We start from the raw sequence: 285,212 nt of genomic DNA, 5'->3' as shown, positions 1-285,212 counted from the left end.
TCAGAAGCCCTTCCAGACAGTGCCTTCCTTTTGTAAGGAGCCATAGCAATTTTATGTGACCCCCACGTGAACAAATAAGTATTATCTCGACCCTTGTAGGTAATATCAACATCATATTGCCACGGTCGACCCAACAACACATGACTAGCATCCATATCAATCACATCGCAAACTACATCATCTTTATATATTTTTCCGATGGAAAAAGGAATGCGACAGATTTCAGTTACCTTCACCGTGGGTCCTTTCTTAATGCAGCCGATAGTGTATGGAGTCGGGTGCTTCTCGGTTGGTAGCTTTAGGTGTTCAACTAGGCCTCTTGCAATAAAGTTCTCGCAAATTCCGCTATCCACAATTAAGTCGCACACCTTCTGGCTCACGGTGCAGTATGAGCGGAAGATGTTATTCCGCTGCCCTGCGTCCTCTTGCCTTGGAGTGTATAATATTCGCTGCACTACACAATTGATTCGTTCCCCTGCATCCTCTCCAGTAGCCTCCGGATCCCCTCCTTCTCCTTCAATCCAGTTGACAGGTCTGCGACGATCTAGGCAAGTGTTTGAAAGATGCCCAGGTTTCCGACAGCAATAACAGACTCCAGGTGCAGGTCTGGCGTAAGGGTTAGGATTCAAGTTCGTGTTCGTGTTCTGGTTTGGATTTCTAGGTATATTCATGTTGCCTTGGGCTGCTTGGCTGCTGCTATTGCTATCTCCTTCTTTGTTCTGACTCAACACGCCTGCTTGGCTGTTGTTGCCACCCTTGTCTCTGGTATTAAACAAAGACTCTGGATTGTTTCGGCGAAACCTTGAGACTCCTCCTCTTCGCTCCATCAGTTCAACCTTCAATGCCAGATTATGAGCTTCCTCTACAGTCCAAACCACCTGTAACCCAATCTTATCTCGTAGTGACGGTTTCAATCCATTCATATACCTGGCTACGCGCTGCCCCTCTGTCTCGTTAAGATTGTTTCACTCCAAGAGCCTAGAGAACTCCGCAGTATAGTCAAACACAGATCTGGATCCTTGTGAGCAGTCTTGAAGTACTTGAAACAGATATTGTTCATAATCTGGTGGCAGGAACCTCCCTATCATCAGTTGCTTCATCCTACACCAAGTCCTTACAAGCGCCTTTCCTTGTCGCTGCCGATTCTTCTGTAATTGATCCCACCATACTGCAGCCCCTCCCTTCAATCGGAAGGCTACAAACCTCACCATCTTTTCTTCTGGTATCTCCATCATCTTAAAGAATCGCTCCACTTCAGTAACCCAATCAAGAAAATCTTCAATTCACAAATTCCCATTGAAACTGGGCAGATCTGCTTTCAAGCGATAATCATCTTGCTCCCTCGGACGTCTCGCAGGTGGAGGTAAACCGTATCCCATGTCATCTTCTTCATCTGAATCATCCTCGCTGTCAGGTTGGATGCGAGGTGCTGGGTTGTGTCTTCTATCAACAGGTTGGCCTCTAGCAATTCCTTCGGCGCGAGCCCTGTTAGCTGGTGGCCTATTATTGGCATTGAGGTTAACCCCGGCAGCAAGCATCTCGCGGATCTGCGCTACTTGTTGTCACGTCTCCTCCACTGCCGCCCACAAGGCCTCTACTCCATGGTCTTCACCAATAGAGTTTTCGTCTCCTGCTTCGTTATTCGCCATCGAGTTCGGCAAATCTGTGCTCTGATACCAATTGACGCAGCAGTAAACAGTGAAGGAATACGACCAACGTCAATATTCCGTAAAATTGTCTAAAACGAGAGAAACTCTCAGAAAACTCAAAGGTTTTTATTCAATAATGATTAAGTGAATTTCGGTCAGAGGCTTTACAATGGTATTTAAAGCAAAACCCTAACCTAAACTCATGACGGATAAGGAAACGACATAAAACATTAAATTTACCATAAATGGCAAATTTGAGATAAATGCAGAATATGAAAGGCCTATAAATCCTAAGCAAGCAGGAATTGACGAAAGTCAATTCGGACTTGGAAATCAAAAGTTATGGCTAAAACAAAACTTTCCTAAAATGGCAAAAATGATGATTTCAGGGCCGAAACGATGGAATTTGGCCAAAAATGGGTGGACATCAGGGGCATAGCAGCTGACTTCTTCTCCAAACGGCAAAACGCATTGACCCGGTGAGTTTCGCGGCATTCCGACTTTCGACGTCCCGGCTGCCGAAATTCAGTTGCCTTTGAATTTCGGGTGATCCCTCTTGAGCATGTATGCTTCCGCTACTTGTTCTTCATCAAACTCTAATCCTGATTTGAAGAATAAAAATCAATTGTATCCCTGCCAATTTCGGTCCCCGCCCCTATAGTCGGTCGCGTGTTTCACTTCGGTCCTTGGCCTTTGATTTATGCAATTTAGCCCTCAATTGATCAATAAACTTCCAAATTCTTCAATGAGACCCCTGAATCAATTAATTACAGCCCCCTATATTTACGCGCCCCTTCCAATTTGGTCCTTGGTTTCGGATTTTCTCAATTAAGTCCCTAATTGGCCATTAAACTTCAATATTTATGCAATTAAACCCCTGATTTGACCTAATAAATTCCTAAAAATTATATTTTGGCCCCAGAACTTAAATTTCTTCTAATTAAAGCCCAAATTGACATAAAAATCAATTTTTCTTGCACTCAAATCCTCTATAAATTCAATTAAAAATCCAATTAAGTCCATAAACCTCCAAATTTGGACTTTTCTCCTCAAAAATCAAATTTTCTTATCCACCAGTGCTCTCATCATTCAAGAATATACTGTTAAAAATTCCATCTTTGTATTTTTAACCTCTTTGATCAATTTTTCTGACCATTTTCTGAGCGCTTCTGCCTCTTATTATTATTTTTATTTTGGCTATTTATTTATATTTATTTATTTTTGTGGGGGCCCGAAATGGATTACAATAGATGCCCCTCTTTATAAAGCTTACGGAGCAGGGTTTTGCGCAGTAAGATTTATAAAGATAAACCAAAACTGAACTCCCGAAACTGATCTGGTTGGAGCTTGATCGCTCTGAAACTTGTCTTTACAACAATCCTCCTCAACCCAAAAGCTATGATCAAAATTTAGTCATCTCGAGATCCCTTCTGGCGATCTCCTTTAACCAAAAACTTGGAATCCCATCTGGCGATTCCTTTTAACCAAGGCTGAAATATGAGGTCCCATCTGACGACCTCCTTTGACCAATATCGAAATACGTGATCCCTTCTGGCGATCTCCATCAACTTGAAAGCCCATCTGGCGATTCCTTTTAACCAAAACTAAACTCTTATATCCTTAGCAGTAATTCTTCACACTTATAGCCAGATTTTTTCAAGATGCCCATCTATTTTTCTGAAATATATTGTATACAAGTTTAGCAATTCTTTCTGAGAGCTTGATCACAAACCTTGATTACAGCCACACCACCAGATAATTTAGCAATTCTCTCTGAGAGCTTTCTTTGAAAGGGCAGCATTATCTGTTTTCAGCAAGGTCTTTTTTATCTGAAGAATTCTTTCCTGAATTTCAGCTTTGGTAGCTGAGTCAGCAACTATGGTTGTTGAATTACTTGTTATGGTAACTTTTCGTGCAATGCCAAGTTGATCCGAGGTTACACTTCCGAGTGTCAGCCCAAAATCACCAGAGAGAAAATCAGCACCTGATGGTTTTGGTATGGCATGAATTACACAGCATATCAGATGCAATGACCTTCCTATGATAGTCATATGAGAACAGAATACAATCTTGCGCAAGCATCCAAGTAAAGAATTTATTATTTGTAGTGCATAAAAAGTAATTATAATTTTTTTAATTGAGGCCTCGGTAATCATCAAAGGATTTTACAATCTTAACAAAGCATCCACGTAAAACATTTATTGTTTCTAGTGCATGAAAGAGAGTAATAGTTCTTATAATTGAGGAGAGTAACGATTCTTATATCTGAGACCTAGGTAATTATCAAAGGATATCTTAATTAACATGATATACTCAAAAGTTTATGCACCTGCAAGGGTCATACACAAACATATAAGAACATCCAATGCACACATAGGAAGGCTCGCATATGTAACACAAACCCAACTCACGAGGAAGATAAATAATTCATTAACTGATATGTCAATATATTTCAATATAGCACAACTTAGAATAACCAATTTAAGTTGGAAAGAAAGATGCAAGTTCACCTGTCATAAGAGCAATGTCTTGCAACAATGCTTTCTTTCGATATCCAAATCCAGGGCATTTGACAACAGCAACATTGAGCAAACCTTTCATTTTGTTCAACACTAGTGTTTCCAAAACCGGCTTCGAGATATCCTCAGCAATGATTAACAATGGGACACTGAGTTGGGTAGTCTTCTCCAACACAGGAACTATTTCTTGGACATTTGCAATCTTCTGATCCGTTACAAGGACTTTGGCCTTGTCAAACTCCACCAAAGATTTTTCCTGGTTTTCTGTGATGAAATTGGGGTGACATAATAACCCTTTGTCAAACTGCAGAGAAAGAACACCAAACTTAACTGGAAATGAAAACATACATACTTCATAAACAGAGAAAAAGTTTGAAAAATTTATCCACTCATAGGAGGCAGAGTGTTTACAAAGTATTTTGCTACCCTGTTACTGAAAAAACAAAATAGTTAACCTGGAAAGTACAAAGATCAGAAGCTCAACCAACCTATATATTTACAGATAATGGATGGTTTAAACCATTCAGACTATGACTAATGATATACATAAAATCATAAACTTCTAACATAAACTTTGATGTAATGCCAATTTTCCAGTGATTTATCTGACAGGATTTTTCAAACCATAATGAGAACTAGCAGCTTAATCACCTTCATTCCTTCTTCTATTATCACAAATGTATCAGAGGTTGAAGATGATTCAAGAGAGATACTCCATCAGAAGCCAATCTTCTCTTCATAGTTTCAGCAATTAGGTTCCCAACAAATTCATCATTTCCAGCAGAAATTGAAGCGACCGGCTGCAAGGAGAAGAAATTCTAGATTGTTGTTTCCAAGTAAATGATGGTTTTGAACAAAGTTTAAATAAAGATGGCAAATAGAGACCTTTTTATATCATCCTTCCTTCTTACTGGAAAACTATTCTTCTTTCAACACTTTGACAGCCATATCCATTCTTTCTTTACAAAAAACAGGGTTAGCCCCAAAAGTGACTGCCATCATCCCTGTTTTGATCATTTCACGAGCCAAATAATAGCCAGTAGTAGTGCCATCTCCAGCCATATCATTCATTTTACTTAGCAACCTGCAATAAGTCACTTCAATATCACATTTATCATCGATCAACATCAAATAACACATCAACAAAACATTAAGGAAGAGGATAAGTAGCAACCATGAATGACCTCTTGGATTAAATTGCTCCAATATTCTCCATTGAATCCGGAAGCTCTATTGCACGAGCTATTGTAACACCATCATTTACTACTTTTAGCGTCTTTGAATCCGAAAGAACAACATTACGACCTGCATAGTTTCACATCTTACTGACTTAACACCGTCACCATCAATAAAGACTGACAATTTACTATACAATAAAACAAAAATGATATTTTTCTCTCAGAATTAGTCCCTCTTATGGTTGCACAAGGAATTATTTAAGTAGTAGTTTTATTATTTGAACAATAACAATTACAAATGTGTCGTCTTGTAAAACTTAAGCTTGAAGGACCAAAATTTAAAAAACAAAGAAAAATATCCATACAAAACATGGAAAAGAAGCAGAACTCAGTTTACCTTTAGGCCCTAAAGTGAGAGAAACAGCATCAGCAAGCTTATCAATTCCTGCCTGCAAGGCTTCTCTACAATCTTTACCAAAAGACATCTTCTTTCGACCTGCTCTTACCACTAATTTATTCACTACTTGATGGTTTCTCCATATCCCACTTGCCCTTTTGTTTCCACCAAGACTCTGCAACAATATTCCATGTTTACGCATCAAAATCAAAACACTCAGACACCCACATATCCGCGAACACAGACACAAATACAGACATAGAGATAGATGGTGAGAGCGAGATGCTTACAGTCTACAGAGAATAGGGGTTGTTGAGGGAAGGCAAGAGGTTTGGAGATAAAGAAGGAGAAGGACATTTTTCTGCTCGTTTGTTGATTGAGCACGTTGTTGGCTTTGAGAATTTAGAGGGGCTTTAGAGCGCATCGGGACGACTGGCTCTGTTCGGACATGTGGATTTAGGAGACATGTCACGGTGCCTCCTAAATATTATATTTATTCCAAATTATATTTTCAAATAATAATATATCCAAAAAAACTTGAGCTCGAGCTTCTTTTCATATATAATTAATGTTTTTAGTTGAATTTTTTTTTCTTATTCTTTCCTGTTATAATAGTTTCCAACTTGTTTTGAAATCCAAGATAAACTAATTTCTGGATTTAATTTTAATAAATCCATCCATAGATGTATTCACAAAATTACTCATGGCAAATCCCAACACAAAGATTATAATTCTTTTTGGCATGGTTTTTATAAATTGATTTAATTTATTTTTTTAACTTTTGAGTCAAAAGTAAAGTTATAAATATTGTTAGTTAGAAACAATTTTATGGCTTCAATCAAAACGTTATCACTAAAGGAGTCGAGTTTTAATTTAATAAAAAGTCAACTTCTAAAGTATATACACTTCTAATTGATTTGAGCGAATTATTACCAAACACACTTCTAATTTATTTCCTGTTAGAATCCGATGATGCCGCTTTTTCCCAACTCTTTGAATCATAGACGAGTTAATTATAAAAAATAATTTTAGGATTACGACTATTTTTCGCGGATCATGTTAAACAGAGGCTAGTTAATAGATAGAGATGAATTCTACAAACAAAATAAAATCAGTTCGAAGAAGTGCCAAGAACGCTCCTAATCTCCTTAATTTCTAACCATCAGCAAACGACATGAATTTCATGTGAAACTAAATCCTGCTCAAGACCAAAGTATAAATGTATGCAGGGAACGTAATTGAAAAAATGTAAAGCTTCTTTTTGACCATCCAATAATAATAGTCATAACATGAGAAGAAAACTATTTTTTTTCTTGAGACATGAAAACTAGAAAACCCTAATAATAATAAATAAAATAAATAAATCTTTATATTTGTTATTAATCAGAACCTTCAAAAATAAAAAAATCATAACTATGTGGAGACACATAATTAAGATGTTTAAATTTTATTTATGAAGTTTTGTTTTTATTAAAAGATTGTTACTATAAAAAAAATAGAAAACTTTAATAATACCGAAAAAAGTATTAGCCATGGTTTTGCACTTTAGCATTGCCCCCTAATTGCACCTTTATGGTTTTAAATTATAGAAAACTTCGATATAAATGTCATTCCAATATTGTTTCTATTAAAAAATAACAAAAGCATAACAGACCAAAGAAAGGAAGAATTAGGATATAACAAAAGCATTAACCACGTGAATGTTGTTCCACATGTTGAATATACTCAGCCAAGCACACGTCTGCAGCAGTGATACAATGAAGATGCTGCACTGGGAAGAACTGCAGCAGTGATACAATGAAGATGTTGCACTGGGAAGAAACTACTCATGCTCACGCTACTGCACTGACAAGCAAGAACACGTTGAAGCTGATATGCTCAGCATGGCAGGCAGTTATATTCAGTTATATTCAGTTGTATTCAGTTATATTCTGTTACAAAAGGTTGTTATTTACAACTAATTCTGTTATTTACACTGAAGCTACACTATAAATATTGTATCAAATTATTCAATGAATACGAAGAATTCAGTTTATAATTCCATTTTCAATATGGTATCAGAGCAAACTCTCTGATTTTTTTTTCCGCGCTCTCAAATTTCTTCATCTTCTTCATCCCCTTTTCTGCATTCTTTCTCTTTCATTTTCTGGCAATGGCTGGAACTACCTTAGAAATAGATCCTTCCAATCCTTTCTTTCTGCATCATGGTGACAGTCCTGGAGCCATGATCGTTTCAAAGCAGCTCAATGGTGAAAATTACAACTCATGGAAGAGGGCAATGATGATGGCTTTATCAGCCAAGAACAAACTCCATTTCGTCAATGATACTCTGCCTAAACCATCCAATCTGTCTGATACTCAAGGATTGGCATGGACTCGCTGCAACAACATGGTTCTCTCATGGTTGTTGAACTCTGTTTCAACAGAGATTGCCAACAGCATTATCTACATAGATGATGCATCTGACATTTGGAGCGATCTTCAGGAAAGATTCTCTCAGCACAATGGACCACGCATTTTTCAACTTCGAAAATCCATTTCATGTCTGTCACAGGACAATCATTCTGTAAGTGCATATTTTACTGCTATGAAAGGTTTATGGGATGAATTGGGAAATCATCAACCAATTCCTACATGCACATGTGGAGCATTGAAGACTATTCTATCATATCATCATCAGCAACATGTTTATCAATTTCTCATGGGATTGAACGAGAATTTTTCACATATTCGAGGACAAATTTTGCTGATTGATCCACTGCCATCCATCAACAAAGTTTTTTCACTTATTGTTCAAGAGGAGAGGCAACGAATGATTTCATCTTCTAGCACTTCTTTCAATCCAAACACCACTGCTTTACTTACTAGGTCAATACCTCCAACTCGTTTTGCTGGAAACCGACCTTCTTATCCCGCAAAGATCGATCTTATATGCTCTCACTGTGGGTGTTTCTGGCCATACTGTCGAAAAGTGCTACAGACTTCATGGATTTTCCACCTGGTTACAAGTTAGCAACCAAAGGAAAGAATGCACCTCACAATGTCAATCAAGTTTCTGAAACCACTGCCCCTCAGCTACCTATTACCTATGCACAATGTCAGCAACTCATGGAGATGCTCAAACCATCCATCTTAGAAGTTGAATCTTCTGTCAATCAAGTTTCATCATCTGCCAGTCCAGAATCAGACATCCTTACTCAAGGTGATACTTCACTCACTATGAAACGTGCAGGTACTCCTTCCCCTATACCTCAACTATGTACTCTAACTCCAACACATTCTGTTTTTGCATCTGCCTTGTCAATCACTCAATCAACTCCTCTCACAAATTCCATTAAAGCTCCTTGGATAATTGATACTGGAGCTACAGATCATATGATCTGTTTCACATCCTTTTACACACAAATCACTTCTGTTGTTTCTAAAACAGTAAGATTGCCTAATGGAGAACATGCTTCAGTTACTCACATCGGTACCATTAAAATTTCAGACTCCTTTATCTTAACAGACGTGCTTTGTATTCCTTCTTTTTCTTTCAATTTAATATCAATCAGCAAGCTGATTAACACCTTACAGTGCTGTGTCATTTTCTTACCCCAATTCTGTTTTGTCCAGACCATTACAAGTTGGAGAACGATTGGTGTGGGTAAAGAAGCTGGAGGTTTATATCATTTGCAACAAATTCCAGTTTCTGCTTTATCTAGAACTTCTATGTTTTTCAATCCTGTTTCACCCATGTTTCAGCCTCCACTCACTAATCTAGCCCCTGTTAGTTTCTTTGTTCATTCTGTAAACAATAGTCTATGGCATTACAGATTAGGCCACCCTTCTGATTTTCCCTTGAAATTACTCTCTCATGTAATCCCTCAAGTGTTACATGAATCTAATACAACTTGCAGCATTTGCCCATTGGCTAAACAGCACCGTTTATCTTTTCCTCACAGCCTTACGACTTCAGCAAAACCATTTGATCTCATTCACTGTGATCTTTGGGGTCCCTTTTCTACTAAGTCCATTAGTGGTTCTTCATATTTCCTAACTATTGTCGATGATCACAGCATATTCACCTGGATCCATCTTTTAGACAATAAGTCTCAAACCAGCACTCATATTCAATCCTTTTTTTTCTATGGTTGAGACACAATTCAATACCACAATCAAGTCCCTCCGATCAGATAATGGTGTTGAATTTCATATGAGCCAATTCTATGCATCAAAGGGTGTCATTCATCAACTAAGCTGTGTTGAGACACCTCAGCAAAACTCCACTGTTGAACGCAAACATCAATACATTTTGAACGTTGCTAGATCACTTCGATTTCAATATCATTTATCCTTACCATTCCGGGGAGATTGTGTGCTTACTGCAGTACATCTAATCAACCGCATTCCCACTCCAGTCTTACACAACAAATCACCTTATGAAGCTTTGTTCCATTCTCGTCCATCATCTTCTCATTTGAAGGTGTTTGGTTGCCTCTGCTATGCCACTACCTTACTTAGACATAGACACAAATTCGATCCTAGAGCTAAACCATGTATATTTCTTGGATATCCTTCTCACATCAAGGGATACAAACTCTATGATTTACATCAACATACTGTTTTTGTCTCCCGCAATGTCATATTCCATGAAACCATCTTTCCTTTTGCACTCACACACCCTTCTTCTTCTACTGATTCTGTTCTTCCCTTACCTTTCCCCCTGCCTGAATCAGTTGCTCCTTTCACTGATCCAATGCCTTCCAATTCTTCTATTTGCCAATCTGTTCCTCCCTCTTCCTCCAATTCTGACTTAGCACCACTTATACCATCCCCTTCTGAGCTCATTTCTCAGCCGGGCAGGAGATCTTCTAGGATAAAACACAAACCTGGATATTTGCATGACTATCATTGTCATGTTGCCACCCTCTTTGCACCTGCACCTTCCTCTTCAGCTTCAGGTATTCCTTACACTCTTTCATCCGTACTTTCATATTCTCATCTTTCTCCTGCTCAGAAATATTTTCAGCCTTTCTGTCTTCTGCTCTTACTGAGCCTACTTCCTATATACTCAAGCTATCCGTAGTTAGGAATGGTGTGAGGCTATGGATACTGAAATCAAAGCTCTTGAATTGAATAACACCTGGACTGTTGTTGATCTTCCTGCATCTAAACACACTATTGGCTGCAAATGGGTTTATAAAGTCAAGTTGAAATCTGATGGCACTTTGGAGAGGTATAAAGCTAGACTTGTTGCAAAGGGGTATAATCAATGTGAAGGATTGGACTATTATGATACTTTCTCTCCTGTGGCTAAGCTCACCACTGTCAGAACCCTTTTAGCCGTTGCTGCTGTCAAACAATGTCATCTTCATCAATTGGACATGAACAATGCTTTCCTTCATGGTGATTTAGATGAAGAAGTATACATGACATTGCCACCTGGTTTTGCTAAAATGGGGGGGGTCCAAGGTTTGCAGATTACATAAATCACTTTATGGTTTAAAACAATCTTCACGACAATGGTTTGCTAAATTTTCTTCTGCCTTGATTGAATTTGGTTTTGTGCAGTCCAAGGCTGATTACACTTTGTTCACTCGATCTTTGACAGATTCATTTATTGCTATATTAGTTTATGTTGATGATATAGTTGTGGCCAGTGATAATTCAGCTGTTGTTTCCATATTCATTCACATGCTTAACGACAGGTTTAAGCTTAAAGACCTTGGTCAGTTGAAGTATTTTCTGGGGTTAGAAATAGCTCGCAGTGAGCTTGGGATTTCTGTTTGTCAACGCAAATATGCCTTGGACATACTTGAGACTATTGGCTTGTTGGCTTCCAAACCGGCCAAAGTTCCTATGGATCCTAATGTGAAATTCTCTAAAGACTCTGGCCAACTATTAGCCGATCCTACTCCCTACAGACGCCTTATTGGAAGATTGCTCTATCTCACTCTCAGTAGACCTGATCTTTCTTTTGCTGTTCAGGTCTTAAGTCAATATATGGACAAGCCATGAGCTCCTCATCTGGATGCAGCCACTTAGGTTCTAAGATATATTAAAACCTCTCCAGCTCAGGGCATGTTCTTTCCAGTTGCTTCTAACCTACAATTGAAAGCATTTTGTGATTCAGACTGGGCTGGTTGCTTGGATTCTCGCCGCTCAGTCACAGGCTATTGTGTATTTTTGGACAATTCTTTGATTTCGTGGAAATCCAAGAAACAAACCACAGTCTCTCGTTCTTCTGCTGAAGCCGAGTACAGGGCCATGGCTTCCACTTGCTGTGAACTTGTATGGCTTCGAAATCTTCTCACTGACCTACACGTCCCACTCCAGCCTACTCTTCTCTATTGTGATAGTAAAGCTGCTCTTCACATTGCTGCCAATCCTGTTTTCCATGAGCGTACCAAACACATTGACATTGATTGTCATATGGTTCGTGAGAAAATTCAATCTGGTGTTCTTCACACTTTTCATGTATCTTCTCAAAACCAGTTGGCTGACATTTTTACAAAAGCTCTTGGTCCCTCTCTGTTTCATCCCTTACTATCCAAGCTGAGTGTTCATAACATTTATTCTCCCTGACATGTTCATGACTCTCATCTTGAGGGGGTGTGTTGAATATACTCAGCCAAGCACATGTCTGCAGCAGTGATACAATGAAGATACTACACTGGGAAGAACTGCAGCAGTGATACAATGAAGATGCTGCACTGGGAAGAAACTACTCATGCTCACGCTACTGCACTGACAAGCAAGAACACGTTGAAGCTGATATGCTCAGCATGGCAGGCAGTTATATTCAGTTGTATTCAGTTATATTCTGTTACAAAAGGTTGTTATTTACAGCTAATTCTGTTATTTACACTGAAGCTACACTATAAATATTGTATCAAATTATTCAATGAATACGAAGAATTCAGTTTATAATTCCATTTTCAATACCACACTCGAAATTTCATGGGAAACATCACCGTAGGTCCATAGCTGAAGCCCGAAGACATCCAATTAAGACGCAGCTGTCTATCTTCTTAAGAAATCTTCGATCATGACCAAGACAAATGAATTCCTGCATATATATATACGTAAGCAGGGCTAATCAATTTATACATCCTCCTTAAGAAAGTAAACCACCAAGTCCATGGCTTCCCAAATCTTTCTCTTATGCACACCTTTCTTGTTTTTTTCCTTACTTGCTTATGCTTCCTTCTTTGCTTCTTTTGCTTACTCGGCTAGTACTGGAGCTGCTGAAGTAGCAAATGGAAGGAAGGAAGCGGAAGCTCTTCTAGAATGGAAAGTCAGTCTTGACAACCAAAGCCAGTCTCTCCTGTCTTCTTGGGCTGGAGACAGCCCTTGCAACTGGTTCGGAATCAGTTGCGACAAGTCTGGTAGTGTTACCAACATAAGCCTAAATAGTCTCATATTCTCTTCCTTTCCTAACTTGATTGAGCTTATCCTTCGCAACAACTCGCTCTATGGGTCCATTCCTTCACATATAGGTAACCTTATCAGACTTGACTTGTCTTTAAATAGCATTTCTGGCAGCATACCACCAGAGGTTGGAAAATTGGTATCTCTTTATATGCTTGATTTGTCAAATAACAACCTTAGTGGTGCTCTTCCTACGTCCATAGGAAACTTAAGCAACTTGTCGTATCTTTACCTTTACGGCAACGAACTCTCTGGTTTCATACCTAGGGAAGTAGGAATGCTTGAACATCTATCTGCCCTTCAGTTGCTCTATAATAATTTTGAAGGTCCAATCCCTGCTTCCATAGGAAATCTGAGATCTCTCACCAGTTTACTTTTGTCATTTAATAATCTAACTGGTACAATACCAGCATCTCTAGGCAATTTAAGAAGCTTATCTGTACTTGACCTTGCGAATAACAATCTTTTTGGTCCCATTCCTCCAGAAATGAACCTTACACATTTGTATTCGTTACAAATATTTTCTAATAGATTGTCTGGTAATCTACCACAAGATGTGTGCCTTGGTGGATTACTTTCACGGTTTGCTGCGGCGAACAATTATTTCATGGGACCTATCCCAAAAAGCTTGAAAAATTGCAGCAGCTTGGTGAGACTCAGACTTGAGAGAAACCAACTTAGTGGAAACATATCTGAAGCTTTTGGCAAACATCCCAATTTGAACTACATGGAGTTGAGTGATAATGAATTACATGGTGAACTTTCATGGAAATGGGAGCAGTTTAACAATCTGGCAGCCTTCAGAATTTTTGGAAACAAAATATCTGGAGAAATACCAGCTGCTCTTGGAAAGGCAACTCATCTACAAGCTCTTGACCTCTCGTCAAATCAACTAGCTGGGAGAATTCCAAAGGAATTGGGGAATTTAAAGTTCATTGAACTTGCACTCAACGATAACAAGCTTTCAGGTGATATTCCTTTCGATGTCGCATCGCTATCTGATCTCAAAAGGCTTGGCCTGGCCGCGAACAATTTTAGCGGAACAATTCTTAAACAGCTTGGCAAGTGCTCAAAACTGATATTCTTGAATATCAGTAAGAATAGATTGACAGTCTCTTCAAAGTCTTGATCTCAGTTGGAATTCCCTCATGGGAGGTATAGCACCGGAGCTTGGACAGATGCAGCAGCTAGTGGTATTAAACCTCTCCCATAATATGTTGTCTGGTCTAATTCCAACCAGTTTTAGTAGACTGCAAGGCCTCACTAAAGTGGATGTATCCTATAACAAGCTAGAGGGCCCCATTCCTGACATCAAAGCCTTTCGCGAGGCACCATTTGAAGCAATTCGCAACAACACCAACCTGTGTGGCAATGCAACTGGTTTGGAGGCTTGTTCTGCTCTAATGGAAAACAAAGCTGTGCACAAGAAGGGCCCCAAAGTTATCTTTTTGACAGTATTTTCTCTGCTGGGTAGTTTGTTGGGCCTGATTGTAGGTTTTCTTATCTTTTTCCAAAGCAGAAGAAAGAAAAGGTTAGTGGAAACACCACGAAGAGATGTTACCGCGAGATGGTGCCCTGGTGGGGATCTGCGCTACGAGGACATCATTGAGGCTACTGAGGAATTCGACTCCAAATATTGCATTGGTACTGGAGGGTATGGAGTTGTATACAAAGCTGTACTTCCATCAGAACAAGTCCTTGCCGTGAAGAAATTCCACCAAACACCAGAAGTTGAGATGAGCAGCTTGAAAGCTTTTAGAAGCGAGATTGATGTCTTAATGGGTATACGGCATCGGAACATTGTGAAGCTGTATGGTTTCTGCTCGCATGCCAAACACTCATTTTTGGTATATGAATTTGTGGAAAGGGGAAGTTTAAGAAAGGTACTGAACGACGAGGAACAAACAGGAAAGATGGATTGGGATAAAAGGATGAATCTTATCAAAGGCGTAGCCAATGCTTTATCCTACATGCACCATGACTGCTCCCCTCCGATTATTCATAGAGACATTTCCAGCAACAATGTTCTTTTGGATTCAGAATATGAGGCTCATGTCTCTGACTTCGGCACAGCCAGGCTCTTAATGCCTGACTCGTCCAATTGGACATCATTTGCTGGCACCTTTGGGTACACAGCTCCAGGTATGTAGTTAAGTTTCAATATCACCTTCTACAGTAGGTTAGTTTACAAAATCACTTGAAAACAAAATAGGTGCAGTAAATTATTTTGGCAAAATATAGCATGACCAGCCCCTTTTGCAGAGTTGGCATACACAATGAAAGTGGATGAGAAGTGTGATGGGAAAGCATCCTGGCGATTTGGAGTATTAACATTGGAAGTAGTGATGGGAAAGCATCCTGGCGATTTCATCTCATCTCTGATGTTTTCTGCCTCCACCTCCTCATCATCACCAACCGGTCACAATACACTCTTGAAGGATGTTTTAGACCAGCGCCTCCCACCTCCTGAAAACGACCTTGCGGACGGCGTGGCACATGTTGCAAAACTAGCGTTTGCTTGCTTGCAGACCGATCCCCAGTATCGGCCAACAATGCGACAAGTTTCTACAGAGCTTACAACTCGTTGGCCACCATTGCCAAAGCTATTCTCCACGATAGAATTGGAAGATGAACTGGTTCACCGAAATGTTATTGGCTGAATTTTTAAAGTATACTTTCCTGTCAAGGAGCCAGTAGCTCAGCTGGTAATAGAGTCCCCCTCCTCTCAAGAGGTGTTATTGTCAGTCTTGGATATTCAGTCCAAAGTCTTACATTTCGTCTATTTCTTCGCCTACTGCTTGTGTATATTAAATGCAAGAAACAGAGAGTTTTCTCATTTCGAACTTAAATTCGCCAGATGAAATATTTCGCATATTTTTAGTTTTCGTGAGCAACAATGGAAGAAATCAACATATTTTCTCCTTTGTTTTTTTTTGTTTTCCAATAAACGAAAATGAATTATAATAAGCTATTGGTTATATTTATTTTTAATTGGTAATGATAATAAGCTTCTTTCAATATAGCCATATTTAGTAATATAACTAAAAATCTTGACGATTTAATAAAAACCACTCCCATTAATTTCCACAATCAAACAAAACTTGTTCTAAAAGAAGTGGCTAATGCTTTCTATTTTTTTAAATAATTGACAAATTTTCCAAATTTGAGATTTCATAGCGAATGTCACCATTGATAGGTGAAGCCCAAAGACAAGGATTTTTTATTTTTTTTTTTCTCAAAGGAAACTTCCCTTCAAGAATGGCAAACTTCGTACAGTTGTCGTGTCATTACTATTCAAAAGGAAATTCTGGACTGAAAAAGACAACCAGAACCATAGCATCATTACCTAAGAAACTTGTCCCTGCTAATCAGATTCTTCTCGCAAGCAGGTGGCAAAACTAAATTTAATTATCTACTATTCATAAATAATAAATAATTTAATTATATTTATCATATATTTTAAAATATTGTAATATCTATTATAACTATATTTATTTATATCATCTTTATTATTTTTAAACAGAAATAGTGATATCTTTTACACATTAAAAATACCTAACTCAAATTCTATAAATTTTAATAGCTTTTTCAACTTTATAACCGGAGCTTAAGATTTTTTTATTGATTAAAATTTAAAATTGTTTATTATAAAACTAAAATAAAAAAAAGTAATAAAAAATAAATACTGTATTTATTATCCAGAATTTGAGACCATTGACTGTGACATTAGTAACCTTTGTTCTTGCATTGGTGATGGGCTTGAGGGTGAATGTGACATTAATAATTGATTAAATTGGAAAAAAAAGGACTGTTTTGTAAATGGTGCCGAAATTCAAGGGTTCAATTGCAATTTGATCCAGGGGTAAAATTAAAAAAAGGGGGATTTTCCATGATTAGGGGCCTAATTGCTAAATTTCAGAATATCAGGGGTCAAATTGAAAATAACCATTTTGGACTAAACGACGCCGTTTCGTGTCCACTATTCATCACCTTCTTCGTGGATTAATTCAGCAGAAAGGAAACTGCCTCAAACCGGTTGCAATCATGTACCACGTCTCCTACACGATGCATCTCCAAATATGCCTCACCCCCATGATCATTGTCTGGGCAGAAAGAGAGGACATTCAGAGAAAAGACCACAAAAAAGGGGGCGCCGAGCTTTCTGGACGGGGGAGAGACGGTAGAAAAAAACGAAAAAACCAGAGGAGGAGAGAACGAACAGGGGGGGTTTCGGAAGCTGAGAAAAATCACAGAAAACAGAGAGAACACAAACAGAGGAGGAAAAAAACCAGAGAACAGGGATGTAAACAGAGGACAGACGAAAACAAAAGAAAGGGAATAAAGGCCAGAGAGAAAGACCAGAACAGGTGTGACGATTCAACAGGATTAAGAACAACTGAATTTTATTCCAAGTGAATACTGTCACTTTTACAAAAGCTTTAAGTGCCAAAAAGAGTAATACAAGGTATATTTGATGATCAAATTAGTTTCAATGACTGAAAATAAATTGAAATTAAACTTGACTAGGATGAGAGCAAATTCACCCGAATTTCTCTCTTTTCACACACACAAAGTGTATTGTTCTTCTTCTCTAGTTTTTCATTCGGTTACAGTGCATTATATGCATGCAAGGTGCTCGTCCGTAATTGCAATAAAAGACTTTACAAGTTTCTTACACGTGTCTATTGACACGTTACTAATTGAAAAATGAAACGGCGCGTTTGTGAATTGAACTCTTTTCTCGCTATGGCTCTGTTCAAATCTATTCCCCTGTTTCTTCAAGATTCATCGTTAGAAGAGTTACTGTTGGCAGCATGTAACAACAGGAGGACACAACTCGAGGGGACGAACAGCACAGGGGAGACCTGGAAACGCAAACAGAGGCGATCGAACAGAAACAAACCAGGAAATAAAGAACAAAGAAAGCAAAAGAAAAGCAAGAAGAGGGGAGGGTAACAGAAGCAGAAGGGAGGGTAACATCAGCTAGAAAGAACAAGCCTCCATCAGTGGAGGGTAATAGAAACTGTGAACAAGGAATTTGAAAATTGGACTGCAAATCAGTAGCGGTCCGGAGACTCTATTTCGGGTATGGTTTTTTCTCATATCTTTTTAAACATGAAAATCTACTTTTGGAATTGTTTTTGTTTGGGTATGCTAGCTAAACGTCAAGCTATTAAAAAGATGCTTATTCACCATGAGATTGATGTTTGTTTTCTACTTGAGACTAAGCGGGCAGCCTGCACAGATAAATTTTGTCAACTTTCTGTGGAATGAACAGAATATTAGATGGACTTCTATAGATGCTTTTGGGAAATCCGGTGGTGTTTTCGTCTTATGGAATGATAAGAACTTCAGAGTTAACTCCATAGAATATGGGGGACAGTGGATTGCTATCTTTGGTGTTCATTCTTCTTCAGATTTTGCTTGTGCCGTAGTGGGAGTCTATGCAGCTAGTTCAGTTTTTGAACGACGAACTTCCTAGAATGAGCTTACCATGCTAAAATCAGCCTTTGAAGTGCCCATGTTCTTAGTAGGGGACTTTAATGAGACCTTACACCCAAGTGAAAGGAGTAGTGGGTTCTTAAATGTTACTGGTTCAAAGGCCTTCGAGTCTTTTCTCTCTAATTGCGACTTCATTGAGTATCCTCTTGCTGGGCATCGTTATACATGGTTTTGGGGCAGATCAATGAGCAGAATAGACAGAAGTCTTGCATCTCCATCTTGTCTCTTGCAATTTCCTTTACTGTCTTTGACTATATACCCCTAGAGGACTGTCCGGTCCTGTCATTTAGTTCTTGGCCAGATTCGTGAGAATTGGGGGTGGAGGCCGTTTTGTTTTTATGAATTGTTGGACTGTCTTGCCACGATTCATGAAAGATCTGGAGACTTTCTGGAGAGAATGCGAGCTAAAACATCCTGGAAATTTCGCACTGGTTAAGAAATTGAGTTTGTTGGCACATAAATTTCGAACCTGGAACCATGATGTCTTTGGTAATCAGGATAGCAGGCTTCGGGAATTGCAGGATAAAATACATAAGTTGGAAGAAGAAATGGAGGTCCGTGACCTATCAGAAACTGAGAGGATCGAATTATATGCCTTAACAAACAAACAACAATGGGATGTTAGCAAACATGTTGAAGCTATTTGGAGGCAAAAATAAAGACAGAACTGGTGTAAATTAGGGGACAGGAATACAAAGTTCTTCCATCTAGCTGCAAAAGTGAGGACATCTCGAGATTATATTACGAAGATAACTCACGATGGGATCACCCATAACACACCGCAAGGAATTAAAAATGCTGTTGTTTCATTCTTTTCTATGTTATTCTCTAAACCCAAGACAGCAAGTGTTTCAATGGGAGCCATGGGTTAAAGACACTATCTATAGAGCAATCCATGTGGCTTGAGAAGGATGCAACTACAGAGGAAGTAAAGCAAGCTGTTTGGGACTATGATTGGTCAAAGGTTTCAGATGGATTTACTTTTACTTTCTCATGTAACTATCTAGAAAAATAAATTTTTCAGATGGTGAATATTGAATTCTTCAGGCATGCTAAGCTTCCAATGGATGTCAACACTTCTTATATTGCTCTTTTACCGAAACCCAAGCTACCTACCGGATTTTCACAGTATAGACCAATTAGTCTGTGCATGTTTTATACAAAATTATATACACATGCAGGGCAAATCATTTTTTATATATCCTCCATAAGAAATTAAACCACCAAGGCCATGGCTTCCCAAATCTTGCTCTCATCCATACCTTTTGCTTACCCACGTTAATTCAAAAAAAAAAAAAAAAAAAGAGTTTTCCCATTTCGAACTTAAATTCGCCAGATGAAATATTTCACAATGGAAGAAATCAACATATTTTCTCCTTTTTTCTGTTTTCCAATAAACGAAAATGAATTATAATAAGCTCTTGATTTTATTTATTTTTAATTGGTAATGATAATAAGCTTCTTTCAATATTGCCATATTAGTACAACAACTAAAAATCTTGCTCTCATCCATGCCTTTGTTGTTTATTTCTTTACTTGCTTATGCTTCCTTCCTTACTTCTTTTGCTTACTCAGCTACTGGAGCTGAAGTAGCAAATGGAAGGACACAAGCAGAAGCTCTTCTAAGATATTAAAACGGGAAAATCTATTAAATAATAAATTTTTGTTTCTTATTCGAAACAAGAATGCCTTGTTTTTTTTTTTGGAAAAAATATTTTTTTCAAAAACATGAAGAAAAATAAACACGCGATTCACATACAAGTCAAGGACCGACAGTATACAAATAGTCTTCATCTCTTAATAATCAGGAGTCAAGGACCGACAGTATGCAAATAGTCTTCATCTCTTAATAATCAGGAGTCATGGAATGGTGGGGTACAAGCTAGCTATTATTAATTGTAAAGTTCGGATTTGCACATCGTAGATAAAACCTAAAATAATTCGGGTAATTAAGGGAGAGAGATAGAGTTAGATTTGTTGTTTAACACAAGCAATGAAAAACTAGGAGAAAAAACAAGAAAAATATATAAAAATGCTTGAAGGATGATCACCCAATGCAGGGTTTAGTATTTTTTTTTTTAATCATGGAATATAATCATCTTATTATAAAAGCACATAATGGTGCAAAATAATATATCTCTTTTTATGCAACTTCGTCCAATAATCATTTAATTTGACCTTCGAATTTGCATTTTTTCTATTCTTAGGCATAATGGGATACAATTAGGCCTTGAAATTCCTCCAAAAATTACAGCTTGATTTTTGTCTATTTTTGCAGTTCTTTTTTATCACCTTTCTCCACATTGCTAGCCTTTATTTTATTTTTTTGATTTTTATTTTGAAAAAAAAAAGTGAATTTTGGGGAATAATCCAAAATTGGGTTATGACAGCTTCCATTGTCAAAGCCATTTTCCATGGCAGAATTGAAAGATGTGATGATTCACTCCCTTCAGTAATATTTGAAGACTGTTTATATAGCAGATATACTAATATTTGAAGACTGTTTATATAGCAGATATACTAACAGAAAAACCTCAAGTAAAATCTTCAACAAGTCACTTGACAAGTTGAGTGTTGAAAATCAATGAAAATGAATATACACACAAAGGAAAATCGATGAAAAGTATTGCATCGTTACTCACTGATCCTTACGCAAAGCTGAATATGAAACTTATTAATTTTGCAGAATAATTATCATATGATGTTCAGCAGCATGTCTAAGAAAATTGCCCTAATGTAAAAAAAATAAAAAGAAGAAGAAAGAAATAATAATAAAATAAAAAGAAGAAGAAAGAAATAATAATAAAATACATTGATTCCTCTATTTTTTTGGACAAATTGAACCCAATACACCTAATAAAATTCTATTGTTGGGTCAACAAGTCAACTGATTGACCAAGCTTAAGTCTAAAGATAGCTGAATCCTTTGATATTTTAATAGGAAAGTCACGGTGAGAGAAGAAAAGGAGAAAAGAGAGACAACAATGTTCCGACAACCTTTTCTTTAAATACCTAGATTAATTTGGTTGGATTTGAGCTAAATTTTTGCCTTGGATCTGATGGGACAAAACATGGGTCTCACAATTATGGTAATTACATGTGAATGCGAATGAAGCTGAAAATGTGAAACACGAGAAAGCTGTAGATTCCAGAATTCGTGAAAAACATACATTGGTTGACTTAACGTTATGAGCTTTTGAGATTTCACATGAATGGAAGACCATAGTTAGGGAACTTAATTGAAAAAAAGTAAAGCTTCTTTTTGACCATCCAATATTTTTTGAGACATGAAAACTAGAAAAGCCTAATAATAATAAATAAAATAAATGAATCTTTCTTTACTTGCTTATGCTCTCATCCATACCTTTGTTGTTTATTTCTTTACTTGCTTAAGCTTCCTTCTTTACTTCTTTTGCCTACTCAGCTACTGGAGCTGAAGTAGCAAATGGAAGGAAACAGGCAAAAGCTCTTCTAAGATATTAAAACGGAAAAATCTATTAAATAATAAATTCTTGTTTCTTATTCGAAACAAGAATGCCTTTTTTTTTTTCAAAAACATGAAGAAAAATAAACATGCTATTCACACCCAAGTCAAGGACCGACAGTATACAAATAATCTTCATATCTTAATAATCAGGAGTCATGGAATTGGGGGGGGGGGGGGTACAAGCTAGCTATTATTAATTGTAAAGTTCGGATTTCACATCATAGATAAAACCTAAAATAATTCGAGTAATTAAGGGAGAGAGATAGAGTTAGATTTGTTGTTTAACAAAAGCAATGAAAAACTAGGAGAAAAAACAAGAAAAAAATATAAAAATGCTTGAAGGATGATCACCCAATGCAGGGTTTAGTATTTTTTTAATCATGGAATATAATAATCTTATTATATAAGCACATAATGGTGAAAAATAATATATCTCTTGTATTTCATTAAAAAAAAAAAATCAACCGAGAATTAATGGATCCATAGCTAGCTGAAACCCCAACATAAATATTCTAATAATTAATTATGACAAATACACGTGCTCCTCCTATCACGCAATTATTGAATGGAAGACCATAATATTCTACACCTCTTCAGACGCATTGTTTTTATTAAAAGATTATTACTATAAAAAACATAGAAAAGTAACCTGCATTGTTTCTATAAAAAAAAAAAAATAACAAAAGCATAACAGACCAAAGAATGTTGTTCCACACTTGAAAGCTTAAGTTTCGATTCATTTGATTGATATAACAAAAGCATTAACCACGTGAATGTTGGTACACTCGAAATTTCATGGGAAACATCACCGTAGGTCCATAGCTGAAGCCCGAAGACATCCAATCAAGAATGGAAGACTTACTTAATTTCAAGACCTGTAAAATTAGTCGAGATACGCGCAAGTTAGTCTGGATACCACGTTAATCTAAAAAAAAAAAAAAAAAAAATGGAAGACGTCCAATTAAGACGCAGCTGTCTATCTTCTTAAGAAATCTTCGATCATGACCGAGACAAATGAATTCCTGCATATATATACGCATGCAGGGCAAATCATTTTATACATCCTTCTTAAGAAAGTAATCCACCAAGGCCATGGCTTCCCACATCTTTCTCTTTTCCACACCTTTTTTGGTTTTTTCCTTACTTGCTTATGCTTCCTTCTTTGCTTCTTTTGCTTACTCGGCTAGTACTGGAGCTGCTGAAGTTGCAAATGGAAGGAAGGAAGCGGAAGCTCTTCTAGAATGGAAAGTCACTCTTGACAACCGAAGCCAGTCTCTCCTGTCTTCTTGGGCTGGAGACAGCCCTTGCAACTGGTTCGGAATCAGCTGCAACAAGTCTGGTAGTGTCAGCAACATAAGTCTGCCCAATTCTAGTTTGAGAGGTACGCTTAATAGTCTCAGATTCTCTTCCTTTCCTAACTTGATTGAGCTTATCCTTCGCAACAACTCGCTCTATGGGTCCATTCCTTCACATATAGGTAACCTTTCTAACCTCTCCATCCTTGACTTGTCTTTCAATAGCATTTCTGGCAACATTCCACCAGAAATTGGAAATTTAGAATCTCTCACTATTTTAGCTTTGTTATTTAATAAACTAAGTGGTACAATACCGATATCTTTAGAAAATTTAAAAAAGTTTATCTCAACTTTACCTTAATCATAATAATCTTTCTGGTCCGATTACTTTTATTGGAAACCTGACGAGATCTCTCACTCATTTAATTTTCTCATCTAATAAACTAACCGGTACAATACCAGCATCTTTAGAAAATTTAAGAAACTTATCTGAACTTTACCTTTATAATAATAGTCTTTCTGGTTCCATTACTTGTATCGGAAACCTAACAGGACCTCTCACTATTTTAGAGTTGTCATATAATAAACTAACCGGTACAATACCGTCATCTTTAACAAATTTAAAAAGCTTATTTGCACTTTTCCTTGCGGGTAATAAACTAACTGGTACAATACCAAGGTCTTTAGGAAATTTAACAAGCTTAAGCATCCTTTCCCTTGCCGATAACAATCTTTGTGGTCCGATTCCTCCAGAAATGAACAACCTTACACATTTGTATGGGTTACAAATAATTTCTAATAGATTGTCTGGTAATCTACCACGAGATGTGTGCCTTGGTGGATTACTTTCATATTTTGGTGCGTTTGACAATTATTTCACGGGACCTATCCCGAAAAGCTTGAAAAATTGCAGCAGCTTGGTGAGACTCAGACTTGAGAGAAACCAACTTAGTGGAAACATATCTGAAGCTTTTGGCACTCATCCTCATTTGAACTACATGGATTTGAGTGATAATGAATTGCATGGTGAACTTTCATTGAAATGGGAGCAGTTTAACAATCTGACAGCCTTCAAAATTTCTGGTAACAAGATTTCTGGAGAGATACCAGCAGCTCTTGGAAAGGCAACTCATCTACAAGTTCTTGACCTGTCGTCAAATCAACTAGTTGGGAGAATTCCCAAAGAATTGGGAAATTTGAAGTTGATAGAACTTGCACTCAGCGATAACATACTTTCAGGTGATATTCCTTTTGATGTCGCATCGCTATCTTATCTCGAAAGGCTTGGCCTGGCTGCGAACAATTTTAGTGCAACAATTCTTAAGCAGCTTGGTACCTGTTCAAAACTGATATTTTTGAATATCAGCAAGAATAGATTGACAGGGAGTATTCCAGCTGAGATGGGGTCTTTACAGTCTCTTGAAAGTCTTGATCTCAGTTGGAATTCCCTGATGGGAGGTATAGCACCGGAGCTTGGACAGCTGCAGCGGCTAGAGGTATTAAACCTCTCCCATAATATGTTGTCTGGTCTAATTCCAACCAGTTTTAGTAGACTGCAAGGCCTCACTAAGGTGGATGTATCCTATAACAAGCTAGAGGGCCCCATTCCTGACATCAAAGCCTTTCGCGAGGCACCATTTGAAGCAATTCGCAACAACACCAACCTGTGTGGCAATGCAACTGGTTTGGAGGCTTGTTCTGCTCTCATGAAAAACAAAACTGTGCACAAGAAGGGCCCCAAAGTTGTCTTTTTGACTGTATTTTCTCTGCTGGGTAGTTTGTTGGGCCTGATTGTAGGCTTTCTTATCTTTTTCCAAAGCAGAAGAAAGAAAAGGTTAGTGGAAACACCACAAAGAGATGTTACCGCGAGATGGTGCCCTGGTGGGGATCTGCGCTACGAGGACATCATTGAGGCTACTGAGGAATTCGACTCCAAATATTGCATTGGTACTGGAGGGTATGGAGTTGTATACAAAGCTGTACTTCCATCAGAACAAGTCCTTGCCGTGAAGAAATTCCACCAAACACCAGAAGTTGAGATGAGCAGCTTGAAAGCTTTTAGAAGCGAGATTGATGTCTTAATGGGTATACGGCATCGGAACATTGTGAAGCTGTATGGTTTCTGCTCGCATGCCAAACACTCATTTTTGGTATATGAATTTGTGGAAAGGGGAAGTTTAAGAAAGGTACTGAACGACGAGGAACAAGCAGGAAAGATGGATTGGGATAAAAGGATGAATCTTATCAAAGGCGTAGCCAATGCTTTATCCTACATGCACCATGACTGCTCCCCTCCGATTATTCATAGAGACATTTCCAGCAACAATGTTCTTTTGGATTCAGAATATGAGGCTCATGTCTCTGACTTCGGCACAGCCAGGCTTCTCATGCCTGACTCGTCCAATTGGACGTCATTTGCTGGCACCTTTGGGTACACAGCTCCAGGTATGTAGTTAAGTTTCAATATCACCTTCTACAGTAGGTTAGCTTACAAAATCACTTGAAAACAAATATATAGCATGACCAGCCTCTTTAATTTGCAGAGTTGGCATACACAATGAAAGTGGATGAAAAATGTGATGTGTATAGCTTTGGAGTATTAACATTGGAAGTAATGATGGGAAAGCATCCTGGCGATTTCATCTCATCTCTGATGTTTTCTGCCTCCACCTCCTCATCATCACCAATCGGTCACAATACACTCTTGAAGGATGTCTTAGACCAGCGCCTCCCACCTCCTGAAAACGAGCTTGCGGACGGTGTGGCACATGTTGCAAAACTGGCGTTTGCTTGCTTGCAGACCGATCCCCACTATCGGCCAACAATGCGACAAGTTTCTACAGAGCTTACAACTCGTTGGCCTCCATTGCCAAAGCTATTCTCCACGATGGAATTGGAAGATATACTGGTTCACAAAAATGTTATTGGCTGAATTTTTATGGTATACTTGGGCGTGTTGTGAAAAACAACTTGTTTGCCAAAATGTAATATTCAATAATCAAGTCATCGCCAATAAACCCGTGGCTCAGGTAGCAATAGCGTCCCCCTCCCTTCAAGAGGTGTTATTGTCTGTGTTAGATATTCCGTCCAAAGAGTCATGTAATTTATTGCCTTCATTTGCATCAATTGCCTTCCTACTACATATTTTTTTTGGAGAGTAATAAACAATCCAAATGCCAACACAAAGACCGTACAATATTGATGAACAAAATTTCCACAATCAAACCAAACCCGTCCTGGAAAATCAAATAACGTCATTTGTCCCGTGAAATTCCATATTTATTCCTCTTAGAAAGAAACAAATAAGTAAGACAAGCTCCTCAAGTACAGCTTTCAAACTTGCTTTTGAAATATTGCACAAATCTTTAAATCACACGTTGCAAAAACATGTCAGGTCTTCACCTACATATTCTTGCAAAGCACCCAATCTCTTACTCATGAAGATTCAAGTCTTCAAGTATTATTTTGTAAAGCATTTACGATGTACCCACACACAATTTCAATAAAAACAAATATTTTCCAGCCCAGGATTTGAATCTATAAACTTCGTTTTAGATGAACTTGGTGAATGTCATGAATCATGTAATTTATTGCCTTCATTTGTATCAATTGCCTTCCTACTACATATTTGTTTTGGAGAGTAATAAACAATCCAAATGCCAACACAAAGACCGTATAATATTGTTGAACAAAATTTCCACAATCAAACCAAACCCGTCCTGGAAAATCAAATAACGTCATTTGTCATGTTGAAATTCCATATTTATTTTGCAAATAAGTAATACTCATGAACATGTCAGGTCTTCACCTACATGTTCTTGCAAAGCACCAAATCTCTTACTCATGAAGATTCAAGTCTTCAAGTATTATTTTGTAAACAATTTACGATGTACCCACACATAATTTTAATAAAAACAAATATTTTCCACACTTCTATCTTATTATTTTTCAGGCTAACTTGGTTGTATAATAAATATGCTAGATGTTCATTGAGATTTAATCCATATAATAGGAGATAGCCATCCTCTAATCTCAAATCTCTACCCCCTCGACCTTTTCCAGGATTTGAATCTAAAAAACCTCGTATTAAAAATTCAAAACTATCCGTGGTGTACTTCCCAGCCCTGTGATAAGGAATGTTGCTTCTGCTCAAACACTCTGTTGTAGAATTGTAGACATAATTTTCTCTCAAGGTTCAGGTTAATTTTGTACCTGGAAGGCCAACGGGCCTTGGCATCAAAACATTTTATAATTTTCAAAAGTTTTCAAGGGTTTACGCGATTATGCTGAATTATAAGTGGGATTTCCTGAATTGAGACAAGACCAAACCTACAGTAAAAAAAAGTCTATGTTTATCAAACAAAAACAGAGCGTCTCTGTATCTTTCCCTCTGGGCTTCAAAAAATCTAATAGATCATGCCTCATGGTTGCCTGCTTCAGTTCCTTACGAAACTTTCATTATTGGGTTAGCCATACACTTTACATATTTCTAGTAATTCACATGACATCATCAAATGATACAAGTCTTGGATAAGAATCTACAACACTCTAGAACACCCTTGTTGCCGATCCCTGCTTCTTTGAGAAAATCCGTTAGTATCTTTCCAAGATCAAGAAACTCCAAAAAAAAGAACATCCAAAACCCTTCGCAATAACTAAAGAAAGATGTTCTCGTATACCTTACCTTAGCCCTCAGGCAAACTCCAACAGAACCCTAATCGAATATAACAGCTGAAAACATCCCAGTGAAGTGGGGATTCAAAAACTGAAGTCCAATAATAATGGACTACTTGAAGCAAAGCAGAAGTTACGAGACCCTCATGATGCGTCTGTTGTGGATAAAACGGCTGTTCCCGTAGAAAGCAATTTTCAAGACGAATAGGAACGTTGTGGCAGTTGATTTGAAACATAGGAATTGGTATTCATTGATTTAATTCGAGAGATTATTATTATTATTATTATTATTATTATTATTATTATTATTATTATTATTATTATTATTTGATTTGTTTCTGCTTTTACTTGTAGTTTAAGGGATAATTTTAGGTTGAATGGTTGTTTAAATTGATGTTAGAGTTTAAATTTTTAAATTGAATAATTATTTTACAATAAACTAAAATTTTTTTATTATGATATACAAAGCCAAATACTAACACAATATGATTATGTTTATATTGAAGAATAAAATTTCTGGAAATAGAACAAACTGTGGTAGTTCAGAGTATAACGACCACTAGACCTCAAAACCTCATCCACTGGATCTACAAGTTGAATTTATATGTTCCCAGAAACAGCCGCAGGATGCGTACACTATGGGTGACATACAGGAACTGAATGTTTTTGCTGAATCGATCTGGGAAACTGTGAACAAGGAATTTGAAAAAAGTGAACAAGGAAATTGAAACTGCTTAATTAACATGAACATATACTTTTGGAAAAACCTCAAGTAAAATCTTCAACAAGTCACTTGACAAGTTGAGTATTGAGAATACCTCCACACCGATTTATCAGTTATAGATCTCCCATGCAAGATGGAAATGAATATACACACAAAGGAAAACCGATGAAAAGTATTGCATCTTTACTCTCGTTTTTTTTTTTCTTTTTTTTCTTTTTTTCATTTTGAGCATACGAATGTTATTTTTAAGTCACCTCAATTTGTGGGGTTAGGTTCATATCCTACAAACTGTTCCGGAAACATAATTGTCAGAGATTCTAAGAAAATTGCCCTAATGTAAAAAAAGAAGAAGAAGAAGAAAGAAATAATAATAAAATTAAAAGAAGAAGAAAAGGGCGCCAGAGCAGTCTATTTTCTGCCTGATTGTTTCCACCAATGGCTGTAGAATGGCAGCCAGACTAATAGTCACAAATCAATCTCTGAGCTGTAAGTTTTTTGGATTGTTCTGCTTTGCTTTGCCTTTTCTTTTGCCAACAGAACCAGATCTTGACTTCATCTGCCTAGTATCATTTATGACGTACTTGATTTCCTTTTTTCTTTAAGAGCTGTTTCTTTGCCTTTTCTTTTGCCAACAAAATCAATGGTGTTCAACATCGTGAGTTGAATCGTAAAATTATACCATCAATATATATTTAATTGCCAACAGAACCTTTATTGGTTTCAATTATTGGCCCTATCCTAAAGTCTTGTAGTGGGATGACTTGTGATTGACTTGAATATCTACAGCTCACTGGTGGCCAATGCTCCTAATTTTCTTTCTACAAGTTCTCATCCATGGCTCTCGTCTGAAGGCTCAGCATGCATGTAAATATTGTCATTCCAATTTTTTTTGGTTATATGTAAATTTTTTCAAGGGAAATACTGGTGAAATTAAGTGAATTTTGTTTTTCTGGCTCATATTTTCTGTATGTAAAACTACCGGTTTTTTTTACCAACATAATTAGCGATAAATGATGAAACTATCAACGAATATTATTTCAACGGATGGATTCCATCGGTAAATTAGTTAGTAAAATTTTCACGGATAGAATCGTAATCTCACACCGACAAAAAAATTCCGCCGATAAAATTATTAAATATTGTAGTGATTGTGACAATGATTATTTTTAAAGTATTTTTTTTGTTTTAAAATACTTTAAAATAATATTATTTTATATTTTAAAATTTATTTTTGATATCAACACATCAAATCAATTTAAAAAATATAAATAATAATAATATTTAAAAAAAAAACACTTTTAAAATATAAAAATAATAACAATATTAACATCCAAGTCAAGGATTGGGAGGATAAAAATACTCTTCATCTCTTAATAATCAGGAGTCATGGAACGGTGGGGTACAAGCTAGCTATTATTAATTGAAAAACTAGGAGAAAAACCCTCTTAACATCCAAGTCAATGATTGGCATTATACAAATAGTCTTCATCTCTTACCAATCAGCTAGCTATTATTAATTGTAAATTTCGCATTTCACATCATAGATAAAACCTAAAATAATTAGGGTAATTAAGGGAGATAAAGATTAAAGAGAGTTAGATTTGTTGTTTAACACAAGCAATGAAAAACTAGGAGAAACAACAAGAAAATAATATAAAAAATCCTTGAAGGATGATCACCCAATGCACAGTCTCGTATTTTTTTTAATCATGGAATATAATAATTTTATTAAGCACATAATGGTGCAAAATAATATATTTCTTATATTTCATAAACAAAAATAATCAGAGAATGGGTCCGTAGTTGAAACCCCAACACAAGTATTCTAGAACGACAATTTAAATTAGTCTACACGTACTCCTTCTGTGACGCAATTGAATATTCCATCTTGATTAATGTTGATTGTCACACAAAATGTTCACGAAATGAAAATGAATAATTATACAATAATCCCCGTATTAGTCTACACATACTGCTGATAATTTTAAAAATAATTTTAGAATTACGACTATTTTCCGCGGATCATGTTAAACAGAGGCTAGGCTGAGAGAGCTAGAGAGATGAATTTCTACAAACAAAATAAAATCAGTTCAAAGAAGTGCCAAGAACGCTCCTAATCTCCTTTCGAACCAACAGCAAATTAACGACATGAATTTCATGGGAAACATCACCATAGCTGAAACCCAAAGAAATCCAGTCATGAATGGAAGACCATAGTATTCTACACCTCTTCAGACGCAACTGTCTATCTTATTTTGCTGTGATCAGGACCTCTTTGATGTGATCAATCAACTTTTCTATTGGATGGCCAGCCTAAGTTTAATTAGATCTTGACCACCAAGCACCATCTGCAGAATCCATGCATGTCCATGCTGCCATACCATCAAATCTCCTTCTTTACGCGCGATGCACAGGGAGCTCTGCATTGTCCAAGGCTCGTAAATTTGTTTCTGTCAGTTCTTACAATATCCTGGTCTGCAGGAGAAATTAATCATCCCCTGGAGTATTGTTGTTTTCTTCTGAACTGAAATCATGAGGTTTTTGGCAAGGCATGACCTTTGAATCTTGGTTGACCTGTGCCATGCGTGTATAAAATTACATGTTGAGTTTTTTCTTCCATCGCTATTATTTTTCTCTCTCTCAAGATTCTTGGTGGATGAAGGATACGATTAAAAAACTCCATGGATGGACAGGTGGGAATAATATTATCGTGTTGGGTAATTTGCATTACAAGTGCAGGGACCATATTCCAAAATAATTGTTTAAGTGATTGTGTTAAAATAAGTAAAGAAAAGGCACAGAAAGATCACAGCAATGCATTCTTTGATTGCATCCGTGTTGTCCACGTAGGATCATGATTGCCAAAACTTTTGTCTTCTATCAAACCAGAAGACTGCAGGAGTATTCTCCCAGTCTCTGTTTGGTGGAGGAATAATGGCAATTGCTATTGAAAGAGAATAGATTTCTCCTATGGCATATTTTGAGATAGTGTCTGCAAGGTAGCGTTTGATTTTATAGTGTTGGTTGCTTTTTTAAAATATATTAAAATAATTTTATCATCACCAATTGGAAGTAATGATGGGAAAGCATCCTGGCGATTTCATCTCATCTCTGATGTTATCTGCGTCCACCTCCTCATCACCACCAATTGGTCACAATACAGTCTTGAAGGATGTCTTAGAAGAACTTGCTGACGGTGTGGCACATGTTGCAAAACTGGCGTTTGCTTGCTTGCAGACCGATCCCCATTATCGGCCAACAATGCGACAAGTTTCTACAGAGCTTACAACTTGATGGCCAAAGCTATTCTCCACGATGGAATTGGAAGATATAATGGTTCACAGAAATGTTATTGGCTGAATTTTTACAGTATACTTGGGCGTTTGTGAAAAGCAACTTGTTTGGCAAAATGTAATAATCAACATCATTTTAGATGAACTTGGTGAATGTCATGAATCATGTAATTTATTGCCTTCATTTGTATCAATTTCCTTTCTACTACATATTTTTTTTGGAGAGTAATAAACAATCCAAATTCCAACACAAAGACCGTACAATAATAATTATAATATTATGTGGAAACTTCTTAAAGATCTTTTTTCTGTAAAAAAAGTAAGATGTGAAAAATTTGTTCTTTTAAAAAATTATTTAAATTTTTAAAGTTGGTCGCGATCCCACTAGGTGGGCAGCTTGCACCGAAAAATTTGTCAACTTTCTTTAGAAATAACAGGATATTAGATGGACTTCTATAGATGCTGTTGGGAAATCCGGTGGTGTTTTAGTCTTATGGAATGATAACAACTTCAAAGTTGACTCCATAGAATATGGGGGACAGTGGATTGCTATCTTTGGTGTTCATTCTTCTTCAGATTCTTCTCCCACCAGAATATTTAGAGTTTTTGAAAGATTGTGGTAGTGATTGTATTTTAAATTATTTTTTATTTAGAAATATATTGAAAAAAAATTTTATTTTTTAAAATTTATTTTTAACATTAATACATCAAAATAAACAAAAAAATAATAATTAATTAATACAACTAAGCTCTTGATAAAATTAATTAATACAACATAAACAATTTTTTTTTTGTTTTCTGATAAACAAAAATAAATTATAATAAGCTCTTGATGTGTTTTTATTGGTAAGGATAATAAACTTCTTTCAGTATTATTGACAAATTAGTAATACAACTAGGAATCTTGACGATGTAATAAAAACCGAACTTATCCTAAAAGAAGTGGCCAATATTGCTTTCTATATATTTTCTTAAATAATTGACAAAATTTTCAAATTTAAAATTTCATAGCGAATGTCACCATTGATAAAAAGATAAGGTTTTTGTTTTTTTAAAAAAGAAATTTCTCTTCAAGAAGGGCAAACTACAGTACAAAACTCTAGCTACATGCAATTGAATATTCCTTCTTTTCTGTATCTATTCAAAAGGAAATCTTACACACACACACACAGTAATATCTTTAATACTCATTAAAAATAATTAACTTCAAACATCAATACATTATTTTTAAAAATTTTCTTATAACTAACATGGCCAAATAATAAAAGCAATTATTTTATTTTCCATGAAAAATAATTTATTTTTCAATAATCCTTTTTTTATGAAAATATTTTAAAACCCAGCAAATGACATGCCTAAATTAAAAACTTTTTATCAGGATAAACAAAGCTAGCCAGATAACAACAACACACAATATCAGTGCCTCAAACCTTAGAAAGAGTGGTTTATATTGAAGAATAAAACTTCTGGAAACAAAACAAACTGATCAGCCACTGTTATCTAATATTCCATATTATCAGCTAGCTGAATTAATTTGATTTATCTAAATGAACCAACAAAATAAGTGAAAAGGAAATTTTAGACAACATATCACGTAACAATAGTACCTGTCCAAAATTATAGGACACCTCTCAAGACGCCATTGAATATTCAATCTTCTTACATACTGAGTGGACCATGTAACACAACATGGAATGTCAAGCAGCTTCGTTCTTCCAACATGAGTGGATCTGTTTTTTGCCATTGAGAAATCCGAATGATGCATGCCGAGATTGTACTTTTGCAATCATTTTTAAAGTGGAACTGTCAATCTGTAGTCAGGCCCACTTTTATGACATAGACAGAGAAAGCCCGCAGGACCATTTTGGGCTACCTTCACCTATTACATCTACTTGTCATTTTATAATTATAATAATTATTTCTTTTTTGTATATATTTACTTGGACCCACATTGATCTCCTTACATATAATTTAAGCCTTATTTCATTCAACTCTTCTATCATATTTTAAAATTATAATAATAATAATTTTTAATTATATATTTATTTAGGTTATCTCATATTAATTTTTTCAATCAATAACTTGAGCTATATCTCCATCAATTCTCAAATTAAAATTTAAAATTATAATAACAATTTTTATAATATAATTTTAGAACTCAATATATATTTATCATACAAAATCACGGTAAAAAAAATAATAAATGATAAAAGGATACTTCATTTCCAACGAAGATGCTGGGTGGCTGGGTGGCTTTCTCTGCCTCCAGCTCTCTACCTTTAATTGATCTATCTTCCTCGATAGATGGCACAAGTTTTTCCATACGATAAATTAACTTTTTTGTAACATAAAATATAAAATATTATAAGTGTATATATAAAATTTTCATGGGATTTTTAATAGTACAAGATTTGCAAAAATAAAGTTATGGGATGAAAATAACTTTGATGTAATTAGTTTACTTTTTTCTTTTTTCTTTTTTAATTCTTGGCAGCTATTTTTCATAAAAAAGTTGACTTTTAAAAAAAATTTATTTATAGAATTCATTTTTTCCACATGTCAATGCATCTTGATCATGCCAATATTTTTTAATCTCAATCCTCAAGAAAATAAAAATAAAAAATAATTTAAACACTTAAATAAATAAAATACAAGTTTAGACAGTTTTTTGCAATATTCCATCTTCTTTGTAATAGTAAAGAAGCAAATATTTATAAAATTTCTAGCCAAGATGTTAAAAGAAACCCCACCAAATTTAGTCTCCATTAAGTATTTTGGTAGTAGTTGTTTTTAAAATTATTTTTACTTGAAAATACATTGAAATATTTTTTTTTATTTTTTAAAATTTATTTTTAACATAATACATCAAAATAATCTAAAAACATACAAAAATTTAATTAATACAACTAAGCTCTTGATTTTTTTTTTGGTAATAAAATTAATTAATACAACATAAACAATTTTTTTTTTTCTGATAAACAAAAATGAATTATAATAAGCTCTTGATTTTTGTTTTATTGGTAATGATAATAAACTTCTATCAGTATTGACAAATTAGTAATACAACTAAGAATCTTGATGATGTAATAAAAACCACTCAAACCAAACTTATCCTAAAAGAAGTGGCCAATATTGCTTTCTATTTTATTAAATAAATGACAAAATTTTCAAATTTGAAATTTCATAGCGAATGTCACCATTGATAGGTGAAGCCCAAATACAAGGTTTGTTTTTTTGTTTTTTTTTTTTTCCTCAACATGCAATTGAATATTCCTTTCTTCTCTGTATTTATTCAAAAGGAAATCTTACACACACAAACACATACACATATACGCTCTCTTGTGGACTGAAAAGTTTTTTAAATATTGTAACGATGTTTATTTATATTATCTTTATTAGTTTTAAGCAGAAATAGCAATATCTTTTATACTCATTAAAAATAATTAACTTCAAACATTAATAAATTATTTTAAAAAAATTTCTTATAACATGGCCAAATAATAAAAACAATTATTTTATTTTCCATGAAATATATTTATTTTTCAATAATCCTTCTTTTATGAAAATATTTTAAAAACCAGCAAATAAATCCTAAATTAAAAAACATTTTATGAGGATAAACAAAGCCAGATAACAACAACACACAGTATCACTGTATCAGTGGCTCGAATCTTAGAAAGAGTGGTTTAGATTGAAGAATAAAACTTGTGAAAATAAAACAAACTGATCGACCACTGTTATTTAATCTTTTATTATCAGCTAGCTAAATTGATTTGATTTATCGAAATTAACCGACAAAAGAAGTGAAAAGGGAAATTTTAGACAACATATCACGTAGCAATAGTACTATTCCATTGAATATTCAATCTTCTTACAAATGGTCTTCATCTCTTAATAATCAGGAGTCATGGAATGGTGGGGTACAAGCTAGCTATTATTAATTGTAATGTTTGGATTTCACATCATAGATAAAACCTAAAATAATTAGGGTAATTAAGCCTAAAATAGCTATTATTTATCTTTACCTGGACGGCAGATAATATGCCCTCGCGAAGACGGCACCCTGACTTGGTTGCATTGCATGTTAAGAGATCGTTTGATTACTTCTGTATATTACCGCCAAATTGGAATTGCATTTTCTGTGAGATATTTGCTTGTTTTACCTTCTGGGCCTCACAGTTGTTTTACAAAAATATTTGTGTTTTTAGGTACTAGTAAGCTATATAATCCTTGCAATAGGGGTTTGAAATTGCTTTCCAAACAGTATTTTTAAATAATTTAAAAAACAAATTTGCTTATTTTTTTAATATTTTTTAATCGTTTAAAAGTGTTGATATCAAAAAATAATTTTTTAAAAATAAAAATATATATTATTTTAATACATTTTCAAGTAAAAAATATTTTATAAAACAATCATTATGACACTTTCAAACATCTCCTAATAGTCAAGAAAAGAAATATAATAAGATTTGTTGCAAGTTAAAATATTAAAAAGAACAAGAATACTTAGAAGATATAAAAAATATTTAGTTTTTATTTATATATGTTAAAAACTTATTACAACCCTTTATATAGAAAAAATTAAAAAAAATATATTATTACTAAAAAGAAAGAAAAAAAACTATTTTTTTTAAATAGAAAAATTATAAGAGCCTAATAATATTGAATAAAAAACTAAAAAAAATCTAAATTAGAAAAGAAATTTTTTTTTAAAAAAAGTTATTTGATGTCAACTAGTGCATTAATGTTTGATTATTTTTTTAAGAAGTTTTTATATTGATACATCAAACCATCAAAAAAAATATTAAAAAATATTAATTTAATATTTTTTCAAATCATCAAACATATTTTTAAAAATTCACCTAAATATAATTTCAAATGCAAAAATAAATAATGTCAGCATAACACATGAGCGTGATAAATGGAATCGCATTAATGACTAGTATTAAAATTGAAAATAAAAACTGTTTAATATATTGACGTCATAACCATTTCTGTACATAGCTATTAGAAGAAAATTGTTTTATTTTTTTAGTTGGGATTTAGAAGTTTTGAGTTTTGAGGAGGCTATATATACTACTACTGAACTCAGAATGTATAGAAGGTTTATTTCCTTGGTTTGTGTTAAGGATCCTCTGCCCTGATCTACTGCCTTCCAAGTGTGCACTCTTTGATCCTCAATTATAGAAGCAATTTTCATAATTTGTTTTAAAAATTAGTCCTAAGATTTAAACTCTAAGGATAAAAAAGAAAAGGGAATAAACATCATTAGTCACCAGATCTTCTACCGTGATTCAGGGATTAAAGGATGTCCTTGTTTTACTATCCCCATCAATTTTTTGTTGAATTGATTGATCGAAATGAACCGATAAAAGAAGTAAGTTTATGACAATATTTTTAAAACGACTATTCAATCTTCTTACTTTGACCTGTCCAAAAGGAACTTACCACTCGATACGAACTTCCCATATTCTATAGTCACGATTTTACGATCTTACAACAATTCCAAATTCTTATTTTTCTCAAGTCTAAAAGCTCTGGGAAAGACAATAAGTAAAATGTCAAATGATAAAAAAATAAAAAAAATTAACTATATAAAAAAATAAAAAAATAACAATTAAAAAAATAAAAAATGTAATTTTAAAAAAAAAATTAAGATGGCAACTTAAAATTTAATTATAGGCAAATTTAAAAAGAAAAGTCAAAATTAACAAAAGAATCCAAAAAAAAAGAGATTGATGATCAAATTTAAAAAAAAATTAAAAATTAAAATTAAGATCCAAAGATAAAATTAAAAATAAATTAAAATTAAAAATCAAAACATTAAAAACTAAACCTTAAATATCATCAAACTTTAAAAATCTACCCAACACCAAGTTTTTAACTTGTGGAAATTTTTAATGAAGACTTCATTTCCGGTCAAGATTGAATTTATAATCTATCATTTCTTTCCCTTATATATACGTATGAGGGGCATATCATTTTATACATCCTTTTTAAGAAAGTAAACCACCAAGGCCATGGCTTCCCACATCTTTCTCTTTTCCACACCTTTTTTGGTTTTTTCCTTACTTGCTTATGCTTCCTTCTTTGCTTCTTTTGCTTACTCGGCTAGTACTGGAGCTGCTGAAGTTGCAAATGGAAGGAAGGAAGCGGAAGCTCTTCTAGAATGGAAAGTCACTCTTGACAACCAAAGCCAGTCTCTCCTGTCTTCTTGGGCTGGAGACAGCCCTTGCAACTGGTTCGGAATCAGTTGCGACAAGTCTGGTAGTGTCAGCAACATAAGTCTGTCCAATTCTAGTTTGAGAGGTACGCTTAATAGTCTCCGATTCTCTTCCTTTCCTAACTTGATTGAGCTTACCCTAAGCTACAACTCTCTTTATGGTTCTGTACCTTCACATATAGGTAACCTTTCTAACCTCTCCTTCCTTGACTTGTCTTTCAATAACCTTTCTGGCAACATTCCACCAGAAATTGGAAATTTAAAATCTCTCACTATTTTAGGTTTGTCATGTAATAAACTAACCGGAACAATACCGACATTAGAAAATTTAAAAAGTTTATCTATGCTTGTGCTTTGGAATAACAGTCTTTCTGGTCCAATTATTTTTATTGGAAACTTGATGAAAACTCTCACTGTTTTAGATTTGTCATCTAATAAATTAACTGGTACAATACCGCCATCTTTAGGAAATTTAAAAAGCTTATCATTACTTGACCTTGCGGATAACAATCTTTTTGGTCTCATACCTCCAGAAATGAACAACCTTACACATTTGTATATGTTTCTAATATATTATAATCGATTGTCTGGAAATCTACCACAAGATGTGTGCCTTGGTGGATTACTTCAATATTTTGCTGCGATGGACAACTATTTCACGGGACCTATCCCCAAAAGCTTGAGAAATTGCAGCAGCTTGTTGAGACTCAGACTTGAGAGAAACCAACTTAGTGGAAACATATCTGAAGCTTTTGGCACACATCCTCATTTGAACTACATGGGTTTGAGTGATAATGAATTGCATGGTGAACTTTCATTGAAATGGGAGCAGTTTAACAAGTTGACAACCTTCAGAATTTCTGGTAACAAGATTTCTGGAGAAATACCAGCAGCTCTTGGAAAGGCAACTCATCTACAAGCTCTTGACCTCTCATCAAATCAACTTGTTGGGAGAATTCCAAAAGAATTGGGAAATTTAAAGTTGATTGAACTTGAACTCAACGATAACAAACTATCAGGTGATATTCCTTTTGATGTTGCAGCGATATCTGATCTGGAAAGGCTTGGCCTGGCCGCGAATAATTTTAGTGCAACAATTCTTAAACAGCTTGGCAACTGTTCAAAATTGATATTCTTGAATATCAACAAGAATAGAATGACAGGGACTATTCCTGCTGAGATGGGGTCTTTACAATCTCTTGAAAGTCTTGATCTCAGTTTGGAATTCCCTCATGGCCTCATGGGAGATATAGCGCCAGAGCTTGGACAGCTGCAGCGGCTAGAGGTAGTAAACCTCTCCTATAATATGTTGTCTGGTCTAATTCCAACCAGTTTTAGTAGACTGCAAGGCCTCACTAAAGTGGATGTATCCTATAACAAGTTAGAGGGTCCCATTCCTGACATCAAAGCCTTTCGCGAGGCACCATTTGAAGCAATTCGCAACAACACCAACCTGTGTGGCAATGCAACTGGTTTGGAAGCTTGTTCTGCTCTCATAAAAAACAAAGTTGTGCACAAGAAGGGCCCCAAAGTTGTCTTTATGGCTGTATTTTCTCTGCTGGGTAGTTTGTTGGGCCTGATTGTAGGTTTTCTTATCTTTTTCCAAAGCAGAAGAAAGAAAAGGCTAGTGGAAACACCACAAAGAGATGTTACCGCGAGATGGTGCCCTGGTGGGGATCTGCGCTACGAGGACATCGTTGAGGCTACTGAGGAATTCGACTCCAAATATTGCATTGGTACTGGAGGGTATGGAGTTGTATACAAAGTTGTACTTCCATCAGAACAAGTCCTTGCCGTGAAGAAATTCCACCAAACACCAGAAGTTGAGATGAGCAGCTTGAAAGCTTTTAGAAGCGAGATTGATGTCTTAATGGGTATACGGCATCGAAATATTGTGAAGCTGTATGGTTTCTGCTCGTATGCCAAACACTCATTTTTGGTATATGAATTTGTGGAAAGGGGAAGCTTAAGAAAGGTACTGAACGACGAGGAACAAGCAGGAAAGATGGATTGGGATAAAAGGATGAATCTTATCAAAGGCGTAGCCAATGCTTTATCCTACATGCACCATGACTGCTCCCCTTCGATTATTCATAGAGACATTTCCAACAACAATGTTCTTTTGGATTCAGAATATAAGGCTCATGTCTCTGACTTCGGCACAGCGAGGCTCTTAATGCCTGACTCCTCCAATTGGACATCATTTGCTGGCACCTTTGGGTACACAGCTCCAGGTATGTAGTAATTAAGTTTCAATATCACCTTCTACATTAGGTTAGTTTACAAAATCACTTGAAAACAAAATAGGTGCAGTAAATTATTTTGGCAAAATATAACACCAACCTTTTTTGCAGAGTTGGCATACACAATGAAAGTGGATGAAAAATGTGATGTTTATAGCTTTGGAGTATTAACATTGGAAGTAATGATGGGAAAGCATCCTAGCGATTTCATCTCATCTCTGATGTTTTCTGCTTCCACCTCCTCATCATCACCAATCGGTCACAATACACTCTTGAAGGATGTTTTAGACCAGCGCCTCCCACCTCCTGAAAACGAACCTGCGGACGGTGTGGCTCATGTTGCAAAACTAGCGTTTGCTTGCTTGCAGACCGATCCTCACTATCGGCCAACAATGCGACAGGTTTCTACAGAGCTTACAACTCGATGGCCTCCGTTGCCAAAGCTATTCTCCACGATGGAATTGGAAGATATACTGGTTCATAGAAATGTTATTGGCTGAATTTTTACAGTATACTCGGGCGTTTGTGAAAAGCAACTTGTTTGGCAAAATGTAATATTCAATAATCAAGTCTATGTTAGATATTCCGTCCAAAGCATCATTTTAGATGAACTTGGTGAATGTCATGAATCATGTAATTTATTGCCTTCCTACTACATTTTCTCTTTGGAGAGTAATAAACAGTCCAAATTCCAACACAAAGACCGTCCAATAACGATGAACAAAATTTCCACAATCAAACCAAACTCGTCCTGAAAGATCAAATAACGTCATTTGTCACGTTGAAATTCCATACTTATTCCTCCAGGTCTAAAGAGGGCTTCCCTCTTAGAAAGAAACAAATAAGTAATACCTAACACAAATCTTTAAATCACACGTTGCAAAAACCTCGTTTTAAAAATAGGACAAAGCCATATCCTCTAATCTCAAATCTCTACCCCCTCGAACTTTTCCAGGATTTGAATCTAAAAAACCTCGTATTAAAAATTCAAAACTGCAAGGTCTTAACTCTTGAATGGATCGTCCCCCTATTCTTCCCAGCCCTGTGATAGGAATGCTGCTTCTGTTCAAAAACTCTGTTGTAGAAGGCATAATTTTATTTCAAGGTTCAGGTTACTTTTGTACCTGGAAGGCCAACGTGCCTTGGCATCAAAACATTTTGTAATTTTCAAAAGTTTTCAAGGGTTTACGCGATTATGCTGAATTATAAGTGGGATTTCCTGAATTGAGACAAGACCAAACCTACTGTTTATCAAACAAAAACAGAGCGTCTCTGTATCTTTCCCTCTGGGCTTCAAAAAATCTAATAGATCTTGCCTCATGGTTGCCTGCTTCAGTTCCTTACGAAAACTTTCATTATTGGGTAGCCATACACTTTTACATATTTCTAGTAATTCACATGACATCATCAAATGATACAAGTCTTGGATAAGAATCTACAACACTCTAGAACACCCTTGTTGCCGATCCCTGCTTCTCTGAGAAAATCCGTTAGTATCTTTCCAAGATCAAGAAACTCCAAAAAAAAGAACATCCAATACCCTCGCAACAACTAAAGAAAGATGTTCTCGTATACCTTACCTTAGCCCTCAGGCAAACTCCAACTGAACCCTAATCGAATATAACAGCTGAAAATATCCCAGTGAAGTGGGGATTCAAAAACTGAAGTCTAATAATAATGGACTACTTGAAGCAAAGCAGAAGTTACGAGACCCTCATGATGCGTCTGTTGTGGATAAAAAGGCTGTTCCCGTAGAAAGCAATTTTCAAGACGAATAGGAACGTTGTGGCAGTTGATTTGAAACATAGGAATTGGTATTAATTGATTTAATTCGAGAGATTATTATTATTATTATTTTTTGATTTGTTTCTGCTTTTACTTGTAGTTTAAGGGATATTTTTAGGTTGAATGGTTGTTTAAATTATTGTGATTTTATTTATAGTTTAAGAGAATACCTCCACACCGATTTATCAGTTATAGATCTCCTATGCAAGATGGAGATGAATATACACACAAAGGAAAACCGATGAAAAGTATTGCATCTTTACTCTCGTTTTTCTTTTTATTTTTTTATTTTTTGATTTTGAGCATACGAATGTTATTTTTAAGTCACCTCAATTTGTGGGGTTAGCTTCATATCCTACAAACTGTTCCGGAAACATAATTGTCAGAGATTCTAAGAAAATTGCCCTAATGTAAAAAAAGAAGAAGAAGAAAGAAATAATAATAAAAATTAAAAGAAGAAGAAAGGGCGCCAGAGCAGTCTTATTTTCTGCCTGATTGTTTCAAACCAGTGGCTGTAGAATGGCAGCCAGACTAATAGTCACAAATCACTCTCTGAGCTGTAAGTTTTTTGGATTGTTCTGCTTTGCTTTGCCAACAGAACCAGATCTTGACTTCATCTGCCTAGTATCATTTATGACGTACTTGATTTCCTTTTTTCTTTAAGAGCTGTTTCTTTGCCTTTTCTTTTTCCAACAAAATCAATGGTGTTCAACATCGTGAGTTGAATCGTAAAATTATACCATCAATATATATTTAATTGCCAACAGAACCTTTATTGGTTTCAATTATTGGCCCTATCCTAAAGTCTTGTAGTGGGATGACTTGTGATTGACTTGAATATCTACAGCTCACTGGTGGCCAATGCTCCTAATTTTCTTTCTACAAGTTCTCATCCATGGCTCTCATCTGAAGGCTAACCATGCATGTAAATATTGTCATTCCAATTTTTTTTGGTTATATGTAAATTTTTTCAAGGGAAATACTGGCGAAATTAAGCGAATTTTGTTTTTCTAGCTCGTATTTTCTGTATGTAAAACTATAGGTTTTTTTACCAACAGAATTAACGATAAATGATGAAACTATCAACGAATATTATTTCAACGGATGGATTTAATCGGTAAATTAGTTAGTAAAAATTTTCACCGACGGAATCATAATCTCACACCAACAAAAAAATTCCGCCGATAAAATTATTAAATGTTGTTGTGATTGTGACAATGATTATTTTTAAAAAAAAAAAAATTTATTTTTGAAATACTTTAAAATAATATTATTTTATATTTTAAAATTTATTTTTGATATCAATATATCAAATCAATCTAAAAATATAAATAATAATAATATTTTTTTTAAAAATACTTTTAAAATATAAAAAGTAATAACGCTATTAACATTGGGAGGATACAAATAGTCTTCATCTCTTAATAATCAGGAGTCATGGAACGGTGGGGTACAAGCTAGATATTATTAATTGAAAAACTAGGAGAAAAACCCTCTTAACATCCAAGTCAATGATTGGCATTATACAAATAGTCTTCATCTCTTACCAATCAGGAGTCATGGAATGGTGGGGTACAAGCTAGCTATTATTAATTGTAAATTTCGCATTTCACATCATAGATAAAACCTAAAATAATTAGGGTAATTAAGGGAGATAAAGATTAAAGAGAGTTAGATTTGTTGTTTAACACAAGCAATGAAAAACTAGGAGAAACAACAAGAAAATACTATAAAAAATCCTTAAAGGATGATCACCCAATGCACAGTCTCGTATTTTTTTAATCATGGAATATAATAATTTTATTAAGCACATAATGGTGCAAAATAATATATTTCTTATATTTCATAAACAAAAATAATCAGAGAATGGGTCCGTAGTTGAAACCCCAACACAAGTATTCTAGAATGACAATTTAAATTAGTCTACACGTACTCCTTCTGTGACGCAATTGAATAATCCATCTTGAATAATGTTGATTGTCACACAAAATGTTCACGAAATGAAAATGAAAAATTGTACAATAATCCCCGTATTAGTCTACACATACAGCTGCTGATAATTTTAAAAATAATTTTAGAATTACGACTATTTTCCGCGGATCATGTTAAACAGAGGCTAGGCTGTGAGAGCTAGAGAGATGAATTTCTACAAACAAAATAAAATCAGTTCAAAGAAGTGCCAAGAACGCTCCTAATCTCCTTTCGAACCAACAGCAAATTAACGACATGAATTTCATGGGAAACATCACCATAGCTGAAACCCAAAGAAATCCAGTCATGAATGGAAGACCATAGTATTCTACACCTCTTCAGACGCAACTGTCTATCTTATTTTGCTGTGATCAGGACCTCTTTGATGTGATCAATCAACTTTTCTATTGGATGGCCAGCCTAAGTTTAATTAGATCTTGACCACCAAGCACCATCTGCAGAATCCATGCATGTCCATGCTGCCATACCATCAAATCTCCTTCTTTACGCGCGATGCACAGGGAGCTCTGCATTGTCAAAGACTCGTAAATTTGTTTCTGTCAGTTCCTACAAGATCCTGGTCTGCAGGAGAAATTAATCATCCCCTGGAGTATTGTTGTTTTCTTCTGAACTGAAATCATGAGGTTTTTGGCAAGGCATGACCTTTGAATCTTGGTTGACCTGTGCCATGCGTGTATAAAATTACATGTTGAGTTTTTTCTTCCATCGCTATTATTTTTCTCTCTCTCAAGATTCTTGGTGGATGAAGGATACGATTAAAAAACTCCATGGATGGACAGGTGGGAATAATATTATCGTGTTGGGTAATTTGCATTACAAGTGCAGGGACCATATTCCAAAATAATTGTTTAAGTGATTGTGTTAAAATAAGTAAAGAAAAGGCACAGAAAGATCACAGCAATACATTCTTTGATTGCATCCGTGTTGTCCACGTAGGATCATGATTGCCAAAACTTCTGTCTTCTATCAAACCAGAAGACTGCAGGAGTATCCTCCCAGTCTCTGTTTGGTGGAGGAATAATGGCATTTGCTATTGAAAGAGAATAGATTTCTCCTATGGCATATTTTGAGACACTGTCTGCAAGGTAGCGTTTGATTTTATAGTGTTAGTTGCTTTTTAAAAATATATTAAAATAATTTTATCATCACCAATTGGAAGGAATGATGGGAAAGCATCCAGGCGATTTCATCTCATCTCTGATGTTATCTGCTTCCACCTCCTCATCATCACCAATGTAGGGAATTCCGACCGGTGATGTACTGATATTTGCTCTCGGGAGGGCAAGCACACTGACACAATATTTAACGTGGTTCGGCAAACCGCCTACATCCACGGGAGAAGTCATTTGATTATATAGGGAGAGAACAAGATTTACAACAATAGAGGAGGAGGAATCATCTCCTCTTTGGCAACTCTCAACCTCACTCTATTTCTCTCTACTCAGTGCTGCAATGGCAGCTACTGCTGGCTGCCTTGGCAGCCCACTCTCTCCTACATTTCTCACATCTTTCTTTCTCTCAACTCTCTCTCATTTAGCTCTCTTTGTATGGTGCCTATATATAGCATGATGATGCCACCAACTCCAACCTTATTTTCAGCAAAGGTGGATGGTCAAAGTCAATGTTAGGCACATTAAATGGCAACACACCTAACAATCACCCCCTTTGACATTTATATGGGCAATTGTCCTCTTGCTTCTTCAGCACAATCTTGCATCCTGCAGCTCTTCCAAGCTTACCATTCCGAGAGCGTCTCCGGCCAAGTTTACAGGTACTCGTCAAACCTTTCAATCACCAGAGTCACCAAAGCACACCCTTGCTTACACCAAAGGATCACTTCAACCAGATGGTCTCACACATCACATCTGAAGAGTGTTAACGCTTGTCTCTGGGAACATTCCCCTTCTAGCGTATCAATCATGCTCGGTCCGGAATGATTTATCAAGCCTTACATCAAGGCTTACAACACCCCCTCAAACTGATATTCCCAAGTGCGACAGTCATTGAGTATTTTAATGTGATCACGAGCTCACCACTCTTCCAAGAGTCTACTCATCCAGGAGTTGCGTCTGCCCTCTGTTCCACCTTAGGAACCACGCCTTACTTCTCCATGAGTCTCTCACTCTTAGTCTCAAGAGTCCGGGTAGCTATCCACTTTTACTTATGGGGGCAGCCCATTAAAGGTTGATCCATATCAATCTTCATACTCTGAGTATTACAATGCCATTACCGAGCTCACCACCTTGACAAGAGTCAACTCGTTCCGGAACCTGCGCATGCCCTCTGCTCCTTCATAGCAGCCGCGTCTTAATGCTCCACAAGTCACACACTTATTGTCCAAGGCAAATGTCTTCTAGCTCATTGATCTTTAGCATGGGGGCAATATCCATGAAAGTCAATCATGCATTTGTCTTCATACTCATCATAGCCACTTCATTGGCTATCCATCTGTCCACTTATATCTAGCCATCACATCGGCTCTAGGGGCGTTCTGAATCGGGGCTCATATTGCGGCCCTCACACCTTCTCCTGAGGTGTCTCCGCTCGTCGTCATGCAACGGTCTAAATCTGGGCTCCTATCATGGCCCCCACACCTTCTTCTGAGGTGTCTCCGCTCGTCGTCATGCGGCGGTTTGAATTTGGGCTCACATCGTGGCCCACACCTTCCTCTGAGGTGTCTCCGCCCGTTGTCATGCGGCGGTCTGAAATAGGCTCACATTATGGCCCTCACACCATCCATCCGAGGTGTTTCTGCTCGTCATCATGCAGCGGTCTGTAATGGACACATATCATGGTCGGTCTGTAATGGACACATATCATGGTCCTCACACCTTCTGTCTGAGGTGTCTCCATCTGTCGTCATGAGACGGTCTGAATATGGACTCATATCATGGTCCTCACACCTTTTATCTGAGGTGTCTCCACCTGTCATCATGAGACAACCTGAACATGGACTCATATCATGGTCCTCACACCTTCCGTCTGAGGTATCTCCGTCTGTCGTCATGAGACGACTTGAACATGGACTCATATCAAGGTCCTCACACCTTTCGTCTGAGGTGTCTCCGCCTATCGTCATGAGACGACCTGAACATGGACTCATATCAAGGTCCTCACACCTTTCGTCTGAGGTGTCTCCGCCTGTCGTCATGAGACGGCCTGAACATGGACTCATATCATGGTCCTCACACCTTCTATCTGAGGTGTCTCTGCCTGTCGTCATGGGGCGGTCTGAACCAAGTCTCTAATCTTGGCCCACACACCTTTCAGCTGAGGTGTCTATACTCGTCATTATGAGACGGCCACATCCTCCTTCATAGGGGATGTCTCTAGTGGCTCCAAGATTCTCTACCACCATGTGGACTTGGGAGAGATCACTACCACTGATCACATAGAAAAAGAAAGTTGTGGTGCACTCTTCACAGTCTTCCATCTCATTTTCTATGTTTGGAGCTTCTATGCCTTTCTGTTTGATAGCTCCACCCACACCAACTCTCTTTGGTGTCTTCGCCTTTCATCATAGGCGATCGCCTTTTGTCACAGGCGTTTGCACCCCCTCAATTAGGTGCCTTTGCAACAGCTCATCTTTCCATCTTTGCATGCATTGGAAAGGTCCTCGCTTGTTGCCTTTATCAAGAGCACAAGAGACTTCCTGTTGTACAACTTTTTCTCATAGTCTCTGCTCTGAGCTTCATCTGGGAACTCTTCTTCTCCTTGCACCTGTTGTCTCATTACAGTACCTCGTTGGATCCTACGGGTACTCTTGCACAATCTCCGTGTGCCCTCATGCAGTTTCTGTTCTCCAGATTTCTCCCTATTCCTTGCTTATGTTTGACAGCAGCTCATCCTGTCACAACATTTATCCAAGTCAAAATAGGGTGCCAATCTTTATCCCCTTGTTGTATTTCTCTTCCATTATCAGGGTCTTCATCAATTCTCCCTTCAAGAAATCACAGTCACCAAATCTAACTTCTTTGGCGAAATCACCACTCCATCAGATCCTTGATCATACAGAACCCAACTGTTCCCCTTGTGCCGTCATCCTGCTAGTCTTCAACAGTTTCATAACAAACTGTCACATATACAAAAATAGTACTGTGTGGATGATCCTTCAACTAAGCAAGTTCCCAGGAAAGATTTGGAGGGGTCACACTGGTCCCGCTTAAAACCCAATCTCCTAGACAGAACTTCTTAGAACGTATCTATCCACCGTACTGCCTTTTTGTATATACAACCATTTGCTAGCTTTGTTGCGGCTTTCCTTTACAAGTGATCTGGGATATACAGGTTTAATACATGATTTCTCAACATCTAGCGAGACTACTAGTGTTTAGATTCGTCAAGATTGGTCTTCGTTAATTTTCACTCTCCACCTCTAATTGTCCACATAACCGGGTGTCCAGAGTGTCCCAATTTTGCCTACCATCAAGGCAATAAATTTCCCCATTTACTAGTTCAGCACATGTAATTGGGTAAACATGTGCACCTTCTTCTTCTTCATCTCCATCGACCACCATGATGACCTTCAGATGCCTCCTGATCGGGCAATCTCTCTTTAATAATTCACCACCGCCATTTTTGGTCTCGAATCTCAATGATCGGACCATACCATTGCATCCGGAATGATCAAATTAGCTGGAAACATGTCTTGAATCGTCCAAATCGCACATCAGACGGCTACGATTTGATCAAAACAATTCTGGCCTGATTAACGACTCAGATTCAATCTCAGATCCGGTTGCACGTAGGATCAGCTACACCGGATCCTATCCTTCGGCTCGCGGCTCGGCTCGACTCCTCTCGGCGCGGCTCAACCTAGCTCGGCTCGAGGCTGATGACATGGGCGGTGGGTCCCACTATGCTGACATGTCTGTTGACTAGTCAATGTCTTGCTGACTGTGTATGCTGATGTCATCCTTGCATCATGCTGATGTCATCCTTTGACACTGTTCATGATACCGTCACTGTTCATGATACCGTCACTGTTCACATGGGTCGGGTCAACTGGTATTCGGGTCGGGTCAGCCCATCCGGGCGAAGAAGACGCGTGGGGCGCGTCTGCGCGCGTGGCCCGCCACCTCACCGGAGAGTGATGGAGAGTGCGGCCATGTCCGACGTCCGATTTTGACGCCGTTTTCACCAGTGGCTTCGTATCGTCCTCCTCTACACGGTGGTATGGTCAAAACATAAGTTTGACAACTTTCATTTTTGAGCAAAAATCAAACACCACTTCAAACCATAAGCTCTGATACCAATTGTAGGGAATTCCGACCGGTGATGTACTGATATTTGCTCTCGGGAGGGCAAGCACACTGACACAATATTTAACGTGGTTCGGCAAACCGCCTACATCCACGGGAGAAGTCATTTGATTATATAGGGAGAGAACAAGATTTACAACAATAGAGGAGGAGGAATCATCTCCTCTTTGGCAACTCTCAACCTCACTCTATTTCTCTCTACTCAGTGCTGCAATGGCAGCTACTGCTGGCTGCCTTGGCAGCCCACTCTCTCCTACATTTCTCACATCTTTCTTTCTCTCAACTCTCTCTCATTTAGCTCTCTTTGTATGGTGCCTATATATAGCATGATGATGCCACCAACTCCAACCTTATTTTCAGCAAAGGTGGATGGTCAAAGTCAATGTTAGGCACATTAAATGGCAACACACCTAACAACCAATTGGTCACAATACAGTCTTGAAGGATGTCTTAGACCAGCGCCTCCCACCTCCTAAAAACGAACTTGCTGACCGATCCCCATTATCGGCCAACAATGCGACAAGTTTCTACAGAGCTTACAACTTGATGGCCAAAGCTATTCTCCACGATGGAATTGGAAGATATATTGGTTCACAGAAATGTTATTGGCTGAATTTTTACAGTATACTTTGGCATTTGTGAAAAGCAACTTGTTTGGCAAAATGTAATAATCAAGTCTATGTTAGATATTCCGTCCAAAGCATCATTTTAGATGAACTTGGTGAATGTCATGAATCATATAATTTATTGCCTTCATTTGTATCAATTTCCTTTCTACTACATATTTTTTTTGGAGAGTAATAAACAATCCAAATTCCAACACAAAGACCATACAATAATGATGAACAAAATTTCCACAATCAAACCAAACTCGTCCTGAAAGATCAAATAACATCATTTGTCACGTTGAAATTCCATACTTATCCCTCCGGGTCTAAAGAAAGAAATAATAAATAGTACCTAACACAAATCTTCATATTTTTCTTACTTTATATAAAATAATAAAAATGATGATGAAAAAAATGAAAATAGAATAAATTGAAATTTGAGTTAAGATGATAAATTGAAAGTTTGAAAATTTAATTAAATTTTAGATTAGTTTAATTTGTGAAATTAAAAGTTTAATTGATGAATTAATCAGTATTGGGATTTATTAGAGTTAAATTTTGATATAGCAGTGGAAGGATTGTCAGTATCGTTTCAAAGAGCTTGCACATCGGGCTATTTAGCTTCTTTTTATGAAAATTCGATTATTGCCAAAAAAAACAAGAAGAAGAAAAAGAAGTTCAACCCCGCTTAGTACGCAATTGAATATTCAATCTTCGTTGATAGTACTGTTCAACCGCTCTTAGGACGCAATTGAATATTCAATCTTCTTACTTGTACCTGTCCAAAAGAAACTTGCCACTTGGTACAAACTTTTATGCAAGAGTAACACCCATACCCCTAGTCGACACCTCTCAGAACGAAATTAATTTTTTTGCTTTTTTTTTTTTATAAATGTTTATTTTGAAATAGCACGGTTAGTAAAAATAATTAGCAAGAAAATAATATAAAAATGCATTGAAGGATGATCACCCAATGCAGAGTCTCATACATTTTTTTTAATCATGGAATATAATAATTTTTTGAAGCACTTAATGGTGCTAAATAATATATCTATGTACTTCATTAAAAAAAAAAGTTGTCAGAATGAGTCCGTATTCAAATAATCGTGACAAATACTTCATTTTTCTTTTAGAATGGCAATTTAAATTAGTTTATACATGCTCCTCCTAAAACGCAATTGAATATTCCATCTTGATTAATGACCAAGTCAAGGATTGGGAGTATACAATAGTCTTCATCTCTTAATAATATTCAGATTTCGTATTTTTTTTTTAATCATAGAATATAATAATCTTATTAAGCAGCAAAATAATACATCTCTTATATTTCATAAAAAAATCATCCGAGAATGGATCCATAGCTAAAAACCCTGATGAACCACTAGAAGAGTCTGTTACATGATTTATTATTACTAATTTATTATAGCTGCCTAGCTCTAGAATCTGTTCACAGCTGATTTCCTCTTTTTCTGTAACCGTTTTCTAGAAACAATATATATATATATATATATATATATATATATATATATATATATATATATATATATATATGATTTACTCACCTTAGAGATAAAGTGAACATATATTCTAATTCCAACATAAATATTCTAATAATCGTGACAAATACTTCATTTACCTTCTAGCCTACACATGCTCCTGCTATCACGCAATTAAATATTCCATCAACATAAATATTGTTGGAATAACAATTTAAATTAGTCTACACATGCTCCTGCTATCACGCAATTAATTATTCCATCTTGAGTCAAAGTAAAGTTATAAATATTTTTAGTTGGAAACAATTTTATGGCTTCAATCAAAACGTTATCACTAAAGGAGTCGAGTTCTAAATTATACTAACTTATTATAATACTTTCATCATCAAAACAAATTGATTTGAGTGGATTATTACCAAACACACTTCTAATTTTTTTCCTGTTAGCTTCCGATCGATGATGCCGCTTCTTCCCAACCCTTTGAATCATAGACGAGTCCAGTCAGTCCCTAATCTTCTCTGGTGGCCTGACTTTGAATCATACAAGTTAATTATAAAAAATAATTTTAGATAGAAATGAATTTCTACAAACAAAATAAAATCAATTCAAAGAAGTCATCAGAATGGGTCCATAGTGGAAACCGCAACACAAATATTCTAATAATCGTGATAAATACTTCATTTCCCTTCTAGAGTGGCAATTTAAATAAGTCCACACGCACTCATCTTGAGATTTAATTGAATATTCCATCTTGATTTATAACGACTTGATTTCTGGATCTATAATCAGTATATAGACAAGATCTTTTTTTCAAATATTCTAATAATCGTGACAAATACTTCATTTCCCTTCTAGAGTGGCAATTTAAATTAGTCCACACGTACTCATCCTAAGATGCAATTGAATATTCCATCTTGATTTATAATGACCTGATTTTTGGATCTATGATCAGCACATAAACAAGATATTTTTTCATGGTTTTATATTTATACGATTCAAAATTTATATACGAACTTATCCTTTAAATAACTCAATTAGAGTTATTCGTAATACTAATAACAAAATTAACTTCATAATATTATTTTATTGTCTTAATACAAGATCCTATAATTATAGAGCACTAACTAGATATAAAAGAAAAGTATTAATTACAACAGAAGCAGGTTCTGAGGGTCCAACAAAAATAATCTGCTAACAAACTATAAACCAAAAAAATATAAATAATAAGAGGGTGAGTTCGACAACTCTATAAGTAGATAAAGTTCAATATACATATATGAGATAATACAACAATGAAAAATTTATATATAATTATGACTCTAGATTATTATAAAAAGATTTTTTAAATAGACCATAACAGAATAGATGACCCATAGCCCAACACAAGTATTCTAATAATAGTGAAAAATACTGCATTTCCCTTCTAGAATAGCAATTTAAATTAGTCTACGTGTATAACTATTTGCTTGGATGGAATACCTGAAACCCCAACACAAATATTCTAATAATAGTGAAAAATACTGCTTTTCCCTTCTATAATGGCAATTTAAATTAGTCTACATGTATAACTATTTGCTTTGATGGAATCGAAGTTCAAGTTGTCTGGATGCATATACATATTCTTTTCCACATGGTACCATTTTCTTTATTCCAATAACCTATACCGTCCAAAATGAATTATTTCTTTGCCATTCTTTTCTTTTTTTTTATGGAAAAAAAAAAAAAAGATTCTGTCTCGGGCACCGAAACCTGCATTTAGCAAAGATCCGGCTTTTTTTACTTTGTTCCCTTTACCTGAATGCTTACAGAAATATTTATCTTTACCTGGACGGAAAATAATATGCCCTCGCGAAGACGGCACCCTGACTTGGTTTCATTGCATGTTAAGAGATCGTTTGATTACTTCTGTATATTACCGCCAAATTGATATTGCATTTTCTGTGAGATATTTGCTTGTTTTACAAAAAATATTTGTGTTTTTAGGTACTAGTAAGCTATATAATCCAAAATAACTATTCGTTGCCTTGCACTAGGGGTTTGAAATTGCATCCCAAACGGCATTTCTAAATAATTTGAAAAACAATTTTGCTTTATATATATATATATATATATATATATATATATATATATCATTTAAAAGTTCTATACCAAAAATAATTTGTTAAAAATAAAAAATATATATTATTCTGATACATTTTCGAGTAAAAAACACTTTATAAACAACTGCTACGATACTTTCAAACACCCCCTAATAATCAAAAAAAGAAATATAATAAGATTTGTTACAAGTTAAAATATTCAAAGAAAAAGAATAATTAGAAGATATAAAAAATATTTAGTTTTTATTTATATATGTCAAAAACTTATATTAAAATTGTTTAATATATTGATTTCATAACCATTTCTGTACATAGCTATTAGAAGAAAATTGTTTTATTTTTTTAGTTGGGATTTAGAAGTTTTGTGTTTTTGAGTAGGCTAGCTATATATACTCATGAACTCAGAATATATAGAAGGTTTATTTCCTTGGTTTGTGTTGAGGATCCTCTGCCCTGATCCTCTACCCCATTGTAAAAACAATTGTCATACAAAAATCCCAAATATCTAACTCTTAATCCATTAACTAATTTGTCTTTTTCAATATATATAAAAATTATTTTAAGGTTTTAAAAATATCAAAAAATTTTACTTAATAAGCTTATATGTCAATAATATTATATTTAAAATATTTATATTATATGTATAGTTACATTTTATAAAACTAATGTTCTATATATATATATATATATATATATATATATATATATATATATATATATTAGATAAACTTGAAAAAAATAAATATTAATATTTTTTATGATATAGAAAAAACAATAAAAAAGTGGTTTTTTAATTTATTTTTCTAAAATGTAGGTTTCAATAAAATCACTTTTAAAACCAGGTAATGAGGTCTAAATCAATTTTTTTTATTAGGATATACAGAACCAAATACCAACACACAACACCAGGGTCTCACATTTTTAGAATGAGTGGTTTATATTGAAGAATAAAATTTCAGGAAATAAAACAAATTACAGATCGGTCTAAATTAGAAATTTCCGGCTTGTCTCCTCGGTTGCTTTCATTTGAAGTCATCAAAAGGATACTTCATTTCTAACGAAGATGCTGATTGGCTGGGTGGCTTCCTCTGCCTCCAGCCCTCCACCTTTAATTGATCTATGATCTATCTTTCTCGATAGGTGGCACGATTTTCTTCACATGGTGAATTGATTTTTTTGTAACATATAAAAAAATGATGTTAAAACACTGTCAATATATTTTTAATAAAGAAAATTCATGACTTAACATCATAGAAAGAAAATAAAAAATTTGGTTGATTTGGTTAATTTATTAACTATTTTTTTATATTTTTATTTTTTAAAATGATTGCATTTTAACCTTTTTTTATAAAATAAAAAATATTTGATTGACTTGAGTTAACTCAAGTTAACCCACTTGACTTGTGACTCGGTACTTGCCCCGAATCGACTCCCGAGCCAAGTCTAAAAGCTTTGAGAAACATCAATAAGACCAGCTCCCTAATTAATAAATAAAATGTTGACTGGTGAAATAAATAAATTAAATAATTTTTAAAAGAAAAAAAATAGCAATTAAAAAAATAAGAACCTAATTTGAAAAAAAATAAGATGACAATCTAAAATTTGTAATTAAGGGGTAAAATTAAAAATAAAAATCAAATTAATAAAAGAATCCACAAAAAAAAAAAAAAAGAGATTGAGTACCAAATTTGAAAAAAAAAAATCAAGATTAGGATCCAAAGATAAAAATTAAAAACAAATTAAGATTTGATAAAAAAAAAATCAAAATTAATATCGTCAAATTTTTCAAAATCAAAATCCATCTCCACCGAATCTTACTCGAAAATCTATCATTTCTTTCCCATATATATACGTATGCGGGGCAAATCATTTTATACATCCTTTTTAAGAAAGTAAACCACCAAGGCCATGGCTTCCCACATCTTTCTCTTTTCCACACCTTTTTTGGGTTTTTCCTTACTTGCTTATGCTTCCTTCGTTGCTTCTTTTGCTTACTCGGCTAGTACTGGAGCTGCTGAAGTAGCAAATGGAAGGAAGGAAGCGGAAGCTCTTCTAGAATGGAAAGTCACTCTTGACAACCAAAGCCAGTCTCTCCTGACTTCTTGGGCTGGAGACAGCCCTTGCAACTGGTTCGGAATCAGTTGCGACAAGTCTGGTAGTGTCAGCAACATAAGTCTGTCCAATTCTAGTTTGAGAGGTACGCTTAATAGTCTCCGATTCTCTGCCTTTCCTAACTTGATTGAGCTTAACCTTAGCTACAACTCCCTTTATGATTCTGTTCCTTCACATATAGGTAACCTGATGGGGACACCGAACCGGAAACATTATTTATGCACGCGTACGATCATAGACGATGGAGGATAGTCCAAACCATTGAGAAATTGGGCTTTAACTTATGTTTTTGGGTTTAATTTATATGGACTTTTAGTTGAGTTTTATTAATTTGGCTTTATTTGTTGGGCTTGATTTAATTAATGTTGGATATTTTATTTAATGGGCCATAAGCCCAATTGCTTATTCAAGTTAGGGTTTTAGTATAAATACCCTACTTCTCTAAATGTTAAGGGACTTTTGATGATTAATGAAAAAATGCAGATTTGCATATCTCCAACCCCTCTCCTCCTCTTCTTCTTAGCTTCTTTCTTTCTCTAAAGCTTCTTTCTTTTCTTGCTTTAATTCTTTTTACATGTTGTCCCGCGTCAAATTTGGTATCAGAGCATGGCTTTTAATTGTTCTTACAATTAATCGATCTATGTGTTATAACTAATCTGAAAAAAAAAAAAGAGGTACTGTTCATCCGCCGGAAAAAAGCCCCTGTTCAGAAACCCACGGTTCACTGTTCAAAATCGCTGTTCACTACCGAAGCTCTGTGCATCACCGCCGATTGGAAACTCTGCCTCAACGCCGGTCAAACCAAGACCCACGGCGGCAGACTCTCCTACAAAAGGCCACTCTCCACGCCTTTGACAGATCGCACCAAATCATCTTCAACGGCACCTCCACAAGACCACAACAGACCTGCGGCTTCAACAGTACTCAACCATTAGCAACCGACAGAGCAGTAGAACCAGCAGGCGCACAAAACCCATCACAACCAACGTCGACTCGGGGTTTACAGCAGCACCAGCCACGCCTTCTCTCAACAACCACCAAGATCCACGCAGCAACAGATCTGCCATCAGTGGATCTCCGGCTTCAGCAGCACAAAACCACCGACAACAACCCATCTTCGGTTCCAAACCATCAGCCGCAACCACCGGTATACCTGCACATCAATCCCACAGATCGATCGGCCATTCAACATCAGCGCCGGTCACAGCCAACGATCAAAGGGACACGCCAGTTCACTGCCTTAACAACCCGCGGCGCCGCTCCCACAGCAGTTCCCTGTCTTCAGTTCCAAACTAGCAGCCGCAACCACCACAGGCACCACCACCTCTTCCCTTGCACCGCCAGACCCATCAGAACCAGCAGGCTTCGTGCGCCGCCGCCGACAACAACGACAACAGGTCACAGAAGCCAGCAGCAACAAATCGCAGCAGCCAAGGAAGAAAGAAACATACGCTGAATTTTAATTAACCTAGACACGTCAGCTGCCACGTCATCAGGCTAACCACGTCAGCATCCTGGAGCCACATCATCCACCACGTCATCAATCCGGAACCACATCAGCAGTTCAGGCATCTACACCACTGTTCGCCACGTCAGCAGAATCGCCATGTCATCAATTATTACCACATCAGTTGCTGCATAATCTACGGTCCATCCGCGATAAATTCCACAACTAAATCTTGGTCGGTAAATTACTCTACTCTTTGGTTTGTTGATTTTTACTTCTTTGGTATTGCACTTAGTATTCGAAATTATCATTAATATTTCTTTTTGTGCCAAAAAAAAAAAAATCCCCCAAAAAAAAAAAAAAAAAAAAATCCTCATCAATATTTTTATTTGTTAATTATGTTCATCAACCTCTTTCATTAGTGATAGCTAATATCTTGTTCTATTTGATAATTATAAGTTCTCGCTTGTGACATCGTGTTTGTTTAATCATTTACAAAAAAAAAAAAAAAATCTAGTATTACATGCTTACAATTTTATTAGTGTAATTTGTTCTTGATTAATCTCCACATTAAAAAAAAAAAGATAAAAAAAAAAAAAACAAATTAGCTTTATTTTTGTATTGTGATTTTACATGTAAGAACCATTTGTGATCTCAATTCCATTTATAAGTTAGTATTGCATGCATTTGTGTCACGATCATCTAGTGTCTAAGCTCAAGTTTACACTTACCGTAGACTCAACCTTTAGTGATACCCTGATGATCATTTCAAAGGAACTGCAAACTTAGGTGATCAACATGTTTAGAAGAATTGAGCCCCAAGAGAGTTTTCGAATAAGGTACTCAAAGACCAATAAATATCACAAGAATAATCATTATGGACAAGATCACTCTGAGCGACACCAATATGACCATCATTTAGGTTACTCTAAACATGATGACTTTGAGGAGCGAGTCTTGAGTCCTAACAAAATAGAAGCCCCCACTTTTGACGGTCGTCATGACCCTTGGATATTTGATATGTGGATTCGTGATATGGATCAATTCTTTGAGTGGCATAATTTGTCTGATAATAAAAGAGTTAGATTTGCTAAGATGAAACTCATTGATAAAGCCAAAATTTATTGGAGAGACGTTGAGGATTGTTTAGAGATGAGAGGTAAACCTCCTATAACTGATTGGATCAAAATGAAACAAAAACTTCAGGAAAAGTACCTACCCCAGTCTTATAGGAATAAACTCTTAGACCAATGGAACAATCTAAAACAAGAGAATAAGTCTATCAATGAGTACATCAGGCAGTTTAATGATTACATGATTAGATGTGCCATAAGAGAGAGTGAAGCCATGACTTTGCGTAGATTTTGTAGAGGCTTAAATGATGATCTTAGAAGAGAAGTTGTATTTCAAGGTGTATCTACCCTTGACCAAGCTTATACCTTAACTAAAGACTACAAGTTGGTCACAAAGGATCAGTGGAAAAATCGTCAGGACTCTTATAGTATCCCTATTAGGTCCCAATTCAGAAGTAGTGATTCTTTGTTAGTTGCTCCACCCCACAGGCCTAATCCTAGTAACTCACAATCTTACAAGAAAGATAAAGGCAAACGAGTTGTTAATGAGGTGTCTAAAGTGAGTTTGATGGTTAAGTGTACTAATTGTCTAGGTTTTGGTCATATCTCTTTAAATTGTACCTCTAAACCTTTAGTCATCCAAAAATTTAGGGATATAGGTAAAGAGGAATATTGTAGTGTTGAAGTGTATGAGCCTAATCTTGAGGATTTTAGTGACCTAGATGACGAGGATGTGCAAGAAGAGGGACCCAACACAATGAGTCCCAATGAGCTTGAGAATGAGGCTAAGAAAGAGTCTGATATGTCTGCTTTAATGGTAGAGGAAGTTTTAGGAAACTCTTCAGTGGAATCACCTATAGAGATAAGTATGGTCTTAGAAAAGTCTCATGATATTAGTTCTCCTGAATTATCTGATTCCTCACCCCATATGCTTGGTGTCCAGCACATCATAAGTTTAGAGCAACATGTTGAACTTCTTGACTTCTTACCACATGCACGTGATGAGGAAGATGAAGATAATCCTAGGTTACTTGATTGTGTCCATACCATATCTACACAGGTTTCAGACAATGCTTGTCTCATTCCACACCCTCAATCATTTAGTGTTCATAGTTACAAACCTGAGGAACTGATGGAACACCTTCTCATATCCCCTCACAATAGGATCTCTAAGTCTGCTGAGTCATTACCATGTAGGGTTCATAATTTGCATATTGAGATCATGAAACAAATTCAAGCAAGTAATGAACAATACAAATTTCGAGCTGATTTACTTAAGTATCATGATGCACTTAATGTTGGAGATTATTTCATGATACAGATTAGACCTGAACGGTGTCCTTTGGAAACCGATCATAAATTGCAAGTAAGTAATGCTAGACCATTCAAAGTGTTGCAAATGATTAAATCAAATAATTATGTCATTAAATTGCCATTAAACTTTGATATTAGCTCTACTTTGAACATGAAAGACCTCAGTATTTATAAAATACAGCCTACCCCTGATGCTCCTTTTGATACCCCTACCTCATTATCCATATTTTTGGCACAAAAGGAACATATTAATGCTACTTTGAATGCACAAGTTGTTTTTACCAGGGATGGTGAACTTCAGCAAATCCCAGTATATGGACTCGACAACCAGATTCAGACTATACTTGGATTATCAGAAGAACATCACAACAGCTTGATCCTTGTCATTGAGAGCATTATCGGAGCTGTCTTGACCTATACTCGACGGGGTCGAGTTCTTCCAACCCCGGGAGAATTGATGGGGACACCGAACCGGAAACATTATTTATGCACGCGTACGATCATAGACGATGGAGGATAGTCCAAACCATTGAGAAATTGGGCTTTAACTTATGTTTTTGGGTTTAATTTATATGGACTTTTAGTTGAGTTTTATTAATTTGGCTTTATTTGTTGGGCTTGATTTAATTAATGTTGGATATTTTATTTAATGGGCCATAAGCCCAATTGCTTATTCAAGTTAGGGTTTTAGTATAAATACCCTACTTCTCTAAATGTTAAGGGACTTTTGATGATTAATGAAAAAATGCAGATTTGCATATCTCCAACCCCTCTCCTCCTCTTCTTCTTAGCTTCTTTCTTTCTCTAAAGCTTCTTTCTTTTCTTGCTTTAATTCTTTTTACATGTTGTCCCGCGTCATAACCTTTCTAACCTCTCCATCCTTGACTTGTCTTTCAATAACCATTCTGGCAACATACCACCAGAAGTTGGAAATTTAGTATCTCTCAATTTTTTAATTTTGTCATCTAATAAATTAACTGGTACAATACCAGTATCTTTAGGAAACTTGACGAGATCTCTCACTATTTTAGATTTATCAATTAATAAACTAACTGGTACAATACCAGCATTTCTAGGCAATTTAAAAAGCTTATCTCAACTTTCCCTTGGAAACAACAATCTTTTCGGTCTCATTATTTTTATCAAAAACTTGACGAGATCTCTCTTTCTTTTAGAGGTATCATTTAATAAACTAACCGGTACAATACCAGCATCTCTAGGCAATTTAAAAGGCTTATCTCAACTTTATCTTGAAAATAACAAACTTTCTGGTCCAATTCCTCCAGAAATGAACAATCTTACACATTTGTATTCGTTACAAATATATTCTAATAGATTGTCTGGTAATCTACCACGAGATGTGTGCCTTGGTGGATTACTTTCATATTTTGCTGCGGCGAACAATTATTTCACGAGACCTATCCCAAAAAGCTTTGAGAAATTGCAGCAGCTTGTTGAGACTCAGACTTGAGAGAAACCAACTTAGTGGAAACATATCTGAAGCTTTTGGCACACATCCTCATTTGAACTACATGGATTTGAGTGATAATAAATTGCATGGTGAACTTTCATTGAAATGGGAGCAGTTTAACAATCTGACCGCCTTCAGAATTTCTGGAAACAAAATATCTGGAGAGATACCAGCTGCTCTTGGAAAGGCAACTCATCTACAAGTTCTTGACCTCTCTTCAAATCAACTAGTTGGGAGAATTCCAAAGGAATTGGGAAATTTGAAGTTCATTGAACTAGCACTCAACGATAACAAGCTTTCAGGTGATATTCCTTTCGATGTCGCATCGCTATCTGATCTGGAAAAGCTTGGCCTGGCCGCGAACAATTTTAGCGCAACAATTCTTAAACAGCTTGGCAAGTGCTCAAAACTGATATTCTTAAATATGAGCAAGAATAGATTCACAGGGATTATTCCTGCCGAGATGGGGTCTTTACAGTCTCTTCAAAGTCTTGATCTCAGTTGGAATTCCCTGATGGGAGGTATAGCACCGGAGCTTGGACAGCTGCAGCGGCTAGAGTTTCTGAACCTCTCCCATAATATGCTGTCTGGTGTCATTCCAACCAGTTTTAGTAGACTGCAAGGCCTCACTAAAGTGGATGTATCCTATAACAAGCTAGAGGGCCCCATTCCTGACATCAAAGCCTTTCGCGAGGCACCATTTGAAGCAATTCGCAACAACACCAACCTGTGTGGCAAAGCAACTGGTTTGGAGGCTTGTTCTGCTCTCTTGAAAAACAAAACTGTGCACAAGAAGGGCCCCAAAGTTGTCTTTTTGACAGTATTTTCTCTGCTGGGTAGTTTGATGGGCCTGATTGTAGGTTTTCTTATCTTTTTCCAAAGCAGAAGAAAGAAAAGGTTAGTGGAAACACCACAAAGAGATGTTACCGCGAGATGGTGCCCTGGTGGGGATCTGCGATACGAGGACATCATTGAGGCAACTGAGGAATTCGACTCCAAATATTGCATTGGTACTGGAGGGTATGGAGTTGTATACAAAGCCGTGAAGAAATTCCACCAAACACCAGAAGTTGAGATGAGCAGCTTGAAAGCTTTTAGAAGCGAGATTGATGTCTTAATGGGTATACGGCATCGGAACATTGTGAAGCTGTATGGTTTCTGCTCGCATGCCAAACACTCATTTTTGGTATATGAATTTGTGGAAAGGGGAAGTTTAAGAAAGTTACTGAACGACGAGGAACAAGCAGGAAAGATGGATTGGGATAAAAGGATGAATCTTATCGAAGGCGTAGCCAATGCTTTATCCTACATGCACCATGACTGCTCCCCTCCGATTATTCATATAGACATTTCCAGCAACAATGTTCTTTTGGATTCAGAATATGAGGCTCATGTCTCTGACTTCGGCACAGCCAGGCTCTTAATGCCTGACTCGTCCAATTGGACATCATTCGCTGGCACCTTTGGGTACACAGCTCCAGGTATGTACAAAATCACTAGGTTAAGTTTCAATATCACCTTCTACATTAGGTTAGTTTACAAAATCACTTGAAAACAAAATAGGTGCAATAAATTAGGTTGGCAAAACATAGCATGACCAGCCTCTTTTGCAGAGTTGGCATACACAATGAAAGTGGATGAAAAAAGTGATGTGTATAGCTTTGGAGTATTAACATTGGAAGTAATGATGGGAAAGCATCCTGGCGATTTCATCTCATCTCTGATGTTATCTGCCTCCACCTCCTCATCATCACCAATTGGTCACAATACAGTCTTGAAGGATGTCTTAGACCAGCGCCTCCCACCTCCTGAAAACGAGCTTGCGGACGGTGTGGCACATGTTGCAAAACTGGCGTTTGCTTGCTTGCAGACCGATCCTCACTATCGGCCAACAATGCGACAGGTTTCTACAGAGCTTACAACTCGATGGCCTCCATTTCCAAAGCTATTCTCCACGATGGAATTGGAAGATATAATGGTTCACAGAAATGTTATTGGCTGAATTTTTACAGTATACTTGGGCGTTTGTGAGAAGCAACTTGTTTGGCAAAATGTAATATTCAATAATCAAGTCTATGTTAGATATTCCGTCCAAAGCATCATTTTAGATGAACTTGGTGAATGTCATGAATCATGTAATTTATTGCCTTCATTTGTATCAATTGCCTTCCTACTACATATTTTGGTTTAGGTTAATTTTGTACCTGGAAGGCCAACGGCCTTGGCATCAAAACATTTTGTAATTTTGTAATTTCTCTCAAGGGTTTACCCGATTATGCTGAATTATAAGTGGGATTTCCTGAATTGAGACAAGACCAAACCTACAGCCAGAAAAAGTCTTTATTTACCAAACAAAAACAGAGCGTCTCTGTATCTTTCCTTTGGGCTTCAAAAAATCTAATAGATCTTGTCTTATGGTAGGCTGCTTCAGTTCCCTTACAAAACTTTTATTATTGAGCTAGCCATATACTTTATATATTTTCTAGCAATTTGTGAAACCAACCAATGTGAAACCAACCACCTAAGTCAACAATGGTGGGAGTCAACAATGGTGGTGAAGCCATCCTTCCTTAGTCACAAATTGTAGGCACCAAACTTGTGCCAAACTTGTGCAACTTGCCTACCCCTTGTATTTGCATGGATGTTTGCCTATAAATAGGCAATGCATCCAAGCATTGTAAACACACCATAAGAGAGAAACAAGAGAGGAAGAGGAGAGTGAAGAGGGAAAATAATCCCACAAATTTGTGAGGTATTTGTGAGAGAGTAAGTGAGGTGTTTTCTCCTAGTAATAGAGAGATTCTTAGTTGTTCTCCTATTATTTGAGAGAGGTTGTAATTCCCACATTACTTAGTAAAATCCTTCTATACTTGCCCGTGGACGTAGCCTAATTGGGTGAACCACGTAAATTCTTGTGTGTCTCATTTCTCATTTTAGCCTTTTGTCTTGTCGGGTTTGCATGCCAGTATCCTAACAGTGGTATCAGAGCCTTCTTGGTTGGTGTTGTTAACACACAAAAGTTAGTCGTGTATACGGTTACTATTCACGTCTACGGCACTATTCACCTATACGGCACTATTCATCCATACGGTACTGTTCACTTACGTTACTGTTGGCGTATATAGAAAGTCAGTGCGGTGATTAAATACAGTCTAGGAAGTTCTGTCTAAGGAGATTGGGTTTTTAAGCGGGACCGTTTTGTGACCCCCTCCAATCTTTCCTGGGAACTTACTTAGTGAAGTATTATTCACACGATATTATTTCTATATACGTTACAGATCTGTGAAACGGTGATAGCTGAATAGATCTCGGTGAAATACAATGGCAGCAAAGTACGAGATTGAGAGGTTCAAGGGGAGTAATTTCTCACTGTGGAAAATGAGAATCAAGGCAATCTTGAGGAAAGACAATTGCTTGGCAGCAATTGGGGATCGACCCGCGGAGATCACTGATAATGCAAAATGGAATGAGATGGATGGCAATGCTATTGCTAACATACATTTAGCATTAGCTGATGAAGTATTATCAAGTGTGGCGGAGAAGAAAACAGCTAAGGAGATATGGGAGACTCTAACAAAGCTATACGAGTCTAAGTCTTTGCACACTAAGATTTTCTTAAAGCGGAGACTTTATACCCTTCGAATGGCAGAAACCACGTCGGTGACTGACCACAATCAACACAATCAGAACTCTATTTTCACAACTCACTACATTGGGTCAGCAAATAGAGGAAAATGAACGTGCAGAGCTTCTACTTCAAAGTCTTCCTGATTCGTATGATCAGCTCATTATCAACTTGACCAATAATATCCTCTCAGACTATTTAGTCTTCGATGATGTTGCAGCCGCTATCTTGGAAGAAGAAAATAGGCGCAAAAACAAAGGAGACAGAAACAGTTCAAACCAAGCAGAGGCATTATTGGTGTCAAGAGGAAGATCAACGGAGCGTGGCTCCAGTGGGAGTCAAAGGCAGGAGAGGTCCAAATCAAGAAGTAAGAAGATTGGTGAAATGCTACAACTGTGGCAGAAAAGGGCACTTCAAAAAGGATTGTTGGTTTAAAAAGGGTATAGAGAATACTGCAGAGTCATCAAGACCTCAAGGATGTGTTGCAAGCACCTCAGAAGATGGAGAGATTTTATATAGTGAAGCAGCAACAAGCTCTACAGATAGAGAAGAGCTCACTGAGGTCTGGATTATGGATTCAGGAGCAACATGGCATATGACCCCTAGACGAGATTGGTTCCATACATATGAACCTATCTCTGGAGGTACAGTGTTCATGGGTGATAATCATGCTGTAGAGATTTCTGGCATTGGCACCATCAAATTGAAGATGTATGATGGCTTAATTTCGTACTATTTCAGGAGTGCGACATGTGAAAGACTTAAAGAAGAATCTTTTGTCCGTAGGACAATTTGATAGTCTTGGCTGTAAGATCCGAACAGACAATGGAATCATGAAAATTGTCAAAGGCGCGCTGGTGGTTTTAAAGGCAAGAAAGACAGTTGCTAACATGTTTGTATTAATGGGAGAAAACGCATCATGGGCAGAAGCATCAATCGCATCAGCTAGTCCTGCAGAAGAGAAGACGATGATGTGGCATCAAAAACTAGGCCACATGTCAGAGAAAGGTTTAAAGGTTCTCTCTGATCAGAAGTTACTCCCTGGGCTTACAAAGGTTACTTTACCCTTTTGTGAGCACTGTGTTACAAGCAAACAACATAGGTTGAAGTTTGGCACGTCAACAACTAAGAGCAAATGCATCTTAGACCTGATTCACTCTGATGTTTGGCAAGCACCGGTTGTATCCTTGGGAGGAGCAAGATACTTTGTATCATTCATAGATGACTTCTCCAGGAGATGTTGGGTGTATCCGATTAGAAGGAAGGCAGATGTGTTCGTAGTTTTTAAAACCTTCAAAGCGCGGGTAGAACTTGAATCTGAAAAGAAGATCAAGTGTTTGAGGACTGACAATGGAGGAGAATATACCAGTGATGAATTTTGATAACTTCTGTCAACATGAAGGTATCAAAAGGCAGTTCACAACGGCATACACTCCACAACAAAATGGAGTGGCAGAGCGGATGAACAGAACTCTATTGGAAAGAACAAGAGCAATGTTGAAGGCTGCAGGTCTAGAAAAGTCATTCTGGGCAGAAGCAGTCAATACCGCCTGTTATGTAATAAAATCGATCTCCGTCTACTGCAATTGAGTTGAAGACACCGATGGAGATGTGGACTGGAAAGCCAGCTGATTATTCTCGATTGCATATATTTGGAAGTCCTGTGTACGTGATGTACAATACTCAAGAGGTCAGTAAGCTGGATTCAAAATCCAGAAAATGTGTATTCTTGGGGTATGCTGATGGAGTGAAGGGGTATCGCTTGTGGGATCCCACTGCCCACAAGGTAGTCATCAGTAGAGATGTCATATTTGCAGAAGATAAAATGCAAATGGAAGAAAATAATAGCATTTTAAAGGAGACTACAGAAGTCCAGATGGAAAATACTCAGAATCATACTTCTTCTGAAGCTGTACCAGAGCATGAAGAACAAGAACAAATAGAGTCTGAAACTCCTGAAGTTCGACGGTCAACTCGTGAAAGAAGACCACCGGCTTGGCACTCAGAATATGTTACTGAGAGCAACATTGCATACTGTCTTCTAACAGAGGATGGAGAGCCATTCAACTTTCCATGAGGCTATCAAAAGCACAGATGTATCTATGTGGATGACAGCAATGCAAGAGGAGATTGAAGCTCTGCACAAGAATAACACTTGGGATCTTGTTCCGCTACCACAAGGAGAGAAAGGCCATTGGCAACAAATGGGTTTACAAGATAAAGCGTGATGGCAATGATCAAGTGGAGCGGTATCGTGCAAGATTGGTGGTGAAAGCATATGCTCAGAAAGAAGGAATAGACTTCAATGAGATATTTTCTCCGGTGGTACGACTTACTACAATCAGAGTAGTCTTGGCAATGTGTGCTATATTTGATCTTCACTTAGAGCAGTTAGATGTGAAAACTGCATTTCTTCATGGAGAACTTGAAGAAGAAATTTATATGCTCCAACCAGAGGGTTTTGCTGAAACAGGCAAGGAGAACTTGGTTTGCAGGTTGAACAAATCTCTATACGGTCTCAAAACAGGCGCCGAGGTGTTGGTACAAGAGATTTGATTCCTTCATAATTAGCCTTGGGTACAACAGACTCAGTTCAGACCATTGTACGTATTACAAGAGGTTTGAAGAAAATGATGTTTTCATCATTCTGTTGTTGTACGTGGATGACATGTTGGTAATAGGCCCCAACAAAGATCGAGTCCAAGAATTGAAGGCACAGTTGGCTAGGGAGTTTGATATGAAGGACTTGGGACCAGCAAACAAGATTCTAGGGATGCAAATTCACCGAGATAGAAGTAAGAGGAAGATTTGGCTTTCTCAGAAGAATTATTTAAAAGAAGATCTTGCGACGCTTCAACATGCAAGATTGTAAGCCAATTTCCACCCCACTTCCTGTTAACTTCAAATTATCCTCAAGTATGTCTCCTAGCAATGAAGCAGAGAGGATGGGAGATGTCTCGAGTACCGTATGCATCAGCAGTGGGAAGTTTAATGTTTGCCATGATATGTACAAGACCAGACATTGCACAAGCAGTGGGAGCAACTAGTCGATACATGGCAAATCCTGGTAGAGAGCATTGGAATACTATTAAGAGGATCTTGAGATACATCAAGGGTACCTCAGATGCCGCATTATGTTATGGAGGATCAGAATTTACTATCAGAGGTTATGTTGACTCAGATTTTGCTGGTGACCTTGAGAAAAGAAAATCCACTACAGGCTATGTGTTCATAATTGCAGGAGGAGCTGTGAGCTGGGTCTCTAAACTTCAGACTGTTGTAGCGTTATCCACAACAGAAGCTGAGTATATGGCAGCTACACAAGCTTGTAAGGAAGCAATATGGATGAAGAAACTTATGGAGGAGCTCCGGGCACAAACAAGAGAAGATTCTTTTGTATTGTGATAGTCAGAGTGCCTTGCATATTGCAAGGAATCCAGCGTTTCATTCAAGAACAAAACATATAGATGTTCAGTATCACTTTGTTCGCGAAGTGGTGGAAGATGGAAGTGTGGATTTTCAGAAGGTTCACACAAAGGAAAACCCAGCAGATGCTTTAACCAAACCAGTCAACACTGATAAGTATATATGGTGCAGATCCTCTTGTGGCCTAGCAGAAACGTAAGCAGCATGAAGATGGCAAGTATTGAAAGGATAGAAGAATCACAAATGATGAAGTGTGAAGACTTGATTCAATCATCAAAGTCTTCAAGTGGGAGAATGTGAAACCAACCAATGTGAAACCAACCACCTAAGTCAACAATGGTGGGAGTCAACAATGGTGGTGAAGCCATCCTTCCTTAGTCACAAATTGTAGGCACCAAACTTGTGCCAAACTTGTGCAACTTGCCTACCCCTTGTATTTGCATGGATGTTTGCCTATAAATAGGCAATGCATCCAAGCATTGTAAACACACCATAAGAGAGAAACAAGAGAGGAAGAGGAGAGTGAAGAGGGAAAATAATCCCACAAATTTGTGAGGTATTTGTGAGAGAGTAAGTGAGGTGTTTTCTCCTAGTAATAGAGAGATTCTTAGTTGTTCTCCTATTATTTGAGAGAGGTTGTAATTCCCACATTACTTAGTAAAATCCTTCTATACTTGCCCGTGGACGTAGCCTAATTGGGTGAACCACGTAAATTCTTGTGTGTCTCATTTCTCATTTTAGCCTTTTGTCTTGTCGGGTTTGCATGCCAGTATCCTAACACAATTCACATGACATCATCAAATGATACAAGTCTTGGATAAGAATCTACAACAACACTAGAACATCCTCGTTGACAATCCGTGCTTCTCTGCAAAAATCCATTAGTATCTTTCCAAGATCATGAAACTCCAAAACAAAGAACATCCAAAACCCTTTGCAAACTCCAACAGAACCCTAATTGAATATAACAGCTGAAAACATCCCAGTGAAGTGCTTGCGATTCAAAAAATGAAGTCTAATAATGGACTACTTGAAGCAAAGCAGAAGTTATGAGACACTTATGATGCGTCTGTTGTGGATAAAAAGACTGATTGGGAGGGGAACTTTGAAATAGTTAAACGGAATGAGGAAAAGGAGGCAGAGGAAGATGAGAAAAGAAATGAAAGTAAGAAAGATGGGAAGTGTGTCAAAGGGAAGAGGAAGAGGAAGATGAGAAAAGAGATGAAAGTAAGAAAGATGGGTAGTGTGTCAAAAGGAAGAGCGTTCATGAGTACTAGTAATATTCATGAGCTTATATTAGAAGGTGCATTGGGTACGACTGAGGAGAAAGGAGAGGAAGAAGAAAATGATTTTCATATTTAGAGTAGGGAAATCTGTTCTCTATACTATCTTGACATCATTGATAATAATCTACGCAGCCACATAAGCACATGCCCAAACTGAAATATGTCTTTTAGTTTTCGAGCACCGGGGCGAAGTCCATTTCCATGAAAATGATAGAGGATGTACGTGTGCGCTTCTAATTCAAAACAAAAAGAAAATATGTTGAAAAATCAAACATTTGAAAACTCACAAAAGATGCTTCTCAAACAGCAGAACATGTTTTATAACACTATAAGGCAATCATCCAATAGCAAACAAAAATCAATTAAATTTGATGGCAATAGACCAAAACCTCGTTCAAATAAAATTGACAGATGAATCATATAGCAGTCATGGGAAAATATAATTGTTAAAATAAAGGTGATTTTCTGCTTGAATTGTGTCAGTGACTAACTTCAGTTGAAGATTTTAAAGAGGGCATCTGGATATGGGGATTACTCTTCCTATATGGCTACTTGCTGAGTTACTGGAATAGTAGTGAGTTTCTTGACAGGAAACCAGCCAGAAAATCAAATGTAACAGAGACCAAACACAAAATTTAGGGGAGTAGTCGTCGATGTATCCAGCAGGGAGAACCAAAAGCATTTCCAGACAAATGCAAAGTCCTTTCATTATGGCATTTGATGCTTTTGTGGTCTCAAGCATGATCCACCTGGTGATCCCAGAAGTTGTAAAGGCTTGTTGAAGAGACTTGCTTCACCTTCAAGTTTCATTCTGACCAGCCAATCAAAACTGTTGATGTGAGCCATCAGAGCAATAAAATTTCTTCAGCTTCTTTCTACAATTTTAACAGCTCTTTTCCATTTTTTCTCAAGGTGTAATTCCAGGAACATAAGGGACAGCGGGCTTGGGCTTCTTTATTTTTTTCAACCAGCCAAACAGCTTGAGTTAGTTAGAACTATCCCAGCAATTGAGACAGCACTTTGAAGTGCACACCTAGAAACTCTACAAGGATCTACCACCCCTGCATTGAGAAGATCTTCATATCTACCAGTCATTGCATTGTAACCAGTTCTCCAGTCACAAGATCGAATATTCTCCACCACAAACTGCTCCATCACCCCTGCATTAGTTGCAATTGTTTTTGCAGGTGCGAGAAGTGCCTGTAATGCATCATTGGTATGTGTTACTACATGGGAGAAGAAATTTCCCTTTGTAGTCATTTAGAAACCACTACTTGTAGGGTTTCTCCCATGCTACGCCCTGCATTTATAAACCATTTCACAGGGTATGTCCAACTTTATCACTAATTATGAAAGGAACTTGGTCCGTTTTACAAGTCTTGTGCAATAATCTGCTTTTAGCACAAACGCTGCATGGGTAACTCATTCACAAACGCTGCTTTTATTCTATTTGAAGACGCCACATTCACCAATCCAAATAAAGAACATGAGCATAAAAGGCACATCTCACAAAAGAAAAGAAAATCACCTTAGATCAAATCCTAGTGAGGCGAAAGTGTGAAGAAAATAACTTTTGAAAAAAGAAAGGAACGAGAACAGATTTGCAACATATCAGCACCAATCTTCTCATATTTTCATCTTTCATGGAATTTTTTATTGAGGAGATCTGCTCCGAGAGATGTACATATGTTGCACCACCACCAGGTACTATCCCTTCATCCATGGCAGCAAATGTAGCATTCTTTGCATCTTCAATTCTGAGTTTCCTGTCTTCAAGTTCTGTCTCCGTGTGTGCTCCTACCTAAATTTGCATGCTAAACAAGTTAAATCTAAAGATAACTTTAAAATAAAACATCACCAAACAAAATATTAGAGTCCTGTCGTTTGTCTTTGTATTTCTTAAGGAAAACAGGGCAGAAAATTCATCCCTGCTACAGAACTAATGCCACTCAAGGAGCCTATGTCCTTGGCAGTAATTCTTCACACTTATAGCCAGATTTGTCAAGATGCCCATCTATTTTTCCAAAATATATTTTATACAAGTTTAGCAGTTCTTTCTGAGAGCTTGATCACAAACCTTGATTACAGCCACACCACCAGATAATTTAGAATTCTCTTCTTGAGAGCTTTCTTGAATGGGCAGCATTATCTGTTTCAGCGAGGTCCTTTTTTATCTGAAGAATTCTTGCCTGAATTTCAGCTTTGGTAGCTGAGTCAGCAACTATGGTTGTTGAATTACTTGTTATGGTAACTTTTCGTGCAATGCCAAGTTGATCCAAGGAAATGTTCATGGTTGAATTTTTACTGTATACTTTCCTGCCAAGGAGCCAGTAGCTCAGCTGGGAAAAGAGTCCCCCTCCTCTCAAGAGGTGTTATTGTCTGTCTTAGATATTCAGTCCAAAGTCTTACATTTCGTCTATTTCTTCGCCTGCTGCTTGTGTATATTAAATGCAGAAACAAGAAACAGAGTTTTCCCATTTCGAACTTAAATTCGCCAGATGAAATATTTCACATATTTTTAGTTTTCGTGAGCAACAATGGAAGAAATCAACATATTTTCTCCTTTTTTTTGTTTTCCAATAAACGAAAATGAATTATAATAAGCTCTTGATTTTATTTATTTTTAATCGGCAGTGATAATAAGCTTCTTTCAATATTTGCCATATTAGTAATACAACTACAATCTTGATGATATAATAAAAACATAACCTATCCTAAAAGAAGTGGCCAATGCTTTCTATTTTTCTTAAATAATTGACAAAATTTCCAAATTTGAGATTTCATAGCGAATGTTACCATTGATAAGTGAAGACAAAAGACAAGGTTTTTTTTTTTTTTTCTCAAAAGAAACTTTACTTCACTACTGTAGTCTAGCTTTTTAACCAGAAATAATAATATCTTTTACACATTCAAAATACCTAACTCAAATTTTAGAAATTTTAATAGCTTTTCAACTTGATACCCGGTGCTTAAGATTTTTTATTGATTAAAATTGAATCTAAAATTTTTTATTATAAAAATAAAAAAGTAATAAAAAAATAAATACTGTATTTATTTTTCTCGTTATATATTGAATTTAAATTCTTAATTATTATTTATTTTTGAAAAAAAATACTATTTTATCACTTAATTTTATTAAAAGAATATTTGCTTAAAATTAATAAGGGTGCAAATAATACATATTTAACTTCTATAATATCATAATGTTTTGACAATTTGAAGTATCTTGATATTTTTAGGTTGAATGGCTGTTTAAATTGATGTTAGAGTTTAAATTTTTAGATTAAATAATTATTTTACAATAAATTTAAAACTTTTTATTAGGATATACAAAGCCAAATACCAACAAAACAATATTCATAATGTTTATTTTGAAGAATAAATTTCTGGAAATAAAACAAACTGATTGGAAACTCTTCCCCTAGCTGAATTGATTTGATTGATCCAAATGAACTGACAAAAGAAGTGAAAAGGATATAACTGAGCCCGAAACCCAAAGACAAGTTTTCTTATAATAACAATGACAAATGCTTGCTTCCATTTTCCATGATAGACTTGCCTATGAAGGATGGTCCTATAGACAGACTAGAAAAGTTTCCCGAACTTGCCTGGAGCATCAAAAAAATCATGTTGAGGTTCGGAAGGGTCATTGGTTTTGATAAACTTAGTCTGCACTTTAGCACTTTAAACACTTTGAAATTCCTTATTGCAACTCAGCACACAAAGCACATTGATGAAGATAACTGTTTATGTTTGGATAGTAGAGACTATGTTCAAAATGCAGGAGATATTCAAAATACAGGAGATAGACCCGCTGCATTATCCAGAATTTGAGATGATGTGTAACGACCACCAGACCTCAAAACCTCATCTACTGGATCTACAAGTTGAATTTATGTTCCCAGAAATCAAAGATACCTTCACATGCTATCAGACAATTTCTCCATTGACGTTAATAGCATCAGTTCAGAGTGTAATGTATGGGAAACAAATTGTGCAGCAAGGATTTTGGATCTACCAGTGGAGTTGTTGTTTCCAGAAATCAAATATGGTCTTCTCACGTCAGCAGACAGCACATCCATTGGTAACAGCATCAGTGCAGCGTGTAATGCATTGGAAAAGAATTGTGAAGCACAAAATTTTGACATAACAGGGGCATCAATTGATGAGACAAATCCTACTCACCACATGGTACTTAGACGGAGTAGAAGAAAAGTCAAACTTCAATCCCAAACCGGTAGCATTCAAGAAACAGTGGAGCACTAGGAAGATAGCTCTTCAGAATCAATGGAATCAGGTATTAAACAGAGCAATCCCAGATTTACTATGGATAGAGATGTTTTTCCTCATATCTTGTTTAACATGAAAATCTACTTTTGGAATTGTTGTGGTTTGGGTATGCAAACTAAACGTCAAGCTATTAAAAAGATGCTTATTCACCATGTGATTGATGTTTGTTTTTCTGCTTAATATCTAATTTTTTAATTTTAAAAAAATTAAGTAATAAAATAAAAAATAAATAACAAAAAAATGAATGAATAAAAATAATTTGAGAATTGGATTAAGACAACAGAAATTAAAATTATAATTGGATTAATATGGATGAAATTATAATTTGGGATTAAATTTGGTCAAAAATTGAAGGAATTAATAAGTTTGGGATTTAATTAAACTTTGATTTTATTAATTAATGCAATCAAGGGCTTAATTGAAGAAATAATAAAGTTTAGGGCTGATTTTGGTTGCAATTGAAAGAAATTAAAGTCTAAGGACTAAAGTGAAATGACGGGGATACTATAGCGGAGTTTAATTGATGTTTCTAGGGGTAAATTATGAAAGAATCAAAAGCTGAAGAGTCAATTTAAGGACTTAATTGATTAAATTGCAAACCAAGGATTGTTGTGTAAATAGCTCTGAAATACAAGGGTTCAATTGTAATTTGATCCAGGGGTAAAATTAAAAAAAGGGGATTTTCCATGATTAGGGGCCTAATTACTAAATGTCAGAATATCAGGGGTCGAATTGGAAATAACCATTTCTGGAGAAAACGACGCCGTTGCGTTTCTATTATTCATCACCTTCTTCATGGATTAATTCAGCATAAAGGAAACTGCCTCAAACCGGTTGCAATCGTATTCAACGTCTCCTACACGATGCATCTCCAAATATGTCTCACCCCCATGATAATTGTCTGGGGAGAAAGAGAGGACATTCAGAGAAAAGACCACAAAAGGGGGGGAACGAGCGCACTGGACGGGGGAGAGACGGGAGAAAAAAACGAAAAAACCAGAGGAGGAGAGAACGAACCAGGGGGGGGGATTTCGGAAGCTGAGAAAAATCACAGAAAACAGAGAGAACACAAACAGAGGAGGAAAAAAAACCAAAGAACTGGGGATGTATACGGAGGACAGACGAAAACAAAAGAAAGGGAATAAAGGCCAGAGAGAAAGACCAGAACACGAGGGCACAACTCGAGGGAACGAACAACACAGGAGAGACCTGGAAACGCAAACAGAGGCGAATGAACAGAAGCAAACCAGGAAATAAAGAACAAAGAAAGCAAAAGAAAAGCAAGAAGAGGGGAGACTAACATTAGCCAGAAAGAACAAGCCTCCTTCTTCAGCAGCCCCCTGAAACAGGTAAGCTTCCTTTTCCTTTGCAAAATTCAAATAAGTTCGGTACTATGCGAAGGTAATCACGGCACACAGCATGCGTTAATAGTTCATGCATGTCTGACTCAGCCAGCCGGGTCAGGCCGGCTTGATCCAGCCCGGCCTGTATAAAAAGAAAAAAGTTGAGGCTCGGATGGGCCTAGTCCCCCGGCCCAACCAGCCCAATCTGTTTTGAGTCAAGGGCATATTTGGTAGAACACACTTCTATATCTTACCTTTTTTTTCCATCCCTTTTTATTTTGTTATTTAGTCAAATAGGCCTTTTCGGATATTAAAAAATTATGAAAACGTTTGTGTTTCTTCTTGAATTTATTTGTGGGTCCTTGTATTTTTTAGATATTTTTACTCTAAAATTGATTTGTGGATTTTTACTATGAAATGCAAATCTAGTATATAATATATTTTTTCTTTTTAAAAAAAATATATACGCATTAATTTAAATTCATTTTACTGGTTTATTCATTAATGCGAGAGTCAGGAATACCATTTTTTTTGCACATAATATTTACCAACATCAAAGTTAAAAATATTTGTAATTGAAAATTCACTAACGCCAAAGTTATGAATATTACAAGTAAACCATCATAACATCAACCAACAAACTTTTAGTAATTTAAAACAAAACAAATAATGCAAATTACCTTAGGTAGGATGCTTAAAGAATGATAATATCTTCTCTTTTACGTAATCAGTTTCGTACTATAAAATTTTTATTGACCAGTTAGGATTTTTAGTAACCATAATATTAGTGGGCGACTTCTTAAACAAGATTTTTTTCTATCAAAAAAATAAAATATCAAAAATCTATTCTTTTAAAAATGATGGGACAATACTAGGCGGGCAGCTTGCACAGCAAAAATTGTCAACTTTCTTTAGAAATAACAGGATATTAGATGGGCTTCTATAGATGATTTCCCAGAATCATCATCAGCTACGTCCTCAATATCTGAGCAAATTTGGAAAAGGGAGGTTTACAGCGTGCCCACTGGGAGGCTGCTTTCTTTTCAGCTACAAACAGACCTCCGGGCTTGATTCAAATTGTCGTCTAAATCTAGAGAAAATATGGAACTAGAACCGGGCAGGACCACAAAATTTTGACGTGGACTCTCCCACTTGGGGATACACACGACCCTTTGCCTCTTCACCTGTTTATCCAACGTGGGATGATATTGTTTGAGCAAACTGGCAACAACCTTCCTATTGATCTTGTTTCAGCATATGCTATTATCATGACTAAGTCATGGAATAATTCATTAATTAGAGATTGAAACTGTTTCTGTCCTGATAAAATTCATGACAAAAGCTATTAGAGGAATAGGAATAGGCCTTCCACTGGTGCAAACCCCAAAAAGGTTATCAACCTAGAAACCAATTATCTCTCGGATCATATCAAGGTTGGCAAATTGGAAAGGCAAGCTTTTGAGTATAGCAGGGCGTATATGTTCGTTGAAAAGTGTGTTGAATTCTCTCAATCTTTACTACTTCTCCATATTCCTAATGCCTATAGGGGTGATTGTAGCCATTACCTCAATTCGGAGAAGATTTTTATGGTGTGGGTTTATTGAGGCCAGAAAGATTAGCACGTTGTAGTACGAGATAAGAAAAGAGGCCGTCTAGGAGTGGGTTCCATTGAGGGAAAAAACAAAGCTCTTCCTTTCAAATGGTTATGGAGGCTGAGTGACCAACACAATTGAGGATGTTATTAACAGGAAGTATTAGACTAGTTTTGAAAATGGTCTCCTTTATTTTTCTCAGTACTCTCTTCCAGGCATGGTTGTTAAAAATGCGTTTTAACTCGTAAAATCATCCAATTTTACAAGTTAAAATACATAAAACATATAAAATTAGGGTTAAAATTCGAAAACCAGTAAAATCAGTCAAACCCGGTCAAACTCGCTCAAAGGTCAACTCGTAAAAAAACATTAAAAACGGAACGTTTTCACGATTTAAGCAAAACTTTTAACAAATGCATATTTTTGAAAGACTCAGCAGTGCAATAAAGTGAAGTCTTCTGCTGCCTGATCACATCACGTGATGGAAGGAGGGAGAGAGAAGAAATAAAGTGAAGAGGTGTGACGTGAATTTGTGCTTTTCAAATTGCACTCTTAGAATTAATTATAAAAAAGTATTATTTTAGCTACTTTTCAGCCATCTAAACCACAGTTCAAAACTTGAAAGAAAAGGTGTGTAGAAATGGTGTGATCTAGAGAAAGCTTGCATTGAATTAGATCTCCTATAGGGAGAAAATTGTGGCACACCAGGCGGAGAAATGGTTGATGGCTGATGGGTCATGCCTAGTCATGGTCAGGAGTTCTGGACTGTGAAGCCTTAATATTTTACATCATTTTTCCTTGTTTTGTTTCTGTTTTTTCTCCTTTTAATTTTTTTTTGCTTTCTATTTTTTTATTAGCATTTAGAAAAATTATATTAAGTTATAATTAATTATTTCAGTTCTTTTTTCTTAATTAATTCTTTTTACTATGCTTCGATCAAGTTAAAAAACATCAAAGCTGGAAATGGAAAAGAGGGAGGACTTATACAGCCTCTGTTTTTTTTATTCAATATATGCATTTACGCTTAATATAGAATAAAATACAGTGCTAATTCAAATTATACTTAATACAAATTGTGAATCTTCTATCATGTTAAGTGTCATATTTATGATACAGCTTCTGAGAATTTAAAATTTTAATATATGAGGTCAGGAGTTTATTTTGTGTTGTTCTTTGCCACTATATGCTTTCAATAAAAGATGGCTGGCAACAGTTGGAAGAGATGGTGAATTTTCTACTCTTGTATTGTGACTAAGTATTTTGAAATCCTGGTTGTATTATGAATATTTGTCAACATTTTGTTGATGTTTACCTAAAATTTATCACTAGTTTCACCAGTTTAAGAATATTTTTTGCTTGAACATTTTATACCATAGGGTATTTGTATTTTAAGATGTTTAGATATTTGTATTGTTTATTTTACTTTTATTTGAATTATAGATTTTAAGATATTTGGATATTTGTATTGTTTATTTTTATTGTATTTGAATTATGTATTTTAAGATGTTTGGATGTTTATTTTGCGATTTTATGATTTCAGTTAAAATATTTTACTTGCAATTTTATGATTTTTAGTTAAAAAATTTTATTTTTGATTTTACGATTTTATGATTCGAGTTTACAAGTCGAGTTTATATTGTATGTTCTGTGTCGTGTCAAAAAAGCGTTTTTGACAACCTTGCTTCCAGGTATATGGTCTGGTATATATTCCATTATACATGATGAAGGTGACATTTCAGCATGATTGAAAAATTGTTGTCATTTTTCAGCTGGAAACGGAATGAGGACGCATTTTTGGATAGATTCATGGCTAGATCATGGACCTCTAAAGCTTCAATATCCGCGATTGTTTGCCTTCTCTACATCACCACAAGCTATGATTTCAGATATGGCCGGTGATTATTTTAATGAAGGTTGGCATTGGAAATTACTTTGGAAGAGAGGCTTGAGGCATACAGAGATGGGCCAACTGCGCTGCCTTCTAGACCAAATTAAAGGTACTCATTTGAAACAAAATGTCACGGATTCTAAACGGTGGAAGCAAGAAAGAACTGGTGTTTGTTCTGTCTTGGTATGTGTAGCTACTCCTTCTAATCTATGTAACCTTTTTGTGATGAAGCTATAAAAACTGTGGATCATCTTTTCATGAAATATTATTACTTACATGGTTTTCACTTGTTAAAGGGAAATTTCAGAGCAATGCAATAATAATGCTATTAAGCCTTTGGCATAGTATGGGAAATTTGGAATTAGGGGTGTAATTGAAAAAATACCAAAGTTTGGGGCTGATTCAAGGAAAAATTGCTAGAAAATTAAAGTCCAAGGACAAAATTGAATAGTCCAAAAACCCAGGACTGTTGTGTAAATGGCACTATAAATCAAGGATTCAATTGACTTAATCCAAGGGTACAATTAGAAATTGATTATTAATGATTAAGATCTCAATTGTGAAGTTCAAAACATCCAGGGACCAAAGTGAAAAATTCCTCAAAACACACAAACGGCGCCGTTTGCAATAATACTGCTCGTCATCCCTTCCATTTCGCCAGGGCAGCCGATTCAACAGGAAAATCAATGCATCCGATTCAACAGGCCATGATCCCGGTCGTGAAGGAGACGGTTTTTGAAGATCTAGCCTTATAAAAGAGGAAACCAACACCAAAGGAAAAAAAAAAAACCGATACAAAAACCCAGAAAAAAATTGCCAGAACAACGCAAGCACAACGAGGAAATAAACCCAGAAACACGGGGAAGGGGACACCAGGGGGAACAAAGGAAAATAAACCCAGAAAAGGAAAAACAAACTCAGGGGGGTGAAACAGAACCAGGAAGGGGATTTTTGACGAGCAGGCCAGCAACAGAGGAGGAAGGGCCGAAGATCAGAGGAGAGAACTGGGGCCGGAAATCAGAAAAAAAAAAAAAAAAAAAAAAAAAAACACACAGAACCAGGGGGACGAAGAAGGAGAATCAGAGAAAGGCCTCAGCAGTTGGGAAGAAAAAACCCAAAACAAAAACAAGGGACCAAGAACCGCAACAAAAAAAAACACAGAGGAAAACAAGAAGAAGCAGAGGAGAGAGTGCCCGTTCGACCATCAACATCACGTCTTCATCGCCATCGTCTTCGTCTCCAACAGTTATAGAGTCAGGAATAAAAAACGAAAGGAGGAACAACACGCCCTCAGCTCCATCCTGCTCCCAGCGCCAGCCTCCAAAACCAGAGGAAGAAGCTAGGAAAACGAAAGGAGTGACAGCACGCCCTCGCCTCCATCCAGCTCCCAGGTAAGTAGCTCTAGTTTTTACAAAATAATTCCCCAGCACTGTGCAGTTGATATTTAATTCACGGTGAATGTAGTCAGCGTGCGTGAACAATTCACGCACGCTGAGGGGCAAAAGACGCCTGGTCACTGGCTTGGGCCAGTGACCAGGCTGGGCCTAGCCCAGCCCATTTTGGGGCTGAGCCGGGCCCAGCCCCCACCAAAAATTATGCTGGGCTGGGCCGGGCCCAGCCCAGTCCAAAAAATAAAATAAAAAACAGAAAAATAAAAATAAAAAATGTGTATGCATGAAAAATAATAATAATATAAATTTATTAGTTTATTCACTGACGCTAGAGTCAGGAATAAAAATACCGGTTTAAATTTATATTATTCATTGTATTTTATTTTTATTTAGCAAGAAAAAAATAATATAAATTTATTGGTTTATTCACTGACGCCAGAGTCGGGAATAAAAATACCAGTTTAAATTTATATTATTCATTGTATTTTATTTTTTATTTATCAAGAAAAAATAATATAAATTTATTGGTTTATTCACTGACGCCAGAGTCAGGAATAAAAATACCGGTTTAAATTTATATTTATTCATTGTATTTTATTTTTATTAGCAAGAAAAAAAAATAATATAAATTTATTGGTTTATTCACTGACGTCAGAGTCAGGAATAAAAATACCGGTTTAAATTTATATTATTCATTGTATTTTTTTTTATTTAGCAAGAAAAAAAATAATATAAATTTATTGGTTTATTCACTGATGTCAGAGTCAGGAATAAAAAATACCGGTTTAAATTTATATTATTCATTGTATTTTATTTTTATTTAACAAGAAAAAATAAAAAATGTGCATGCACAAAAATAAATTTATTTTTTTTTGTATAAAAAAATACTGATTTAAATTTATTTTATTTTTTATAGCTACGTGATATTTATTAACGCCAGAGTTGGAAGTATCCGTAGTTGAATATTCACTGGCGCCAGAATCAGGAATATTATAAGCAAATCATCATAGCGTAAACTAATAAACATTTAGCAATTTAAGATGAAACCAGCAATGCAGCCTGCCTTAGGCAGAACATTTAAGGGGTGATAATATCTTCTCTTCTACGTAACCAGTCCCGAACCATAGAATTTATGTTGGCCAGTTAGGGTTCCTAGTGACCATAATACTAGGTGGTGACTCCTTAAACAAGATATTTTCCCCTAAAAGAATAAGATGCCAGATATCTATTTTTTTTTCATAATTTGAGAATTAATTTTTAAGGTCGCTACGATGTCCAAGTGTGACAATAATGATGTAAATATCGACACCTAAAATAATATTTAAGACATATTATATTATACTTTAAAATACATGGGAAAGACACTTTCATATGTGTTGTGGCTTGTGGTCGTGGCTTGGTGTGATCTTATGGGTTACTGTAGATGGAGCCTGTTAAAAAGGTTGGCTCTTATATATTTTGTTGCTTCTTTTAATTATTTTTTTACACTACAAATTTAAATCTTAATCAAACTAGTCTCTAATTCAATTATAAGATTTTATCAAGCACCTTGAAGTCTCAATAATACACAAAGAAAAGGAAATATCAACACATAAAATATTACAAGCATATAAATAAAAAATTTCCTTAGATTTTTAATAGTACAAGATTTGCAAAATTAAAGTCATGGGATCAACAAAAATTTATACACTTATTTTTAAATTTATTTTACGGGATTCATTTTTTCACAAGCCAATGCGTCTTGATCACGTCAATATTTTTCAATCTCAATCCTTAAGAAAATAAAAATCAAAAATCAAAAATTTATACACTTGAATAAATAGAATAAAAAGATTAGACTGTTTTCTGCAATATTTTGTCTTCTTCGTAATTGTACAAAAGCAAATGTGTACAAAATTTATAGTCAAGATGCTAAAAGAAGCCCCACCAGATTTAGAGTTCTTTGTATTATGTGGGAATGGTTGCATTTTTAATTATTTTTTGTTTGAAAATATATTAAAATATTTTTTAATTTTTTTAAAATTTATTATTTTTAACATCAATAAATCAAAATAATTTAAAAATATAAAAAATATTAATTTATTTTTAAATTTATTTACAGGATTCATTTTTTCCACATGTCAATGCATCTTGATCGTGTCAATATTTTTCAATCTCAATTCTTAGGAAAATAAAAATCAAAAATCAAAATTTATACACTTGAATAAATAGAATAAAAGATTAGACAGTTTTCTGCAATATTCCATCTTCTTCGTAACTGTACAAAAGCAAATGTGTACAAAATTTATAGGCAAGATGCTAAAAGAAGCCCCACCAGATTTAGAGTTCATTACATAATGGGGCAGTGATTGCATTTTAAATTATTTTTTATTTAAAAATATATTAAAATATTTTTTAAAATTTATTTTTGAAATCAATACATCAAAATAATTTAAAAATATAAAAACCATCAATTTATTTTTAAATTTATTTACTGGATTTATTTTTTCCACATGTCAATGTATCTTGATCACGTAAATATTTTTCAATCTTAATCCTCAAAAAAATAAAAATCAAAAATCAAAATTTATACACTTAAATAAATAGAATAAAAGATTAGATAGTTTTCTGCAATATTCCATCTTCTTCGTAATTGTACAAAAGCAAATGTGTACAAAATTTTATAGTCAAGATGCTAAAAGAAGCCCCACCAGATTTAGATTTCATTACATCATGTGATAGTGATTGTATTTTAAATTATTTTTTTATTTAGAAATATATTAAAATATTTTTTTAATTTTTTAAAATTTATTTTTATTATTAATACATCAAAATAATTTAAAAACATAAAAAATAACAATTTATTTTTAAATTTATTTACGGGATGTCAATGCATCTTGATCACGTCAATATTTTTCAATCTCAATCCTCAAGAAAATAAAAATCAAAATGTATACACTTGAATAAATAGAATAAAAAATTAGACAGTTTTCTGCAATATTCCATCTTCTTGTAATTGTACAAAAGCAAATGTGTACAGAATTTATAGTCAAGATGCTAAAAGAAGCCCCACCAGATTCAGAGTTCATTACATGTTGCGGTAGTGATTGCATTACACACATATAAGCTCTCTTGTCGACTGAAAAGTTTTTTAAATATTGTAACTAATGTTTATTTATATTATCTTTATTAGTTTTAAGCAGTACTCATTAAAAATAAATAACTTCAAACATCAAATAAATTATTTTTAAAAATTTTTCTTATAAACATGGCCAAATAAATTTTTAACTTTTATTTATTTTATCCTGAATCATGATATCAGTGGTTGTTATAATCTAATTTTTAACTTTTTTTTTTTATTTTATCTTAATTCTATTATATTATACTTTAAAAAATCATGGGAAAAACATTTTACATATTTTGGTTCTTCTTTTAATTGTTTTTTACACTATAAAATTTAAATTTTATCAATTATAAGATTTTATCAAGTACCTTGAAGTCTCAAGAATATACAAAGAAAAAGGAAATATCAACACATAAAATAATACAAGCATATAAATAAAACTTTTCATAGGATTTTAATAGTACAAGATTTTCAAAAATAAAGTCATGGTAATCCACAAAACTTTGGTGTGATTAGTTTACTTTTTCTTTTTTCTTTTTTTTAATTCTTGAAAAGGTATTTTTTTATTAAAAAAATTGATTTTTAAAAAAAAAATTATTTAAAAAGATTCATTTTTTTTCCATATGTCAATGCATCTTGATCACATCAATATTTTGCAATCTCAATCCTCAAGAAAATAAAATAAAAATAAAAAAATTAGACACTTAAATAAATAGAAATAAAAAGGTTTAGACAGATATATGCAATATTCTTTCTTCTTTTGTAATTGTACAAAAGCAAATATTTACAAATTTTATGGTCAAGATGCTAAAGGAAACCCTACCATTTAGAGTTCATTGGGTATTATGGTAGTGATTATATTTTAAATTATTTTTTATTTGAAAATATATTGAAATATTTTTTTATTTTTTTAAAAATTTATTTTTAATATCAGTACATTAAATTAACTAAAAATAAAATAACTATTACAACTAAGCTCTTGATAAAATTAATTAATACAACATAAAAAAAAATTATTTTTTTTTAGTTTTCTGATAAACAAAAATGAATTATAATAATAATCTCTTGATTTTGTTTTATTGGTAATGATAATAAACTTTTTTCAGTATTGACAAATTAGTAATACAACTAAGAATCTTGATGATGTAATAAAAACCACTCCCATTAATTTCCACAATTAATCAAACCAAACTTATCCTAAAAAGAAGTGGCCAATATTGCTTTCTATATATTTTTCTTAAATAATTGACAAAATTTCCAAATTTGAAATTTCATAGCAAATAAAGAAATTTCACTTCAAGAATGGCAAAACTACAGTACCGTACTCTAGCTACAATGCAATTGAATATTCCTTCTTCTCTGTATCTATTCGAAAGGAAATCTTACACACACACACGCTCTCTTATGGACTGAAAAGTTTTTTAAATAGTATAACCATGTTTATTTTATATTATCTTTTATTAGTTTTAATCAGAAATAGTAATATTTTTTATACTCATTAAAATTAATTAACTTCAAATATTAATAAATTATTTTTAAAATTTTTTCTTATAATTAACATGGCCAAATAATAAAAACAATTATTTTATTTTTCAATAATCTTTTTTTTATAGAAATATTTTAAAAACCAACAAACACGACCTAAATTAAAAGCTTTTTATTACAATAAACAAAGCTAGATGACAACAACACACAATATCAGTGTCTCAAATCTTAGAAAGAGTGGTTTATATTGAAGAATAAAACTTCTAGAAATAAAACAAACTGATTGATTACTATTACCTAATCTTATACTATCAGCAAGCTGAATTGATTTGATTTATGGAAATAAACCGACAAAAGAAGTGAAAAGGATTTAGCAAGAGTACTGGGACACGTCATAAAAGGAGTTTTTCTTAAGATGTGGTCCTATTCAATTTTAAGATGATGTGCTTTTGATATTTAATGAGTTGTGTTGTTCTAATCCTTGTCATAAAAAGAGTTTTTCTTCCATGACTTCAAGTTACCATGACTGTGGTCAAAATTAATTTATTTTCTGTAAAATGAGTGTCTTTTTTTCTACCAAGTTAGGATTTGTTTAGGTTTGCAGCAAAAATTATTTTTTATTTTAAAAATAAAAAAAAATATTTTTAAACTTTTAACATCTTTAATATATCAAAGCTATAAAAAAATATTGATTTATTAAAAAAAAATTTCAAATCGATTATATTTTTAAAATATATCTAAACATAATTTTAAATATAAAAACAAACAATATTTAAAACCTGCTCAAAAAATTCCATGAAACATAATTTTAAGTATTTTAAAGCAAGCAGAAGATTGATGTGAGGAAACATGATCCTGCTTTAGTTTTATGCTTGATCATGTAACACAACCTGGAATATCAAACAGCTTCGTTCTTAAACATGAGTGAATCTGTTTTTGCCATTGAAGAAATTCGAATGATGCATGCCAAGAGTGTACCTTTGCAATCATTTTTAATGTGTGTTTGTTTTGGAGTTAGGTATATTTTTTAAAAGGTATAATTATTTAAATATAAATCACAATTCATAATTTAGAGATTACTAGTTTTTACTCTTACAAATCTAGAATTATTGGAGGTTTATATAGTTATTAAACTTCAGGGCCTATAGAATTAATCGAAGTATATACAAGTTGACCCGAACACTTATATTAATAAAAAAAACTACATATTTTATATGTGATCCAAAAAAAAAAAATTACACCTCCAAACCAAAACACCCTTAAAGTGAACTGTCAATTCATAGAGCCCGTTTGGCATTGCGGCCAAACCGGCTTTTCACCAAAATTCAAATTTTTTTTTTTTGCTAAAATTGAGAGTGCGGTTTGTACTTTTTGGATCGTTTTGATGTGCTGATATCAAAAATAATTTTTAAAAAATAAAAAAACATTATTGACATGCTTTTCGGCACGAAAAAGCTATTTGAAAAAGCAACCGCTACCACACATTCCCAAACACCCTCATAGTAAGGGCCACTTTTATGACATGGACAAAAAAGCCCACACAACGCAGATAATTTAGGGCGACTTTGACCTATTACATTAAATTGTTATTTTTAAATTTAAATTTAAAATTATAATAATTATTATTTTTATATATATTGACCTAGACCCGTGTTGATCCTTCTCATATATGATTTGGGTTTTATTCTAGTTAATCTTTGAATTGAGTTTTAAAACTATGATAATAACTACTTTTATTTATATGTTGACTTGAGTCACCTTGTGTTGACCTTCCCGATCAGTAACTTGAGTCGTGTTCCAGTCAACTCTCAAGTCAGGTTTTAAAATTATAATAATAACATCTTTTATGATATGATTTTCCAAATCAATATATATTTATCATGCAAAATCATGTAAAAAAATAATAAAATAAGATTGAAATGTGTAAATCAATAACATAAAAAAAATTATGATTTTACGATCTTACAATAATTTTAAATTTTTAAATTTTTTATTGTATATTTTTATGTTTACTCGCTAATGCACCAGCCCCACAAGCACTTATATCAATGAATTTTTTTTTAATTAATAGTGTAAGGATGAAGAAAATATGGCCTTGCTTAGACCCTTTTTAATAAATAAAAATACAGGAGATAGACCCGCTGCATTATCCAGAATTTAAGACCATTGACTATGACATTAATATCCTTTTTTCTTACAATGGTGATAGACCAGTATTAATTTCCCATGTACTGGTAGCTGTGCTGCGTTGATTTTTGCTAAAGATTGTCTCCTTAAGCACAAGTTTATCCGCTAACGATAGTGATTTATGTACACAGATATCTGTCTACTCTGCGTGTATGTTAACAATGGGCTAAGCTTGCGCAACAACAAACTGGGTTGTTCAGTCAATGCTTCTTATTTCCTTTTTTTCTTTTTCTTAATTTATGTCTTTTTATTTTTTAATTTCATTCTTCAAAATAATTAGGGTAATTAAGGGGGAGAGAGAGAGTTAAGATTTGTTGTTTAACACAAGAAATGAATAGCTAGGAGAAAAAACAAGAAAAATAATATAAAAATGCTTGAAGGATGATCACCCAATGCAGAGTGTCGCATTTTTTTTAATCATGGAAGTATAATAATTTTTTTGAAAAATAATATATCTCTCGTATTTCATTAAAAAAAAAGTTATCATAATGGGTCCTTACCTGAAATCTCAACATAAGTATTCTAATAATGGTGACAAATACTAGTACTGAACTCAGAATATATAGAAGGTTTATTTCCTTGGTTTGTGTTGAGGATCCTCTGCCCTGATCCACGGCCTTCCATATGTGCACTCTTTGATCCTCAGTTATAGAAGCTTATTTAGCTAATTCCTTTTATTTCTCTTGTAATTAACATTTATGTGTAGTTTTTACACATTTCTGTGAGAAATTAAACATGGTAATATTTAATAAACTGTCAAAGCGTAGAGCGATTTTATCACATTCCAAAAGAAAAAGGCAATTTTAATAATTTGTTTTAAGCTCAAAGGATAAAAAAGAAAAGGGAATAAACGTCATTAATCACCAGATCTTCCACCGTGATTCAGGGATTAAAGGATGTCCTTGTTTTACGTGGACAAACCACAAATTATCCCCATCAATTTTTTTGTTGAATTGATTTGATTGATCGAAATGAACCGACAAAAAAAGTGAAAAAGATTAAGTTTATGAAAATATTTTAAAACCCAGCAAACGACAAGGTTTAAATTAAAAAAAATTTATTAGGATAAACAAAGCCAGATAACAACACACAGTATCAGTAGCTCGAATCTTAGAAAGAGTGGTTTATATTGAAGAATAAAACTTCTGGAAATAAAACAAACTGATCGGCAATTGTTACCTAATCTTCCATTATCAGCTAGCTGGATTGATTAGATTTATCGAAATGAACCGACAAAAGAAATGAAAAGGAAATTTTAGACAACATATCACGTAAGAATAGTACCTGTCCAAAATTATATTACACCCCTCAAGACGCCATTGAATATTCAATCTTCTTACATACTGGGTAGATCATGTAACAGAACATGGAATATCAAGCAGCTTCGTTCTTCCAACATGATGGGGTGTTTAGGAGTGTGATAGCGATTACTTTTTAAATAGCTTTTCGTGTTGAAAAGCATGCCAATAATATTTTTTTCATTTTTAAAAAATTATTTTTTTTATATCAACACATTAAAACAATTTAAAAAATACAAACCGCATTCAATTTTAACAAAAATAAAAATTTAAAATTTTTTAAAAGATAGGTTTAACAGCAGTGCCAAACGGGTGTATCCGATTTTGCCATTGAGAAATCCGAATGATGCATGCCAAGATTGTACTTTAAAAGTGGAACTGTCAATCCATAGTCAGGCCCACTTTTATGACATAGACAGAGAAAGCCCGCAGGACAATTTTGGGTTTACCTTCACCTGTTACATCTACTTATCATTTTAAAATTATAATAATAATTATTTTTTTATATATATTTATTTGGACCAACATTGATCTCCTACATATAATCTAAGTTTTATTATAATGAATTCTCAAATTAAATTTTAAAATTATAATAATTATTATTTTTAATTATATATTGACTAGGATTATCTCGATCTTTTCTTTAAGTAACTTGAGCTATTCCTCAATCAATTCTCAAATTAAATTTTAAAATTATAATAATAATTTTTATAATATAATTTATCATACAAAATGACATAAAAAAATAAATGATAAAAGGATACTTCATTTTTAACGAAGATGGCTAGTTGGGTGGCTTCCTTTGCCTCCAGCCCTCCACCTTTAATTGATCTATTTTTTTCTCGATAGATGGCACGAGTTTCTCCACACAGTGAATTGATTTTTTTGGTAAAAATAAAAAATAAAATATTAAAAAGTTCATAAATAAAATTTTTCATGGGATTTTTAAAATAGTACGAGATTTGCAAAAAAATAAAGTCATGCGATCAACATAACTTTGGTGTGATTAGTTTAACTTTTTTCTTTTTCTTTTTCTTTTTCTTGTTTTCAGTTCTTGGCAGCTATTTTTTATAAAAGAGTTGATTTTTAAAAAAAAATTATTTATAAAATTCATTTTTTTTCACATGTCAATGCATCTTCATCAGGCGAACATATTTCGATCTCAATCCTCAAGAAAATAAAAACAAATCAAAATTTTAAACTCTTAAATAAATAGAATAAAAAGTTTAGACAGTTTTTTTTGCAATATTCCATCTTCTTTGTAATTGTAAAAAAGCAAATATTTACAAAATTTCTAGCCAAGATGTTAAAAGAAACCCCACCAAATTTAGTGTCCATTAGGTATTATGGTATTAGTTGCTTTTAAATTAGTTTTTTGCTTGAAAATACATTGAAATATTTTTTTTGATTTTTTAAAATTTATTTTTAACATCAATATATCAAATAATCTAAAAACATAAAAAACAAATTAATTAATACAACTAAGCTTTAGATTATTTTTTTTGGTAATAAATTAATTAATATAACATAAACAAATTTTTTTTTTTGTTTTCTGATAAACAAAAATGAATTATAATAAGCTATTGATTTTTTTTTTATTGGTAATGATAATAAACTTCTTTCAGTATTGACAAATTAGTGATACAACTAAGAATCTTGATGAAGTAATAAAAACCATTCCCATTAATTTCCACAGTGAACCAAACCAAACTTGTCCTAAAAGAAGTGGCCAATGCTTTCTATTTTCTTAAATAAATGACAGAATTTTCAAATTTGAAATTTCATAGCGAATGTCACCATTGATAGGTGAAGCCCAAAGACAAGGTTTTTTTTTTTTTTTTTTTCAAACATATAATTGAATATTCCTTCTTTTCTTATCTATTAGAAAGGAAATCTTACACCCACACATATACGCTCTCTTGTGGACTGAAAAGTTTTTTAAATATTATAGTTACGTTTATTTATATTATCTTATTAGTTTTAAGCAGAAATAGTAATATCTTTAATACTCATTAAAAATAATCAACTTCAAACATTAATAAATTATTTTAAAAATATTTTCTTATAACATGGCCAAATGATAAAATTAATTATTTTATTTTCCATGAAAAATAATTTATTTTTTAATAATTCTTTTTTTATGAAAATATTTTAAAAACCAGCAAACGAGTCCTAAATTAAAAACATTTTATTAGAATATACAAAGCCAGATACCAACAACACACAATATCACTGCCTCAAATCTTAGAAAGAGTGGTTTATATTGAAGAATAAAACTTGTGGAAATAAAACAAACTGATCGGCCACTGTTACCTAATCTTTCATTATCAGCTAGCTGGATTGATTTGATTTATCGAAATGAACCGACAAAAGAAGTGAAAAGGAAATTTTAGGCAACATATCACGTAACCATTGAATAATCTTCTTACTTTGACCTGTACAAACTATAGTCTTCACCTCGCAAGACGTAATTAAGTTTTCTGCGTTTTGTTTGGGTTTTTATTTTGAAAGAGCACACTTTGTGAAAATAATAGCAAAGGAGCGCACATGGAGAGAAAAATGGGCAAACTTAAGATGTGGTCCTATTCAATTTTAAGATGTTGTGCTTTTGATGTTGCGTTGTTCTAATTGACGTAACCTCGTTTGTCAGGGCCACTTTTATGATATGGATAGAGGAAGCCTGCATAACACGGATAATTTTGGGCCACCTTCACCTGTTATATCAATGTGTCATTTTTAAATTAAATTTTAAAATTATAATAATAATAATTTTTTTTATGTATATTGACTTGTGATGATCTTCCTTGCGAATGATTTGGGCCTTCCTTCCATTGATTTCTTAGTTAAATTTTAAAACTATGATATTAATCATTTTTAATTTATATATTAACTCGGGTCATCTCGTATTAACCCTCCCGATCAGTGACTTGAATCGTGCCCCGGTCAACTCTCGAGTCGGGTTTTAAAATTATAATAATAATAACTTTTATGATATGATTTTACAAGTCAATAAATATTTATCATGCAAAATCACGTAAAAAATAAATAAAAAATTGATAAATAGGACTGAAATCGTGTAAAATCAATAACATCAGAAAAGTCACACTTTTACGATCTTACAATAATTCCAAATTCTTATCTTTCTCATTGCATGTACTTGTGTTTACTCGCTAATGCACGAGCCCACAAGCACTTATATCAATGGATTCTTTCTTTAATTAATAGTACAAGGATGAAGGAAATATGATCTTACTTAAACCCTTTTTTAATAAATAAAAAATTGTCTATTATGAGACAAGACTTTGAATATTCTTATTCTATAAGGATATTTTTATAGATAAGAGTAACAAGTCATACTCTAAAGTCTGATCTACCATATACTTATGCTGAAATACCATAGTTTGTTTTAACAAGTTTACATCATTATGACTTCTCTATAGAAAATCTCATAACTTTCTAATATATGATCTAACAAGCAACCAAACTTCAAGATTTTAAAAAATATATATGTCTAACTTTGAATTATTTGATTCTTTCATTTTAGTTCATACAAAGCATAAAACTCCTTATTGACCTACTTGTTGAGATTTATGGTGTAATAACAAATAATATCTGAAACTTATAAAAATTTAACAATATCTAAAAGAAAGCATAATGTGTTTTTGTTTTTACTGTCTTCATCTTTTTTGTTATACAACAATAATCAAACACTATCTTTTTATTGTTAAATTACGTTTTATTAGGATAAGAAAATCTATGTTTGTTATTTTAACAAGTATATTTATGTTTGTTATTTGGTGAATATACTTATATTTCTTAATTTGAATTATTATGTAGGGGTATGTCATTAAAATTTAATATTTATGCATGAATATGTTTGATGTAAAGTGTTTATATTTATTTTCTAATGCATAAAGGGATATAAAAGGATAATTGCCTAAACCCCATTGTAAAAATAATTGTCATACAAAAAATCCCAAATATCTAACTCTTAAATCCATTAACTAATTTGTCTTTTCCAACATATATAAAAAAATTATTTTAATGTTTTTTTAAAAATATTAATAAATTTTACTTAATAAGCTATAATGTCAATAATATTATATTTAAAATATTTTATATTATATGTATAGTTACATTTTATAAAACTAATGTTCTATATATATTAGATAAACTTGAAAAAAAAATATTAATATTTTTTATGATATAGAAAAAACAAGAAAAAATTGTTTTAATTTATTTTTCTAAAATGTAGGTTTCAATAAAATCACTTTTAAAATCAGTTAATGAGGCCTAAATCAATTTTTTTTTTTTAGGATATACAGAACCAAATACCAAACACACAACACCAGGGTCTCACATCATAGATTTTTTAGATTGAGTGGTTTCTATTGAAGAATAAAATTTTCAGGAAATATAACAAATTACAGATCGGTCTAATTAAAATTAGAAATTTCCTGCTTGTCTCCTCTATTGCTTTCATTTGAAGTCATGAATACTCTGATTTTTTAGGATTACTTCTCAATATCTTACTTACCTTACATGCCTACCCAATATGTCCTTCGGCAATTTAATTCATATTCTAGCAAAAGGATAGTTCATTTCTAACGAAGATGCTGACTGGCTGGGTGGCTTCCTCTGCCTCCAGCCCTCCACCTTTAATTGATCTATCTCTCGATAGGTGGCACGCTTTTTTCCACAAGGTGAACTGAATTTTTTGTAACATAAAATAATGATGTTCACGCAATGTAAATGTATTTAAAAAAAAATCATGACTTGATATTATAGAATGAAAATAAAAAAAAAATTAATAATTCCCCTACAAGAATCTAAATGTAAAAAAATGAAATTAAAAAAAATAAGAAACTTGCAAATCCAAGTGAGGTTGCGAAAACCTGCAAACTAATCATGCAAACAGGATAATCTAATATAAGATAAAATAAAAGAAAAGATGAAATTTAATTTAAAAAAAAATTAAATTTTGAAGGACGAAATTAAAAAAAATATAAAAAAACAGCAACCTTAAAAAATACATGTTCACTTGGCCAAATCTATTATCTAAATTATGAGATGATGATAACCTGAATGAAAAGAAAACAAAAACAAATAAACAAAGTTTCATTTTTAAATGAACAACTTCTAAGTACGTAATTGGGGTGGGGGGGGGGGGGTGATGTCAACTTTTCAAAATAATGATACTAATTAGTGACTAAACTGAAAGCATCTCATCTAGAAAACAACCATTTTAAAACTTGATTTGACCCGGTGGGTTGATCTGGGTTTTAGGTCAAGCTGGGTTTCAAAAGGAATTTAGGAAGAATTGACCTAGTGTGAAACGGTCAAAAACTGGAGTAGACCTGTGACTCGATTATCCTGAGGCAAACCCTGTCAAAATTAGGTCAAAACTCGTTGATTATTTTTTTCAAAATGATTGCATTTTACATTTTTTTATATAAAATAAAAATATTTGGTTGACTTGGGTTAACTTAGGTTAACCCACCTGACTTGTGACTCGGTACTTGTCCCCGATCGACTCCTAGGTCAGGTCTAAAAGCTTTGGGAAACATCATTAAGACCAGATTCTAATAAGTGAAATGTCAACTGATGAAATAAATAAAAAAAATTCAATTATACAAAATGATAAAAAAAAATAACAATTAAAAGAATAAGGATCTAATTTGAAAAAAAATAACATGGCAACCTAAATTTTTTAATTAAGGGGTAAAATTAAAAAAAAAATCAAATTAACAAAAAATATCCAAAACAAAAAAAAAAATCAGAGATTGAGGATCAAATTTGAAAGAAACTAGTCCTGGCTAATCAAATTCTTCTTGCAAGCAGGTGGAAAAAACAAAATTTAATTATCAACAATTCATATATAATAAATTATTTAATAATTTAATTATATTTTTCATATTTTTAAAATATTGTAATATTTATTATAACTATATTTATTTATATTATCTTTAAAATACTGTATTTATTTTCTCAGTATATATTGAATTTAAATTCTTAAATCATGCATTTATAATGAAGACTTCATTTCCGGTCAAGATTGAATGTTCTGATCACTAATCTTACCCTGTCCTGCACCTTTCTTTCAATCTTACTCATGAATTTATAATCAAACAAAATCCATCATTTATTTCCCATATATATACGTATGCTTCGGCTTCATTCTATACATCCTTTATAAGAAATTAAACTACCAAGGCCATGGCTTCCCAAATCTTGCTCTTATCCATATCTTCGTTGTTTTTTTACTTACTTGCTTATGCTTCCTTCTTTACTTCTTTTGCTTACTCGGCTACTGGAGCTGAAGTAGCAAATGGAAGGAAGGAAGCAGAAGCTCTTCTAGAATGGAAAGTCAGTCTTGACAACCAAAGCCGATCTCTCCTGTCTTCATGGGCTGGAGACAGCCCTTGCAACTGGTTCGGAATCAGTTGCGACAAGTCTGGTAGTGTCATCAACATAAGTCTGTCCAATTCTAGTTTGAGAGGTACGCTTATTAGTCTCAGATTCTCTTCCTTTCCAAACTTGGTTGAGCTTATCCTTCGGAACAACTTGCTCTATGGGTCCATTCCCTCACATATAGGTAACCTTATCAAACTTGACTTGTCTTTAAATAGCATTTCTGGCAACATACCACCAGAGGTTGGAAAATTGGGATCTCTTGATTTGTCAAATAACAACCTTAGTGGTGCTCTTCCTACGTCCATAGGAAACATGAGATCTCTTACCAGTTTAGATTTATCATCTAATAATTTAACTGGTACAATACCAATATTTTTAGAAAACTTAGAAAACCTAACTTATTTAGATTTGTCATCTAATCATCTAACTGGTGCAATACCAACATCTTTAGGATCTTTAAGAAACTTGAAAAACCTGACTTATTTAAATTTATCATCTAATCATCTAACTGGTGCAATACCAACATCTTTAGGAAATTTAGAAAACCTAATTTATTTAGATTTGTTATTTAATAATCTAACTGGTACAATACCAGAATTTTTAGGATACCTAGAAAACCTGACATATTTAGATTTGTCATATAATCATCTAACTGGTGCAACACCAGCATCTTTAGGAAACTTAGGATACCTGGATACTTTAGATTTGTCATCTAATCATTTAACTGGTGCAATACCAGTATCTTTAGGAAACTTAGGAAACCTGACTTATTTAGATTTGTCATATAATCATCTAACTGGTGCAACACCAGCATCTTTAGGAAACTTAGGATACCTGGATACTTTAGATTTGTCATCTAATCATTTAACTGGTGCAATACCAGTATCTTTAGGAAACTTAGGAAACCTGACTTATTTAGATTTGTCATATAATCATCTAACTGGTGCAACACCAGCATCTTTAGGAAACTTAGGATACCTAGATACTTTAGATTTGTCATCTAATCATTTAACTGGTGCAATACCAGTATCTTTAGAAAACTTAGGAAACCTGACTTATTTAGATTTGTCATATAATCATCTAACTGGTGCAACACCAGCATCTTTAGGAAACTTAGGATATCTAGATACTTTAGATTTGTCATCTAATCATTTAACTGGTGCAATACCAGTATCTTTAGGAAACTTAGGAAACCTGACTTATTTAGATTTGTCATATAATCATTTAACTGGTGCAACACCAACATCTTTAGGAAACTTAGGATACCTGGATATTTTAGATTTGTCATCTAATCATTTAACTGGTGCAATACCAGTATCTTTAGGAAACTTAGGAAACCTAACTTATTTAGATTTGTCATATAATCATCTAACTGGTGCAACACCATCATCTTTAGGAAACTTAGGATACCTGATTATTTTAGATTTGTCATTTAATAATCTAACTGGTGCAATACCAGCATCTCTAGGCAATTTAAGAAGTTTATCTAAACTTTACCTTGGAAATAACAATCTTTTTGGTCCCATTCCTCCAGAAATGAACAACCTTACACATTTGTATTCGTTACAAATATATTATAATAGATTGTCTGGTAATCTACCACAAGATGTGTGCCTTGGTGGATTACTTTCACATTTTTCTGCACGTGAAAATTATTTCATGGGACCTATCCCAAAAAGCTTGAGAAATTGCAGCAGCTTGTTGAGACTCAGACTTGAGAGAAACCAACTTAGTGGAAACATATCTGAAGCTTTTGGCACACATCCTCATTTGTACTACATGGATTTGAGTGATAATGAATTGCATGGTGAACTTTCATTGAAATGGGAGCAGTTTAACAATCTGACAACCTTCAAGATTTCTGGAAACAAGATTTCTGGAGAAATACCAGCAGCTCTTGGAAAGGCAACTCATCTACAAGCTCTTGACCTGTCGTCAAATCAACTAGTTGGGAGAATTCCCGAAGAATTGGGAAATTTGAAGTTGATTGAACTTGCACTCAGCGATAACAGACTTTCAGGTGATATTCCTTTCGATGTCGCATCGCTATCTGATCTCCAAAGGCTTGGCCTGGCCGCGAACAATTTTAGAGGAACAATTCTTAAACAGCTTGGCAAGTGCTCAAAACTGATATTCTTGAATATCAGCAAGAATAGATTGGTAGGGAGTATTCCTGCTGAGATGGGGTCTTTACAGTCTCTTGAAAGTCTTGATCTCAGTTGGAATTCCCTGATGGGAGGTATAGCACCGGAGCTTGGACAGCTGCAGCGGCTAGAGTTTCTGAACCTCTCCCATAATATGCTGTCTGGTCTCATTCCAGCCAGTTTTGGTAGACTGCAAGGCCTCACTAAAGTGGATGTATCCTACAACAAGTTAGAGGGTCCCATTCCTGACATCAAAGCCTTTCGCGAGGCACCATTTGAAGCAATTCGCAACAACACCAACCTGTGTGGCGATGCTACTGGTTTGGAGGCTTGTGCTGCTCTCATGAAAAACAAAACTGTGCCCAAAGCTGTCATTTTGACTGTATTTTCTCTGTTGGGTAGTTTGTTGGTCTTGATTGTAGGTTTTTTTATCTTCTGCCAAAGCACAAGAAAGAAAAGGTTAGTGGAAGCACAACAAATATTGCATTGTAAAGCGGATGTTTCAGCGAGATGGTGCCCTGATCGGGAACTGCAGTACGCGGACATTATTAAGGCTACTGAGGAATTCGACTCGAAATATTGCATTGGTGCAGGAGGGTATGGAGTTGTTTACAAAGCTGTGCTTCCATCAGGACTAGCCCTAGCTGTGAAGAAAATTCACCGAACTCCAGAAGTTGAGATGACCAGCTTGAAAGCTTTTAGAATCGAGATTGATGTCTTAATGGGTATACGGCATCGGAACATTGTGAAGCTGTATGGTTTCTGCTCGCATGCCAAACATTCATTTTTGGTATATGAATTTGTGGAAAGGGGAAGTTTAAGAAAGGTACTGAACGACGAGGAACAAGCAGGAAAGATGGATTGGGATAAAAGGATGAATCTTATCAAAGGCGTAGCCAATGCTTTATCCTACATGCACCATGACTGCTCCCCTCCGATTATTCATAGAGACATTTCCAGCCACAATGTTCTTTTGGATTCAGAATATGAGACTCGTGTCTCTGACTTCGGCACAGCCAGGCTCTTAATGCCTGACTCATCCAATTGGACATCATTTGCTGGCACCTTTGGGTACACAGCTCCAGGTATGTAGTTAAGTTTCAATATCACCTTCTACATTAGGTTAGTTTACAAAATCACTTGAAAACAAAATAGGTGCAGTAAATTATTTTGGCAAAACATAGCATGACCAGCCTCTTTTGCAGAGTTGGCATACACAATGAAAGTGGATGAGAAGTGTGATGTGTATAGCTTTGGAGTATTAACATTGGAAGTAATGATGGGAAAGCATCCTGGCGATTTCATCTCATCTCTGATGTTTTCTGCCTCCACCTCCTCATCATCACCAATCGGTCACAATACACTCTTGAAGGATGTCTTAGACCAGCGCCTCCCACCTCCTGAAAACGAGCTTGCGGACGGTGTGGCACATGTTGCAAAACTGGCGTTTGCTTGCTTGCAGACCGATCCCCACTATCGGCCAACAATGCGACAAGTTTCTACAGAGCTTACAACTCGTTGGCCTCCATTGCCAAAGCTATTCTCCACGATGGAATTGGAAGATATACTGGTTCACAAAAATGTTATTGGCTGAATTTTTATGGTATACTTGGGCGTGTTGTGAAAAACAACTTGTTTGCCAAAATGTAATATTCAATAATCAAGTCATCGCCAATAAACCCGTGGCTCAGGTAGCAATAGCGTCCCCCTCCCTTCAAGAGGTGTTATTGTCTGTGTTAGATATTCCGTCCAAAGAGTCATGTAATTTATTGCCTTCATTTGCATCAATTGCCTTCCTACTACATATTTGTTTTGGAGAGTAATAAACAATCCAAATGCCAACACAAAGACCGTACAATATTGATGAACAAAATTTCCACAATCAAACCAAACCCGTCCTGGAAAATCAAATAACGTCATTTGTCATGTTGAAATTCCATATTTATTTTGCAAATAAGTAATACTCATGAACATATCAGGTCTTCACCTACATGTTCTTGCAAATCACCAAATCTCTTACTCATGAAGATTCAAGTCTTCAAGTATTATTTTGTAAACAATTTACGATGTACCCACACATAATTTTAATAAAAACAAATATTTTCCACACTTTTATCTTAATATTTTTCAGGCTAACTTGGTTGTATAATAAATATGCTAGATGTTCAATGAGATTTAATCCATATAATAGGAGATGGCCATCCTCTAATCTCAAATCTCTACCCCCTCGACCTTTTCCAGGATTTGAATCTAAAAAACCTCGTATTAAAAATTCAAAACTATCCGTGGTGTACTTCCCAGCCCTGTGATAAGGAATGTTGCTTCTGTTCAAACACTCTGTTGTAGAATTGTAGACATAATTTTCTCTCAAGGTTCAGGCTAATTTTGTACCTGGAAGGCCAACGGGCCTTGGCATCAAAACATTTTGTAATTTTCAACAGTTTTCAAGGGTTCATGCGATTATGCTGAATTATAAGTGGGATTTCCTGAATTGAGAGAAGACCAAACCTACAGCCAGAAAAAGTCTATGTTTATCAAACAAAAACAGAGCGTTTCTGTATCTTTCCCTCTAGGTTTCAAAAAATCTAATAGATCTTGCCTTATGGTAGCCTGCTTCAGTTCCTTACAAAACTTTTATTATCGGGTTAGCCATACACTTTACATATTTCAAGCAATTAACATGAGCAATCAATGGTGTTGTGGAGATTCCCAGGAAGTGGACAGGGTTGCAGCCTCTAATTTCCACTTAAAATTAGTGGATTCAATGCGCAGCTGATTTTTCAAGCAAAGACTGATTGGAAGGGTAACTTTCAAATAGTTAAACGAAATGAGGAAAAGGAGGCAGAGGAAGAGGAAGATGAGAAAAGAAATGAAAGTAAGAAAGATGGGAAGTGTGTCAAATAGAAGAGCTAATATTAGAAGGTGCATTGGGTACGCCTGAGGAGAGACAACAATGAAGCAGACAGCAGAGAGCAAATTAAACATAAAAAGAGGAAAAAGGGGGATGGTCATGACATGGATATCGAGAAAGAAGAGAAAATAAGCAAGAAGAAGAAAATGATTTTCATATTTAGAGGAGGGATTGAGAAGGGAAATCTGTTCTCTGTACTCTTGACATCATTGATAATAATCTACATGAGATTTACTCCTGCACTTCAACGCAGCCACATAAGCACATGCCCAAACTGAAACATTTCATTTAGTTTTCGAGCACCGAGGCGAAGTCCATTTCCATGAAAATGATAGAGGATGTACGTGTGCGCTTCTAATTCAAAACAAAAGGAAAATATGTTGAAAAATCAAACATTTGAAAACTCACAAAAGATGGAGCAGGCTGCTTCTCAAAGCAGAACGTGTTTTATAACACTACAAGGCAATCATCCAATAGCAAACAAAAATCAATTAAAGATGGCAATAGACCAAAACCTCGTTCAAATAAAATTGACAGATGAATCATATAGCAGTCAAGGGAAAATATAATTGATAAAATATAGGTGATTCTCTGCTTCAATTGTGTCAGTGACCAACTTCAGTTGAAGGTTTTAAAGAGGGCATCTGGATATGGGGATTACTCTTCCTATATGGCTACTTGCTGAGTTACTGGAATAGTGGTGAGTTTCTTGACAGGAAACCACCCAGGAAATCAAATATAACAGAGACCAAACACAAAATTTAGGGCAATAGTATGTATCAGCAGGGAGAACCAAGCATTTCCAGACAAATGCAAAGTCTTTCGTTATGGCATTTGATGCTTTTGTGGTCTCAAGCATGATCCACCTGGTGATCCCAGAAGTTGTAAAGGCTTGTTGAAGAGACTTGCTTCACCTTCAAGTTTCATTCTGACCAGCCAACTCAAAACTGTTGATGTGAGCCATCAGAGCAATAAAATTTCTTCAGCTTCTTTCTACAGTTTTAACAGCTCTTTTCCATTTTTCTCAAGGTGTAATTCCAGGAACATAAGGGACAGCGGGCTTGGGCTTCTTTATTTTTTCAACCAGCACAGCTTGAGTTGTTAGAACTATCCCAGCAATTGAGACAGCACTTTGAAGTGCACACCGAGAAACTCTACAAGGATCTACCACCCCTGCATTGAGAAGATCTTCATATCTACCAGTCATTGCATTGTAACCAGTTCTCCAGTCACAAGATCGAATATTCTCCACCACAACTGCTCCATCAACCCCTGCATTAGTTGCAATTGTTTTTGCGGGTGCGAGAAGTGCCTGTAATGCATCATTGGTATGTGTTACTACATGGGAGAAGAAATTTCCCTTTATAGTCATTTAGAAACCACTACTTGTAGGGTTTCTCCATGCTACGCCCTGCATTTATAACCATTTCACAGGGATGTCCAACTTTATCACTAATTATGAAAGGAACCTTGGTCCGTTTTACAAGTCTTGTGCAATAATCTGCTTTAGCACAAACGCTGCATGGTAACTCATTCACAAACGCTGCTTATTTCTATTTGAGACGCAACATTCACCAATCCAAATAAAGAAATGAGCATAAAAGGCACATCTCACAAAAGAAAAGAAAATCACCTTAGATCAAATCCTAGTGAGGTGAAAGTGTGAAGAAAATAACTTTTGAAAAAAGAAAGGAACTGAGAACAGACCTTTGCAACAATATCAGCACCAATCTTCTCATTTTCATCTTTCATGGAATTTTTTATTGAGGAGATCTGCTCTGAGAGATGTACATATGCTGCACCACCACCAGGTACTATCCCTTCATCCATGGCAGCAAATGTAGCATTCTTTGCATCTTCAATTCTGAGTTTCCTATCTACAAGTTCTGTCTCCGTGTGTGCTCCTACCTAAATTTGCATGCTAAACAAGTTAAATCTAAAGATAACTTTAAAATAAAACACCACCAAACAAAATATTAGAGTCCTGTCGTTTGTCTTTGTATTTCTTAAGGAAAACAGGGCAGAAAATTCATCCCTGCTACTGAACTAATGCCACTCAAGGAGCCTATGTCCTTGGCAGTAATTCTTCACACTTATAGCCAGATTTGTCAAGATGCCCATCTATTTTTCCAAAATATATTGTATACAAGTTTAGCAGTTCTTTCTGAGAGCTTGATCACAAACCTTGATTACAGCCACACCACCAGATAATTTAGCAATTCTCTCTGAGAGCTTTCTTGAAAGGGCAGCATTATCTGTTTCAGCAAGGTCCTTTTTTATCTGCAGAATTCTTGCCTGAATTTCAGCTTTGGTAGCTGAGTCAGCAACTATGGTTGTTGAATTACTTGTTATGGTAACTTTTCGTGCAATGCCAAGTTGATCCGAGGTTACACTTCCGAGTGTCAGCCCAAAATCACCAGAGAGAAAATCAGCACCTGATGGTTTTGGTATGGCATGAATTACGCAGCATATCAGATGCAATGACCTTCCTTATGAGAACAGAATACAATCTTGCGCAAGCATCCAAGTAAAGAATTTATTATTTGTAGTGCATAAAAAGTAGTTATAATTTTTTAATTGAGGCCTTGGTAATCATCAAAGGATTTTACAATCTTAACAAAGCATCCAAGTAAAACATTTATTGTTTCTAGTGCATGAAAGAGAGTAATAGTTCTTATAATTGAGAAGAGTAACAATTCTTATAATTGAGACCTAGGTAATTATCAAAGGATATCTTAATTAACATGATATACTCAAAAGTTTATGCACCTGCAAGGGTCATACACAAACATAGAAGAACATCCAGTGCACACATAGGAAGGCTCGCATGTGTAACACGAACCCAACTCACGAGGAAGATAAATAATTCATTAACTGATATGTCAATATATTTCAATATAACACAACTTAGAATAACCAATTTAAGTTGGAAAGAAAGATGCAAGTTCACCTGTCATAAGAGCAATGTCTTGCAACAATGCTTTCTTTCGATCTCCAAATCCAGGGCATTTGACAACAGCAACATTGAGCAAACCTTTCATTTTGTTCACCACTAGTGTTTCCAAAACCGGCTTTGAGATATCCTCAGCAATGATTAACAATGGGACACTGAGTTGGGTAGTCTTCTCCAACACAGGAACTATTTCTTGGACATTTGCAATCTTCTGATCCGTTACAAGGACTTTGGCCTTGTCAAACTCCACCAAAGATTTTTCCTGGTTTGTGATGAATTGGGGTGACATATAACCCTTGTCAAACTGCAGAGAAAGAACACCAAACTTAACTGGCAATGAAAAAATACATACTTCATCAACAGAGAAAAAGTTGAACAATTTATCCACTCATAGGAGGCAGGGTGTTTACACAAGCATTGCTACCCTGTTACTGAAAAAACAAGATAGTTAACCTAGAAAGTGCGAAGAGCAGAAGGTCAACCAACCTAAATATTTACAGATAATGAATGGTTTAACCATTCAGACTATGACTAATGATAACATAGAATCATAAACTTCTAACATAAACTTTGATGTAATGCCAATTTTCCAGTGATTTATCTGACAAGATTTTTCAAACCATATTGAGAACTAGAATCAGCTTAATCACCTTCATTCCTTCTTCTATTATCACAAATGTATCAGAGGTTGAAGATGATTCAAGAGAGATTACTCCATCAGAGCCAATCTTCTCTATAGTTTCAGCAATTAAGTTCCCAACAAATTCATCATTTCCAGCAGAAATTGAAGCGACCGCTGCAAGGAGAAGAAATTCTAGATTGTAATTTCCAAGTCAAAATGATGGTTTTAAACAAAGTTTAAATAAAGATGACATGGAGACCTTTTATATCATCCTTCCCTTTTACAGGAAAACTATTCTTCTTCAACACTTTGACCAACTCTTTGACAGCCATATCCATTCCTTTCTTTACAAAAACAGGGTTAGCCCCAAAAGTGACTGCCAACATCCCTGTTTTGATCATTTCACGAGCCAAAATAATAGCAGTAGTAGTGCCATCTCCAGCCATATCATTCATTTTACTAGCAACCTGCAATAAGTCACTTCAATATCACATTTATCATCGATCAACATCAAATAACACATCAACAAGATATTAAGGAGAGGATAATGTAGCAACCATGAATGACCTCTTGGATTAAAATTGCTCCAATATTCTCCATTGAATCCGGAAGCTCTATAGCACGAGCTATTGTAACACCATCATTTACTACTTTTAGCGTCTTTGAATCCGAAAGAACAACATTACGCCCTGCATAGTTTCACATCTTACTGACTCAACACCGTCACCATCAATAAAGACCGACAATTTACTATACAATAAAACAAAAATGATCTTTTTCTCTCAGAATTAGTCCCTCTTATGGTTGCACAAGGAATTATTTAAGTAGTAGTTTTATTATTTGAACAACAACAATTACAAATGTGTCGTCTTGTAAAACTTAAGCTTGAAGAACCAAAATTTAAAAAACAAAGAAAAATATCCATACAAAACATGGAAAAGAAGCAGAACTCAGTTTACCTTTAGGTCCTAAAGTGAGAGAAACAGCATCAGCAAGCTTATCAATTCCTGCCTGCAAGGCTTCTCTACAATCTTTACCAAAAGATATCTTCTTTGGACCTGCTCTTACCACTAACTTATTCACTACTTGATGGTTTCTCCATATCCCACTTGCCCTTTTGTTCCCACCTAGACTCTGCAACAATATTCCATGTTTACGCATCAAAATCAAAACACTCAGACAAACACATGTCCACGAACACAGACACAAATACAGACATAGAGATAGATGGTGAGAGCGAGATACTTACAGAGAATAGGGGTTGTTGAGGAAAGGCAAGCGGTTCGGAGATAGAGAAGGAGAAGGACATTTTTCTGCTCGTTTATTGATTGGGCACGCTTTGAGAATTTAGAGGGGCTTTAGAGCGCATCGGGCCGACCGGCTCTGTTCGGACACGTGGATTTAGGAGACATGTCACGGCGACCCTTCAGACTACTAGTCGTTTATATATATCTAACGTTTTTTCTTTCGTGTTATAAAATTTTCTAACAAATTTTAAAAGCCAATACAAAATGCTTTCTGAAATTAATGTTAAGAAACCCGTCAATATTCAAATAGATGTATTCATGCATGTGGAAGTTAATACTACAGCAATAATATAAAAAACACATAAATTTTAATGAATATAAAGGATAGCACATGTGAATTCAAATTTGTAATTTTATTTTTTAAAATTTAAGTACATGGTAGTTGTGTTCTCAAGAGATTAATAATATTTTTAGAAAATAATATTATAGAGAAAATAATCTATAGTACAAAACATTAAGGAAATTAATACAAAATTAAAAATAAAAATAATAAATTCAAAGAAATAATAGAAAAATAACAAAATAGACTCGAAAAGTAACTTTGAATCTAATTTTAAAAGATATAATAATCGATAGCAATAGAATAACATTTTTTTATAAAAAAAATTTTATAAAATCATTTGAAAAAAAATTTTGAATTTAATTCAATACTTAAATCTTTTTGTTATTTTAATTTTAAGATGCTAATTTAGTTTGATGTGAACAGATTTATGCTCTTGAAATCTGAATATATTTTTATCATAAAAACATATATTTAGATTATTCAAATAAAAACTCTATTTTAAAATAAATTTAAAACAAATCAAGGATTTTAAATAAAATTACTATATAGCCCACTAACAAATATAACTTTAAAACTCACGATAAAAACTTTTTTTATTTTTAATTTTCAATCGGAATTAAAAGCATGTTGGAGTGTCATGAAATTTTACTGGCACTCACAATTCTTATAGTGAGTGATTTTTTGGGATTCTATTCGAGAGGAAGTTTTAGAATTTTTAAGTTAAAGCTTGCTCTTACACAAGAAAAAGTACAATCTATTTATTTTTGTATTTCAAAAATATTTTCAAAATCACATCTATATCCTTTTAAAAAAATAAGTTAACTTCTTTGAATGAAATTTAATAAGTTCAAGCTCTTAAATGTTTACATAAATATTATATTTATTCCAAATTAGTTTTTCAAATAATAATATATCCAAAAAAAAACTTGAGCTCGAGTTTCTTGTTTTTAGCTTAATTTCATGTTATATATAATCAATTTTTTTAGCTGAATTCATTTTTTTATTCTTTCCTGTTATAATATTTTCCAACTAGTTTTAAAATCCAAGATAAACTACTTTCTGGATTTAATTTTAAGAAATCCATCCATTAGAATTTAGATGTATTCATAAAAAAAAAATCTATTTTTAGATTTAATTTAAAACAATCGATGCAATTAAAAGCTATTTACATTAATTTTGAAATTTCATGAATTTTTAGTATTCCTTAGGCCCACTTGGAGTTTCACAAGGGTAAAGCCAAGACAGGGAAGGCCCACTTTAGAAAAAAAGGAAATCTTAGGCCGAGGAGCTTAGCCATTTTCAAAACCAGGCCTCCAAAACGGAACCCTTTGCTTCTTTCAGACTTTGCAATAGCATGTTCTTCAGCCCATAACCTAGTCTAGATTTTATAAGAAAAAACAAATTTAACATAAACCGTAAAAAACCTGTTAATTTTTTTTAAAAAAAGTAAAAACTTTAAGATAATATTGTTTTTTTTTTAAAAAATTTTTTTTAAGCCAAGTTAAGTTAACAAGTTTAATATATTAACTCGCTCTCCATTGATTTTTGAATTTAATAAATATGTGTTTATTTGGAATTAGTTTATCGATTAATAATATATTATGAAATTAGGTTCATTCTATTAATAATTAAATCTAAAAACGGATAGATATTTTATATATATTAAAAAAAATAGCATTATTAACTATGTTTATTTGGTACTCAAACGTTAGTGGCTCATGTGTTCCTGTTCACTAATAGTTTGTTTGTTTTTTTTTTTTCCGTCTTGAGCATGTACATAATGTGTACAAACCCAGCAAATATAATTACATAAGCTATAAATTAATGCAAGAATGTACAAATTCTATGCACCAAACGGAAGAATCAGATGGCAAATACAATCATCACAGATCATCTTGTAGCACGGTCGGCTAGAAGCCTCAAACCATACATACTAGTATATTACACCGTGTTCGGGTGTTGGTCCTCCACGGTTGGCCTCTCAGCTCCATGTTGACCTTGTCTAAAGCACCATTCTTATCTTTGTAGTTTCCTTCTGATTTTCTGTGCATTTTCCACACGTGTTGCTCTCTTCTTTATACATTAACAAAACAATTTCTATGTGTTAGCCCTAAACCACCATACATACAATGTGGACATGCTCTAATTCTTTTTCTTAAAAGAATTATAGTGGTTGGAGAAAAGGCATGTCGTGTAGATCAACATAAATAAATACTGATTCAGATGAGATTATCTTCTTTAATTACTTGTTGAGTTTTATTAATTAATTTGGATTCAAACTTAAGAAAATATCATGTGAAAACATTTCAATCAAGCAAGCATGATTGAAAACCCAATCGAATTTGTACAGTTTAGATGCAAGCAAGCTTAGTTTTGTGTAGTAATTATTCGAATCAAAATCCTTTATAAAAACGTTAAAAAAAAAAAAAAAAAAAAAAATAAATGGAGTATTAGAAAGTATGGTAACTTTTGTTTTTTAAGTGTATTTTAAAAATATGCTTTATTTGAAAAATTATTAAATCTATATTTTTAGTATATTTTGATGATTTTAATATCCTAGTGTATAAAAAAAAAAATTATTTTCAAGTGAAATATTTTTTTAAAAAAAAAACACATTATACACCATAATATCAAATACAAATATATTCATAGGATGGTTAGTCATAAACTTGATTATCTAATTTAAATCCTATATAAAAAAAAAATTTCTCTTAAGTGCATTAAATTAGATATAATTAACACAAATATTAAAACCTGATTAGAAATAAATTTAACTTCTAAAGAGCAAAAATTTGTACCCAATATCTTATTTGAGACATCAGTCTTGTGATTACGTGTTCTAAGAGAGAGGGAAGAAATTGCAGTAATTATGTTGGTGGGACACACTCCAAATTAATTAACAAATAGAAACTTAGCTTTGAGATTATTCTCCTTTATCCGAAAGTGACACATCTACCAAACCAATTTCAAGTTTCAACTATTAAAATCATACCATGCTCCGTTTAAAAACACAACACACAAACATAATATTTAACTAACTTAATGATTAAAACCCTAAACACATAATTATAAAACCATTCTGTTGTCGGATGGTGAAAAAACACCAAGAGAATGTCAAACCGTAAATCACGATTAATAAATAATCAAACACGTCATTAACATTAATCATCATAAACTATGAGCTTGTTGTTTTATTGACCCCCACAGCACTAGCAATGTCTCTCTTCCAAGTTTCCTTGTACATTTTTTAATAATAGTGGTCCGAAAATGATCTGATATTAACCAATATAAAAAATCACGACTAAAATTCTGTGTTTCAAGAGTACGGCCTGAATCACTGGTCAAAAATAATTTTTTAAAAATAAAAAAACATCATTAGCATGCATTTTGTTAATTAAAAAGTAACTACAACCACACTACTAAACAAGCTCTAAATTATTAAGGGCTGAATTGATTTTTTATTGTTAAGAAAATAAAATAATATTATTTTTTTAAAAAAATAATTTTTTTAAATGAATCTTGAGCTGATATTGATTGATGTGCATTTTAGAAGGAAAAAAAAAAGGTGCACGGGATTCTTCGAGGTCGACCTGCTGAGCAAGAGGAGTTTAATATAATAATGATTCTAATATGTTCTGTTAACCTTCCTTTCTTCACCGGCCACTTAATTTAGCGGTGTCCCTACTTTGCCCAACACTCTCTGGCGACAAATATCAGCTGATGATTCGTCTGAGCAATATTTTTTGGGGGCTGTTAAATCTTGGAACATGAACATTGGCGTCGGTGATCTACGAGGAAATGGCAAGGAAAGTGAGAGTTTTGTTTTGCTTCTAAAATCGGCGACTTGCTGTAATCTTGTTGACAAGAGAATATATAATTTTGGGACCCAAAAGGAGAGAAGCTCGTGCGAGAGGATATATAATTGAAAATGAAAATGAAAATGAACAAGGGATGATTTGATCGCCATGGGAGGACCAGCTAGCTAGCCATGAATTGTGGGCTTCAATTATAAAGTAAGGATTTGACACTATTTCACATCACTGGAGAATGAGAGTGCAACCACTGCATAATTTTAGATTACAGGAGGTTGAGAGGGTTGATTGTTTATTTTAAGTTTGACTTAATTGCTTCCATTATCTCTTAGCTTATGATCAATAATAATGTTTTTGTAGTGTTTGTTAGCATGAGGGCTTTAGTGATTTCTAACATCATCGTTTGACAAATTAGTCATACAAAGAAACAAATATCTTTGTTGCAATCACTCAATATGTTCCTTCGAGCTTTCAGCAGGTTTTTTTTTCTTATTAATTTTGATTTGAAAAAAATTATAATAAAATTGAAATGGCTAGTTATCAGGTTATGATTTCTTATTAAAGGAGTGATATATCGATATAATAGAATTTTGAGATAAATACATAGGTTTATCAAACTCGATTTAATTCAAAACTTTATCATGATTCTAAAATCTAAAAGTAATATCATCATCATCTCCGATTGGTTTTTTAAACTAGATACACATATCAAAACTTATTTTATATTAAATCATGCAATAAACTTACCTTTAATCTAACATAACTTAAAATCATGAAAAATCAGTCTCAAATCTTGTAATCACATTAAAATTTTTTTGAGAGCTCCTCCATCCCATGGAAGTAATACCTAAAACTTCTATAGCAAGAGGACATTTGAAAACAAGAAAACAACATCTTTATCCTTGATGTTTGAATACCAATAAAGATGATAAAATCTCCACATCAATAATTAGTGAACAGTCAGTCAGTCTCGCTAAATTTTTTTCAACAGCTCCTCAATCTCGTCATCAAGACAGAACCCTATAAAACATCTATACTTAAAAGGAAATTAACAAAATTTTCTATAAAGATACATAATTAATCTCTTTAACTTCTCGTTCAATCCCAACAAAGATGATAGGATCATCTCCTCATGGTCAACTAATCTACACTTAAATAGAACCTCTTCTATCTAAAATGATTAGTGATTTGTAATCATGCACGAGAGTGGTGGAAGTCAAGTGAAGGGAAAAGTATTCCCTCAATCATGATAAGTGGAGTAAAAAACAGCCAATTTGCTTTAGGAAAACAGCTAGAAAATTTTAAGAAAAAGGCATTCAACATTCTAAGTTAGTTGATAGCTACAGTCACATTTTAACATGTAACTTTACGTCTTCTCTACTCGATTACTACTGGATTATACAAAAGTGACCTGCATTGTTCTAACATAAATTTTGGACGACGACAAAAGGTCATGCATGCTTCTCAGGGCCGGCCGGGGACCTCAAAAAACTCATGCTTCTAAAGGGATATGGAAAACTTTCAGTCACACTTTCATTCTTTTACTTGCAAAGTTGTTATCAGCCTTCACGGATTTCTGAACAAATTAAAGAGGAAAACAAAGAATTGAATTCAAATTCAAAAACAAATGGACTCACTGACTGCCTTCTTTAGCTTCGTGCCTGTTTGGCATTGCGGCCAAACCGGCTTTTCACCAAAATTCAAAATATTTTTTTTTGTTAAAATTGAGTGCGGTTTGTACTTTTTGGATCGTTTTGATGTGCTGAGTCAAAAATAATTTTTTAAAAATAAAAAAATATTATTGCATGCTTTTCGGCACGAAAATATTTGAAAAGTAACCGCTATCACACTTCGAATTCATCTTAAAGAGGAAAACAAAGAATTGAATTCAAATTCAAAAACAAATGGACTCACTGACTGCCTTCTTTAGCTTCATCATCACGTGTGCTTGAACTTTCCTCTGTGAATCTTCTTTTAGGCTATGTCTGTGTAGTGTCCGAAGGTGCAGTAGTTTTTTTGTATTTTGGTGCATTTTAAAAAATATATTTCACTTGAAAAATATTAAATTAATATTTTTTTTAGTGCATGTTAATGCTTTTAACATGTTAATGTCAAGAAATAAAAAATTATTTTAATATATTAAGTTTATAATTTTTCTTAAATTTATTTTTTCAAGTTTGAACAATAAAAGCTAATTTGCAATCCATCAATGTCAAAAATATTTAAGAATATGGTAGCGGTTGTTTTTTAAAGTGTTTTTTTTTTCTTAGAAATTTATCAAAATATTATTTTTTTATTAAAATCATTTTTAATATAAGCACTTTCAAAAATATAAAAAAAATAAAAAAATTAATTTTTTTAAAAAAAAACAGGTAAAAAAATCTATTCGGTACGGAGCCACGGACAACTGTATTTGATAACATCGAAACTATGGCTATTTAAATATGTGATGTCTAGATGTGCAAAAATCTGAAGAAAAAACAAAAGATAGCAACATTTATGGCACTCAGTTGGAGTGTGACTAATGGCATATCTTGTTCTCACTACCGAAGAGGAAAAAAGTAGTGTATGCAGTTGACCTTTTTATGAACACATCTGTGAATCTACCGAAGAGGAAATAAAATCTTTTTTCCTCAATGGATCAGCTCCTTAAAACCAAATGGAATTGTTTTCATCTTCAAATTAAGTTAGAAAGTTGTTCTTTTTGAGCTTTTCTTTATTTTCAGTTACTGTTATTTTTAAATCTCTTTTTTAATTATGTTTTTTAGATTAATCTTATTTGATTTAGATTTCAATAATTAAACGAAAGAAAAAATTTTGATATTTAAAAAAGATTGCACAATCAACTTTGATTACACGATTAACTTGTGATTTTCAAAACAAGAAAAAAACAAACTTACAAAATCATAGAATTAAGTACAAGAATAATTAAAATATAATTTACTCAAACATAAATAGATTAATTATAACTTATGAATGAGTTGACTCTTCTCGTTACTACTTCAAATTTGTTTTCTAAAAGAGATTACAAACAATAATTGTCGCTGACATAAAATCCGAGCATGTATGCAACTTATTTAAGACTGGATTAAGAAAGAATTAAGCTCGAATTACCAAAACCATTAATTTTGAAAATTCCTTTAACAATCAAAATGAAGTACTAATAGAAGTAATAAAAGAGAGAGAGAGAGTCATAAATAAGAAGATATTTGGCAACAATTGTCGGTTGTAATGATGTCCCTCTCAAGAAATATTTTTTGAGAAGTGAAGAAAGGGTTTCGAGTCCTTGGTACAAACAACCACCACATCTTCTGAGGCCCTACTCGGATTTTCTCGCTTACTATCACAGGTACACAACTTTTATGTTGGTATCAAGTCATTCAAGAGAAAGATCTTTTTTATTTTTTATAGATTTATGTGGATGTTTGTATGAGTTTATATGTATTTCAATTAATTTTATAGGTCTTGAAGTTAATGATTATGCAAGCATTCAGTGACTCTGAAATTTATAAGACTCGAATTATTAATATCTGAAAAGCAAAACTAATCAATGGCTGACCTATTAAGCTATATCTTTTAAGGTTAGAAAAATCTCTTTATTTTTTGTTTGGTATATTGAATTTGATTTAATTTTTTTTTTTTAGGGGGGCGAAATTATAATACTTTTATAAAAAAAAATTTATTAATAATTTGATAGATTTTAGTGAATTTTTATAAATATAATGATTAATGATGTTTTTTGTTCTGGATACGGATACTGCTATTTCCACTCTCATTTTTGTTAAATGCTCTCCCACTTTTTTTTAAGTTTCAAGCTTACAATGTTGCCCCCTTTATATGAAATGTCAACATTATTCTTGGAAAAATAATCCAATATTTGATATCGACTTTGAGACTCTCATCTTAACCTTTAAAAACAATAATATCAAGCATTCCATCACCATAACATAAGCCTTTTGTTGATCTTAATGCCTCATTTATTTATTTAATCCAATATATATCCTTGGAACAATTTACTACGTACAAATTCCTTGGTTTATATATATTCAACAAAATAAACCCGTTCCTAAAATAAAGTGAATTATATTGATTTCCATAATGGGTTGCATGGGAGCATGCTTGCTCATATGCCAATGATTTTCTGTTTTTGCCTTCATTTTTTGGTTTCAGGCTCTGTGAACTGTCATTGCGCATGCCAGGGCCTCTTTCGTTTCTGCGATAGCCCTATTTGTGTGGGGCCTTCCGTTCGTGAGTGATTTTCTCATCAGCTACATGCAAATATCAAATTATACTGATTTATTCAAAACAATTTCCATTGTTCTTCTCCTTTCCTTTCAGCAAGCAGCAATCCACCACATTGCTCACTCATACCTCACTGCTCGCAAGTGTTTCTCTGTGTTTTTATTTTCTGGCCACTGCATATTCTGTTCTTTGTGGTTGGATTTGTTGTTCCAAGTCGGGCATGACGTTGCTTGTTTTTTCTTCCTTCAATCACTCTGTTTCAATTATCATCAGAGCGCAGTTTTGCACTTGGATGCAGGAACAACGAACGTTAGGCAAAGTCTCTACAGTCTCAAATACCTTCACAAACGGCCATGGATGCTTTTTTGCAGTCCTTTGAGTTGTTGAAACTTAAAAATAGCAAATTGATCATAAGGGGAACAGCAAATATATTTTGAGTTATTCCAATATCTAGGGATTGGAGGAGTTCCACTTTGAATTAAACCAATAAATTTTGGATTGATACAAGTAAATTTAGACACAGTTATTGGGGGGGGGGATCAAGTATCATACAGAATGATAAAATAAAAATAAATAAATAATTGAATATTTTAGTAATTGTAATATTTTTCATATCTTTTTGAAAGATATATTTTTTTTATAAAACAAATCAAATCAAATATCTTAGATGAAATTGAGACAATACATAAACTTTAAGAAGGCAAATTAATTGAAATTTACCCTTTCTTATTAACCTAAGTTTCATCAAGTGTTCTAAATTCTAATTAAAAGTAGCCTTGTTTTAGTTGTCCTTAATTATAATTATAATATGAAGACCATCTTTTTATCAAGTTTTTAGTGACATTCCTTTTATTTATGAAATATTAACTTCATGTTGTTATTTTTGGAGTTATAAATTTAAATAAAGCTTTGACATAGATTTTTTTATGAATTACAAAGAGTTAAACATTGCACTTAAGATCCTTTTCTTTAGTTGTTAATGGCTTAAATAGCTTTGATCTATTAAGGTTATTTTTTAAGATGGTCAAGATAAACAATATTATCTTTAATATAAATATTAAAATCATGAAGATTTTAAAATTTTCATAAGTATATTGAGCAAATAAATCAATAAAATATATTTTGGATTGATACAAGTAAAACAATATCACAATTATGGATAAAATAAAATCAAACATCACATCAAAAATAAATAAAATTTTTTTTGAATAATTAAACATTACATTACAATTTGTAACTATAATTGATTGATTTTACTTCAATATACATAATCCTTTTAGCCAATCAATCTTTTTAGCCATTGAATTCTCATACCATACTAAATTTAATTTCACTACTATGTGGAATTAATTTAAAAATACATTTAACAAAAAAAATTCTAGAATTTAAGAGTTAAAGTATCCAATTTCTAATAATACAAATTGCTTTTATCTTCATAATATGTCACAATAGGATAGATTATCTTTCAAAATAACTAGGATAAAAATTATTACATCATAGGAGAAATATTTATTAAATTGTTCATTGAGAAAATTCAACCATCACTATCAATTGATAAAATTGACCAACTCCTAAGTTCTAACAAGATTTTATTAAATTAATTAGCATCCTCCTTTAGTCTTACTATTATTTATGCACACAAAAAGAATGCCACAATGCCTTTTCTTCTCCTTTAAAAGAATGAAAAGTAATCTACATTCACCACTCCAATTTAAAAATAAATACAATTTAATTTCTCTCTTCTTTTTTTAATCACTCCACTCCAAAAACCATCTACCCCATTCAAAATCAAAATAAATAAACAAAAGAAAAGGACAAATTTAAGATCAAGAATCTAAAAATAAATACAAAAAAAATAAATAAATAAATTTACAAAACTCAAGGTACTCGACGTGCCGATTAATCGCCTAGACAGGATGGTTCCTCGATGGCTACATCAGTACAAGTCCTCACTATATAAACACTCCTTATGACCCTCTTCACCTCCATCACCATTTTCACTTCTTTTCTCTTTCAAAAAGCTTATCAGTCAAACCTCAACATCACCAAAACCAACAAAAAGACCATCAAGAAGTTCAATCCAATGGCAGAAGTACACACATCTACCATGCTTGATGACTCTTCTTTTGATGTAGACAAACTCACTTACGAAATCTTTTCCATCCTGGAAAACAAGTTTCTTTTTGGTGGATATGATGATCCTAAGCTCTCCAAAGACACTCGCCAGGTTTCAATTCAAGAACAACTTAAGCCCACCAAACAGTTTAATGGTGGTAAGGTCAGGATCCTCTCCATTGATGGAGGAGGTGCCACTGATGGCATTCTTGCTGCTAAGTCCTTGACACATCTTGAGTCCTGCCTTCGTCGAAAATCAGGCAATCCTAATGCCTCTATTTCTGATTACTTCGATGTCGTTGCTGGCTCTGGTTCTGGAGGTATTTTAGCTGCCTTGCTTTTTACTCGTGGCAAAAATGGTCGTCCTATGTTTACAGCTGAAGAAGCTCTGAATTTTCTTGTGAGAATCAACAAAAAGATGAACAGAGCACAAGGTTTTTTCGGCAAAATATTGGGTTCTGCAAAAGCCGAGAAAGTTTTCGCAAAAACTTTCGGAGAACTAACTTTGAAAGATACCATCAAATCTGCTCTGATAACTTGTTACGATCTTTCAACACATGCCCCATTCTTATTTTTCCCGTGCTGATGCATTGGAAATGGATGGCTATGATTTTAAAATGAGCGATGTCTGCCTCGCAACCTCGGCTGATCCAACAATGGTGAGGGCCGTGGACATGCGATCGGTCGACAAGAGGACTAAAATTGTGGCTATTGATGGTGGGATCGCAATGAATAATCCAACAGCTGCAGCAATCACTCATGTGCTGAATAATAAGCAAGAGTTTCCACTCTGTAATGGGGTGGAGAATCTTTTGGTGGTGTCACTTGGAAATGGAGAGTCAGACTTCGGTGTTCAGAATCAGAGTTCTACACCGGCAAGATTTGTCAGGATTGCCGGAGAAGGAGCATCTGATACGGTACTAAATTATTTTTTACTTTTTATTTATTTTTTAGATTTTTTTTTTGCGGGGTAGGTAAGCTAATTGATTGTCTCTTTTAATTAGGTTGATCAAGCTGTTTCCATGGCGTTTGGTCCCTGTCGGGCCAGCAATTATGTTCGTATTCAGGTATTAGATTCTACCAATTTATTAAAAGTAAAACAACACCAAATCTCTAAAATTAAAAATGAATTTAATTTTTCCTGCATTTTTTATCTAATAAATTTATTTGAAGGTGTACATTCTAGTAAAACTCGGTCAAGATATCAACATCAACGATAAAATAGTTAAACATAGCATTGTAGTAAAATTATTAAATATTGTTTTTTTTTTCTCTCCAGGCAAATGGCATTATAGCCAAAAGGCATGGAATTGTGGAAAAATCAATGAAATCCAACAAGAAGGCAGATTTATTGGCTATGACAGTAGAGATGTTGACACAGAAAAATGTGGAGTCTGTGTTATTTGAAGGGAAGAAGATAGTCGAGAGCACAAACTACGACAAATTGGAGACATTTTCTGGAGAGTTAATAAAGGAGCAAGAGAGGAGAAAAACAAGCATTTTACCACCTGTGGTGTTGAAGCAAAATTCACCCTCGCCAAGAACATCATCAGCCACATCTCTTTCAACATCATCTTCATATTAATTAGTTGGCCAATTAAATTAGATTTTAGCTTGAGAAAAAAAAAATTAAATGTTTTCTCTGCTCCTCGTGATGATTGAAGACATCCGAGACTGAGCTTAGCTGAGTTGCTGAGTGCAATTGCAACTTTTTTTTTTAGCAAGTATAGATTTTATACTATAGTTTAGAGGGTTTTGTGTATATTATGGAATTGTGAGATTCTTTGTTGCGAAATCACAAGGATGAATGCGATTAGAGTTGTTAGCTTGCCAATTTTATGTACCTTTTGATGAATTTAAATCAGTTCTTGGATTTAATTGTTATATGATCTTGTAAGTCCTAGTGTGATTTCATTTGTTAGTATATTGAGATTTTGCTAAGTAGAAAATTATGACTGCTTTCTTTGCTGAGGCCCACATTTGTTCTTCTTCTATGGTGATTTTTTCACCTTTCTATCACATTTTCAAAGTAAGAAGAGCAACAATAATAATACTAATAAAAAGATATGTATGCTAAAAAGAATAGAGTTCAATTATTTTGATAAAAAAAAATGGTACATATAGATTATAGAGTAAGTCTTATTTTATATGGTAATATTTTTAAATGTCGATAATAAAGAAAGTGAATATTGATTTAAATCATTGACAACATGCTTGGAACCTTTGAATTTTAGGTTTGAAATCCTTTTAAGTGTTAATAATTGGATTTTAAATGGAGTTCAATATCTAAAAATTATACAAAAATAAATTAGAAATTAACCGTTATTATTTACTACAAGTGTCTTTAAAAACGATGTGCAAACCGCGTTCCCTCAAATTTTGAAAAATAATTTTTCTAAAAAATTATTGTTTTTATATTTTTTATATCATTTTAATATGCTGATATTAAAAATAATTTTTTAAAAATAAAAAAAATATTATTTTAATCTATTTTTAAGCAAAAAATATTTTGAACCGCAACTACTATCACAATTCCAAATAAACCCTATACATTAAAGAGGATATATTTATGTTAAAACTAGCTTCATCAAAATAACTTTCTATCATTTTTTAATATATTTTTTTAGAGAGATCTTCGAAAGAATGAAATGAAAGTAACTAGGATAATATAAAAAATAAAATAAATTGAATTTTATATCTTTCAAAATGTAAATTCAATTTATTTATCAATTAAATTCAAATTAAACACTATAATTGGATTTAATTAGAATAGAGAATTGATACAAAAAGGTTCTTGAATGATTCTTAACAAGTGTTCTACGTATTCTTAAAATAATGGAATATGAGGAGCTTTATGGTTAAATAAAAAAACTGGTTGTGCTTTGAGAGACTGAAAAGCAAAAATAGCTCAAATTAAAGTGTGAAATGGCTTTGTTTGATTTACCTGCCTCCAGCAAGCTTTCCGGTGTGGTCCATAAGATCGGTAGCTTCTATCAATGAAGGAACCCACCGTACCAACCTGCTTTGGGACCATAGACAGGATATTTCTATCAAGACATCATTTCCTATGATGTTCTCAGATCCCATGGCCACCCTCCGATCTTTGTAACCATCTATATCTTCTTTCGTTTTCCAGCTGTTTAGATTTGTCCTCTTTTTAGTTTAGTAAAATTCTCATGAATTCCTCGTCTTAATGTAGATAGCCCTGTCTACCTTTGATCTTTGATTGGATCATACTACTCGGACATGAAACAAAAAACATAAATCATGGGGAAAAATCCATAATGTTAAATCCAACTTGGAAAAATCCTTTGATCTTTGATTGGATCATACTACTGGATCATACCACGAATTTTCCAAGAAAAAACAAAACAGTCCTCGTCATGTAGATCAAAGCCTAACCAGTCTCTCAGATAAAAACATTAATGAAAAATAAGATAAAATAAATTGCAGGATCGAATGCCTGACGTGACAAAGTGATCGAGTTCGTGAACTTTAAAGAATAAGAAATAAGCAACGCCATTGTACAGTCCGAAAGCTCTATAAACCTCCAAAGCAAACAGAATATTTTGAACAAGGATTGATAAATGTTCTTAAAACTCTTGGCACAAAGAATCTTGTGAGATAATCCACCACCTCTGGGGAAAACAGGATGTTTATAGAGCTGGTTTCAGCAGCGAGCAGATCTAATTCACTATCCATATCCATCATGCAGTCCATCTCAACATGATAAACCATTACAGAACATGCAGCAATGTTTATCAACAGCACGCAGGAAATCTTACAGGATACATAATTTTTTCCGTAATGATTCAAAAACATGCACTTCCTCATTTCCTTTTTCCCTCCATGCAATAATCACTATGGAATACTTAAATTTGATCCACGAAAATAATTGCGAAAATTTTAACTGCGGAGCTTTTAAGCAAGCAGGATTTATCAAATAATTCAAAACTTAATCAGAAAAGTTTTCAACTACCGAACAGGCCACATCATGGACGGAAACCTGGAATGTTTATTTGTGCTATTGAGGGATAGTTACTACCAATTTTGTCACTCACGAGAAAAGAAAAATCAGAAAACACATTGTTGGAAAAAGAATATCTCAAGATAGAAAGGTGCAACTTTTAGCTCCTTCATGGGGCATCATCCGGTTAAGCAATAAGAGGAAATATTCATTGTAAGAGGTGCCTCCAGTTCTCCTTTGCCAACAGTCGACTCAATGCTTTGCATCTTCTTCTTCACAGAACTTAGCATAGTCATCTGAGTTCTTCAAGGTCTCTAGTTCACCGGCATCTTTAATTTCAACCTTCATAATCCATCCCTTTTCATAGGGGCTTGAATTGACCTGCAAAATGGTAGAAGAGAATGCGGAAAGAGAAAATGAAAGCACTTCCTTAAGCTTGGTTCCAGCTTTTGAACAGTTCTATTTAAGTACACATTGTTCTGAGGTTTTGTATTTAAAGGACATGTTTATCAACGATTATCTGACTAATTCTGGTTACCAATAGATAAATACAGCAGCAATATTGCATCGTGTTTCAGGGAAGAGTAAGGGAATAAAAATGAAATTCACTGGTTAAGGAAGATGTATGTGGTGCTTAACATTCAGTTTTAAGGAGATTTTAGAAAACTAAATAAATGGCTTGAGAGAGCTGTTTTATTTAGCAAGTTCATTTCCATTAATAAATTAAGAAACCTGATCCTATGCAATCCAAGATTTGTAATTGGTTGAAAAGAACTACAGAGATATGAAGTTTCAGTTATCTAGAGGAACAAACTACAAATGAAAAACATCCGACCATAAATTTTGATTCATAAAGAAATCTCAAGAAAAAGAATATGACACCATGTAAGCAGACTAACCAAACCAGGAGAGTTGCTCAGTTCTTCATTAACTTCAACCACATTTCCCGAAACAGGAGAATAAACATCACTGGTAGCCTTGACACTTTCAACTGCACCAAATCCAGAACCCTGATTTACAGTAGCACCCACTTCTGGTAATTCAACATACACTACATCACCTAAATGATCTTGAGCATGATCCGTTATACCAACGGTAGCAGTATTGCCAGCAACCTTCACCCATTCATGACTTTCAGCATACTTCAAGTCCTTTATAACTGCAGGTGAATTTTGAGAAAATGAATATGTCAGGAAGCTTAAGTGTAGGAGAACCAACAATGAACCTCCAAAACCCTAAAAAGTGAGAAACAGCGCAACACAGCACTGTCTCTAGAAAAACAAGTCTAAATGGAAACTGAATGCTAGATCAATTTAGAACATTTTGTGGTGCAGTTATGAAAGTTCTAGGATCATATGATTTTACAATAGACATATGACATGAGAGAAACCAAATATAGTCAGCAGAAAATCACAGGTCCTATGAGTTTCGACACAAATCTTGAAATGAATGCTTCCAGAATAGAGACATCGCCTAATTCAGGGAATCTCGGTAAACAATTTGGATAATAATTTCCAAAAATCTCTGTCTTCCCTTATCGATGTCGTAAATGATGTCAATTATTGATGTCCATATATAATCAGGAAGCTCTAACTCAAGGAGATGGATCATATATAGAGAAACTGAATAGTTGACTTTGAAGTTGACCAACTGGATGGAATTGCCGTTCCAGTTATTTTGTTTTTTATTGTAACAAAATTTAAAATTGGTAGAATTACTAAATCCTATTTCCTAAATAGTTGATCTTGATTGTGTGCAAGAGATCCTAAGTTAAGTTTGCAAAACACTGCCTTTTCAGCATCCATAAATCCCAATAAAAAAAAAAAACGAAGAAATATTTGTCTCAGAAATAGAACGAAAGTAAAGTGTGCTGCCACTAACGAAGAGTCAGACAAGAATTGCCATCACGACTGCATTAGAATACGACAACCAAAATGTGTAACAATTTTACCTCACAAACCTCCATGCCATTTTCCATCCTCACCATTACCATCATATTTATAAGCTTTAAAAAGAAAACGGATTCTCACTTTTCAAAATTCCAAAAACAGAAAAACAAAAAAGCCCCGTTTTTTCCATTTTTTACTATACAGATAACTGTCATTATTATCAGACAACAGCTTTGATTTCATGTCTCTTTAACACAAGAAACTAAATCAATGAACAAAAATAGTATCCATGCTTTTGCAACACAGCCATCAATCTAACTCAATGGTAAGCATAATACAAACAGAAAGATCAGAATCAATGTCACAATCCCTTCCTTGACGAGTCCATCTAATCTCTTCACTCAAGAAAAAATCCAACCTTTAATAATATATTCAGACCAACACCAAATCCAAGCACACCCCACATGCCAAAATCAATCCATTAGCCAAAAAACAATCGAAGATCAAGCATTCCAGCAAAGCGCATACATAAGATCCATATCCACATCAGCAATCATTACTCTCTCATGATCAAATACATCATCAAAAAAAATTAAAGAACAGATCACGAAATCATGAAACCAATATGGTAGTAGTATCATTTACCAGAAGCAAACCCTCTATGAGAAACAGAGATCCTGAGGTAAGAAGCAGCCCTTGAAGCCCACAACAATCTTGAAGCCATAATAATAGAAAAGGTGGTGAATCTAAGACAAACTCTGCTTCTCTTTCAAAACACACCACTCTCTCTAGTTTCCCTTTCCTCGTACTAAAGCCATCTGAGTTTTTATGTACTGGAGGGGCTGGTGAGGCTTTTTTATTTTTATATTAATTGTTGGTAAAAAAAACAGTGGGACAAAATAGCAACGATCCAAAAATGTTTTACCCAAGAAAGAAAGAGGGAATACATAAAAGTGCAAAGAACATGTCTATCCTCAAACTCTGACCCATTTTTCAATTAGGTACCCATCGATAAGAAATTTAGTTAGATATCCCATCTATTGGATATTACCCAATTAATCCTCTAGTTAAGATCTTGCTTTTAGATCGTGAAAAAAAGGGTCTATTTTTCTTTGAAAATTCCATTTTAAAAAAAAAATTAAGGTAAATTAGGTAATGTTTGATAGAATAGGGATCTGATTGGAAATATATTTTTTTTGTGACCGAGTTATGGATTTTATGATGATTGGAGGACCAATATGATATTTTCCCTACATAAAAATAAAAGAGAGGATATGGTGGTGGGTCAATGTGTCGACAACCCATCTCCGAAAGTTGGTGAGTACCGACTATCCTTGTTGGCGCCGCTTGCGAGTGACTGGCAGCCCGCACATGACGGTAAATTTTTATTTTTTTTTTTGGTGGTAGGGTTTTGGGTAATTTTCTTTTTTATGTTTTAATAAAAAAAAATTCAGATAATTTGTTTTTTCATTTCTAACTACAGAAGAATAATTTTAGAGTATCTCTAAATAATTTTATAACTGAGTTTATTATAATTAAAATCTTTAAAGATTAGAAATACTATGAAAGAAATATTTAAAAATATTTAATTTTTATTCATTTTAAAAACACTTCTAAATAAGATAAATAAACTAGGAAAATTGTTCTTCTCAAACAAACAAAAAAACTAAAAACACATAATAATAAATAATAAAATTAATTAAAAAATAACTATTTTTCAAAAACAAAATTACTAAATAAGTTTAAAGCGTAATAAACTTCCCGGCAAGTTGCGGCCGGGAAAAGAAAAGAAAGAACAACCACAACTGAAGCTAATATATACAGAAATTAACAAGGCAACATGAGCAGTATGAGCAATGGCATTGCATAAGAATTAAGAGAGGAAGGATTAGACTTCCATGGACGCATAAAAGGAATATTTAGAGTTAGAGTATCCTTCAGCATCCAGCGTGCAAAGGAAAGCAAGAGGACATGGTAGATTGTTTTCTGGGATAATGTACTACATGAGTGAAGAACAGTAGCACCAAGCTAAAAAGGCTTCTGTTCCTTTTCTGTTTACTGAAGGGACAAGGGAACCTCAAAATATCTCAGCTAGTAAAAAATTAGGTTTCCGTCACATCGCGGTGCCCCCTGACCGTGTTTGGTAGAGAAGGATACTCAAGTTTAAACAACACTGGGATTATTTTGTCTAAACACAATATGCTCATTATTAGTGTTAATATTAATATAATTTACCAAAAATTCCAGTACAAATTTTGTTTGAAAGCTGGCTGGTGTTAAAAATTATATAAAAAAAATATTTTTTAATATATTTTTAATTAAAAAACATCTTGCATCACATCAAAATTAAAGATATAGAGTGTAAACTGAAAAACTGTTGAAAACGGAACAAGGGCCACCGATATTTTTTTTTCAAGTAGCTCCTTGCATTTTCATGGATTGATCAATGGCTGCTACCGCTCTTTCCCTCTACAGGGTTCTCAGTTGGAATTAAATAATCAGCTCAAGCATTGGAGTGAGATGAATATCATTGAAAAGACCAATTTCCAGCCTTCTGTCAAACGTATCATAAAGGAAATCACATAGTTGCACGACTTTAGAAGCATCTAAGATTGGAGAGAAGTCTCATAACATTTCCAAATCACAGTTCTACAAATTTGGAATTAATAGAAACTTTGGCTAAAAGCAACTGAGTCAAGCAGATTCCAAAAGAAAGTGAAATGAGTATCTCGATTGGTGTCATACAGGAAAGAACTCCACTTCAGCCAAATAGTACGATGTCTCTATTCCACTTCAGCCAGATAATCATCAATTTCAGCAGGAGTTAGTACCCTGCAGTAAAGAAAGCACAAGAGATAAGAACGCCATGGTTCTATCACATATAACTTTTTTCTATAAGGAAGACAGAAACTAGAGAATGCGTGCGTGAAAATCAAAACTAAACTTCAAAACTGAAACGAGAAGTGGAAGAGGCCATGTATGACATATTGGTGTAGATCCAAAAAGTTATAGATATCAGTTTTTAACTAGTAATGAACAGTGTTAAACTGCAATTTAATTATGGAAATCATATTTGAGCAATTTACTTGGGGAACTCATCCTAAAGTCAAAATTACATGACACCATCACCAAGCTTAAAAAGGAAATGGGTTCTGAAAGAGCATGCCTGAATTGCTTGTCAGCACCAATTATCCCAATTTCAATATTTTTCCCAGAGATCTGTCCTTCAAATCTGCAAACACAAAAATAAACTTGTAAGGGTACAAGGTAAGCACTCACAGCACTGGTATGAAACGTTAGAATGCTCATTTATATAAACTCTCTTTGACCCCTTTGCAAATAGTAATGTTATGCTGACTAATCCACCATTACTCTGATTATAGAAGCAAGACTCAACAAATTAACAACTTGTTAAAATCAACCTAGAAGAAAGAAAGTGTTGAGAGCCAATTTAAGTTCTCAGGGCTGAAGGCCCCAGCTAGAACGGTGTTACCCAGAATTCATTTTACCTACAACACTTTAAGCATGTGTGGCAGAAAATAGCAAAACCTAAATGGCTAAATTTATACGTATATCACTCAATTATGTAATCAACTAGGTGAAAATGATGACATGCATGTCAAAGGTATGTTAAACCCACTGAAAAATCTTCTTCTCCTTTTTACATATCAAACTTCGTACATCCCTCAACACCACCACATAAATTCAAAAATAAAAAAGGTAGAGGAAATTTAAAGTAGTATACCCCTCTTTCAGTGTCAAGATAGCAGTGTGTACAGCATCATCAAGCTCCATATCATCAGTGTATCTACAAAGCACATTTTAAGTTAGGGCAAATGAAATTGTTCAAATCAAATGAAGATATGCAGACGTAAAACCACAATATTACCAAGCACATGTCCAATGGAACAAAAGCAAGAAGACAGATGTATTAGCAAAATTGTCATTTCAATCTTCATCTTTTTTTCTCTTTTTTTTTGTTTCCAAAATAAAATCCAATTCTTCTTGGATGAGAAAGATGAAGCACAATAAATAAGATGAAAGAAACAGGGGAGTAGGACAAAGAAAACTGGCAGTTGAAAATTGAAGTATCCAAAACTTTGAATGAAGCATATGCTTGGCAGTTGTTAGGGGTGGAGGTGAAAATGCATTTGTTGTAGCTAGGAAAACCCGTGAAGATGCTTGAAAGTATTTACAGAATTGAAGCATTTTGTGCTCCCAAAAACAAATAAATACCTCTTCTCAAGAAACGTTTTTGCATTTGAAACATTTTTTCCCATTGCTGAGGCTTTCCATGAGAAGTAGGAACCTGAGGGATCAACCTAGCCAAACAAATACAAAATATCACATCTTCAGAATAATAGGTGCAGAGTAACATAAAATAACTTGAATATCCTGAGGTGAACAGTTCAGAAAGGCAACAAGTAATAATGCATCCAAATGTTTTATCAACCACCCTGGCCATAACAATTTCATTTGCTAACCAGCTGAGAAAAGCAAGTAACTTTTCAAGGAACGCACTATGAAAAGCTACAGATTTTCCTCATAAACATGGCTATTTAACAACAACAAATCAAAAGAACCATGCAATGCAGAAGGATGCATAATAGGTGCAGAGGCATACAACTTTTAGAATACAGGGCTACCATGTACTCTGCAGCGGTTAATCCAGCATAAACAAAAAGTAGTTAATGACTTCCAACAATATAACAAGGAAGCACAGATACCTGGTACAGCTGTGGACCTTTGTCATCAAAACCAGCTACTAGCAAAGATACTCCAAAAGGCCTTACACCTCTGCGAGGAAAAACAAAGGAATAGTGGTTTCAAACAAGAAACAGGGTGAAGAGTTGATATGCTGATGCGGGAACATAGGATGAGAGTTGTTGGGTTATTAAAATAAGGGCTAAGGTTTTGAAATTTGGAAATTGAAATTCAGATCTAAATTACATAAGAAATCAATTAAAACCACTGAAACATTTCAATTGTATAAAAGATGCCAGTACCCAGATTGAGTAAACTCTTGCATGACAGCAGCAGTTTCCCTCACGAGTTGTGTGACAGGAATTGGTTCCTACAATCAGAACAATTCACAAGTTACAACTTCATGATTAACAAGAACAGATGACAAAAATTAGATATAAAATAGTAATCTGATACTTAGCCCCTGGATTTGATAAATTGATTCAGCTGGGCTTGGGGTTAAAATCGCATCACAGGGAAATAAGACAACTAATTAAGTCCCTCTGATTTAGACAACCCCAATAACTTCTTTCTAGATAAATTCTCTTGACCTTATTGTCACGCATTTGACGAATTATTTATGTATGTTTAAAGGCAACAAAAGGATGCAGATATACCATTCATAATAAGATAAGCCATGGAAACTTAGCCACGCTATCGGTAACATTAAAACAAAATTAAAGAAAAAAGATGAAGTAAGACAATGAAGAAATCTTGAAGAACCGTACCTTGTACAATCTATGATATTGTTCTGCCTGCTTCCTGCTTTTCCGAACTAAAACTCGAAAGTCAGGACCCATTCCACTACAACAAAATACAGGTGATTCAGAGACTGTAAAGACAAAATACAACAAAGCAACCCCCTTTGACATAGGCTAATAAGTTGCATGAGCTAGTAAGAAGTGACTCATTGGGCAACCAAATAGCCAAGATGTCTAATCTACAGATCCAAGAGCAAACCAATGCTATATTTTTCTTTTCCTAAAGAACTACAATATGCTCAGCTATTTTTTCCTGTTGAAACAGCTATTGGTGGGTATGTGAGCTACATGTCAAAGCCAAGTCCATAACCATACCAATAAAGAACATTGAACTACAAGGAGTTCTCCTGAAGTTCAGGTAATGAGTAGGCATGCTTCTATCTCAATCTATCACTCTGGGTCAAATTTCATACTGATCACAGCACTAAAACAACAGCAGAAAAAAAATGAACCTTCCTGGTTACCAACAAGCAGGCAGAAACAAACCTGTAGACAACTCCAATATTAGGTGTCAGATTCTGTATTTTCTGAACCTGAAATAACAAACAATTGAATACCATCAATAACCAACTCGAGTTTTGAACCATCTTACCGATTAGCATAATAGACCAATCAGGTGACTCCAAAATCAAACCATCTACAACACAATCAATTAATTGCAAATCAGCATGATTTAAAACAGCCAAGGTCACCTTTCCATATGATGAGGGATTAAAGAGGATTCAAATCTACACACTCCAGAATCCAAAGTCTCAATCTTTAACTAGGAGACCAAGGGATTACAGAGGATTCAAATCCACACTCCAGCATCCAAAGTCTCAATCTTTGAGTCGTTAACTAGTAGACCAAGGCCACATTGTCAAGAGCCCATGTTTCTTTTTACCAAAAAATCATCAAAAAATTTCAACTTTACACCGAGTTTTAACAAATTGCAACCAACCCATGTCAATAAACTTATATTACTACTAAAAGTCAAAATATATACCCATTTACTACCGCACCAACGCCTTATTGGCAAGAACTAAACTTATGTTACTACTTGTTACTCTTCCTAAACCATCATCAGCCACTTCAAATAAAATGCCATATACCCAAGTCTTTAAATTTATGCTACAGCTAAAAGATCAAACTGCAAACCCGGAAATTTCATATAGAAAACACAATTAAAAAGGGAAAAAATTAAAGGGTTTAACTAAAGAAGATAATAAAGATAAAAAAAAAAAAATCATAATTAATTTACTTACAGATGATTCATCGACTAAAATAGAAGGCAATTTCTTCTCAGTTGCAATAACAACACCGTTTGCAGCTACAACACAAAAAAAAAAAAAAAACAAACAAACAAAAAAAGGATCAACAACATCGTATCTAAGAACCCAATAACAACATAGTATCTTCGAAACCAACAAGAAAAGGAAAAAAAATGAATTGCAACAACCTTTGATTCCGAGAGAAGTTTGGCCTGATCCAACGGCAGTCAATGCGTGCTCGATCTGTACTAGCTTTCCTGTAGGACTGAAAGTAGTGAGAGAAAAGGAGTACTGGCTATCACCCATGGTTGATTGATTGAATAAATATACTTAAACGCAGATAGGAAAAACTGGGAATGCGAGTGTGCTTGTGCGAGAGAGATTTGCTTGGGGTTTTATTTTGCCTTTCTTGGTGGAGAAGAAGGTATTTTTTCCCTACCTGGGCTTTTCTCTGACTTCTTTTAACGGACCAGGGCTTGTGAACTGGTGTGAGTATGGGCCTGTTTATATTGTGCTTTGAATTAATTAGAACTTGTCGGGGGATTAGGTAATTCTAGTGCAAGTTTAACAAAGATTTTGCTATTAATACCTAGAAATATAAGATTTTATCTGAGTTTATTTGGTAATGTGATTGTGATTTATTTTTTAAATAATTTTTTAATTTAAAATAATTTTTTTATTTTTTTTAAATTATTTTTGATATTAACACATCAAAATAATTTAAAAATATTAAAAATATATTAATTTAAAATTAAAAAAAAAATTAATTTTTTTCAAAACGACTTTTAAAACGCAGAATTTTTTATATATAAAAGAAGTAACATTAATCTATAATTCTAGGAGATTTTGTTGAATTTGAATTTTTTTTATTATAAAAATCCTAACATCAATCCATAATATTGAAGAATTAGTAGAAGTTGGAGTTTTTATAAAATCATGATGTTAATCCTTTTTTATCCTTTTTAGATAATAGTGAAGGAATTTTATTAAATAAAATGTTAGCCCTATGAAAGAAAAGGCAAACTAGCACGTCGAAATTAGAGCCAATTGTAGAAGATTTTGGCCATGTTTGTTTCCCGGAAAGTAGTTTCCAGAAAATCACTTTCCAAACTTTCCTGTGTTTGTTTGTTATTAGGAAAGTTGGTCAATGAAAAATACTTTCCGGTCAATTTCAGTCAAAGAAAAATTTGACTTGGTTTTCAGGAAAGTGTTTTCCCTTTAGCTATGTTTGTTTTCCGGAAAGTGGTTTTCGGGAAATCACTTTCCAAACTTTCTTGTGTTTGTTTGCCAGTAGGAAAGTTGGTAAATGAAAAACACTTTCCAGTAAAGGGAAAATCTGGCTTGTTTTTCAGTAAAGTGTTTTCCTAAAAAATTTGGAAGGAAAACACTTTCCGGAAGTTGTGAAAAATTTAGAAATGTCATTATTTGCTGATTATATCAAATTTGATCCTCAAACTTTTGATTGCTATATATATTTTGTTTTGAATATCTATTTTTCAATTTCATCTCTTAAAATTTTATTTTTATATTAACTTTGGTCCTTATTTTTATAATTGTTATTTGCTTTTTCCTTATCATATTTTTATTGAATTTTTTTATCTATCAAATTTGGTCCTCATTCTTTTGATTGTTACTTATTTTATTTGAAATAATTTATGAAATGTTGATTATTATTATTTTAATTTCTTCATCTTTTATTTTTTTTTAATTTTTTAGATTTGATCTCTATTATTTTGATTATTATTTATTTTATTCGAGATAATTTATGAAATTATATTTTTTTTTTCAATTTCATTCTCATTCAACTTTTTAATTTGTAAGATTTGTTCCTCATTATTTTAATAAACTTGAGAAAAATAAAATATTAATAAGTTATTTTCCAGCTTATTTTCCATGACATAACCAAACACTGGAAAGTGTTTTCCAACTCATTTTTCATTACACTACCAAACATCGGAAAATACTTTCTCGGAATTCACTTTCCCCGGAATTCACTTTCCAAAAAAAAATTACTTTCCAGCAAACAAACGGAGCCTTTGTCTAAATTGAATTTGAAAACGATTGTTGGACCCGTATAGATGGCAAAACGTCAACTTCGGACATTCTTTCACGAAATTGGATTTTGGTTCTCGGTTTTCTTCCCTTTCTCACTCGTTCTTCTCTCTTTTTCTTGGGTTTTTTTACTGGAATGAAGCGATGGTTGCCATGGATTTTTCTGGTATGGAAAGTAGTTGTTTGGATGGTATTTTAATGGCTTTAGGGCTGTTTTATGATGCTTTGTGTGGCTGTTGCAAGGTTTTGTTAGGGAGAGCTGAGCAGCTGGAAAAACAATAAGAGGTATGAAGCTATTTTTAGGTCGAATGAAGGGCTGCTACTGCTAAGTGGAGAGGCAGCAAGATGGTGGTGGGAAGGAAGGAAGCATGGCTGATTTGGAGACAGAGGAACACCGAAGTTGGTGGTGAAGAATTTGTGGTATTTTTTGGGCTTGTGGTAGTGTGCTTTGGAAGAGAGAGAAAAGACAGTTTTTTGTTTTTTTTTGTTTTAATAGTTTTTAGAATTGTGATAACGGTTATTTTTTTAAAATGTTTTTTGTTTGAAAATTTATCAAAATTATTGCACATGTACGACATCACAGTAAACATCCTCCCTGACCAGGATCCTTACGGTGATAGGTGGAATGGACAACGAATTTTTATTATTTATTAATAAAAAAAAATGAAGTCGATGCCTAATATTTTGGTCACTAAGAATCTTAACTAGTTTCAGAGTATGGATAAGATCATTGATCGTGTATAGGGAAGATATATCACCCCTAATACACCTTACTTTAAAATAAATTGCATTGTTTATTTGTGTGATACAAACTAAAGTATTGTTGTATTTTCTAACCATTAGTTTGTCTAATGGTTAAAGTCGGTTTACCCCAATATATTGGACTATAACTTTAAGGGTCAAGCCTAGCTATTCTAGAGTCACATCATAAAAATAAAAGAAATTATTTTTTTATTTAATATTCAAAATACATCTTACATATAAGTTTATAATCTCGTATATTAAAAGAAACAAAATAATTTTTTGGTATTTTTGAAATGTATGCTTTAATAAACTAATTATTAAATTCAAAAATGCATAAAAAAATATCAAAAAAACTATTTTTCTTAAATTTTGGTATTTAAAGATACTAAATCATGCCACGTAATTTTTTATTATTTATGCAAATATAATTTTTTTTATTTTTGAGAGACTTGTCCATGATAAAATAAAACAAAACAAATTGATAATTCTTATCTTAACAACGCAATCATATATATATATATATATATATATATATATATAACAGAAAACTTATCATCATCCACAGTCAAACTCACATTATCATAAATCATCATCAAACAATCTCAAAACCATACTCTCAATTAATATTTTGTTCCAAAAACTAACAATTTATTAAAAAATAAAGGTTTGGGGGTTAGGAATCAACTGAGGTAATCCTGACAATTCATGAAACCATGTGGCACTGTCGCTTTAGCATGTAGAATCATATGTTGTAGCTATTAGAGAAAGAGCACTTGGTGGATCTGAAACTCCCTTGTCTCCTTTTCAATTTCTCATTGACGGTGCAATAAATAGACACTTGTAAAGGGAGCTCTGCTCTATTAAAGTTTCAATCTTCTTCTTGTTTTTCAATCCAGATCTGTTTTTTCCTTATACTTATGTGTGTTATTGCAATTGCTTCTTGGGAAAAATCCTATCAATTCTAAAACTAATATATTCCCTCGTTGATTTCCCACTTACAAAGCAGAAAATGAATGATTTTAGAGAGAGCTCTGCTCCATTGAAGTTTAAGTCTTCTTCTTGTTTTTCAATCTATGTATGTCTTTTCCTTCAACTTCTGTGTATTATTGTAGCTGTTTCTAGGGAAAAAAAATTATCAGGTCTCAAACTAATAAGTTCCCTCTTCGATTCCACACTTAAAGATTAGAATAGGTATGCTAGTAAAAGGAACTATGCTCTATTAAAGTTTTAGTCTTTTTCCTATTTTTTAATCCAAGTCTATCTTTTTCTTCTACTACTATGTATTGTTGCAACTACTTCTAGGAAAAAATCCTATCAAGTCTGAAACTAATATGTTCCTTCTTCAATTTGCCATTTACAGAGCAGAAAACGGATGCTTGTAAAGGGAGCTTTGCTCTGTTGAAGTTTTAAGTTTGAGAGATCCTGCCACTGTCCAACTTTGATAACTATTACTAGGGATGAGCAAAAAAACCAATAAACCGATTAAACTAAGAAAACTAGAAAAAAATTAACCTAAAAAACCAAACCGGAAAAAAAAGCCAAATTAATCGATTAAAAAATCACAAAAAATTATGGTTCTATTCGGTTTCGGTTTCCAAAGTCTGAAACCAATTGAACCGAATTGGTTCAACCAGACCAACATTTTGTTTTTTTTAAAAAAGCAAGTATAAATATGATGTTTTCTAACCCTAAACCTAAAGTGACATTCAGCCGCCCCTTCCTTTTGCTCTTTACATCTCCTCCCCTTTACTCTATGCATCTCTCCTTTTTTATTTTTCTCTCCTCCCTTTACTCTTTATAAACCTAAAGTTACAGGCTTTATGGGGTTTCATTTGATATCAGTGCTCTTGTAGTTTAGTGAAATAAGATCTGCATGTTCTTGGCCTAAATGTTGTAGCTTTGTGGTGTTTGACAGTTTTAGTAGGTTCATCTGTTAGCCAAGATCTGCTTATGCTTCTGTTTAATTCTTTCCCTGTAGCAATGTTTGGTAGTTGCTTTTGAAAATGCTTCTGGTTGAATATAGTAATCATGCACTCGATCAGATCTTTAGTGGCCTCAATAGGATGAGATTTGGGTGTATGCATGATGTGGGTAAGTGGTGGATTTTTTTTTCCCTTTCATTCCTCCTTTTTTTTTTTGCACTTGTTGTGTTTCTTATCTTTTGCTTGCTTGTGTGCTGAGGATTTAGACATATTTGTTCATACAATTTTCAACCATCCATTATAAACAGATTGTTGAAACTAACATGACATCTTTATTGTGTGTAGAAGAAGCTTTGGAGGTTCTTGTTTTAATTGTAGGCGATCGGGGCACAGAGCATCAGAATGCCCAAACAAGAAAGATTTTTAGTTGCTTTATTTAACTTAGGGATTCTTTTGGGATTGTGAACAAGTTGGAGGCGCTGCAATTGGGAATTGCTTCCTATTTGTTTGCAACTAGAATAATTTCAGTTTGAATCGGTTTGGAAGGGAAAAAAACCGAATCAAACCAAAATTAATCGGTTTGAACCAGTTTTCGATTCGGTTCAAAAACTAAAAAAAATATATTCGATTTGGTTGTTTATTTTGGTCCAAAACTGAACTGAACCGAAAATGCTCAATCCTAGCTACTACTAACTTGAATGATGGTTGTTGTTGGCTGGATTTATCCCAACAAGGGCTAGAGTTTTAGCTTTTGGTGCAATATAGGCTAGGGTTTTGGCTTAAAGTAAATTAGAAGTGAAAAGTATAAGGGGGTGTGAAGTTTGTCTTGTTTAATAGAGAGACAAGGAAAAATCTAAGGTATGAAAGTGTTACTTGGGCATCTTATTTATTTATTTTTAGTGAGAAGAAAACAATGAATAATGAAATTATAGTCTCTTTCAATTTGATCCATGTACCTTTGAAACTTTGCAAATGAACCTTAATCAACTCTAATTTTTTGGGTTCCTTGCAACTCCACCTTTAACCCTTTTCAATTGGATTCTTAAATTTTAATGTTCTTTACAAAGTGATTCTTGGTTTCAAAATTTTGCAATGTGGTCCTTAATTCAACGTCATACTTCAAGCTTTTTTTAATTAAGCCATTGATTGCACCAATTTAGCCTTTTAAAGTTTCAATTGTGTCCTTAATCTTTCAATTTTTTTTCGAATTGATTCAAATTACACCTCCAAACTTGATTTTTTTTAATTAAGTCCTTAATTGAATCCACAAAAACTCATTTAAAGTTTAATTACATCCTTAAATTTAATTAATTCTTTTAATTTTTGCTCGATTGACTTTCAAACTTTATTTTTGCTTCAATTAAGTCTTGTTGAAGTTTAATTGAGTCAATTAAACTTGTTTGAAGTTTAATTGAGTACTTAAACTTAATTAATTTTTTTAATTTTGGTTATGTTTGGATCTCAACCTCAATTTTCTTTCTTTATTAATCTAATCTTGTTGAAATCTCTTAATCTATCTATTCTTCTAGTGTTTTGTATTTTTGCAGCTGAAAAATTTATCTCTTCGTGTCCCAAAAATATTTTGGATTTTAAATTTTTATTTTTTCTTGATTTTTGAATAAAAAAAATGCAAATAGTTTTTAGAGATCTAAAATTGGATTATGACATAATAATATTTTTATTTTTTAAAATTTATTTTTGATATTAACACGTTAAAATAATTTAAAAATAAAAAAATTATTATTTTTTAAATAAAACTAAACCGCATGAACAAACACAGTTTTTTTTTTTTCCTGGACGATAAAGAATGTAGGGGACATTTTTTTTCAATTTTCTTTTTTCCTTGCCTGCAACCTCTGCCAATGTAATCTTAACCAAATCAATATCGTTTTAAAATAATCTTAAAATAATATCGTTTTAAAATAACTTTGATTTGAATATCGAGTCCCCAACAAGACGAGAGAAAATCACGCGCCGAAAAGGCAAGTATACAAATCACACATTAAATCCACACGTTCAATAATGAAAAACCGCCACCTTCCTTCATACAAAATCGAGAGGAGAGGCGGTGGTTACCTCTTAAAGCAGATTACTACTACTCCTTCAATCTCTCTCTCTGATTGTTAGTCTCACTGACTGACACGATCCTCAACCTTCCCCAAACCAAACCAAACGGCCTTCCTCATCCTCTCTGCAACTCCTTTTGGTATAACAATTAATTTTCTTCTCTCTCTCTCTCTCTCGTGCTTTTACGATAACGATTACGCCAATCCATTTATTTATTTATAATTTTTTTTTTTCGTTTTCGTTTTTGAAGCCAAAAACTTAACAAAGCAACGAAAAATCCTTTTCGTCAGGTTTTCTCGATTTTCTCTCTCTCTCTCTCATTGTAATATTATCGATTGTAATTTTTATTATTTTTCTTTATTTTTTGTTGTTAACAGAAATTGCTGCTTTTTTTTTAATTAATTTTTAAAGAATGTAGTAGCTTTCTTTCTCTGTTGTTTGGCTAGCGGCTCAGGTCTTAATTTTCTGATTTGATACTTGATTGTTTTGCTTGTTATCTGTCGTTTGGTGTTTTTGTTACTGTTTGGTTGATTCTATTAATTCTTTTAATTACATTGAAAGTAACTCTATTTTCATTATGAATAAAAGGGTTAAGCTTGTTTTGGCGTTAATTTCTTCTCAATGCTGTGCTTATAATTTGCTGAAACTCTTGTACATTTATCAAGGGATAACGTAAGGCATTAATATTTCTCTCTCTCTTTTTTGTGCTTATAATTTTCTGTAGTTCTTGTGCATTTATCAAGGGGTAAAGCATCAATCTTGCTGATATATTTGAGTTGCTTGTTATGTATGTTTCCAATGTTGCGCGTGCAGAACTTTTCATTCATTTTTTTCTGTCTATCTCAGTTTCTCTGGGTGCTGTCTCCCTGTTCTCGTTACTTTTAACTGGTATGGTTGGAGCTCTATCCTTATTCATACGAGGACACTAACTCTTTTGAAATAGCAGAAATTTGTTTTTCCACTTCCATTGCTGCTCTTTGTGCCTCCTGATATAGTAGCTATATTGTGGTATTATCGCTGAATTGACAGATAACATCAAGGGCTCCAATGGAGTTTTATGAGCCTAATAATGTTCCTGGAAAATTTCCCGAGTTTGGTGCAATCTTTATGTCAAACAGGGCTACAAGGAAAGAATGTTTTAGAAGGAAATTATTAGGCCTTCCGTCAGGACAGGCTGACTTTGTGAAACAGGTTAAAGCTGGAATGGTTTTGTTTCTGTTTGAATTTGAAAGGAGAGAACTTCATGGTGTATTTCAAGCTTGCTCTGATGGCGCAATGAACATTGTACCCCACGCTTACAGTTCATCTGGAAAACAATTCCCTGCGCAAGTATTATGCCTCTTTATTGCTCATTTTATTTGTCTTTTTGTTGGAGGAAAAAATGTATATTATGATTTTTTATATTGATGTGTTGTTCCTAGGTAAAATTCATCCAAATGTGGCAGTGTGACCCACTCTCTGAAGATGAATTTCGTGATGCAATCAGAGCAAATTATTTTGCACCATACAAGTTCAACTTCGGGTTGTCTGAAAGACAGGTCTTTCTTCGCTAACGATGTCTAATCTGAACAGATTGAAAATTTCTAATTGGTGTTATAACTAGTGACTGTTCTTCACAAATTGTGCAGGTTCAAAATCTTCTTTTATTGTTCAGTAAACGAAAGATAAAAGATAGGCCACTTGAGAGGCAATTTACCCGAAGCGAGGTTGTAAGATCAGTTGGGTACTCTGCAAAAGAAGCTAGAAGTGCCACTGGTGATGGCAGCTTCGTAATGATTGATAGCAAGAAAGATGAGCAAGATGCAGATGCTCCTTTTGGCTCTACCATCTCCACTGAGTACTTTGGGGACTCTATCAGCAAGCACAGAAGAGAGTATGATAGGTACACAAGTCCTCCTTTCAGAAATGGACATAAAACTAACAGAGCGCTTATCTCAAAGGAGCAGTTTGTGGCCTCTTTGAGTGAAGTTGGAGGCTTGGCTGGGGATGCCCGGGTTTTGACAAGCAATATGGTAGGGAATGACCATGATGTGGATATTGAGTCTAGGACGGATGTTTTAACTAATCATCGTGGGCATTCTTTTCCTACAAGCATAAGAAGTTCTGATTATGTCAACTTTGCAACAAGTTATGGGCTAGGACAGGAACTGATGGAGGACAACGGTTTTCAGCAGCCCTCAACTGAGCATACCAGTACGTTTCAGTCTAATCCAGGCTTGGCTGAGGATGCCCGGGCTGTGACTAGCAGTATGATAGGGAATGAGTCTAGGATGGATGTTTTAACTAATCATCATGGGCATTCTTTTCCTACAAGCAGAAGTTCTGATTATGTCAACTTTGCAATAAGTTATGGGCTAGGACAGGAGATGATGGAGGACAATGGTTTTCAGCAACCCTCAACTGAGCATACTGGTATGTTTCAGTCTAATCCACCTCAATATTTTAGCAAGACCATCGCAGAAGAAAATTTGGTGGAGCTGCAAAACTCTCAATATTATAGACGGCCCATCTTGGAAGCAATTAAGGATCAATTTCGACAATCTCCTACAGCACGTCACTTGATGGAGCCACATAATTCTGAGCTTTCTTTTTCAGCATTGGATGGTGATAGATTGCCTAGGTCAAATGCTTTATATTCAACATCTTATGGAGATGGAGTTGGTGCATGCAATATTCCTTATGACGCAGATGTCCCCAGGCTTGGCAATAGGTGCTCTTCATCCCGTGGCCTTTCTAATTCAGTACCTGAATTCCCAGCATCTCACAGTAGTGTCTTTCCTTCATTTGATCAATCATTTCCTCCCCATGTGGAGCCTGAACGTTCAAGCAGTCACCTAAACATTAATGCCTCTCTGCCCGACTACATTCCGTTGTCCAATGCCAACCAACTTGAGCACCTGAACAGGTCTGGCATGCTTTTCCCAGGTGTTGATTATCCTGGTCATGTTGCTAGGAACTCATCTATGAATGAAAATCCTGGGCACAATAGGAGCCCATCATCATTTGAGCTCTGTAATTCAGTTCCTCAATGCCCCCCTCACCACATCTTCCCTTCATTTGTAAATGAATCATTTCCATCATATATAGAGCCTAAAAGTACAAGCAAATGCCAAAACCTTAATTCTTTGTTATCCAGTGACAGTCCATTTTCATATCCTGACCATCATGACCATGCAAACAGAACCAGCATGCTTTTCCCTGGTGCTGTTTATCCTGAAAATGTGCAAAGAAACTCCTCTGGGATTGAAAGGACAAGGGAGGACACTACCTCTTGTTCCTGTAGCCTTAACAGGTCTTCCTCCTTTGTGTCTGATGTTAGGTATCCTGTCTCTTCACAAGAGGAATGTGATCATCAAATGTCACAGCATGAAAACAATGAAGCATTTGCTGCTTGTGTTCCTAGATTGAAAGGCCATGAAAATGGTTCGATAAATCTAGATACACATGAAAACTCTCAGAGAATATACTCTGATCATCGGGAGAGAAAAAGTGTCTTTTCCCGCTTAGCTTTGCCTTCAGAAGTATGCAAACAAGATGAACACGATATTGATTCATCAATTGATGAAGTCATGACCATATTGCACCAGAGTCACGACCAATGGGTGAAGGAAAAAAAAATTAAGCAGCAGGTGAAAAGGCATGATGAGGTTACAAACCTCAAGAATAAGAAACAGATGACCGTGAACTCCCAGTTATTAACGGATCACTTGCCAAAGGTCTCAAAGGAGATTATCATGGATGATATTTCAGCCGGCAAGGGGGATGGTCTCCAAATACCTGAAGTGATACCTTTTGTAGATTTCCAGCGTCGTAGAAAAGTGCAGAAGATTGAAAGCAATGCCATCACTGGGAGTACAGAAAACACTGGCTTATCAGGTCTGCAGCATAAAAGAAGAAAGTTGATCAGGCCAAAATTCAGTGGTAATGGATCATCTGGCAATGTTATTGTCGGAAGTCAGGATAATGCAAATAGGATGACTCAAAATGTTGAGCTACCAGATATGACATTTCATGTTGGCCTTGAAGACAAGAATATAGGTTTTCAAGGCCGTTCAGATCGTGAAGGAAACGAGAAGGTGGCAAATTGTGTGGTGACCTCCAGCAATGCTAATGGAGACAGCAAAGAAGCATTACAGCATGTTGGTCCGGTTTCTGGTGAATACAAGAGTAAGACAGAAAATAGTTTGACTTTGATGAATTCTGAGATTGATGGGATTGTCAAGTGTGGACTTGATCATGATGGAGGTAATGGAAATTTATCTGATACTGATAAAGCTGAGAATAGATCTTGTCACAATGGAGGTAGTGAAAAGTTGCCAAAAAATGCTGAAGTTGAGAATAGATCTTTCCCAACAACTGGTGAGAGGGCCATAGATATGACGGTGAGCAGCGGAATGAATTATAACTGTGGATCGGAAAAGGCATTCAAAGAAGGTGGAAATGTTGAAGAAAGTAAACAGAAGCTATTTTTGCAATCTGTTGGGGAACAGTGCAAAGCATCTATTGAAACTGTCAGCTACTCCAATATGAAAGAGTCTCCAGAATTATGCGAAGAATATGACAAACATGGAGAGGTGATAGCAGCAGCCGCAGGCAAAGACTATAAAGTGGTTGTTGAGGGAGAAGATAGTGGAGATGGAAATCGTGAAAGTCTCAGCCATTAACCTTGGGGCAATCACAGATCTCAAGCAAGAAGAGCTTAACATTGCCTTAAGTGCTTTTTGTTTTTGGTTAATGAGGACAAGCTAACGACAAGAACATCCAATGCAGTGAACCATCTTAAATGCTTGACGAGGGTTTAGTCTCCATTACGTGCTGTGAGTAAACTTTCCTGAAATCAGAAGGCAATAATACCAAGCAAGACTTCGTATAACCATGTATTCTGGCATGGTGCTTTTGACCAGCATTTTGCTTGCCTTCGCATTTGCTTTCCAGGCTGAATTGGATCGGTTTCCCAAGTGAATATCACCACCATCTTTTGTTTTGAACTTGTTTAGGTGGATAGAACTTGTTCTTGAATTCAGCTTTTAGCTCTCTTTTGGTCGAACGAATTTGTTTCTTGAATATGATTTGAGCTGTTGTCAATTAAATGGATTGTGGCCTTCGCCTTTGTTACAATAGGTTTATGGTCTCGGCAGTTTATTGATCTTTTGCTATATTTGTTTTTCATTTGATCTGCAGATAATGTTTAGAATGAACTAGGCATGACCCTTGTTACGCGGCGACTCTGTTTTTTGTTTTTCAAATAATGTTAATCAATTGCATTTTAAAAAAATAAGAGAAATCAATAATTTGAATTATAACATTTATTGAGTTTAATAAGTTTTTTTTTATAAGATAATAAATTGATTTTAATTTAATTAGATGATTAAAAAATAAGTAATGATAGTAAATATATAATTTTTTTAAGAAAAATATCATATCTTAAAAAAAATCTATGAAATTGTATAATTAGATAAAAAATAAATAAATAATTTAGCTCGATCTAACCTAAAGTAGTGTGACAGACATGTATTGTAACCTAGGTGATGAGGGATGACTCAACCTGAATTAATCTACAAAACCCTATGATTTAAGCTATGAGATTGAGATAACCCGACTGAAACTTTTTTGAAGAAAACCACAAAGATAGTTTTTTTCTTAAAAATATAATGTTAAACATAAAATAAAAAAAAATAAGTAAAAAAAAAATATTAACCTGCGTTAACTTTTCAAATTTGTGATTTATATCATTAAGTTGAAAGTATCATATATGAAAAAATAATGAAGCATAATCCATTACAAATTAAATGCTGAAAAAAATTTAACTATACAAAATAATTTTTAAAAAAATGATAATTAAAACAATAAGGATGAAAATCAAAATAAAAAATAAATTAGAAGGCATTTATAATTTTTAAATTGAAAAGGAAAAATAATTCCAACAAAAAGAAAAAAAATTCAAAGAATAAGGACCAAATTGTAAAATAAACAACACATCATAAACTTGGATTGAAGGGTAAAATTGAAAACCAATAATTTTTTTTTTTATAAAAATTCTAAGAAAAAAAAATATAAATCAAAATAATAAAGATCAAATTGAAAAATAATAATATATGACAAATTAAAATTTAAGAATTAAATTGAAAAGTAATAAAATATTTACAAAAATATTAAGGAAAAATTAAAAAAATTAAAAGTAAAAGAATCAAAGTAGAAATATAAATATAAATAACAAAGAAGATAAATTTGTAATTTAAACAATAAAAAAAGATCAATATACAATTCTCGAGGAAGAGAGAGGAAAAAAAAAAAAGTTTGCCAACAAAAAATCACCCAACCAAAGCATACACTACAAATTGTACCATGAGGAATATAATGTGGCAGCACATCTAACAACAGTTTAACTAATAAGAGATGTCGTATTTACCTTACAATGCACAATTTAACTACTTTTTAAAATTTAACATAAACATGTTTATTTTTTCTCTAATGATATTTTAGTGTTCGTGTTGTTCATAGAAAACTAAAAAGACCTTTTACTCCCATCATGCTGGCCAAGAGGCAATATTATTTTTTACTATTATATTCATTATAAAGTAAAATGAGTCCCAGTAACAACACTACTTTGCACCCTTTTCTCTTTTAATTTATTTTTTAATATTATTTAATCCATGCTTGATGTATTTACTTTTGCCTCAATGTACCCACAATGAAAATTGTCCTTATTTTGAGACGCTTAAAAATAGAAAAACTTTTATTTATGAAAGTCCAAATGGCTGAAATCACTGCATAAAATGGACTTTGCCTTGTAACAAGAGAAATTGCAAATTCCTTTCGCCCTTGAGATGAAGGACACATGCATTTTACGTCCTAGGGGTCTAGGACTCTCTAATTAAGGATGCCTGTAAAATGGGCATGATAGTAATTATCTGTAATTATATACCCAAAATATCAATTGTGAGGGAAATGAATCGGTTTCTTTTTTTAAAAAAAAAAAAAATTATTATTAGTGGTTAGATATTATTGTTGGAGGGGTGCTATAGACTAGTCATCCTAATTTGTGTAGTAATTATACCTGATGATTATGTTGACCAAGTTAATTTAGTTGAATTAGATTAATTAAAATAATATATATATATTTTTATATTTTTTAAAAGTTAACTCAATTTTTAATTGATTGAATCGATGAGTTCAATATTTTTTACACTTGGACTTGTCTAAGAAGTGGGTCAGACAAGTCATGGGGTTAATCCATTGAATTAGACAGGGGTTTAATAATTTAGGCTAATCTAAAATGTCTAAATGAGAAAATACTTGATTACCATAATAATTCTGTCAAATTGTTGTGAGAAAGAAAATTCAAATCTCACTTAAATTTATAATTTTAGATATAAATGCACTTCAAGTTGGATAAAAAAAATTAACCAAAAAAAATATTTAAATTGTAGAAAATTATTTAATATTTTTATTAAATTCAATCAAATAAATCAATCATGAAATTTTTTTATTTAACTTTTTATCTATCTTAAGTTTAAAATCAAGTTTTTTTTAGAGTTGCTTTAAAATGACCTAGTCAACTTGATTGGTTCAAAGGCATCCTAAATGATCGACAAAAAAAATCTGAGGATTAAATTGAGAAAAAATAATGATATTGACATAAAATATTTTTTGATCCAACTTCTTGCCTAAACTAAATTTAAAATTAAATTGTGTAGGTGTTGTCATGACAAAACTCAATTGACTTGGATAATTCAAAAGCAACCTGATCGATTAGTAAAAAAAATTTAAGGATAAAATTGAAAAAAAAATGAAATTAATAGGAAAAAAACTCTCGATTCACTTATGTGCTCAACTTCAGTTTTAAATTAAATTGTGTGAGAGTTACCCTAATATGATCTGGTTGACTTAAAGATAATTTGAATGATTATTAAAAAAGTTTAAAGATGAAAAAAAAAAAAATAAAAAAGGAAAGAAATGAGGGACGGAATTAGAAAAAAGAGAGAATCTTCATTATTTTTTAAGATGCCCAGGGTAATGTTTTTTTTTTATCATATATATGATCATAAAAAAAGAAGTCTATACTCTTTATATTATCATTCAATCTAATACTCGGTAAAAAAATGAAAAAACTTGGTCTCAATTGCAGATTGAATAAATTTATGGCCCCTTATAAGTTAGTAAAAGCACTTCACTGTCTAATACTTTTCATTTTTTTAACCGTTACTCAGCCCATGAGCCTATTATCCCCGCCCTCCTCTTCCCCTCCTTCACCATCTACATCAACCTCCTCCCTCCTCTAACCTCCGTCACCTTTCAACGGTATCAGCCCAAAAATGCTCCGCAACCGCCGCCGTCCCCGTTACAGTCCGCAAATATGCGCTGTTATCGCCGCTCTCCTCCTCCTCTTCTCAGTCTCTCTCCTCTACACTCGCCTCTCTTCCTCTCCCCAACAAAACACGGTTCCTTCCTCATTCAAGACCCAAGCTGACGAATTTTCAATAGCAATTGACAAGATCGATGAACAAGACACCATTAAAGAAGAAGAAGGATATCACCAGAACGACAACAATGAAGACCAAAACGACACTGAAGAAGAAGACACGAAAAGGCCCACGATTTCATCTTCTGGGTATTACATGGATCATGTAACCGGTTCAATTAGAAGGTATTTGAATAAGAAATCGATAGAAGATTATGATTTTTCTGATTATAATTCCAATGGTTTTAGTCTAGGATTGAATGTAGAGGATTATAAAAGCAAGACCGCTTTTGGCAGTGATGATATAGTTGTCGATGAGGAAATTAAGAGAAAATTGAGTGAAGTTAAGAGTATTGAAGATGCATTGCTGTTGAAAATAGGTAAAAAGGTGTCACCTTTAAGAGAAGGGTGGGGTGATTGGTTTGATAAAAAGAGTGATTTCTTGAGAAGGGATAAAATGTTTAAGTCAAATTTGGAAGTTTTGAATCCGTTGACTAATCCTTTGTTGCAAGACCCTGATGGGGTTGGTGTTACTGGGTTAACTAGGGGTGATAAGGTTATGCAGAAGATGATTTTGAGTGAGTTTAAGAGGAACCCTTTTGGTGGGAAGAGGAGTTTGAGTGGTTTGGAGATGATCCACAATGCGGAAGTTGGAGGGAAGAGAGGTGAGGTTAAGAGAGTATTGAATGAGGATAATGGAAAAGTTTTGAAGGATGGTGATGGTAATATTGGTAAGGATGTGAGTTTTAAAGGAAATGGGATTGTATTGCATGAGGATCATGAAAGAAATTTGATGAAAGATAAGAAATTGAGTGATGGATCAAATAGGGATGATGGGAGAAATTTTATGAAAGTTAAGAGCTTGAGTGATGTATCAAACATGGAGGGAGTTAAAGATTACAAGGGAGATAAGAATTTGAGTGCAAATGAAAATGTAGTGGATAAGAGCAGTGGTGTTGGTGGTGAAACAAGGCAGATGATTGGAATGAAGACTAAGAGGTCCAAGGATCAGCAGAGAAAGCCTGAGGAGTTGAGTCATATATTTGCGGATGGGAAAAGATGGGGTTACTTTCCTGGTTTGCATCCTCATTTGTCATTTTCAGATTTCATGGCTTCATTTTTTAGGAATGGAAAGTGTGGTATGAGGGTATTCATGGTGTGGAATTCGCCACCATGGATGCATAGTGTTAGACACCAAAGGGGACTTGAGAGTCTGCTCTCCCACCATAGAGATGCATGCGTTGTCATTTTCTCTGAGACAATTGATCTGGATTTTTTCAAGGACAGCTTTGTGAAAGATGGGTAAGCTCTTAATTAGGCCTTGTTGAATTCTGTCATTGATTTGTAACCTAATCAATGCAACTATTTTCTGTATAGTTACAAGGTTGCTGTTGCCATGCCAAATCTCGACGAATTGCTGAAAGATACACCCACCCATATTTTCACTTCAGTTTGGTTTCAGTGGCGAAAGACAAAGTTTTATCCAATTCATTATAGTGAACTGGTCCGCCTTGCTGCTCTCTACAAGTAAGCTCGCTTCTAGAAAAATACCTTGGAATGACGCAACAGCTTGCTGGTTCCTGTGTGAATCTCAACTAGGACACTACTTTGAGACGTTGAAAATAAGTAGCTTATGTCTTCAAGTGCTAAATCTCAAATTGTTGTAATTTTGATGCTGGCTCTTGACCTGGAAACCACGTATTAATTAATATCCTTAATTAATATCCTCTTCACTCGAGTTGAGAAGTATTTTTATTTTATATTCCAGATGACGATTCCACAATGTAATGTAGTGATTGAATCACACCATTTCTTACTGTTATTATGTATAGAATCAACTTCTTTGTGATGTATTTTTGTTGGGTTGTGCAGATATGGCGGTATCTATCTTGATTCTGATGTCATAGTTTTGAATTCATTGTCTTCACTTAATAATACTGTTGGCCTGGAGAATCCACGAGCTGGAAGTTCTTTGAATGGGGCTGTGATGGCATTTAGAAAGCACAGGTACTAGTGGCACTTGTGTTTTACTGGCAGAAATCATATCTACTGTTGAAATTTTTTTGGGTTAGGTTTGGACTTAAAAATTTATTTGGATTTAATCCATTAAATTCATGGGTATTATCTTTTATAGACGAATGGTTTAGCTTCCAAGTTCTCTCTTCCTCCCTCTCTCATTTATCTCTCTAAATCCCTCCTTTTCCCATGTCATTTAACTGCTGAGTTTTTTTGTCTGTTATCTGCTTCCCTTTCCCATGAACTGCTAAACTCATTCTTCATATGCTAATCAGGAATTTTTAATATATTTGAGCAAATTGAGTGCAAATTTGTCCCCTTCTCAGTATTCTTTCTGCAATGCTGGCTTTCCTAGTTTTTCCAATCTCCCCCACTCCCCCAAAAAAATCCTCTTTCTATAAGAATGTGTCATTATCAGTTTGTTATGATTTTTCTATTTGCTTTCGACAATGGGTTCATTAACATTTCCAACTGTTAGCATGTCTTGGTTTTAGTTTCATTAACCATAACCAAATAGCAATGCAGCAGTGTTAATTTTTTTTTTTGTTTCTCTTTTCTTTATAGCATTTACCTCCCTTCTGGAACTGATTTACTTCTCTCCATGCAGTCCATTTATAACCAAGTGTTTGAATGAGTTCTATATGACGTATGATGATAACCGTTTAAGATGGAATGGAGCTGATCTTTTGACCAGAGTCGCAAGAAATTTTTTGAGTAAGGAGAATAAGTCCATTGATCAAAAGGAGTTGAAAGTGCAACCCTCATACATTTTCTTCCCCATTAGTTCACAGAATATTACCAGGTATTCTCCAAAATTTGAGTTCATTTCTTTACATGCTTTGTTTTAGCATTCAGATAAGCCTTTTTTTTTTGGGCAATCACACGTGCACTAGTAAGTTGCTCAAAATGTTGCTTTTTATGAGTTCACTGGAATGCATTGTGGAAAACATAGAGTTCTGGTTCCAACTCCCTTTGCCCCACAACTTCGTGTATACATATTGGAAAACTAAAAGAAAAACTTAAAAGTGACTCTTGAAATTGAATCTGCAAAATGTAATGAATGTAAAGTTCAGATTCTATGTTGCAGGTCTGTGAGCTGACTTGCTGTTACATTTAAATTAAAACACCTTGGCCCATCTTATGTGATCGATCATTCCCCATGTTCTGCTTTATATTTTGCTTTAAACAGAGTATAGTTGTAATAACGGTACACCCCTCCCCAAAAACGGAAGGGAAAGATCAAAACCAAAGAGTTTCTTGCTGTTTAACTTCAAATGTTTCTCTCCCACCACTGGCGACTGTGTTCTAGCCAAGATAAATTGAGGCTTCAAGTAGAACAAATTTGTCTAGCCAGATTATGATAAAAAAAAACTTGGTGTGTTTCAGCCTTATCTTTGAGACAACTGAAACGAAGGTTTTTGGTTTGGAATTCAGGTGAATAAGGATAAGTTTGTGTTTGGGGTTTGAGAAATTGGTGCTGACATTCTTGTCTTATATTGCAGAAAATATTTCGGCTGAAAATTTAAGATAATTCCTAGTGAATACATCCTCCCAAAATGTTCTGTGTCCGCTGGATTCTCAATGTTCATTTAACAGTTTGACGAGAAAAGTTTTTCTTCACCTGCACTGCTTTTCTCTCTCTCTCTCCTTTTTTTTGGCAAATGCAATTTGCATATACCCTTTATTTGTCTGGTTTATGATGGCTTTATATATACGTGATATCTTATTTTTTAGCCTTTTAAGAGTCAAAATCTTCAACAGATCTAAATTCTTTACCTCATTTGTGCCTTAATTAATTCTAAATGCAAACAGCTACTTCACCACACCGGCAAATGAGAATGAAAAAGCTCACCAAGATGCTCTCTTTGAAAAGATTCTCAGTGAGTCATTGACATTTCATTTTTGGAATAGCTTGACATCTACTCTCACTCCAGAGCCAGGAAGTCTCGTCTCTCAGCTTATTGATCACTCGTGTATCCGTTGCTTTGATGTATTGTGAATTGTACATGTCAATTTTCCCCAAACTTTGTTGATTAGGATGAACTACAGAAGCATTTTGATTTATCATAGCATATCAAATTGTTGTCACTGCTGAGAATGATATCCAGCATTCAGCCATCATAGAGATTTGAGGTTCAAGAAATGATCCTATTCATGTTAGCAGTATAGACACAGTTTTGTAAATGATAGTTTGAAGTATGTCATTGAAATTCATTTTTTATCTTCTGTATTATTCACGCAATTTGTCACAATTTTGCTGTCTTAATAAAACTACTAGTTAGCTTGCTTCTTGATGATGCTCGCTCTGTGTTGGATCCAGGCTTACATATGCTATTATATCATCAAATTGTTTTGTTTCCAGTGTTGACCTAATTGAGATGAAGAACATTTTGGTTGCACCTTCCATAGATTTAGTTAGAGGATAGCTTCTACTAGATTTTGTTGTTGATTAGTAAGCAGATTGAATCCATGATTTGAGCCCTTTATTAAACTGTGAAAATCAACCAGGGATCACTCGATCTTTTAGGAGGACAATTACAAATGAGTGGAGAAGGCATTACAATTACAGACTTGTTTGAGAGGCAGATTGACCTTTTGATCATTAATGACGCCTTTAAACGAGGTCAACATTCTAAAGGCAAAAAGAAAAAAAACGTGTTATGCCTCATTTAAACTTTAGGTTTTCCAAACAATGCCTTAAAAAGTTAAAATAGTGATATGTTTAGTAGCTATGCATCCAACAAGCGAAGTATCATGTCTCTGATAAGCGGATATCTATCATCAAAGCAACATTCTAAAGGCAAAAAGAAAAAAAACGTGTTATGCCTCATTTAAACTTTAGGTTTTCCAAACAATGCCTTAAAAAGTTAAAATAGTGATATGATTCGTAGCTATGCATCCAACAAGCGAAGTATCGTGTCTCTGATAAGCGGATATCTATCATCAAAGCAGGCCTGCCTTGCCTGTTCGCTCGTCAGATTCCCGTGCATGCTCTGCACTCAAAGCCTTATCCTGCCTTTCCAGATGTTAAAAGCAAGGAAGGGGAAGAGCTGGAGATTATTGGAAATCATGGACATTTAGCACACTTCTAATCAATGGCATTGGGCCCAAAGCATCTCCTTTTCACAGGGTTCCATACCCATTGCACCATGAACCTCCTCCCTTTCACTCCGTTCACATTGTAACCATCTCCCCAAGAATCTTTATTCACTTTCCCCACAAAACCTCCACCCCCACCGGTCCCATACACGCCCAGGCATAAATCTGCTATCTCGGTTGGCGAGGTAGGGTCATCTCCTGCATACCATGCATTGACAAGTGGATTACTTGACACTTCTGCTAACTCATGAGCAAGCACACTGATCATTCCGTCCACACCAGGATCCCCGTTTGGGGCTCTCATTATGTTGTTGCCTCCGTTAGTGCTTGGCGGTGGCTTCCCTGAATACTTAGGCCATGCGAATGGATAAGCACACATACCAGGACATTGAGTCCCGCTATAACCAACCCAGGCATAAGGCACAGTGACACCAACTATGGTCGGAAATGTGAAGTAATGAAAACCACAAACTGCTCTACAGAAATCTTGAACTTGAACATCACCAGAAGTCAGCACTAAGTAGAGACCATTGTGAGGATTGAGAGGTAAAGCTCTTGGATGGGCAGAGACTGCAGATTTGATGATGGATTGCATCGCCAAACGACTTAGATAACGACCATGAGAGTATCTATAGTCATAGAACTCCCCTGACAGGACAATGTTTCCAGTGACATTCGATCCTGTTTGGTCTGTATAAAGACGGACTGTCCTCCACCAATCAGAAACAGAAGGGTAAGGAGATGAATAAGAGAGGGAATAGATGAAATCTCTAATAGTAGCTTGGTGGTTTTGGTTCCATCGACCATACCAGATAATGTACAAGTTGACAGGTCCAGCCAGAACAGGCCCCATGTGGTACTGAAGGTCTACTAAATCAGAGGAGCCCTCATAGTTCTTGGCTTGGTTGAACAGGTTGTCTTGGCTGAATGAAGAGGCCAAAGAAGACGAACAAAACAGAGAAAGCAAGAGAACATGCCATTGCCAAAGCTTCCTATGCATTCTGTTCTTTGAAAAAAGAAAAAGGAAAAAAAAAGCTCTCTAGTCTCTAGTTTTGTGGGTTTGACAGTTGAAGAAAGTTCTTATATAAAAGATCAGAAGGTCTACTGAGGGGGAGGAAGAGAGGTAGGTGACTCGGTGAGACTCTTCATTTCTTATTATTTCCTTGTGGTGGACAGTGACTTGCATGTTTACATAATTCCCCTTCACCATTTGTCTACTTTTTGATGATGACTAACTACATTTCTCCTTTTGTTTCTTTCCCTTTATTCCTTTGCTATAATAGATAAAAGTGTTAGGTTAACAAACTTTATAATGTATTTTGTTCCTTCCCCAAGGAAGCAATGGCAGAGAATCATTTCTTAATTGCCATAGCTTAGTTATCACTTAGAGTTCAATCTACTTTCTAGTTCTTTTCCATCCTTCTCTTTCTGACTGCCACCCCTCCCCAGTACAAACCCTTAGATTGATCCCATGAAATATTGTTTTATTTCCTTGCTATTAAAGGAACTATTATTTTTATATCTTTTTAGAAGAATAATTCCACTATCAAGAACATGAATGATGAGGTTGCTGCCGTTATTGGCTCCATAATTCCTGATAATTGAGCTTTAGAGGTCTAATTCCTGATAATTGAGTTAGAATACATTTGGATAAAAAAAAAAACCCTCCACAAATCTACTCAATTTGGCATCAATGGGGTTGTGATCCCAAGTATTGACTTGGATTGTAGCATAAAGGCAGCAAAATAAAGAAATGATAAAAAAGTGCGAAATTAAATGATGGTTGTTCCCTGCAGTAAAAGCAAGCATGTGATGCCTTTTCATCATTTTTCTCCCTTCTGGATTACAATTCTTCTCTTTCAAGATCTTTGACTATCTATGTTAATTTATGCACAAAAGATTCATCAGAAACATAATTACATAAGCATATTGTTATATAAAATTTCCTTGGAAGATAGGTCAAGTAGCAACGTGTGGAAGAGGAGAGAATATGTAACTTGCAATAATGGTAAGTAAACAGGCAAGCCCTCGTCCAGACAATCCGTTAACAAAGGAACAGATATCTTGAGCTTGTCTTTGCTCCTTTGGCCTCGCGTTTCAAATGAGGATAGATAAATTTTGAATTTTTTTATTTAAAGTTAATTTTTTTATATATTTTTAGATTGTTTTAATATACAAATATTAAAAATAATTTTTTAAAAATAAAAAAAATATTATTTTAATATATTTTCTAATAATAAACATATTGAAAAACAACCGCTATAATAGTTTTATCTATGTCCTCAAACTCAGAGGGTAGGGAGGCTTTGTTTGGATGTTAACTGAGCTTGGTACTCAGTCATCAATCAAGATTAAAAAACGTTTATAGTTAATGCATCAATCTTATATACAAAATGAATAATCTGATTAAGGATTGAATAAGTAGAGACTTCGTTCTTGGCATGCGAAGCTTATTAAAAAAAAATGGTGGAAGTTAAAAAGAAGAAGAAGAAGGGAAGACAGCAATTAATCGTAGTGGTTGGCTCTGATATAAAAAAGCTTCTTGTAATCATGCAAAGGTGGAAAGTGCATGTGATGGTTGAAGCATTTTCAACCTTTTGCCCTTAATGGTAGGAGCAAATTGATTCCTTGATAAATTTCTTACCTCACCAAATCGTTGTCCGGATCATCTCCTTGGAATGAGTTTTTCTAATTATACAACCCGATTCAAGAATCAATTAGAATATAGATTATAAATTGAATGGGTTGATTTATTGGTTAATTAGCTAGTCGTTTCAAGTCATGATTTTTTTTTAAAAAATAAAATTATTCTGATAAATAAAAAAAACTGGGTTTGCAATAAAATCCAATTATGATATGTTTTAAATCAAGTTTTATAATTATGATAATTTTCGGAAGCAATCATGATCGAATTTTACTTCTTCGTTGAGGTGGCCTACTTTTTCATAAGAAAGATATTTGGGTTTTAATGATCACCAAGAAATCAGGCGTATAGTTTGCTGATTGATTGTTTCAACTGCAATAGTTATGGCAAAGTGCTTTTCTTACAGTGGATAACACTATCAAAAGTCAATTTGTACACATTTCACTTCAGTCCTTAGATTTATTAGTATATCCATCTTGTAATTTAAGAAAAAAAATTATAATACACGAGGAGTAATAAATGAGATTTTAGTAATTACTTCTTAGAGTCCAATTTAAAAAGAAAATGGACACAAGGAGAAGTGAAAAATACTAAATAATGAAAAATCACAGTAGATCCTGTCGCATAAACAAATTCTGATAAAGGACCAAACTAAGTACTATATTTTCATTATTAACGACCAAACTGATATGAAAAGTCAATACAATCATTGGGTGGATCAGATAACTTTATTGGATTGGTCGTATCATCATCTTTTGGCATATGATGTGGAGTTAAAAAAGGCTTAGGAGGCATTTGTAAGGATTCAACATCTGATTCAAGCATCTTCACAACATTATGCATCGATGGACGATCATTCGGCCTCAATTGTATGCACCATAATGCCACTATAATCATCTTCTTTGTTGTTTCTTTTCCCTGCTCCATGGCATGATCTCCTAGTTCAACATCATTTCCTTCACTAACTTGGTCATAAATCCAGGAAGGGAAATAAATTTGACTTGAATGATCTGCCAATGCATTCAAGTTCTTCCTTCTTCCAATCATTTCCATTAGTAGCATCCCAAAACTATAGACATCAGATTTGTGAGAGACGCCTCCAATATTTTTGTAAAACAATTCAGGAGCCATATATCCTATCGTTCCTCTAGCCGCAGTAAGAAGCACAATACTATTATCTGTCGGGTATAATTTTGCTAGTCCAAAATCTGAAAGTTTTGGAATAAATTTTTCATCAAGAAGAATATTATGAGGCTTGATATCAAAATGCAAAATTTGCATATCACAACCTTGATGTAGATATTCAATTCCACGAGCCACCCCAAGAGAAATCTCGTACATTTTCTCATTGCTCAATGAGATGCTACCTTGTCGAGAAACAATGTACTTATCAAGAGACCCATTAGGCATGAACTCGTATATAAGAGCACGCTTCGAACCCTCGACAGTGAAGCCTATGAGTCGCACGACATTGACATGGTAAATTCTTCCAATGGTGGCAACTTCGTTGATAAAATCTTGTCCATTGGCTTTTGACTTGCTCAAAATTTTTACAGCTGCAAAACCGCCGCTACGAAGCTTTCCCTTATACACTAAGCCAAAACCTCCTTCACCCAACTTGTCTTTAAAACCGTTGGTCATTTTCTTAATATCCGAGTAAGAATACCTTACTGGCATAAGATCATTATCATGACTTTGCAAGAACTTTTCAATGTTGTCATACATGGATAAATGTCTTCTTCGCCATTTGTAGATCAAGAAGATTATAAAACATGGAAGCCCGCACAAAAATAACAATATATGATATGCCACTGCATAAATACATCACAAAAACAATCAATGATGTAAACAAACAAATTTTTTTGTTATTTGATTTCCACATCTTTTTTTTATTTGAATAGAAATGTGACTTTCATTATGTTGTAGAGTCCTTTCCAATTTAACAGTGTATCCATGAAAGCATATTCTTCTCAAACAAACAAATTCCTATCATAAAAAAAAACTTCTGTATCTCATTTATTTTAGGGTGTGTATATGTGTGTGAGCATGCACATAATTTGGCCCATGTTTTTCTTTAAATTTTCTATTTTATCCATTAGCTTTTATACTTTTTTTTCATCGGTAAAAGTCCTTAATATGAACATTTTAACTTCTAAATTTGTGTAACTGCATTCTATTTCTTCAATTTTAAAAAATGACTCCCTCAAAGCTCTAATAAATACCTTCTGAAAAAAGCTCTAATAAACCTTTTGAAGATGCAAACATAATAGTATTTATGCAGTTCTATGATACAAACAATAAACGGAACAATATAAAATACTTACCAATGACGGTAAGTAGCGCGGTGAGCAGCAAAATGACAAAGTTTAATGAATATGAAGAGATGGTCACATTAAAATAACCTGCCAAATAAAAACAATACAAAATATTAATGATATGATAGTAATGTTAAGGATTGTTGGAGTTGCTTCGGACAACTGCGTTAGACACTGCCCAACTCAATAAGCCACGTAAGTTTCAAAAATCCAGTTATGTCCACTCTCTCTTAATCAATATATAGAGAAATAATTAAACATTAAGATTTGAACTTAACTCTCTCTGTTTATTAAAAGGAACTGAGAAAAAGATGGATAAGAGAAGAGGCATCGTAAAAGAGGAATATTCAGTGTATTATTTGTTTAACAAGAAGAACAAGAACTTTTAAAAGAATTAAACAGATCTCTTTAATTCATCATTCCCCTTATTAGGAGGGATGAATAAAGTGAAATGATGAAGATGAGAGATGTAACTTACCATTCATCTCATGTTGCCTGATAAGTGAGCAAAAGGATGAAGATCAATAATTCATCCAAATAAAAAATAAAATGAATTACAAAGGATTTGAAGGAGAGGAGACACTCCATCTAAATCAAAAGGCTTAAAAATAATATCCAGTCCTTTCTTAGATCCTTAAGATCCTGCTTGCTAAATGAAAGATACATTCAATCCCTCTATCCTAATCATTTCCCTCTCATCCATCTTTCCTCCAATTCCTCCTAGCAAATAGTTTATAAAAGTTAATCCGTGAATATTTCATTAAGTCTTTGAAAAGAAAAATACAAAAAAAAAAAAAAAAAAAAACTAAGAAGATAAAACATTTAAATAAATCCTAGAGAAATTGCCCATATATATGTGCAATCTTTTAATCTTTTAAAGTTCCATATATAGTTTTATAAAACTACGCAATCACTGGCTTGGTTGGTAGTAAGAAGGACATCGAGAACATCAAGATTAGAAGCATCTTATGCAATAAGTAACTAACTAGGAGGAATTTACAAGGACCATTTGCAGGAGGTTTAGTAGTATAATTGATGTGGTGGAGAAGTGTAATAAACTAGTGTAGGTTAAGAGTGTAGAGAAATATGTGAAGAAATTTGAAGAACTCAAATCTTTAATAATTGTCTTAAATCCATCACTACCAGAAAGTCTTATAACATTTCTAGCTTCATAAGTGTACTCAAAGATGACATCATCAAGCCAATGCAAAAGATCCTAAGACCAACAATCTTGACGCAAGCTTTTGATCAAGTTAAATGGCAAGAGGAATTCAATAACACTTCGGCCAAGAAGAACAGATTCATTTCAAAAATTGTTCCTTATGGTATGAGCAGACAACCAAGTAATCTAACCATTCTAAAATAGTAGCGTCACATAGTTCAAAGCAACATCTTATTAAGACTTCACATGAGCAGATCCAGGGGAGGCTAAGGCAATGTTTTATATGTGAAGAGAAGTATGCACTTGAAAATCATTGTAATATGAAAGGAATACATATGATAGATGGGGTAGAAGAGGAGAGGGAAGAGTTTATGGATGCGGAAGAAGGTAATAGTGATGGAATAACAGCTGAAGATGATAAACTAAAGAGTATGGTCTGGTCTATCTTTAAATACGTTGGCTGATAACTATGCACTTAACATTATCAGAATCAAAGACAGATGTCAACGAAGATATATTGTGGGATAATTGTTTCCCATTAAAGTATATAAAGAAACCAAACAAGCAGTGCAAAACTCACAAGTAAAGCATTATTAGAAGAATATGATTTATTATTTGCAAAACCTAAACACCTTTCATCGAGATTTGATCATGTGATTTCTCTATTACCTGGAGCCAAACTGATATTATATATCAGACCTTATAATAGCTCAGTTATGCACAAAAAAGAGAGATAAAAAGTATGGTGAAGGAGATGTTGTAGAATAAAATTATAACAACACAATTACAGTCCATTTACCTCTCAAATACTGTTGGTAAAAAAAAATATATATATATATAACACATGGAGATCTTATGTTGAATACATGCAACTAAATAATTTTATTATAAAAATAATTTAACAATCCACACGTCTAATCTAATATGCACCTTGTTTGGAGAGAGAAAAATTCTTACCATGGAAAAATTCTTCTATATAATATAACAGAAAACCTGAAAAAAAAAAACAATTGTTAAAGATGTGTTTTAGAAACATGAAACTATTTTTCTTTTTCATTTTTAGTTTTTCTTTTCTTTTCTAATAAAAAATTATAAAATATGTTCAATTGTTAAAAAAAATATTTATTTTTTTCACCAAAAATAAGAAACACATCAATGTTATAGATATTTTTCATAAAAATCTCAAAACTATAATTTATAATTATCTTAATATTTTTTATTTGTGATAATCTAATTATAAAATATTTATTAAAATTTAAAATTATTTGTAAGAATCCGCGAACTCAAAAAAAATTTTATATTAATTTTTACAATAAAAGATAAGTTTGCCATACTAATTAAATATGAAAATGAAAAAAAAAAACAGTTTTAATATTTCACTTTCCTAAAACATTCTTGTATATAAAACAAAAAAAAAAACTATATTGTTTGTGTCTTTACTTTATTTGAAAAACAATGGAAAAACTTGTAAATAAAAACTATAGATAATCTCTAAAATCTATTTTTCAAACTCAGTACAAATTTTAAAAACTGGCATAGCGTTTTTTGAATGGATAAATATATATTGCATTTGAACATAAAGTTCTAGTTTATGGTTTTTTTAACTTCAATTTTCCAGAAAATTAAAGTATTTCTTTATTTTAAATAGCTCCTAGGTGACCTCGAGAGTGCTCTTTATTGTGGAATATAGAAGGAGTCATGCATTTGGTATATATTAAGCCGGATATTCACTTCATACTTAGCAGCTCATTGTCATTTTACATACAGTTTCTTAGGATCCTAACTAGCCTAGAAGTTAGAGAGTTCACATAATATTCTTGGAAAGCAAAGCCTCAAAGATCTATTTATCTCTAATATTCCACAAACTTTAATGTTTTACATCCTTTTTAGTTTCATTTTCACAATCTATAGAAATTAATAGAGAAGTTATTAATAAATATTTGTTAAGTTTAATATGCAAGCTAATGATCTATATATCCCAAAGTAATTAATCCACACGTCTAATCTAATATGCAACTTGTTTGGAGAGAGAAAAATTCTTACCAGGATAATTGAGATAACTTTCCAGAAAATCTGCAATATATATAGAAACAAGCTAATGAGTGTGTTTTAGAAACAGAACATTATTTTTCTTTTTCATTTTTAGTTTTAGTTTTTCTTTTCTTTTTGAATTTTCTTTTTTAATAAAAAATTAAAGAATATGTTCATGTGTTAAAAACAAAGATTTACTTTTTCACAAAAAAAAAAACAAATACATCAATATTATAACTATTTTTCATAAAAAAATCAAAACTATAATTTGTAATTGTCATCTTAGTATTTTGTATTTGTGATAATATGATTATAGAATATTAATTTTATTTGACTCGAATTAATTATCTTTAAAGAGTTGTACCAAGTTAATTGGTATGTAAAAGAGAAGGTGAGTCTTAAGTGATATTTGGCATGTAAAATTTAAATTACTATACAGAAAAATATTTTAAAAAAGATTTTTTTTTAAGTTAGCATAGTTAATTAAAACTATTGGTGGAATAGCACAATTGAAACACATTAGCAAAATAATATAGTTATACATGTTGCAATTAAAAAAACATGATTTTTATAATTTATCACTATTCAGAATAGCGATATCCTTTAAAAAGATATTAAATAGACAAAAAAAAAAAAAAAGATTAGAAAGAGAAAAAAAAATCATAGGAACACATCAAAGCTACAACACCAGTGGTACTATATAAAAAAATAAATTCAAGGAGATAAATTTAATGACACTAAAGAAAATCACTAACGATAACCCGAGTGGGTCACATTTACCGTCTAAAGACAAAGGTGGCCCACATGTCTTTGACAATAAGGGTGACTCATTCAGGTCACTATTGGTAACTTTATTTGATGTTGTTGGATTTATCTTGTTGAAATTTTTATGATGATACTTGTAATATTGTGATAAGAGTTTCAAAGTGTTTTTATAATCTTTTTCTTTTTTTTTCTTTTTATCTCTCTACCTCCTCATTTAATATTTTTTAAATGATGTACCAAGTTATAAAAGTCATGTTTTCTAATTATGACATATACAAACTATACTATTTTATTAGTTTTTTTTTCAACTATGTTATTTTGTCAATTTTTCTAAAAAACAAATTGCTAAAACCAAAAATAGCCTTTAAAAAATTAGTTATAAAGCGGTAAGAGAGAGATACAAAATTATTACATTTGAGAGAGAAACAAAAAGATATATTTCATATGCGTGTTTGAAAGTGTGGTAGTGGTTGATTTTCAAAGTATTTTTCATTTCAAAACATATTAAAATAATATATATTTTTTAAAAAAATTATTTTTGATATCAACACATGACAAGATAAAAATAAAAAATATATTAATTTAAAACAAATAAAAAATAAAAAAAAAAAATTTTTTCAAAAACACTTCTAACACAATGTAATTTGGTGTGGAAAACTACAACTTCTAATGGGAGTTAATTTTTAACCTCTGTAATAATTAAAACAATAATATTTGTTTTTTTTCCCCAAGTGTCTATATCTATATTTAAAATACATAAGAGAGAGAGAGATTTAAGAAAAAATTAAAATCATCAAAACGTTATCTGGAAAAAGAAAATGCCTATGAAAACTCTGTTTTAAATTTTTGGAGCAGAGAAAGCATACTGTTTGTTACCTTTGGAGCTAGTTAAATAGAATATAAAAAAACCTTGGATAATATACGTTAATTTTCCATGTAAAGAATAACAGCAATGTGAAGGAGCTTCTTACCTATTGCACGTCTAATGGTACTGGACCTACTGGTGTCGTCTGTTTATTAAGAAAAAAAAAAAGTCAAATTAAAATAATTGATTTAAATCTTCTTAAGAGATTAATTAGCATGCAGACAGGCAGAATTTTAACCCTTAACACATAAACGGAAACCAAGCAATATTGGAGCATAATTAATTTTTATTTCTCTATCATCACAATAGAAATCATTAATATTGACTTGTAGAAGATTTCTTGCAAGTTTTTATCAATATAAAATAAAGCAAATACGGTATCGATAATCACAATACAGTACTTGAGATAAGCAGAGAGAGAGAGAGAAAATACGTGCCACAATAGATGTTCCTGGTGGATTTATCAAGGTCGCAGCGGTTCTCTTTGAAAGAATGACAACAGGCCGAAACCCATGAAAGCTCGAACCCATGTACCAAAAGATGATGGACATCTATATAGGACATATTGGTCATATTTTCTGGCAGAAGAAATCCAGGCACACTATAAATCAAATTTATATGGCATAAGTCCGGTAAATCTTGCAAGTGCCCATGAACAATGACATAGGAATGACCTTCCTTGATGCAGCTGGGAGAAGAGATACTGCTAGACGAAGAAGAATTATATGCAGTCCTACTGCCATTTTTGCAAGAAGAAGTATCCAAAATATAATATGGATCCAAAATATCCAAAAGATTCAGTATTTGATTTTCGCAACATATGAAAGTTATCGATGCTTGATATCCAATCCTAATATGACGTCGATCATAAAACGCCGAGGGCGAAATATATCGCATAATAGAATGATGAGGGATGGAGAAGCAATCATCCTGCTGAACACCTGCTTCCACAAGTCGAATTGTGAAGTCACTGTAATTGATTGCCAGAACATAATATTTTACCATGTTCAAGTATAAAGTTGGACGCATGTTGTTTTCACAAGCAAGTTCATAATTTTTGTTGCCGCAGCTTTCGGGATCGGTATTTAATCGAAAAGGGTAGCTAATAGTATGGATATTGCCGCAAGAAGAAGGAGCGCAGTAACTGTTGTTCTTTCTAGCACTGCAACCATGGTGGGTGGATAGGATCACTAGCAAAAGAAGGGCTGCATACGCACCACCAAAGAGGTGCCTGAATGTTCCTCCGAACATTAATTGAGAGAGAAAAAGTTCAGGGAAATAAAATATTGGGTTTGTTAAACTTTGCTGAAAAGGTTTATAGGATATATATACACACATCGACTACCATCTTGATCAATATGAAAGGAAATCAATGGCCACAAATTAAAGTCTTCGAATTATTGCATGGTCACGGTCCCACAGACAAAGCATTAGGAAATTACATGAAGAGTTCACACAAAAGAAGCGAAAGACCTCTAATTCATGGCTTCCACTTACCAAATCAAGCTCGTCTACGTACGTCATGGGCCCATTCTAAATATTGCGACGCAGACGATCCAAAATAGAGAAGAAAAAAGGGAAAACAAAATGTAAGGAGCCTTCACTTGAAGTTTCCAAGGCAAAACAAGACAATTACAGTAAGGAGAAACGCGCTCGGTCATGATCAACGCTTACAGAAAGCTTACGATCAAAAGACATATGGTCCTTCCTGTCTTCCTTCGTTGCTGACACGACGAAGACTCAGAGAAAAAGTAAAGAAAAATATGTGGTTCACATTTGGTCATGATCAACGCTAACAGAAACCTGACGATCAAAACGCACACTTTCCTCTTTTCTTTTCTTTGTTGCCGACACAACGAAGACCCTTACTAATGAAGCCGTGAAAATATGACTTTTTCACATTCATTGTCACCGTAAATTATAGTAGTAATTTAATTTTGTTTTTTTTTTTTTTTCTTTAGATATTGTTTTTTTTTAATTTAATCCTTATTAATTAAGTATTAAATATTAAGATAAAAGCTGTGGGGAAAATATTATTTCCTCATGCCCTATTAGCACCGTTGATTATAATAATAATCTATATATTTTTTTTTTGTATTTTGATATATTTTTTATTTTTTAAAATTTAGTTTTTATTAATTAAATATTACGTATAAAGCTAAAAGATGTGGGGAAAACACTCTTTCCCCACTCCTATTAGCACCGTGGATTATAATAGTAATCCATGGTGTTTTTTTTTTTTTTTTTTGCATTTTGATATTAATTTTTTTTAATTATTGATTTTTTTTTAATTTAATCCTTATATAATGTATTTATAGGGATTTAAAGTTGATAATTTTATTTTATTTTTTTATATAGTTATTGCGGTATCAATAAAATATCTCAGCATAATAATATCATCTATTTTAAAAAAATTTAGTTTGATAAAATTAAGTATAAAGCTGAAAGATATAGAAAAACATTGTTTCCCACCATTAGCACTTTGGATTTGTAATCCATAATGTTCTTTCTTTTTATCTTTCTATTTTGACCCTTTTTTATTTGATTATTGATTTCTTTTAATTTAGTTTTTTTTAATTAAATATTAAGAATAAAAAATATACTAAAATACATAGAAAAATCACTGTTGCTATAGACTCACTTCATTACGCATTGTTATAGCGGAGTGATGAATATAGCCTTGGCAAAAAAAATTTGTTTGCCTGGTATTTTGATATTTTCACACGAGCTATTTGGTATTATTGATTTGTGTAAATGTATTTTTATCTATACAATATTTTATGAATAGTAAAATAACAAAAATATCTTCTAGAGTAAAAAAACAATCTATTATTCCAGGTAAGGATATTTAGGTATTTTTATTTTTTATATATAGTTGAATTATAAAATGTACCCTTGGATCCAAATATTTAATACATTCAGGTCAGGAGTATTAGAGTTTTTTGTTCTCTTTTATGATTTTTTTATTTTTATTTTTTAAAATTATTTTAATGTGCAGATATTAAAAATAATTTTTTAAAAATATAAAATGATTAAAGTATGGTATTAAGACCTTTTAAGATGCTTAGAACATCCTATGTAATACTTGAATGAATAAATTTAAATTATTTTTTATTTTAAAATATATTAAAATAATATTTATTTTCTTTTTAAAATTTATTTTTAACATTATAACATTAAAAATAATAAAAACAAAATCATAAAAAATTAATTTAAAACAAAAACAAATTAATTTTTTTAAAAAGCACGGAGGCGTAAATATGCAAACCCTTTCACAGTATTATAGAGTAGAATATTTAAATGAGATTTCTTCAATCTAATCTACTTGAATCACTAATTTATTTGTGTTTTTTTAAACAATTTAGGGTTTTTTTTTAGTTCATAAACTTGTTCATTGTGATCTTCTTATAATGTTTTTTAAGTGTTCTTCTAAAATAATAATAAAAAAAAAACCCTAAAATTTTGAATTTTGGACCAAACAAATCACACTCCTTTTCAATTGCCAAATCTAGACAATTTTTTAAAAGTCTTTATTAAGCCTTTTTTTACGTAAAAAAAAATGATCTAACCCACTCCTCACTGAAAAAATTTGCAGCAGCAATCTTGGCTGCAAATTTAAAGAAACTTCTTCTCATCTGTTGCCCTCTACATTACCATGTTTGAAACAGAAGCATCTGGAGTTAAACAAATGATTGTGGAGGGTTGATAGCCTGTCCGGTATCCATGCCAATGATCTGATAAACCGGATTACGATAACATCAGCACGGATTGGTCTTGGATTATTAGATAATCAGCCTATAAACATCCATAAAATGAATATCCAACCATAGTAATAAATATTATCAGACAACAAGCACACATCATGAGTACTGTCCAAACCAACAACAGATCCAAACAAATTTACAGAACTTGAATTCAGAAGTTTGCGAATCCAACTAACAAACGAAGATAGAAACCAAATCATCTTGATTATGAGAGAAACACCTCAGGGCCACTGATCAAGTATCTACCAATACCGTAAGGCTGTCAAGTAAACAAGAAAGAAAATCAGAAACGGGTCATAAGCGAAAGCCAAGGCAGGAACGTGCTTACTAAAAGAATCAGAAATTTTTATTAAGTGAAAGCAGCATCTTTTTCTCAGAGTTTTTCTCTATGAAAACAAAAGATAGTTAAATACCTGATGATGATCTTTGACACGTAAGGAGTGTGAGGGGTAGAAGAACTTTCCTGTTGCTCTGTATCATCGGCAGAACCTAAGAGTTCCGTGGTGGTCTCTTGCTACGCTGGTAATTAATTTCGATTTCTGAGATGTGAGAAATCTTGTTCCAGTCTTCACCCTTCTCCTCCTCGTAACGTTCTGAAAGAAGGGGGCATTCATTGATCCTCAATTCCAGTAGTGGTGCTGTAAGAACATAGTCTGGGAGTGCTTTCAACTTGGTACAGCCCTTGACTTCTAATTCTCGAAGTTGTGGCATTATTGCTGTCCTTGTATCTTTTTCTCCCAAGCTCGTTCCAATTCCGTCCCACCCTTCCAACTCTTCCATTTTCCAGATACTGAGTTCGATCAGCTTCGGGAAAGCAGAAACCGGCGCCATTTCTCCGTTTTCTCCATTCTTTGATATACCTTCACTGCCATTGTTAACAGGTCCTAATCCTAAAAATCCAACATCCAACTTTCTTGTTTTCACACCTATTTTTAGTTTCTCGAGGTAAGGTAATCTTCCGAAAGGAGGCAGAACCTCGAAGCTTCCACAGTGAGAGATATCAAGCCCCCTTAATTTGGTTAACGACATGATCCAGTTCGGTAACAAGGTCCCTCTGAACTCAGATATGCATAAAACTTGCAAGTTTGATGGTGGTTGCAAAGCTTCAATTAAAGCATTCTGGTCAACTCGCAGCTCTGTTTCATCTCCATTGAACAGCAGATATAAACCAATCAGGTACTTCTTCTTCTTGATTTCGGCTTTCACGGCTTCGTTCACATCTCTGACATTTAGCAGTTTCTCTATCCAAAGAGTCCCTCGAAGGTGACTTAAGTTTCCCACTTCACCAAGGTTAGCTGCAGCACTTCGACCCCTACGTCCACTAACAATGAAATTTGTTAATGTTCGAAGAGAAGTTAATTCCTCTATTCCTCTCGGCAGGAAGGCTACACCTGAACCGAATATCTCCAAATGCCTCAATCTGATGAGCTTTCTCATCTTTTGAGGTAATTTCTTTACAGCAACACACCAAGTAAGATCTAAGGACTGCAAATTATATAAATCACTTATTGTTTCAGGCAGTTCCTTTAACCACTTACAGTAAGAGAAATCGAGGTACCTTAGATGCAACAATTTCCCCACGTCACTTGGAATTTCTTCAATCTGAGATACACTCAAATCAAATAACCTCAAATACGTCAATTTGCGGAGCAATTCAAGCAGCGGTTGGCTGATTGCGGTATCGTTAAAAGACCTGATCAGGAGGCTGCGGAGTTTTCCTGCTTTGTAGATGGACTGAGGGAATCGTGCCCAATTGGAAACTGTCATAATTGCATGACGAGCTCTTTCATAGAAAGACCCAGTTTTCTGTCTCTTCAGAACATCAGTTTCCACCGTGAAGCATTCATCCTTCATCAAAAACTGGGCGAAATCATGCACTATGTCATGCATCTTGAACTTTATAGAGTCCTCGTCCGTTTCTTGAAAATCCTGGAAGAAAGCACGCGTAGCTAAGATTTCGAAGTAGCCCTCACCAACCAGCTCCATTTCTTTACTCGGTGATGCCTTGAGGTAACCTTGTGCCATCCACATTTTAATTAATTTCCCTCTCTCCATCACATGATCTTTAGGAAACATGGCACAGTATGTGAAACAGCTTCTTATTGCAACAGGTAAATCATAATAACTCAGAAGCAAAGGGGGAAATATGCCCTTTTCAACCTCCTCTATTTCCCATAGTTCATTAGATAAAATATTGTCCCATTCTTCTGTAGTTGTTTTAGATTGCATGAGACCTCCTAGTATCTTCGCAGCAAGAGGCAAACCTTTACACCTATCTACAATTTGCCTGCCAATCTCAGTGAACATTTCACACGCATCCTGGCTTCTCCCATAGAACGCTACCTGACTGAATACCGACCAGCACTCCTCGTCCGTCAACTTCCCAAGGAGCAAAGAATAATCAGATTCCATCATCTTTGCTACTGTATCCTTACGAGTAGTCACTAAGATTCGACTTCCCGGGGCTCCACACTCGAGAGATTCTTTCAGTGGCTCCCATTTTCTAGGATTATCTTCCCACACATCATCAAGTACAAGAAGGAACTTCTTTCCCTCGATAGATTCAGAAATTCTCTTACAAAGTGGTTCCAGCTCTACTAAATTTGGAGCTGCCCCGCTAAGATCTTCAATTATGGCCTTCGCAACCGTGTTCTCATCAAAAGGATGTGAGACACACACCCATATTCTCTTCTCAAAGTAAGTCTTAATCTCATCAGCATTGTAGGCTAGTTGGGCAAGAGTTGTTTTCCCTAACCCTCCCATTCCCACAATGGAGATGACTTGAACTTTCCTTCCTTCTTGAGTACTGCTGTCGCACAACAACTTGCTGATCACATTTTTCTTCTCATCTTCTCGTCCGTGCACCCTAGATACATCGACAAAGGAAGTGGTTTGCCGGTCGGGTTCTTTTTCGATGGCCTTGTGCAATTCAAAACCAAACACAGCTTTCTGTTTGGCTATATCTTCCAGTTTTTGACCAACTTCTACAATCTTACAGGCGATTTCATGACGTCGAGCCACCCGACGGAAACAAAAGCAGTAGGAGCGCAGGAAGGAAGACACCACCGATTTTGGAGCTAAAGCATTTTCTGCTTCCTCCATTTCCCATTTCAGAACCGCAGTACTCCACTCATCCAACACGTCATCCATATCATAAGACACATCTTTGAGGTTGTTCAGCCAATTTTTTACGGCAGCATCCTTCAGCTGTTTTCTCTCTGCGTCTTCAAGGACATCACGGATAGCTTGGAAATTGTTTTTGAGATGTTCAATTTCTTTCTCCACGCCTACAACAAGTTTCACTTCATGTTCTACCTGCAATGTAATTTTTCATCAGAACAAATTCAAAATCATACGATTCTTCAATTATTACTTCTGATTTTTTATTTTTCTTCTTATATCATGATCATATATATATCACGTGTGAAGAATTTTTCCTGCTTTTGAGCAGACAGCTTTTGCCCATAGAAACAACAAGAGGTATACATGTACATAACAAATATTTTTTTTTGGTAAATCTCAACAGTAGTCCCCAAATTATAACTCAAATCTCAATTGAGTGCTGGAAAATTCTTTTATCTCAATTGGATCCCCAAATTTCAAAAATAAACAATTGAGTTTTTGGTCTCAACTCTTCAAAATTCTTTTATCTCAATTTTTTGAATTAGCATTTCGAGAGATAAGAAGGTTTAAACACACATATAGGGATAGGGCAAGAATTCATTGTTCAAAATACAAATAAAAAGGATATTTTTAAAATTTTAACATAATAGTGTGTATTTTAATGGCTCTGATCCTTTCTGTATGTATTGTTTTTTAGATTAGCCTAAACCTTTATATATTCTTTAATTGTTAATTATATGTTTAATTACAATTTGTCCCTTCGAAGCTTGTTAGTTTTTCAATCAATCACATAGAATTTACTTTTTGTCAATTATCTACTTGAAAATTCAAAATTGCTTTCAATGGGAGGAATATAATGGAAATCAATGAAAAAGAGCTCCCTTTTCACATTACTTACATTAATTTTAAAATCATCAAACACGACTGATTTAAAAATTATGTATGAACTTTTTTAAGAAATAAATATAATTACAATAATCTCAGATTATGTATGCATGTGTAACATGGTTCGAGGGAAGAAGTGCCGATTGAAATTATTTATATGGAAATAGGTTGATAATTATAATTAACGAGATTAAAAAGAAAAATAAGCAAAGATTTCTATATAATACAAGAACTTATTTTATCCTAACATTTGGTTATTATCTTGAAAAAAAAATACTTTTAAAATGCTAAAAATTTATTTCAAAAGTATCCACTAAAAAGATTTATTTTATATTTTTTTCATTAATTGTTGATCATCTAAATATATTTTTATCTCTTCTATATTTTACTATACATGCAAAGCACACAACTCTCATAATCTTGATCATTTTTCTTATCTTGCTTCAAAAAAAACGCAGATAAAATTAGTAAAAATACATTATTTGTGAATTGCTGAAATATAATTAAGAGTTTTAGACAAAAGACAACACGTATAGTCAGGGGCGGAAGGAGGTGGGTAAGCAGGGCCCGGGGCCCCCCTAAAATATTCCACCCCTGTATAATATATATAAGCTTGTGGGAATTATACGGAGAGGTATTCTTGTTAAAATAATAAGGTCATTCAACCCTAAAGAGAGCACAAACTCTTATTTATTAGAGATTTAATTCTCTGTGCGCGCGTGTATTAAGATAGTCAATACTACTCTGTTTGGTAAAAGAACTCGTTGTTTGACGATAAATAAATAAAATAAATAAATTATAGGTAGTGAGTGCATCATGTATTTGTTGAGGTTGTGATTACCCCTACAACAATATTTCATCTTATTACGAAATCAATTACAACTGGCTGATTAGGAGAATATATATATATATATATATTATTAGGTAATTAAGTGTGGAAGAGGTTTTTTATTCTACAAAAGTAAGTTTTCTTACTGTAATTAAGTGTGATTTTTCAATTTGATTTTTTAAAAATTAATTTACGTACCCTAATATAAATCCTGTAAATATAAATTCATTACTTTGCACAATAAATTTTGCAGCTGGTCAAAAACAAAAATATAATTATAAATCATAAGTAAAAATTTTTCAACGAAAAAAATTGAAGTAGAGCCATCAATTAATTTATTTTTTATTAAACAAAACAAGGTAACTTAAATTTAAAATCTATTTTTATTTTTGTTTTGAGATGTTTGTTAATAATTTGATGAGGTTTTTTTATATATAATTCTACCATTTTTGCTTTATTTTTTTCTTAGATCTGCTAATTTTACCAATTTTTTTTGAATTCTTGTTATAGTGTTTTTTTTAATTAATTAGATATATTTCATTGGTTTGTTTTGATTATACTTTGATTTTTTTTTATGTTTTGTTTTTAGTAGAATCATCAAAAATTATCAATTTTTTCTCACGATATATGTTTTGATTTTAGGTTGAACCATGAACAAAATAAGAAGAATTTGATTTTTTTTTCAAAAAAAATATTGATAACTCGCAACCTAGTGAACCAACTCCAATGTGTAATGTTAAAGTTATGATTGAGCAACTCCAATGCGCCTCAGTTTACAAAGAACCCGCGTTGATTAATGCGAGAATAGTTCTTTATTATTTTTTGCTTTCATTTCAAACATAAAATAATGCTTTGTTTTAGCTAATGTTTCTTATATACTTTGTATGTTTATATTTGATAGATATAAAGACCAACATTAAAGTGATGAATATATTATGAAGATGAAATTAACTTCGTTGTTTTGACTCAATTTGGTATTTTTTTCAAACTTTTTACCTCATACAAAGATCATTATATGTTTATAGTAAGTTATTTGAATAAAAACTAAATTAAACATGTTTTTTTTACAACTCATGTACAATAAAGTAAAATAAATATTATATTTTATTATATTAATTATAGCCCCCTAACAAATAATTCTAGCTCCGCCCCTGCGTATAATTCTGAAAACAATAGTTTTTGAATAGAAAAGCTTTGGCATGCATGAAAGCATAACTAAACGTTTTAGTACCTGAAGACGAGCGGTTGTCATTATCTGCTCCAAGATTGTGGATACAAGTGCATCAGCCATTGTTGATTTCAATATTTGATCGGAGGAAGGAAGGACGGAGAGATCAAAGACGGTGTTAATATTGATCGACAGAATTGATGAGGAAGGGTTGTCTGCCTTTCACAGAACGTCGGGTTTGAGCCTCTGAGGAGAGTTCAATGCTTCTGTAAAAAGCATAGTATTGATGCTTAATTGGAACGCAAGGTAAAAACAAAAAATTGCAAAGCATATTCCAAAACCAGTTATGAACGTTCTGCTTTGCCATGATAAGTAATAAAAAACTTGAAAGCAACATTTACTTTGTACGTAAATGTTGTGAAACTATATATATATCAAGAAGCATATAAATAATAAAATAATATAATTAATAAAGAGTAAATAGAATATATAAGAAAGAAAGGAGATTAGGGGATGAAGAAATAGTATTTTTATTTTGTATGAATTTATAGTTAAATATGTGCGTCTCATTTTCTCAACAATGATTTTATTTATAGATACATATACATAAATACTTGTAAATTTAAAATGTCATAAGATATAAATTCAAATGACTTAATAATAATAAATAATAGTCAATGAATATAATAAAAAAATATATAGAAAAGCATCTAGACATTTATTTACTATGTATAATTTTATAACAGTAATTATTATTACTTGAGAAATGAATAATTAATGTAAAGGGGTAAGTAAAAATAAGAAAGGTAGTTTTGCGTATTTTATTTTTGTATTTTAAAATTTTTTTTGATAAAAATTAAAAAAAAATTTCTTTACTTCAAATTAATATTTTTTAAATATTTTTATATTATTTTGATACGCTAATATCAAAAATAATTTTAAAACATAAAAAGTATTATTTTAATATATTTTTAAATAAAAAAATATTTTTATAAAATTAATAACTACAATCAAACATTAATATTGCTTATAGCAAGAACCTTCTTTTTGAAGTTTCCGAGGCAAAACAAAACAATTACAGTCGGTCTTGATCACCGCTTACAGGAAGCTTACGATCAAGAGGCATCTGGTCCTTCATGTCTTTTCTTTTCTGCCGCGTTGCTGACACAAAGAAGACTCAGAGAAAAAGTAAGTAAAAATATGTTCTTTTTTTGTTTTTTTATTTATTTTGATAATTTTTTATTTTAATCCTTATATTATATATACATTGGAACTTAAAATTAATAATTTATTTTTTATATAATTATTATAATATTAAAAAAATATTTTAATATCAAATTGATATTAAAAAATAATTATTTTTTTTTATTTAATACCAATGTTATCAAACTCGTGAGTTGACTCGTAAAATCGTATGATTTTACGAGTCAACTTATATATAATGTGTAAACTCGGGTTAAAAACTCAAAACTTAGCAAACTCGATCAAACTCGGTTTAAATCGGTCAAACTCGGTTAACTCGGACCGAGTTTACGAGTTTGATGAAATTTACAAAATTTATTAACTCACAGTCTCAACTTTGCTTTTTGCCCAAACCTTACATTCTCAAGTTTCAACCTTAGCACCGCTAGCATCAGCAACACTAATTTGGGCCTGGGATTTTGTTGGGGACGTAGATGGGGCAGGTGAGAGAGGGGGAGGGAGAGGAAGAGGGGAGCACCAGCTACGCTAATTGGGGTTTGGGATTTTGTCGAAGATGTAGACAGGCAGGCGAGAGAGAGGGGGGGGGGGGGAGAAAGAGGGGGATTTGACAGACAGAATTTTAGGGTGATGAAAATGAAAGCCATAGAAGAAGGAGTAAAGTAAAGAAAGGCAAGAGAGGAGGGGAAGGATGGTGTGGTTTTTGAAAGGAGGTTGGTGCAGTCACAATGGTAAGAAGAATTTTATGTGGTGCACAGTTGAGGTGAATATTTTACTTGTGTGGTCCACAATTGTGAACAATTTACTTATAGTTTAATTAAATTGTTTTGGTTTTAATTTACTTTTATATAATTTAATATTTTAAAAATAAATTGACATATTTTTTACAACTTGTGAAGCTAGAGCAACAAATTGGGTTACAATTTTTTATTTTTTATTTTTATTATTTTTATAATTTCAATACCCAGAAAGGATTTTATTGATGTTCTTGAAATATCGCATGCAAATAACTTGTACATTGAAAAAAAAAAAACAAAATGAACAAAAAAAATATTCTTAAAATGATGGCTAATCTTGAAATATTTGTATTATTTAAAATATTTTACTTGTGATTTTATGATTTTAGTTAAAATATTTTACTTTTGATTTTATGATTTTTAGTTAAAAAATTTTACTTCCAATTTTACGATTTTACAATTCGAGTTTACGAGTCGAGTTTAAATTGTATGTTCCGTGTCGTATCAAAAAAATGTTTTTGACAACCTTGCTTAATACGCTTTGCTTTCCTTGCTCTTTTCTGGTGTGTATATATATATGAGACATAAACTACAACAAAAATATTATACAAATAATCCAAACCAAAATATGAATATATTTAGTAAAATTTAACCAAGAGATTGGGGATAATAATAAAAAAAACAAAAATTATTTTTTTATGACTGGAGATCCAAGTTATAATACCGTAATAAATTCATAAAAAATAAATTAAATAAAATAATTATAAAATTTAATTCTCAATCCATTCAATATTAAAAAATAAAATTAAAAAATAACACGAGTGAACACAATTATTCCGCAGAACTCGTGATCCGGGTTATGAAACCCAAATAATTATATAAAAAATAAATCAAAATAAATTATAAAGTCTAAATCTGGTAAACCTCATATTTAAAAATAATAATTTTTTAAAAAAAACTAAGTTTAAAATTAAAAAGACCTCAAAAAATTTGAAGATTAAAGTGAAAAAAACTTGGTATTTTACTATTCATTACTGTAGAATATGAGGAACATGAATGAGGCAATGCAAACAATTAGAGGGCAATCGAAGGAACTTGCACGATTTAGGGACTGTTCAATAATTTAACCTCAATGCCAATTTTATGAACTACTTCTCTAACTTCTCTTCAGATATTCACAAACACACGCACTTGACATTAAACCTTTGATGTTGTCTTTTTTCACTCTCAAGTCTCATGGACTCAAATCCAAACCCTCACTCAATCCTGTATCTTACACGCCTCTCAAAATACTATGTTACTACCACAACACTACTGATAATAACTTCAATGACAACAACATCAACAATGGGTGTAACACCCCAATTTCACCACCACCACAAAAACAACATTTACAGCAGCAGTCTCTTGTTAGATCAATTTGTTCACTTGTATGTGAATCTTACTCCCAACAAACCCAACATGTGAGACTGTTGCAATCTCCAAGTCTCAATCTTTCTGTAAATCCTGATTCACTAACCCATGAACAGGCTATTACTGTTGTTGCTTCACTGGCAAGTGAGGCAGGGTCAATGGTGGCATTGAGTTTTTTCAATTGGGCAATTGGGTTTCCTAAATTTAGGTACTTTATGAGGTTTTATATTGTTTGTGCAACTTCGTTGATTGGTAATGAGAATTTTGAGAGAGCCCATGAAGTTATGGATTGTATGGTGAGGGTTTTTGCTGAGATTGGGAGGTTTAAGGAGGCTGTTAATATGGTTATTGAAATGGAAAATCATGGGTTGGTTCTGACTGTTAGGACTTTGAATTGTGTTACTGGTGTTGCTGGTGAGATGGGGTTGGTTGATTATGCAGAGAATGTGTTTGATGAAATGCGTGTGAGAGGGGTTTGTCCTGATTCTGTAAGTTATAAGTTGATGGCTATTGCTTATTGTAGGATGGGGAGGATTTCTGACACGGATAGGTGGTTAAAAGATATGGTCCGTAGAGGTTTTGTTGTTGATAATGCGACTTGTACTTTGATGATTAGCACGTTTTGTGAGAAGGGTTTTGCGAGTAGAGTATTTTGGTATTTTGATAAGTGGGTGGAATTGGGTTTAAAACCAAATTTGATAAATTTTACATCTTTGATTAATGGGTTGTGCAAGAGGGGTAGCATTAAGCAAGCATTTGAGATGTTGGAGGAAATGGTTAAGAAAGGTTGGAAACCGAATGTATATACACACACGGCCTTGATTGATGGGTTATGTAAGAAGGGGTGGACTGAAAAGGCATTTAGGTTGTTCCTTAAGCTTGTTAGGAGTGATGATTACAAACCAAATGTGCATACATACACTTCCATGATTCATGGGTATTGTAAGGAAGATAAGTTGAGTCGAGCAGAGATGTTGTTGGGCAGAATGAAAGAACAAGGATTGGTTCCTAACACGAAAACGTACACTTGTCTCATTGATGGGCACGGTAAAGCAGGGAATTTTGAAAAGGCATATGAGTTGATGGATTTAATGGGTAAAGAAGGTTTCAGTGCCAATATTTTCACATATAATGCGTTTATAGACAGCCTCTGTAAAAAGGGAAGGTTTCTAGAGGCTTGTAAACTGCTTAAGAAGGGATTTCAACTTGGATTACAAGCTGATACTGTAACATATACCATCCTCATATCTGAGCTCTGCAGGCGAGCTGATACCAGGGAGGCCCTTGTATTTTTCAGTAAGATGTTTAAAGCTGGAGTACAACCTGATATGCATACATATAACACACTGATTGCTGCCTTCTCAAGACAAAGAAGAATGGAAGAAAGTGAGAAACTTTTTGCAGAAGCTGTTGGTCTTGGCTTGGTTCCAACCAAGGAAACATACACCTCCATGATATGTGGATACTGTCGTGATAGAAATGTTAGTTTGGCTTTAAAGTTTTTCAATAGGATGAGTGACCATGGCTGCACACCTGACAGTCTTACATATGGGGCTCTGATAAGTGGTCTTTGCAAAGAATCCAAGTTGGATGAGGCATGTCAGTTATATGAAGCTATGGTTGACAAGGGGCTGTCCCCATGTGAAGTTACTAGGCTAACACTAGCATATGAGTATTGCAAACAAGATGATTCTGCTACTGCCATGGTTATATTGGAGAGGCTAGACAAAAAACTCTGGATTCGTACAGTTAACACATTGATCAGGAAGCTTTGTAGTGAGAGAAAAGTAGGCATGGCTGTATTGTTCTTTCATAAATTATTGGACAAGGACCAGAATGTGGATCGTGTAACTTTGACTGCATTTACCACTGCATGCTACGAGAGCAACAAGTATGCTCTTGTTTCTGACTTGTCTGAGAGGATCTCCAAAGGAATTGGTTAGCAGTCCAGTTTAATAAAAGCAAGTGAATTTCGTTGCTTTAACATACCTGCTTGGCGAGTTGCTTGGTGATTTTAAGGAGATTACTTTTCCTTACCAGTGGCATGGTTTTGATTTGGTATTGTCACTGGTCATTTCAAAGCTTGAAGACTGCCATCTCACAACTCAAAATAAGGAATAAACAGCAAAGAGTGCATACATTTAGCAATTCAAATGAGTTGGCCGAGTTATTGACTGAATGTGGATTTTGCTTTCAAGTTTCTGTGAATCACCTCCCCACTTAGGAATCACTGTTCATTTTCTATGCAAGGCAAGATTGAGAGTTCCGTGAAGCGGAGTTGGAAGGTTGGAGTAGATGCTAGATGTTACTCATGATTTTTCCGATCTTGAAACATTGATCACCAATATATCGGGCTTGATGCTGATGGAGGTGGAACTGAAACGCATTGAGCCACTTGAGATGGCTATGATGATTAAGCAATTCCAGATACGACCAATTTTCTGCTGTCCGAAGTTATATGTTCTTTCATTTACTTTCTTACTTTTCAGAGAAGATTGGGGAACAAGAGACACCTGATTTCGATTGGCCCAGTGGCTGCAATCACCATCTTTACATGGGGTTGAGATTTTTTACTTGTTAAAGATGGCAAACTATAATTAGAATGATGCTAATTGTTTCTTTCTTTTCATAGTAATAAATTTCGAAGTCTTTACATCTCTAATTAAGCATAACTTGAATATCCGTCATAGTTTTCTTTTCTGTACCCGGTAAATGATATTTCTGAAATTTTTGAACTTGTAATGTGATGTAGGCATGGGGCTGGGATGCCTGTGTTTGGACTGGTTTCCCTTGTTAAGAAATAGCAACCAAGATGGTTAAAGATATCGAACAAAATCCAATTGAGATTTATTCTCTTGCTTTTTTCAGCGAAGCGGTATATGCTGCTTGCTGGAGGTGTAATCCGTTGCCATCGCGGATATCGTGCTGGACCTCTGTTGTGAGCTTGAACCAGAAGATCTCTGACAGCGCAAGGCATGAATGATTCATTTTACCTTGATTTTGTTCAGCTATAAGCACAATCTCGTCATTTGGATATAACAATCCAAATGAAGCTGAAGACGCATTGCAGAAAGCAAATCAAGCTGAAATTCTAAATTGAGCTTTACACAAGTTACGTCACTGAACAGTACAAGCTCTGTAGGCACACTTATGATGACTAGGGAACATTTTTTGGTTGCAAGGCAGAGGCTCGAACCCTAAACCTTGGTTAGGGAGGATGTGAATGCTACAGCTAGGGAACTTTACCAATTTGCCAACTCCAACAGCCCTCAATTTAGTATTTGCAACTAGATAGGCCCATCTAAAGCCTAACCCTTGGAAGTAGGAAAAAACAAAAAATCTAAAGTCAAATGTTCATGCGTACCCTTAAAAAACACAGACGGCATGACGCTGCCTGATGATTAAAGAGAACAGACCCAAATTGATTTGCACATCTAGTACATTGTATGAACACGTCATCTAACTTAGGGGTGTGCAAAAAAACCGAAAAACCGAGTAAACCGATAAAACCGACAAAAAATTAACCGAAAAAACCGAACCGAATAATAAAACCGAGTAAACCGATTAGATTATATAGAAAAATTCCCGGTTCGGTTCGGTTTTCGGTTTTGCAGTGCAAAAACCGGGTAACCGGACCGGACCGGACCGGTTAAAAAAAAAAAGGTCTGTACTCCGCCCTAATATAAATAGAAAATTTTGTTCCACGCTGCCGCGCCGCTCTCTGGCTCTCTTCTCTGAGTTCTCTCCACTAAATGTCTAAATCTAACCCTAAACAGTGAACATTAAACTTTCTCAATCTTTTGATTCTCTCTCACTCTCACGGCTAAAAGAAGCCCCTTCCCCTCACCGGCTCACCCCCTGTCCCCTCTCGCCCCCTCGCCTCTCCTCTCCACTCTCCTTAGACCGACCACCGGCGACCGACGTTTCCTCAACGGCTCAACCTCTCAAAAGTCAAAACCAGTGAGTTTTAGTTTTAGTCCTTTCTGATTCCAACCCAGATCGTAGTTTCTCTTGTTCTATCATGGGTCTGTGCTTATCTGTCGAATCTACATCTTTCTGAGCAATGGGGGTTGCTAGGTTTGACTGTTTTATGGGGGGGTTTAAACGTATGGATTGATTAGTATAAATGTTAAAGTTGTGAACCTTGTTATGCTGGTTTATGGATGGTTTAATTATTGGTATGAATGTTAAAGTTCTGAGCTTTTATTACTCCGTAATAATTGAGTGATTTAACGATTAATCATGGTTGCTATTTTATCTGTTATACTCTTTGTTTTTTCTGGTTTATGTTCCTGATTTATTCTTTGTTTCTTGATGTATTGATTGATATGTGGAATGGATCACTATAGTTCTATAATGAGCTTAGTTGCGGAACAGGAAATGAAATGCATTCTGGGTATAGCTGAGAGCAGAGGTTCTTTCTTTCTTTTTTTTGTGGGTGTGGGGCGGGGGGGTGCAAACTGATAGATTTTATTTTTTAAATTATAGGAAATTTAATAGTTCGACTGATAGGAAGCTTGATTATTAACTTTATGTTTCAAGTTAGTTAGCATTCATTAGATATTCGGGAAAGAGAGTAAGTAATCTAGACGAAATTCATGACAGCATGGGTTTTTTTTCTTCCTTTCATATTTTGTGATTTTTCGATTGCTGTCCTGTCAAGTAGGAAATTCATAATTATAATAGAGAATTCTTTTGGGGAATTTATGATTTGTGGTGTTGATAGCTGATAAAGTCCCCCCACCCCTACCAAGCCGAGCTGCTTAGTTTTGGTGAGAGTATTTCAAACATTTGACAATTGTGTGCTATTATCTCCTTCAGCGATGAATTTATTGAACCTGTATGGACTATGGAAGGATTTACATATTTATTACTTCTTTAACCTGAACCCCACTTAGCAACAGTAGGATAATCAAAGGTTGTTTGTTTTACAGATGCATATATTTATCCATGTGGAGAATCAACTCTTATGCATAATGTCCTATGCATTAGGGATTTTCCTTTGCATTGTTGTTTTCCTTTAGCACAGGTGATCGTATACTCGACCAATTTCGAAGTTCTCTATCTCCAGCAACAGTTCAAGCACTTATTTGTTCTCTATCTCCAGAAACCTACAAAACCTTGAATCAGGTAACGTTTCTTAAAAACTTACACATTTTATTTTATTTATTAATTAACACATTTTTATTCTAACATGTTTAATATTTTATTTTGTAGAATTTGGTGGAAAGTTGCATTTAGCAACGGATGATAATTAGTTCACAAATTGTGAATTTGTGATGCATGTATTGAAAACGTATGGTATAAATATATATATATTTTTAATTTTTATATCTTCTGATTTAATTTATCATGTTATAATTCTAGATTATGAATTTCAGGAATCAAAGTGCAATGCTCTTGAAGTGCTTTTTTATTGAGATGATGTGCACATGAAGATTTATTTTTTGTGGCTTGGAGTGTTTTATGATAATGTTATTTGTTTTTTTTTTGTTAAGCCCTTTGAAGGCAATGGTTTGTATTTTGTAATTTGGATTTTAACTTATTGGTGTATGATTGTGAGTGTGTTATTTATTTAAACTTTTCGGAAGTAGAAAAATATTAGTAAGTTAAAAATATATTGAACACAAGATTGACACTAATAATTTCATATAAATGAATATTTAATGGCCAAAAAAATTAATAAACATAAGATTGATAATAATAATTTAATATAATTGAATATTTAAGGGTAAAAAAATTAAATATATTTGGAATCTTCAAAGAAAATGAGATATTAGCAAAATTAATTGTAAGCCCACCAGAAATCTATTAGAAGCCCATTAAAAAGCCCATTAAAAGCCTATTAAAGGTTCAAAAAAAGCCCAAAAATGCTTATAGGTTTGTCCGGTTTTTTGGTTAAAAACCGGACCGGAACCGAACCGGAACCTGCCGGTTTGGGCCGGGTCCGGTTCGGTTTCGGGTGTTCTTTTTTTTTTTTTTTTTTTATCGGTTTGGTTGCTTTTTTTTGAGGAAAAACCGAACCGAACCGGTTTTGCACACCCCTAACTTGATTCAATAGAAATTTTAAACCAGTTCAAATTTGAGTAGATAAATTTAGTTTATTGTTTTTTATATATATATATATAAAAAAAAAGCATATTGTTTTATATTGAGCTCAAGAGACATTATTAGGAGTTGATCTAATAACTCGTAGTTCAGACAAGTCTCTTAACAGACCTAGCAACAATGTTCTAGATACCAGAACAGACAGTACTTTAAATCAGTTAAAAACACAAGCAAAATGGAAAGAACAAACCAATGGTTTGTGTGTTCACCAAACCTCACTTATTAGCACTTGGACCTAACAAGAACAACATCTCCTTTATCCTCCCACAATTCTCTTTGAAGGTAAATTTCATTACTTTTCTATTGAATTCATTCTTGATCGTCTTCATAAAACCACGATCAAACTCAAAATCTTAGGTTACTGTGATTGATGATTCATATTTTGATCATAAATACCAATAGTTTCTGTGTATTGTTTATAGTGCAATCTTCAAATGGCTCGATCTGCAATTGATGAGACTTCAGATACTGGTGCATTTAAGAGAACTGCTTCAACATTTCGTAACTTCATTTCAAAAGAACCAAATTCACAATTCCCACCAGAATCTGGAAGGTATCATCTTTATGTGTCCTATGCTTGTCCTTGGGCTTCTAGGTGTCTTGCATACTTGAAGATTAAAGGACTTGAAAAGGCCATAGCTTTCACGGTAAATTTCAAAGGATTCTTGTGAATATTCTAGTCTTTTGATGTCTATTAATATTTTGCTATAACATGTAAAGATCCAATCTTTTAATGACCAAAGTAATGTTTTGTTATTGGATTTGGTTCAGTCTGTGAAACCCATATGGGAAAGAACAAAAGAGAGTGATGAGCATATGGGGTGGGTATTTCCTGCATCAGAGACTGAGGAAGCAGGTGCTGAGCCTGATCCTTTCAATGGGGCAAGAAGTATAAGAGAACTTTATGAGCTTGCAAGTACAAACTATGCCGGAAAGTATACAGTTCCTGTATGTTTAGTTACATAAATTGTGTTTTTTGGTTTTTAATCTATGCTTTGCGTCGGTATCTTGAATTGAATGATGGATTTTGGTTTATGATAGGTGTTGTGGGATAAGAAGCTCAAGACAATCGTTAATAATGAGAGTTCAGAAATTATTCGTATGTTTAATACTGAATTCAATGATATAGCTGAAAATGCAGCTTTGGATTTGTATCCATCTCACCTGCAAGCACAAATTGATGAAACCAATGAATGGGTTTATGATGGGATAAATAATGGTGTTTATAAATGTGGGTTTGCAAGGAAGCAAGGGCCTTATGAGGAGGTGATCATTTCTCTTGCTGTTGAATTTGTGTTTAACTGATTCCAGCTTTGTGTTTATGATCTCAATATGTCATTTGAAATCTTCTGTGTTTCTCTTTTGCAGGCCGCAATCCAGTTATATGAAGCCTTAGATAAATGTGAGGAGATACTTGGTAGGCAAAGATACATCTGTGGGAACACACTTTCTGAAGCAGATATTAAGTTGTTTGTCACCCTTATAAGATTTGATGAGGTAATAGATTTTCCCATAAAAAGAAAGTTTAGTTCAATGTATGTTGATATGATTGTTATCCTTTTCCCTCATCTTCTAAGCAGCCAAAAATGGCTTTTAGTAAAATATTAAAAAAAAAAAACTCTCTGATTAGCCTCTAGAGATTCCTAAGAGAATTTTGTTTTACACTAAAGTGGAACTGAACCGTTTAGCATTTCGAGATACAGTTTTATAGAGATTGCTTATAAAAAGTTGCATTATCACCTGTAAGCCTGTATGTAAACATTATATCCGTTTCATAATTTTGCAATTTCTTTCATACACGGCCTTTTCCAGGTTATGGAGGACAAAAGATTGGGGCATATGGAATAGATGGTTTTCTCCTGTTTGAGGTTTCCTTAATTGTCTGCCTTTTGAATGTCCAGAAAAGCTTATGAAAGGTAGAACAGTAATGTTTACCCTTTTGTCCTAAAGATCATGGAACCTATAGGCAACCTTTTTAAAGTTTCTCTAATAGAAGTTCTAGCAATTTCTCTCATTTGGAAATGCAAGTAGAACAGTAATCCTTGTCATCCCATGGCATGTATGGGACATGAGGAAAGAGAGTGAAAGGAATACTGACATTGAAATGAGAATCACTGGTAGCATTTCATTATTTCACAAAAATCATGCCCTTTTTTTGAAGCATAACAGGGAGCTTGGGTTAGTATTGTCAAGTTAAATCCTTTTCAGAGTGTTACAAAATTCGCTTCCGCTTTACATTTTTTGAATGAAATTCGTCCATCTAGCAAAAGTATTTAATGGTCATTTTATTGCAGGTTTATGCAGTTCACTTCAAATGCAACAAAAAGCTGCTCCGAGATTACCCGAATATGTTCAACTACACCAAAGACATCTTCCAAATTCCTGGCATGAGTAGCACTGTTAACATGCAGCATATTAAGCGGCATTATTATGGAAGTCATCCCACGGTCAATCCCTTTGGAATCATTCCTCTCGGCCCTGACATTGACTATTCTTCACCCCACGACAGGAACAGGTTTTCTTCATAGATGCTTTATATCTGCAGATTGTAAACGAACCACAGTTCTGCAAAACTGAGGGCATGTATACGCTTGAATAAGTCGTTTAAGAGTGATTTTTATGTCAACCTGTTCTCTTTTTCTTACTTTCAGAATGATGTGTGTAATATAAGTTGTTGAAGGTGCTATTTCAACTTATCAACTTTCAGAATAAAAAGCAACTGTGTTTTTCTTCTCATACTTTGGAGGATAACAGTAAAGTGTCGGTCTTTGTGCTACAAAGTTCATGGTGCATTGCTTATCATTTGTAATTACTCGATGTACTACGGCCCCTTCCCTCTCTCTCTTTTTTTTTTTTTTTTTAATTTGTCGTACATATGGAGGCAAGAAACACCTCAGACCATCACTGTTGGTGACAACAAAACAGTATTATGCAGGTTTTCCTGTGTCTCTTCCCCATTCTGGAGCTGCAAAATCAATGTCTTCTACTGTACGGCCTTACACTAACAGAAGCACTCAGATATGTGGCAGCCAGATTGCAAGTACAATTATTTTGAAGAGTTTGTCCAATTGTGATCATACACACTGATATGCATAACTGAATCCAACCCTAAAATCTTCATGAACTTGAAAATATTTCTCTTAAAATTCTGTATACATTTCCAAATACGCCATTACAACAACAACAACCAAGCTCGATCCCAACCTAGCTGGAGTCGGCTATGTGTATCAGCATAGCCTTTTGCGTCACTCTGCACGATCATACATCAAACAACCATAACAACATGTTAATAATAAGCCTATAAGCAACACAAGAAGAGATAACCTTGAATTGAACCCAAGAGAAAAAAAAAATGGTTTGCTTCAACATTATTGTTATTGCTATTCTTGTTGATCATTATACATAAAATATATCATTCTTGTTGATGTGAAGAGAGACAGACAGAAAGTGCAAGCTGGGCGTCTTGACATTGAGACCGTTTAAGTTTGGTCCCACCACTTGAACACAAACTACGAACAGCCTCTGACTCATGAGGACATACCACCGCTACCATGCACTCTGCTAAGGCCCTGTTCAGGTGCCGACACGCCGTTTCCCGCCCTGTTCCCGCCGGGACACGGCGGTGGCAATCATAAAGCGCCTTGTGTAGCCTCTCGCACTCCATCTGTCGTGCCATCTTGAAAGAGATCCTCAGATTTGTTGAATTCTTGTATTGGTTTGGTGGGTGTTTAATTTGAAACCCGACCCGGTTTGATATTTGGGTGTTCTGAATCCACATGGGCCATGGAAAATATGACCCAAAACCAAATAATGGGTTTAGATTTGTGATTTGAGCTTGACCCGGTTTACTCATGGGTTCGTAGTTTCCTTTAACCTAGAATGGCCCACGACCCAATTTATATACACCTATACAGCTATATGTGTTTATATAAGAAAACAATTATTTCAAATTTATCAGCAAACTATAAAAAATAATTTTCAATATTATTTGAGGTGGTAAGCAGGTTTTCTTTCTCATGCCAATTTTTTGTGTTGGAAATTAAGAGAAGACAAAGATTAAAATATTATATATTTAATTTGAAGTTAGTTAATTATAGGTTAAGTAGTTCATTCAAGTCAATTAAAATAATATTTTTTTCATTTTAAAAAAAAATATAAAAATAAATTTGTAATGTGTTTTTTATATTGTAATATAATGTGTTTTTTAAAAGTATTTTTCGTTTAAAAATATATTAAAATAATTTTTTTATATTTATTTTATATCAATAAATTAAAATCATAAAAAAAAACATTATTTTGATTTCTTTTCAATTTAAAAAATATTTTAAAAAAAAATATCCAAAACATAAACTACCACACTTCTAAGCTCTCATAATCACCTTGGGAAAAATTATACCAAATTTGAAAAAAAAATTAATTTTGTTGTGTAAAATGAAAAGGAGATCAATTTGATAACAAATCGGGCAATAAAAAATGCAAGTGGATCAATGGAAGGTGTGAGGCAGGGGCTATCTCTACATCACCATGAATAAGTGGGTCCAATCCTTGTTAGATTTATCTACGGCACATTTGAGTTATGGCCCATTTTCTTAATTCCCCTTTTACTCTTTTCATAATTTTAGTCCAAGTTTTGTTCTCTATTAGCAAATGCCATTTCAACACATTTCTCTCTTTCTTCCCTCAAAATAGGTGATAGCATTGAAAGGAGGACCATTTTTGAGTCCCTTGTCGACTTTCATTATTTGTTTTGCGATACATTGGTGCAAATGGGATAGCAAGAATGAGCAATCATTTTAGCATTTATTTTTGTTTATTTTACCCCCTTCTATTTTAGCATTGATGATAAATAAAAAACTGACTTAAATATTTGATCAGATTATATGTACCTTAACTAATCTCACAGATCTTGTAATTAATAACCATATAAGTCTTCAGTAACTTTAAGATTTATGAGACTCGAACCAATAATTTATAAAAAATAAACTTTAAACCTGTTTAATTGAGTTACATCTCTTAGGTTTATAAGTCAAATCTTCTTATGTCAAGTTAGACAATTATTTTCAAGATTCAAAGCTATTAACCCATTATATAATGTCCATGAATTTTTAAAAAGCTTAAAACATCAATTTCATTGTACTTTCAATTAGATACTTTATTTACCATGTGTAGTTATATTGGTTTTGGAATTGTTACATAAATAATTATTGTATAGTTATGCTAATCACAATGTTTCAAAACTTTCATCCAATCAAATAGGAAAACATACCACAAGCAAAATGCAAAAAACATTTACCAATAAACTAAAATAACCAAGGTAAATAAGAAAGCAATAGCAAGAAGAGAACATCACTTCACCATACCCATCACCCTGTAGATAGGTGAGAATTGAATTATTTGGGTGAAGAATGTGCTACTTTTGGGGAGCAAATATGGATGGGACCCTAATTTCCCCCACCAAGCTTAAAAATATCAAAATGGGATCCAAAGAAAAATTTTCTCCTCCATTAAAGTCCTCGCCTGCGCTTCATTTTCAACCGAGAAATGTGATCACTCAAATCACTCCCTCCATCAATGATATGTAGCCAAAAGAAAAAGGAAAAAAGAGAAAGAAAGGATAAAGACATCAAAAAGGATGAAAGCAAATAAAAAGTGTTTGTAATAAAATGGAAAAAATCCATTAATTATTAAACTGGTTATTTGTTATTACATTAGTACAAAATCAATAGTAGCTGATACTATAGAAATTTGTCCGGCTTCTCTCTCTCCAAATATTTTACTACCTAGTTCTCTCTGTCTGCCTAGAAAATATTGAATCTTTTTTTAATTTACTATAGCTTACTCCTCTTTCTCTCTTCCTTCACATCAATAGTCACATAAAGTTTTGAATTTTTTTTTTTAAACTATGCAGAGCAGCAATCACAAATGAAAATGATTGTGTACTAGGGCATGGACAGCTTCAAGGGGCTATTTTTGGAGTCCCCCATCACAGCTCCACCTGTTTTGCTTGGTGAGTGTTGCTTAAAAATCTTGTTTTTAACTGTCTATCCTATCTGGGTTTTGCTTAATCCTTTTGTTTTGGCCTTAATTTAAATGTGGGGGTTGCTTTGTTTTATCAATCTGGAGTTTTTGCTACCTGGGTTTGTTCAATTTCAGCTCATAAAAGAAGCTCCTTTGGATATTTTTGCTTAGTTTTTCAGAAAGTTATGTCTTTATGAAGTATGTGCTCAGTTTTTCAAATAATCATGTCAGTTTTTGCCTTCATGGATTGGATATGTTTAACTTCTTTGTATTGGTTTCTCAAAGACTTGCGTTGACTTGCCGTTTTATATCTCTATTTGCAGACTTCTGGGTGATACTGTTTGTCCTTGATTGCTTTCTGTTTTATTAAGGTTTTCTGCATGGAAAACGATAACATTACTCCACTACCTATGTGTACATTTGTTATGTTAAGTTTCTATTCCTGTGTTCTTCTTTCATTTCTCCTGATATCCTTTGAAGAATTTGTTTCCTCTTTGAGCTTTTATCAGGATAGAGATGATAATGATAATGATAATGATAATGATAATGATAATGATTATTATTATTATTATTGCTATTGTTATTGCTATTGTTATTATTTTGGTGGCCTGTTCTGTATTCCATAGGCTCCCTAGTCTATAAGTTAAACATCTATTTATTCTAGTGCTTATAGCTTCACATTAAGTGACAGAATGCTTGTGTCACATGTTTTGGTCCTTGTTTTCTGCAACATCCACGATTTCCTATTTAGAGACATTCACTACAGGTGTTTTTGCAAATTTATATATCTGGATTAGCTATAGTCTGGTAAATTGTTATTTCCTTTATCTATATATTTTTTTCTGAAATATTGTTATGAAGTGTTCCATGTTATTGTATAGTGGGATTGTTCTTTAGTTTCATTAATTATTCTCACCCTTCAAGCACCGTAGTTTTTCCTGCAATCATCCCTTAGCTATTTTACAGTTTGAGAATTAAAGCTGTTTAATTTGTTCTTAAGATTGTACAGTCAATATGTTTTCATGTAGGAGAGCTGACTGATGGACAGGAACAGATTAGGTTTAAGGATTCATCACTCTGGATCATCACAATCAGAGGAATCTGCTTTAGATTTGGAAAGAAACTACTGCAGTCATCCTAATTTCCTGTGGTCAAGTCCGTCGCCACTTCAACCTTTCGCTTCGGGTGGGCAGCACTCGGAGAGTAATGCTGCCTACTTCTCCTGGCCCACATTGAGTCGACTAAATGATGCAGCAGAAGTCAGAGCAAACTATTTTGGAAACCTCCAGAAGGGAGTGCTACCTGAAACTCTTGGGAGGTTGCCATCAGGTCAGCAAGCTACCACCTTGCTTGAGCTGATGACCATTAGGGCATTTCATAGCAAAATATTGCGGCGGTTTAGTCTTGGCACAGCAATTGGGTTTAGAATCCGGAGGGGTCTTTTGACTGATATTCCTGCAATTCTTGTTTTTGTTGCCCGTAAAGTTCACAGGCAATGGCTCAGCCATGTCCAGTGCCTACCTGCAGCCCTTGAGGTATGGAAATTGGTGCTTCCAGCTTTACTTTGGCCTCTATTTTTCTTCTAAAGACACTTGGTTTGTTTTATTTTATATGACGTTTGACTGACTTCATTGTTTGCTTGGGAAGCTAAGCTGCCTTTTCATTGTATGGGTCAGGGACCAGGAGGTGTATGGTGTGATGTGGATGTCGTAGAATTCTCATATTATGGTGTTCCTGCAGCAACTCCAAAGGAACAGTTGTATACTGAGCTGGTAGATGGCTTGAGAGGAAGTGACCCGTGCATTGGGCCTGGATCTCAGGTATGGGCACTTTAGTGATGATCTGATTCTTGTGCTGATTAAATTGTAGGAATGGAACTCATTAATGATAGAGTAGCACTATTTGTTGGGTACTTGATAAGCTTTTTATTAGCTATATAGACAGTTTCGTAGTTCTTCTGGTTGATTGAAAGATGTGATAATTGAACAGGCACATTAAATGGCTGGACTAATTTTCCTGTTCTTGAGTTGGATATGTGCAAGTCTTTATGATAGGATCCTAGGTCAAGTCTATTATATTTTCCCATTCTAGAATGGTTTTTGCATTTTCTTTCTTACCAATAGAGAGTTTTAAAATCTGGTGAGAGTTGTTAGAAAATCTCTATCAGAGCTTTGTGTGCAAATAAAGGTGTTATTGATGTCATTTGGAATTACAGGTGGGTCTATTTTGCTATTACTTTAGCAGTATTTATAATTTTTTTAAGGGAATGGCTTTGGTCCTTTTGTTTGCTGTCCTAATATATGTCCTGCATCTTATTTTGCTTAGGCGATGTATACTGTGTATGCACTTGAAAACTTGTTCCTGTTCATTTTGTGGAATTTACAAAACTGCTTTACATCTTTAGGTTGCTAATCAAGAGACCTACGGAACCCTGGGTGCGATTGTGAAAAGCCGAACAGGTAACCACCAGGTTGGTTTCCTCACAAATCGGCATGTTGCAGTTGACTTGGACTACCCAAACCAGAAGATGTTTCATCCTTTGCCACCAAGCCTTGGACCTGGGGTGTATTTGGGTGCTGTGGAGAGAGCAACCTCATTTATCACTGATGAGCTTTGGTATGGCATATTTGCTGGAACAAACCCAGGTAATGTAGTTTTGCATTAAAATTTGTACAGCACTGCAGATTTTGGTTTACCTCAAGTTTTTGCAGTTTGTGTTCTTCCTCTTAATAGACTATATTTAATGTCCTACTTGTCATGCTAAGGGATGGGTTATGCTGCTGAGTTTCTGAGACTACCTTCAACTAGGGAAATAGTTTGACAGATTAATCAACAGTTTTTTACTTTGAGGACATTTATGTTTGTTGGCTGGAAAGATCCAATTTAGGAGGGTATCGCCTCTTTTGGTTATTTGTGGATTTCACCAGGCGATATTTTCATTCTACATGTGGAACTTGCCATGACACAGATTTAACTAATTAAGCGTTGGACATTGTTGCATCCTCAAGCTCCCTAATGTCAACTTTTCAATCAAACAAGTGTCTGCAAATAATTGTAGTTCCTGCTGGCTGCAGGCATTACAATCAGTCAGCTGAGGTGATTCAGCTCAAAGCCTAATTAACTTGGGTGTCTATCTAGAGCATTGGTCCACACATATCTTTAAAAGGCAGCTTAAACTAAAATTTGTCCAGATTTCACATGCCAAGTAAATTGATGGATACAAGATATTAGCAGATCAGTATAATGGGAATTTTAAACCTGACTCGCATGATTCAAAGTAGATAGCATTTTATTAATCTTGAAAGGATCTGGCATTCTGCAAGGCAGACCAGACTGGGTTTGTTAATACTATTGTTGCATTAGTACATGACAAAAATCTTGAAATATTTGAATTAGTTATAAGTGGGCTGATCTTCAATGAGGATGCTTCTCTGAGTTTGTAAAACGAGGAGGCAGGGAGGAATTATTTATGGCTTGGATAAAAGTTGTTTAGATGAAATCTATTGGTGTCTGAAAATTATGGCTCATGTCCAAGGCTAAGATACTCCTCAGTGAATGTTAGAGAGAGAGAGAGGGAGGGAGGGAGGGAGGGAGGGAGGGAACTTAAAAATGATCCTTGTTCATCCAGGCAATTGAGTTAGGTATTTGTCTTCACAGACTAAGCTTGTTGCAGATTTTCGAATATAGGGTTTGTGTATTGTTTCCTAACAGTTAGATTTATCCATCTTATATAGGGATGGTGCTGCAGTACGATTGCATATGAAATCATAATTGTGCTAATTGTTTTTTCTTTGTTTGCTGACCTCAACACTTACACATTACGATCCCTTGCAGAAACATTTGTCAGAGCAGATGGGGCCTTCATTCCTTTTGCAGAAGATTTTAACATGAACAATGTAAATATAACTGTCAAAGGTGTTGGTGAGGTTGGTGATGTCCATGTTATAGATTTGCAAGCTCCAATTAATAGTCTCATTGGAAGGCAAGTGGCCAAAGTTGGAAGGAGTTCTGGCTTGACTACTGGGACCATAATGGCCTACGCACTAGAGTACAATGATGAGAAAGGGATTTGTTTCTTTACTGATTTTCTCGTTGTCGGTGAGAACCAACAGACATTTGATCTTGAAGGTGACAGTGGAAGCTTGATTCTCTTAACAGGCCGGGATTGTGAGAAGCCACGGCCAGTTGGGATCATTTGGGGTGGGACGGCTAATCGTGGTAGGTTGAAACTTAAAGTTGGCCAACCCCCAGAAAATTGGACCAGTGGAGTTGATCTTGGTCGCCTTCTTGACCTCCTTGAACTTGATATCATCACAACCAATGAGGGGCTTCAAGGTTTGTACTTCTGAACTAATCACCCATCCTTTTCTCATTCCACATTATTGCACTTATCTTTCAGAATTCATTTGTATTTGTCTCCTTGTATATGGAGGGCATATTGCCAAAATCAAGGATATGGTAACAAATGATACGCATGCTTTGTATTGGATGCGAACTTTTGGCTGTGTTTTGATCAACTATTCCTGATTTTTTTTTAACAAAAATCAAGATGACTGAAAAAGAATAGAGAATGTGACTTTGGAGTTTGCTTTCCAAATTGAATAAACTACATTGGTATCAGTCGGTGTTCACATTTTACTGATGAAACTATTTTACTTGTGAATTATCATTATTACTTTTTGGAAAGTGAAATCTACTTTCAAATAAAATCTAATTCTATTGCTTTCTGAATAACGTTTCTGAATTCCAATAGCAATGATATCAAGTTTCCAACATGTGTTTCTTGAAGAGGTGATGCCAGCCTATGTAAGTTCATTAGCAATGATCTTTGACCGTTACATTTTGCACACATACAAATATGCAAGAGCTGAGAAGGCGAAATTTCTCTACAAGGACAAAATATTCACCTTTTATTGCTCTCAGACAAAATTGAACCTGCCAGAGCTTTTCTTTTTTCCTTTTGTTTTCATTGCTTTTGATAGGAGATAAAGTTGACACTGTAATAGTTTGATGCAAAACGAAGGCCTAGTGTGTGAATCCTTGGGAAAAAGTAAACAGAGAGTTAACCAAAAAATAAAAATTAATCGTCCTGACATTAGACCTTACTCTTCAGTGAAAATTGTGTGCATGTTATCCCAACTTGTGATCCTTTCTGACCTGTTCAGTTATTGATATAGCTGCAATTCAAGATCAAAGAAATGCGTTGGCACAAGGGATAGATTCTACTGTTGGAGAGTCATCTCCTCTAGACCGAGTGCCATCGAAAGAAAAAATTGAAGAAAACTTTGAGCCTCTAAATTTAAACATTCAGCAAGTGACAGGTGAAGGTGAGTCCCAGCAAGGACAGACCCCACTTTTCATTGGCCCTGAATTTCATATAGAAGATGCGGTGGAAGCTTCTCCAAATGTGGAACATCAATTCATCCCAAGTTTCTCGGGGAGATCTCCAATGCATTATAACACACCCCAGGAAAACCCAGAATTGAAAAATCTCTCAGCATTAAGAAGCGACTCTGGTGAGATGTGTTTTTCATTGCATTTAGGTGAGCCTGAATCAAAGAGAAGAAAGCAGTCAGATTAACCTTTTAGCATTGAGGAATCGAAATGAAGGTTCAATGCTGCTTGGAAAAACTCTTGAAAAATGGAGTTGCAAGATTGTTTTCACATTCTTCCCCAGCTGCTTGTCCTTCAAATTCTGAATTGTAAGTATCCTGAAATGTTAAATTGCAAAGAGAAATTAAGGTTCATACCTTCAACTAGGTAAATTATGATTCTTTTTTTCCATGTTCTGGTTAAGGTTACAGCTTTAGGTTATGTGAGTCATACATTATCCAGTAGAAAAATGGTTAGGGAGGTCCGTCATTAAATATGTCTTCAATTGTATTTACCTATGTCAAAATTGTTGTACCATAAACACTCCTAAAATGGGGGCATGAACAGTTAGTTAAACATAAAATGTCACTTTGACAAACCATGTCGGTTCTATCCTTTGCCCCGGAGGAGTTCTCCTTCGGATAAAACTTGTTGGAGTAAATAATGAATCATTTTAGTCTGCTTTAGACAGAGCACATTGTTCAGATGTTTTTGCACTGTGTGTTTAGCTGTTCAGTCATTTTATTACATATTGTATTGGTACATATTGATCAAGATCTATTTATTTGTGTGATCATTTTGGGAAGGGGATTTACGTTGATCTTCTTTGATGAATTTGATATTGTTTTCCTTTCTTTTCAATTAACATTGCCTTTGGTTATTCTGTTGAGGTACTGAGGACATCAGAGTTAAATTCCCTTGTCTGGATCTTGATAGCCAGATGATGTCTGTAATGATTTTCGAGGAACTTCAACAGTACATAATTTAAGACTCAGAATGGTGGTGTCAAGACAAATTAGGAGTCTGTTTGGTGAAATGATAATAATGATTTTTTATTTGAAAATGCATTAAAATATATATTTTTTTAATTTATTTTTAATATTAATATATCAAAACGATATAAAAACATTAAGAAAAAATTAATTTAAAACTAAGAAAAAAACTAAAATTTTTAAATTTTTTTCAAAAATATTTTTGCAAAATAAAAATCATCAAGTGAGCTCTAGAAAATGTCGGTAAAACACAGAAATGTACCAGCCTTTCATTTTTGTCCCATAGCTCCTCCATCTCAAGCTCGCCACATACCATTCTCATTTCCATTATTGCTGGGGCATAAAATTTACAGCTCCGCACCACAATCCGTGTCTCCTTTTCCATTGCTAATAGTAACATAAAATGGAAGATAAGACAATACAAGAGAGTTCCTGACCTTATTATCACTCTACTGCTCCTGGTGTATGCATATTCTTTGAACTGTTTTGTGGGATTCACGGATCATTACTGGATTGACATGATAATGTGAGAGAGCAACAGGGAAGGTTGAAGAACTCGAGGATATTCTTGTCCAAGGGCAACATTAAGCAGGCCCACTATTCCAACTTTTACCACTTTTTTGGAAGCTTGCTGGAATGAAAGAGATGGTGGTTTCATCAAGTTCAGAAGCATTTGGCAGCTTCTTGTAGATCCATTATTGGTAACAATCAATTACATTATCTTCTTACCACAGGTGTCAATCCAGTGTTAATTTTGCACTAGAAAGGCTGAGGAATTGATTACATCTTGTTTTATTTTACTAGTTGGTGCTCATTTGGCTTCCTTGAAAGGGAATATCAGACGACCCCATGAGCAAGTACTTTGCAATTTGCTTTTGAATGTGGATGTGCAAATTCAATCATAACTAGTAGCATTACATGACCATTCTTTACCATTTTCCAATCTCCCATGATTGCTTGGTGGAGATGCCAAGACTGTTTTCTCTTTGTGCTGATGGTATATCAGTAGTATATGCACGCAAAAACTAACCCACAGGAATTACACAAGTGGTTTGAGACTGAGCTATTAAATACGAGCCTCCTCGTCAAAAATCAATGGAGTTTCAGCTTTTTCTTTCAAATTTCTTTCGATTTGCATGAACCGAGTTAAAATTCAACTCGAAACCCTTCCTGTATTAGGTCTTGAGTCACGAGTTTTCCGAGTTTAACATGCCTGTAACAGCTATGATTTGCAATAAAGTTATCATAACGATGGGAAGACATAAAAAGAAAATAGTACGCATAAGTAGTTGGTCCATAAAGTATCCAAATTTATTAGCTCCATGATTGATTAATTGTGTAGGCTTTTCAGGGAACAATTTTCTACTAACCCCGTCTTGTTTCAAATGCCGTGTTGCTTTTAAGTCTATAATGGCCACTCATTTGAGGCAGGCAAATGGACATTGCCTTGGTCACTTGGCAATTAACGAGTCCTTCAAATGTTAACTCAAGCAATCTTCACTCATAAGTAATAATGAATTTGATGAGTCGAACCGACTAGAGAAACACGAACTCACTAGCTACTTGCTCATTTTACCTTTAAGCGAAATGATTATGTCCACATTTGTCTGCAATAATTATGCTGTGTTTACTGCTTGGTGGGATAGGCTGATGGATAATGAATGAATTACTCTGCACACGACCCTGTTAATGCCTTCTTTAGGCGTCATCATCCACCTTTTTGAAGGTTGGTTAATGCCCAGCTCCAATAAATCTATCAAGAGATTGTGTTTTTTTTTTTAAAGAATTTTTTTTATGTCAACTTAATTTTTATTTGGTGTTTTACATCGTTTTAATATATTAATATTAAAAATATCTTTTAAAAAAATTATTTTAATATATTTTTAAATAAAAAAATATTTTAAAAAATAATCACGATAATCTTATCTTACTTGGTTGAATCTATTTATTTAACAATCTTTGAGGTTTAGTGTAGGTGAAATTTTTTCTAAAAGGGTGAAGATTACAATTTTTTTTGCTACAATGTCAAAACTTAAATTGTACTAGCTTTAGCTCTAAAATTATGAAGGGGGTCAAGATTTTTTTCTTTCAGGGGCCCGGATCCTGCCAGCCTTCCCTAACGTCATCCCTGTATATCAAGTGGTCTTACCTTTTATGTTTTCTTTAATATCACAAAAATATTATGAAATTTATTTCCCGTTTACGTATAGATAACTTAATTAAGATTCAATCAAATTAATTATTACGGTACATGAAGAACCGATCTAAGAAAATCTTATAGGCTAACCGCTCCCATCTAAAGAAGAAGAAAAAATTGTATAAATAAATTATACACGGGTTGTTTTGTTTTTTAATTATTTTAATATATTGATATTAAAAATAATTTTAAAAAATAAAAAAATATATTATTTTAATAAATTTTCAAATAAAAAATATTTTTAAAAATAATCATTACTCCACACTTAAATACATTTATTTTGACATTGAAAAGTCCCCCACCAACTAATTCGTATGGTACGTAATTGTTGAAGGTACTCTTGGAATTGATAATGGTATCAAAGTATATGAAGAAAAAGAAGAAAAAGAAAAATAATGGCTGCCAGAAAGGGCAAAACCTTTCACCTCTACTACTCCAATGATAATCATCACAGAGAAAAAGATGTGTTTGTTGCATAAGCATATTTACATTAATAGCATAGGAGGAGGTAGACACTTGTCTAGACCATGCCATCTAATTGAAAACTACTCTACTTTGCTATTTAATGCTTTGTTTGGTTCCAGGTTTTTACCAAGTAAATATTTATTGCTTTTTATTTGGTAAAGTAACCTTTATTTTTTTTTCAAGATTTTTCCTAAACATTTAACTTTATGTTAATCGATATAAATTTTTATCTAATTAAAAACTACTTTACTTTGCTATTTAATGCTTTGTTTGGTTCCGGGTTTTTACCAAGTAAATATTTATTACTTTTTATTTGGTAAAGTAACTTTTTTTTTCAAGATTTTTCCTAAAAATTTAACTTTATGTTAATAGATATAAATTTTTATCTAATTATTATCAAGTTATAATTTTACTAGAAGATTCTATAAATTTTGTCTTCTTTTATATATAAATTCAAATCTTCATAGCCATTTGAGATGAGCAAGGCTCTTCAGAAGTTATTTTTTGAGATTTTTCATGTTTTTCTAATTAATTTATAATTTCTTTTTATTTTTATTTAGAACGTTTTTATAGCATATAAATGGCTTTAAAAACGATAAAATGGATTTTTGATATTGATATTATTAAAATAAAATTATCTAGTAATAAAATTGTAAATTAAGAATTTTGTGTGATATCAATTCTATATATATATAAAAAAAAAACATTCTTTCTTTTTCATTACTTCTTATTTCTGCTGTGTCAACAGCACGTCCAATATATAGTTAAGATTTGAAATTTTAATTTAAAGGTTTTAAATTGAAATCCTAAAAAAGATAAGAAAGATTACCCTACGCTCAAGAAAAAATATCATTTTGTAATCACAAAATAATGCTCTTTGTTTTTTTTTTTTTAAATAACAATGTACTTATTATGAAAAAGAAAAAAAATGCACCTTTTGAGTTTAATTTTACCTTTATCACAATATTATAGAGTAATTAATTGAACTACATGAGTTTGATAAGATGAATTTTTATAACACAATATTGATCCTTTTTCATATATATAATAATAATAATAATAATAGAGTGTAGTAATCAACAGGTTGTCAATTAGACAATATTGATCATCTTTCATCAGGAAAAAAGAAGAAGAGTAAATGTAGTTAATGACTGGTACATAACTCGAAGCTGGTAATATAATCCTAGCGTGAAAGACTGGTGGTTGTTTCTATGGAAAAAAAGTTACCATGCCTCATAAATATTGGAAATGTTCAGGTACAAGAATTTTCATATCTTCCATACAGATTTCATCATTTGAAGATGTCACACATGTGTCACCCACATGCTAAAAGGGCACAGCGGCAATGGAATTTGAAGTTTGCAGCAGCAGGATTTCTTTGTCTGAAAGCTGGTGCTTAGTTATTTCTTCTAGTGGCAGATTCTATAATAGCAGATCTGTTTTTTTGTGTAGAAACACTGGTGCCTTTTTGGCCTTTTAGCAGGACCTTCTTTTTGCAGATGCCAAGCTCTGAGGGATCTTAAAGAACAAAGCTTTAAGCTCTTTTCTTCTTTCTTGCTTTAGTGGGAGACTTCAATGATTTGCAGCCTTAAATACTTGTGGTAAGGATTCCTGCTTCCCCTCTATTTGCATGCCTTGTAATGATGGTGCATTTTCATTTTTTACTGTTAATTGTACTTAACAGTGCTTAACCGAGATGATTAGGATCATCATTGTCATCACCATGATTATATCTTCATAATTAGCGCAAAAACTCAACTTAAAAAGCCTTACCAAATGTGTGTGTGTGTGTGTGTGTGGATCCACGTTTATATCTTGTTCGGAGGGGAAGGACTCCTGTTCATGTCTTGCCCCCCTTGCTAATGGGGATTCATTTAAGAAAAGAGAAAATTGAAGAGGTGTAATTTGTAAGGAATTTTCAAATAATTAAAGAACTTACTGTATAATTGTGATGGTTTAACCAATATTTAAGCATCAATTATTGGTGTTTAATGGCCTGCAAGACCTCATCAAATCATACAAGGTATGCCCTCGCTTTCATACACAACACTAATCTAATTATTATCTCCTGTTTCTCCATATATGAGCTACATTAGCTTGTGGACCTTCATCTCACAAGATAGACTACTGTTCTTTCTCTGCAATATCGAAACCTAATCAATTCCCAGTTGTAGCTAACAGCATCAGCTACTTAAAGGACCAAAAGCATATTAATCATCAACCACCATGTTTATAGCATGACATATACTGGAAGCTTGAAATTGAAAACCACGATTTTAAGTCCATTTTTTTAGTACACAAGCTTGCTTCACATCTTTCAAGATCAATAATGAATAAAGCTTTCCTGTCACCATCGATGTTTTCTAGTAATTTGAACTCTCAAATCAATACAATATCCCTCTCAAAATAAATAGGTAATTAATACATAAAAAATACGCAATTCATCACAGAGGGTATCTAGGTTGAAAAGGTCTAAATGTAACACAAAATCATCATAAAAAAATGATAAACTTACCTGCTGTTCCGTATATAGATCTTCAAGTCACCTCTGGCATACTAGCTATAACACTAATCTAAGCTCCAAAAGACCAGCAATGAGCTTAACAAATCAATCAAATTGTATAGTAACTCATAATTAGTTTTAGAAATCAAATGGCTTTCCTACTAGCAGGCATGCAGCTCGAGAGATGAAAACAAAAGTGGCTCCCAATGTAATTAATTTCTTGTGCTGCTGTCAAAAGTACTATATATATTGATGGGATTTCAAGATAAAAAATAAAAGATAAAGGCTAATGAAAAATATATGCACACAAGCAAATCCTCCAAAAGATGGTCGTTGAAATTCCTTAAACTTTTTATTAGGGAAAAACAAGAGCCAGTATCTGCCCTTTCATATCAAAACTGATATATCCCTAACTAAAGTACTGTATGATTAAAGCAAGAACAAGAGAAATAAAGAAAAGAACAGCATTTTCGCAACAGTTTTTATTCTTAAGTAAACTTGAAAGCAAGCTCTACCACAAATTATAATCTCATTGTCGTTGAAATATCACTGATATCCCATTGTTTTTCTGGTAGAAACATGATAGACCAAGAAATTAAAGAATATATATCTACACTTGGAACTAGACTATTTAGCATTCAAGGACAGAAACTGGCTGTCTATAAGGTGCTAAAACAGTGAATCCGATCTTCATCAGATGCCATAGTCATGATAAAAATGAGAAAAAAGAACTGAAGGAAATAAAATGGCAACATTCTAATCCATGTTATCACTAAATCACATCGATCGAAGTTGGGTTTTCATGGAAAAATCCAACCAACACTACTAAATATTCCCTTTTCGACAAATTAATTAAACACCACCGCTGCTTAATTAGGCAAATCAAATCTTTTAAATTAGTACATGAAGAATAAAGCCAAGAAATTACAACTGGAAGCATCTTTTGCAGGTATGAAGAGACTAAAAGCAAGTGGTCTCCCTGTCTTGACAACAACTTGAAGGGAAAAAGTCACACACTTGTCCATGATCACCAAAACTTGATATCAGTGATTAACTAACTTTTCATACAGCTGATATCAAAACATTATAATCCATTTTTACATAATTAAGATATGCCCTATGAGGCCTATATTCCTATCCCTTATATTAATTCTTTAATTAACACCTTCTAATAAAATTCAAGCGCTCTTTTATATTGGTGCAATATTCATGATACAACTAATTATCCGTATCTTGGCCTGGAATAATTAGATATGTAGAGTTGGATATAAAAAACTTATTTCTCCATTTTATGTTGTTAGGTTACAAAATTAATTTTTACCGAAAGATTCATATTATTTGCAGCATTAAATCTATGCTTTTGTCTCCGTAAGACTACAAGATGTGTGCATGGCAATTACTGAGCTATACAATATCATGCCAATGAGCCTTGTTTTGGATTTAATCTTTTTGGAAACTCTTCAGATACAGAATACTGAAGAATAAAAGGGAAAAACAACAATCTCACAGAAACTTCTGATGTTATGCTTGAATGTCTGATAAAGAGATTGAATCAGCAAAATGCTTATGAAGCATAAGTAGTCTATAAAAATGCCCCAACTGCCACCTTATGTGGAAGTGCTGTTGGAGTGGTAATTAATACTATATATGTGAGGAAACTCACTGCAATTTATAATCTGGGAAACCACAGAATGCTAATTATCCAACAGATGAATGTAACATCCTGTGTAGGTTTGTCAATTTCTGTTCAGAATTGTGGGTCACCAACACCAAGCTGGACCCCAAACCGTGTGCAATTAAGGATGAAACCAAATTTGTACCACCTTTTGTCTCCTATTCAGTTTCACTCCCAAAATCAGTACAAAATTGTAAGGGTTAGGTGAGGCCAAAATTAATATAGTGAGAGACATGATGAAAAGATTGCAGAAACCAAGTATTTATGCAATTATGAGAGCATTGGATTTACCACCATATACACAATATAAAAAATACATTAATATATACATTTCCTAACTAGCTTGCCTTTCTTGTGTTTTGTGAATTTAATTTACATATTGATTCTTGGTACTACCTGCAGCCCACTAGTAAAGACAAACATGGAAGCATCCAGCCATGCAGGCAGGAGAGATATGGATAATATATTGTCTTTCTTGGCATTTTTTAGTTGTTGTAAGAGATATAGCTGGATCTGAGAAGGTTAAAAAATCAACAATACACTGATTGGACAGGCAAATGTGTTAGTGTCTACTTGTGTATGTTTGCATATGCATAATTCTTGTGTTTGCAATAAAGGAAAATAGAGGAGTTAATTATTGAGATCAAAATCACATCATAATCAACCTGAAATTGCAATTTCAATGGTAACTAATCCAGAGATAAACAATAAAAGAAAAGAAAGGGAAGATGAAGCAAGAACCAAAGAATTGATCACCTGGTATGAAGCACTTGTGACTCTGTGAGAGCAAATTAGACCCCAGAAAAGCATGTTTTAGAATCTCTTCTGCTGTTTGTGAGTGAGTGATTGAAGCTGCAAGATGACCTGATGGAACCATATACTTTTATAGCTCTGAGTTCAAGCTAGTTTCTAATTAGGTTTCTACCCTTTTGCCTGGAAAATACATATACCATTTAGGTACAAGTTTACCTATGCGTCTTCCCTATTAGTGCAATTCCCTTTTCTCGACAATTTTACTGGGAAAAATCACCAGTATATTCTGTTTTCATTGCCTAAGAACTCACAAGCAATTGATCATCATAAGATCAAAAACATGCATCCTAAACTAGTAATACAAACCTAGCTACCACGATTCAGTACATATATCTTTGACAACATTAAATTTTTTCTACCTACAGATACTGCTATAAGATTAATGTTAATATATATATATATATATAAATGAGAGTAACACGTTCATTACCAGATCATGCTGGCAGCTTCAACCTCTCAAACCAACATATTAGACAAATTGAAGGAAGAACCAAAATGGGGGGAGTGAGGTTTGGCCTTTTTTGGGAAATTTGGAAAGCGAAGAGGTCTAATTTAAAGGGAAAGAAGCAGAAGCTTAATTTCTCACCTAAAGATTGACAAAGGAAAGCACGAGCTGTGCATGTTTTAGGTAGGGGAATCCTCGTGACTCTCCCTCTCCATTTATATAAATGCACCTCTCTCTCTTCTTCCCCCACTCTGTTGTACTGTGTCATAGATGGAGTATTTAATGGTGAGTTTTGGCCCTTCCTTACAGCTACTGACACGGACCTCTTGCCTCTCTTTCCTTCTCTCTTCTCACTACACAAGGTTACATGAATGAATATATCAATGAGAAGGGACCACCACTTGGTCCTCCTCACAATCAAAGAAACCCTGCTCTCAACTAAGATTAATTAATTTAATCTCTTACTGTTATATGTCAAAGAAATTAAGTTGTTAAGGTCAAACTAAAAAGTGGTTGAATGAAAAATCAACTGAAAGTAACATGCATGATTAATTATACTTTTAACAAAGATAATAATAATATTGTAAATAATAATTTCTATGAATATATTGGACAGCTAGGTTTGTAAATTAAATAATGAAATATTAGCGGGCATAAATCATTTTACCGTCTCGAGAAGCAAAGTAGGTGAAAAGAAGAAGACTCCTTGAAAAGACAATTAGATCAAAACCTTCAAGGAGTAAGAACATGGTAAATCTATAATATTTAATTAGGAAACAAAATAGAAAAGCTTAATAATACTAAATAGAAAAAAAAAAAAAAACTATTCATTTAAGTAGAAAAACTAGAAAATCCTGATAATACTAAGTAAAAAGATAAAAATAATCAAGGGAAAATATTTATTTTTCCATAAAGCTTATGCATCAAATGGCGTTTCTAAACTAGGAAGATGTCCTGATTAAGCATGCAATAGTTTATGTCGGGTAAATGGTAGTCTATGTGCACAACCATTTTATGTAAAAATAGAATGATTTTAGCAAGAAAAAAGGTTAGAAATCAAATGATGCCCTAGAGAGACGCCAGCCAGTAAGAGTAAGGGCCGGCTAGCCTTTTGACCTATTCTAAGGGCAGGTTAATTTTCTAATAGAATTAAGAGGGAGAGTTCCATACATAGCATGTGGATTTGTAAGAATAGGTTAATTGGAAGATGGGAAAGAGAAAAAGGGCAGTGCACGCTTGATTTGTCATGGATCATGTCTTTTACCCTATGGACTGCATGCCCTGAGTGTTTTTTTATGTTTTTTATACCTAAAACGGTGTGTGCTGCTAGCTAGCTAGAATGCAGATGGCTGTGATAAATAATCTCGCCATGATCAGCTAGGGTTTCTCAAGCTCGCTCCTCTCAGCATTAAGCATGCCTAGCGACTAAAAAAGAGGGCAGTTGCCATGTGCTTAGTGAGCTCCTTGGACCTACAGCAACACCATTACAATAAATACTGCTTCATTATTTATTTGAAGTGTATGTATTGGCCAGGTTGGTGGAATCAGTTGAGGGCATCCTTTTGTCTTTAGCTTTGGGTGGTTCTTCTGTCTTTGGTTGACAAACAATGACATGTAGACAAGCCCTAATGGAAGGCAAGGACCACACCTTTTTCTTTAATATTCAGATTAAATGGATAGGCCTCACATGGTTTTGCTTTGTGATTTAGCTCAAAGAGTTGAATCGTCATTTGATTAAGGTAGGTGTGGTGGTGGTTTGTGAATAAAGCAATATTGCGAGATTAGGGTTTTTTTTTTTCCTCTCTCACTAACTCATCGGTGTTCTCTTCTTTTCCCTATGTTTTTGGTCCCACTTTTGCTTGGCTGTTCGTTTGTTCTTCCTTTGTAGATAGGGTTTGGAGATGCCTTTTGTTTGCCCCATGGTTATCATTTTCTGCCTGTCCGGGGTGGTCTCATGTCCATTATCTCTTAAAGTAGGTTTTGTGATCATAATTAATTTGCTCCAAAAAATCTGGTTATGTATTTATTTCAAAGAAATCTATTGAGTAATTTCTCTTCTTTTTGCACCCTCCATTTCTAGTCTCTTCTTATCCTTTGCCATTATTTTTTTTTGGGGTAAAGCTCTCAAAGCGCAGTTGTTGGACAAAGACAGCACCATTAAAGCTGAGCTTTTAACCAGAAAGTTGGGACGCAGCTTCACTATTCACCATCCATTTAATCTAAATAAGGAATTCAAATTACGACTGAGCTCTCCAAATCAAGCTGGCAGCGCTTGTATAGGCCAGAACAAATCTATCACTGTACCCCTTTTTGATTTTCTTTTCTTCTTTGAATTAGGGTACATGAAATGCTAGTGGAGCATATAGATAAATAAGATCGTTTTTGTCCTGTAATTTGTGGTTCGAAATGTATTATAATATTTTAAGTTTTAAATAAATGAAAAAAGAAGCAAGTGCCTAGGAAGATCAACTCTAAGAAGTAAAATCCTCCATTGATGTTCTTTTCCTATTAATCGAGGTCAAGTAGCTAGCATCACATGGGATCAAGCGAGGTGACAACTTGTACCAACCAGAAGCTTTTTTAGCCAGTCTTCCTTTGACCTTTCCACAGTTTTTTTCTTTTTAAATTCCTCCCTATATCTTTACATTTTACTCCTTGGAAAATGGATTTATTGATTGTCCTATCTGTCTCATAACATGTGTAATTTGAACTTTAGCTTAACCTTGAGCTAAATACATAGGTCCATTGCTCATGGAATCTTTTTCCTTTCCTGCTCTCTAAAGTAAGAACAATTAAAAAGATTGTTTGATTAATATGACTTGTTAACTGCTCATGCATTTCTATGACCTAAATCTTGGGAGAGAGAGCTTTTTGGTTTCATGGAGCCATATCTAGGGTTTGTTAGGAGCTTCACAAACCTAATGTCACTTGTCCTTCATTAATTGGCATGGGAATGAGAGCAGCGGCTTCCTAAGAGTCCAGAACCATACCTTTCCTTTTTCTTTTTTCTTTTTTTCTGATTCTTGTATCATGCTCAACTCATCAAGAAGTGGAAAAGAGTGTATATCTAGTATCAACCTAAAATAGGAAAGTCGAAATCTGTGCTCCATATGTATTAACAATTTTTAGAGAACACTTCCCTAAAGAAAAAAAAAAGTATTTAGAGAACACTTTTATTAAGATTAAATTTATAGAGAAAAAACTTATAGTGATGAAGGGAAAAAATAAACACATAAATGTAATAATTTTCAGACAATTATATAATGATTAGACAACGTCATTATTAAAAAGCAAAATTAATCTGTAATACCATATTAGAAATTGACTAATCATTTCCCTCCATCCCATCGTAATTAAGGGTGTGTTCCTTGTTTGTCTTAAAATTTAGATTATCTTGATGTATTTATATTAAAAATAAATTTTAAAAAATAAAAAAAATTTTTTTTTGATAAACATTCAAGAAAAAACACTTTGAAATACAATTTCTTCAAAAATACACTAAATGTTATTAATATATCTAACAAGCACACCATCCAAGTCAAAAACTCTCGTTTATATACATGCATGCTAGGCTAGATAGCTTGTTAGTCAAAAACATTAAGCATTGTAAATTGTGTATATATATAAATACTGTAATTTTTTTTGTGTGAAATAGTAAATACATATTTGAGATCGACACTGTTCTAAAAAGAAGTATAGACGTGTCTCTTGGAGAGCATGATTAATGAAATGGATTTTCTTGTCCAATTAAGCTGCTTGTGGGGGTCCTAGGCAATGTGATTGTGTTTCTATGTTTCCTATGCTGATCATGCGTATAATTAAATGTGTAATGATGCTTTCGACAATGACCATGGCAAACATGTTTAGTTCAAATCTACGTATAAGATAATGATTAAGATGCATTAACCATAGTGACAAGTGATACGTGTAAGAACAATAAACTATGGAAAAAAGCAAAGTAAATTCTTTTTCTCGTAATTAGGCAAAACCGGAACCAATCCTCATAAAGATGCTTGACGAAATTAATATGATTTGAATTCCATAGTTAAATAATGTATGATGTAAAAGTCACCAACAAATAGGATGGATTATTCCTTAGATGGAATCTCTTAGGGCTCAAAGCTTTCAAAGTTTTCAAATTTGACCCTTAAGTTTAAGGATTACTTCAAGAGAAGGGCACACCTTGGCTGCTCGTAATATTTATTTATTTATTTTATTTGTAACCCTTCTTAGTTTATTTCATCTTGAGATCGACTGTCATTTCATTGGCTCCCATTTAAAGAAAATGTTAGTGCCTTTCTATTCTTTTTCACAGATTAAGGTGTAGTCACCACAAATAATGGACTAAAGATTCCTTTGTGCATGTTAGTGTTCTAGAAGTATCAAAGTCTTGGAGGAGAAGATGTGTCAAGGGTTGACAAGTCAAGGCACATCACTATGAGATTGAATCATAAAAGGAATTGTTTGCTTTCTTTCCCAATCGGGTCTCAAATGTTTCGGGCAAAAGTTTGATTTGATAATATGAAAATATATAAATATATCCAGCCCAAAAGAATAGTATAAGAAAAGGTTAAAGTATAAAGTGTAAGTAAAATCATATTTTTTTGAGGAAATAATTAAAATCTGTTTTTAAGAGATCGAATTGATGTGATAAATTAAAAAAAAAAAAATTAGGGTTGACCAATAAAAAGAAGCATCCTCTTTTTCTTAGAATAATAGAATTAGTATTGGTTCAAAAGAGAAAAAAAAAAAAATCCATTTGGCATCCTATTTTATCCCACAGACCCATACCACTTTTGCTAATTAATAGCTATTTATTATAAACAAGAGCCACCGCTTTAAAATGAGTGTCGACATGTATACTAAATGATCTTTTGTAGAGATTGTTAGAGATGGCAATGAATTATAAATCAATTGGTATAATGTTTTGTTTTTTCATATTACTAAAAAAGAATTAGAGTTTATTGTTAAAGATGTAAAAATTACTTACTAGAACTGAAAAATTGAGAGGATTGATACAATCATAGGTTTTCTTTTTCTAAATGCAAAGCGATGTTTATAATAAATAATTTAGATTTAATATATTATCTGAATTAATTAATTAAAATAAAATAATTAATTCAGATGTAACAAATAATGGCTTGTGTATATTATTCATATTGAGTTGGGCTGATTGAATTTTAAAAATTATAACTTGCCATTTAACCTATAATATCAATTTTTAGAAATTTTTTAATTAATTATTATTTATAATATCTATATTATTTGATTTTGAAATGCTAGATTGAGTTAAATAATATAAATATTACTGATATATTAGTTATTTTTAACGCCCCTACTAAATACTCCAAGTTTAAAAGGGACTTCCAAAATCTAACTTCACTGAAATCCAGCTTTGAAGTAACCAAAAGGGGAGGAGTCATGAATCTAAATTCCTAATAATAAAATAAAAGAAAAAAAGAAAAATCATCTTACGTAACCTAATTGGGAGAATCTATATATAAAATAGTTTCAATCATATTTTTATTTTGATACAAAATTCAAAGGTTAATTAGACCGTAGTAAAATAAAATTAATTAGATGGGAGTAAAATATTATTCTAGTTATTATTGATCAACTCCATTTGTTTTAATAAATTATGTAAATTCTACTTTTCTATTTAATTTAGTTAGAAATCAAATATTTTTTTTTATCAATTTATATATTGTTAATTACTAGTTAAAAGAAAAGAAGGAAAATTAATGTAAAGTTAAAAGAAAATTAATAAATTTAAAGGTATAATCGATCCGGTTTTCCATATTTATATAGAAATACTAAATTTGTTTTATTAGATAAAACAGACTAGGTAATTAATTAGAAATATACATCACATTAAAGTATTTGATGAATAACAAAAACAACATGGAATATCAATTCAACAAAAATCCATAATTTTTTATTTAAAAAAACATTAAAAAGGTCTTTAAAGGTTATTTAAAGAAATAAAATACATAAGTATATAATATTTATGTAAAGAAAACTATGGTTATTAAATCATTCACTTGGAGGTGTAATTTAATATTATTGTACAAAAATTATTATCTTGCTCTCAAAGTATTATAATTATAATAAGTAAATCTAAAAGTATAGGGAATTCACTGTCTAAAATATATTATGGATCCCTTCATATGGTATTATCGACAAACTGTTCATAATGCTTTTTATTTTATACTTTTTTTAAAAATTAAATTGGCACTTATTAGATCAAATTATAGGCTAATTGTTAAGGAATGGTAGGGTTTAAAGATAGAAAATCAAAGTGAAAAATATGAAAGGAGTGGGTGGCTTTAATAAAGTTTGAGTGAAATGTTTATCATAGTTCCTCCACTTTTTTAAATTATAAATATTGAGTCTTTTTGTTTTTAAAATTTAAAAGTAAAATTAATTTTGATCTCAAACTTTATTTTTATTTTTATGTTTTTTTCCTAGTTTGAGAGATTTGAGAAAAAATCACTAGGATTTGGTGCTAGAGAGAGAAAATTTTTTTTTGGCACTTATTGTGAAAAAGAGTCAATATTTGTATTAAATTTTTATTTAATGACGGGGAGTTCACATTAAGTGTTTTTTAATCTTGAAATTACCTAAAAATATATATTTTTAACTAGGTAAGAATTTTTTATATATATTTTGGGATGTTTTATTGGGCTTTTTGAGGCTGTAAATAAATTTATGAAATTGCTTAGAATTTTTTCTAGGTGTTTTGTGTTAAAAAACGGATTGAAAATGAGTTTTTGAATTGAAATATTTAATTTATATCTATTTCTATTATTATTTGATTAAATAAAAAATTAATTTTTATAAATAAATTATAAAATAAAACTTTGTCAAAGGCTTGAGTTTGAGGTCCAAATATCTTAGTCTATACTCTCCTTTTAAGTTTTAATTTTATCTTTATTTATCGTTAATAAATTTTTATTTATTTTTAACACACATAGCTCTTTATTTATTCAATTTTATTTTTACACAAACTTTTATATTTCCACTTGAAATTTTTTTTTATATAAAAAAAGTGTAAGAAAAGCATGCATATTCATTTATTTGTTTTTAGAAAAAAAATCTGATTATCTTCCGCGGGTCAAATAGTCACCTAGTTAATTCTATTTCTAGTTTACCTGACGGTCAAGCCCAATAAAACCATGCTTCGAAAAGATCTGACTATCAAATTACTAATAAATGGGCTAAATCCTAAAGTACTGCTGGTGGTTTTCAATTGTGAGAAGCTTGGTAACGGGACAGCCACGACGGCCCAATCTACATAAGCGGGAAAGCACAGTGCAGACTAGACTTAAGGGAAGCATGAGGCGGCCTCCACCATAGATAGCCACTGCAAAGAAATGGAGAACCGAGCTCACCGGTCGGGGGTCTAGACCAGAAAGTGGAGCTATTAGTCCATTCGAAAATACTCCTTCAAGGCTCATGTAGTCAAAACATGCTTGGCACATTTCGTTTCTAGCTGGATGATCAGGTGATGCCCTAAAAACACCTTGAATAGGGCACCTGCCAATGTGTTCATGGTAGGTGCCACTTGCTGCGAACAAAATCATTAATCATTGGTTAAAATCAGTGTCTTATTATGGTCGACTTCGTCAGCACTGGCTTGTCTTAGCCAGGGAGTAGAAGGACTGGGGATAGTTGCAAAGGAAGAGGTATCATTGAGTTGAGGTCGAAGAAGATCACGTAGTAGCACAATGTGTGATAGAGCCACAGTCATTCCTCCCCCAGTTAAATGCATCCCCCATTGGAGAAAGCTGGCATGCTTATGCCTGTCATTGTTTTTATGCTCCCTTTGTCAATTGCAGAGATGAAAAGCATCATGCAATTCAGGAGGGTCTGAGATATGTAATTTGCTTGATTTTTCTAATGAATCAGAAAAGCGAGAAGCAGATGGTGATTTCAAACATAAGAAATTTCATTGCTTGGTAATATTTCACATAAAAAAAATCGTTCGAATACAATCTTAGTGACCTGGGGAGCTTTGGTATGCTTCAAACAGTGAGCCATTTGATCACCATTAGAAACGGAAGGCACTTTCTGTCCAGGAACATCTACCACGCAGTGAATCTCGCTTCTTCATGTCCATTATTTGCTCACCGAAGGTTGCAATTCTCCAGCACCAAGCTGACAAAACAGGTTGGGATATCAGCCTGCAGAATTAGCAGAGCCAACATGAATGCTTCTTCCTGCAACATCTGAAAGAAAGTTCTCTCTAATGGATATGGTAGTTTGGCACTTTTCCCATCTTTAAAGATTGCATATCCAAGCATTCTTTCAGCATCAAAACCACTCACACAATCTGCAATTACACAAACATTACTTTAACATTCACTGTTAAAATTATGAATAGTTTTGACACCAAAACTTTTAGTTGGTTCAACAGATATATTGAGGTTCTGGCTGGTCACCTTCATGGCCTAACCCAGTTAATTTCAGGTAACTTCCAGGTTGTCGGAGTTCTCCAACAATTCTGCCAAGTCTCTTTCAATTTATTTCAGAAAACCTCCAGGTTGTAAGAGTTCTTCAGGTCTTTATCTTGATCAAAGCGTAAGGAAATCCAAGAATATCCAGTCCGAACTAACATATCTATTTACACACACATGTAGTCACCTAACGAGGAAGAAGGCTATCAAGATCAACAACTATCAAAATAATTTCTGCTCTCCTCGTATAAATATCTTCAAACCTATAACTTCCCTGTTTCCATCTCTAACCCCATTGATCACTTCCGCATAAGCCTTATCACTTGCTTACCAATGGGATCAATGATTTCACGTACTTTTATTAATCTTAATCATTTGATTATACCAAGAGCTCATCTTTTCGTAGTTTTTTTCTTCTTTGCTATACTATAAATTATTATTCAATTCAGAACATGTACAATTCTGATAGAACTGTTTCACGGCGGCAGGTCATATTAATAGGGAAAAAAAGAAGAAAAAAAAATCATTGCAGATTTGCAGGGATTGAAAACTATCAATTTGTAACTTAATTTAAAATGGGTTTGATCCATAATGAGATATGGATGGAATAGCTCAGAGACGATGGTTTCGGGCACTTGGGCATAATTTTTTTTCTTTACAAGAATCAATCTTGACTAATTTCTATGTTTGGCCAGCCTTGATCTGCTTGTGACTTCACAAATTGAGCCAAGAGCTTAATCTCTTCATCCTGCAACCGTGGTCCAAATGTGCACTGTCCTCTTGGAGTACAACTCTCACCGAATCCCTATTAGCATCGCAAAACCTATGATCTCCTTGACCAAAATCAAGAAAAAAACAAATAACATGGAAGCATATACTTTGATTTCAATGGAAAACTTACAGGCATTCTTCCTTTGCCAAAGTATGTTATGCGATAAATTTCTTCTTCAGTGTCTACTCCATTCCTGTGCGAGTGCCATCATTCAATTTGTTTCCACTTCTTTAGAGAAAAAGAACAAAAGTTTTTCAACTCTAAAAGACAGAAATTTAGTGTGCAAAGTTAAATTATACTATGGAATTTGATCAGGAGATGGTATTTACGTTTGTATATTAATTTAAGTACCTTTGTAGGTCCTTTGTGAAGAGCGTTGCACCCTGAAATGAATATGGAACTGACAAGAATTAACAAGATACTGGAAAAGGAAAATTGAGAGATGGAGTGTTTATTTTTTTCCTTATAAAATCTTTTTTAAAGTATTTTTATATATTTTTTGAATGATTTTAATGTGCTAAAATGAAAAAATAAAAATATTATTTTAATTAAAAATAAAAAAAAAACATTATAGAGGATAAGTTTACACCAAAAGACTCACGGGTTGAATTATGTTTCCACCGGCATCATGACAACCAATGCAAGTGCGGCTAAACAGTGAGGCTCCTCTTTGTACATCTAGGGTTTGTCCTAGTGACACTGCACAAACAAGAACATGGCCCAGAAGATTAAAAGCCCTATATTGTAAGAAAATCAAATAGTGTTAGAAAAAGTATCTACAATTTGTTTTTTTTTTTTAAATAAAGTTCTGTAGATATTTAAGTTTAATTGCCCATGTCCTGCACTAATTAAAAAAACTTTACACAAGATATGCAATTATAAATATACTTTAATCTCGCATTTCACTGTTATCATGTTATTTAAGCTTAGCAGCATTTATGTCACTTGCAGTGGCAATTATGACAACATACTTGGTTGGTTTATTTGAGTAGTATAATTATATTGTAAAATATTTTTTATATTGAAAAGTATATTAAAATAATATATTTTTTATTTTTAAAAAAAATATTTTTAAAATCACATCAAAATATATCCGAAATATTTAAAAATTTAATTTTTTTATAAAAAAATTTAATTTTTTTTTTAAAAAAATAGGTTAATCTGCCTTTTCCAAACGCTTGTATTATAATTATAATACGTACTTAATACTGTATTTTCCTTGAACGCTACTACAATTTTCTAAGGTGAAAAGCAATGCCTAAAAAATCACGATGGCATTATGAAATAGAAGAAGGGCAATTTAATCAATTGAGCATACGAAGGCAGCTAAAACTATAGAAGTAGATAAGAAGAAATCCTTTGTGTGGCTGCAAGTTACCTGGGGTGTTGACAATGGGAGATAAGGCTACAAGGGCAGCCATTAAAGGTAGAGCCAAGCTCTTAACGAGCTTCACCTCCTTTTGCTTCAAAACAACTGGGTTTTGGCTTCCTCCTTGCTTTTCGTTTCCCTTCCAACGTGACATTCTCATTCTTAACAGCCCTCAGCAAGCTTGCAAATCGTGAGCAAAAACAAAAGGGAGAGACATAGATAAGTACCTTTATCAAGATGGAGTTATGTCCATGGCTGCAACAAGACATCACAGATGGAATCCACATCTTGGGGTTTGGCTATAGATTGGTGGCAACAGAGTAAATGGAGAAGGCGGTGGAGACAGGCGAGGGGGATGGGATGGTTGATGAATTATCAGCCTATTCGAGAATTTTATAATGCAATGTTACTCCATAGAATATAAATGGGTTTTTGACATATAATCTTAATTATTCATTGTTACAATTTATTTATATATAGCCATTGCAGGTGTGTTAGACTAGGTTTCATAAAAATTAATGCAAAAATATAACTATTTGGACAAGATATTAGCAACATTTGAGTGTTTTTCTTGGCTCCCCATTATAATTCAGTTTTTGTTGCTTGAAACTCTTGTCCACAAAATACATTGTCTCTCAATTTTTTACATCCAGTGTATGGACATTATACATTTATCTTTTAACCGAAGAATAAAACTAGTCTCGGTGAAATGGTGGTGGAGCCTCGACCCCTGAAAAAAAAAGTTTACAATATGCCCCCTATAAAACTAGAAAAATTTAAAATTTCGCTCCCTTAAAAATATTTTCCTAGTTTTGTACCCCCTATAAAAATAATTCATGGCTCCGCCTTCGGGATACATATAAATTATTTATACAATAATTTATTTCATTTGAGAGTATGGTTGTACTGCAGTTTTTTTAAAAAAAATTTAGCTTCAAGTTAGTATTTTTTTAGTGTTTTTAGATTATTTTTAATGAACGAATGTTAAAAATAAAAAAAATATTATTTTAATATATTTTCAAGTAAAAAATACTTTTAAAAAATATTATGTACTACAACTCCAAACACTATCCTAACCAATTCAAAGAACAAAGGAAGGAATAAATATGATATTATCTTATAAGCTCAAGCATATAATTAATGGTGGCTAAATCATCAAGATTCAAACTAAATTTAGGATTACAATTAATCAATAGGGACTAAATCGGATAACATCTAATTAGATCGGGGATTCATGTGCAAATTATTTGTCCTTTTCTCCAAAAAATCTGGTGTTAGAAGCCGAATAGTAAGAGCTAAATTGTCAGGTTCTGAAGAAACTTAATTAGTCAACAAAAGAAAGTTGATTACATTACTCAAGAAAACGAGTTGATCATCTAACTCGGACTGATTTCTTTGACAACTGATGTCAAAGACAAAACGATCACCACCAGAAGATGATTGAGAAAAATACGTTGTTCCTACGTTTACGAAATCCGCAGATTCTCTGTACAAGTTTCTAGGAATGCAAGCAATAATTTTCCAAAGGTTGGTGTGAAAGAACAATATCCTCGACTAATTAAGCATATGATGTCATGAGTAATTTCTATTTTATTATAATGATTTTTTTTTATTAACTTAAACCTATTTGAATCGAGTAAATTAAATTATTAAAAAAATAATTAAATTAATTGGGTTTTGTTAAACTAATACAATTTTTTTAAACTAATATTTTTTTATAATTCAACTTTAAAATTGATAGAAATCAAACTCTAAAATACAATTTTTTTCAAGGTCAACCCACTAATATATGTGCATAGTAGGGATTTAAAACTACATGCATGATCAGGCAATGTTGCCAGAATAATTTACATTAGCTATAAATTAGTCACCCAATTATAGTAGGGATTTAAAAATTAAATGGAATGTTATGTATAAGACTCAATTTAAATGATGAACAATCGACATTACCTTGAGAAAGAATAATAAATTTGAGAATGGAGGATGTGCCTGTAATCTTGGTGTCAAAATCTAATTCATATTGTATTTTACCCTTTAATTCGGAAGGATTATCATACTAATTAAAATTTTCATATCTCAATTTTGATATAAATAGCTTATGTGAATCAATTCCAAATTTAAAGACTAAAATTTAGTTTGAATAAACCATTTAGAGTTTGTTTAGGAGTGTAGTTGTTATTATTTTTTAAAGTGATTTTTATGCTGAAATGCATCAAAATAATATTTTAAAAAAAAAAAATTTTAAAATCAGCGTATCAAAACAATTCAAAATATAAAAAAATTAAATTTTAATAAAAAATATTACATTTTTTAAAAACATGATTTAACCATGTTCTCAATTAATTAATATTTTCCAATGGTGCCTTAATCATGAAACAAAATTATTATCCTTAATAATCAATTATCAATATTGCTTAGTCAACTTCATTGCATGTGTATTATACAATAAAATACTTTGTGTTATATAATAAAATCTTGTATTAATTATAATAACTTAATTTCCAGGACTTGTTTAACACGCTAGATATAATATTTTATTTAATATATATGTGTGTGTGTGTATATTAAATTGTTAGGGACATGAAAACTACCAAATTCCATATTATTTGCAGAAAGAAACATTAATTAATTATATTAATAAGTCATTCGGCAATGGTAGTCGCCTTGATAAAAATTAAAATTGCAAAAATATTATAAAATTAGAAAATATTTAGTAGTTCGAGGACTGGCCTGTAATCATAATTATCCACTTCCGTCTCTTACCCGCTGAAATCTCTCTCTCGCCTTCAGATCTCCGCTCTAAAAAGCCGCCAATCCACAAAATTTCAATTCTCCCTCAAAAAATTCCCAATTATTCTCAACAAGAGCAGAAATTAGGGTGTCTGATCAATCAATCAATCATGGCTATGTTACTAGAAGACATTGTTCGATCGGTGGAATTATGGCTACGCTTGATAAAAAAACCGCAACCTTACGTTGATCCGAATCTCGACCCGGTCCTTTTAGTCCCGGGTATCGCCGGTTCGATTCTAAAAGCAGTAGATAAGGAGAATGGTGATAAAGAAGAACGGGTTTGGATTCGGATTCTTGCTGCCGATTACACGTGCCGAACTAAGCTCTGGTCTCGGTTTGATCCTCAAACTGGTAAAAAAAATTAAAAATTTTGATTTTCTGAGGGTTTTTATTTTGGTGATTTTGTGGTTAATCAATTGGGTTTTTTTTTTTTAATTAGCTGTTTTACGGTGGATTTGTTTTTTGTAAAATGGAAGGAAAAGTTGGGATTTTTGAGTGATTTTATGGGATTGTAGTTAAGGATGTGTTTGGTTGCTGAGAAACTGATGGAAAGTTAAGGAATTTAAGCATAAGCTTGGTTGATTAGAATCTGGGAAAACTTTAATTTACGGGAGGAAAAGGAAAAAACGGGGTAAGGTTTGAGGATTTATAGAGGTTTTTAAGTTTATGATCTTTGTGGAAATCATTAAATTAATATATATTTTGTGTTTGCAAAAGACAAATTCTGTTTTATTTGAGGTCAAATGATTTAATGCGCGTTTGGTTTGTCAATATTTCATTCTCATGCTTGGTGCTTAGATTTTGGGCAAAGTTTAGTGTAGTTAGAAAATGGGGGTAAAGTTTGAGAATTTCTAAAATTTGTTAATTTTATGATACTTTTGAGAATCAGGAAGCATTAAAAAAAAAATTAAATAGAAATTGTATGATGAGAAATTGTGATGCTGAATAATAGTTTGCCTTTTACTTATGCTGTTAAATTAATGTGTTTATGGGAAACAGGAAGGTCTGTGACTTTAGATCCAAAGAGAAATATTGTGGTTCCAGAAGATAGATATGGATTGCATGCTATTGATGTGTTGGATCCTGACATGGTATGTTCTTCATCTTCGTATCTTTTATGCTTATCTTACATGGTATTTAGATTCAAAACCTTGCTATGGAGTAAAATTTTCCACTTTTAGGTTGGGGGGGCTATTATTCCGTTATATTTGCTTTATAATAGGAAGTTCTACTTTATTCAATAACAATTGCAACAGAGAAAGTCAACTCTAATTTGAATAATTGAAACATAAGCTCACAATTAAAGGACTTGTCAATGCTCTTGAGATAGGAGATATTTTGGAGAACAACTTTACAGAAAGAGAGTCCATTTTACTGGAAAATTCAAATGCATTATATTGGATGTTTTCTGATTTAATTTACAAGCTTTGTTCAACTAGAACTTCATTATAGTTTTGTTCATTTTAAACAATTCTTAAGTATATGCTACAACGTTCAAGTTACTTGATATCTCAAAATTCACCTTTAATCCATTATTTTGTTCATCTCTAATGTCTCTCATGTATAAGAAGCTTTTTCTATTTTCCATTATATTGTAAAACATCAAATTCATGGCTGATGCGGGTTGGTATGCAACTTGGTCTCAAATTTCTTCAGATATTAGTTTTATTGTGGAAAAGAGTGATGATCAGATGTTATCAAAATTGAATATATTGCTATAAAGGTTGGCTTTTAGTTCTCAATTAAATTTGCATGGAAGTTTCATACACATTATTTTGTTTCATGCAGATAATAGGACGTGACTGTGTTTATTATTTCCATGATATGATTGTTGAAATGATCAAGTGGGGTTTTCAAGAGGGAAAAACTCTTTTCGGGTTTGGGTATGATTTTCGGCAAAGCAACAGGTATGTATTAAACCAACCAGCTATCTCCAATACTGCTATAATTACCAAGTTCTTAGCCCCAAATTGTTTTTTTTTTTTTTTTTTCTAAATGGAGTTGGCTTTACAATGTATGAAGCATTTCTTTTCCTTTTACTCTTCATGATTTAGGGCACTCGTGCTTTGCTTAATTTCTAGGTTGCCAGAGACATTAGAGCGCCTTGCTAAAAAGTTAGAGTCAGTGTATCAAGCATCAGGAGGGAAAAAGATAAACATCATAAGTCATTCAATGGGGGGTCTGCTAGTTAAATGCTTCATGTCCCTGCACAGTGATGTAAATTTCCCACATCGTCTCTTGGATCAATGTTCTGTTCTTATTTTCCTTGTATTTATTTGGATGATTAAGTTGCTGTCTGATGCTTCTTTAGTATTTCTTTGATGAAAAAACTCAAATTTTATACCTATTTTTTGGCAGATATTTGAGAAATATGTGAAGAATTGGATTGCCATTGCTGCCCCATTCCGGGGTAAGTGATTCTATTATATGTGTGTAATTGAAACCAGTTGGCCTTTGTACCTCCCATGGTCTGCATCTTCTAGTGCTATGTAAAAGTCTACACACATAAGAAACTGTATTTAGCTTAGATGCTGATGAATTGTGAGAAGCGCATGACTTTACCTTATTTAGATTTCGTTGTTGTGTATGGACAAAGACAATATTAGAAAAAATGCAGCTTATTTTTTGACAATTTATGATTGCAGTTGAATATGAACTAATTATCAAGTTTTTCAGTGATATAATTACATTTACGAAAATAGAACTTCTAATTTTATTAGCATACTAAAAATTCCATAACTTCCATTAATAATTATTCTTACAATTGGAATAACTGATATACCCTGAAACAGGAGTCATTTCTTTTTTCCATATGAAAAAGGAAAATATAGAAAATATTTTGGCTTATATCTGGCAGTTTAGGATTGCGTTTATATACAGACCAGTTGCCAAGTGTATATTTACATGTTACAAAGCAGAACTTCTAATTCTGTTAGGGTAATATAACTTTTCCAACTTACACATTTAATCAAACTTTGGAATTCAAATTTTATTATAGTTGTTTGTTCAGTCAGCTTTGTGCTTTTAGTTTCTGTTTCTGCTATTTCAGCTATTCCAATGAAGGTTATCCTGGTATGATTTTGGAACAGTGCTCAAATGAAAGCTATACGTGTTATTTGTCCAACAGGTGCACCTGGGTACATTACATCTACCTTTCTAAATGGAATGTCCTTTGTTGAAGGGTGGGAGCAGAACTTTTTTATATCAAAATGGAGCATGCACCAGCTGGTAGGAGCCCATATACTTTGGCATTTAATACATACCTATTAGCTTCCCTTTTTTATTGATCCATTTTGTGTTTCTTGAATTATGAGAATTATGAATGGTTTTCAAACTCAATTCTTTTAGAATGGCTTTTCTGAGTATCATATACTGATTCTATGTGCAACGATTTTTCAGCTTATTGAATGTCCATCAATATATGAATTGATGGCTTGTCCGCATTTTCATTGGCAACATCTTCCTGTTTTGGAAATCTGGAGAGAGAAGCAAGATAGCGAAGGAAATTCTCAGATAATCCTAGAGTCATATTCCCCTAAAGAGAGCATCCAAATTTTCAAAGATGCTCTTTCAAGTAACACGGTGAGCGTAGAACATGTATTATGTAAATGCAGATTGGTGAAGTTTATCATCTTTTGATTAGAGTGCATTCCAATGTTTTTCGTCATGATTAGTTGTTTCATTTCTCTCTCATATATTTTACTTTTCAGATTAAATAATTGATAAGGCTAAATAAATGATGTTGCAAATCTGATTTATCCTCTTCTTTTTTGTAACTTTTCACGCTTTAAATTAAAAAGAAAACGATGTGCATAGTGTGCCCTTTTACTATCATGTTTTGATTATTTTAGTGATCTTTCTCCATGTATCATTTTGTTTGGATGGTAATCTCTGTATTTTCTCATTCCAGGTCATTTATGATGGAGAGGATATTCCATTACCTTTTAACTTAGATATCTTGAAATGGGCTGATGAAACACAGAAGGTTTTGTCTCATGCTAAAGTTCCTACTGGAGTTAAATTCTACAATATTTATGGGATCAGTCTGGAAACGCCTCACACTGTTTGGTAATGCTTCTAATGAGGTCTTTAGATAAAGCTTTGCACTTTATAACTGAATGCAAGCTAGTCGCATAAGATTGCAAACAACAAAAGCAACAACAAAAGTTGAACTAAACATCAAAGGAATATTTATGGTTTCATCTATATGTGGCAGGCTGGCTACTGGCATCAAGTTCTTTTTCTGTCAATATGAAGTCTTATTTTAAGGTTTCCATATCTTAAAGGTTTTGATATTTTTTTATTACATGTCAAACTCAAGGGATATTTTGAGAAAAGGAATAGCTTTTTTCACAGTGAATGCTGAAGGCTACTGGTTTGATTTGATATGTGATGTTGAAAGTCAGTTCGAATATCCTATAATTGGCAGTAGTGCTGAATTGAGTTGACTAACAGCCCATGGGGTCTATCCTTTGATGTAATTGTCTTTTTTAGTGTTTTAGGTTTTGTAGTCTTAAGTATGAATTTTTTGTTTACTTGGAGTCCAGGTTCTTTTGTTGGAATAGCGAGAGTTTGTGTATCTTGCTACACCATTTTTTACCATTATTTTGGTCTAACACGAAAGCGTCGTTTTTTTTCCTGCTTTCAGACGTGAATTCTAGTAAAACTCCACGAGATTCTAAATCTTTTCGGACTCAATTAATCCCTTAATCTTGGCCAAGGATTAACGAGATCCTTTGTCACACCTGTCCCTCTTGAAAAGGAGCTTTCTTTCACAATGCACCCCACCCACTTCCAAAACTTTTGAACTGTCAAAAAGCCAAAATACATGCAAATAAGAAAAACCCTAAATTTCATTCTGCAACCCTAAATTCTAAACCCCCTGTCTCACTAGCATTCTCTCTATACATCTTAGCTCTGCGTTATCTGATGCTGTCTTAACATTTTCTTGCAATTTTATTGTTGTATATTGCTTCTTACACAAATTACTGTTCTGCAGCTATGGAAGTGCAGAGGTACCTGTCACTGATCTACCAGAATTGCGATTTTGTGAGGTCATTATCTCATACTCTCTTATTCTGATGATGTCATTTCCCATATGGGTAACTTGTGCAGTAGACATGGAATTCTTGTGTTTGTCTTCTCTTGTATTTTAATTCTTTTTTATTAAAGAGCTGTGCTACACAATTCTTGTATGCATACTCGCATAATGCCCTAAGGTTAGAGAACTGTCTGATCATTGGGACTTTGTGGATCAGCTGATCAGATATTTCTCTGACTTGCTCCTATCTCTGGTTGATATCAGAGCAAACAGATAGTTCTTTTAGTAAATTGTGCATTTGTATGAACACTTTTTTGTGATTGTTGAATTGGTCAGAAAAGCTGATTTTTGTTCATGTGTTTTCAGCCTAAATACATTTGTGTTGACGGTGATGGTACAGTTCCTGCTGAATCAGCCAAGGTTTGTGACTTGCTTTTCACTAACTCTCTGATTTACTAATTCACAAAAGGAACCACGCTACGAATAAGCTTTTCTTCACTGGCCACTGCTTTAACTCATGTAAGCTATTGAAGGACAGGATGCTTGCATTTTGAAATGTGCTTCTTTCTAAACTTTTGTATTTTTCCTCATTTTTATTTCTTCCAGGCTGATGGTCTCAATGCAGAAGCAAGGGTTGGAGTGCCTGGTGAGCACCGAGGAATTCTCAGCGACCATCATTTATTCAGGATTGTAAAGCATTGGCTGAAGGCAGATTCTGATCCTTTCTACAATCCAATTAATGATTACGTCATTCTACCCACTGCATTCGAAATGGAAAAGCACAAAGAGAGTGGATTACAATTTACATCACTTAAAGAGGAGTGGGAAATCATTTCAGAAGAACAAGATGAGCATGATAATATGGTTAATAGAAAACCTTTCGTGAGTTCAATTTGCATTTCTCAGGCAGGAGATGATCAATCTTCACCCGCAGAGGCTTGTGCTACTGTAACTGTGCATCCTCAGAGTGAGGGGAAGCAGCACGTCGAGCTAAATGCCGTGAGTGTATCCGTCGATGCCTGAAGTTGAATCGAACGCACTTCAGAAAGAGAAGAGTGCTACAATATTTAAACCATGTATGTATATAATGCTTCTCCAGATAGTAACCATGGTTACTCAATGTGAACATGCATCTGTTTGTACATAAAACCCCCTAATAAAATCATATTCTTCCTGGGATTTGGTAAAAAGCATCCATGTATGTACTACGTTATTAAGAAGTCTTCAATTTCATTGATGTTCTTAAGAAGTTGATGCAAGATCGCTTTTGTCCGAGTGTGTGTGTAGTTCAACAGTACCTTGATCAGAACCATAATTTACTTGCGTCTGTGCTCGTCTTACAACAAACGTCATCCATTAATGAATGCTCTATTTTATCTTAAAGGTCAGCGTTGAGATTACCGTATTTTTCCTTGAAGTCACCAGGTAGGTTTTCTACACGTTATAGATATCAAGTCCTTCCGTAAGTCATTAGGGAGACTATCTACAGACTTCAACATTATAGACTATAACACCGCCACAACAACCACCATTTTACTGCAGTCATCGACACAACCACCATATAACCATTAAAACCATTTTCCTCTATTCTTACTACCTTGATCCTAAAACTTTAATCTGTTTTTTTTATCTTTTAAAAAAATTATCTTCCAGAACACATTTAAACAATTAAAATAACTTTTTTTTTAATAAAAAATGTTTTTCAATAATATTTTCTTAAAAAATAAAAGCACCTAAGTAATTATATAACACATGATTTTTAAACCTGATTCGATAATTAATCCGGTATAATAATTGGATCAATGGGTTAGATAAGTTGACTGAGATAAGTTGAAAAAAAAAAAAAAAAAAGATGGTAGTTGAAAGGTTACTCCTCCTGTGACAATCAAGTTGATTAAATCAATAAAATATTGCATGCTATTAATTGACCATAACAACCATCTCCTCTTTTCCGATACCAGACATAAAACCTCCCCTCCTCCAACGAGACAAAACTAAACATCATAAAAAAGCAACTCGGTGGCTGCTGAAAAGGCCACTGTTACTCCACTCGTCTTACATTCAACGTCTCATTATTTTTATTTTCCCTTCAATAAGTCCTTTCTTTCATTCATTTATCTCAAAAATAAAACTACAACCCTTTGTTTAGAAGTCAGCTTCTTCTCCTTCTCTAATAAGATTGAAAATTGTTTGAGTATAAGAAGAAGATAGTGGCAAAAATGAGTAAGATAACAAAAATAAAAATGAAAGGGTATTTTCTTTCTTTAACAAGATTTTAAATAGATATCCTCGTCATATTTTTTTTTTTTTTGGAGCTTTTGAGAGAGAGAGCTTAAGCAACTATCAAGCATCGAGATCCATATAGGAGACAAAGAGAGACGATGACATTTAATTAAATTGGATTTATCTAGGTTGGTTAACCGGGTTTTGCCTGGCTTAGTTTTTCAGTTGGTTTTTTCTTCAACCAGACTCGGTTTTAAATTTAGATTGTTTGGATTTCGGTTAACCTGCCGGGTCAAACCAGGTTTTTAAATCTATGATATGACAGGTATATTCATTAGAGATTTTTTGAGATTAAGGTAAAGCAAAGCCATTTTAATGATCATTTGGCAGAAGTTCAAGGGAATGATTATGGAAATACAGAATTAAGATTCCTATCAGCATCATGGCCCAACTTAAGTCAAAGATTTACTATTTTGGGTTTTTGGGCAATCGTTGTACACATGACTGCAAGTTTGAGGTCATACAAAACATGTATTAACACAGAAAATCATTAATTAAAGAAGGTGGTCCTAACCTCTTCTTCTCTTTGTCCATAGTTTAGTCAAACTTGTCAAGTGATTCTATACTCTATATACATTAATTGCATGATGGCCACAAAGTTGGTCATTAAACTGTTTTTATATTTTGCTGAAATTATTGAACTGCTAAATCACCCATTGTTTGGCTCCCATGGTTTTTCTTTGAGGCCAAGCAAAGCATTTCATAACCATAATTATAAAATCTATACTAATTTGATGGTTTGATCCAAAACTTGAACAAATTTAAATTTTAAAAAAAATATGAAAAGAAATTAACTCAATTAAAAGCTTAATAAAACTCAATTTAAAAACTAATTGATTATTTTTTAAGTGAATCTAAATTAACTCTCTTGACCTGGAACATAAACCTTACACGGGTCAATTTCATATCAAATTTAATAAATATTAAAAATCGTAGTTCTTACAAGTTCTAGGTCAAGCAAAACTTCTACGAAGATATAAAACCTTGGTTTTTAAAAATAAGGCTCCCCAGAACGCCTGTTCTACCTGTCAACAGTGTGGTCAAAGTTAATGAAGGATTCTATACTTTGTATACATTGCAGGAGAGATTACAGGAGTTGGTCAATAAAATAAATTGTAACAATAATGTAATAAGGATACTGCTAACCACCCCTTGTTTTGGTTCCCATGGTTTTATTTGAATGAGGTCATTTTGAGGTATATTTCAATGTAATTAATACCTAAAAATTTTACAGAAAATTCCAAAAAAATTAGCTGTTTCTTATGCTCTATAAAGGGCACAAGATCAGTCCTCCCATACTCATTGACTAAAAAGGAAAGGCAAAGTCTAGTAAGTAGTAACTGCAGCTTTCAGCCCTTGTTTTCTGATCAGTCTCTGGTAATGGAATATCAGTATCTATTGGGAGGAGTCATTGCTTCTGTTTTTGGTTGGGGGTTACTTTTAGCTTTTCACGCAAAAGGAAGGAGAAAGGTTAGGGTTTCAATGGATATTCCGAGGGACAGTACTTTGAAGAGCTCTGAAAATGGAATGAGCTGGGCATGCAATCCTGAAAGCACAGATATAATCATTGTTGGTGCTGGTGTTGCCGGTTCAGCTCTTGCTTACACTCTTGGAAAGGTGACTTTCCATGACAATTGCTTCAGTTGAAATGACTAGAGGAGTGATTTGCAATCTCATTTTATTTTTCTACATATTGTAGGATGGTCGCAGAGTACACGTAATTGAAAGAGACTTGACAGAGCCTGACAGAATTGTTGGAGAACTCCTACAACCTGGAGGTTACCTGAAATTAATTGAATTGGGCCTTGAAGGTGAGCCAGAGCCTCAATATATCCTTAGAACCAGCTAAAATTTTCTTTGTCAAAACTACTCATGATTTTAGCAGTAAGTGTTAAGAAAATGTTGTGTACCTGCAGACTGTGTGAGTGACATTGATGCTCAAAGAGTGCTTGGATATGCGATCTTCAAAGATGGGAAAAGTACCAAACTATCATATCCCTTGGAGAACTTTCCTTCAGATGTTGCTGGAAGAAGCTTTCATCATGGCCGTTTTATTCAGAAAATGCGAGAGAAAGCTGCAACTCTTTCCAAGTAATCTTTTCTTCAGAATCATTTTACTTCTTATGTTCTATTTCAAAGTAGTATTCCAATCATGATCTTTCTGGGGGTATTTGCATAAACAATAATATTTCCTTAAGCAATTTAAGTTCAATTTTCTTGCAACTTTTTGTCCAGTGTCAAACTGGAACAAGGAACTGTAACATCTCTGCTGAAAGAAAACGGAACTATCAAAGGAGTTCAGTACAGAACCAAGGTAGGTCAAGAGTTGACAGCATATGCTCCATTAACAATAGTCTGCGATGGCTGTTTTTCAAATCTGCGGCAGTCCCTTTGCAATCCCAAGGTGATGATCATTCTTTACCGAATTGCGAAATGAATGACTTTTTGCATTTAAGATATAACATTTTTCACCGAATAGGTTCTTAGTACTTAAGTTAATTTGGCACTTGGATTCTTTAATCTTCATTGCCTGCTAAAATTAAGAGGGCCCTGCTAATTCTGCAGGTTGAAATCCCATCCTGTTTTGTTGGTTTGGTGCTGGAGAACTGCAACCTTCCATATGAAAACCATGGACATGTTGTTCTAGCCGACCCATCTCCAATCTTGTTTTATCCTATTAGTGATACAGAGATTCGCTGTTTGGTAGATGTTCCTGGACAGAAAGTACCTTCTGTTTCTAATGGCGAAATGTCTCACTATCTGAAAAACACAATAGCTCCTCAGGTTTACAAATCTTGCTCTAAATAAACAAGTTCTCTCTCATTCCAGCGATTTCTTAAAAGGACTACGCAACTTGCACCTATCAGATTCCTCCTGAGCTGCATGATGCTTTCATTTCTGCAATTGACAAAGGAGGCATAAGAACAATGACAAACCGAAGCATGCCAGCTTCTCCTTACCCTACTCCAGGTGCACTTTTAATGGGAGATGCATTCAACATGAGGCATCCCTTAACTGGAGGAGGAATGACTGTGGCTCTATCAGACATTGTGCTAGTACGTGACCTTCTTCGACCTCTGAACAATCTCAATGATGCGTCTTCCCTTTGCAAATATCTCGAGTCCTTCTACACACTGCGTAAGGTAAGACAAGCCAAACAAAATCCTAATAAACCTTGTCAACGGAAAACAAGAGACCGGTTTTAACCAATGATTCGTGGTTTTGTTTGCAGCCTGTGGCATCTACCATTAACACATTGGCAGGTGCCCTATACAAGGTGTTTAGCGCATCACCTGATCCAGCTAGAAACGAAATGCGGCAAGCATGTTTCGAATACCTGAGCCTCGGAGGAGTATTTTCGAATGGGCCAATAGCTCTACTCTCTGGTCTAGACCCTCGGCCGTTGAGCTTGGTTCTCCATTTCTTTGCGGTGGCTATCTATGGAGTCAGCCGCTTAATGCTTCCCTTACCATCTCCTAAACGGCTGTGGACCAGTGCCAGATTGATTTCGGTAGGTTTCTTGTGATAGGACCTTTCTTTTCTTACAACCTCTTCCAAATATTTCTGTTCGCCAAAATGATTTTCTAACATGGTTTACATCTGTATATCTTCAGGGGGCATCAGGAATCATCTTTCCTATAATAAAGGGGGAAGGGGTTAGACAAATGTTCTTCCCTGTAATGGTACCAGCATACCACAGATCTCCTCCAATGGCTTGACAAATAGGAAGCAGCATTCTTTTTTTTGTTCATCAACAAAAAGGAAACAACATGATTCCATTAAGAACTGAAACTAGCGTCCATTCTTGTAGAAACTATAACACTCTAGTTCTTTGAATTGCTCTCAACTTGGGAACAAGTTTCCTTCGTGAATTTGTACACTTGCCTTCATTTATTAAAATTGCCATACCTTTGAAATCTACATTATTATACATTTAGAAAGTTCTCGTGTCCCTTTATATGTGCCAATTCAAGTCGTTAAATTAGGTATTTGTACACCGTGATTCTCAAAAACTTAGAATAATATAAAAATATAATTTATATTCTTCGTCAAAAATATGAACTTTTTAAATCTAAAGATTATTTTAATTTTAAAGATATTAAAATATAATTTATATTATTTTTTAATACATATCTTTCAAAAAAATATCTTTTAAACTTAAAACTTATATCCGATTAATTAATTTAATTAGAAGTAAGTGAAATCCATTTAAACTTGAAGTTTTTACAAGTTTATCATTAATAAGATTCAAACTCTTGACCAGTTTATCGTTTAGAATTTGATAAAAATTTATTTTAATTTAAAACTTAAATTATTTGATAAAATTTTAAAATATAATTTATATAATTATATAAATTAGTACTTATTGAGCAGGTTTGTATTTGGACTGAATGCACTTGGGAGAAAAATATTAAAAAGCATATAAATTTTTTATATAAATATTATTGTGTGGATAAATAATACATATCACATGAAAAAAAAAAAAAAAAAATGATAGTTTCCCACAAGAAAGAAACACAAGGGGAGATAAATAAAAGCTACAAATTTAATTTACAAAGAATCACTTGTAGTCCCTAAAAGCACATGTCCAAGAGGCAGCAGCAACATAAGGCAGCACAACTGTGTCACATAGGAAAATAAATAAATAAATAAAAACTGTGAATAATTACTTAGATACAAATTAATTAAGAGAAAAAAAAAATTAATTACCATCCACTGCAAAATCCATCACCCCTGTGCTTAGTTTCTGGAGGAGGAGGTGGCTGTTGGGGGTATTGAGGACCATTTTTCATAGGGTAACCCATCGGAGGTGGCGCAACGTAATGGCCTTGAGGGTACCCTTGGACCGGCGGTGGATAAGATTGTGGTGGAGGAGGATACACCTGGTGGTTTGGTGGATTATATGAACCTGGTGGTGGTGGTGGAGCATACATACCTGAAAATCATCAATACATTAACTATAAATTGATCAACTTTCTTGATAAATCACATAATGATCATAAATGAAAGGCTAATTTCAAAAAAATCTGAACATAAATTGAATTAATTACCTGCAGGAGCTTGATGCTGATTGTTGTAGTAACTCATTACTGAAATCAAAATCTGATTTCCTCTGGAAATACTTATTTGGTATACGATCAAGATTTATGTCTCAAGGACTTGGCTAGCTAGCTGCTTAAATTTTATAATGTAGACATGAAGCAGGAGGTAGGGTTGGTTAAAACAAGAACATATTTCACAATATTTTTGTCAATGGCGGCTTCTTACATGCATGGGAAGATTCCAATTAGACATTAAGTGGTATTTCTTTGAATAATTTGATCGATTTGTTCAAAAGCAAAGGCTGTGACCAATTCAAAGTTCGACCCTCGATGTCAAAGTATTTGCATTTTCTCCTAGGAATTAAGATGACCGCGTTAAGGATTTCTCTCTTCTAGAAGCATCAAATTGTTTTTTTTTTAAATATTTTAAATAAATATTTTTTTATTTTAATATTAACACATCAAAATAATTAAAAATATAAAAAAAAAATTAATTTTAAATAAAAAATAAATAAATTTTTAATGACACGCAGTTCCAAATAGAGCTTAGTCAAGCCTATCTTTTATATAATGGGATCGGAGGTTATTGAAATTAATTAAAAATTAATCATTATAATCAAAGCTCTCTCCTCTAACCCATATTTATTAAGCCATTTCATCAAATTAATTAATGTATGTACTCCTATTATATGGATCTCTAGGCCCATGTCCCATTGATTAAATCCTAGTTATGCCGTGTTTATGTGCCAAAGCATTTTAAATAGTTTCTATGATATTTTTTGAGCTTTTACTTATTTTTCAAATTAAATGGAGATATTAATAAAAATTATTAAAATTATACCAAGGATGTGTAAGCCAAATAAACGTTTAACAACCCAAGAAATTGCATTTTTTATGACAAATTTATGTGAGGCCAAACAAAATCTTAAGACTTTTAAAGACTTAGCCAGCCACGCAGGCTGGGCTCTCTAGCAGAAACCCAAAACCAGCACAGGCCTGGTCCAAAAGAGCCGAATGGGCTTTATAAACAAATAGCCCATATTTCCCTAAGCATAACATGAAGCCTACGTTGTTTTTAAAAATGAAAAGTCTTTGAAAAGGCTGACCCATAAACAAATCTAAATACTCTTTTGTCTTTTTGAAAGATCAAAATGAAGAATCAAAACACTCTGCCTCTATCATACAAACCAGACCTGTGCCCAAGGAAACTTCATAGTAACCAAACAAAGCATTAGCCCTACGTCATCATGAAGTAATTATTTGTATTATGAAAGCACAAAACAAAACGCACGCAACTCATGACCATGCCAAGTCTAAGCGTGCGTTTGTTTCGAGGTGGTTTTTATTATTATAATTTTTAAAAAATATAATTAATTATGGTTAGTTAAATTTAGATATATATTTTATAAAAAATTATGGTTAAAGTTAATGTATAGTAAAAAAAACATATTACTAAAACTTATTGTATTTAAAAGTGTGGTTCAGTTACGTTTTAAAATAGTTTTTTATTTGAAAATGTATTAAAATAATATATTTTTTAAAAAATTATTTTTGATATCAGTGCATCAAAATAATCTAAAAAATATCAAAAAAAATATTAATTTAAAGCAAAAAAAATAAAAAAAAATTAAATATTTTCAAAAGCATTTTAAAACATAAAAATAAATAGATTTCTACAAAATTCTATTAAAAAAACATGTAAAAATTACTTCATAAAAATTATATTTTAAATTTAATTTTTTAATGGATTTCTCTCGCACCATAAAAATACAATTTTATTTATTACCACACACTTTATTTCATTTGATTCATTTCAAACGTAAAGAACTAGCAGAAAACAAAAGCAGCCTCACATGTCACTGCTTACTCAGACTAGACCTTCGTTATAATAAAAATATCGTTTGTAGTCTTTCTAGCCAAGAAAAAAAAGTCCGACCAAAATAAAAGGAGGTGTACGGGTAGATAATTACTGCCCCCACCATCCATTCCATGATTTCGTTTGTTCTAACAATCATAAAAACATGAAACGAAAAGCATTTAAAAATATAGAGAAGAAGCAGAAATTAGGTAATATTTATTTTTACGTTTTAAAATATTTAAAAAAATTTTTAATTTTTTTTAGTCAAAAATAATTTTTAAAAAATAAAAAAAATATTTTAATATATTTCTAAATAAAAAATACTTTAAAAAATTACTATAACCACACTTTTAAAATCCTAGATTGTGATTGTTATTTCCTTGCTACTACATCTTTCTATGGGAAAATGAGCTGTCACTGAGGCACATGAAGATTATTGATGCTTTCTAGAATTGATGTCAAGGTCTGGGTACAGTATCATGGCTTCTCGGGTTTGTTGTTGTAGGTCTCAGAGCATATTATTTAGGTTTTTTTTGTTGATTTTTTTTGCGAAATAAATTTTAAAAAATAGGCTGAAACACTCTTGATAATCATTTATATTGTCTTGGAATTAATGTTAACATCTTTATACCATTTTTAATTATACATATTGATTTAACGCAACTGACCAAAAAATAATAATAACATAAAATTCACAGGTACTAAAATAAAATACAGATTAATTGGAAAGAAAAACACCATTATTGTTGCATAGTTAATTGAAAAAATTGAAATTCACATTACATGAAAGAGATAATATGTTACATAAATGGATACCAAACAAATTAGGTCAATTTCATACAAGGATTCCCAGAGATGTGAATTGAGTAATGATGAATCACGCTCATCAAAATAAAATATTGGAGAGGCACTTGCAGCACCAACACAAAACAGCAACGCCATCTGCAGAGCGCTTGCAGCAACAAACACCCACAACAACGCCCACTGTGTAAAAAAAAAACAGCAAAAAAATCAGATATACATAATACATGTATGTATATGTATATGTATATGTATATGTATATGTATATGTATATGTATATGTATGTATGCACGCATGCTCATGTGTGTACGCACAATATTCATTTAGATCCACAATTAGGAGAGTAATTATGAAATGTTGAATTACTACCATTTATGCCTCTTTTTTTCAACTGCAGGTGGTGCAACTGCAGGATGCGCCTGCTGGCTCGGTGGTGGAGGAAGAGGAGGATGCGCCTGCTGGCTTGGTGGTGGATATGCTCCTGAAAGATCATTAGCAACCCATCTTTAATTGATGAACTTGATAAATTAATCATGTAAAAGACTAGTAACTTAATTATGGAAAAATAACCTTACCTTGAGATTGGTAGGTATTGTGGTGACTCATTATTTGAAATCTAGACCTCACAGTAAGTAATTAACTTATACCTAGCTAGCTTGGAAAATGTATGTTATGGATAGCGTTGAAGATACTCTACATATTTTTGCTCCCTACTCTTCAGTTTATATAGCAGCATCCTTCCCCTCCATGTTCAGCACCTCGACATCATGTATGTGTGAATGCCCTTCGATCATGACGTCAAGCTGTTCATCCTCCATGTGCGTCACCATCCATATTCCTGGCCAATCAAGCTGGTGATGTTAGTGCGTGTGACCCTATTAACAATTATTGTACTTAGGATATCTTTATTTTCGTGGCTGTGTTGTGTTTTTGTGCATGGAGCCACTACAAAAAGTAAGGAAAAGGAAGAAAAGTTAGCTTGTATGATTGAGTTTTTGTATATAATTGGATTGTATTTAATTTTAATTTCAATCTCAACTACAATCACTAAAACAAATACAGTCTTAGATTTCTAGATGTTTTACACAAAACCTAGTCATTAATTTTAGTTTTGTTAATGTTGATGAATCCAAAGAAAATTTTTAATTCATTTTGGCATATGTATAGTTAAAGATTTTTCAATTTTAATGGTTTTACTGGAAATTTTTGAAAAGAGGCAAGAAATCTTTTATTTTTCTACACAACCTGAAATACATAGCTAGTTCGGAATAATATTATCTTTCAAGGAGGTACTGCAGGTTTTAATTTCTACTTTAGCTTGATCCTTTAATGTCTCTTTTACTGGTTGGAGTCTTATAATTACTAGTTCAAATATTCGAGATACCATCTTCTAATCAATGCAAATGATATTAAATTTTGTGTTTTGGACACTTATAAAAAATAAAATTAACTAAACATATACACTTAGTTAATGGTGTCTTGGACATTTAAAAATAAAATAAAATTTAATGGTGTCTAGGACCAATTATATATAAAAAATTAACTTTTAGTGTGTTTTTTTTTTTTCATATTCAAACTCAACATGTTTAATATATATGAAGCATATACACTTATCAATTACCACCTAAGCTTATAGTTTTAAAATATAACCTGGCCCAATGAGTTGATTCAGGTCTGGAAGTAAGCCGAGTTTAAGAAAAAATAATGAAAAACAAAACCCGGGGTGACCCGGAGACTCGACAAGATCCAGTCAAAAACCTGGTTGCAACCCAATAACTTTTATTTATTTTTATTAAAATAATGTTGTTTTGTTTTTTTTTTTAAAAAATAGACCCGAGCGACACGATGACTAAATCAAAACCCGAAACTCAGGCCTTGAACCGGACCGGATTTAAAAACTATCCCTAGGCTACACCTTAACACCTCTCTAATCTGCTCTAATTTAATTGCAATAACACGTAGTAGCGCAACCCTTCAAAATAAATAAACAAATCTCAAAGAAATTAACCCACTACTAAGAAATAGCTCAACCTTTAAAATTAATTAATAAATAAATAAATCCCAAATATTGCATAGCATCACAATATCTGAGATTTCCATTAAGGAGGTTTTGATGTATATTCAACTTTTATTATTTATTTTAAATAATTTTTTTCCAGCAACTATAATTCAACTTGCATTAATATATATACATGCATTGATATATATACACGCACATCTTAATTGAATTTTATTCTTACACAATTAAGGATTTTGAACTGTTTGGGAGTGTAGTTGTGATTACTTTTCAAAGTGCTTTTCATTCCGAAATTGATCAAAATAATATTTTTTTTATTTTTTTAAAAAAAATTATTTTTGAAATTAGAATATCAAAATAATCCAAAAACATAAAAAAAAAATTTCAGCAAAATTTTTTATTTTAATTTTTTGAAAACACTGGTTGGCCTGTATTTCCAAATATTCTTTAAGGGCCGGACATGATCTTAAGACTTTTAAGGACTTAGCCCATCCACGCGGGCTGGGCTCTCTAGCCGAAACCAAAACCAGCACATGCCCGGTCCGAAAGAAACGAATGGGCTTAAAAAACAAATAGCCCAGCCTTCCCTAAGCATAACATGCAGCCCACGTTGTTTTTAAAAAAGAAAAGTCTTTGAAAAGGCTGACCCATAAACAAATCTAAATACTCTTTTGTCTTTTTGAAAGATCAAAATGAAGAATCAAAACACTCTGCCTCTATCTTACAAACCAGACCTGATAGTGCCCAAGGAAACTTCATAGTAGCCAAACAAAGCATGCTCCCTACGTCATCATCTAGACTAGGAAGTAATTATTTGTATTATGAAAGCACAAAACAAAACGCATGACTCATGACCATGCCAAGTCTAACAGCTCACACTCCTTACCCAGACTAGACCTTCGTTATGATAAAAAAGGCCGACCAAAATAAAAGATGTGTACGGGTAAATAATCCATTCCATGATTTCATTGTGTTATTATAACAATCATAAAACATCAAAACGAAAAGCATTTTAAACTATAGAGAAGGAGCAGAATCATACGTAGACTAGACTGTGATTGTGTTATTTCCTTGCTACTACATCTTTCTATGGGAAAAGGAGCTGTCACTTAGGCACATGAAGATTATTGATGCTTTCTAGAGTTGATGTCAAGATCTGGGTCCAGTATCATGGCTTCTCGGGGTTGTAGTTGCAGGTCTTAGAGTACCCCAATTTTAAGAATAACCCAAGGCGCAAATTAAAGATTGTTGTTGCCTTCTTCCTTTCTCTTGGATCTTATCTTCTGATGCTGTCGCATGCAGTCGTTAAAAGGAGCTGATGAATTGGTCGGTTGTGTGTTTTGTTATGAACGTAGGAGACAAAGACACGAGTGCTGGTGTTTTTGTGACTTCTCATCTGAGACAAGTATTGTTACAGCTGCTATGGAAGGAGGAGTTGAAGATGTTGGAGCTAGTGCTGGTCAGAGAAGATTAAATTTGTGCTGTGATTGTCGGTTAAAAACCTCTGATATGTCTACACCATGCTCCCATTCTTTAAGCAAGTAATTTCATACGAAAGGAAGAAAACTTGCTGCTACTTGTGGCGGTGAAGTAAGGTGGTTACTCGGTGCTGCTGTGGTTGGACTGCGTTCTACCACAGGAATGGACAAGGTGAAGCTGTTGTCTGCTGGACCGAGATGCTGCCAGAGCTGGAACAAGCTGCGCTTGACTGATCACGGTGTTGCACAAGAGAGGATATGAAGTGCTGGTGGAGGTCACGATGCATGCTGCTTCCATGGAGGAATGGAGGTTGGGAGAGAAGGGTTAATTATGTTGATTCACTTTTGCTCGTTACGGGTTTTGGTGTGTTTTTGGGAGGGTGGAGAAACTTTATTGAGTTTCTTTTCTTTTGATGAGTGTTTTAATGTGTGTGATTTTTTTTTTTCTATATAATTCTCTCTTACAACCCCGCTCCTTGTGAAATTCTCTCTTAAAATCTTTTTCTTGTGTGTTACTATTTATTTATTTATAGACATAATTTTTTTAATTTGAAGATAAAAGTATAAAACAATTAACCATTGAATATTAAAAATATTTTTTTACTATTTATTCAATAACTTGAGATAAATCAAAGAAAAACAGACAATTAGATTAAAAAATTTAATTATGAATCATTTGATTAAAAATTAATTGGGTTGCTTCGTGAGGAAGTTTTTAATTTTCAAATCAGTTTTCTCCATTCTACAGTTACAAGCAAATCACTAAAAATTTTTAATTCTTTGAAAAAATCATTGAAAATTGTGCAAATACATCAAGAACATATTTTTTAGGTTTTTTGTTAGTTTTTTTTTTCCTGAAATGTTTTTAAAAACTAAGGTCAAATACTCTTGATAATCATTTATATTGTCTTGGAATTAATGTTAACATCTTTATACCATTTTTAATTATACATATTGATTTAACGCAACTGACAAAAAAAATAATAATAACATAAAATTCACAGGTACTAATATAAAATACAGATTAATTGGAAAGAAAAACACCATTATTGTTGCATAGTTAATTGAAATAATTGAAATTCACATTACATGAAAAAGATAATACATTACATAAATGGATACCAAACAAATTAGGTCAATTTCCCACAAGGATTCCCAGAGATAATACATGTATGTATATGTATATGTATATGTATATGTATGTATGCACGCATGCTCATGTGTGTACGCACAATATTCATTTAGATCCACAATTAGGAGAGTAATTATGAAATGTTGAATTACTACCATTTATGCCTCTTTTTTTCAACTGCAGGTGGTGCAACTGCAGGATGCGCCTGCTGGCTCGGTGGTGGAGGAAGAGGAGGATGCGCCTGCTGGCTTGGTGGTGGATATGCTCCTGAAAGATCATTAGCAACCCATCTTTAATTGATGAACTTGATAAATTAATCATGTAAAAGACTAGTAACTTAATTATGGAAAAATAACCTTACCTTGAGATTGGTAGGTATTGTGGTGACTCATTATTTGAAATCTAGACCTCACAGTAAGTAATTAACTTATACCTAGCTAGCTTGGAAAATGTATGTTATGGATAGCGTTGGAGATACTCTACATATTTTTGCTCCCTACTCTTCAATTTATATAGCAGCATCCTTCCCCTCCATGTTCAGCACCTCGACATCATGTATGTGTGAATGCCCTTCGATCATGACGTCAAGCTGTTCATCCTCCATGTGCGTCACCATCCATATTCCTGGCCATTCAAGCTGGTGATGTTAGTGCGTGTGACCCTATTAACAATTATTGTACTTAGGATATCTTTATTTTCGTGGCTGTGTTGTGTTTTTGTGCATGGAGCCACTACAAAAAGTAAGGAAAAGTAAGAAAAGTTAGTTTGTATGATTGAGTTTTTGTATATAATTGGATTGTATTTAATTTTAATTTCAATCTCAACTACAATCACTAAAACAAATAGAGTCTTAGATTTCTAGATGTTTTACACGTACAAAACCTGAGTCATTAATTTTAGTTTTGTTAATGTTGATGAATCCAAAGATAATTTTTAATTCATTTTGGCATATGTATAGTTAAAGATTTTTCAATTTTAATGGTTTTACTGGAAATTTTTGAAAAGAGGCAAGAAATCTTTTATTTTTCTAGACAACCTGAAATACATAGCTAGTTCGGAATAATATTATCTTTCAAGGAGGTACTGCAGGTCTTAATTTCTACTTTAGCTTGATCCTTTAATGTCTCTTTTACTGGTTGGAGTCTTATAATTACCAGTTCAAATATTCAAGATACCATCTTCTAATCAATGCAAATTATATTAAATTTTGTGTTTTGGACACTTATAAAAAAATAAAATTAACTAAGCATATACACTTAGTTAATGGTGTCTTGGACATTTAAAATAAAAAATAAAATTTAATGGTGTCTAGGACAATTATATAAAAAAATTAACTTTTAGTGTGTTTTTTTTTTTTTTCATATTCAAACTCAACATGTTAATATATATGAAGCATATAAACTTATCAATTACCACCTAAGCTTATAGTTTTGAAATATAACCCGGCCTGATGAGTTGATTCAAGTCTGGAAGTAAACCGAGTTTAAGAAAAAATAATGAAAAACAAAAACCCGGTGTGACTCAGAGACTCAGCAAGATCCGGTCAAAAACCTGGTTGCAACCCCCTAACTTTTATTTATTTTTATTAAAATTGATGTTGTTTTTTTTTTATTAAAAAAAAATAGACCCAAGCGACACGATGACTAAATCAAAACCCGAAACTCAGGCCTTGAACCGGACCGAATTTAAAAACTATCCCTAAGCTAACACCTCTCTAATCTGCTCTAATTTAATTGCAATAACACGTAGTAGCGCAACCCTTCAAAATAAATAAACAAATCTCAAAGAAATTAACCCACTACTAAGAAATAGCTCAACCTTTAAAATTAAAAAAAAAATAAAATCCCAAAGATTGCATAGCATCACAATATCTGAGATTTCCATGCAGGAGGTTTTGATGTATATTCAACTTTTATTATTTATTTTAATAATTTTTTCCAGCAACTATAATTCAACTTGCATTAATATACATACACACACATCTTAATTGAATTTTATTCTTACACAATTAAGGATTTTGAACTCTTTGTCAAAAGCACGACGATGGAGGTGTCAGAGAGTCACCATCTAGTTGTTTGGTTTAGAGTTGCTAAAAAACTCGAGTGTACTAGTTTTATTAGAAATTAATTTCAAGGGTGAAGGACTGGTTGTGGCTAGAAAAGGTTTTAGCACTCCCAGTGCACTTTACCTAAACTAAACTACATTATGTGATTTGAATATGATTTAAAGACTTTGATGAGTTCCTCATAAATGGTCTCTCTATGGCCTGAGATGAGGATTTATTCGTGTAAATAAATCTTACATTTCAAATTTATTATGGGCCACGTATAATTAAAACAACATTGTATTAAATTTTTGTTGTTGTTGTTTACGTGGAGAAAACTAATTTATTTAATATTAGAAAAGTACCTTGCATATAAATTACAATTTCAAATATTAAATATAAAAAATAATTTTTTTTAATTAATAACTCAAAATTAATTGCAAGATGGTCGTCCAAAAAGTTATTAAAATTATACTATGGCTAATGCCTTGCAAAAAAAAAAAAAACTAAAAAATAGAAATACAAGGTTTGAAAATTTTCTTGGAATTATGTTTGCCAAATAAATTTTAATCTGTTTGTAAGTGTGGTTGTGGTTACTTTTCAAAGTGCTTTTCATTCCAAAATTGATCAAAATAATATTATTTTTTTTTTATTTTTTTTAAAATTATTTTTGAAATCAGAGTATCAAAATAATCCAAAACATTAAAAAAAAAAATTTCAGCAAAATTTTTTATTTTTAGTTTTTTGAAAACACCGGTTTGCCTGTATTTCCAAACACTCTTTAAGGGCCGGACATGATCTTAAGACTTTTAAGGACTTAGCCCATCCACGCGGGCTGGGCTCTCTAGCCGAAACCAAAGCCAGCACATGCCCGGTCCGAAAGAAACGAATGGGTTTAAAAAACAAATAGCCCAGCCTTCCCTAAGCATAACATGCAGCCCACGTTGTTTTTAAAAAAGAAAAGTCTTTGAAAAGGTTGACCCATAAACAAATCTATATACTCTTTTGTCTTTTTGAAAGATCAAAATGAAGAATCAAAACACTCTGCCTCTATCTTACAAACCAGACCTGATAGTGCCCAAGGAAACTTCATAGTAGCCAAACAAAGCATGCTCCCTACGTCATCATCTAGACTAGGAAGTCATTATTTGTATTATGAAAGCACAAAACAAAACGCATGACTCATGACCATGCCAAGTCTAACAGCTCACACTCCTTACCCAGACTAGACCTTCGTTATGATAAAAAAGGCCGACCAAAATAAAAGATGTGTACGGGTAAATAATCCATTCCATGATTTCATTGTGTTATTATAACAATCATAAAACATCAAAACGAAAAGCATTTTAAACTATAGAGAAGGAGCAGAATCATACGTAGACTAGACTGTGATTGTGTTATTTCCTTGCTACTACATCTTTCTATGGGAAAAGGAGCTGTCACTTAGGCACATGAAGATTATTGATGCTTTCTAGAGTTGATGTCAAGATCTGGGTCCAGTATCATGGCTTCTCGGGGTTGTAGTTGCAGGTCTTAGAGTACCCCAATTTTAAGAATAACCCAAGGCGCAAATTAAAGATTGTTGTTGCCTTCTTCCTTTCTCTTGGATCTTATCTTCTGATGCTGTCGCAGTCGTTAAAAGGAGCTGATGACTTGGTCGGTTGTGTGTTGTTATGAACGTAGGAGACAAAGACACGAGTGCTGGTGTTTTTGTGACTTCTCATCTGAGACAAGTATTGTTACAGCTGCTATGGAAGGAGGAGTTGAAGATGTTGGAGCTAGTGCTGGTCAGAGAAGATATATAAAATTTGTGCTGTGATTGTCAGTTAAAACCTCTGATATGTCTACACCATGCTCCCATTCTTTAAGCAAGTAATTTCATACGAAAGGAAGAAAACTTGCTGCTACTTGTGGCGGTGAAGTAAGGTGGTTACTCGGTGCTGCTGTGGTTGGACTGCGTTCTACCACAGGAATGGACAAGGTGAAGCTGTTGTCTGCTGGACCGAGATGCTGCCAGAGCTGGAACAAGCTGCGCTAGACTGATCACGGTGTTGCACAAGAGAGGATATGAAGTACTGATGGAGGTCACGATGCATGCTGCTTCCATGGAGGAATTGAGGTTGGGAGAGAAGGGTTAATTATGTTGATTCACTTTTTGCTCGTTACGGGTGGGTTTTGGTGTGTTTTTGGGAGGGTGGAGAAACTTTATTGTGTTTCTTTTCTTTTGATGAGTGTTTTAATGTGTGTGATTTTTTTTTTCTATTTAATTCTCTCTTACAACCCCGCTCCTTATGAAATTCTCTCCTAAAATCTTTTTCTTGTGTGCTACTATTTATTTATTTATAGACATAATTTTTTTAATTTGAAGATAAAAGTATAAAACAATTAACCATTGAATATTAAAAATATTTTTTTTACTATTTATTCAATAACTTGAGATAAATCAAAGAAAAACAGACAATTAGATTAAAAAATTTAATTATGAATCATTTGATTAAAAATTAATTGGGTTGCTTCGTGAGGAAGTTTTTAATTTTCAAATCAGTTTTCTCCATTCTACAGTTACAAGCAAATCACTAAAAAATTTTAATTCTTTGAAAAAAATCATTGAAAATTGTGCAAATACATCAAGAACATATTTTTTAGGTTTTTTGTTAGTATTTTTTTTTTCTGAAATGTTTTTAAAAACTAAGGTCAAATACTCTTGATAATCATTTATATTGTCTTGGAATTAATGTTAACATCTTTATACCATTTTTAATTATACATATTGATTTAACGCAACTGACAAAAAAAATAATAATAACATAAAATTCACAGGTACTAATATAAAATACAGATTAATTGGAAAGAAAAACACCATTATTGTTGCATAGTTAATTGAAATTCACATTACATGAAAAAGATAATACATTACATAAATGGATACCAAACAAATTAGGTCAATTTCCCACAAGGATTCCCAGAGATGTGATTTGAGTAATGATGAATCACGCTCATCAAAAAGAAATATTGGAGAGGCACTCGCAGCAACAATACACACAACAACGCCAACTGTGTAAAAAAAAAGAACAAATAAATCAGATATATATATATATGCGCGCATGCTCATGTGTGTATGAATAATATTCATTTAGATGCACAATTAGGAGAGTAATTATGAAATGTTGAATTACTACCATTTATTCTTCTTCTTCTTTTCAGGAGGTGGTGGCTGTTGAGCACCGTTATTCATAGGGTAACTAGCTGCAGGTGGTGCAACGTATGGACCTTGATGATACCCTTGAACTGGTGGTGGATAGGAATATTGTGGTGGAGGAGGAGGAGGAGGATGCGCCTGCTGGCTCGGTGGTGGATATGCTCCTGAAAGATCATTAGCAACTCATCCTTAATCGATGAACTTGATAAATTAATTATGTTAACTTAATTATGGAAAAATAACTTTACCTTGAGGTTGGTAGGTACTGTGGTGACTCATTATTTGAAATCTAGACCTCACAGTAAGTAAGTTATACTTAGCTAGCTAGGAAAATGTATGTTATGGATAGCGTTGAAGATACTCTACATATTTTTGCTCCCTACTCTTCAGTTTATATAGCAGCATCCTTCCCCTCCATGTTCAGCACCTCGGCATCATGCCATCATGTATGTGTGAATGCTCTTCATGACAAGCTGTTCATCCTCCATGTGCTTCACCATGTTCCTCGCCAATCAAGCTGGTGAAGTTAGTGCGCGTGTGTGAACACTGACACTATTAACAACTATTGTAAAACTTCTACATGTTTTACACAAAACCTAAGTCATTAATTTTAGTTTTGTTAATGATGATGAATCAAATAAATTTTTTTATTCATTTGAACATATGTATAATTGGAGATTATTTAATGTTAATGGTGTCTGAACGAAAATTTTCAAAAAAAAAAACTTAAAAGCGTTTATCTTCCGGCACAACTTGAAATATATGATTAGTTCGGAATAATATTATCTTTCAAAAAGGTACTGTAGATTTTAGTTTTTACTTTAGCTTGATTCGTAATCGTCTCTCTTATTAGCTGATTCTATAATCATTAATTTGTATATTCAAGATCTGGTATTCTAATCAATGCAGATGACATTGAACAAACCAACACATGATTTATTGATGTTTTAATTTGTTTTGTTTATTTTTCTTTTTTATATCTCAATGTAAGTTTTTTTGTTTTATTTTTGTTGTTATTGTCTAAATAGTCATGTTTTTTTTTTTTAATTTTTTTTATATAGAAACCAAAGATTATATATATATATATAAAATTTAACGAGGTCTTGGACAATTATATATAAAAAATATATTTTAGTGTGTGTGTGTTATATATATATATATATATATATATATATTTCAGATTCAAACACAACATGTTAATATATATGAAGCATATACAATTATCAATTACCACCCAAGCTAGCACCTTAACACCTCAAAGATTCGACCATATGTAGTCTATTTCTTTCTATGCATTTGGTTTTCAGCCTTTGCATTTTATGATTTTTATTTTTCTTTTCAACTTGACATTACAATTACGAGTTAATGATATCGGGAAAATCCAAGCTATTTAAAAATAAGAAATAAAGTCAATCTTAAGACCGAGTCCAAGAGTAATTGGATCTAGACACGTCTAAATCCAGGATTTTTTTAACAAGAGTTAAAAATGAGCTCGAGTTTTATTAATTTATATTTTATTTTGGAGACTAATAAATCGTGATACGTCAGGAGTGTACGTAAGCAATCATGACGCATGCACACAGCTTCTTTCAGTTCTCATCTAGGGATGGGTTTATACGAAGCATAAAATATAAATTATATAATGGCTATGAAAAAAACGTGAGGGTTTGCATATATTATTATATTGTTAATCATTTATTGTGAAAATTTGATCTCCCTTTTATTTTTTATTGAAACTAGTTGAGGGGTCAACTTTCGTATGACATGAGTTTTTTTTTTTTTTTTTTTTTTTTTAAGATCGTGGGTCAGCAGGATTTCGCATTGACTCATGTTATAAAACAATTTCTCAGACAAATCTAATAATTTTGAATAGAAAAAAAAATCTTTAAACTAAATAAAAATAACTAGAGGAATATATTTTTTTTAAAAATCCTGCATGGCGTATGATCCATCTTTTGATTAAAAAATAAATGCTTTTTATGGTGCCACACAGGCTAATTCATTGTCTCTTTAGCACCATCGTGGAAAAATACACTGCTACGTCGTATCTTGGGTAGCTACCAGGAAACAACCAAAATTTCTAGTCTTCTTCTTCTTCTTCTTCTTCCTCTTCTTCTCCATTTTTGTGTTGCCAGGAAACCTCATTTTAGTTGAATAAGCTTCGAGCTCGTAAGAATTCTTGGTATCTGTAGACTGATGAACTACGACCTCCTGAAATTCAACACATGGCTGATGGTTCTAAGCTATATATTAACCATGGTATGTGTCAAGATTACTTAAAAAATCGCAATAACATATCACTATTTCACCTCTCTAATATGCTCTAATTTAATTTCAATAACACCTAGGAGCGCAACCCTTGAAAATAAATAAACAAATCTCAAAGAAATTAACCCACTACTAATAAATAGCTCAACCCTTAAAATTAAAATTAAAAAAATCGCAAAGATTGCATAGCATGACATTTGAGATTTCCATGCAGGAGGTTTTGATGTATTTTATAGTATTTAAAATCGTATTTCTTTTTATTTTTGAGTTTAAATATATTATTATGAATATGTTTATTTTGATAAATAAAAAAATGCAAATACACAATCAATTTATATTACCTGAAAATTTAATTTTAAAAAATTAAATAATCAGAAGAGAACAAGAATCGACAACGGCAACGAAAACATACTCGAGCAATTTATATATTGAAAGGGTGGTTAATATATAAATTATTAAATTCTTACATCCTTATCTCCGATCCTCAACTAATACTGAACGACGTGTATCGCATCAGGAACGAAACACCACTCAATCACTAACAACCTTCAATCCGACGTTAGATTCTTAGTAAAAACTGACACAACTGGATTTCACAGATACTTCAGAACCTGTGGCACAAACACAATTACTACCAGAATCAAATACCTCAAAAAGGTCCAAACTTTGTGCTTCAAAGAGTCACAAAATCATGAATTCCATTATTGGCATTGAAATGAGCAGGTCCCTAGTGTTTTCCACAAACATTCCCCTTAAGTTTTCCCAAAAACCCAGATCATTTTCTCTCTTTAATCACTCAAAACTTTGTGTTCCACAAAGATTTAGTGAGAATTCTCAATGTGGGCTTCAAAGATTTCAGCTTTTGAGCATGAAACTAGCAAGAAATGTGTGTACAAAGGCTGCTTTATCAGAGATGAAGTATCCTAAAGTGGCTGCTTCATCAACTGGGCCTATACCTCCCAGTCAGCTTATTCAAGTTGTTGAGACTGCTGCTAAGACTGGTGCTGAGGTTTGGTTTCTCCCCTTTTAGCTTTTCTTGTGTAGATTTTTTAATTTTGACAGAGAGGCGCTTTGATGGTGTTTCTCTGTGTTTAATTCGAACTTGATTTGTTTATTTATAAGCTGATTGGAATGTGAAATTTATGAGCTTTTGTTGTATTTTTGTTCAATTTCTTAGCAATAATAACTTTATTTCTTCTGAAAATTATTTGTTGTTTTAATTAATCTAGAATGCCTGAGTTATGTTCTACTAAAATTAAGGCTCTTATATATATATATATATATGTTCATCATGCTTTATATCTCTCAAGGATGTGTTGAGTAAATTTTATTGAAAATTAAGGTTTTTTATTTTGTTCTATTATTCGTATGTATTAGACATTAAACATCTATGGCTCAATGATTGACTATTGTACATATATCATGTATGAGTACTGAACCAAGACTATTATGGCTCCGTTGGCAGTTTGTCGAACATAAGTTCTTTTGCTTTTGAGGCCCTTTGTGTCCCTGTTAATTTAGAGGTGGCTGTGGACAAGTATGTTAGTTTTCCTGTAGTTTCCTAAACATTCTTTTTTATCTATCCAGGTAGTGATGGATGCTGTTAATAAGCCTCGAAATATCACATATAAAGGACTTACAGACTTGGTGACCGAGTAAGGACTTATCAAAGTTTCCCAACTAATGATGCATGTCTATATTTTTTTTCCTATTCGTAGTCATAGTATCATGATCTTGAGGGGCAAAGTTTGTTGTCCACCTTTAATTAGATGATAGATCAGATGTTTCAAGATGATCTCTATGGATTAATTGTATTTGTACTTGTTTTTATGAAGTAAATTCATCTACCTCTTTTATGTAGACTAAAGTTAATTCTTTACACTATTGTTTCTGGTTTGCTTGTTAAAAGATGATTATAAATATATTGGATGTCTTGCAATTGCAATTGATTATGGTATCCAATTAAAATATATAACAGAAAAAAGAATATTTGAGCCAGCTTCTGAACTTCCATCGAATGCCCCCTAAAAATGTTTTGATTTTCTTGCCTACTTGTAGTCAAATTCCTTTAATCTTATAAAAGTATTTAGTGATCAACAGTCATGTCCTCAAATTTGCTTCTAGCCTCTAGAGGCTAGAAGACGTTTTTCCACAAATCTTTCTCCTTCTTCCCTTTCCCCACAGATGGTTAACTCTCACATACACCCGCACACATACACATTCTTCTCTCAGACACAAAGCCATACAGGTCTCTAGAATGGATACATTTTAAATGGGATGCCTTGAAAGGGCTTTCTTATAAACGACAAGTAAGCATATCTAGTTAGAAGCTTTCATCAATAACTGCAATCCATTTCCTTAGCGAGAATTATGACCATGTGATCGTGCCATTCAAGTTCAGTGTGTAGTCATTTTACCATTTATAGTCCATAAAAATGATGCATGTATTGACTATTGGGTTTCTTTCCTAAGTATTCATGGAAAGATTTGCTTCTACATGGGTTATTAAAATGCATTTCAGTTAAAGATTTTCTGAAGGACCTGATATGTTGGTTTACATTCTTAACTGATCAAATTCTGGAACAAACCATGCCAATTTTCACTCTACTTGGCAAAATTTACTCGCAGCACAGACAAAATGAGCGAGGCTGCTATCTTAGAAGTTGTTAGAAGGAATTTTGGAGATCACCTCATTCTTGGGGAGGAGGGAGGAATCATAGGAGATACATTATCTGATTATCTATGGTGCATTGATCCTCTAGGTTTGTCTTTTTCAACTCCTGGTTCATTATTCTTGTTTTGCTTTTTACCCATTTTTTCCCTCTTTTTGAAGGGTTCCCCCCCCCCTTTCCTTTAGCTTTTCTTTGCTGGGTGTTGACATTACAGTTATAGCATTTCAGAATTCAGTTTTAATTATCAATTATGCCATCATTAATAGTATAATGATCAGCAGCTTTTCTGGACATGTATTGGAAAACTTTTGCATGAATAGATCTCATTGTTGTTTTTTTCATTTTAAGTGACTTGAAGTTATCAAACCTTGATATTTGTGTAGATGGAACAACAAATTTTGCTCATGGTTATCCTAGCTTTGCGGTTTCTGTGGGAGTTCTTTTTCAAGGAAATCCTGCGGCTGCTTCAGTGGTACTGATCAAACTTAACCTTTTCTTATAAGATAATGAAGTGAAACAAGGTCTATTTCTTTTTTGACATAAAAGAAAGATGAAAACATAATCACAGGAGACAGAAATCACTTGACATTAAACAGCTGAAAAAAAGAGAAGCTGACAATTTACCATTTGTTTTTAGGTGGAGTTTGTTGGTGGTCCTATGGCTTGGAACACACGCACATTTTCTGCAACTGCTGGTAAGAAATTTTTGCGTGAACTTGTAATTTTCTTTATTTAATTGCCTCAGTCATTTTGTTCATCTATGGATGAAACTACGATCAATCATGACAGGTGGAGGAGCATTTTGTAATGGCCAAAAAATTCACGCAAGTCCAACTGCTCAGGTAAGTGATCATGTATTGATCAAGATCTTTAATTTTCACACATTATCAAATCATCCAATATGAATATATTGACTAGAAAAACCATGTGCCCTTCAATTATCATCTAGAAGTATGTTTAATTCTGCATGGATACATGCTGAAACATTAAGCATTCCTTACTAGTGAGTTGAACTCTCTCTTAAAGAGTAAACTCATCATGGAGAGTTAATTGACTTGCATTGTTTATCTACATATGAAATTATCATGTTGCGTCATATCTTTTCCAGAATGAAAAGGTAAATGCATAAGTAAACAAATGACATAAATTGATCATTTTAACTTTATTAGCAAGGTAGATTATAACCCACAAATTCATGGTTTTTAAATTGCACCTCATTTCTATTGGTTCTCCTTGCCCTTTTGGTTTTTTTTAGGTTGAGCAGTCTCTTCTTGTGACTGGTTTTGGATATGAACATGATGATCCATGGGCCACTAACATTGAACTTTTCAAGGAGTTTACTGATGTCAGCAGGGTATTGCCATTTTCCTCTTAAATTGTTTCTTATCTGATAGGCTATTGTTTTTTCTTTTTTAACATAACATATTTCTTTTTGTATTTCTTCTTATGCTCTCTAATAATGTATAGGGTGTTCGAAGGCTTGGTGCTGCTGCTGTTGACATGTGTCATGTAGCTCTTGGGATTGCAGAAGCATATTGGGAATATCGTCTTAAGCCATGGGATATGGCTGCTGGTGTTCTTGTAAAATTCTGTTTTTACAAATGCTTTTACTTGATATGAAATTAGACTTTATTTCTATGTTTGAGATTGTGGACTTTATTAATGGAGTGAATAATGACCTATTAGTGTATTGGTGCCTGCTATATCCCATATAACAAGCTAAACAACCCAACTTACCTTTAGTTGTGTATGGTGTCAAGGCTTCCTGACTTGATTTTCTGCGTTGGTGAATATCTAATTCTTTGCCAATCTGTGTAATGGATTCCTATGTTGGCGTCCACATACAGAAATTACTCAAATTACTCCAAAAAAGATGGAGAAGGTAATACTTGCTAGGGATTGAGTAATTATCAATTGAATTTACCATTTGAGTCATTGACTTATTGCTGTCCCCCAAAGATCCATGGTGACTCCAACCATAAGCTCCACAGTGAATATAGTGGCACTGTTCTAGGAAATATGTTTATTTCTCTCACTAGCCAATTGTTCAACTTGCTAATATCACAACCACCATCCTTGGCATTCCCCAGCTATCATAAACAGGCCTTTCAAATCATATTTGTTGAATATGGACAGAATTTTGTTAGTAATGAGGGTCAGTTCTAAATATTTCAATATTAACGTTTTCCTTTCCCTTTCAAGCAGATAGTTGAAGAGGCTGGGGGGACAGTATCTCGCATGGATGGTGGAAAGTTTTGTGTATTTGATAGATCTGTTTTGGTGTCTAATGGTGTGTTGCATGCCAAGGTTAGACTTCACTTGTTTTCTGTGAAAAAATCAAACACCTTTTTGTTCTTTCTCTGTTTTCCCCACTCTTTAATTGCAGATATAAGACAACTGGTATGAAAAATTTCACCAATGGCATTAACTATAAACATAGCTTCTAATGTCACATTTTTGAATAGCTAATTGCTGGGCCCTTTTGTTGTAATTGGAAAATATCTAGTACCCATTTATGAGGGAGCTTGTTCTTCCTACCATCAGAAAAGATGAGAAGGATTTATTTATGCTAGAGCAAGTTGCTTTTGTTGAAAGGAAAACATTGTTCCGAATCCCCTGATGGATGGGAGTCAAATTCCACTTCACTCTAAAATAAATAAATCAAATAATCTATCTGATGGATGGGAGTCAAAATCCACTTCACTGTAAATTACGCTATGTGAACCTTGACTCTTTGGGTGGTTTCATGATTTCACATCGTGTGCCTAATTCTTTAGTGTGCTTTGTGATCTTGTTTGAACCAGATGATAGATTTGATAGTCTTTATAATGCAGCTTTTGGAGAGGATTGCACCTGCCACTGAGAAACTGAAAGGCAAAGGAATTGATTTCTCATTGTGGTATAAGCCAGAAAATTACCGCACTGATCTTTGAATTGACCTAGCATTTATTCTCATTCGGAGCTTTGCTGCAGCAAACAGGTGTTGCATATCGTGCCCTAACTTGTTTTTTATTTTTTGAATTTATCTTATAATACAGGCTTCAATCTTCATTTATAAGATTGTTTTGCACTTTTAATTGTACCAGCTCCTTTTCATGTTACCTGATCAGTGACATGGATTCTTCCTTGTCACCATGTTCATTCTTCAAAAATAAAAAAAGAGAATTAGTTTTTTGCAATCTCTTCCATGTTCATGATCTTTACAATTGAGCTGTGAAAGAAGCAATTTAGTGTTTAGATGATCGTTTTGTGTGGGCCAAAATGCAACATGCGAAATGTTAATGCAATCATTTTTCAAATTGTAAAACAAACTTATTTAACAAGTAAAACAAATTTATCTTCATTCATCAACTGACATCAAAATCCAGTATTTTCCACAGAAATTAGGGGATCCACATGCTCGTGAATCTCTGTTTGATTATTCAACGCATGGTAAATTGGCTATCCTCTGCATATTTGAAGGACATTATAGATTATTCTTTAGTTCATTTCTGGCTGGATAGTAAATGTTGTATCATTCTAGTGCAAGCTCAAGTTTTTAGTCGAATGACAATCCATTTGATAACAAGGCACCTCTTCCATTCTCCGCCTTCTTATTCATGCACACCGATTTGTATCTCCTCAACATTTTCAGGTGAAGTTATGAACTCGCTATCTGGGACGTCTACTCATTGCTCTCTGGCCTTTGTCTGCAACTTTTCTTTAGGTTCCCGCTTGTATTCATTTTGGATAACTAGTGAGACATTCACTTGGAACTCCCCATCCATAAGCTGGGTCTTTCAACTTTACCACGAGCACAACCTCATACAAAATATCCGGGGAGAGCATTCTGGTGTTGAATTTTTTATATATTTCCAGCCAGCAGGCATCTAATAGCCCCGTCACATCCACAGAAACATCACTTTCATAAGAGAAGTTATGGTTAAGACTTGGGAACAATGAACTCTCCTGGAAAGAAAGTTGACATGAACTTCGACGATTACTAGGTAAATGCATTATGCATATCAGACTAGGCACACACAGAAACTACTATCCCCCCCCTCCCCCCCCTCAATGATAGACAGACAAAAACAATGATATAATTAAGGTGATGGAAATGAGACTTGCCTTTCTCGTTTGGTTCAAGAAAACTCCAGTGTTGAGTTGATCATACAGTTAGTCCAATGAGGACCTTTGAATTGGAGAGTCGGCATCTCTTAACATGGCTTCACAGCTATGTGGTAACTTAACTTCTGTTACTGTCTTCACTTTGGCATCATTTAGTGGCTTAGAACCTGCTGCTTTCTCCTGTACTCCCACTCGGGGCTTTACTTTCTGCTTCTTTCTCCACTCTCTTCAACTTGGTTTCACCCAGTTTTGCTTCTGTTGATGTCTCTTCGATGTGCATAGGCTGAGAATAGCTGGTTTCTTCCCTTGTCTGTTGCGAATGTGAAACGTCATCGTGTGACCACCCTGCCCCCTTCACTTCATAACCATCACTTTCGCACAAACTACTTTTTTTATAGCATGGTGAGGTTAAATAATCATCTGGTGCACTAGAAGGTCCAATTAGTCATAAATTACTCTGCGAAAATGTGTTGGCTCTTGATCTAGCCGTCCACTGTTGGATCATTAATCAAGTCTCCAGGCTGTAATCACTTGATCAAGTGTGTTGAGTTATTAATGTATTGAGTTGCATCATCTATCAAATTAAGTAAGATGCCTTGTGGGCTAGAGAATATGTATTTTTTTCAATGGTCAAGGTATTTTTTTGGCTAGTTTTCGCACATATGAGATTCAAGTTCCTCTCCAATAATGTCTTAGCAAACCATTCGCGTCCATGCATTCAAAAGTGCTTTGGATTAGACAGAATATGTATTCCTTGTCTGAGTGCTAAACATCCACTCGCGCAAACACGCACTCAGACTTGTTGATGACGCACAGGTTGTTTTCATCAACATTCATCAATCAAAGAAAGTAAAAAGATACATATTGCATACAATATAAAAGAAAAAGTACTTATTCTGTGATAAAGCATCCATTAAAGTTATATTCCCTGAATGCAAATTGGTTTTTGGACTTCTGAGAATATAAAAAGAGAATCCTGGATTACTTTTATGCAATATGGAGCTTGTTCTGCCTGCCAAATCGTTATCACATGACTTGACACCGATAAGAGTCATTTTCATTTTATTGTTTGTTGTCAAACAACACAGCTCATCAAAAAGAAAATAAAAGAAAAACATAAAATTACCCTAAATTTCCAGATTTACAAGTCTTGCAACAAAAACAGTGCCCCCCTATTAACCTTCTTTTGGCTTAATCTTGATACCTGCAAGAACCACGCTACCCTTCCACCACTCACTTTTAACTTCAAACATACCAAATTCTACAACACCAGCTGCGTTCTTTGAAACTGTAAATTCGCCACCGCATATCTCATGCCACACGTCATGTTTCTCCTTGTAAGACTCAAGTACAAAGTTTTTCACCGTCTCTTGTCCATTGAGTCTTACCCTGAACTTGATTGGAACAGAATGCCAACCAAATGCATCAACCTGAAATTTCATGACATAATATACTTCGTAGTTTGTAGCTGAAGCAACATTGAACATAGTTGTGGGCAATTTCCCAGTGACCTCAATCCAGTTAACTTGAAGGAGCCTTGCCCCTTCGTCGAAACCAACTGACCTGAAAAATTCAAACACATTATAAAATGAAGTATAGCTGCTGCTATCACTCGAAAATGAAAGATTACGATATCTACATGATTAAATGCTAATTTTGAATGGCTTACCTTGTTTCCACTTCTGAAAGTTTGATCCATTGCCAAAACCGGGGATCATTGCCCCACATAATATTTAGAGCCTTTGCTGGCACTCTGCATGTTGCAGGACATGCTTTATCTGACGATATTGAAGAGCCATCCTATAGATTAAACATTAATTTTATCAAAAAAACATAAATCATGATAAAATAAAAGAGATTAATTAACTACATGGTTGCTGTTAGCGATAATAAAATGAAACTCGTTTTCTGAGAATAAGATCAATTTATTATATCATACCACCTTTCCCTCCCTTTTCATGAATGGCAATTAAGACTCCTAAAAGCTTAAGCCATCACTTGGGAGAATCAGAAACTTTATTCTGAAAATGAAATAAGACACTGCCAGACTCAATCTTAATATGTCACCATGATCTTAAAATAGTTCTTTACATTTTCCAGCATAAGTTCCTACACTATATGACTTGAGCATGTTCCGACGGATATGAGTAACCAGAGATGAACAAGAGTATGAAATGTAAACAAAAAGAGGAAAAAATCACTTACACCCTTCCAGTGAGGGCCAGAGAGAGCCTCTGATCTTTGGTCGTAATCCATATCGTAGTTCAAAGTTCTATGCACTGCAAAACTAAAAAGAAAGTAGATATATAAGCACTAGCATTCCAGCTAACAGAATTCTTATTACCCTCAAATTGCGTAAAGCTAACATCGGATTTAACTGTGGTGACACGGAAGAAAAACATCTAATGCCCATACCTTTACTTGAGTCTCAGATCTCTCAGCTTCTTTGTTTTTTCCCTTTTGCTTTTCTGCCTACCCTTTTGTTATCTAGCTTCCATTCATTAATTAAGCTTCTTTTGAACAAGTCAAGGATTTATTAGTATGATAAATAATGGTTTAGCCAAGAATTTGCAACTAAGAAAGTTGAAGAATTGCTTCAAGAAATCGGAATATGTACGAGGACGAATACAAATGGAACAAGGAAAGTAATTTCTTGATTCAGTAGTGCTGTGCAAGATATGAACATGTATGGATAGGATTGCAGTGTAAAGTTAGGACACAGTACAATGGCATAGTTAAAGGTGAGGGAACAAAATCCTTTCCTAAATCACACGCCATTTAAAGTTGTTTCTTGTGAAACTCGTGATTCTGAATTACTTGCAGTAAGAAAATTAGAGTTTTCCACAGCTAATCTGCAGATGGTCCTTGGATTCTGTCCTTAAGTATTAAAATTTTCACCCCCACTGTGTACTTTAGTCTCTCCTCTTCCTATACATATAACCTAACATAACACACTTCATGCACAATTAAACAGAAGTGTAAAGATCTACAAATACAATTTATAAACAGAGAAGGAAACTTGAATTATGCTTTAAATATGGTGATAAATTTGTACCTGAACATAAATGTAGTGTTAAAGGGATTCATTTGATTGAGGGAAGGGGGGGGGATGAAAAGGAGGAACTCTTACAAGCAGAAGAAGAGGATGGGTGGATGTCATGAAAGATATTAGAAATGAAGAGTATGGGATGTCACTGAATGCCTTTGCTGATTGTTATGCCTATAACACCATTCAGATAAGAGGGTGTTGTCAGGGACGGGATTTGATCATCTTAATTGATTGTGGAAGCACTCATAGTTTCATAGATGAGAAGGTGATTAAAGGACTCAAAGCTTTCATTGTTAAAACCACAGTTCTGACAGTCATAGTGGCTAATGGTAACATTATGAAATGTGACGCGTATAACCTAAAATTCAAGTGGTTCATATAGGGGCATGAATTTCAAGCTAATTCGAGGTTATTAAAGTTGAGAAGGTGTGATATAGTTGTATTGGGAGTTGATTGCTTGAGGATATTCTCACCAATATTATTTGACTTTTACAAGATGAAACTTTCTTTTAAGAAGGATGGAAGGATGATCGAGTCAAAAGGAATTGTAGAGAATGCCAGTTCATAAATGGTATCGATTATGAAGATACATAAGAGTTTTAAGGAGGTTGTTTATGGTTACATTGGTCAGTTCTTTTCCTTAGAAGTTCAAGAAGAGAGGAACCAGAGAATAACAGTGGTTCAATTAGAGGCTATACTAAAGGAATACTAGGCAGTGTTCCAAGAAACTAAACACTTACCATCAAAGAGATCTGTAGACCACAGGATCCCTCTCATTCCAGTTGCTAAGCCAGTAAATATAAGGCCTTATAGGAGTTCTTTCTTACATAAGGAAAAAATTGAATATATGGTAAAAGAAATTTTGCAGAATGGAGTTATACAACCTAGCTGTAGTCCTTTAGCTTCACCAATTTTGTTAGTAAAGAAGAAAGACAACACGTGGGGATTTTATATAGACTACAGGCAACTCGATGATCTAACCATAAAAAAATTCCTATTTCCTTTGATCGATGAACTGTTGGATGAACTACATGGTTCACAGTTCTTCTCAAAATTGGACTTGAGGTCTGGATACCATTAAGTGAGAATCCATGATAGTGACACAGAAAAAATGACATTCAGGACTCTCCATAGGTATTATGAATTTAGAGTAATGCCATCTGGCTTGACTAATGCCCCTACAACTTTTCAAGCTTTGATGAATCATATTCTGGAGCCTTTTATAACGAGATTTGCATTAGTTTTCTTTGATGATATCTTAGTGGATAGCTCAACATTTGAGCTGCACCTTAGTCATCTAAGAAATATGCTAGAGACACTCGGGAGTAATCAATTGTTTGTGAAGCAAGTCTAAATGCTTTTTTTGTGAACAAAAAGTAGAATATCTAGGACACATCATTTCACCTGAAGGAGTTGCTACTGACCCATAAAAGACAACAACTATCAAGGAGTGGCTAGTACCCAAGTCTGTAAAAGAATTGAGAGGATTCTTGGATATTCCCGGATCATTTTTACAAGTTACATGGTCTCTTCTAGCTTCTATAGTCACTGACAGGGACAAGATTTTTACCAGTCTGTTCTGGAAGGAATTACTCAGATTAATGGGGGTTAAAATGCTTATGAGCCCTTCCTACCATCCACAAATTGATGGTTAGCCTGGACGAGTTAATCAATTCTTGGAAACCTACCTTAGATGCAACTGTTTAAGTAGAAGATCAACTGTTTCTTAAGCTACAACCTTTAAGACAAATGAGTGTAGCCTTAAGGAGAAATTCTATGAACAGAAAAAGGAAAAAATGACTGAACCTGAGCACCTGCTAGCGATATTTTACATAATAGAGATGATAGCAATTCTATTAACAGGAAATATCCTTAAGCTGTGATATTTTTCTCATTAGGACACCCTTAAGCTTCCCTCTTGCATCTTGATAGGTTTATTTCTTTTTATATGATTTTCCAGGTGCATTTTTTATCATTATTTTTTAGCCAGTTCTGCAAATTTGGCTGAATTTGTGCATGTTTTTCTTTCACCTTGTTTGGCCTTTGGCCTTCTTGGTGTTTCGTAACTCGCCAAAAAGAGAAAAGAAAAGGAAAGAGAAACAATTCTCATCATATAGCTAGGAAGCAATCATCAAAGTAAGTTTAGTTGAAGATAGAAGAACTACACGGGGCAGTCAATTATTTGATGTTAGAACAACTGCATATAAATCTCAAGGACACCACACAACAGATACAGCTTGGTAAAACTAGACAGGTCTCATTATTGCGTTACATCTAAAATAGGATTGTAAGAGACTGGTTGATTTGAACCAAATCTCAAGTTTTCACTTCACACTTCTTCAACTATGGCACTTTTTCAACTATGGCCTGGTGAATTAGCAAACCTCCCTTCCATTTGCCTGTCCACACTTCATACAAACCAAAATAGAGCTTGGTATCGTCCGTTTCTTTACTAACATCAATCACAAAGTCCGAGGTAACTGATTTCTTGTCTTTGCTTACATCTGATAGGTCGACTTTGCTCCATCTGTACCTTCCCTTCTTCCCTAACTTGGCCATCATAAAAACAGGACAACCACTCCAACCAAATGCATCTGATTTCATCGATACTTCGAATTTAATTTTGTACTTCCCTTCTTTTAAGGGGTCCTTCGTTGTACCCGTTAGTTCAAGCCAACACACTTGCACTAGCTCTGCTGGTATTTCATCCGAGCTGCGATATTGAAGCTCAAATAGTATAGTAAATGTCCGTGTTTGCTTAGCAAAGTTTAAAGTTTACACATCACATGCTGCAAAACTAAGTTTCCTTTCCTGCTAAAACTAAATATAGAGAACATGGATTCTTACCTTGTCTGATCAGGCAAGTTCCAGTAGCGTTTGTCATTTCCCCATATGATGCTAAACCCCCTCGGCTTAAACGTCCAGCTGTTTTTGTCCTGTAAACACGAAGAGGAATTCTCATCAAGAAAAAAACTTTCAACTTGAAATAATGTGATAGCCTTAGATACAGTTGCCTTGTATAACGGTAAACATTCAAAATACTATGCTTGAATTTAGCAAGCTGGTTAACAAAATGTTCAGTTGAAGGATTATAATTCGGAGGCCTAATCTATGAACAAACACCGATGAAAGATAATAGCAATCTGACCTCTTCATAAAACACTTTGTTACTATCGGCCTCGTAATGTGGTTTATTTGAAGAAGACATCTTGAGAGCAAATAAATTCTAGTGTTAGTTTGGAGAGAAAAAGATGATATATTTGTGGATCCACACACAGCCTTTTTATGCAGCCCCAAAGAAGCGTTCATTGATTATGTCAACTTCCAAGAAATGAATATCAAAAAGATACTCAACCACACAAAGAAAAAAAAGAATGGAATAAAACTTGGGATGGAAAAAGGATCGAGTAAATGTGCTCTACTTTATCAGAACGAGTGGATCCTAACCTTTTCTTTTCTTTTATGTCTTGATGCTCCATATATGATCAAGAAAAGAATCAATTCGCTTGGCAGCAAGAGTTGTACAAACATAATTTTCCAGCTTCCTAACCACGAAAGTGAAACATATATGATGTGAACGTGTTGCACGATACATTTATGAAAAGGATTGATTCGTTGTAAACATATATGATTTTATAAACAAAATTCTATAGGAGGATTGATTCGGTGTAATCAGAGGTTTTAAAGACTCTCGAATTAAGTTATTTTTGTTATTTTAATTATTTTTCTAGTTAATTTTAGATTTTAATCATTTTCTATTTAGATTTGAATTTTTTTTTGGTTAGATCAGTCTTAAATTCTATATAAACAATTTGCGTGTTATTTTTTTTTTAGATTATCAAGTTATAAAATTTTCAAAAAATTAGAATTTCCTCTCTATTTTTAACCTTAGAGATTGAAAACCATATTTTTTTTATTCACGTGATACATCACGCAGAATATAAAAATAAAAAATTGAGCAAATTTTGCATAGGAAAGAGTTGAATAGGAATCCGAATACTTTCTTGATAAGGATACTTTCTTTGAATCCGAATAATGCCCACCATTCCCAGCTTTTTCAAGTTGAATTCAATGGACGGTTGAAACTATGAGCAAATTAATTCGGCATTTCTGTGTGGCGTTGTGAAACTATGAGAAATCAAAATTATAGTCCGCCGATGTTTTCATGTTCTGAATCACTTCCGGTGATCGCTATCAGAAAAAGGAAAGTAAAAGAATGGATTCCGAAAAATTTGATACCAAAATGCTTTTGCACTCTGCTCGCGTGGTGGGCTGCTTCTCATCGGTAGAGAATCTAAACAAAGGGTTGTCTTACAGCGTCTCCGCCTCTGAACACCTCAATTTAGAGAGATATCTGAAAATCCATGATCTGTGATAAGTCAAAACTATCAATTTAGAAAATCAAAGAGCTCAACAAAATATTTAATTTTTATTCATCAAAATCTACTTGACAAAAAGCTATTAATACAACCCTTTAAGTAGAAAGAAAAAACTAGAAAACTATAATAATATTAAATAGATAAAATAAAATAAAAAAACTTTCTTTAATTTGAAAAACTAAAAAAACCTAATATTACTGAAATGGAAAATAAAATAAAAATATTCATTTTAAATAGAAAAACATGAAAAGCTTAATAATAATGAACATGAAAAAATAAAGTTTCCAAAGTGAACAAGAAGAAATAAAAATAATAAAGAAAATATTTATATTGCCAGCTGAAAGCTCATGCATCATTTATGTCCGAACTTTTAATCATGTACGGTATTCAAACAAGATTATTTTCTCTCAAATCCCAGATTAAGATTAAATAATACTCGATTTACAGGGGGGGAAAACGAGCTATTTGAAACATTAAATCAAGCAATTTTTCTCATCTTGGTAAGCAAAATTAAGAACTAGCTGTTATAGCTAGCATTAATAAATTCATGTCCTGTAGAACTGTTGCTTCCTGAACTATATGGCCTCATGAATTAGCCAGTTTGTCCACACTTTTCTAATTACAAGCCAAAACATAGCTTAATTTGGATTTATTAATCATTGGTTTATTTTTAAACATGAGCATCTTCCCTCTCTTCCTATCCTAGCCATCATCAAAACACGAGTAGCAGTCCAAGAAAATGCGTTGTTTTTCATGGATAACTTGAGGTAAATTACTAATTTCAAACCTCTTCCCCTTCGTTACATGATCTGTTACTCCAAACCAACACACCAGTAGCAGCTCTTCAGGACCATCATTAGCTAAACTCACCACAATTCAGCATCTGCAGATTCACACAAAACTATTCCTTTAGGACCCTCTCTAGCTAAACTCTCGAAATGAAGTGAGAATGGTTTAGAAAATAGCAAATACTCTCAAGAGGACTGCCACCTTTGATTAAATTCTGGACTTCCGCATACAGGTCACATATTCAAATTATTTAGAGATAGGCGTGTCAGGGTTTTGTAGATGAGGGACGTGAGTCATCCCTGTAATGTAAACCAAAGTCCACTCGACCTTGCTCGTAAACTCCTGAAAACTTAGGACTACAGACTCTTTCATATTTCAATAGGAGAATTTTATTCTGGTGCTACAGATTTTTCCTTGGATTTATAAAATATTTCACAGGAGAAAAAAAAAAAAAAAAAACTCACTGAGGGTTACATTTAGCCATAACTCATCAAGGATAGTACAAGAGTGATGAATTTGAAAGGAAGCTCAATCTGGCATTTCTTCAACTACAGCTTCATGAATTTGTAAACCTTGCTTCCAATTTCCAGTCCACAATTCGTAGAGTCCGAAATAGAGCCTGGTATCTTCAGCCTTTTTCGGAACTTCAAACCGAAGCTTCCCATGAGGAATTTCGACTATGTTGCCGATTCTCATATCTCCTAAATTGATTTTTTCCCATTGGGCAATTCCTTTCTTCCCTACCTTAGCTAACATGAAAACAGGACCTTCCTTCCAAGCAGGATCTTGTTTTTTCATAGATATTTTGAAGCTCAGTGCATACCTCTTCCCTTTGGACAGGGGTTCCGAAGTTGAGCCGTCTATTTCAAGCCAGCATACCGCCAGCAACACTGCAGGACCATCCGTCCTGAAATTTATGTGTAGAACTTAAGCATCCAATGAGATCTATGTCAGAAAATTATTATTTTATGATAGTTTCTGTCTATATCATTTGATTATTTACAATACTTGAAGCATTGAAACGATATAATTTGATCGAAGGGATAATTCTCTCTACCCTTTCTCAGGCATCTTCCAATAACTTGAATTACTACTCCATGTGATGTGCAATCCCCTTGGTTTAAACCTCCACCTACCTTCATCCTGTAAGCATAAAAATAATTCCAGCTCACCATTAACAACCTCATTTTTTACTCATAAAAGATAGATGGACATTCTCAGAAACCTTCTAATATCAAACTAAAACCCAAGTTTGTTTACAGATTTTATCTATATATATCTATATATATATATATATATATATATATATATAATTTGGACTACAACAAACAAATATTAGTGCAGAAAGTGGTACTAAAATAGCTAATAATATATCCAACCTTATCGTGTTCCACTTCTTCAGGATCAGCAGCCTCTGACATCTTGAGAGAAAATCAAGTCTAAATATTATATTATTAGTTTTGACAGACTGCAATGCATGATGTATATGAATCCTTATTGAGCCTTTTATATCAAGGGAAAGTATTTTTCTTTGTTCATCAGTATGTTCGTGTCAAGACAAGGACATTAATTGAGAGAAAATCAACCACAAAAAGAAAAAAATAATCGATCCATCGTAGTTTTGAAACAAAGGAATCGTGTAAATGGTAGTCGATTATATCAGAAAGAATGGCATCTAGATATTTTTGTTATCAATTAGTGGTCCATATATGGCCAAGTAAAGAATTGATCCATTTTGCTAAGTGATAACTAGATTCATTATGTAAGATCCCACATTGAAAGCGAGTGTCCAGAGCCAGGACCTTATAAGTGCATGCTCACCTTAACTAGTAAGACGTGTTTTGGGAAGTCAGGCCCCACGGTGGGCTCGTTTCTGCAAGAACAAACCTGTGCGGGCTTGTGGGACCCAAAGCGGACAATATCTTGCTAGTGAGGTGGGGTGTTACACATTCTATGAACATATATAGACCCCCATTAATTGCCACCAAGAGAAAGTTCGATTATGAAGAAGAAAAAGGAATTTTTGCTGTGCAGAGACTTTTCCCTAAGCTAGATATATTTTTAAATCCAATAAACCCACCAATAACTTCAATAAAATTAGTGAATTAGAGGAACTCATTTATTTTATTTTCCTTTACGTTGTAATTAATTTTGAAGTCTAAATTTAACAAATCATTTTATTTTTAAAACTCTGATATCAAAAGTTGTTGTTCTAATTAAAAAAAATCTTTGTTTTAAAGGATCAATACCAAAAAGTTTACAAACAATCAAATCAACATGTCTAAGGATCAACGTCAATTTTTTTCGGTATTCAATTAATGTAGTTGAGTGAAGAACAAAGGATCTTGCAAATGATGCTGTCGAGGATGGAACCAAATAATGTTTAAGGAAACGGGGAGGGCAAAAATTGACTAAGCGAAAGTTTTTCAATTTTTCAAAAACAAATCAAATAATATTCCTTGCTTATTCTTCTTTCTAATTTCCTTATTAACCAAAGTGCTTATAAAAACAAATAAACATTTTTCAATTGATCACCGAGTAATTGGGACAAATTGATAAACTTATATTGTTTAAGAGCGCAATGTAGACGTTCAAACAACATGAAGGATCAATCAAGACAAAGACAAAACAAATTACAATTCCTTTTTTCTCTATGCTTTACCTCTATGTTTTTTTTTAATTAAGCTGCTTTTATTACTTCATTTACAAATTTATTTTTTAAAATTTATTGGATGTTGACGCAGCAAATCACAAGGCAAACAGAAAAGCTCTGGAGAAAGAGTCTTTAAGTCTATAGTTCTTATTCAATCCATAGCTAAATAACTGGGATCTTAATATTGTATAATATAAGTTTGCCATAGTTGCGCTGACTAATAAAATCAAAATAACTTGAAATATGATATTTGTCGCACGTGTGCGGCGTCGTAGTGAAAAATTCACCCTCAAATTTTATCTGATATGGAAAATATGTGAAGACAAGGAATTCTTATCTTTTATTAATAGAAAAATAGAATGAGAGTCGCCATCTAGTATTTTGGTCTCTAGGAACCCTAACTAGTATCAGAGATAGAGTACGGAGACTGGTTACGTAAAGGGAAGGTATTAGCACCCCAAATACGCCCTACCTAAGGTATGCTGCATTGTTTATTGTCTGATAAAATTTAAAGTTTTGTTGTGTTTTTCAGTTGTTGGTCCGTCTATAGTTTAAGAAAAGTTCTCCTCGGTAAGAATATATTTATCTTATCGGGTAAAACCTAACCGTTCTAACCTCAATAAAAAAATTTAATATCCGGAATAAGTTTTACGTATAAGGTCGTAACCCCAAATATTAAAAGAAAACAAAATATATTTTTTAATTTTTTTAAAATATTGACCTAGTTCTCGCGACTTTAATAAAGTGGTTATTAAAACCAAAATGCATGCTAATACATATTTTTTGAAATTTTCTTTGTTAAATGAAAATACAATTTGAATTTTTTTTTTAAGAGACTTAGCCATATGCAAAAAAACAAAATATTTTTTTAATGTCTTGACGAAAACCGGATATTTTTAATAAATGATTTGTATCTTTACAGTATAAAAATACAAATTGATGTGTATCAAAAATATTGTAAAATAATTTATGGAAAATCACAGATTTTTTTTAAAATAATTTTGAAGATTTTTTGGGCTGGGCCCACCTGGCCCATGTGGCTGGGCCGGACCCGGCCCATGTAGCTGGGCCGGACCTGGCCACCCGTGCATGGTCACTGCCCAAGCCAGTGGCCCAAACAAACTATGCATGCGTAAAATTTTACGCGTGCATAGAACAGTGCGAAGGTAATATTACCTTCGCACTGTTCATGCTCGTTTTTTACAGATAGCAAAAACGAGCCCCTGTTTAAAGTGCAGAAGGATTCTTGTAGTTTCTTGCGTTTTCTCTCTGTTTCTATTTTTTAGACTAACATGCGTCAATTCTTATACAAACAGAGAAAGGAAATAAGCATACCTGGTTCTGAAGAAAGTGGAGCCGATGGTGCTGGTGGCTTACTCTGTTGTTTCCTTCATTCTGGAAAAGAAAGAGCAGATGGTGGCTTAACTCCTCTGTTGGTGTTGCGTTTTATGCCGGTACTCGGTTCCTCTTTCGGTTTCGCCTCCTCTCCGTTTTCTCTGTTATCCTGCTCACACCCTCTTCTCTCTGTTTTTTTTCCTGCTGTCTCGCCCCCCTGTCTCGTTGGTTTTTCTTCTCTGTCCTCCTCCCTCTTGGGTGTCGGCTCCTCCTCTGGCTTTTATAGCCCAAGGAAAGCACTGCGGTGGTAACGGTCACCGGGATAGCAGCCATAAAACGTGCCCCATAATTGGAGCAATTTGCTGCAAAACATATCCCTGGTTTAATGCTGAAAACGTCTTTGAAGGAGACAATAAACAGTGCTCTTTAAGGAAACGGCGCGGTTTCAAAATTTCAAAATGAATATTTCTGATTTGGTCATTGGATATTTTTTTTTATAATTTTGTAATCAAGCCCCCCAGAAAAATTATAATTAGACCCCTTGATTTTATCACCTTTTCCGATTTAGTCCTTGGTTTTGGATTATTTCAATTAAGTCCTTAATTGGCCATTAAACTTCAATAATTATGCAATTAAGCCCCTGATTTGACCAAATCAACTCTTCAAAATTATAATTGGACCTTATAACTTTAATTACTTCCAAAATAAGATTAAATTGACTTAAAAAATCAATTTTCTTGCGATCATACCTTCCATAAATTCAATTAAACCTTGAATAAAATTTAATTGAGTCCATAAACATTTTATTTTGGACTTTTCTTTCTCAACTTAAATTTTCTTTGTCAATAAGGCTCTCATCAGTAAAAAAAATATAATGTCAAATTTCAATTCTTGCATTTTTGAACCTTCTCAATCAATTCCTAGCCATTTTATGGGCGTTCCAGCATCCTTTTCTCATTCCTATATTTTTTTTATTCCTTCCAAATATATATATATATGAAAAATCCAAAAATAGGTAACAACAACACTAACAAAAACAGATAAATAGTTAGATAGAAATCCGGAATTGAAATCAATATGCTTTGCTGATCAAATCACTGAAAATACTTGGGAGTAGGCATTGTAAATGGATTTTGACCCTCAAACAGCCTTATTGGCTTCCCCTGAGCTCTAAATCAGTTTTTCATATTAGGATTTTGGATCCAATATCAGACACTCGAATTTAAAGTTTTCTGCCTTTAACTTTATTTTTTTAGCCTTCCAAGTTAACTTTTGGGGCTTCTGTTTTTTACTCTTTTTTTTTATATAATTGTCGCGGGGGTCGCGACGTCGTCTTCTGGCGACGGCGGAGGCTCTCTGTCATGCCTCCTGTGTGAGATGTGTGTTGTGTGTTGGGAAGGGTTTTTGGATTTAATCATAAAATTATTATTAATTTTTAGGAGTCACCACCTAGTATTATGGTTACTAGGAACCTATGGTCTGCGAGAGTCTGAGTAAAGGACTGGTTGTGCAAGGGGAAGACGCATCACCCCCAGTGCACCTTACCTAAGGTAAGCTGCATTGTTGTTTGATTGTTTTTTGTTGGTCTTTTCTAAAGTTCAAAGCAGATCTCTCTTCATGTTTTTTCTTCCTTTTTGAGCGTCATTATGTTTGTGATTTTTACGGCACGCTCAAATATTTTTAGAACTGTTTCATGCCATCTATCTTTGTTTGGAAACTTTTGATCATTGAAGATTTTCTTTCATGTCCCCTAGAGTTGTTTGGGCACTTTTATCGTTGACGGTTTTTTCATGCTCCCCAAGGTTGTTTGGGCACTTTTAGTCATGAAGGATTTTTTGCACTTGCCCCCCCAGTGTAGGGTGTGATCCTAGCCAGGGTTAGTTCTTCTAGAAATATGCGTTCGGCTCAAAAAGGGACTGCAAAAGGAGTTTTTTTAGAATTTGTGAAAGGATGGTAAAAAATGGCCTTTCTTAATTTCAAATGCATTCATTCAAAACCGACAGGCTTTGCTTTCTCACATGCGAATATACAAAATGGTTTCTTATTATTCATGCAGTCAAAACTCAGCTCTGAAGTTATGAGTTATCTTTCAGGTTTTTTAAGTGTTAGGATATCACTTGAATTTTCAGAACTTGTTTATTAGAACAAACACCAATTTGATTTTTGTTTTTGTGTTAAAACTTTGATTTTCTAAAAATCCTTGTGAAAACATAAGGTCATGCTTTTTTTTTTTTTACAGAAAAAAAAAGGAAAAACACCAAAGAATTCTTGGTGCAGTGGTTCTGTGAGTACAAAGGTGTGCTCAATATGTTATTTGAATGAAGGTACATCATGAATACAGAACAACACATGATTTTATTAACATGAAAGGCTTATTTGATAGAGAAAGTCTTGTGACATTTTGAGCTAAATCGCCAACAAGACTAAAACAGGTTGAAACAGACATGATAATTAAGTAGGCTCCATCTTCCCATTCTATAGCAAAACTTTGTCCTCTATCCTCAAAAGTGCACATTGCCTTCTTCATATCTTACTCTTGCCATTGGTGCTTTGAGGTTTCTAGAGCATTCCGCCTCTAGTGCATTCACCGATCCACTACCTGAAGCATGATTGGTTAGAGGGTTCGAACTCATGTTTGGAGTTCCTTCGAGGGTGATCCATCCAGCTTTAATCAGATGCATAAGCCTCTTTTTAAAGGCACTGCAAGTATGAATGTTGTGTCCCCCGGCGCCAGCATGGTATTTGCAAGTGAGGTTGGGCTTGTACCAGTTAGGGTAAGTTGGTTGCAGAGGAGTCAAGGGTTCTGGAGCTATATGCTCAATGCTTAGTAGCTTTTGATACATCTCATTTAAGGGCAATGGAGGTAGTTGTTCTTGGGTTTTTTGGTGTTTGGTTTGAGACTCAGGTTTTCTGGTAGGAAATGAAGGGTTGAAATTGATGTTGGCGATTTGGGGTGAAGTGTGGTAGTTTTGAAATGGGTTTTTCCTACCCATGCAACCACCTTCAACATACTTCTGCCATTTTATTGCAATAGGATTTGAGATGAGTCATGGGGCATTGTGTTCCAGTATATTTGATGAATTTAGGAACACGAAATGTTTTTAGGACAACCACATTTAGGACTAGACACATTTCTGATGCTCGTACTGGATCATACAAGTCTACCCCTTCAATGGCTCTAATCCGAGCTTCCAACACCGCCATTTTATCTTGATCAATGCCATTGGATGACTTGGTCTTATAGGACTCATTGGCAAATAGATCTATGACTACAGGGGCTGGTGCCGATGGCGTTGAGTGCACAAATGCTGGATTGTGTGGAGGTTCTTGACCATGTTCACTTATTGTTTCTTCAGGTTGAGCTACTGCCGGAGGTTGAACAAAAATACCTGGCCGATTGGAAGGACCTTCACCAGAGGCATTTCTAAGTGTTTGCTCAAGTAAGCTTGTGAGGTGAGCCATGCTTGCTTTCAGAGACTCTAACTCTTCTTGGAAATGGGCGTCACGGTGAGCACGCTCTTCATCTTCCATGTTTCTTGCTTGGAGTCGAGTGTTGTAGACTCTTTGGGGACCTATATTTCAACATGTTGCATGCATGTATGTTATTTACAATGGATGGATGTATGTGTGTGGATGCATGTACATGCACATTTGGTATGAATGACAAAAACCCATGTAAAATGAATAACAAGGGAGTTCATGCTCTAAAGGAAGGTTCTAGGTCATTACATGACGGGTAGGCTTTCTACCTGTTCTTAAAAAGGTCTATGAACTGTCCAGTGACTACCTCACGTAAAGGTAGTGTAGGGGTTTACTAAGAATGGTTGGGGCATAGTGTGACCGCCATTACCAAGTAAACACTCAGCTCATAGTTGGATGTTTCACGAATCTGAACCCTGACTGAAAGTCATGAGGCAAACCACTACTCCCCACCTAACCTAGAATTGCATTTATTTGCAAAATTAAAATGCATGCTAAAGCAATAAAAATGTGAGCTAAAATTAAAGACCAACAAAAAGGCAAATAATCAAACAAGCAAAGTTTAGTCCGAGGCTTTCCCCAGTGGAGTTGCCATCCAATCACGGGGGGTCGCGACGTCGTCTTCTGGCGACGGCGGAGGCTCTCTATCGTGCCTCCTGTGTGAGGTGTGTGTTGTGTGTTGGGAAAGGTTTTTGGATTTAATCATAAAATTATTATTAATTTTTAGGAGTCACCACCTAGTATTATGGTCACTAGGAACCTATGGTCTGTGAGAGTCTGAGTAAAAGACTGGTTGTGCAAGGGAAAGACGCATCACCCCAGTGCACCCTACCTAAGGTAAGCTGCATTGTTGTTTGATTGTTTTTTATTGGTCTTTTCTAAGGTTCAAAGCAGATCTCTCTTCATGAGAGAGTCTCTTCTTTATCGGGTTAAATCCTAACTGTTTTAAAGTTTGAATATTAGCATCACAATTTTTACATCTTGTATTTTTAATACTTGAGAGTGTACTTTATCGTGTAATTTTACACCCTACAAGTATTAAAGTCTACATCTGGATCCTAAAAAAGAAAATTTTGAAAAAAAAGGTTTTTGATATTTTGGCCAAATCCTAATGGATGCTCATAAACTGGTTATGATATCCATTTTTGATAAAAAAAAATTTTAACATGAAAAAGATGCAATTTTTGTTTTGTTTTGTTTATAGATATATATATTCAAAATATGCTTGGAAAAATTTTAGGATTTGGCCATATGCAATAAGATATTTTTTATTTATGAAAATGTTTGGAATTTGTTTTTTTCTTAAAATATTTCGGAGAAAACCGGGTATTTTAATACCGGATTTGTATTTTACAGTGTAAATAAACAACCCGATATTATGCAAAATTGGCTGAAAAATACTTGAGAAAATCACAATTTTTTGAAAGGATTTTTGGAATTTTTTTTTAATATAATATTATATATTATTACAAATAAATATACATGGGCTAGGCCGGCCCAGCTGACTGGGGCAAGCCCAGCCTACAAAAGGGTGGGCCATTATCGACCCAAAATTGTTGGGCCGATCTCGGCCTGACAAGTATTTTTGGGGTGGGCCGGATTCGGCCCATGAATTTGGTATGGGCCGAATAAGATCCGACCCACCTTCACATTGATTATTCTGCCATTGCATGCAAAATGTCTTCTGCATGAAATGGCCACGAGAGCTGGGGGCAGGAGTGGGGGATGGCGGAGGAGAAGGCTACCGGGCGCGGTGGTCACTGTCGCACGTGTGCGACGTCGCGGCGAAAATTATATAGTTTGTTCCCATTTTCATCAATCTATAATGTAAATCTATCTATATCTATGGGGATACAAGAAAATATTGTCTTTTGTGAGTGAAAAATGGAATGGGAGTCGCCACCTAGTATCTTGGTCACTAGGAACCCTAACTGGTCTTAGAGATTGGGTACGGGGACTGATTGCGTAAAGGGAAGGTATTAGCACCCCAAATACGCCCTACCTAAGGTAAGCTGCATTGTTTTATTGTCTGATGAAATCTAAGGTATTTTCATGTTTTCCTAGTTGCTGGTCTGTCTATGGTTCAAGAAAAATCCTCCTCGGTAAGAAGGTCTTTATCTTATCGGGTAAAAACCTAACTGTTCTAATGTTTATACCAAAACTTTATTAATAATATTTAGGAATACGTTTTACGTATAAATTTGTAATCCCAAATACTGAGAGAAAACAAAAAGATTTTTTTAGAATTTTTGAAATATTGGCCTAGTTCTCATGGCTTGAATAAACTGGTTACTAAAGCCAAAATGCATGCTAATACATATATTGTTTTTGAAAATTTCCTTTGTTGTGTGAAAATATGATGTTATAATATTTATATATATATATATTGGAGAGACTAGGCCGTATTTTAAAACAAAAACAATTTTTGGAAAATATTAAATTTTTTATGCTTTGACGAAAATCGGGTATCTTAATACTGAGCTTGTATCCTTACGGTATAAAAATACAACCCAATATTAATCCACTTTGATAAAGAAATGCAGAAAAATCAACAACATTTTTAGGGACTTTTTTTTTAAATTCTTTTTGAAAGCAAAAATATTTTTTAATCTGAAAATCTTTGATATTTTGACGAAAACCGGGTATTTTTAACATTGGTTTTGTATCTTTATAGTATAAAAATACCAAACAACATTAACCCATTTTGACCAAAATATTCAGGGAAATCAACAAAATTTTTTTTTGAAATATTTGTTTTAAGTAAAAATATATATACACAAATACACACACACACACACACACACACACATATATATATGATAATATACTATAATTCATAATATATATAATAAAAAACAAATCGGGTTGGGCCGGCCCCAATGAATGGGCCGAACCCAACCCAGCTGAAATTGGGCCGATCTCGGCCCGCAGGGTGGATGGGCCGAATTCGGCCCAACAAAAACTTCTCTTCGGATTGTCTGGCCCAAAAAAAACTAATAACAAAACTGGGCCGGAAACCCGGCCCAATGTAAAAACAAACGGGGAAGGGAAAACAATTCCCTTCCCCTACCTCCTGCATGCAGAACGATTCTGCATGCAGGAGGATAATAAATCTAAATAAATGAACACGCAGGAGGAAGAAGAATACCTGGCACGGCGGAGGTGATGCTGCTGGTCGAACGTCCGGGTTGATGGTGCTGCAGCGGTGGTCGGCGGTTCAAAACGACGATTTTCAACAGTCCGGTATCTCTCGGGTCGTGCTGGGTCTTCCTTTCTCCTAAGCTTTCCCACGGTTTCAGTCTTCTTCCCCTCCTCCCAGTGCTGTTTCTTCGAGTATTAGGTGTTTAGTTCCACTGTTTCTCTCTCCTTTAGTCTCTCTCTCTTGGTCTCGGGTTTTTGTCCTCTCTTTTCCCTCTCGTGCTTCACATCTTTCCCCTTCTTTTATAGGCGGGCAAAGGAGCGGGGCTGCATGGTCAGCGTGGGGAGCAGAACAAGGTGGGTTGAGCTGGGCAACGTGGGGGGCAGCGCCGGTCGGCTGGTCGGTGAGCGTGGTCGATCACGGCGTGGCCCTCCTGGCTTCGCGTCGTCCGAGGTGCATGGGCTTGGTCTGTCAGCGCACGCGAGGAGAGAGGGGCACCGACTGATTAAACAAAGGTTTCGTCCATGCTGCTGCACGTTCGGGGAGGAAGAAGAAAGGGGAACAGTGCCGTTCAAAACGGCACCGTTCGGTCCTTTCTCTCTCTCTCTCTTTTTTTTTTTTTATATATATGAAACGACGTCGTTTTGGGGAAAACGCGCCGTTTCATTTAAAAAAAAGGGCGCCAGAATACGCAAAATTTCAACTCAGCCCTCAATTATCTTTTGATTCTTTCAATTACGTCCCTGCCAATTTCGGTCCTCGCCCCCATAGTTGGCCGCGTTTTTCATCTTGGTCCTTGGCCTCTGATTTATGCAATTAAGCCCTCAATTGATCAATAAACTTCCAATTTCTTCAATTACGCCCCTGGATCAAACCAAGACAGCCCCCTCTATTTACCCGCGTGTTCCAAATTGGTGCCTGGTTTTGGATTTTCACAATTAAGCCCCCTAATTGGCCATTAAACTTCAATATTTATGCAATTAAGCCCCTGATTTGGCCTAATAAATTCCAAAAAAATATACGTTGGCCCCAGAACTTAAATTTCTCCCAATTAAAACCCAAATTGACTTTAAAATCAATTTTTCTTACACTCAACTCCTCTATAAATTCAAATAAAATCCAATTAAGTCCATAAACGTCCAAATTTGGGCTTTTCTCCTCAAAAAATTCAAATTTTCCTTCTCAACAGGGTTCTCATCCTTCAAGAAAATACTGCCAAAAATCCAATCTCTGTATTTTTTAACCTCCTTGACCAATCTTTCGACCATTTTCTGAGCGCTTATGCCTCTTGTTATTTTTTTCTAACCTTCTTCGGCTATTTATTTATTTTTTGTGGGGACCCAAAAATGGGTTACAACAGTCACGAACATGATCAGGAGGTTGAGCTGATGGCCTGGGCGGCGTCACTGGGAGGAACGGTGGAAGAGTTGGCGACCGGTTGCAGAGGAAGCAAAAGAAGAAGAAAAAAATTAGAGGGGCTGCAGAGAGGAGAGAGAAAGGTTCACGGTTGGTGGAATCTTGTGGTGGATCTGATGGTGTAAAGACTAGTGATGAGGGTGGTGGTGGCTGAAAGCCACGGTGGAGAGAAAAAGAAGAGAGAGGACAGTGCAGGAACCAAAAAGGCTGGTTTTTTTGGCTTACTTTGGACCCTTCTCCCCCCTAGGTCATCAACGGAGCCTCTATTTATAGGTGGTGGAAGAGGGTACTCTCGTCTATACCGGGGTAAAATTTCAACCATTGATTCAGTTGGGAAGGATCCCAACCGTTGGCCTAAAATAGGCATCCTGAGTTGTCAATTCTGTAGAAAAAGCTGCATGAGTGGGCATGTTTAGGCCTGCGCCGGCGCCGATTTGTTGTCATTCAGACTGAACGATTCACATGGGGATGTAGAGTGACTGTAGGGGATCATTTTCGTGCAAGTTTGGTTAAATTTGATGGTCGTTTGATGCATTATATGCACCTGCAAAGTAGGCTACCGAACCAACTTTAACCGGGTAAAAGAAGAAGACAATGAACAGTGACCAGACGACACGTCGTGTGGTCCTCTCTTTTTTCTTTTCTTTTTTTAAATACTCAAAACGGCGCCATTTTGCGTTTGAATATGGATTTTGCCGAAGTTCAATGCAGTTCTCTATCTTTCAATTTGTTTTAATTGAACCCCTAATTGACCCTAAACTTTGGATTTAATGCAATTAAGCCACTGATTAACTTCAATTGAAACCCCAAAGTTACACGCCTATTGCAATCTGGTCCTTGGTCTCGGATTTTGTCAATTTAACCTCTAATTGACCATCAAACTTTCAATTTCTTTAATTGTGCCCCCCGGTTTTTGTCAATTGAAGCCCCATAATTTGCTGCCTGTTGCAGATTGGTCCATGGTCTCGGATTTCTTCAATTTAACCCTTAATTGACCCCAAAACTTCAATTTTCTTGCAATTTGGCCCCCAATTTCAATCAATTAACTTGGTAAAAATTAAATTTGGTCTTTTAAAATTTTAATCTTCTAAATTAAGCTCCCAAACTTAATTTTTCACCAATTAAGCCCCAAATAAAATTAATTTGACCCATTTAAAGTAATATTTAAGTCCTTGCACTTAATTAAATCCTTCAATTGGACCCAAATTAATTCTTAAACGTAATTAAAATTTAATTTGGCCCATGATTAAATCAAATTGGCCTATTAAAAATTTAATTATGTCCTTGGACTTAATTTTTCATTAATTAAGTCCCAAATAAAAATAATTTGACCCATTTAAAGTATAATTTAGTCCTTGCACTTAATTAAATCCTTTAATTGGATCTAAATTAATTCTTAAACATAATTAAAAATTTAATTTGGCCCATGATTAAATCAAATTGGTCTATTAAAAATTTAATTATATCAATGGACTTAATTTTTATGCAAATTCACCCAATAATCATTTAATTTGACCTTGAATTTGCTTTTTTCTCCATTTTTTGGGCATAATGGGGAACAATTAGACCTTGAATTTCCTTCAAAAATTATAGCTTTTTTTTTCTATTTTTGTAGCCCTCGTTGATCTACTTTTTCCACGTTGTCAGCTTTTATTTTATTTTTTTATTTTTATTTTGAAAAAAAAATTGATTTTTGGAGAATAACCTAGAATTGAGTTATGACAATATTTGAGGAAAATTATTATTGATGATAACTAGCCATTTAGTAGATGTAGAGATTCTGTTTATCACTTATCTTCTAGAGATTCCTTCGAGTCAAATAACACATCTTCTAGATATTCCTCACGAAATGCGGCAGCCATTATCATCACCAACATGCTTAGTAGATGTAGAGGCCGAATCGTGAACTGATGTTTTCTGAGCTACGAACTCGTCGAGAGGATCTGGTACTTTCTTAATTATGGACATGTCCGGGGGGGGGTTTCCAGACGCTGAAGTAAACTTGTCAGCTGTAATTACTTCTTGCACTTTGGAGTCGTCGGAAGGGGTATTAGGTGGAGGATCATTAATCCCAGCTGGTATTTCCTGAACTATGGCCTCATGAACCCGTAGACCACCCTTCCAGTTGTTAGTCCACACTTCATACAAGCCAAAATAGAGCATCTCCTTGTCATTTTTAGCGTTTTCAGCACCTTTTTTATTAGTCTGACTCTTCTTCTCACGAGCTTTACTTTCAGATTTTTCATCACTTTCGGAGGAAATTCCACGAGGTTCAACCCGACACTTATCCGGAGGAAATTCCACTACTTCCCCTTTTAATTTTGATAGATCTATTTGTACGCGCGTATATTCTCCCTCCTCTCCTATCCTAGCCATCACATAAACAGGATCTTCCCAGCCAAAGGAATTCTTTTCATTCATGGATAATATGAAGCTAATTTCATACGCCTTCCCTTTGGTAGCAGGCATTGAACCAGTTACATCAAGCCAACACCCTTCTAGCAGCTCTGCAGTACCATCCCTATAGCATGCAAAGAGCAAATTAATAGAATCGTGTTGAGATAAACAAAATAGTCTCTACAAAAACTGCAGCACCACTATTCAGAATCAGCAGATGCACAAAAGGTAGTGACACAGTTCCATCATGATGGTAAACCATTGGTCTCTAGTTTAATATACTCACTCCTAAAATCCAATCCTGGCAAGTAAGGAAATAAATCAAAACTTTTTTTTATGGTCTCGACCAAAAATGAAAGGAAACAACAGGAAGAAACGATAACTAAAAGTATGGCGGGAACTTTGTATATTGGTTTTTTTTATATATATAATGAATACATGCAAGAATATTCACCAAAGATTTTGATTTTAATTTAATGATGTGGAATAATTACCCGGGATTTTATGGATCACATCGACAAACAAAAACGGTTAGTTGTTTCTACTTTTTCCTTCTAAATTTTGGATTTTAGCTTTATTATTTTTCTCGATTAGTTGTTTCCTAGTTATTTGAGGTATTTAAACAAATCTTTTCAGATTTCATGGCACTTTTGTTGAATAAACTATAGACTTCTACAACTTTAGTTGTATTTTTGTCTAGCCTTAAGGTTTTAGACGTGTGTTAAACTCAAACCCATACTTTTCTCTACCTCATTTAATAATTCTAATTTTACTTCTATTAACCAAATACTTGTAACATAACAGCAGATGATGAACCACACCAAAATTTATAACACGTACAACACTTCAACAAGAAAATAGGAATATATTATCCTCACATTTCAGAAATTGTCCAATCTTGACTTTCTTCCTCCAAAATGTTGCTTAAAAGATCCTTTGGTTTAAACGTGTTTTTACCATAAGCGCCCTATAAAACATATCAAACAATAGAATTTTCAAATTGTTATCATGAAACCATCTCATTTGACCCCTGATCATCACGAACCGATAATTAATTACAATTCATTAGTATTCTCACCTGCGTCTCTGGATGCGTCTCTGGATTTTCATTATTTGGAGATGGTTGTTGAGAGTCGCTACTTGCCTTACTGCTGTTAATATTTGTCAAAATCTTCTTAGTATCAAATACCGAAAGGAGTTCTGAATTTAATGCACAACTATTGAAAAGCAAATTAATATTATGAAGCATGTTTTACTCTATTAACAAAATACCAAAATTTGTTATTTCTTATTTTACTTCTAGTAACATAACAGCAGATGATGAACCACATCAAAATTTGTAAAACAAACACTTCAACAAGAAAATAGGTATATATTATCCTCGCCTTTCAGAAATTGTCGAATCTTGACACTCTTCCTCCGAAATGTTGCCTAAATGATCCTTTGGTTTAAACGTGGTTTTACCATCAACGCCCTATAAAACATGTCAAACAATAGAATTTCCAAATTGTTATCATGAAACCATCTCATTTGACCCCTGATCATCACGAACTGATGATTAATTACCAGTCATTAGTATTCTCACCTGTGAGAGGGCCGGTTCTGTATGCGTCTCTGGATTTTCATTATTTGGAGATGGTTGTTGAGAGTCGCTACTTGCCTTACTGCTGTTAATATTTGTCAAAATCTTCTTAGTATCAAATACCGAAAGGAGTTCTGAATTTAATGCACAACTATTGAAAAGCAAATTAATATTATGAAGCATGTTTTACTCTATTAACAAAATACCAAAATTGTTATTTCTTATTTTACTTCTAGTAACATAACAGCAGATGATGAACCACATCAAAATTTGTAAAACAACACTTCAACAAGAAAATAGGTATATATTATCCTCGCCTTTCAGAAATTGTCGAATCTTGACACTCTTCCTCCGAAATGTTGCCTAAATGATCCTTTGGTTTAAACGTGGTTACCATCAACGCCCATAAAACATGTCAAACAATAGAATTTCCAAATTGTTATCATGAAACCATCTCATTTGACCCCTGATCATCACGAACTGATGATTAATTACCAGTCATTAGTATTCTCACCTGTGAGAGGGCCGGTTCTGTATGCGTCTCTGGATTTTCATTATTTGAAGATGGTTGTTGAGAGTCGCTACTTGCCTTACTGCTGTTAATATTTGTCAAAATCTTCTTAGTATCAAATACCGAAAGGAGTTCTGAATTTAATGCACAACTATTGAAAAGCAAATTAATATTATGAAGCATGTTTTACTCTATTAACAAAATACCAAAATTTGTTATTTCTTATTTTACTTCTAGTAACATAACAGCAGATGATGAACCACATCAAAATTTGTAAAACAACACTTCAACAAGAAAATAGGTATATATTATCCTCGCCTTTCAGAAATTGTCGAATCTTGACACTCTTCCTCCGAAATGTTGCCTAAATGATCCTTTGGTTTAAACGTGGTTTTACCATCAACGCCCTATAAAACATGTCAAACAATAGAATTTCCAAATTGTTATCATGAAACCATCTCATTTGACCCCTGATCATCACGAACTGATGATTAATTACCAGTCATTAGTATTCTCACCTGTGAGAGGGCCGGTTCTGTATGCGTCTCTGGATTTTCATTATTTGGAGATGGTTGTTGAGAGTCGCTACTTGCCTTACTGCTGTTAATATTTGTCAAAATCTTCTTAGTATCAAATACCGAAAGGAGTTCTGAATTTAATGCACAACTATTGAAAAGCAAATTAATATTATGAAGCATGTTTTACTCTATTAACAAAATACCAAAATTTGTTATTTCTTATTTTACTTCTAGTAACATAACAGCAGATGATGAACCACATTCAAAATTTGTAAAACAACACTTCAACAAGAAAATAGGTATATATTATCCTCGCCTTTCAGAAATTGTCGAATCTTGACACTCTTCCTCCGAAATGTTGCCTAAATGATCCTTTGGTTTAAACGTGGTTTTACCATCAACGCCCCATAAAAACATGTCAAACAATAGAATTTCCAAATTGTTATCATGAAACCATCTCATTTGACCCTGATCATCACGAACTGATGATTAATTACCAGTCATTAGTATTCTCACCTGTGAGAGGGCCGGTTCTGTATGCGTCTCTGGATTTTCATTATTTGGAGATGGTTGTTGAGAGTCGCTACTTGCCTTACTGCTGTTAATATTTGTCAAAATCTTCTTAGTATCAAAATACCGAAAGGAGTTCTGAATTTAATGCACAACTATTGAAAAGCAAATTAATATTATGAAGCATGTTTTACTCTATTAACAAAATACCAAAATTTGTTATTTCTTATTTTACTTCTAGTAACATAACAGCAGATGATGAACCACATCAAATTTGTAAAACAACACTTCAACAAGAAAATAGGTATATATTATCCTCGCCTTTCAGAAATTGTCGAATCTTGACACTCTTCCTCCGAAATGTTGCCTAAATGATCCTTTGGTTTAAACGTGGTTTTACCATCAACGCCCCATAAAACATGTCAAACAATAGAATTTCAAATTGTTATCATGAAACCATCTCATTTGACCCTGATCATCACGAACTGATGATTAATTACCAGTCATTAGTATTCTCACCTGTGAGAGGGCCGGTTCTGTATGCGTCTCTGGATTTTCATTATTTGAAGATGGTTGTTGAGAGTCGCTACTTGCCTTACTGCTGTTAATATTTGTCAAAATCTTCTTAGTATCAAATACCGAAAGGAGTTCTGAATTTAATGCACAACTATTGAAAAGCAAATTAATATTATGAAGCATGTTTTACTCTATTAACAAAATACCAAAATTTGTTATTTCTTATTTTACTTCTAGTAACATAACAGCAGATGATGAACCACATCAAAATTTGTAAAACAACACTTCAACAAGAAAATAGGTATATATTATCCTCGCCTTTCAGAAATTGTCGAATCTTGACACTCTTCCTCCGAAATGTTGCCTAAATGATCCTTTGGTTTAAACGTGGTTTTACCATCAACGCCCTATAAAACATGTCAAACAATAGAATTTCCAAATTGTTATCATGAAACCATCTCATTTGACCCCTGATCATCACGAACTGATGATTAATTACCAGTCATTAGTATTCTCACCTGTGAGAGGGCCGGTTCTGTATGCGTCTCTGGATTTTCATTATTTGAAGATGGTTGTTGAGAGTCGCTACTTGCCTTACTGCTGTTAATATTTGTCGAAATCTTCTTAGTATCAAATAACGAAAGAAGTTCTGAATTTAATGCACAACTATTGGAAAGCAAATTAATATTATGAAGCATGTTTTACTCTATTAGCAAAATACCAAAATTTGTTATTTCTTATTTTACTTCTAGTAACATAACAACAGATGATGAACCACACCAAAATTTGTAATACAACACTTCAACAAGAATATAGGTATTATATCGCTGATGACAACTACTTTTAGATTATTATATTTTTTGTAGGGAGAGGTTTTATAAGTCAATTGTGTGTTTGTTTTATAATATGTAAAATAATACCATATTATTTCAGTTGTTATGGAAGAAGATTATTCTTGTCAATTAAAAAGAACATAGAGTGAGATTAACAAGTTGTGGAATGGGAATAACAGTATCCTTAATCACAAATTGTAAAGTGAGAAGAGGTAAACTAATGCTAGAATCATGTGAGTTTTGTTGGAATATTGCCAATTATGTTGACATTGTCAAAGAAGGAGGCTTGTTGGTGGCAACCACCAACCTTGACTTTGGTAGCCATCTTTGTTGAAGAAGAGATGAGTTTGGCAGCCACCATTGATGACAAAGGAGCAAGAGGAGCTATCATTGAAGCCTATAAATAGACACCAAGAGTGCAGCACAAAGTGAGAGAGAGAGTCTTGTAGGAGAGCTACAAAAGAGAGAAGAAGAGAGAAAGAAAGAGAAGGGCTGCCACCAGCAGCCCTGCTGCCTTATGCAGCTGCTACCCTATGTAGCAATGAGAGATGGGAGTTGAGTGGATGTGATCCTCCTCCATGTATTGTATTCTTTCTCTATCTCTAATAATATCTATCTCTCTCGTGGATGTAGGCGATTTGCCGAACCATGTTAAATATTGTGTGTCAGTGTGCTTCCCCTCCATTGAGCAATTATCAGTACATCACCGGTCGCCGGATTTCGCCCATCTTTTTTTTTAAAAAAGAAAAAGAAAGAGAAGGGCTGCCACCAGCAGCCCTGCTGCCTTATGCAGCTGCTACCCTATGTAGCAATGAGAGATGGGAGTTGAGTGGATGTGATCCTCCTCCATGTATTGTATTCTTTCTCTATCTCTAATAATATCTATCTCTCCCGTGGATGTAGGCGATTTGCCGAACCACGTTAAATATTGTGTGTCAGTGTGCTTCCCCTCCATTGAGCAATTATCAGTACATCACCGGTCGCCGGATTTCGCCACGTCAAATGGTATCAGAGCTTTTTTGGTTTAAAGTGGTGTTTGATCTTTGCTCAAAAATGAAAGTTGTCAAAATGGTGTTTTGACCATCCCACTATGTAGAGGAGGACGATACGAAGCCACTGGTGAAAACGGCGTCAAAATTGGTCGTCGGACATGGCCGCACTCTCCATCACTCTCCGGCAAGGCGTCTGCCCACGCGCTCAGACGCGCCCCACGCGTCTTCTTCACCCGGATGAGTTGACCCGACCCGAATACAGTATGAACAATAGACATGAACAGTGACGTTATCATGAACAGTGTCATGCAAAGGACGACATCAGCATTATACAAGGATGACATCAGCATACACAGTCAGCAAGCCATTGACTAGTCAACTGACATGTCAGCATAGTGGGACCCACCTGCCATGTCATTAGCCGCGAGCCGAGCCAAGTGGAGCCGAGTGGAGCCGAGCTGAGTTGGAGCCGAGCCGCGAGCCGAGGGATAGGATCCAGTGTAGCTGATCCTACGTGCAACTGGATCTGAGATTGAATCTAAGCCTTTGATCAGGCCAGAATTGTTTTGATCAAATCTTAGCCATCTGAAGTGCGATTTGAACGATTCAAGACATGTTTCCAGCTAATTTAATCATTCCGGATGCAATGGTATGGTCCGAAGCAAGAGGAGAGTTTGGCAGCCACCATTGATGACAAAGGAGCAAGAGGAGCTATCATTGAAGCCTATAAATAGACACCAAGAGTGCAGCACAAAGTGAGAGAGAGAGTCTTGTAGGAGAGCTACAAAATAGAGAAGAAGAGAGAAAGAAAGAGAAGGGCTGCCACCAGCAGCCCTGCTGCCTTATGCAGCTGCTACCCTATGTAGCAATGAGAGATGGGAGTTGAGTGGATGTGATCCTCCTCCATGTATTGTATTCTTTCTCTATCTCTAATAATATCTATCTCTCCCGTGGATGTAGGCGATTTGCCGAACCACGTTAAATATTGTGTGTCAGTGTGCTTCCCCTCCATTGAGCAATTATCAGTACATCACCGGTCGCCGGATTTCGCCACATCAAGTTTTTCTTATTTATTTATGTTAAACAATGCCCTGTTAATTACAAAACAATCAATTACTATGAACCATGAATATGTTCTCAAGAGAAGTTCATATTCAAGACTTCACTATAATTTAAGGCCAGTTATAGATACAATTTTTCTTTATTAAGTTCAGGTCAAAAAGTATAGGGATCAATTAGTAAGAGAAAACGTGAGATGTTTACTTTTTATTAAGGTAAAGGGAGAGATTTAATCCACAAAATGTATCTCCCAAGTTTTGAGAATGCTCCTTTTTCAGCAAGAAACTATCATGTATTTGGCAGCGAATAATGAAAACAATAAATCCATGCAAAAGTTTTAAGAAATAAAACTAGATTTGTAGTCCAAAATGACGAGTATGTTCACTTTTAAAATGATATGTTGTTGGGAGATTCATTGCTGAAAAATAGACAACTGAGACTATACAAATTGTCTCCTGGGAAGCTAGTGACAATTTTGAACCTGAGTTCATGGTATAATGGATTTTGGACTTGGCAGTTAGGTTGGCAAAGAGAGTTAAGGGCTTTTGAGCTTGATCAAGTTTCTTCCCTGCAAAAGTCTCTTAAACGAGATTTCAATTGTTTTCAATGGAATCCAAATGCTAAAATCTAGAATATTGGAAGTGATGGGAGATTTTTAGTTAAATCTTGCAGTACACTAGTTGATGGCTCTTTTACATCAAACATATGGGATTCTGCAGATCCCCCAAAGATTCAGACATTTTTATGGTTAGCTGTGTAGAACAGATTATGTTCCTTTCTTTTAGCAGATGGTTACTTCCAATTGATCAATATATCTTCTTGTTCTTTTTGAGCGAATGTTCTGGAGAATTCAGACCATTTGTCACTTTAATGCAATTTTGCTTGGAAGTTTTGGTCAAAAGTCATCTCTTGGTGTGTCCCGAAGACTTTCTACTTTTTCAATGGCATACAATGGCTAATGGAAAATTTCAAAGGAAAGCGTGGAATCTTCTCTTTTTTGGTGTTGCGTATTTTGTTAACCAGGAATAATTAGATTTTCAAGGAAATTCAACCTGAAGCATGTTTTACTTTAACATGGCGTCGATTGTCTGCCTGGTTGAGAAATGTGACTTAAACTTTAGTTACACAGGTAATGACTTCACTAGAAGTTCAGACGATATCTAAATGTGGACGAATACCAACAGTAAGCCAATTAAAGTCATGCAAATTGATAATCCTCTTAAATACTAAATTTTCACATCGCCCTTATATGGCTGGCTGACCTTTCGACATAGAAATGAATAATGGACCTCATTCCAACAAAAAATATACTGATTAATAAACGGTGTTGAAACCACTGCAAACAAGCATGCTAATAGAAACTGCTAATAAAAATATAGAAGCATATTCTTACCCACTCTAAAAATCTTCTGTGAGGGACTTTCTATCTTAGAGGAGAAGCTGGAAATTAAACACTGATCCTTTTGATGAAGCATAAAGTTAAGGTAAGAAGTACTGTTGTTCTTTGATAAACCAGGCCAATATCTTGAGGTTTAACCCTTTTTTCAATGTTTTATTTTGTTTCAGTTTACCCTGTGAGACTTGAAATGAGTCCATTTTCAATCCCTAAGGTTTGAATCCCAGAAAGAAAACATTTAGTCCTAAGATTTGACAGAAAGAAAGTTCTATCAAATAATTTGACGAGAATTAATATTTTATTTTCAGTTATATATCAAAATAAGATTAATTATATGCAAAGCGAAAGTTTAATTATTTGAACTGCATCTTGAGGTCACCGAGAAAATAAAGAACTAAATATAAATTAAATCATTTGTTCATAAAGGAAGGCGCATATTCTCACTCTTTAGACCCTCTCCTGATTAGCTTTTTCAGCTTGGAGGGGATGCTGGGAAACGATGATCCTGTACCTTCAGCACCATTTGAAACATCCTAAACAAGGGAAAAAAAATCCAAATTGTCAAATCATTTAAACATTTCATTTGCTTCCCCTGATCATTACGAACTGATACCGTAGAAGAAATAGTATTCTGACCTGTGGAGGCGATGCTTTGGAGCCTTTGGAAGCCCCTTGGTTAGAACTCTGGGAAGGAAAACTCATGATGCTAAGGAAAGAGTTTCAAGGAACTAGCTAGGTGGTACAAAGTTCAAACAATGATGGGAGCTATGTTGTTTTTGAGTATCTATAATTAATTTCCACGATCTAATATTCTAAACCCAAATCCATGTATGGTCCCGAAATTCACCTCACTGTTTTTAAAATCTCTCTCCTTCCTAAAAATAACCGTCTGCTAGTATTTTCTTATGATAAAAACCTTTTTCGATCAACTTTCGTTTATCAAATGAATTCAAATCCACATTTTAAAATTATGCATTTAAAAAAAAAAAAAAATGTTTTCATATCACCTCATCTAAGATTCTAATCTTTAAATAATATATAATAGGATGCATGTGTTCACGAGCTCCGCGCACGATGTGATACACTTTTATGTATGTATGTATGTATGTATAAATAATAGATTAAGAGGTTTCTATGGAAAGATTATTTGGAAGAACTACGATCATATATTGCAGATTGTGGAAATTCAACTTTGATGCGTATAGAACCTGAGATTGCAAAGATTTTAGCATGTGTTTTGTGAAGGAAATAGTCCTGTTGATTATTTGGCAAAATCAGGTGCAAAAATGAGTGGGTCTCTTCATGTCTGGCATCCTTATCCCATCGCTGTTTTTTTTTTATCTTTTTATTTCTGCCCTGTACCAAAATGAATTTTCAAGATGTTTGAAAGTATGTTAATTGTTATTTTTTTAAATTATTTTTTATTCAAAAATGTTTTAAAATAATATTTTTTTAATTTATTTTTGATATTAATGTATAAAAAATAATTCAAAAAACACTAAAAAGATTAATTTAAATTTTTTTTTTTCAAATTTTAACCAAAAACATGTTGAAATTCATCGTTAAACAAACATTTTTAAAACACAGCATCTACCATATTCTAAGCCTTTAAACAATTTTATTAATTCTAACCGTCCTCGTTATTTTCAAAGATATGATATAAAACTTAATCCTGATAGGACCGATAACAATCTGTTTTCTAAAACAAAAACCAAGTGGTTGGTTTTGACATGGTCGCTTGCCCTTGTGTTTTAGTCAATTTATAAAAATAATTAACTTAATAGCCTTATGTGGGGGGAGTGATGAAGCAAACTTTCAGGCATATTGATAATGGGTTAAAAACGAAAGTTGAATTCTGCAAGATCGAATCTTGTGCTGTGTTGTTTCCCAGTAGCTCAACGGTGGAGCCAGTAGGCTTTATGGAGCGCTTCAAATTCGATGTGACCTTAAAAAAGTAAAAAATGAAAAAAAAAATAATCAAAACAAAAATTATAATATTAATATAAGAAAAGAAGGGAAGGAATAATAAATAAATAAATCTTTGTTCGAGATCGAGAAATTCATTTGCTCAAAAAAATTCATCACCGTGAGAAATATAATCCAAATCCACCACCGACAAGCCTGTAACTCATCCCAAGTCCCATCTCCTATTGTCCCTAATGGAGCGGAAAATATTGAACAAATGGGGTAATGAGCACACAAACGGCGAATTGACTTTAGCGGCAAAATTGTTTTTTCGCGGAATAGCTTAGATTTTAATGTTGTAATTGTAAATAATAAAGTTCAATTACGAAAAGATTAGAATATTTCATTATATATGTTGCTTTTTTTTTTCCCCCAATAGCAGATGAATTAGAAGGACTTTTTAAGATTTTTTTTCCCTTCAATTTCTCAATAAAACCCTATTACAATGGGTATTTTTAAACAATGTTCTCGCTTCTCCGTTAATTATTAATAAAGACTAAAACCAAAGTCAAGCTATTAATTATTAATCTAAGAAGTTGTCACTATCCAGGAATAGTGAATGAAAATAATAATAATAATAAAAAAAAAGACTAAAACCAAAGTCAAGCTATTAATGGAGATTTCAAGTAAGAGCTGCACGTGTATTCTCGAAAACACATTATATAAAATAATTAGTTGTTAAACCGCGCGGTGTAGCGTTTCTCATATATAAGACTGTTGTAAAAAAATAATACCATTAACATTACCATAAAATCAATAAATACAAACAGAAATATCGAGAGAATATTTTTATCGGTAAATTTTCAAGAGATTTTACTGATAGAAATATTCTCTCGGTATATACTGAGAGAATTACAGTGAAAAAAAATTACATTTGATAAACTATGAATACTGTTCATTATGTCAATTACAAAAGGAACAACCAACGGAATTTTTCGTCGGTATTTTTCCGAGAGCTCCAAAACTATTCACTTCCCAATTGCACTGTTAATTATTGTTCTTTACGGACAAAATCACCAATGAATTGAAAAGTCATCAGTGTTATTTGACAGTTTTCTGAAAAAAATCAATTGATTTAAAATTTTCCTTTAAATATTACAGATGGAATCACTGACAGATTGAAAATCCGTCAGTAACTGTTGATGGTTTCTGAAAAAATTATACGAAATTGAAAATTTAAATTAAATACTACCGATGAAATAATTAAAAAATATTAATATTCAATTATCAGTCAGTAAATCCATCGCTAACGCGCCCTAATAAAAAACTTGAATCCACTTATTTCACAAGAGACAGACTCATTTCTTCTTCTTCTTCTTCTTCTTCTTCACTATATGTAAAAAAAAAACAATATCTATTTTTTTCTTTTCTTTTCTCTTTCTCTTTTCCTCCATGTTCAGGTATGTCTTATTCTTATTTCTTATTTTATCCTCTTAGTTTTTTTAATTAATATGCTTTACGAAATTTTTTTTTTTCTCTCCTTACCTTCACTTGCAAGAACATTAAGGTAAGATTTTTTTTTATTTTAATTGTTTTTGTTTTTTAGTAATTATATTTTTTTCATATGAGATTAATTTTTAGTTGATTTATTTATAGGATTTTTAAATTTTTAGCAATTGCAACTTCATTTTTTTCATATGAATTTTTTTAGTTGAATTTATTTATTTTTGTTTTATTTATTTGTTACAAATTTGTTTTGAGTTGATTTTTTTTTCCAAGCATTTTGAATATTGATTTTCTTCTTTTTTTTTCAATGATGCTTTCAACAACAAGATAAAAGAGTAAATTTAGTTATTGCTGACTAAAAAGCGTGAGCACCTATATTGCACATACCAATAACTTTTAAATTTAAATATTAATTTATAAAGTAAAAAAGAAATCAAGTTACCCATGGTTATGAATTTATATATAAAAAAAACACCTAGATGAAAGGAAAAAAAAATACCCCAGCATGCTTATTTTTATTTATTTATTTCAAGAGTGAAGATGTTATTGTAATATATTTAATAAGTAAAAAGAAAATAAACTTTTTTTTCATTTTTTTTTTATATTTATTATAATAAAAATAAAATTATTTAACATTAAAAGTCAACTTTTTTCATGATTTATGAATCGATTCAAAAATCTGTGGGGCCAGGTTTATAAAGTGATCAATTATTTGCTTAAAGCTGTAAGGTCGCAGAATTTATTAGGATCCAAGAATCTGTGGGGCCAGGTTATAAAGTGATCAATTATTTGCTAAAGCTGTCGCAGAATTTATTAGGATCCAAAAATCTGTGGGCCAGGTTATAAAAGTGATCAATTATTTGCTTAAGCTGTAACTTCGCAGAATTTATGAGGATCCAAAAATCTGTGGGGCCATGTTATAAAGTGATCAATTATTTGCTAAATTCTAAAGCTGTAACTTCGCAGAATTTATCAGGATCCAAAAATCCGTGGGGCCAGGAGAGGAAAGTAAGCCAGAGGCGCAGGAAGCGAACCTAACGATTAGACATTGTGAAATGATAGGCTGAGGGTGGTAAAGTTTGATCATCGGAGTAGCGTACGCCAACTAAAAAACACGAGCATTATACACGAATAACTTTTAAATTTAAATATTAATTTATCAAGAAAAAAAAACCAAATTATTCCCAATAATTATGAAATTAACCAAAAAAAGCTATGTGAAAGGAAAAAAAATACTCCCTTCTTATTTTAATGTATTTAATAAGTGAAAAGAAAATATATTTTTTTGACCTCTTTGTATTTATTGTATTTACGGAAATGAAATCATTTAGCATTAAAATTAAACTATTTCATGGTCAGTTGAATTGACGTCAACAAGTCACTTTCTTTCTCTTTATTATTTTTAGATGAGTTTTTTTTTTTTTTAGAATTGAAAAATAGTGAAAATAGAATTTTTGACAAAAACAAAAGGCATCACTAACATGTGGTTAGCGATATGTTTTTTCCATGTTGTATATGAAAAAAATTACAAAATTGATGGCATTGATAGAATATCCCTTTTTTGCAAGCATTGCTTCGAATCTAAATTATCAAAATTGATTGTGGAACATTCAGTTGAGCACAAAGTGAATAATATATTATGTTTTAGGCATTGAATAATACACCTTTGATTAAACAAAGTATAAAGATCAAGTCTATATCTCCCTTTCTTAATTTTCCTTACCTTCTCTTCTAAATGGCAGGTTGCCATGTTGAAGGCTGTTTAGGATTCGCCTCCCAAGCACAATCATAGATGTTAATCCGCCTAGCCCTATTGTTTTTTGTTTACTTAATGTATTCAATGAAGAGCTTGCTGGAACCAAGAACGTGCCATTACGAGTTCGCTCCTGGTTATTAAAGCAATTGCAGAGGTGCTTTAAGGTAGACAAAAATGAATAGAAGAAAGAGGACATATAAAACTGTAGCGAAGGATGTCTACCAAGCAGCCTTGGAAGAAGACTGGGATGGGATGATTTATGCTTGCAGTGGCAGCAGTGAGATGTACGTGATGTCTCCAGTAACGGTTTCGGAAGATACTCCATTGCACCTGGCAGTGTATAGCAAAAAGGTTAACCCGCTTCAAGCTCTACTCAATATTGCCAAAAAAAATCCAATGCTCGGGAATCCTTATACAAAAACGAACGCGTATGGAAATACAGTTCTTCATGAAGCAGTTTTCGCTGGAAATATGGAAGCAGTAGAGCACTTACTCAACTATGATCCTTCAATGCAACTTCAGACTAAAAACAAGCTTGGGGAGACTCCATTGTATAGAGCTGCTGCATGTGGTAAGAAAAAAATAGTGGATCATTTAGCGGACCAAATCTCAGAGGGAAAGCTACCAGAGGATCACCGCAAGAGAGAAGATTCAAATCCGATTCTTCATGCTGCCATCCAAGGACACCACTTTGGTTTTGCTCTTAATCCCTTTATTCTCTCTCAAACGAGACTCTTAAGACATCTAGCACACACATTCATCCCCAAACACTTTAGGTACAACTTAAATCTACAATTTATTAGGAAAAAAAAGAAAGTAAAATGACATTATACTTTCTAACGCAGACACTGCTCTGACGTTGCTGGAAAAGGATCCATCACTTTATGAAATGAAGGACAGTCAGGGAATGACCTGTCTTCATGTCCTTGCTGGGATGCCTAGTGCTTTCAAGAGTGGATGTGCACTGCGCCCAATCACCATTACGAACTTGTTCTACCGTTGTATGTTTGATGCAACATTTTTTATTATATTTATTTATTTATATTATCAGCGTTAATAAGCTAACCCCAGCTCGAACATCTGCTCTCAAGGCAAGCTGTTTAAATGGCTGATTAAACACTGCTTTTCGAGTTTTCTTTTCTTTTCTTGGAGCATGTTAAATTGCTTACACTACTTTAAATCCCAGAAGGTTTGATTTGACTTAAGTTGTGAGTTTTTCGCAGGCCTTTCCGCCGCAAAGGGTGATGGCGACCAGAGCCGGAGTAAAAAAGGTACTGAAGATTCAAACTATTTTGCCATCTTGGACAGCCTAACTATTAAATTGACAATAATAATTTTGCACTGATGATGCTCCCTGGTTCTTGTGGTTTTAAAATCGAGCAAGTAATAAACAACAACCACACTGTTCATAGCAACAAAAATCCTCAGTAAATGCCGACAGCAATTCGTCGAGGGACTAAATTTCCTGCTGCCAAGCAAGAAATATCATCGGCCTTATACTTAGAGATTGGGAGGTAGACCGCACGAGCTGGCTCGATGGATTGGTCCAGTCTCGAGCTTGGGTTTAGCGTTTCCCTCTGGAGCTAGTACTGCCCACCCGAATATAACTACAATAAGAACTACCCTATAATCTTTCTAACAAGCATTTGAAAATGTTGACATTAATCCTTTCAAGAACACATGCTTGTGCTTGGGAAATTGTTGAAAAGATAGGAGAGAAGCTAGCCTACAGTATGATCACAGTATGGATAGAACATTAGAAAATATCTTTTTTTTTAAAAAAAAAACACAAACCTTTTTCTCCTTTCTTAGTGTCACTTGAACTGAGGGAGAACTCTTGACCTCGCCGACTTGGGGGGTTTTCTTTGTCAAAATGGGTTTCCTCGTTTCAAAAGAGAAAATATTAATTTTTTCTGATCCGATTAGACTAAAAGAAAATGGATCTTGTTATGGTTATATTTGTAAAGATCCGAGTTGCCGAGCTAAAAAGGCTCCATTCTCTTTTTTCTAGGCCTGGGAATTTCAGCATCTTCTCTTCCTTTTATATGATGTGATAATTTCACGGCCATGTATCTCACTATGAATCCAGTTTTTCAAGCTAAATTGATTTCCCCTTATTCCGTGATATGGCCACTCTCGTACAGAGCTCTAGGATCAGTTCATATCATTTGATGATCAAATTGTTGATGTGCTTACCAAACCTCATTCATCTACGCGCTCTGCATTCCGTCGATCTTATTTGAATGTGGTGCCTTCTCCATATTCAACTTGCAAAGGCATGTTGAGGAATAAAACCATCTAACAGAATAGGAGAAGCCAGAACAGAAATCCTTTTGTGATACTAATTATACATACATACATTCATACATTCATACATATAGGAAGCAACAGTCAGCGGCTGCTGTGTGAATTATTTTTCCGCAGCCTTCTATTTGTGAAACTCTGGGAATGTGACATAGTTGAACTTTTGTATATTTTCCGGTATACTCCTCTGTTCATATTTGCAAAATTCATTATAGCTAGCTCTCTCTGTGTATATCTCACATATGAAGAAACACGATAGGATGGCCAGTGGTGGAAAGAATCCGGAAAGAAAAGCACAAGCATGAATCTGCATTGAAACTTGCCAAGGAGCTTATAAAAAAGAACCAGCGTAAATGGTGGCAATCTATCAAAGTGAAGCCTACTGAAGTTAATATCAAGACCCCTGGTCAAGGAGGAAGAGGAGGACAAAGTGAGAGTCAAGGAGGGAGAGGAATCCCAGGAGAAGGAGGCGAAGGACAAGAGGGGGCACGAGAAGGAGTGGACACAGGAAGAGGGGGAGGAGAAGAGGTAGAAAATAATGAAAATGTTCAACCAAAGATAGAAGAAAATAGAAGACAAGAGAGGCCTCCTTCACCTCCAAACCCGTTGTTTATAGCAACTAGTAATGGAATAGTAGAGATTGCTGAAGAGATACTTGATAAATTTCCTCAGGGAATTGAGCTTGTTAATGATGAGGGACAGAACATATTGCATGTGGCCGTGATGCATCGACGGCGGGAGATTTTCCGTCTTGTGAAGAAAAAGAACATAATAGTGACCAGGATGAGTTCGAGCGTTGATAATAATGGCTTCACATTGTTGCACCAAGTTGCACACGTGAAGCACTACAGCGGAGGAGCCAAGCCCGGCCCTGCTCTCCAGCTACAAGAAGAAATAAAATGGTTCAAGGTGAGCTAGCTACTCTTAGTACAATCGTAACCCATGCCATATTTTTATGAAATGCATTTCTTCATTCCAGTAATATCTGTTCGTTAATTGCAGAGTTTTCAATTTGCCTATATTTCAATTTACTTGAAAATCAGTGAAAGGCAGCTCTTTAAGCCTTGCAACAAGTAAAGTAAGATTGCACTTTAATGCACAATCTGTTGCTTTAATAGAAGAAGAAAAAAGAGAATAAGTGCCGATGATAGGGAAACCCATTTACCTATAATAAATGAGTTTACCGACACTGATGAATTTGTTTCCATGTTCTCTGTCCGTGCAGCGAGTGCAGAGGGTGGTTCCACCTTCTCTGTCCGAGCAGCAGGTACAGTGGGTGGTTTCCACCTTCACTTCTCTGTCCGTCAGCAGCGACTGCAGTGGGTGGTTTCCACCTTCTCTGTCCGAGCAGCAGGTACAGTGGGCGCTTCCGAATGACAAGAATTACAAACTCATGACTGCAATCGAGCTCTTCCAAGAGGAGCATAAAGGTCAACTCAAGTTGGCGCAAGATTGGATCGAGAAAACCTCTCAGTCATGCTCAGCAGTAGCCGTTCTTTTGGCCACCGTTGTCTTTGCTGCCGCTTACACTATACCTGGAGGTTCTGACGATCGTGGCTTTCCCATTTTCCTTCACAACCGCTTCTTCATAGCTTTCACTGTCTTGGATGTTACCGCCTTAGCGAGCTCCTTGACCTCAGTTGTGATGTTCCTTTCTATCCTCACCACTCCTTTTGAATGCGAGAAATTCTATCACAGTATTCCTCGGAAACTGATATGGGGCTTTACTTTGCTCTTCTTCTCAGTGATGACAACCATGCTTGCTTTTTCTTGCACTCTTCTTTTAGTCATTCGCTTGAAGAAGCAATGGACCACAGGTCTGATGTCCATTGCTGCTTTCCTTCCCGTGTCAGTATTTGCAGTAATGCAGTTCCCTTTATATGTCGCCTTTATGACTACTATAAAGGACTTCTACAAGGAAGTCGTGAAGTCTCTACCTTATATCCACCTCCCTTTCCGCTCCCATTCCAGGCAAGGCAGGAAGGCCAGAAGAACATGGTTTGCTTCAATATGAGTTTGGAGACCTCCATCGTCTTCAGTTAAGTATTTAATTGTGTTTTCCTTGTAACAAACCCTTCTTTATGCGAGTCAGTGCCTCTGTCATTTTCTCTTGTGATCAGGACACTTAATGAAAAATAAAATATTTGCGATCCAATCTGAAGCAGGGCCGAATCATTCTGGCAATGAGAAATTCCATCATTGATTATCTTAATCATCATCATTATATATTTAAGGTGTTTTGGAAATTTCTCGGCAACCACCCTTTGTTTTTGTTTTGAGAGTTTTCTTGAATTAATAAATCATGCATGCTGTCCCTGTTATCTTACGTGTCACATTCTCTCTCTGTTCTTTTTCTTCTTCCCCAAGTGATCCAACAGGATCAATTGCAGATGGGGTCACTCCACATTTTGAGGTCATACC

The 285,212-nt window shown here is 34.1% G+C and overlaps 27 protein-coding genes, 2 long non-coding RNA genes and 4 pseudogenes across 47 annotated transcripts; 15 read left to right on the top strand and 18 right to left on the bottom strand.

The window, feature by feature from the left end:
• The first annotated feature begins 12,866 nt into the window (after positions 1-12,866).
• Positions 12,867-15,958, top strand: LOC118028321 (uncharacterized; annotated as a pseudogene).
• A 7,265-nt stretch (positions 15,959-23,223) lies between these two features.
• On the top strand, positions 23,224-26,962 carry LOC118028303 (uncharacterized; annotated as a pseudogene).
• An 11,140-nt stretch (positions 26,963-38,102) lies between these two features.
• On the top strand, positions 38,103-41,246 carry LOC118028304 (uncharacterized). The gene is made up of 2 exons (XM_035031852.2): positions 38,103-40,588; positions 40,709-41,246. Exons 1-2 carry the CDS (start codon positions 38,152-38,154, stop codon positions 41,095-41,097), a joined length of 2,826 nt encoding a protein of 941 aa, XP_034887743.1. The 5' UTR covers positions 38,103-38,151; the 3' UTR covers positions 41,098-41,246.
• A 17,339-nt stretch (positions 41,247-58,585) lies between these two features.
• Positions 58,586-63,431, top strand: LOC118028322 (uncharacterized). The gene is given in 5 exon segments (XM_073404983.1): positions 58,586-59,643; positions 60,070-60,217; positions 60,653-61,216; positions 61,218-62,736; positions 62,869-63,431. Coding segments are annotated over 5 exon segments (3,678 nt in total). The 3' UTR covers positions 63,258-63,431.
• A 30,947-nt stretch (positions 63,432-94,378) lies between these two features.
• On the top strand, positions 94,379-98,533 carry LOC118028302 (uncharacterized). The gene is made up of 2 exons (XM_035031851.2): positions 94,379-97,812; positions 97,933-98,533. Exons 1-2 carry the CDS (start codon positions 94,386-94,388, stop codon positions 98,319-98,321), a joined length of 3,816 nt encoding a protein of 1,271 aa, XP_034887742.1. The 5' UTR covers positions 94,379-94,385; the 3' UTR covers positions 98,322-98,533.
• A 1,431-nt stretch (positions 98,534-99,964) lies between these two features.
• LOC118028305 (chaperonin 60 subunit alpha 2, chloroplastic) lies at positions 99,965-104,550 on the bottom strand. 3 transcript variants are annotated; one of them, XM_035031854.2, is made up of 10 exons: positions 104,463-104,550; positions 104,173-104,347; positions 103,781-103,902; positions 103,473-103,680; positions 103,242-103,387; positions 102,589-102,895; positions 101,823-102,073; positions 101,346-101,546; positions 100,823-100,950; positions 99,965-100,763 (listed from the first exon to the last, which is right to left on the bottom strand). In XM_035031854.2, the coding sequence occupies exons 1-10, from the start codon at positions 104,520-104,522 to the stop codon at positions 100,718-100,720; spliced, it is 1,644 nt and encodes a 547-aa protein (XP_034887745.1). In that variant the 5' UTR covers positions 104,523-104,550; the 3' UTR covers positions 99,965-100,717. The 3 variants fall into 3 exon arrangements, with proteins under 3 accessions (XP_034887745.1, XP_034887744.1, XP_034887747.1); XM_035031853.2 differs by having other exon boundaries at positions 99,968-100,950; XM_035031856.2 differs by lacking the exon at positions 104,463-104,550 and having other exon boundaries at positions 99,969-100,950; positions 103,771-103,902; positions 104,173-104,191.
• Positions 104,551-114,830: 10,280 nt separating this feature from the next.
• LOC118028307 (patatin-like protein 7) lies at positions 114,831-116,884 on the top strand (annotated as a pseudogene).
• A 2,007-nt stretch (positions 116,885-118,891) lies between these two features.
• On the bottom strand, positions 118,892-121,710 carry LOC118028308 (glycine cleavage system H protein 2, mitochondrial). The gene is made up of 3 exons (XM_035031857.2): positions 121,474-121,710; positions 119,839-120,098; positions 118,892-119,320 (listed from the first exon to the last, which is right to left on the bottom strand). The coding sequence occupies exons 1-3, from the start codon at positions 121,550-121,552 to the stop codon at positions 119,192-119,194; spliced, it is 468 nt and encodes a 155-aa protein (XP_034887748.1). The 5' UTR covers positions 121,553-121,710; the 3' UTR covers positions 118,892-119,191.
• A 1,628-nt stretch (positions 121,711-123,338) lies between these two features.
• LOC118028309 (proteasome subunit alpha type-2-A) lies at positions 123,339-128,022 on the bottom strand. The gene is made up of 10 exons (XM_035031858.2): positions 127,771-128,022; positions 127,577-127,641; positions 126,819-126,865; positions 126,300-126,375; positions 125,835-125,902; positions 125,556-125,625; positions 125,065-125,150; positions 124,574-124,636; positions 123,995-124,060; positions 123,339-123,660 (listed from the first exon to the last, which is right to left on the bottom strand). Exons 1-10 carry the CDS (start codon positions 127,886-127,888, stop codon positions 123,612-123,614), a joined length of 708 nt encoding a protein of 235 aa, XP_034887749.1. The 5' UTR covers positions 127,889-128,022; the 3' UTR covers positions 123,339-123,611.
• Positions 128,023-134,317: 6,295 nt separating this feature from the next.
• On the top strand, positions 134,318-139,536 carry LOC118028310 (uncharacterized). Of its 5 annotated transcripts, XM_035031860.1 has the most exons (6): positions 134,318-134,506; positions 134,618-134,657; positions 135,214-135,255; positions 135,397-135,696; positions 135,789-135,905; positions 135,996-139,536. In XM_035031860.1, the coding sequence occupies exons 4-6, from the start codon at positions 135,415-135,417 to the stop codon at positions 139,029-139,031; spliced, it is 3,435 nt and encodes a 1,144-aa protein (XP_034887751.1). In that variant the 5' UTR covers positions 134,318-134,506; positions 134,618-134,657; positions 135,214-135,255; positions 135,397-135,414; the 3' UTR covers positions 139,032-139,536. The 5 variants fall into 5 exon arrangements, with proteins under 5 accessions (XP_034887751.1, XP_034887753.1, XP_034887754.1 ...); XM_035031862.1 differs by lacking the exon at positions 134,618-134,657; XM_035031863.1 differs by lacking the exon at positions 134,618-134,657 and having other exon boundaries at positions 135,214-135,696.
• A 3,020-nt stretch (positions 139,537-142,556) lies between these two features.
• Positions 142,557-147,136, top strand: LOC118028311 (uncharacterized protein At4g19900). The gene is made up of 5 exons (XM_035031864.2): positions 142,557-144,130; positions 144,206-144,355; positions 144,701-144,835; positions 145,452-145,646; positions 146,657-147,136. Exons 1-5 carry the CDS (start codon positions 142,683-142,685, stop codon positions 146,841-146,843), a joined length of 2,115 nt encoding a protein of 704 aa, XP_034887755.1. The 5' UTR covers positions 142,557-142,682; the 3' UTR covers positions 146,844-147,136.
• Positions 147,137-147,365: 229 nt separating this feature from the next.
• LOC118028312 (protein EXORDIUM-like 7) lies at positions 147,366-150,167 on the bottom strand. Its single transcript, XM_035031865.2, has one exon. It carries the CDS (start codon positions 148,941-148,943, stop codon positions 147,933-147,935), a length of 1,011 nt encoding a protein of 336 aa, XP_034887756.1. The 5' UTR covers positions 148,944-150,167; the 3' UTR covers positions 147,366-147,932.
• Positions 150,168-151,168: 1,001 nt separating this feature from the next.
• LOC118028313 (rust resistance kinase Lr10-like) lies at positions 151,169-159,032 on the bottom strand. Of its 3 annotated transcripts, none has more exons than XM_073404777.1 (7): positions 158,400-159,032; positions 158,163-158,303; positions 157,832-157,870; positions 156,108-156,137; positions 155,022-155,057; positions 152,912-152,989; positions 151,169-152,398 (listed from the first exon to the last, which is right to left on the bottom strand). In XM_073404777.1, the coding sequence occupies exons 1-7, from the start codon at positions 158,974-158,976 to the stop codon at positions 151,260-151,262; spliced, it is 2,040 nt and encodes a 679-aa protein (XP_073260878.1). In that variant the 5' UTR covers positions 158,977-159,032; the 3' UTR covers positions 151,169-151,259. The 3 variants fall into 3 exon arrangements, with proteins under 3 accessions (XP_073260878.1, XP_073260879.1, XP_073260877.1); XM_073404778.1 differs by having other exon boundaries at positions 158,159-158,303; positions 158,400-158,484; XM_073404776.1 differs by having other exon boundaries at positions 158,163-159,032.
• Positions 159,033-161,533: 2,501 nt separating this feature from the next.
• On the bottom strand, positions 161,534-167,705 carry LOC118028314 (putative disease resistance protein RGA1). Its single transcript, XM_035031867.2, has 3 exons — positions 167,558-167,705; positions 161,903-164,804; positions 161,534-161,748 (listed from the first exon to the last, which is right to left on the bottom strand). Exons 1-2 carry the CDS (start codon positions 167,615-167,617, stop codon positions 161,979-161,981), a joined length of 2,886 nt encoding a protein of 961 aa, XP_034887758.1. The 5' UTR covers positions 167,618-167,705; the 3' UTR covers positions 161,534-161,748; positions 161,903-161,978.
• Positions 167,706-170,590: 2,885 nt separating this feature from the next.
• On the top strand, positions 170,591-176,373 carry LOC118028315 (pentatricopeptide repeat-containing protein At4g19890). Of its 3 annotated transcripts, none has more exons than XM_073404890.1 (3): positions 170,591-174,804; positions 175,837-176,140; positions 176,226-176,373. In XM_073404890.1, the coding sequence occupies exon 1, from the start codon at positions 170,640-170,642 to the stop codon at positions 172,785-172,787; it is 2,148 nt and encodes a 715-aa protein (XP_073260991.1). In that variant the 5' UTR covers positions 170,591-170,639; the 3' UTR covers positions 172,788-174,804; positions 175,837-176,140; positions 176,226-176,373. The 3 variants fall into 3 exon arrangements, with proteins under 3 accessions (XP_073260991.1, XP_034887761.1, XP_073260992.1); XM_035031870.2 differs by having other exon boundaries at positions 175,779-176,140; XM_073404891.1 differs by having other exon boundaries at positions 175,779-176,145.
• A 613-nt stretch (positions 176,374-176,986) lies between these two features.
• LOC118028316 (uncharacterized) lies at positions 176,987-179,688 on the top strand. Of its 2 annotated transcripts, none has more exons than XM_035031871.2 (6): positions 176,987-177,234; positions 177,375-177,599; positions 177,724-177,900; positions 177,994-178,218; positions 178,321-178,449; positions 179,247-179,688. In XM_035031871.2, the coding sequence occupies exons 1-6, from the start codon at positions 177,145-177,147 to the stop codon at positions 179,478-179,480; spliced, it is 1,080 nt and encodes a 359-aa protein (XP_034887762.1). In that variant the 5' UTR covers positions 176,987-177,144; the 3' UTR covers positions 179,481-179,688. The 2 variants fall into 2 exon arrangements, with proteins under 2 accessions (XP_034887762.1, XP_034887763.1); XM_035031872.2 differs by having other exon boundaries at positions 176,990-177,234; positions 177,355-177,599.
• A 497-nt stretch (positions 179,689-180,185) lies between these two features.
• LOC118028317 (uncharacterized) lies at positions 180,186-180,745 on the bottom strand. The gene has a single exon (XM_035031873.2). It carries the CDS (start codon positions 180,728-180,730, stop codon positions 180,365-180,367), a length of 366 nt encoding a protein of 121 aa, XP_034887764.2. The 5' UTR covers positions 180,731-180,745; the 3' UTR covers positions 180,186-180,364.
• A 1,773-nt stretch (positions 180,746-182,518) lies between these two features.
• Positions 182,519-189,177, top strand: LOC118028318 (protein NARROW LEAF 1). 3 transcript variants are annotated; one of them, XM_073404918.1, is made up of 6 exons: positions 182,519-182,959; positions 183,999-184,505; positions 184,647-184,790; positions 185,375-185,615; positions 186,805-187,305; positions 187,724-188,063. In XM_073404918.1, the coding sequence occupies exons 2-6, from the start codon at positions 184,011-184,013 to the stop codon at positions 187,957-187,959; spliced, it is 1,617 nt and encodes a 538-aa protein (XP_073261019.1). In that variant the 5' UTR covers positions 182,519-182,959; positions 183,999-184,010; the 3' UTR covers positions 187,960-188,063. The 3 variants fall into 3 exon arrangements, with proteins under 3 accessions (XP_073261019.1, XP_034887765.1, XP_034887766.1); XM_035031874.2 differs by lacking the exon at positions 187,724-188,063 and adding an exon at positions 188,148-189,177 and having other exon boundaries at positions 182,527-182,959; positions 183,980-184,505; XM_035031875.2 differs by lacking the exon at positions 187,724-188,063 and adding an exon at positions 188,148-189,177 and having other exon boundaries at positions 182,528-182,959.
• Positions 189,178-196,047: 6,870 nt separating this feature from the next.
• Positions 196,048-197,831, bottom strand: LOC118028319 (uncharacterized). Its single transcript, XR_004684001.2, has 2 exons — positions 196,932-197,831; positions 196,048-196,333 (listed from the first exon to the last, which is right to left on the bottom strand). It is a non-coding gene; the product is annotated as an uncharacterized lncRNA (long non-coding RNA).
• A 6,819-nt stretch (positions 197,832-204,650) lies between these two features.
• LOC140954646 (squalene epoxidase 3-like) lies at positions 204,651-206,185 on the bottom strand. The gene is made up of 5 exons (XM_073404982.1): positions 206,181-206,185; positions 205,875-205,936; positions 205,564-205,765; positions 205,066-205,256; positions 204,651-205,000 (listed from the first exon to the last, which is right to left on the bottom strand). The coding sequence occupies exons 1-5, from the start codon at positions 206,183-206,185 to the stop codon at positions 204,651-204,653; spliced, it is 810 nt and encodes a 269-aa protein (XP_073261083.1).
• A 216-nt stretch (positions 206,186-206,401) lies between these two features.
• LOC118028374 (cytochrome c6, chloroplastic) lies at positions 206,402-208,712 on the bottom strand. The gene is made up of 6 exons (XM_035031943.2): positions 208,258-208,712; positions 208,040-208,169; positions 207,263-207,360; positions 207,013-207,044; positions 206,791-206,854; positions 206,402-206,694 (listed from the first exon to the last, which is right to left on the bottom strand). Exons 1-6 carry the CDS (start codon positions 208,315-208,317, stop codon positions 206,554-206,556), a joined length of 525 nt encoding a protein of 174 aa, XP_034887834.1. The 5' UTR covers positions 208,318-208,712; the 3' UTR covers positions 206,402-206,553.
• A 2,029-nt stretch (positions 208,713-210,741) lies between these two features.
• Positions 210,742-217,123, top strand: LOC118028241 (lecithin-cholesterol acyltransferase-like 4). Its single transcript, XM_035031777.2, has 11 exons — positions 210,742-211,174; positions 211,823-211,914; positions 212,612-212,730; positions 212,905-213,040; positions 213,182-213,233; positions 213,951-214,051; positions 214,223-214,405; positions 214,734-214,891; positions 215,823-215,877; positions 216,231-216,284; positions 216,471-217,123. The coding sequence occupies exons 1-11, from the start codon at positions 210,931-210,933 to the stop codon at positions 216,885-216,887; spliced, it is 1,611 nt and encodes a 536-aa protein (XP_034887668.1). The 5' UTR covers positions 210,742-210,930; the 3' UTR covers positions 216,888-217,123.
• Positions 217,124-219,435: 2,312 nt separating this feature from the next.
• On the top strand, positions 219,436-222,064 carry LOC118028376 (squalene monooxygenase SE1). The gene is made up of 8 exons (XM_035031944.2): positions 219,436-219,764; positions 219,847-219,958; positions 220,064-220,238; positions 220,383-220,551; positions 220,713-220,931; positions 221,015-221,290; positions 221,380-221,658; positions 221,762-222,064. Exons 1-8 carry the CDS (start codon positions 219,528-219,530, stop codon positions 221,864-221,866), a joined length of 1,572 nt encoding a protein of 523 aa, XP_034887835.1. The 5' UTR covers positions 219,436-219,527; the 3' UTR covers positions 221,867-222,064.
• A 494-nt stretch (positions 222,065-222,558) lies between these two features.
• On the bottom strand, positions 222,559-223,363 carry LOC118028336 (uncharacterized). Its single transcript, XM_035031893.2, has 3 exons — positions 223,199-223,363; positions 222,858-223,083; positions 222,559-222,767 (listed from the first exon to the last, which is right to left on the bottom strand). The coding sequence occupies exons 1-3, from the start codon at positions 223,233-223,235 to the stop codon at positions 222,722-222,724; spliced, it is 309 nt and encodes a 102-aa protein (XP_034887784.1). The 5' UTR covers positions 223,236-223,363; the 3' UTR covers positions 222,559-222,721.
• Positions 223,364-225,769: 2,406 nt separating this feature from the next.
• On the bottom strand, positions 225,770-226,572 carry LOC140954608 (uncharacterized). The gene is made up of 3 exons (XR_012168030.1): positions 226,425-226,572; positions 226,219-226,330; positions 225,770-226,031 (listed from the first exon to the last, which is right to left on the bottom strand). It is a non-coding gene; the product is annotated as an uncharacterized lncRNA (long non-coding RNA).
• Positions 226,573-238,467: 11,895 nt separating this feature from the next.
• Positions 238,468-244,501, top strand: LOC118028243 (phosphatase IMPL1, chloroplastic). 3 transcript variants are annotated; one of them, XM_073404932.1, is made up of 11 exons: positions 238,468-238,996; positions 239,575-239,642; positions 240,616-240,749; positions 241,043-241,131; positions 241,297-241,354; positions 241,449-241,501; positions 241,915-242,013; positions 242,127-242,240; positions 242,865-242,966; positions 243,464-243,639; positions 244,294-244,501. In XM_073404932.1, the coding sequence occupies exons 1-10, from the start codon at positions 238,679-238,681 to the stop codon at positions 243,590-243,592; spliced, it is 1,164 nt and encodes a 387-aa protein (XP_073261033.1). In that variant the 5' UTR covers positions 238,468-238,678; the 3' UTR covers positions 243,593-243,639; positions 244,294-244,501. The 3 variants fall into 3 exon arrangements, with proteins under 3 accessions (XP_073261033.1, XP_034887669.1, XP_034887670.1); XM_035031778.2 differs by lacking the exon at positions 244,294-244,501 and having other exon boundaries at positions 238,470-238,996; positions 243,464-243,744; XM_035031779.2 differs by lacking the exon at positions 244,294-244,501 and having other exon boundaries at positions 238,474-238,996; positions 243,494-243,744.
• On the bottom strand, positions 244,030-245,208 carry LOC118028324 (protein PHLOEM PROTEIN 2-LIKE A1-like; annotated as a pseudogene).
• A 657-nt stretch (positions 245,209-245,865) lies between these two features.
• Positions 245,866-247,636, bottom strand: LOC118028244 (uncharacterized protein PHLOEM PROTEIN 2-LIKE A4). 2 transcript variants are annotated; one of them, XM_035031783.2, is made up of 4 exons: positions 247,182-247,636; positions 246,972-247,045; positions 246,436-246,566; positions 245,866-246,329 (listed from the first exon to the last, which is right to left on the bottom strand). In XM_035031783.2, the coding sequence occupies exons 2-4, from the start codon at positions 247,020-247,022 to the stop codon at positions 245,942-245,944; spliced, it is 570 nt and encodes a 189-aa protein (XP_034887674.1). In that variant the 5' UTR covers positions 247,023-247,045; positions 247,182-247,636; the 3' UTR covers positions 245,866-245,941. The 2 variants fall into 2 exon arrangements, with proteins under 2 accessions (XP_034887674.1, XP_034887673.1); XM_035031782.2 differs by having other exon boundaries at positions 246,972-247,053; positions 247,182-247,634.
• A 2,332-nt stretch (positions 247,637-249,968) lies between these two features.
• On the bottom strand, positions 249,969-251,121 carry LOC118028366 (protein PHLOEM PROTEIN 2-LIKE A9). Its single transcript, XM_035031937.2, has 3 exons — positions 250,964-251,121; positions 250,663-250,751; positions 249,969-250,528 (listed from the first exon to the last, which is right to left on the bottom strand). The coding sequence occupies exons 1-3, from the start codon at positions 251,021-251,023 to the stop codon at positions 250,159-250,161; spliced, it is 519 nt and encodes a 172-aa protein (XP_034887828.1). The 5' UTR covers positions 251,024-251,121; the 3' UTR covers positions 249,969-250,158.
• A 1,579-nt stretch (positions 251,122-252,700) lies between these two features.
• Positions 252,701-254,583, bottom strand: LOC118028367 (protein PHLOEM PROTEIN 2-LIKE A9). Of its 2 annotated transcripts, XR_004684009.2 has the most exons (4): positions 254,363-254,583; positions 254,041-254,126; positions 253,185-253,890; positions 252,707-253,077 (listed from the first exon to the last, which is right to left on the bottom strand). XR_004684009.2 is itself a non-coding variant. In XM_035031938.2 (3 exons), the coding sequence occupies exons 1-3, from the start codon at positions 254,402-254,404 to the stop codon at positions 253,512-253,514; spliced, it is 507 nt and encodes a 168-aa protein (XP_034887829.1). In that variant the 5' UTR covers positions 254,405-254,583; the 3' UTR covers positions 252,701-253,511. The 2 variants fall into 2 exon arrangements, 1 of the variants encoding a protein (XP_034887829.1); XM_035031938.2 differs by having other exon boundaries at positions 252,701-253,890.
• Positions 254,584-266,722: 12,139 nt separating this feature from the next.
• Positions 266,723-270,476, bottom strand: LOC140954645 (uncharacterized). Its single transcript, XM_073404981.1, has 8 exons — positions 270,331-270,476; positions 270,015-270,096; positions 269,815-269,903; positions 269,500-269,581; positions 268,789-268,877; positions 268,482-268,554; positions 268,282-268,370; positions 266,723-267,527 (listed from the first exon to the last, which is right to left on the bottom strand). The coding sequence occupies exons 1-8, from the start codon at positions 270,474-270,476 to the stop codon at positions 266,849-266,851; spliced, it is 1,329 nt and encodes a 442-aa protein (XP_073261082.1). The 3' UTR covers positions 266,723-266,848.
• Positions 270,477-270,486: 10 nt separating this feature from the next.
• LOC140954626 (uncharacterized) lies at positions 270,487-276,215 on the bottom strand. Of its 2 annotated transcripts, none has more exons than XM_073404873.1 (6): positions 275,957-276,215; positions 275,765-275,853; positions 271,559-271,640; positions 271,359-271,447; positions 271,044-271,125; positions 270,487-270,612 (listed from the first exon to the last, which is right to left on the bottom strand). In XM_073404873.1, the coding sequence occupies exons 1-6, from the start codon at positions 276,020-276,022 to the stop codon at positions 270,607-270,609; spliced, it is 414 nt and encodes a 137-aa protein (XP_073260974.1). In that variant the 5' UTR covers positions 276,023-276,215; the 3' UTR covers positions 270,487-270,606. The 2 variants fall into 2 exon arrangements, with proteins under 2 accessions (XP_073260974.1, XP_073260975.1); XM_073404874.1 differs by having other exon boundaries at positions 271,559-271,637.
• A 4,012-nt stretch (positions 276,216-280,227) lies between these two features.
• Positions 280,228-284,805, top strand: LOC118028325 (uncharacterized). Its single transcript, XM_035031879.2, has 5 exons — positions 280,228-281,181; positions 281,333-281,488; positions 281,711-281,758; positions 283,051-283,700; positions 284,017-284,805. Exons 1-5 carry the CDS (start codon positions 280,662-280,664, stop codon positions 284,803-284,805), a joined length of 2,163 nt encoding a protein of 720 aa, XP_034887770.1. The 5' UTR covers positions 280,228-280,661.
• Positions 284,806-285,212: the final 407 nt, after the last annotated feature.

The sequence above is a fragment of the Populus alba genome, chromosome 15, assembly GCF_005239225.2.
Source record: "Populus alba chromosome 15, ASM523922v2, whole genome shotgun sequence".
NCBI classification, from domain to species: Eukaryota; Viridiplantae; Streptophyta; class Magnoliopsida; order Malpighiales; family Salicaceae; genus Populus; species Populus alba.
This window is presented reverse-complemented; position numbering and strand designations above follow the sequence as displayed.

Coding starts and splice junctions, on each gene's coding strand:
- LOC118028304 (XM_035031852.2), top strand. CDS start 38,152: ATGGCTTCCCACATCTTTCTCTTTTCCACACCTTTTTTGGTTTTTTCC. Junction 40,589..40,708: donor CTTTGGGTACACAGCTCCAG/GTATGTAGTAAT, acceptor CCTTTTTTGCAG/AGTTGGCATACACAATGAAA.
- LOC118028302 (XM_035031851.2), top strand. CDS start 94,386: ATGGCTTCCCAAATCTTGCTCTTATCCATATCTTCGTTGTTTTTTTAC. Junction 97,813..97,932: donor CTTTGGGTACACAGCTCCAG/GTATGTAGTTAA, acceptor CCTCTTTTGCAG/AGTTGGCATACACAATGAAA.
- LOC118028305 (XM_035031853.2), bottom strand. CDS start 104,522: ATGTCCTTCTCCTTCTCTATCTCCGAACCGCTTGCCTTTCCTCAACAA. Junction 101,547..101,822: donor GTGGTGTGGCTGTAATCAAG/GTTTGTGATCAA, acceptor ATGCAAATTTAG/GTAGGAGCACACACGGAGAC. Junction 100,951..101,345: donor GTGCTGATATTGTTGCAAAG/GTCTGTTCTCAG, acceptor GATGCATTACAG/GCACTTCTCGCACCCGCAAA.
- LOC118028308 (XM_035031857.2), bottom strand. CDS start 121,552: ATGGCTTCAAGATTGTTGTGGGCTTCAAGGGCTGCTTCTTACCTCAGG. Junction 120,099..121,473: donor TCATAGAGGGTTTGCTTCTG/GTAAATGATACT, acceptor ATTCACCTGCAG/TTATAAAGGACTTGAAGTAT. Junction 119,321..119,838: donor TGAGCAACTCTCCTGGTTTG/GTTAGTCTGCTT, acceptor ACCATTTTGCAG/GTCAATTCAAGCCCCTATGA.
- LOC118028309 (XM_035031858.2), bottom strand. CDS start 127,888: ATGGGTGATAGCCAGTACTCCTTTTCTCTCACTACTTTCAGTCCTACA. Junction 127,642..127,770: donor AACTTCTCTCGGAATCAAAG/GTTGTTGCAATT, acceptor TTTGTGTTGTAG/CTGCAAACGGTGTTGTTATT. Junction 125,151..125,555: donor AAGGTCCACAGCTGTACCAG/GTATCTGTGCTT, acceptor TTGTTTGGCTAG/GTTGATCCCTCAGGTTCCTA.
- LOC118028310 (XM_035031862.1), top strand. CDS start 135,415: ATGGAGTTTTATGAGCCTAATAATGTTCCTGGAAAATTTCCCGAGTTT. Junction 135,697..135,788: donor GAAAACAATTCCCTGCGCAA/GTATTATGCCTC, acceptor TGTTGTTCCTAG/GTAAAATTCATCCAAATGTG. Junction 135,906..135,995: donor TCGGGTTGTCTGAAAGACAG/GTCTTTCTTCGC, acceptor CAAATTGTGCAG/GTTCAAAATCTTCTTTTATT.
- LOC118028311 (XM_035031864.2), top strand. CDS start 142,683: ATGCTCCGCAACCGCCGCCGTCCCCGTTACAGTCCGCAAATATGCGCT. Junction 144,356..144,700: donor CGCCTTGCTGCTCTCTACAA/GTAAGCTCGCTT, acceptor TGGGTTGTGCAG/ATATGGCGGTATCTATCTTG. Junction 144,836..145,451: donor ATGGCATTTAGAAAGCACAG/GTACTAGTGGCA, acceptor CTCTCCATGCAG/TCCATTTATAACCAAGTGTT.
- LOC118028312 (XM_035031865.2), bottom strand. CDS start 148,943: ATGCATAGGAAGCTTTGGCAATGGCATGTTCTCTTGCTTTCTCTGTTT.
- LOC118028313 (XM_073404776.1), bottom strand. CDS start 158,976: ATGTTCGGAGGAACATTCAGGCACCTCTTTGGTGGTGCGTATGCAGCC. Junction 157,871..158,162: donor CACCAGGAACATCTATTGTG/GCACGTATTTTC, acceptor CTTAATAAACAG/ACGACACCAGTAGGTCCAGT. Junction 152,399..152,911: donor CGCGCTACTTACCGTCATTG/GTAAGTATTTTA, acceptor GTATTTATGCAG/TGGCATATCATATATTGTTA.
- LOC118028314 (XM_035031867.2), bottom strand. CDS start 167,617: ATGGCTGATGCACTTGTATCCACAATCTTGGAGCAGATAATGACAACC. Junction 164,805..167,557: donor TGACAACCGCTCGTCTTCAG/GTACTAAAACGT, acceptor ATTACATTGCAG/GTAGAACATGAAGTGAAACT.
- LOC118028315 (XM_073404890.1), top strand. CDS start 170,640: ATGTTGTCTTTTTTCACTCTCAAGTCTCATGGACTCAAATCCAAACCC.
- LOC118028316 (XM_035031871.2), top strand. CDS start 177,145: ATGGTTTGTGTGTTCACCAAACCTCACTTATTAGCACTTGGACCTAAC. Junction 177,600..177,723: donor AAAAGGCCATAGCTTTCACG/GTAAATTTCAAA, acceptor GATTTGGTTCAG/TCTGTGAAACCCATATGGGA. Junction 178,450..179,246: donor CCCTTATAAGATTTGATGAG/GTAATAGATTTT, acceptor ATTTTATTGCAG/GTTTATGCAGTTCACTTCAA.
- LOC118028317 (XM_035031873.2), bottom strand. CDS start 180,730: ATGTGGATTCAGAACACCCAAATATCAAACCGGGTCGGGTTTCAAATT.
- LOC118028318 (XM_035031874.2), top strand. CDS start 184,011: ATGGACAGGAACAGATTAGGTTTAAGGATTCATCACTCTGGATCATCA. Junction 184,506..184,646: donor GCCTACCTGCAGCCCTTGAG/GTATGGAAATTG, acceptor TGTATGGGTCAG/GGACCAGGAGGTGTATGGTG. Junction 187,306..188,147: donor AACCAATGAGGGGCTTCAAG/GTTTGTACTTCT, acceptor TTATTGATATAG/CTGCAATTCAAGATCAAAGA.
- LOC140954646 (XM_073404982.1), bottom strand. Junction 205,257..205,563: donor CTGGAGAATTGCAACCTTCG/GTGAGCAAATAA, acceptor CAATTGACAAAG/GGAGCATAAAAACAATGACA. Junction 205,001..205,065: donor TCCCTGGCTAAGACAAGCCA/GTGCTGACGAAG, acceptor TTTTGTTCGCAG/CAAGTGGCACCTACCATGAA.
- LOC118028374 (XM_035031943.2), bottom strand. CDS start 208,317: ATGTGGATTCCATCTGTGATGTCTTGTTGCAGCCATGGACATAACTCC. Junction 208,170..208,257: donor ATAACTCCATCTTGATAAAG/GTACTTATCTAT, acceptor TCACGTTGGAAG/GGAAACGAAAAGCAAGGAGG. Junction 206,695..206,790: donor TTGGCAAAGGAAGAATGCCT/GTAAGTTTTCCA, acceptor CGATGCTAATAG/GGATTCGGTGAGAGTTGTAC.
- LOC118028241 (XM_035031777.2), top strand. CDS start 210,931: ATGGCTATGTTACTAGAAGACATTGTTCGATCGGTGGAATTATGGCTA. Junction 211,175..211,822: donor TCGGTTTGATCCTCAAACTG/GTAAAAAAAATT, acceptor TATGGGAAACAG/GAAGGTCTGTGACTTTAGAT. Junction 211,915..212,611: donor ATGTGTTGGATCCTGACATG/GTATGTTCTTCA, acceptor TGTTTCATGCAG/ATAATAGGACGTGACTGTGT.
- LOC118028376 (XM_035031944.2), top strand. CDS start 219,528: ATGGAATATCAGTATCTATTGGGAGGAGTCATTGCTTCTGTTTTTGGT. Junction 220,239..220,382: donor AAAGCTGCAACTCTTTCCAA/GTAATCTTTTCT, acceptor CTTTTTGTCCAG/TGTCAAACTGGAACAAGGAA. Junction 220,932..221,014: donor AAAACACAATAGCTCCTCAG/GTTTACAAATCT, acceptor TGCACCTATCAG/ATTCCTCCTGAGCTGCATGA.
- LOC118028336 (XM_035031893.2), bottom strand. CDS start 223,235: ATGAGTTACTACAACAATCAGCATCAAGCTCCTGCAG. Junction 223,084..223,198: donor TCAGCATCAAGCTCCTGCAG/GTAATTAATTCA, acceptor GATGATTTTCAG/GTATGTATGCTCCACCACCA. Junction 222,768..222,857: donor GATGGATTTTGCAGTGGATG/GTAATTAATTTT, acceptor TATGTGACACAG/TTGTGCTGCCTTATGTTGCT.
- LOC118028243 (XM_073404932.1), top strand. CDS start 238,679: ATGAATTCCATTATTGGCATTGAAATGAGCAGGTCCCTAGTGTTTTCC. Junction 241,132..241,296: donor ATCCTGCGGCTGCTTCAGTG/GTACTGATCAAA, acceptor ATTTGTTTTTAG/GTGGAGTTTGTTGGTGGTCC. Junction 241,502..241,914: donor ACGCAAGTCCAACTGCTCAG/GTAAGTGATCAT, acceptor GGTTTTTTTTAG/GTTGAGCAGTCTCTTCTTGT.
- LOC118028244 (XM_035031783.2), bottom strand. CDS start 247,022: ATGGATTACGACCAAAGATCAGAGGCTCTCTCTGGCCCTCACTGGAAG. Junction 246,567..246,971: donor CTGGCCCTCACTGGAAGGGT/GTAAGTGATTTT, acceptor TTTAATCTATAG/GATGGCTCTTCAATATCGTC. Junction 246,330..246,435: donor CTTTCAGAAGTGGAAACAAG/GTAAGCCATTCA, acceptor TGAATTTTTCAG/GTCAGTTGGTTTCGACGAAG.
- LOC118028366 (XM_035031937.2), bottom strand. CDS start 251,023: ATGTCTTCTTCAAATAAACCACATTACGAGGCCGATAGTAACAAAGTG. Junction 250,752..250,963: donor ACAAAGTGTTTTATGAAGAG/GTCAGATTGCTA, acceptor TCGTGTTTACAG/GACAAAAACAGCTGGACGTT. Junction 250,529..250,662: donor AACTTGCCTGATCAGACAAG/GTAAGAATCCAT, acceptor TCAATATCGCAG/CTCGGATGAAATACCAGCAG.
- LOC118028367 (XM_035031938.2), bottom strand. CDS start 254,404: ATGTCAGAGGCTGCTGATCCTGAAGAAGTGGAACACGATAAG. Junction 254,127..254,362: donor AAGAAGTGGAACACGATAAG/GTTGGATATATT, acceptor TTATGCTTACAG/GATGAAGGTAGGTGGAGGTT. Junction 253,891..254,040: donor TGGAAGATGCCTGAGAAAGG/GTAGAGAGAATT, acceptor CATAAATTTCAG/GACGGATGGTCCTGCAGTGT.
- LOC140954645 (XM_073404981.1), bottom strand. CDS start 270,476: ATGAGATGGTTTCATGATAACAATTTGGAAATTCTATTGTTTGACATG. Junction 268,878..269,499: donor CAGAACCGGCCCTCTCACAG/GTGAGAATACTA, acceptor CATGTTTTATAG/GGCGTTGATGGTAAAACCAC. Junction 268,371..268,481: donor AGACGCATCCAGAGACGCAG/GTGAGAATACTA, acceptor TATGTTTTATAG/GGCGCTTATGGTAAAAACAC.
- LOC140954626 (XM_073404873.1), bottom strand. CDS start 276,022: ATGAGTTTTCCTTCCCAGAGTTCTAACCAAGGGGCTTCCAAAGGCTCC. Junction 275,854..275,956: donor CCAAAGCATCGCCTCCACAG/GTCAGAATACTA, acceptor TCCCTTGTTTAG/GATGTTTCAAATGGTGCTGA. Junction 271,448..271,558: donor CAGAACCGGCCCTCTCACAG/GTGAGAATACTA, acceptor CATGTTTTATAG/GGCGTTGATGGTAAAACCAC.
- LOC118028325 (XM_035031879.2), top strand. CDS start 280,662: ATGAATAGAAGAAAGAGGACATATAAAACTGTAGCGAAGGATGTCTAC. Junction 281,489..281,710: donor TACGAACTTGTTCTACCGTT/GTATGTTTGATG, acceptor AGTTTTTCGCAG/GCCTTTCCGCCGCAAAGGGT. Junction 283,701..284,016: donor AAGAAATAAAATGGTTCAAG/GTGAGCTAGCTA, acceptor CTGTCCGTGCAG/CGAGTGCAGAGGGTGGTTCC.